The following is a 288,358-nucleotide window of genomic DNA, read 5'->3' on the forward strand; positions in this document are numbered from 1 at the left end:
CCTCCCTCAACATCTCCACCTCTCTACCTCTCTTTCCTGATTTAGATGCTCCTTAAAACTTACTTATTTTGGCCAGGTTTTTGGTCATTTGCCCTAATATCGCTTTATGTGGCTCTGTCACATTTTGCCTAATAATGCTCCTGTGCAGCACCTTGGAACATTTTATTATGTTAAAAGTGCTATATAAGTGCAAGTTGTGTTGTTGTTGTTGACTCAGGCACAATGTGATGTACAGGTTGATTTAAGAAAATATGAATTAGAATTGCCCACAATGGAGAGGGTGAAAGATGGTGTTCAAGATTACTAACTAGAAGAAGGTCAAAGTGCGACCATTAACCTTAATAAACCACTGCCAATTGCTGAAGAGCACAAATGCACAAACAATAGCACCTTGCATTTATATAGAGCCTTTTATAGTCCAAGACGCTGCACAAGAGCGTTATCAAACAAAATTTTACATCGAGTCACATTAAGGAGATATTAGGGCAGATGACCAAAAGCTTGGTCAAAGGGGTAGGTTTTAAGGAGTACCTTAAAGTGGGAAAGAGAGGTAGAGAGGCAGAGTGGTTTAGGGAGGTAATTCCAGAGTTTAGGGCCTTGGCAGCTGAAGGCCCAGTTGACAAAGGTCAACTGATTTAAATTGGGAATGCTCAAGAGGCCTGAATTGGAATAGTACCACTATCTCTGAGGGTTGTATGGCGGAAGGTGATTATAAAGATAGGGAGGGAGCGAGGCCATTGTGGGATTTGGAAACAAGGATGAGAATTTTAAAATTGAGGCGTTGCTTAACTGGAAGCCAATGTAGGTCAGTGAGCACAGGGGTGATGAGTGAATGGGACTTGTTGCAAGTTAGGATATGGGCAGCAGAATTTTGGATGAGCTTAAGTTTATGTCGGGTGGAAAATGGGAGGCCAGACAGGAGTGCGATAGAATAGTCAAGTCTAAAAGGACCCTATGCCCTATGCTTTGGACACCTAGAGGAAAAAGACTCAAGAGATATGGTGTGGTTTAGAGAGGGAATTCTAGAGCTTAGCACCTGGCCAGCTGAAGGCATAGCTACCAATGTTGGTGTGATGAAAATCTAAGATGTGCAAGAGCCCAGAATTTGAAAAGTGGTAAGATTTCAGCAGGTTGTAGGAGGTTACAGAGATAGGGAGGGACAAAGCCAGGGAGCAATTTGAACACAAGGATAAGAACTTTAAATTAGAGGCATTAACAGACCAGGAATCGGTTTAGGTCAGTGATTTTTTTTTATTCCTTCATGGGATGTGGGCATCGCAGGCCAGGCCAGCATTTATTGCCCATGAACTGAATGGCTTGCTAGGCCATTTCAAGGGCATGTAAGAGTCAACCACATTGCTGTGGATCTGGAGTCACCTGTAGTCCAGACCATGTAAGGACATCAGATTTCCTTCCCTAAAGGGCATTAGTGAACCAGATGGGTTTTTACAACAATGGTTTCATGGCCATCATTAGATTAGCTTTTAATTCCAGATTTATTAATTGAATTCAAATTCCACTTTCTGCTGTGGTGGGATTCGAACCCATGTCCCCAGAGCAATACCTGGGTCTTTGGGTTACTAGTCCAGTGACAATACCAGTGTGCCACCGCCTCACACGTTGCTGTATGAGCACAGCAATGATTGGTGAATGGGACTTGGTATGAATTAGAATGCGGGCGCCAAAGTTTTGGATGAGGTCAAGTTTATTCAGTGTGGAAGATGAGAGGCCAGAGAGGAAAGCATTGGAATAGTCATACAACCAAAGTGTGGCATAGCCTCAGATTGTGATGGGATATCTACAGGAATGTAAATACCTGGTACAAACTTTAACACATAATACCAACTGCAAAGCACCAGGGTCCGAAAAGATGCAGCCTGAGATCCTGAGGAAGGTGAAGGAGGACATTAAAGAGGCCCTAGAAATAATAATTCAGAACTAGAGAGAAGCCAATGTAATACTCATTTTTGTAAAGAGAGACAGAGCTAACCTGGGTAATTACAGACCAGTTAGCTTAATATCTTGGCAGGGAATATTTTAGGGTCTTTAATTCAGGATGAATTAGCACATATTTAGATAAGTTTTAAGTAGAAGCAACCAGTACAGATTTTAGAAGAGATATAAGTACTTGACAAGCCTCATCGAATTCTTTGAGGAGGTAACAGACATGGGAAATGAAAGAAGTGTGGTGGATGCATGGATTTTAGGAAAGCCTTTGAAAAGTCAGTATACACAAGATTACCAGAGAAGATGAAAGAGTGTGGAAGAAAGAAGAAGATTGCAAACTGGATTAAAAGATGGTTTGAGAATACAAAGTATGGGAGTTAAGGGCAATTTTTCAAAGCTGGAAGTCAGTTGTGTGTCTTGATTATAACCTCCTGCCCTTGCCCACTGATAGGCTGGAGAGGGTCAGGGAGAGAGGCAGGAGTTCTCCCTTCAATCTGCACAAGCAAGCCTTTAGCCACTGCTCCTGCACGATTGCAACACCTACTGACCCACTGATCCTAGCTGCAGCCTCCTGCCACAACTTTCTGCTCCCGCTCACCAGACAGGCAGTCAATCCATCAGGCAGGAGTCTGCATTAATTTATTTAAGTGAGGCCCTGACACTTAGTTTGGCAGGGCCATATCTCCAGCCTTGTTGGGTTCTTCACCCACTCTCCCCATCTCCCCATTAGTACTGGAACCTTCCTTCCTTTCCTTTTGGCATCCTTGTCTCGAGAGACAATGCGTAAGCGCCTAGAGGTGGTCAGAGGTTTGTGGAGCAGCGCCTGGAGTGGTTATAAAGGCCAATTCTAGAGTGACAGACTCTTCCACAGGCGCTGCAGGTAAAGCTGGTTGTCGGGGCTGTTACGCAGTTGGCTCTCTCCTTACACTGCTGTCTCTTTTCCTGCCAACTGCTGAGTCTCTTCTACTCACCTCTCTTCAACCCTGCCTTTATAGCTGCCCGCCAGCTCTGGTGATTGCTGGCAACTGGCTCCCATGACTTGTGGTCAATGTCGCAAGACTTCGTGTCGCGTTTGCAAACGTCTTTAAAGCGGAGACATGGACGGTCGGTGGGTCTGATACCAGTGACAAGCTCGCTGTACAATGTGTCTTTGGGGATCCTGCCATCTTCCATGTGGCTCACATGGCCAAGCCATCTCAAGTGCCTCTGGCTCAGTAGGGCATACAGGCTGGGGATGTTGGCCGCCTCGAGGACTTCTGTGAGTGAGATACGGTCCTGCCAACTGATGCCAAAGATTCTCCAGAGACAGCGAAGGTGGAATGTGTTGAGACACCGCTCTTGCCTGACATACGTTGTCCAGGCCTTGCTGCCATAGAGCAAGGTATTGAGGACACAGGCTTGAAACACTAGGACTTTTGTGTTCCGTGTCAGTGCACCATTTTCCCACACCCTCTTGGCCAGTCTGGACATAGCAGCAGATGCCTTTCCCATGCGCTTGTTGATTTCTGCATTAAGAGACAGGTTACTGGTAATGGTTGAGCCCAGGTAGGTGAACTCTTGAACCACTTCCAGAGTGTGGTCGCCGATATTGATGGATGGAGCATTTCTGACGTCCTGTCCCATGATGTTCATTTTCTTGAGGCTGATGGTTAGGCCAAATTCATTGCAAGCAGCCACAAACCTGTCAATGAGTCTCTGCAGACACTCTTCAGTGTGGGATGTTAATGCGGCATCGTCAGCAAAGATGAGTTCCCTGATGAGGACTTTCCGTACTTTGGTCTTCACTCTAAGACGGGCAAGGTTGAACAACCTGCCATCTGATCTTGTGTGGAGGAAAATTCCTTTTTCTGAAGACTTAAAAGCATGAGAGAGCAGAAGTGAGAAGATCCCAAACAGTGTTGGTGCAAGAACACAGCCCTGTTTCACACCACTCAGGATAGGAAAGGGGTCTGATGAGGCACTGCTATGCTGAATTGTGTCTTTCATATTGTCATGGAATGAGGTGATGATACTTAGTAGCTTTGGTGGACATCCGATCTTTACTAGTGGTCTGAAGAGACCACGTCTGCTGACGAGGTCAAAGGCTTTGGTGAGATCTATGAAGGTAACGTAGAGGGGCATCTGTTGTTCGTGGCATTTCTCCTGTAGCTGGCGAAGGGAGAACAGCATGTCAATGGTGGATCTCTTTGCTCGAAAGCCGCACTGTGCCTCAGGGTAGACACGCTCAGCCAGCTTCAGGAGTCTGTTTAAAACGACTTGAGCGATGCTTTCCCCACTGTGCTGAGCAGGGAGATTCCACGGTAGTTGTTGCAGTCACCGTAGTCACCCTTGTTCTTATAGAGGGTGATGATATTGGCATCGCGCATGTCCTGTGGTACTGCTCCCTCATCCCAGCACAGGCAAAGCAGTTCATGGATTGCTGAGAGTATAGCAGGCTTGGCACTCTTGATTATTTCAGGGGTAATGCCATCCTTTCCAGGGGCTTTTCCGCTGGCTAGAGAATCAATGGCGTTACTGAGTTCTGATTTCGTTGGCTGTTCGTCCAGCTCGCCAATGACTGGCAGAGACTGGGCTGCATTGAGGGCGGTATCAGTGACATCATTTTCCCTGGAGTACAGTTCTAGGTATTGCTCCACCCAGTGGTCCATTTGCTTGCGTTGGTCAGTGATCAATTCCCCTGATGTAGACTTGAGGGGGGCGATCTTCCTGATGGTTGGCCCAAAAGCTCTCATAATGCCGTCATACATTCCTCTGATATTTCCGGTGTCGGAGGCCAGCTGAATACGACTGTATAGGTGTTGCCAGTAGTCATTTGCACAGCGCCTGGCTGTTCTTTGCGCAGTGCTTCTGGCGGCTTTAAGTGCTAAGGATGTTAACTCACGGGGGGGCTTTCTTGTAGTTCAACAGTGCAGTGCGTTTGGCGGCTATAACTGGTTCCATCTCTTCAGAGTGAGAGTGAAACCAGTCTGCATTCTGCTTCTCATGTTTGCCAAAGGTGGTCATTGCTGAGTCATAGATGGCGCCTCTGATGTGGGCCCACTTGATCTCTGCATCCCCTGCAGGAGTGTTTGAAGGGCTTTTTTCAAGCGAATTGAGAAACTTTTGTGACAGCTGTGGGTAAGAAATTCTGTTAGTGTTGATGTGCAGGTGGCCATTCTACTTGGAGTGATGTAACTTCTTTGGTTTGAGTTTAACTTTGCTGCACACCAGGGAGTCCGCAGTCCAAACTGCGGAAGCTGTATGCGATTTGAACACGATTTATGGAGGCTCGCCTTGTGACGATGAGGTCCAGCTGGTGCCCATGATGTGATCTTGGGTGACTCCATGAAACCCAGTGACAGGGTTTAATTTGAAAGAACAAGGCTTCGCTCCCCCTCTTGAGGGAGCCGTAGTGTGGATCCAGCCCCAACTCCAGCCCGCTGTCGGGCTGTGGGAAAGCAGCGGCAAACGGCCACCGCCGGCACCTGGGCCATAGCACCACCTGAGGAAAGTGACGCTGACCAAGCCCACCTTCTGCCAGCACTATACTGACTTCATCCAGGGGTTTGGCGGCTTTCAGTGCAACCTTGAGTCTGGAGCCGGGTCTGGGAGTCGCTTTTCAAGGGCTCGGAGAGCCGGGGTGTGGGGAGCGCCTTTGCTGGGGAAATGTCTCTGGGTGAAGGTGGATTCTCTTTTTTCGGCGCTCATTTACCTCCAATTATGTTCGGGATAGCACGGACTCGATGGGCCAAGTGACTGCAGATATCCGGAGCTTTTGCTATGACTATTGTAGATAGTGGAGGGTATCTCAGCATAGGGTGTTGGGGCCCCTGCTCAGGGATATGAGCTAACAATCCCACGGCCTTGTGGGCGTCTCAGGAGAGACTAAGACTGAGGGAGTAAACCCTAACAGAATATCCAGTGCAGAGCCCCTAATGTGGTCATGTGTCACCTTTGGCATGTGTCTGGCAGTTCCTGCAGCCAAACTGGTGCCAAACGTTGTGCTCTGCAGTCCTTTGGACCCCACTTGGATGGCCAAGAGTGGGGTTTTGACGTTTGGGCAACTCACAACCTCCATACATTCTGCCCAGGCATGCGCCATGGAGAGATCACTCCGTAGTCGCCTCACAGTGACCAAAACAACACCGAAGGCAGCAGTTATGGGTTTTAAGTCCAGCTCAATTGGCATAGAGATTGGGCGCCACGGGTTGCCTTTGTCGGTGGGAGTGATCGTAGCGTCTCATTGGACAGCTACTGCCCGCCTCAAACCGGGCAGCCCCCAGTCAGGAAGGTTCTGTCCTGCTTCAATGGGTGCTTGGGGCTTAGGGTTATTGCCTGACAAGTGGACTGTAACATAGTGGTGGCACAGTGGCGCAGTGGTTAGCACCACAGCCTCACAGCTCTAGCGACCCGGGTTCAATTCTGGGTATTGCCTGTGCGGAGTTTGCAAGTTCTCCTTGTGATTGCGTGGGTTTTTACCGGGTGCTCCGGTTTCCTCCCACAGCCAAAGACATGCAGGTTGATAGGTAAATTGGCCATTATAAATTGCCCCTGGTATAGGTAGGGGAATTGAGGAAAGGTAGGGATGTGAGAGGGTAATGGGATTAATGTAGGATTAGTATAAGTGGGTGGTTGACGGTCGGCACAGACTCAGTGGGCCGAAGGGCCTTTTTCAGTGCTGTATCTCTAAATAAATAAACCACACCAAACAGCTCGACAAAAAAAGGAAAGAATGTACCAGCCCTTCGTTTTGCAAGCTGGAACGTCAGAACTATGTGTCTTGGCCTGTCGGAAGATCTTACACAAATTGACGACTCTCGGAAGACCGCCATCATTAACAACGAGCTCAGTAGACTCAATGTGGACATTGCAGCACTTCAGGAGACATCCTCCCTGCGAGCGGATCACTAAAGGAGCAAGACTACACCTTTTACTGGCAGGGTAGGGATCCTGAAGAACCAAGACAGCATGGAGTGGGCTTCGCCATCAGAAACTCTTTGCTCAGCATGATAGAGCCACCTACAAATGGCTCGAAGCGCATACTGTCCATCCAACTGCTCACTGCCTCTGTTCCAGTACACCTTCTCAGCATCTATCCTCCAACACTCTGCTCCATGCCTGAAGTTAAAGACCTGTTCTACGAGGAACTCCATAATGTCATTAGTAGCATTCCTAATACCGAACATTTGTCCCTGCTGGGGGACTTTAACGCCAGGGTTGGGGCCGACCATGACTCATGGCACTCCTGCCTTGGGTGCTATGGCATTGGAAGGATGAATGAGAATGGACAGAGACTGCTGGAGTTGTGTACCTATCACAACCTCTGCATTACCAACTCGTTCTTTCAAACTAAACCCTGTACTGGAACCATGGTGTACAATATTAGTTCTGTTCTGGGCCACTTCTATTTTCTATTTACATCTATAATTTTTAGATAGGCCTAGTGGGAGGTGTTGAAATTTGCAGATGATTCCAAAATCAGAAGTATAGTTACTTATTTAGCAGACCAAAGGAAGCAGCAAATGGATATTGATAAAATAACCATACTTGTATAACCATATTGGAGAATTGTCATTGAGGGGAACGATGGATGTTAACAGGAATTGTGGAAGTTGAGGAAAGGATAAAATATTGAGGAGGGAATGGATGTTGAGCGGATGGATGATGTGGGGATGATGGTTATTGACAGGATTAATGGATGTTGAGGAGAGGATGAATGTTAATAGGAGAATGGATGCAGAGGATAGGAAGAATGTTGAGCAAAAGATTAATGTTAAGGATAAGATGTATGTTGAGGAGAGGATGGATATCGAGGAGAGGATGGACGTTGAGGAGAGAATCGATGTTGAGGAGAGGCTGACCACCAGCTGATGTACTGCTTGTTAGTATTTTATATTAAAGGATAACTCTTAAAATATAATGGCACCATGGCCATCTGGTAATGAGGGAAACATTGTTGGTCACTTTCAAAAGGAAGTCGGAAGTTCAGAACAAATGCTGGTAATCAGGCAGAACAGATTCAGACCTCTTTCCGATTACTGAAATCCTACTGAAAAGAGGGGAGATGATGTGAAATCATGTCTGCAGTCTTCCTATAATGTCTTCCTCAGCCTATCTGCTGTTGAAGCTCTAATCCATGCCTTTTGTTACCTCCGAACTCAAGTATTCCTATGTTCTCCTTGCCGACCACCTATCTTTCACCATCTGTACACTTGATCTTATCGAAAACTCTGCTTCCCGTATCTTAACTCACATCAAGTACCTCTCACACATTACCCCTGTGCTCGTTGACCTATATTGGCTCCCAGTCCAACACCTCGATTTTAAAATTCCATCCCGATGTTCAAATTCCTTCATAGCCTCACCCCTCTCTATCACTGTAACCTCCTCCAGCCTGACAACCCTTTCTCCAACCTTGGCCTCTTGAGCAACACCAGTTTCCTTCGGCCAACCATGGGCAAATATACCTTCAGCTGCCTCGGCCCGAAGCTCTGCAATTCACTCCCAATCTCTACCTCTCTCCCTTTATTTCAGATGCTTCCTAAAACCTACCTGGCCTCTCCTAATATCTCCCTTAGTGCTTCGGTGTCAAATTCTTGTCTGATAATGCTCCTGTGACGTTCCTTGGGATGTTTTATTACATTGAAGGCACAATGTAAATGCATGTTGCTGCTGTATCATTTAAAACTTCCTTCCTGCCATCCCATTTGACATCAGATTGCTGATATTGTGTGGTCACCCCATTCCGGGATAGGATGCTGCACCCTTTGAGTGTTTGTGCTGGAGAGTGATGTCCGGCATTGATCACACAGGTAAAGGTGACTATTTTTGCCAGATACTTTAGCTGTCTCCAGGTGGCCAAAATTGTGTCTTGAGATCGTAAGACAAGCAACTTAAAAAAATTCATAAGTCTAGTCCTACTTAACTATGGATTTGACCCAATAAGGAAATAAATGCCAACACTTGTGAGCTCATTTGAGTACCTTAAGCTTTACTCTGTATGACTTTCAAAAATTAAACGTGCACGACAAGATTAAAGATTGCACGTAGGTTAGATTACATAGAATTCCAGTAAAATAGCAGTCACATCCCGGTGAATATTGCTGTAAAATTAATGTTACAAATGATACCCACAGACTCTCGCCTAGTCTGTGTCTTTAATCTCACCAAGTTCCCACTGATCGATGATCAGCTGGCCAGGCTATCTTGACTGCAGTGCCAGATTAAGGAAAGGGACTCCCTTATATCCAGGGTTGACCCTCACTCTCCCCTCTTGCACGATGTCACTGGGGTCAGTGATAGGGTCTTTCCCTGCATGATCAATCACTGTGTGTGATTAATATCTTTTCCTATACCCCCATCCCACTGCCTGTACAACCCCACACAGAGATTCCATTTGCTTCTATATTCCAAGCCTCACCCATACCTAATTTCTTGTAATTACAGACTCCATTTTATTATCCATATCCCAGGGTTCTTGTAATTTCAGGCTCCATTTTGTTACCCATAATCCTGCCTTCTTGTAATTACAAGTTCTTTGGTCATTTACTGTCCATATCTTGTTGTGGGAATGCAGCACACGAGATATTTCATTTTGATTTCTGTGAAGTCAAGCGAGTTGACCATTACTATTTTTCACTCACCTACCTCTTGTGTTCCCACAAAGATCAAGCTAGCAAATTCAACAGTGGCCAATTTAACTTAACCCCATCGTGTCTTATGTACATTCTTACAGCATAGCAGTCATAACTGTAGTCAAAGCATGCAGCCAAAAATTGATCAGTTACATTGTCATTTCAGTCCATATTTACAAGTCCATCCTTAGTGACTGGTGGTTCTTGGATCCTCCTGTCAGTTAGACTTGTGCTTCCTCTTCTTTGGGTTCTCTAGATTTCTGTCGAAGTCGTCTGAATCATTGCTCGTTCCTCTGTCTCTTCTGCTAACGTGTATGGCACAGTAAATATAGTACAATCACCAGTTGCAGTATCACCAACACATGAGAGATTACCCTTACCCATGAATGTATTTCGATGTCAAGACCAAGGTCCCACCAGTGACTATCATCACCAGTGTCTGGTATTTCTACCTTAATCTTGTTCTTTTGCTGGAGGGTATAAAAATGTTTGTAGGAGGTATTAATTATTTGCAAAAGCTCTACAAGACATTCAGGCAGTGGGGGTATATCACACCCAAACCGGGCAACATACATGTGTAGCTGTTCTTTCAAAGCATCCTTTACAGTAATATTCACCTGTCCATGAGCATAAATGTTTAGTAGCACATGCTTACCCAGTCTGACATGTCGAACTGGGGTAAAACAGAATGTTCCATACTTGATAGGACAAATTAGATCCCCGTACTGGTATTCCTGGTGTATAGCTGTGACACAATATTCCCCCTTTCCTTTATATGCCGCATACATTGAGAACTCTTCTCCCTTAATTGCCATAATTGTACATTTATGTCCCTTCCGGTTCCAGGTGAACCCGCAGGCTGGTGCCTCATTTTCAGTTACATCATACGGGCAAATAAAGGTATTCCCTTTTTGAGTACACCCAGTTAAGTCAGGGGCTACCCAAGTGATCCTGCCCACTTGTGCCACATATCTAGGGAGTTGGTCATATCGTGATACATATTTACTACACCAATGATTTCAACTCTAAAAAGGGGATAAGGCTTCTCCTTTTCCTTTAGGAAGGGGTAATACAGGACTAATCCCAATACACTCGAGTTGTTGCTCCCTAGACGGCACTCAGGTTTTACTGGGTATACCTGTACGAGTCCCCTGATTTTACAAATTAGTGGTAAGTTGGTAAGTGGACATAACTCTGAAATGTTTATCAGTTACCCAGGAGGGTAACTCTACCTTCTGCAATTCTCTGAAGGTTTTCCCAGGCCTGTTCCACCAACCAAGAACCATACATTATACAATCATCATTTTCAGCAGCTTCCACAGAGACATTTTTGTCCTCTTTTACAATTTCATTCATTTTCCAATTCTCCCACCACATCTTGCAAATAGATGGTGATAATCTGATCTTCTAGTTCATTCTGTTCCATATAATTTATTTCATCCAGTATTTTCCTAAATCTATTTCTAAAAGTTTTCATCGACTGGTCTAAATTAGCCAAATGTAAGCTATTTACATGTGACGTCCTGGTATTAAGTATATTTGTAGCATCATTAATCAAACCTCGTCTTATCCACCTATGACAATGAGATACCGTTGATTCCCAGGACCCTCAAACAAAATTTTGTTCTCATCTATCGCGGTGCTGGTTCTTTTCCAGAATTTCATTAAACCTTGATGCAACATCTCATGATGACCCACCATATGGTAAACCCTGTTCCAACCTCATCGGAGGTAGGGGTATATCACACTACAGAAATGGGATCCCCCTATCTGCTCCCATTCTCCTTTTGACTGGAAACTGAATTGTATTTCTCCTGGAAACATCACAAATTATACAAACCCCTCTCATAAACATAAAATAATTAATTGTGTAATCCCTTTTTATATCCTCCCAGTGTGGTTCCCTGCTCTGCCCTTACCAGATTGCCTTACTCTACTCCAGTAACCTCACCATCCAATACAATGTTTTTATCTATTTCCAAACAGAAATCAAATATTCCCATTTGATTCCAAGTATTAACATATTTTGCTTGTTTGTTCCTTATTTTAAATGACACTTTTTGCTTAAGAGTAGTCTACTAAGTCTTACTGATATTTTCTTCAAAATTATCCCAAATTTGAATAACAGTGTTGTTGGGCTGACAAGTGTGTTCAGTTTATTTCTTCCTAAAAGAAACTTTCTCTCATAATATTTGCATAAGCCACCTAGACTATTTCTTATTCATGTTTTTAAATACTTTTAAATTTCCTGTAAATTTTCCTTTAAATGTTTAGAATACCAACACATATGAATTTAATGCATCAATTCTAATTTACTTGTGCCCAGGCTTGGTGGTTTTGAAATATTTAGTTTAGTTTAGTTTAGTTTAGAGATACAGCACTGAAACAGGCCCTTCGGCCCACCAAGTCTGTGCCGACCATCAACCACCCGCTTATACTAATCCTACCCTAATTCCATATTCCTACCACATCCCCACCTGTCCCTATATTTCCCTACCACCTACCTATACTAGGGGCAATTTATAATGGCCAATTAACCTATCACCCTGCAAGTCTTTGGCATGTGGGAGGAAACCAGAGCACCCGGAGGAAACCCACGCAGACACAGGGAGAACTTGCAAACTTCACACAGGCAGTACCCAGATTTGAACCCGGGTCGCTGGAGCTGTGAGGCTGCGGTGCTAACCACTGCGCCACTGTGCCACCCTAGTGTGTTTGCATTAGATCTTTTGTTCTTAAGCACTTTGTTTCAAGAAATAACAAATGGCCTGAATGAGTTAAGGCCAATTCCTTTTAAAAAGGCAAAGCCTTTAGTCCATGACTGTGCTGTGACATTGAAAGTCTGCAGGTAAATTCTTAAATGTGTTAAGTTGCTGGAAATCTTGTTGCACTTGCAGTTACCTGTAGAAAAAAACCCACAAAAGATACATTCTGCTCAGAGCCGGATGGTTTAATTTGTTCAGACATATCTGATAATTCAGAAACTTAAAATTTCATAATGCCCAATTTCTATAAATTTTCATTCAACAAACTAACAGTTGTGGTGAGCTAAGCTGCTAGCAGAAAGGGTTAATTTTCTCTGCAAGTTTTAGAAGGGGGTGGGACAAAGCTCTCAGATGGATGTGATAACATCATCATCTCTCCTTTTTTTAAAAAACATTTTTAATTAAACCTCCAATTGTTTCCAAACACCCCTTTTCTTCAAATTCCCTTCTTTTTCTTTTTTTTTACAGTATGAGCTCAAAACAACCGGGACTGTTCCAGGCTCAAACTGTTTGCTTTCAAGCTCCAATTAGCAGTATCCAATCTCAAAAATTTCCCTTTTACTTTGTGAAAATTGTGTCTGAAGCAAAATTCTCAAATGTTTATCCTATTATACTCTAATTGTGACTTTGGCCAGCAATCGCAACTCGAGCTTTCATAACTTGAAATATTTACTTTATTAATTACACTTCCCTGTTAATCCATGCTCACAACTGTCATTGTTGTTTTTAAAAAAAACTTAAAGTGCTGAAACTACTACTGCAAAATCACAATTTTGGGAAGTAAAACACATTAAAACTTGAAGCACACAAACATCATTCACACAAAACCTTCTATTCCACACACAAGCAGGAGCTCCCTAATGCTGTGTACTTTACATTCTCCATTCTCACAATGCTCAGTTTTGCTTTAAATACAACCGTAACAACTTCCAACTTAAGTCAAACCAATACTTTATCAACTAAACACAGAGTAAAATAGCATGTGCTTTTAAAAAAGGGAGAAAATAAACAAATTGCATCACTTTGTCTTCTTTCTTTCAAATGCCTGTAATCAAAAACTAGAGAAAAAGTTAATTCTCACAAATAAACAAAAAACATTATTTCACACAAAAGAAAGTCACACAGCAGAGTCAAGCATTCACAAATTACATAGTAGAGTTTTCGCAGCCTCTGAACTTTCCACAGCCACAGGGAGATTCAAACAGAATTTTCCATTCTCCTTCATTTTGTCATAACTTATCCTTTTCCCTACTTAAATCACTTCCAATTCCTGACGTTATTTGCATTACCCATTCTGTACTGATTGAAAATCTCAAAACTCATTGGGATGAAATTTATACTTCCGCCGCAGTAATCGGCAGCAGACGTAAATGATGGTGGTCTGCCAGCAGACTCATTTAAATAGCCACACTGACAACGTCTGTCCCCGGCAATGGCTTCAGCAGCCTTTGTGCAGGCATTGATGCCATTTTTAAAGGGTTTCAAGCCCTACATTTCAGTATAAATATTTAAAGAAGAATTGATGTAAAATCGATTTGAAAAAATTACATAAATTTATCTTGCCCCTCTCCCACCCCCGCATAACCATAAAATTAATTACCTGCCCTCTCCCTCACCAAAACACTTACCTTGTGCACATGACCTTCATTCCCCCCAAAGTTCATACGCTTTACATTCTAACCCTTCCCACCATCCCCTGCACCAATGAAATGACTCTGACTCCGCTCCCCACACCCGCATTGAAAAACGTATCTGTTCCTTCCTCCCCACCAGTGCTCCGAAGGCGTGGGAGTGCAGCCACCGGTACTAATATCGCACCAGCACGGATGGCAGGAGGGTGAAGGTAATTAATTCGTTTATTTGCATTAATCTACATATTTAAATTTGGCTCCCATTGCTGAGCAGCGGGGGAGGCTGCCACAAGGCCTTGCCGCTGCCGACAATGTCGTGCCGGGCCTTCTCGGCATTGAAGTCCGTGGCGGGCCTCTGCCGGAGGCATTTTCTGGCCCCCCCCCCCACCCCCCGCCTCAACCCCCAACGTTGGGGGGGTCTGTAAAATTCGCCTCATTCTCACCCAAACATATTAGGTTCTGACGAAGGCTCACAGACCTGAAATGTTAACTCTGCTTCTCTCTCCACAGATGCTGCCACTATTTCCTGTTGAGTATTTCCAGCATTTCTTGTTTTTATTTCAGATTTCCAGCATCTGCTGTAGTTTGCTTTTAAATTAAAGTTTGAGCCGGTTTAAAATCTCAACCATAATACAAATGTGTACATACATTAAACCTACAATTTAAAACAACGACCAGGTTATATATCTTGTAATTCAATCACACACAAGAAAATAAGAGTTACTCTTTGTTTAAATTTCTCTTGGCACTGAGCTTAGCTCCCGGTGGGCTATTTTAATTTCTTTTTCTTCCGGCTTCTGCCTGGACACCTTTTCACTACTGGCATCAATATCCCTATCTTATCCAAACACTGATTTTCTAAACTCAGGTTAACACACCAACTTCCTCCCTCTTTCTCATAACTTACTCTATCCCTGCCAACATTCTCGTTCTTTCTGTAATTCTTTCAGAAGTCTGTTTATCACAGCCTCCCTATCACTACTTTCTTGATTGTTTTCCTCTATAATTTTTCATAACCTTATTTTCTCATATTCATCATTCTTCCCCTTCCACTGGTATGCCAATAACCAGACGGACCTCATTTAGTTAGACTTCTGAGTTGATCCTTGCATCCATTGGTTAGCTTCTACCAAGGGGTTATCCCTTTCCAGGATGACCCATATCTACTCCTCCCTTAAGGGTAGCTACGCTGCCATGTATTCGTGACCAACACATCTAAGGTATTTCCTGACATTATTTACCTTGTATTTGGGTCCCTGTTCGGGTGCCATAAAATGTAAGATAAGCAACTTTAAAAAAATTCACAAATCTGGTCCTACTTAACTATGGATTTGACCCAAAAAGGAAATAAATGCAAGTAACCTGTGAGTCCATTGGAGTATCTTAAGCTTTACTCTATATGGCTTTCAAAAATTAAACATGCACTACAAGATTAATGATTACATGTAGGTTAGGTTACATAAAATTACAGTAAAATAGCGCTAATATCCCAGTGAATATTACTGTAAAATCAATGGTACAAATGATACCCACAGACTCTCGCCTAGTCTGTGCCTTTAATCTCACCAAGTTCCTACTGATGGATGATCAGTCATTCAGGAGGGATCTTCTTCCAATAGCTGGACAGGCTATCTCGACTGCAGTGCCAGATAAAGGAAATGGATCCCCTTATATCCAGGGTGACCCTCACTGTCTCCTTGTGCACGATGTCAATGGGATCAGTGATAGGGTCTTTCCCTGCATGATCAATCACTGTGCGTGATCAATATCTTTTCCAATAGCCCCATCCCACTGCCTGTATGACCCTCCACACACATTCCATTTGTTCCTACATTCTAAACCTCACCATACCTAATTTCTTGTAATTACAGACTCCATTTTATTACCCACATATTGTCTTCTTGTAATGACAAGCCTTTGATCATTTATTGTCCTTATCTTGTCTTAGGAATGCAGGACACAGGACTTTCCATATCGATTTCTGTTAAGTGTTTACTTGCACATTACTATTTTTCAATCACTTAACCCTTATGTTGCCACAAAGATCAAGCTAGCAAATTCAACAGTGGCCAATTTGACTTAATCCAATGTGTTTTACGTACATTCTCACAGCAAAGTAGTCATAACTGTATAGTATACAGCCAAAATGTGATCAGTTACATCATCGTTTCAGTCCATATTTACAGCTGTAATGCCTGGTTAGCCCGCCTTTAGTGCAAGATATCATAGAACCATAGAAATCATAGAAATTTACAGCACAGAAGGAGGCCATGCAGCCCATCTTGGGCTGGATTTTACCGAGCCCACAAAGTCCGGCTCCGTGGCGGGGGCACTTGAATATGGGCCTGGCAGCGGCCTGCCACGGAGTCCTGGCCCGATCCTCCCGCCAGCGGCGAGGCTCCATGACGGCCCCCCCTCCCCCACTACTGGGCGACAGGACCTGAATTTCAATATTTAAATCAATAAAATGAATGCATTTAAATAAACTTAGCTTCTATCTTCTGGGCCTGCCGCGATCCTCATTGCGGTGGCTGTCACTCCCGCGCCTCCAATTCCCCGTCTGGGGAAAGCCAGCGTGGCTATGGTTGTGGGGTGGGTGGGGGGGCTGCGGGTGGAGGAGGTAAGATTATCAGTGTGGGGGGTGGAAACGGGGTCAAATAAACATAACAGGTGTAGGGGATGGTGGGAAGGGGTGAACTTTAAATTTTGTGTAGAGGGGCAGGTGGGGGAGAAAGGTCAGATTTAAAAGGTAAGTGTTTTGAGGGGGGAGGGGGTAAGAGTCATAGAGTAATCAAGCACCTAATTATCCTAATCCCATTTTCCAGCACCTGGCCCGTAGCCTCATATGCTATGGCGTTTCAAGTGCTCATCTAAATACTTCTTAAATATTGTGAGGGTTCCTGCCTCTACCACCTCTTCAGGCAGTGCGTTCCAGATTCCAACCACCCTCTGGGTGAAAAAACATTTCCTCAAATCCACTCTAAACCTCCTGCCCCTTACCTTAAATCTATGCCCCCTGGTTATTGATCCCTCTGCTAAGGGAAAAAGTTTCTTCCTATCTAACCTATCAATGCCCCTCATAATTTTGTATACAGAGCAAATAGTTAATCCAATTGTTATTAGGGGGTGCAAAAGGGGCGTTAGAAATTTATTTGATAAATTTTGGGGGGTGTACCTTTAAAAATGGCACCAGCTCTTAAAATGGCTCTTAAAATCCAGCCCCATGTCTGTGATCTCTGAAAAAGAACCATCCAACCTAATCCCACTTTCCAGTCCTTGGTTTGTAGACATGTAGGTTATGGCATTTCATGTGCATATCCAAGTACTGTTTAAATGTGATGAGAGTTTCTGCCTCTACCATCCTTTCAGGCAGTAAGTTCCAGAACCTCACCACCTTCTGGATGAAAAAAGGTCTGCTCAACTCCCCTCTAATCCTTCTGCCAATTACTTTAAATCAATGTCCCCTGGGTATTGATCTCACTGCTAAGGGAAATAGGTCCATCCTATCTACTCGATCTACACCCCTCATAATTTTATACACCTCAATTAAATCTCCCCTCAGCCTCCAGTGTTCCAAAGAAAACAGCCGACTCCAATCTTTCCTCATAGCTAAAATTCAACAGTCTTGGAAGCATCTTGTAAATCTCCTCTGTATCCTCTCTAGTGCGATCACATCCATCCTGTTATCTTGGTAAAGGAATTTAAGTGTGCCGCCCAAGGATGATTCAGGCTCTAATGATCAAATAAATTGGCTGCTAATGTTCATTAAAGAGGTTGTACATAATTCTTCTGACTAATGTTGTAATTAACAACCTCTCCTAACAGTGAACAGCTGAACAAAAGTAAAGAAGTCGTTAGTTAGGCACAAGTGAAAAATGCAAGGCTGGATTGCCTCTATTTTAATGCAAGGAGTCTTACTAGTAAGGCAGGTGAATTGAGGGCATTGATTAGCACATGGGATTATGATATTATTGCTATCACAGAGACATGGTTGAGGGAGGGGCAGGACTGGCAGCTCAATATTCCAGGGTATAGAATCTTCAGGTATGACAGGAGAGGGGATAAAAGAGGAGATGGCATTGCACTGTTGATCAAGGAGGAATGCTGCAGTAAGGAGGGATGATATCTTAGAAGGTTCCTCAAATGAGGCCATATGGGTAGAACTTAAAAACAAAAAGGGGGCAATCACTTGGCTGGGAGTGTACTACTGGCCTCCAAACAATCAGGGAGAGATAGAGGAGCATATATGTAGGCAAATCTCAGAGAGGTGTAAAAATAATAGGGTAATAATAGTAGGGGATTTCAACTTCCCTAGTATCAACTGGGATAGTCTGCAAAAGGCTTAAAGGGGGTGGAATTCTTAAAATGCATACAGGAGAGCTTTTTGAGCCAGTACGTAGAAAGTCCTACAAGAGAAGAACAGTACTGGCCCTAATCCTAGGGACTGAATTAAACACTAAGGAAGAAAAAATAACTAAAAATGAAATAACTAAAACTGAAGCTGGACAAGTGGTAGAAGTGTCAGTGGAGGAGCATTTCGGGGGATAGTGACCATAATTCTGTAAGGTTTAAGGTAGTTATGGTAAAGGACAAAGACGGACCAGAAATAAAGGTACTGAATAGGGGGAAGGCCAATTTCAATATGATAAAATAGGATCTGGCCAAAGTGGACTGGGAGCAGCTTTTTTTTAATTTCCAAAATATACTTTATTCGTATAAAACTGTAAAAAAATACATTACAAAACAGTTCCAAACAGCACCAAGTCAACAATACAAAGAGTGCAAAGGAGATCAGTTTCCTTCAATACAGGAGGGAGTTGCCTCACAACCCTTCCATTTCATTTTACCTGCCATGTACTTTTTTCAGCAAACAAACATTTTCTGGATATAGCCCGAGGGGTTTTCCATGGATCCAGCGCCTCAGTTCACCTTGGTGAGGGTACCTTATACAGTGGTCTTTCCCCATTGAGCCTTTGCTGCGGCTGCCCCAAGCTTTAGTGCGTCCCTCAGCACGTAGTCCTGGACCTTGGAATGTGCCAGTCTGCAACATTCGGTTGTGGACAACTCTTTGCGCTGGAAGACCAGCAAGTTTCGGGCAGACCAAAGGGCGTCTTTCACCGAATTGATAGTCCTCCAGCAGCAGTTGATGTTCATTTCGGTGTGCGTCCCTGGGAACAGCCCGTACAGCACAGACTCCTGTGTTACAGAGCTGCTTGGGGTGAACCTCGACAAAAAACACTGCATCTCTTTCCACATCTGCTTTGCAAAGACACATTCCAGAAGGAGGTGGGCAACCCTCTCTTCTCCCCCACAGCCACCGCGAGGGCACTGTGTGGAGGGTGTGAGACTCCGGGTCTGCAGGAAGGATCTGAGTAGGAAAGTCTACATCAGACCAGTGGAGTCATTCAAAGAGGAAATAGTGAGAGTACTGTTAAGGTGAAGGTTAGGGCCAACAAGTCCAGGGAACCCTGGATGTCAAGGGATATAGAGGATTGATCAGGAAGAAAAGGAGGCTTATGGCAGATTCAGAGCGCTGAAAACAGTGGAGGCACTAGAGGAGTATAGAAAGTGGAGGGGTGTACTTAAAAAAGTAATTAGGAGAGCAAAGAGGGGACATGAAAAAACAGTGGCGAAAAGATAAGGGAAAGATAAGGCGTTTTATAAGTATATTAAGGGCAAGAGGATAACCAGGGAAAGGGTAGGGCCCATTAGGGACCAAAGTGGCAATCTGTGTGTGGAGCCTGAGGATATAGGTGAGATCTTAAATGATACTGGCACTCGGAGAGAGGTCAGTACATTCCTGCTCTATGATTCCCACGCCACTATCTTGGAGTGCCTATTCCACCAGCCCAGTAATCTGCTAGAGGAAAGATCACTGGGCATCACTGATACTCTGCCAGCCTCTTTCAGCTGAGGAGCCCAGAGCACCCACAACAGCTGCCTGAGCTTCCAGTGCAGCACTTTGCTATTCCGTAGAAGATGCTAGCGGTCCGGTGGAAACAGTTTGGGCTTCTCTTGCAGCACTTTGACATTCCGTGGAAGCTGCTATGACTGAGTAGAAGCTGTGACCTCAGTCATCAGGTGCTGCATGATGTTGGACTCCACAGACCACTGGATGGAATTGACCAGCCTCTCCATGCTGAAGCGAATGGGTTCCAGGCTCTGCATCAAGCAATGGGCCAAGGTGGGGGCAGCCTCCTCCATCACTCTAGCCATGACCCATAAGCTTTCAGGCAGGCTGTCCAATGCACAGAATATTTGGTTTGTCAGACCCATCAACCTACTTCTGAAGCTTGGCCCTGTGAGGTCCTCATCTCAATCCTCTACATCAGAACTAGTATACGATCTTGCCCCCCTGTAAAGGTGGCACCTGTCATGTCCCTTCCTCCTGGCATGGCTGATGCCCACTAATGCATTGTGCATGCCACTGAGTTACATGTGGGGCCAGTCTCTGCATGGGTGCCTGCATTTGATACAGTGCATTCTTCCTTGCTCTCCTCCTCTTGCTCCTTCTCTGAGTAGGGCAAGGTGGATCTTGCTCCTGCGAGCCTGCAATGATAACAATAGGAGGATTAGGATGCACTGCACGTGACCACTAATGGAGATGTGTGTGTGATGAGACCATATGGAACTTGGGAGTGAGGATAGGTTTGGAGATTAGGGTCAGGAAAGTTCTGGATATATAAAGAAGCTAGAAGAGCCACAAACCTCTTGGTGATACGTCTCTGCTCTGCCGATGGTTGTTGCTTTCTCTCACTCCCCTCCTGATTACCACAAGTACTGTGTCTTCAAGTGAAGTGATCTTATGGAGTTATGCTTCCTTCTCCCTGTCAGATCCTGCTATTATGTGCTATCTTGTGCTGGAAGAGAAAGAGTGGTGATTGTAATTTTTTATAAATTTGTTCATGGATGTGGGTGTCACTGGCTAGGCCAGCATTCATTACCCATCCCCAATTGCCCTTGGAAACGTGGTGGTGAGCTGCCTTCTTGAACTGCTGCAGTCCTTGGGGTGTAGGTACAACGACAGTGCTGTTAGGAAGGGAGTTCCAGGATTTTGACCCAGTGACAGTGAAGGAACGGTGATATAGTTCCAAGTCAGGATGGTGTGTGGCTTGGAGGGGAACTTGCAGGTGGTGGTGTTCCCATGAATCTGCTGCCCTTGTCCTTCTAGGTGATAGATGCAGGTTTGGAAGTTGCTATCGAATTAGAATGTGTGTGTTGTCAGGTGCTTGTGAGTGTGTGATGCCTCACATCATTGAACAGCTGTGAGATGTTTCTGATTTTGTGAGCAGTGCCTGTGAAGGATGTGTGGAAATGCCAATGTGTAGTTAGATGGTGGATGCAGTGTGTTGAGTTTGTTATACTCTTTGTAGGGTAGTTATCGAGAAGTGTGTTTGTGAGATGGAATCTTGAACCCTTGCGTCAAATCAGTTTTTTTTTGTGGCACTGTAGCCAAGTCCTGGAGTCAGGGGTCCTGACTGTGATCTCGTCCCATATTTGCTGCATTACCTGCCTGTGCAGCCACTTCCTCCCCGTGGGTACAAGCCAACAATTCCCTTAAGAAATAAAAGCACCGCCAGAAAAGTGATATAACTGTGACTAACAAGAAAAGTTAAAGATAGTATAAGCTTAAAGAAAGATGCTTGTAATGTAAGCCTGAAAATTGGAAGGATTTTAGAATTCAGCAAGCGATGACCAAGTAATTGATAAAGAAAGGGAAAATAGATTATGATAGTAAACGAACAAGCGACATAAAAACTGAGTGTAAAAAGCTTCTGTAAGTATGTTAAAAAGGGAGATATTATCAAAAGTAAATGTTGGTCCCTTACAGTCAGAGATAGGAGAAATTATAATGGGGGATAAGGAAATGACTGAGAAATTAAATAAATGCTTTGTATCTGTTTTCACACTAGAAGACACAAAACTTAAAGAAATTGGCTTGTATTTTGCAGTCAGCGACGAAGCGTTGGCATTTGATGCTGACCTCAACTAAATCTGTCCACTTACCTAATGTAATGGTCCAGGCAAAAACTTTGTTAGAAATCTCTGAGGGTCTCTTCATGATATGGACCCTAATGGATCTCTGCAGCGTGGTCTAACGCAGTCGTAAACGTCAGAGCATGTGGGGTAGTGAACAGAAGCCACCTGCCCCCCCCCCCCCAACCCCCACCAGGAGCTGTCAAAACTGAGTCACGAGTAGAAAAGGCACATTTCTCTCTCAAAGGCTTCTGCTTTAAGCTGTTGCAGTACCTGTTAAAAAAATTGAAAAAGTCACTGACAAAATCATTTTTAAAAGTCCTATGAATGCAAACGGGATTTCAAAAAGTCACATAAATGTGAAGAGAATTAAATAATCTCACATCTGTGTCTAACAGTCGTTTTGAAAGTGTTTGTCCATGTAGTAACCCTCCTAGCACAATGGTGGCCTTCTTAAATATTCACGGATACCAGAAGGCTTTTGCACCCCCTAGTACCAGACCTAAAATTTTTTGCTAAAGAAAGTTTGTAAAAAGTGGGCAATTAACCCAAATTCATTCCAGTGCCATGCTTCCTAAATTAATTTTAACATTGGAGAGTTAGACAGTGCATCCTGTGGAGGAGTACAGAATTGCCTATAGCAATTGTAGGATTTCCATGTTATTGTGAGCATGTGCACACTCCTAAAGTTGCTGTCAGATTCAACAGTGTAATAATGGTGAATGTTGACAGCTTCATTACCCACTGTGAAATCCAGGCCAACAGTATCAGTAAAGAAAAAGGACTGGAGAAATTAACAGGACTAAAAGCTAACAAATCCCTTGGACCTGATGGCCAACATCCTAGGCTTTTAAAGAGGTAGTAACAAAGATAGCATTGGTTTTGATCTTCCAGAATTCCCTAGATTTTAGAATTGTTCCCATGGATTGGAAGGTAGTAAATCAAACCCCGCTATTCAAGAAAGGAGAAAGAAAGAAAGCAGGGAACTATAGGCCATTTAGCCTAACATCAATAGTGGGGAAAATGCGAGAAACTATTATTAGGGATGTAGAAACAGAAAATCATAATGTGACTGGGCAGAGGCAACAAAGATTTATGAAAGGAAAATTGCATTTAACAAATCTGATTCTTGAAGTTGTAATGAGCAGGTTAGATAAGGGGGAACCAGTGGATGTAGTGTATTTAGATTTTCAAAAAGCATTCGATAAGGTGCTACACAAGAGGTTATTACACAAAATTAGGACTTATGGGGTTAGCAAGCTGTAACTAGTAGGGTGCTGAAAGGATCAATGCTTGGGCCTCAACTATTTACAAACTGTGTTAATGACTTAAATTAGGGGACCGAGTGTAATATATTCAAGTTTGCTGACGACACAAAGCTAGGTAGGAAAGTAAGCAATGAGGAGGGCGCAAAGAGACTGCAAAAGGATATAGACGGGTTAATTGAATGGGCAATAGTGTGGCAGATGAAATATAATGTGGAGAAATATGAAGTTATCCACTTTGGAAGGAAAATAGAAAAGCAGAATATTTTTGAAAAGGTGAGTCAGTGGGGAATTGTTTGTATTCAGAGGAGTCTGGCTGTTCTTGTGCGGGGATCACAGAAAGTTAACATGCAGGTTCAGCAAGTAATCAGGAAAGCACATTATACATTAGCCTTTATGACAAAGGGGTTGGACTATGAGGATAATGAAGTCTTATTGCAATTATATAGGTTCTTGGTGACGCCAAGACTGGAGTACTGTGATCAGTTCTGGTCTCCTTACCTAAGAAAGGTTCACTAGACTGATTCTTGGAATATGGGAATTTTCTATGAGGAGAGATTGAGTAGACTAGGCTTATATTTTAGAAGAATGAGAGAATTCTTAAGGGGCTTGACAGGGTAGATGATGGGAGGATGTTTCCCCTGGCTGGGGAGTCTAGAACTAGGGGTCACGGTCTCTGGGATTGGCCATTTAGGACTGAGATGAGGAAAAATTTTTTATCTGAGAGCAGTCCACTCACTAGTTCTGAATACTGGTGAGAGTGATGGTTCCTCTAAGGTGTGCAGCCAGAGTCCAGTCCACGGCACCACAGCTGGCTCAACTGTACAGGGCTGGCAGGAGGAAGACTGAACATCCAGGAGAGCTTTTTGAGCCAGCATGTAGAAAATCCTACAAGAGAAGGGGCGGTACTGGACCTAATCCTTGGGAATGAAGCCGGACAAGTGGTAGAAGTGTCAGTGGGGGAGCATTTCAGGGATAGTGACCATAACTCTGTCAGATTTAAGGTAGTTATGGAAAAGGACAAAGATGGACTGGAAATAAAGGTACTGAATTGGGGAAGGCTGACTTCAATATGATAAAACAGGATCTGGCCAAAGTGGACTGGGAGCAGCTACTTGTAGGAAAGTCTACATCAGATCAGTGGGAGTCATTCAAAAAGGAAATAGTGAGAGTTCAGGGCCAACATGTTCCCGTAAAGGTGACGGGTACGACCAACAAGTCCAGGGAACCCTGGATGTCAAAGGATATAGAGGGTTGGATAAGGAAAAAAAAGGCTTATGACAGATTCAGAAGACTGAAAACAGCAGAGGCCCTAGAGGAGTATAGAAAGTGTCGGAGGGTACATAAAGAAGTAATTAGGAGAGCGAGGTGTGGGCATGAAAAAACAGTGGCGGACAAGATAAAGGAAAATCCCAAGGTGTTTTAGTAGTATATTAAGGGCAAGAGGATAACTAGGGAAAGAGTAGGGCCCATTAGGGACCAAAGTGGCAATCTGTGTGTGGAGCCAGAGGATATAGGTGAGGTTTTAAATGATTACTTTTCATCTGTGTTCACTATGGAGAAGGACAATGTAGATGTAGCGATCAGGGAGGGAGATTGTGATATACTTGAACAAATTAGTATTGAAAGGGAGGAGGTATGAGTGGTTTTAGCGGGCTTTAAAGTAGATAAATTCCCAGGCCCAGATGAGATGTATCCCAGGCTGCTATGTGAGGCAAGGGAGGAGATTGCAGGGGCTCTGACGCAAATTTTCAAATCCTCTCTGGCCACAGGAGAGGTGCCAGATGACGGGAGGACAGCGAATGTGGTACCATTATTCAACAAGGTTAGTAGGGATAAATCAGGTAATTACAGGCCAATGAGTCTAATATCAGTAGTAGGGAAACTATTGGAAAAAAATCTGAGTGACAGGATTAATCTCCACTTGGAGAGGCAGGGATTAATCAAGGATAGTCAGCATGGCTTTGTCAGGGGGAGATCGTGTCCAACAAATTTGATTGACTTTTTTGAGGAGGTGACTGGGTGTGTAGATGAGGGTAAAGCAGTTGATGTAGTCTACATGGACTTCAGTGAGGCTTTTGATAAGGTTCCGCATAGGAGATTGGTCAAGAAGGTAAGTTCCGGGGCAATTTGGCAAATTGGATCCAAAACTGGATTAGTGGCAGGAGGCAGAGGGTGATGGTCGAGGGTTGTTTTTGCGAGTGGAAGCCTGTGACCCGTGGTGTACCGCAGGGATCGGTGCTGGGACTCTTACTGATTGTAGTTAACATTAATGATTTAGACGTGAATATAGGAGGTATGATCAGTAAGTTCACAGATGACACAAAAATTGGTGGTGTTGTAAATAGTGAGGAGGAAAGCCTTAGATTACAGGACAATATAGATGGGCTGGTAAAATGGGCGGAGCAGTGGCAAATGGAATTTAATCCTGAGAAGTGTTAGGTGATGCATTTTGGGAGGACTAACAAGGCAAGGGAATATACAATGGATGGTAGGACCCTAGGAAGTACAGAGGGTCAGAGGGACCTTGGTGTACTTGTCCGTAGATCACTGAAGGCACAGGTAGATAAGGTGGTTAGGAAGGCATATGGGATACTTGCCTTTATTAGCTGAGGTATTGAATATAAGAGCAGGGAGGTTATGATGGAGTTGTATAAAACACTAGTTATGCCACAGCTGGAATACTGTGTACGGTTCTGGTCGCCACACTATAGGAAGGATGTGATTGCACTGGAGAGGGTGCAGAGGAGATTCAGCAGGACGTTGCCTGGGCCGAAGCATTTCAGCTATGAAGAGAGACTGGATAGTCTAGGGTTGTTTTCCTTAGAGCAGGGAAGGCTGAGGCAGTCCTGATTGAGGTATACAAAATTATGAGGTGCATAGATAGGGTAGATAGGAAGAAACTTTTTCCCTTAGTGGAGGTGTCAATAACCAGGGGGCATAGATGTAAGGTAAGGGGTAGGAGGTTTAGAGGGGGTTTGAGGGAAAAAAATTTCACCCAGAGGGTGGTTGGAATCTGGAACACACTACCTGAAGGGGTGGTAGAGGCAGGGACCCTCACAACATTTAAGAATTATTTAGCTGAGCACTTGAAATGCCATATAATACAAGGCTACGGGCCAAGTACTGAAAAATGGGATTAGAATAGATAGGAGCTTGATGGCCGTCATGAACACGATGGGCCGAAGGGCTTGTTTCTGTGCTGTATAACTCTATGACTCTATGAATAGGCAATAGTGATAAGGGATTCAATAGTTAGGGGAACAGACAGGTGTTTCTGCAGCCGCAGACGTAAATCCAAGATGGTATGTTGCCTCCCTGGTGCCACGGTCAAGGATATCACTGAGCGTCTGCAGAGCATTCTGACGGGGAGGGTGAAGAGCCAGCGGATGTAGTCCATATTAGTACCAATGACATAGGTAGAAGGAGGGATAAGGTCCTGCAGGCAGGGTGTAAGGAACTAGGCAAGAAACTAGCAAGCAAGAGCTCAAATGTAGTAATCTTTGGATTACATCCAGTACCACATGATAGTGACTACAGAAATAGGAGGATAGATGAAATGAATGCGTGGCTTGAGAGATGGTGCAGGAAGGAGGGCTTTAGATTCCTGGGACATTGGGACTGGTTCTGGGGGAGATAGCTTCTGTACAGGATGAATGGGTTGCACCTGAGCAAAGCCGGGACCAACGTCCTTGGAGGGCAGTTTGCTAGTGCTGTTGGGGAGGGTTTAAACTAACTTGGCATGGGTGTGCAACCAGAAGGCAATTTTAGAGAGTAAAACACAGATGCACAGAGAACTGGTAGAGACAGATAGCACTGGAGTAGAAAAGAGCAAGGTATCAGGTGGGGTCAGTGTAAGAGGGAATGTAATGAGGTCTAAGTTAGGTTTAATATACATGTATATGAATTCACGGAGTGTGGTAAATAAGGTTGGTGAGCTGCAGACGCAGATAGCCACGTGGAAATATGATGTCATGGCAATAATGGAGACCTGGCTCAAAAAAGGGCAGGACTAGGTACAAAATATTCTTGGAAAAAAGGTGTTCAGGAACGATAGGGAAGGAAGGACAGGAGGAGGGGTAGCAGTGTTGATTAGGGAAGACATTACAGTGCTGGAGCGTGGGGATGTTCTCGAGGGGGCAAGGACAGAATCCATTTGGTTAGAGCTAAGAAACAAAAATGTATCATTTCATTGCTGGGTGTATTCTAAAGGCCACTAACTAATGGGAAAGTTATAGAGCAACAGATTTGCAAGGAAATTATAGAGTAGTTATAATGGGGGACTTTAATTATCCTAATATAGACTGGGATAGTAATAGTGTGAAGGGTAGAGGGGAGCAAGAGTTTCTAGAGTGTGTTCAGGAGAACTTTCTACGTCATTATGTTTCTAGTCCAATGAGGAAGGAGACATTGCTGGATCTGGTTCTGGGGAATTAGATGAGTCAAGTGAATCAAGTGGCAGCAGGGGAGCATTTAGGGGACAGTGGCCATAGCATCATAAGGTTTAGGTTGGCTATGGAAAAGCACAAGGAGCATCCAGAGTAAAAAATTAATTGGGGGGTGGGGAGGCAACTTCAATGGAGTGAGAACAGATCTAGCCCAAACAAATTGGAATCAAAGATTGGCAGGCAGAACTGTAACTGAGCAATGGGCTGCCTTTAAAGAAGAGATAGTTTGGCTACAGTCAAGGTGCATTCCTACGATGGGGAACAGTAGGGCAAACAGATTTCGAGCTCCGTGAATAAGGAAAGAGATAGAGAGTAAGATGAAGCAGAAAAATGTTGCTTATGACAGATGTCAGATGGATAATACAATTGAGAACTAGGCTGAATATAGAAGGTTCAAAGGGTAAGTGAGAAAGCAAATAAGAGAAGTAAAGGGAGAATATGAGAGGAGACTAGCAGCTAACATAAAAAGGCACCTAAAAGTCTTCTATAGACATATAAAAAGCATGAGGTTGGTAAAAGGAGAAGTGAGGCTGATTCAGGACATAAAAGGGGATTTATGCATGGAGTCAGGGGCCATGGCTGGGATATTAAATGGAGGCCAGTCAGTTTAACCTTGATGGTGGGAAAGCTTTTAGAAATGGGACAAAATTAACAGTCATTTGGACAGATATGGATTAATTAAGGAAAGCCAGCATCGATTTGTTAAGGGCAAATCGTGTTTAACTAACTTGCTTGAGTTCTTTGATGAGGTAACCGAGAGGGTTGATAACGGTAATGTAGTTGATGTGGTGTACATAAACTTGCAAAAGACATTTGATAAAGTGCCACATAACAGGTTTGGCAGAAAAGTTAGAGCCCATGGAATAAAAGGGACAGTAGCAGCATGGATACAAAATTGGCTGAGTGACAGGAAACAGAGAGTCGTGATGAACGGTTGTTTTTCAGACTGGAGGAAGGTATAGAGTGGAGCTCCCCAGGGATCGGTGCTAGGTCTCTTGCTTTTCTTGATATGTAGTGATGACCTAGACTTCGGTGTATCGGGCACAATTTCAAAATTTGCGGATGACACAGAAGTTGGAAATATTGTGAACTGTGAGGAAGATAGTGATAAACTTCAAAAGGACAGAGACATGGTGGAATGGGTGGACAAGTGGCAGATGAAATTTAATGCAGAAAAGTTGAAGTAATTTATTTTGGTAGGAAGAATGAGGAGAGGCAATATAAATTACAGGGTACAACTCTAAAGGGGATGCAGGAGCAGAGGGGCCTGGGGGGATATGTGCACACATCATTGAAGGTTGCAGGGCAGGTTGAAAAAGTGGTTAATAAAGCATACGGGATCCTGGGGTTTATAAATAGGGGTGTAGAGTACATAAACAAGGAAGTTATGATCAACTTGTATAAAACACTGGTTCAGCCTCAACTGGAGTATTGTGTTCAGGGCACCACACTTTAGGCAAGATGTTAAGGCATTAGAGAGGGTGTAGAAAACATTTACGAGAATGGTTTCAGGGCTGAGGAACTTCAGTTACACGGATAGGTTGGAGAAGCTGGGCTTGTTCTCCTTGGAGAAGAGAAGATTAAGAGGAGATTTGATAGTGGTGTTCAAAATCATGAGGGTCTGAACAGAGTAGATAGGGAGAAACTGTTCCCATTGACGGAAGAATCCAGAAAATCGCAGTAAATGGTTAGGATCTGGAAAGCACTGTCTGAGAGTGAGGTGGAAGCAGATTCAATTAAGGTCTTCAAAAGACTATTGGACAATTATCTGAGGAGAAAAAATTTTCAGGACTGAGAGGAAAAGGCCAGGGAGTGGGACTAGGTGAGCTGCTCTTGTAGAGAGCTGGCACAGACATGGCGGGCCGAATGGACTCTTTCTGTGTCGTAGACATTCTATGATTCTACTCAAAGGGTTGTGAATCTTTGGAATTCTCTACGCCAGAGAATATTGAACCTATTCAAGACAGAGAGTGATAGATTTTTGGATAGTAAAGGAATCAAGTGAAATAGGGATAGGGCAGGAAAATGGAGCTGAGGGTGAAGGCCTTGATCTTGTTGATTGGAGGAGCAGGCTTGAGAGGTTGAATGGCCTCCTTCTGCTCTTATTTCTTATGTTCTTAAGTTACGACATCCCTCCTCCTCTGTACCTGCTCCACCAGGACCTCCAATGCTGCTTCTGTGAACCTGTGAGCTTTCTCCCTCAGCCCCTGAGCCGTCCTGATACATGCCGTTGTCTGTCAGCCAGCCAACTCTACATCTCCAGTGGAAATTTGTGTGTGGAAGCTACATATACTGCTTCATGAAAATTGATCCTAATCAGTGCTAATCAGGCACATTTAACTTACAGTAACCAGCAATTAGCCCCACAATTGGAAGTAAAACCAAATTTTAAACAGGTGTGTCTTATTAACAGAGCAGCCACTTAGCACCCGTCTTCACCCTTTCACCAAAAAAGTGATCTGTTCTTCTCTATACTGCTGCTATTTACAATATTCACAGTTAGGATTTTTTTTATTTCTAGGCCTCCTGTAGACTTTTCAAGTTGTTGAATTGTCAGTGATAACATGAAGCCTGTTTACTCGGCAAGTGCCACTCAAAGCAAAATGACAGACATTCATTTTGTTTGATTCGTGCAGTTCTCCGTAGTGAATGTCAAAGAAGGAACACGGACATATATAGTTCAATGGAACGACAAATCAGATGCACTCAGTGATTTCTTTTTTGTGTCTGCTGATAATCAGTTTTTTGTATCATTGACACTCCTGTGAGGTCAGTGACTGGATAGTATTCCGTCAATAGGTGTTTGCTCAGAAGTAGCTGGGATTATCTTACATTCACTACAGATGCATAAAGATATATATGTTTCAATGAAGCTTTATTGCCTAAATGCCTAAATGCCATGAATTCACTCCTTGCTTTGCAGTAGCAAAAAGATGCTTGTCATTCTATCTTAATGGCTTTGAAATCTACCACTACTCGCATGGACTTCGTTCGGCTTTCTTTAGTTTTGGGTCCTTCCTTTTGGAGCAATGACGATGTTTTTTCTTCTCTTCCTTCGCAGGGGCCGGCACTGTTGGCAGTATGACAAACCAGTCAGTATCTGTCTAATAAATCTATCAATAACCTGCCAACAAACCCCTCAGTATCTGTCTAATAAACCTATCAATAACTTTGTTATAAACCTGGAGCATCTTTTTTATTCATTCATGCGATTTGATTGTCGCATTTTTTGCCCATCCCTAATTGCCTCTGAGAAGGTGGTGGTGAGCCACCTTCTTGAACCACTGCAGTGCATATGGTGTAGGTGTACTTAGAGTGCTGTTAAGAAGGTAGTTCCAGATTTTTGACCCAATGACAGTGAAGGAACGGTGATATTGTTCTACACTAGGATAGTGTGTAGTTTGGAGGGGAACTTGCAGGTTGTAGTGTTCCCGTGCCTCTGCTGCCCTTTTCCTTCTAGGTGCTAGAGGTTGCGGGTTTGGAAGGTGCTGTCAAAGGAGTTGCTGCAGTGCATCTTGTATATAGCACACACTACTGCAACTGTGCGTCATTTGTGGAGGGAGTAAATGTTTAAGGGGTGCCGATCAAGGGGATTGCATTGTCCTGGATGGTGTTGAGCTTGAGTGTTTTTGGAGCTGTAATCAGGCAGTGGAGAGAATTCCATCACACTCCTGATTTGTGCATTGTGGATGGTGGACAGGCTTTTGGTAGTCACTTGCTGCAGAAATCCCAGCCACTGACATGCTCTTGTAGCCATAGTATTTATAGGGATGATCCAGTTAAATTTTTGGTCAATGGTAACTCCCAGGATGTTGATGGTGGGATATTTGGTGATGATAATGCCATTGAATGTCAAGGGGAGATGGTTAGATTCTCTCTTGTTTGAGATGGTCATTCCTGGCACTTGTGTGGCACGAATGTAACTTGCCACTTATTAGCTCAAGCCTGAATGTTGTCCAGATCTTGCTGCACTCAGCACGGACTGCTTCAGTATCTGAGGAGCTGTGAATGGTATTGAACACTGTGCAATCATCAATGAACATCCCTACTTCTGGCCTTCTGATGTAGGAAAGGTCATTGATGAAGCAGCTAGAGATAGTTGGGGCTAGGACACTACTCTGAGGAACTTCTGCAGGGATGTCCTGGGGTTGAGATGATTGGCCTCCAACAACCACAACCATTTTCCTTTGTGCTAGGTATGACTCCAACCAGTGGAGAGTTTTTCCCTGATTCCTATTGACTTCAATTTTGCTAGGGTTTCTTGATGCCACACTTGGTCAAATGCTGCCTTGATGTCAAGGGCAGTCACTCTCACCCTACCTCTGGAATTCTGCTCTTTTGTCCATGTTTGGACCAACGCTCTAATAAGATCTGGAGCCAAGTGGCCCTGACGGAACCCAAACTAAGCATTGGTGAGCAGTTTGTTGCTGATTAAGTGCCTCTTGATAGCACTTCCATCACTTTGTTGATGATTGAGACTAGACGGATGAGGCAGTTGGCTGGATTGGAATTTTCCTGCTGTTTGTGTACAGGACATACTTGGGCAATTTTCCACATTGTCGGGTATATGCCATAGTTGTAGCTGTACTGGAATAGCTTGGCTAGGGGTTTAGCTAATTCTGGAGCACAAGCCTGCAGTGCTACAGGTGGGATGTTGTCAGGGTCTATTGCCTTTGCTGTATCCAGTGCCTTCAGCCATTTCTTGATATTACATGGAGTGGATCGATTTGGCTGAAGACTGGCATCTGTGATAGTGGGGATCTCACAAGTAGGCCAAGATGGATCATGCACTCAGCACTTCTGGCTGAAGATGGTTGCAAATGCTTCAGTCTTGTCTGAGTAATTAACTAATCAATGATTTAGTTATAATCCTGTCAGTATCTGACTAATGAAGCGATCAATAATTTAGTTATAAAGTTGTCAATATATATCTAATAAACCAATCAATAACTTATCAACAACCCATCAGTATCCGACCATTAAACCAATCAAGAACTTAGATATAAACTTGTCAACATCTGACTATTAAACTGATCAATAACTTAGTTAAAAACCTGTCAGTATTTGTCTAATAAATGGATCAATAACTTGACACCAAGGCATACTTACACCTCAGTCAGCATTAGTATCACCCACACGACCCCCAGTCAGTATTATCTGTGTATTAACTGTCCACCCCCAGTTAGTATTGGTGTGTATTACCCCCACTCCCCAAGTCAGTATTGATGTGTATTACACCCCACTGAATCTCAGTGTGTATTACCCACCCACCCCGAGTCAGTATCAGTGATTATTACCTTGTCAGCATCTCTCATTGTCTAGCGAATGTCTCTCTGCCTTTATTAGTCTTTGTAAGTTTAAAGTTCCTCTCTTGCACTGTGGATATGTTCCTAGGTGTTGTGTTTGAGCTGGTGAATTACCTGGCTCTGCTGTTACAGACTTTTCCTCAGCAGGTTTCTCCTCAGCTGGTTTCTCCTCAGCGGGTTTCTCCTCAGCGGGTTTCTCCTCAGCGGGTTTCTCCTCAGCTGGTTTCTCCTCAGCGAGTTTCTCCTCAGCGAGTTTCTCCTCAGCAGCTATCTCCTCAGCGGGTTTCTCCTCGGCTGGTTTCTCCTCGGCTGGTTTCTCCTCGGCTGGTTTCTCCTCGGCTGGTTTCTCCTCGGCAGGTTGCTCTTCAGCAGGCTTCTCCTCAGCAGGCTTCTCCTCAGCAGGTGTTTCCATGGCAGCAGGTTCCTCTTCTGCCTTTTCCTCCAGCTGAGGTGAGGGCTCTGAAGACAGTGTAATATAACTGTGAGTATCTGTATATAAACCCACATTTCATGCTAGTCTTAAGACTAATAAAACTATAACTGTATAGTATCCTGTAAAATACATCCATTGGTGTCCATTTCATATACAGCGCAGGAGCCCGACATTGGAGGCCCAGTAAAATCTAGCCCAATAGGCTAAGAGGGAAGTGAAGAGAAAAATAGGACTGGCAAAGAGAGAATATGAGACTAGAATGGCAGCCAACATAAAAGGGAACCTAAAAATCTTCTACCAGCATTTAAGCGGGTAGTAAGAGGCGGAGTGGGTCCTATTTGGGACAAAGAGGGTAATATATACTTAGAGGTGTAGGGCAAGGCTAGAATACTAAATAAGTACTTTGTATAGGTGTCCACGACGGAAGAGGATGCTGACAAAATATCGGCCGCAGCGGAGATGGTAGAGGTAATGGATGGAGTGAAAATTGAGAGATAGGAGGTACTTGAAAGGCTGGCTATGCTTAGGGTACATAAGTCACCTTGCACCCCAAATTGCTAAAGGACATGGGGGCTGCTTTTGTACCCAATACCTCTCTTTATAAAGCCCAAGATCCCAAATGCTTTGCTAACCACTCTCTCCATATGTCCTGCCACCTTCAAAGATTGATACATGTGCACCCCCAGGTCCTTCTATCCCTGCACATTCTTTAGAAATGTGCCATTAAGTCTATATTGCCTCTACCTTGCCCTTCTGCCTAAATGCATCACCTCACTCTTTTCTGTATTAAATTCCATTTTCCACTTGTCTTCCCATTCTAGCCTAAGTCCTGTTGCAGTCAATTTGTATCATCCTGACTGTTTGCCACTCCTCCAAGTTTGGTATCATCAGCAAATTTTGAAATTTTACTCTGTTTTCTAATAAAAACATAGCAAAATAGGAGCAGGAGTAGGCCATTTGGCCCTTCAAGCCTGCTCCGCCATTCAATACGATCGGCTGATCATCCAAACTCAGTACCCTGTTCCCACTTTCTTCCCATATCCCTTGATCCCTTTAGCCCCAAGAACTATATCTAACTCTTTCTTGAATATATTTAATGATTTGGCCTCAACTGCTTTCTGTGGTAGAGAATTCCACAGATTCACCACTCTCTGGGTGAAGAAATCTCTCCTCATCTCAGACCTAAATGGCTTACCCCTTATCCTTAGACTGTGACCCCTGGTCCTGGACTCCCCTGCCATTGGGAACATCCTTCCTGCATCTAGTCGGTCCAGTCCTGTTAGAATTTTGTAGGTTTCTATAACATCCCCTCTCATTCTTCTAAACTCTAGCAAATACAAGCCTAATTGACCCAATCCCTCTTCATATATCAGGCCTGCCATCCCAGGAATCAGTCTGGTGAACCTTCGCTGCACTCCCTCCATAGCAAGAACATCCTTCCTCAGATAAGGAGACCAAACCTGCACACAATAATCAAGGTGTGATCTCACCAAGGCCTTGTATAATTGCAGCAAGACATCCCTGCTCCTGTACTTGAAACCTCTCGCTATGAAGGTCAACATACCATTTGCCTTCTTAACTGCCTGCTGCACCTGCATGCTTACTTTCAGCGACTGGTGCACAAGGACACCCAAGTCTCGCTGCACTTTCCCCTTTCCCAATCTATCACCATTCAGATAATAATCTGCCTTTCTGTTTTTGCCACCAAAGTGGATAACCTCACATTTATCCACATTATACTGCATCTGCCATGTATTTGCCCACTCACTTAACCTGTCCAAATCACACTGGAGCTTCTCTGCATCCTCCTCACAGCTCCTTCTCCCACCCAGCTTTGTGTTGTCTGATATATTACATATACATATATATAAAACTTGGATATATTACATAAAATTCCCTCATCTATATCATTAATATATATTTTGAATAACTGGGGTCCTAGCACTGCCTGCCACTCGGAAAAAGACCCATTTATTCCTACTCTTTGTTTCCTGTCTGCCAACCAGTTCTCTATCTATGTCAGTACCTTACCCCCAATCCCAAGTGCTTTAATTTTGCCGCTAATCTCTTATGTAGGACCATATCGAAAGCCTTCTGAAAGTCCAAATACACCACATCCACTGATTCTCCCTTATCTATTCTACTAGTTACGTCCTCCAAAAAATTCCAGTAGATTTGAAGCATGATTTCCCTTTCGTAAATCCATGTCGACTTTGTCCGATCATGTCATTGTTTTCCAAGTGCTCTGCCATTACATCTTTTATAATGGACTCTAGCATTTTCCCCACTATTGATGTCAGGCTAACCTGTCTATAATTCTCTGTTTTCTTTCTACCTCCTTTTTTAAATAGTGGGGTTATATTAGCTACCCTCCAATCCGTTGGAACTGTTCCAGAGTCTATAGAATTTTGAAAAATGACCAGCAATGCATCTACTATTTCTAGGGCCACTTTCTTAAGTACTCTGGGATGTAGATTATCAGGCCCTGGGGATTTATTGGCGTTCGATCTCATAAATTTCCCTAACACCATTTCCCTACTAATACTGATTTCATATAGTTCCTCCTTCTCACTAGACCCTATGTTCCCCAACATTTCTGGGAAGTAATTTGTGTCCTCCTTTGTGAAGGCAGAACCAAAGTATGTATTTAATTGGTCTGCCATTTCTTTGTTCCCCATTATAAATTCTCACATTTCTAACTGTAAGGGACCCACATTTGTCTTCACTAATCTTATTCTCTTCAGATATCTATAGAAGTTTTTACATTCAGTTTTTATGTTCTCTGCAAACTTACTCTTATACTCTATTTTTCCCTTCTTAATCGATCCCTTTGTCCTCCTTTGCTGAATTATAAACTGCTCCCAATCCTCAGGTTTGCTGCTTGTTCTGGCCATTTTATATTTCTCCTCCTTGGATCTAATACTATCCCTAATTTCTTATGTAAGCCATGGTTGAGCCACCCTTTCTGTTTTATTTTTGCGCCAGACCGGAATGAACAATTGTTGTAATTCATCCATGCGGTCTTTAAATGCTAGCCATTGCCTCTACACTGTCAACCCTTTAAGTAATGTTCCCCAATCTATCATAGCCAACCTGCATCTCATACCTTCATAGTTTCCTTTATTTAGATTCAGGACTCTAGTCTCGGAATCAACTCTCTCCCTCTCGATCTTAATGAAGAATTCTATCATGTTATGGTCGCTCTTCCCCAATGGACCCCGCACAGCAAGATTGTTAACTAATCCTTTCTCATTACACAATACCCAGTGTAGGATGGCCTGTTCTCTAGTTGGTTCCTCAATGTATTGGTCCAAAAAACCATCATGTACGCACTCCAGGAATTACTCCTCTACAGTATTATTGCTAATTTAGTTTGCCCAATCTATATTTAGATTAAAATCACCCATAATTACAGTTTTACTCTTATTGCTTGCGTCATGCAATATCCAAGTCATTTGTATTCTAATATCCAAGTCATTTATATCTATCAAAAAAGCAGTAGTCCTTGTTCCTTGGGGAACACCATTATCTACCATCCTCCAGTCTGAAAGATAACCATTTACCACAACTCACTGTTTTCTGTCCTTAAGCCAATTTTTTTATCCAGGCTGAAACTGACCCTCCTAATCCATAAGTCTCATTTTTGTTAACCAGTAGTATGCGGTAGTTTGTCAAAGGCTTTCTTAAAATTCATATAGACAATGTCCATTCCCTTCATCAACACTGTTATTTCATCAAAAAATTCAATTAGATTAGTCAAGCACAATCTACCTTTTACAAATCTTCTAGGGGACACGGATTTTTGGGCATGAGATGCAGGAGGCGCAAGGATGAACTCTTTTTTACACAATGAGTGGTAATAACCTGGAACTTGCTACCCACGAGGGTGGTGGAAGCAGGGACGATCAATGATTTCAAAAGGAAATTGGATGGGCACTTGAAGGAAATAAACTTTCAGGGCTATGTGGATAGAGCGGAGGAATGGGACTGATTGGATTGCTGTAGGGCCAGCCAGCATAGACTCAATGGACCGAAAGGCCTGCTTCTGTGCCATAAATGACCTTATAACTCTATTTACCAATCAGTACCTGTATATTTACCAGTGTCCGTATATATACCCATCAGCATCTGTGTATATACCCATCAGCATCTTTATTTATGCCAGTCAGAGTCTGTGTATTTCCCAGTCAACATCAGCATACTTGCCAGTCAGTGTCTTTATATGCACCTGTCAGTGTCTGTAGATTTACCAGCTATTGTCTGTACATTTACCAGTCCATGTCATTATATTTACAAGTCAATTTCTGTATATATACTAGTCAGCCTCTGTATAGTTACCTGTCAGAGTCCGCATATATACCAGGCATTGACTATATATATCTCAGTCAGGGACTGTGTATATACTAGTCAGTTTCTATATACATTAGTCAATGTCTGTATACGTTCTAGTCTTGGTCTGTATATTTATCAGTCAGTGGCTGTGTATATACCAGTCAGCATCTATACATATAGAGCAGCCTGTGTCTGTATATGTACCAGTCATTGTCCTTATATCTACCAATCGGTGTTTGCATGTATACCGTCAGCACCTTGTTATGACCAAGTGAGACAGGGGTTCCCTCTCAACCTTTGCCTGGTCTAACCGTAACAGGGTTTAATTTTAAAAACACCGTGTTTTTAGCTCCCCTTCAGTGAATCCTTGTTCACTGCCTTCCAATTATAAGGCAAAGAAATCAGACAGGTTTTCTTAGATTTAAACAAGACCATGCTAGCATGCATATACAATAAACACACACGCAGATAGAGACAGAAAAAGTAGAAGGAATAAAGGGGAAAAGTTTGAGGAAATTTCCGGTAGCTATTTACAGTCCTTTAAGTTCAATGTGGAGTCTTTGGTTGTTGGTAAGTCTTGTTGGCGCCCAGTGCACATTTCAACTTGTTTCAATGTAGGAGTTTTTTCTCTCTTGAGGTTTACGTGTCTTCCATGGGTCTGGAGGCCTGTGAGAAAGCGAGAGAGAGCCAGCCAGGAGAGAGGCTGTCTTGTTCCAGGTTCAGTTACAATCTGCAGTCTGAATTCAAACTGTCCTGTGAGCACAATTCAAACCTCCAAGTTGGCCAGCAGGTTGGTCATGTGACTAAGATTTTTTCAAACTCTCCTGCGTCTTTTGTGGATTCCAAAGCTCTCTGTTGAGGGCGGTAGTGTGGGGATTGTAGTGCTGTCTCTTACACCGCCAAGATGTGGCTCACCATTGCCCAGATCCATCACTGTTAATTGAACCAGTGAGCAATTCTTTTGTCTCTCCAAGCACTGTCTCTTAGTATGCAAATGTTCTTCCAGCCACTGCTGATCTCTTTAAACAAGTCATCTCTTCAATCCAGCAACAGTTTAAAATTGATTTTCATGTGACAAATTTAATATGCCTCATTCTTGGCAGGTGGGGGTCTTCATAACAGTCTGTTTATTTGCCAGTCATTGTCTCTAGAGATACAAGCCATTGTCTGTAAATATACCAGTTAGTGTCTCTATGCATACAGCAGTTAGTGTTTGTATATATACTATTCACTGTCTGTATATATAGTCAGTGTCTGTATATATAGAAATCATTGTCAGTTTATATACTATTCATTGGCTGCATATATAACCAACCTGTGCATACCAGTCAGCCTCAATGTATTTGCCAGTCACTGTCTGTATACATAGTATACAACATCTGTATATATAGCAGACAGCGTTCCTATATTTGCCAGTCAGCTTCTGTATATATACCAGTCAGAGTCTGTATATTTGCGAGTCATTGCCTGTGGAGATACCAGCCACTCCCTGGATATATGCCAGACAGTGTCTGGATATATACAGCAGTTAGTGTCTGTACATATGCAAATAATTGCCTGTGTATATACAATTTAGTGTTGGTATATATATCAGTCAGTATCTGTATATATAGAAATAATTTTCTCTATATAGACTATTCATCGTCTCTATATATACAATTCTGTGTCAAATATATATATATATACACCAGTCATTATTTGTATATATAGCAGTTAGCCTTTATATATAGACCAGTCAGTGTCTGTATATTTGCCAGACAGTGTCGGTATGTATACGAGTCTGTTTTTTAAAAATTCATTCATGGGATGTGGGCATCGCTGGCTAGGCCAGCATTTATTGCCCATCCCTAATTGTCCTTGAGAAGGTGCAGCTTAAGCAGCTAGTGTCTGCACATATACAAATTAATGCTTGTATTTGTAACAGTTAGTGTCTGTATATATAGAAATCATTGGCTGGAATTTAACGCTGAGGTGTGGCCCCGCCCACCAGCTGAAAAGTCGGTGGACAGCCCGTCTCCACCGGGCCTGGATTCCACGCTGCTATTTTGTATGGCCTAGGCCCTAAATTGGCCTCTGAGGCAGGAAGTTAGAGGGCTGAAAGCTCTTCAGTCCCAGCAGCACCACCAGGAGTGGTGGCCACTGCTGGGACTGCACCCATCAAGAGGCGAGGTGATGGATGTCGCCCTCGGAACAGGTTAGTGGGGTCAGGGCTCGCTGGGGACAATTAGCTCGGCCCCAGCGAGGAGGGGTTGGGTCGGAGAGCATGGTGTGCGGGCGTAGCTTTAGCTGGGGCTGCTCGAACTGCTGGCGGGGCCCTCCGTGGGGCACAGGGCACTGGATCAGGTGGCCCATCCTCAGCCCAGAAGGCTGCCTTTTATTACTGGACGGCCTCTTCGTGCTGAAATGCCTATCTGCCACTGGTATAATGCCACCTCTCCCACTGTTGGTAAAATAGCAGAGGGGGTGGGTAGGCAATGCGCATAGCACCCCCCCACCCACTTCCCAGCCTGCTCAGCATCTGTATATTTACCAGTCAGAGTCTGCATATATACCAGTCAGTTTCTGTACACATGCCAGTCACAGTTTGTACATTTGCCAGTCAGCATCTTTATACAGAGTCAACAATATACCAAGAAGAACCTCTGTATTTGTCAGTCAGCATATGTATATATACCAGGCAGAGTCTGTACATTTGCCAGTCAGCATCTGTAGATATACCAGTCAATGTCTGTAGGTATAACAATAAGTGTATGTATATATACCAGTCGATGTCTATATGTATACAGTCATTGTCGGTAAATATACCAGTCAGTGTCTGTATATTTTCCATCAGCCTCTGTATATAAAAAAGACAGCATTTGTATATATATCAGTCATTATCTGTATATTTCCCAGTCAGTGTCTGCATATATACCTGTCAGTGTCTGTATATTTTCCATCAGCATCTGTATATTTACCAGTCTGTATATATACAATTTGTTGCCTGTATATAGACTATTCATTGCCTCTATATATACAGTTCTGTGTCTGTATATATTGTTATGGCGTCTTCAGCAGGGATTTTACAGGGTGGATGTGAATGCGCTGGAGGCAGTTCAGAGGAGGTTTACTAGATTGATACCTGGAATGAGCGGGTGGTCTTATGAGGAAAGGTTGGACAGACTGGGTTTGTTTTCACTAGAGTTTAGAAGAATGAGGGGAGACTTGATTGAAGTATATAAGATCCTGAACGGTCTTGACAGGGTGAATGCGGAGGGGATGTTTCTTCTTGTGGGTGAATCCAGAGCTAGGGGCACTGTTTTAAAATTAGGGGTCGCCCTTTTAGGACAGAGGCGAGGAGAAATTTTTTCTCTCAGAGGGTTGTGCGATTTTGGAATTCTCTGCCTCAGAAGGTAGAGGAGGCGGGGTCAATGAATATTTTTAAGGTGGAGGTAGATAGTTCTTGTTAGGTAAGGGAATTAAAGATTATCGGGGTAGATGGGAGTGTGGAATTTGAGACAGAAACAGATCAACCATAACCTTGTAAAATGGCAGAGCAGGCTCTATGGGCTGAATGGCCTACTTCTACTCCTAATTCGTATGGTTGTATGGTCGCATGGTAGGGCTCCTGACGTTGGGCTCTGTGGTGGGTGTTGAGGGGGTGGGGGGGGTCAGTGCCGGAAGATGTGGGGAGGATGCAGAGAGGCTGCAAAGAGATAGAGACAGGTTAAGTGAGTGGGCAACAAGATGGCAAATGGAGTATAATGTAGGGAAGTGTGAACTTGTTTACTTTGGACGTAAAAATAGAAAAGCAGAATATTTTTTAAAAGGTGTGAAACTGTTAAGTGTTGATTTTCAGAGAGACTTGGGGGTACTTGTACAAGGAATGCAAAAAGTTAACATGCAGGTGCAGCAGGCTATTAAGAAGGCAAATGGCATTATGGCCTTTATTGCAAGGGGATTGGAGTACAGTAAGAAAGAAGTCTTACTAAGCTTGTTCAGGGCTTTGGTGAGACCGCACCTGGAATACTGTGTGCAGTTTTGGTCTCCACATTTAAGAAAGGATATACTTGCACTGGAGACAGTGCAGCAAAGATTTACTAAATTGGTCCCTGGGATGAGGGGGTTGTTCTATGATGACAGGCTGAGTAAATTAGGCCTATATTCTCTGGAGTTTAGAAGAATGAGAGGTGATCTAATTGAGACATACAAGATCCTGAAAGGGCTTGATAGGGTAGAAGCTGAGAGATTTGTTCCCACTGGTCAGGAAATCGAGAACACGGGGACACAGTCTCAGGATAAGGGGTCAATCATTCAGCACTGAGAAGAGGAGAAATTACTCCACTCAAAGGGTTGTGAAACTTTGGAATTTTCTACCCCAGAGGGTTGTGGATGCCCCATCATTGGGGCTGGGATAGATAGATTTTTGGTCTCGCAGGGAATCAAGGGATATGGGGAGTGGGCAGGAAAGTGAAATTGAAGCCCAAGATCAGCCATGATCGTATTAAATGGCGGAGCAGACTCGATAGGCCATATGGTCTACTTCTCTTACTTCTTGTGTTCTTGTAGAAGTTTTTTGTTTTGAGGGTAAGGTATTCCCACAGTCATCTGGTGAGGCAAGCATGCCATTGTTATCCTTAGTGATACAGGGGCAGCACAGTCACTAATGTTGGCAGGTGACATACACTTTTGCCTAGGAGTTTGCTGATTGCAGACGCATTAATCTAAGGGATAGATCAAACTCATTTATCCATTCCTTTATATAGTGTTAATTTAAAATGTGACCTGGTCACGGTCCTGTTACCATCAGTGTTGTTCCTTGTTTGCCAATTGAGGGGGTAGATTTTCTGCTCAGGAATGAATTCACTTGGGATAAGATATTGGCGTCTCCAGTAGTTTTGGAAAAGCCAGTTGAGGTTGCTGAGACTGAAATTTTGCAGGAAGGATTTCCTGGAATATTCCCAGAATATGTTGTGACTAGATCCCAAGCTTATAGGATTAAATCGAATGAGATTCAGTTGTTGTGAAGGACAATTCGGGTTGAAACTTTGTCAAAGATTTCGATCAGGATGCTGGTGATAAAGGCTCCAAGGCTAGCAATGGTGAATTGTTCAGCAGATTGTCTTTGATTGAGGCACAAAAAAAAAACAGGAGGACCCTGGCTTAAGAAGTTTGTCTCAAATGATGTGTTCTGAGGCAGAACTGAAAATGTTATTATGTCAAGAATGATGTTTTCACGAGGAAGTGGAGGCCTCAGAGGCCCATGAAGAGAATTGGGATGTAGTCCATCAAATTGTTGACCCTCCTTGCACCACAGTGAAATTTCCAGGAAACTTAATAAACATCAGACAAATTACTTGACCATTGAAAAAGAAGCCTTAAGTCTTGTACTGGCTTTACAACAATTTGAGGTATATGTAACCAATAGTCAGAGGGAAATATTAGTTTATACCGATCATAACCCACTTTTTGTTCTGGAAAATTTCTGGACAAAGAACCTCAGGTTGTTTCGCTAGAGATTAATGTTACAGCCATTTACACTGAAAATTGTACATATTGCAGAGTAAAGCTATGTAATTGCTGATGCTTTGTCCAGAGATTAATGGGAGGGGATAAGAGTGAAAAAAAGATCTGAAATGGGAAAATTTTACCATGTCTGTATCTGATTGATCTTAATGTTGTTATTGGTTAAGCCGTAGAATTTTGTAAATATGATGTAAAGCAAAATGTTACTTGTACAGTATATAATAAGCTACTTGAAAATGTTTATGATATTAAGAATTTATTGTATTTTTGAACTGTTTTAAATAAAACCTGAATACTGTAAGATTTTTTAAGGGGCAGTGTTATGACGTCTTCATGTGTAAATGGAGTTCTTTACAGCTTGTGTTTGTGTTTTTGAGATGGTCCCTGATTGGAAGCTGGGTGTTTCCAAGTTGAACCCAGGTTAGACAAACAAACAGTCCTGTGACTGAGGGAAAAACATTTTTTTTTAAACCAGATACTTGTGATTGGAGTTTTTAGATTCAGTTTGTCAAGAAGTCTCGACAGAATCTTATGCCAGCAAAGGAAAAAGCTGTGCGAGTTTGTCAAGAAAATACCAGAGTGAGTGTGACACCAGAAAAAGGCTGAGTGGTTTTCACAATAAGTTAGCTGCAGAGCTGGGTGTTGTTGGTTTTGAGTCTTGCAGGGCTGCTAAACTGGAAAAAGCTAGGTGTAGTTGGTTAAAAGGAGCGGCAGCAGGTGAAAAAAATGGTGGCCCGCATGTGCACCGCCAAGCCGCCGCAATCTACTGTGTGGCGACTCATTTGCATGCACAAATCGGCCTGACCCCCTCCCCAATTGTGTGGTGGGGGCAGGCTTTCTGATGTCAGGAACGGCGTCAGCTGATTTGTGAGCTGATGCTGGCGCCATCTTTAAAAGGCAGCCAGCCCCACATGAAAGCTTTTCCTACTTTTCTCTTGTGCTGCTGGAGCTGAGCAGCCAGGAGTGCCTGCAGCACAGCCCCATCTCTGAAGGAGCACCCCCTGGAAGGCAACTGTGAATGGTGGAGGTGCAAGGAAGGGTGGCCCCACGGTTTAGCGATGCCTCCCTGCTCAGTCTCCTGCAGGTTGCAAGTGAAAGGGAGGAGGTACATTTCCCTAGCAATGGTAAGAAGTGGTCCTCCTGCCTGACCAAGCAAGCCTGAACAGAGATTGCAAAGGAGGTAAGCTATTGTGGGGTCATCCAACGAGACTGGGTCCAGTGCAGGAAGAAGGTCAATGATCTCATGTGCTCGGCAAAGGTATGTGCACGTTGCACAATGGCTCCGTTTGACCTGGGTGTCCCCACACGGTGTAGCACATGGTTGCCACTGCCATGTCAAAGACCAGGCAGGGAGGATTGATGCCACATGAGTGGCTGCATGTGCCAATTAACCCACTCTATTTGCACCTCAGAGCATAGCACATCCTTGACAGGCTGAGTCCATATATCAGACTAAGCTTCCCTCACCTGTTGTTGGAGCACCCCTGTTGTGACACGCGTCATGTTGTTGTATGGCAATGATCAATATTTGCATCCTTTCTCTTCCAGGTGAAGAGGGCCCACAGTAGTCAAGAGGCATGCAGGACCGATGGCAGGGTGCCAGACCTGAGGCCGCTCACCCAAGCCAAGGAAGAGGCGCTGGAGCTAGCTGGCAGCCAGGGTACACGTCTCGTTTTGGATGTGGAGTTTAGGGTCCCGGGTGAACAGACTGATTTTCCATAAACAATGATTCCTCATAACATTTCATATTTGGAGACTATGTTGTCATCATTGCGACATTTGTACCATAAAATCTAAACGTATACTCATCACATTGTATCTTGCAGGCAACGCTCCAAATCGACATTGGAGGCCCTGGAGAGTTCCACCACCTTTGAGGAAGAGACAACCTCAGAGAAAGCAGCATCCCATGATGCTCCTGCACCTTCCACCAGCGCAGATACACTCACCTCAGAGTGTGAAGAAAGGAGTTAGGTAAGTGATGGAATTTTAAGGGTTAATCTCTCTAAAGTCTAGTTTTTGTTTACATTTAGCAATTAACTAAAATAACTGCTTAAGTTAAGAGGAAAGTTAAGTTTCTTACAGTTTTAAACAGGGATATACAATCTCTCTGAGAGTAGCTGTAGCTAGTGAATTAGGTAGCTAGTTTAAACTGGTTTCTGAACTCTAGCAAAGTTGATTCATTGTTTTCGGAGAGTATAAATTCAGGGGCCTCTGAGTACTGCTTGAATGAGTATGAAGAAGGGAGTTTAGTAAATGAGGGAGTTTGGTGATAAGGGGAACTACAAATTAATTAAGAAAAATAAATTTAATTCAATTAACACAATATAGATGGCAATCCATGGCACCTATGTCTGTAGTAAGTGTCTGTGGCTTGAGGAGCTTTGGCTCAGAGTAAATGAGCTGGAGGCTGAGCTGCAGACATTGCAATTCATCAGGGAGGGGGAAAGTTACCTGGACACTTCGTTCCAGAAGACAGTCACACCCCTTAAGATAGGGTTGTCTCATTTGGTCAGTGGTCAGGGATAGGAGCGTGTGACTGCGAGTCAGGCAGGTAAGGGTATCGAGAAGGTAGGAGTGGAGCAGCCTCAGCCCTTGCAATTGAGCAACAAGTTCAAGGTTCTTGCAGCTTGTGTGAATAAGAGCGAAGACTGTAGTGTGGATGAGCAGACTGACCATGACACCATGGTGCAGGAAGCCATTCAAACAGAGAGAGCCATAAAGAAAGTAGTGGTATTAGGGGACAGTATAGTGAGGGGGCTTGACACTGTTCTCTGCAGCAAAGAGCGAGAGTCCAGAAGGCTGTGTTGCCTGCCCGGTGCCAGGGTTCGGGATATCTGCTCAGGGCTGGACAGGAACATACAGTTGGATGGGAAGGATCTAGTCGTCATGGTCCATGTAGGTACCAATGACATAGGCAGGACAAGGAAAGAGGTTCTGAGGAACCAGGCACCAAATTAAGAAGCAGAACCTCAAAGGTAATCATTTCTGGATTGTTACCTGAACCACATGCATATTGGCATAAGGTAAATAAGATTAGAGAAATGAATGCTTGGCTCAAAGACTGGTGTGGTCGAAATGGGTTCCGGTTTGTGGGGCACTGGCATCAGTTCTGGGGAAAGTGGGGTCTGCACCGTTGCAACGGTCTATACCTGAATCGTGCTGGGACCAGTGTTCTAGCGAGCTGATTAACTAGGGAAGTCAAGAGGGTTTTGACTTAAATAGTGGAGGCAAGGGATCAAATTTGGGAAGATGTGGTAAATCAAAGAGCAGAGACAAGGCAAGAGAGAAAGGTATTAAAATGGGTAAAGATAAACAGACCGTGACAGGAAGGGACAGTGAGTGCAAATCTAAGAGTAAATCAGCAGACAAGCTGGAGGTTACGAAAAGAATAAAAGGATAAAACCAAAGGCTCTTTATCTGAATGCATGTAACATTCAAAACAAAGCAGATGAACTGATAGTGCAAATAGAAATAAATAAGTACGATCTGATAGCCATTACAGAGATATAACTGCAGGTTGACATAGATTGGGACCTGAATATTGAAGAATACATAACATTTAAGAAGGACAGGAAGCTAGGAAAAGGTGGAGGACTGGCTCTGTTAATTAATGATGGTATTAGCACAATAGAGAGGGATGACCTAAGTTCAGAAACCAGGATGTAGAAGCGGTTTGGATAGAGATGAGAAATGATAAAGGCAAGAAGTCACTTGTGGGAGAGGAGTACAAGCCCCCTAACAGTAACGGGGTATAAAGGAAGAAATAATGGGTGCTTGTCAGAAAGGTACGGCAATAAAATTGGGGGATTTTAATCTACATATAGACTGGAAAAATCAGATGTGCAAAGGTAGCCTAAATGAGGGGCTCATAGAATGTTTTCAGAATAGTTTCTCAGAACAGCACATTCTGGAGCCAACCAGAGAGCAGGCTATACTAGACCTGGTATTGTGCAACGAGATAAGATTAATTAATAAACTCATAGTGAAGGCATCCCTTGGCAGCAGCGATGATTGAATTTTATATTCAGTTTGAGGGAGGGAAAAGTTGGTCTAAGACTAGTATTTTAAACTGAAATAAGGGCAATTATGAGGGCATGAAAGCAGAGCTAGCTAAAGTGAACTGGCAAATTAGGTTAAACGATTGGTTAATAGAGATGCAGTGGCAGACATTTAAGGGGATATTTCAGAACACACAGAATAGATACATTCCAATGAGAAAGAAAAATTCCAAGGGGAGGACTCATCATCAGTGGTTAACTAAAAAAGTTAAAGATATTATCAAACTTAAAGAAAAAGCATATAATTGTGCAAATATGGGTGGCAGGTCAGAAGATTGAACAGAATCTAAAAAGCTGCAAAGAATGACTATAAGATTAATAAGGAGGGAAAAATTAGAGTATGAGAGAAAGCGAGCTAGAAATATGAAAACAGATAGTAAGAGTTTGTATAGATATTTAAAAAAGAAAAGAGTTAACAAAGTGAGCATTGGTGCTATAGAAAGTCAGTCTGGGGAATTAATGATGGAAAATAAGGAGATGGCAGATGAGCTGAACAGGTATTTTGCATCGGTCTTTACTATAGAGGATACAAGTAACATCCTAGAAATAGCTGTAAATCAGGAAATGGAAGGGAGGGAGGAATTCAAGAAAATTACAATCACCAGGAAAGTGGTACTGAGCAAATTGTTAGCGATAAGGGCTGACAAGTCCCTGGGTCCTGATGGACTTCATCCTAGGGTCTTAAAAGAAGTGGCTAGTGAGATAGTTGATGTGTTGGTTTAATTTTCCAAAATTCCCTAGATTAGGGGAAGGTTCCATTAATTGGAAAATAGCCAATGTAACTCCTTTATTCAAAAGGGGAGGGAGACAGAAAGCAGGAAACTACAGGCCCGTTAGCTTAACATGTGTCATAAGGAAAATGTTAGAAGCTATTATTAAAGACGTTATAGCAGGACACTTTGAAAAATTCAAGGTAATCAGGCAGAGTCAACATGGTTTGGTGAAAGGGAAATAATGTTTCACCAATTTATTGTAATTCTTTGAAGAAGTAACATGTGCTGTGGATAAAGGCGAACCGGTGGATGTATTGTACTTAGATTTCCATAAGGCATTTGATAAGGTGCCATATCAAAGGTTATTGCGGAAAATGAAAGCTTATAGTGTAGGGGGTGGATAGAAGATTGGCTAGCTAACAGGAAATAGAGAGTAGGCATAAATGGATCATTTTCTGGTTGGCAAGATGTAACAAATGGTGTGCCACAGGGATCAGTGCTGGAGCCTCAACTTTTTAAAATTTATATAAATCACTTGGGTGAAGGGATCGAAGGTATGGTTGCTAAATTTGCTGATGGCACAAAGATAGGTAGGAAAGTAAGTTATGAAGAGATATAAGGAGGCTATAAGTTTAGTTTAGTTTTAGTTTAGAGATACAGCACTGAAACAGGCCCTTCGGCCCACCGGGTCTGTGCTGACCATCAACCACCCATTTATACTAATCCTACACTAATCCCATATTCCTACCACATCCCCACCTGTCCCTATATGTTTCCCTACCACCTACCTATTCTTTTGGGCCTCCTTATCTCGAGAGACAATGGATACGCGCCTGGAGGTGGTCAGTGGTTTGTGAAGCAGCGCCTGGAGTGGCTATAAAGGCCAATTCTGGAGTGACAGGCTCTTCCACAGGTGCTGCAGAGAAATTTGTTTGTTGGGGCTGTTGCACAGTTGGCTCTCCCCTTGCGCCTCTGTCTTTTTTCCTGCCAACTACTAAGTCTCTTCGACTCGCCACAATTTAGCCCTGTCTTTATGGCTGCCCGCCAGCTCTGGCGAATGCTGGCAACTGACTCCCACGACTTGTGATCAATGTCACACGATTTCATGTCGCGTTTGCAGACGTCTTTATAACGGAGACATGGACGGCCGGTGGGTCTGATACCAGTGGCGAGCTCGCTGTACAATGTGTCTTTGGGGATCCTGCCATCTTCCATGCGGCTCACATGGCCAAGCCATCTCAAGCGCCGCTGACTCAGTAGTGTGTATAAGCTGGGGATGTTGGCCGATTCAAGGACTTCTGTGTTGGAGATATAGTCCTGCCACCTGATGCCAAGTATTCTCCGAAGGCAGCGAAGATGGAATGAATTGAGACGTCGCTCTTGGCTGGCATACGTTGTCCAGGCCTCGCTGCCGTAGAGCAAGGTACTGAGGACACAGGCCTGATACACTCGGACTTTTGTGTTCCTACCTATACTAGGGGCAATTTGTAATGGCCAATTAACCTATCAACCTGCAAGTCTTTGGCGTGTGGGAGGAAACCGGAGCACCCGGAGGAAACCCACGCAGACACAGGGAGAACTTGCAAACTCCGCACAGGCAGTACCCAGAATCGAACCCGGGTCCCTGGAGCTATGAGGCTGCGGTGCTAACCACTGCGCCACTGTGCCGCCCCACAGTGATATACATAGGTTAAATGAGTGGGCAATGATCTGGCAACGTTGCCAGAGTATAATGTGGAAAAATGTGAAATTGTCCATTTTAGCAGGAAGAATAAAAAAGCATATTATCTAAATAGTGAGAGATTGCAGAGCTCTGAGTTGCAGAGGGATATGGGTATCCTAGTGCATGAATCGTAAAAGGTCAGCAAGTAATTAGGAAAGCTAATAGAATGTTATTGTGTATTGTGAGAGAAATTGACTACAAAAGTAGGGAGGTTATGCTTCAGTTATACAGGGCATTGCAGAGACCACATCTGGAGTACTGTGTACAGTATTGGTTCCCTTAGTTAAGGAAGAATGTAAATGCATTGGAAACAGTTTAGAATAGGTTTACTAGACTAATACCTGGAATGGGTAGGTTGTCTTATGAGCAGGCGAGGCTTGTATCCACTGGAGTTTAGAAGAGTAAGAGGTGATTTGATTTAAACGTATAAGATTCTGAGGGGTCTTGACAGGGTAGCTGCGGAAAGGATGTTTCCTCTTGCAGGAGAATCTAGAACTAGGGGTCAGTATTTAAAAATAAGGGGTCGCCTGTTTAAGACAGAGATGAGGAGAAATTTTTTCTCTTAGAGGGTTGTGAGTCTTTGGAATTCTCTTCCACAAAAAGTGGTGGAAGCAGAGATTTTGAATATTTTTAAGGCAGAGGTAGATAGATTCTTGATAAGCAAGGAGATGAAAGGTTATTGGGGGTAGGCGGGAATGTGGAGTTCAGGTTACAATCAGATCAGCCATGATCTTATTGAATGGTGGAGCAGGCTCAAGGGGCCGAGTGGCCTACTCCTGCTCCTAATTCATTGTTCGTATGGGTGGAGCTTCAAAATAACACACGGCAGAAAACACTGGTGGGAGAAATAGGCTCTCTTACAGTTATCATAGCATGGGACTGAGTATAAATCAGGAAATTAGTGGAGCATGTAACAAGGGTAATGCAATAATCCTAGGGGTTTTTAATCTTAATATAGTCCAGGCAAACCAAATTGGCAAAAGTAATTTGGAGGACGGGTTCATGGAATGCAATTGAGACAGTTTTCTAGAACAATATGTTTAGGGACAGTTAAGCAATGTCTTGATTTCAGAATTCTCATCCTAGTTTTAAAATTCTTCCATGACCCTTGCCCATCCCTATCTCTGTAACCTCCAGCTCCACAACCGTACGAGATATCTACGCTCATCTAATTCTGGCCTATTGAGCATCCCTGATTTTAAACGTTTCACCAATGGGCCCATGCATTCAGCTGTCAAGGCCCTAAGCTCTGGAATTCCCTCCCTAAACCTCTTTGTCTCTCTCTACATCTCTTTCCTCCTTTAAGAGGCTCCTTAAAACCTATCTCTTTGGCCAAGCTGTTGGTCTTCTGCCCTAATATCTCTTTATGGGACTCAGTGTCAAAAGTGCCTTAAGACTTTAAAGTTGCTATATAAATAAAGATTTTTGTTTGTGCTGTTGGAACCAACTCGGGAGCAAGGTATTTTAAATCCAGTATTGTGTAATGAGACAGCATTAATTAGCAATCTTATAATAAAGGATCATAATCTGATAGAATTTCATATTAAGTTTAAGAGCGATGTGTTTAAGTCTGAAACTAGGGTCTTAAATTTAAACAAAGCTAGTTACCAGGGTATGACATATGAGGCAAGTTGGTTGAGATAGACTGGGAAATCAGATTAAAAGATATGATGGTGGATAAGCAATGGAAACATGTAAAGAAATAATGCATAATTTTCAATGAATATATATAACCTTGAGGAATAAAAATTCCACTGGAAAATGGTACAACCATGGGCAATTAGAGATGCTAAGAATCGTATTAACTTAAAAGAAGAGGCTTAAAATGTTGCCAAAAAGCCTGAGGATTGGAAGGGTTTTAAAAATCACCAATGGATGACCAAGAAATTGATAAAGAGGGAATAATAGAATGAGAGTAAACTATCAAGAAATATAAAAGCAGATTGTAAGAGCTTTTACAAGTATATGAAAAGAATTGTGAAAGTTAAACATGAGTCCTTTAGAGGCAGAGACAGGGGGAAATATAATAAGGATTAAGGAAATGGCAGAGATGTTAAAAAAATATTTTGTGTCTGTCACAGCAGAAGACATGAAGAACATACTGGAAATTGTAGGGAACCATGGGGGTAATGAGACTGAGGAACTTTATCTTAAAGTAATTAACATTACTGGAGAAATGAATGGAACTAAAAGCTGACAAATCCCAAGGCCCTGATGGCCTACATGCTGGAGTTTTATAAAAGGTGGCTGCAGAGATAGTGGATGTATTGGTTTTGATCTTCCAGAATTCTCTAGATTCTAGAACAGTCTCTGTAGATTGAAAGGTACCAAATGTAACCCCGCTATACAGAAAAGGAGGGAGAGAGAAAACAGGGAATTGTCGGATAGTTAGCCTAACATCAGTAAAAGAGACAATGCTGGAATCTATTGATAAGAATATGTAACAGGACACTTGGAAAATCACAATATGATTAGGCCAAATCAACAACATTTTATGAAAGGGAGATTTATATTTGAAAAATCTATTAGAGTTTTCTTGGGGTGTAACTAACAGAGTAGATAAAGGGGAATCAGTGGATATAGTACAGTTGGATTTCCTGAAGGCATTCAATAAGATCCACACAACAGGTGTTGCACACAAATAGGGCACATGGGATTGGCTAATATATTAGCATGGATTGAGGATTGGTTAACGGACACAATACAGAGAGCAGGAATAAACGGGTCATTGTCAGGATGGCAGGATGTAACTAGTCAAGTGCCGCAAGGCCAGTACTTGGACTTCAACTATTTACAATCTACATCAATGACTTAGGTGAGAGGACTGAATGTAATGTATCTAAGTTTGCTGATGAGACAAAGCTAAGGAGGCTGCGAAGCGATATAGGCACATTAAGTGCTTGGGCAAGAAAGTGGAAGATGATGTATCATGTGTGGAATTCTGAAATTATCCACTTTGGTAGGAAGAATGGAAGAGCAGAATTTTTTTAAAGGTTAGAGACTAGTAGATGTTGGTATTCAGTGGGATTTGGGGGTCCTTGTACACAAATCACAGTAAATTAACATGCAGTTACAGCAAGCAATTAGGAAGACAAATAGTATGTTAGCTTTTATTGCGAGGCAACTGGAGTATAAGAGCAAAGAAGTTTTGTTGCAATTATGTAGGGCTTTGGTGAGAATGCATCTGGAGTATTGTGTACAGTTTTGACCTCCTTACCCAAAGAAGGATATATTTGCCTTAGAGGGAAGAAGGTTCACTAGGTTGATTACAGAAATGAAAGGGCTGTCCCATGAGGAGAAAGTCTCTGGAATTCAGAAGAATGAAAGGTGATCTTATTGAAATGTATTAAATTCATAGAGGGCTTGACAGGGTGGATGCTGAGAGGCTGTTTCCCCTGGTTCATGATTCTAGAACCAGGAGTCTTTGTGTCAGAATAAGGGGTCAGCCCATTTAGAATTGAAATGAGGAGAAATTTCTTCACTCAGGGGGTTCTGAATCTTTGGCATTCTCTATCACAGAGGGCTGAGTATATTCAAAGCTAAGAGATTTATGGTCATTAGGGGAATCAAGGGATATGGGGATAGGACTGTGGAGTTGATATAATAGTTCAAGCCATGCACTTATTGAATGGTGGAGCAGCTTGAGAGGCTGTATTGCCTACTCCTGTTCCTATTTCTTACGCTCTTAATAATATACCAGTTGGTAGCGATATATATGAGTCAGTGCCTGATTAATATAGCAGTCAGTGTCTGGTTATGTACCTGTCAGTGTCTGTATACATACCAGCAATGTGTGTATATATATCAGTCAGCATTTGTATATATACTGGTCAGTGTCCATTTATATATATGTTTATACCAGTCAGTAACTGTACAGAGACCAGCCAGTATCTGATTAACCTACCAGTCTGTGTCTGGATATGTACCTGTCAGTGTCTGTATATATACCAGTTAGTGTCAGTAAATATACCAGTCAGTGCCTGATAACCATACCAGGGAGAGAGAAAGTGAATAGTAATGTTGCTAGTGCAGAAACGGAATCAGCGAGACAGAAATAGGCACAGAGAGAATGCTTCCACCTGTGGAGAAGAGTGGGTGGCGCAGTGGTTAGCACTGCAGCCTCACAGCTCCAGCAACCCGGGTTCAATTCTGGGTACTGCCTGTGCGGAGTTTGCAAGTTCTCCCTGTGTCTGCGTGGGTTTTTGCCGGGTGCTCCAGTTTCCTCCCACAACCAAAGACTTGCAGGTTGATAGGTAAATTGGCCATTATAAATTGCCCCTAGGAAAGGTAGGTGGTAGGGGAATAGAGGGTCAGGTGGGGATATGGTAGGAATATGGGATTAGTGTAGGATTAGTATAAATGGGTGGTTGATGGTCGGCACAGACTCGGTGGGCCGAAGGGCCTGTTTCAGTGCTGTATCTCTAAACAAATAAATAAATAAAACTAGAGGGTATCAATATAAGATAGTCACCAATGAATCAAATAGGGAATTCAGAAGAAACTTCTTTACCTAGAGAGTGGTGAGAATGTGCAACTCACTAACATTTATGTTAATGATTTAGATGTTGGAATCAAAAACACAATTTCTAAATTTATGAATGGCACCAAATTAAGAGGATAGTCAATACTGAGCAGGAAAAAGAAAAGAAAGACTTGCATGGATATAGCGCCTTCCATGATCACCAGATATCTCAAAGTGCTTTACAGCCAATTAGGTATTGTTGAAGTTCAGTCACTCTTGTAATGTCGGAAATGCAGCAGCCAATTTGCGCACAGCAAGCTCCCACAAGCAGCAATGTGATAATGACCTGATTGTCTTTTTTATTATGTTGATTGAGGGATGAATATTGGTCAGGACAAAACAACAGGGCTGCAACAAATTTCAAGAAGGCATTACTAAATGTGCAGAATGGGCACATAATTAGCAAATGAATTTCAACATCGATAAGTGTGTGGTATTACATTTGGTAAGAAAAATAAGGAGGTCACATATTACTTGGAAATTAAGGGCTAATTTTATCAGCCCTCTAGGGATGGGCAGGGTGACGCTGAGGCCCATAAAATAGGCAGGGGTGGAGTGTCTGTTGCCTCCCTGCAGCATCCAATTTTGTCAGCGGTGTGGAAAGTCGAGGATGGCCTCCCCGAACAGAGGTCAATTGAGGCCCTTAAGTGTCCAATTATTGGCCACTTCAGGGCCACATTCCACTGCCGCTGGCAGTTTACGAACAGTGGCAGGGGAAGTGGTGGGGGTGGGGGGGGGGGGTGCCTCCGCCACTCACGGAGGCCGCCCAGTAACATCAGGTGGCTTCTGTGTGGACTGGCGGGGGTGGGGCCCTCTGGCATGGGCGGTCTGTGGCCCACGGAGGGCCCCCAGTGGAAAAGGCCACTCCTGCGTCTGCTCTCAACAACTCTCCGACACTCACCCATCACCAGTGCCTGCATGACTGACTCTGGTGAGCCCCCCCCCCCCACTTGCCTGCAGTCCGAGGCTCCAGTGCTACTCCTGGTCCCTGGCCTACTGCATTCCCAGCAGTGGCCACCGCTCCTGGTGGTGCTGGACAGTTAATTGCCCGTGCGCCATAAAATGCAGCCGAGGATTCCCCAAAGGGCCGAGGCAGGGTTCCCTTCGTCTTTCTGGTCTGGCGTCGGGACCCCTGCCAGCTCTATAAAATCCAGCCCTAAGAATCTAAATCAGGCAGAGGAGCAAAGAGATCCAGGAGTACAAATCCACAAATCACTAAAATTAGAGCCACAGGTTAATAACGCCATTAACAAAATCAAGCCAAGCACTAGGGTTTATTCCTAGGGGGAAGAATTGAAAAGTCGAAAAGTTATACTAAACGTGTAGCGAACCTTGGTTAGATCACCCTTAGAGAACTGTTGACAGTTCTGGTTGCGATATTATTAAAAGGAGATAGAGGAACTGGAGAGGGTGCAACAAACATTTACAAGGACGATACCAGAGATGCAAGTTTTTACCTAACAGGAAAGGATAAACAGGCTGGATAACTTTTCTCTTGAAAAGAGAAGACTGAAGGGTGACCTAATAGAAGTCTTTAAAATTATGGAAGGTTTTGATAGACTGGACCCAGGGAGTGCTTCCACTTGTGGGGAAGAGCAAAACTAGAATAAATTGTTACAAGATACTCACCAAGAAATCAAAAAGGGAATTCAGAAGAAACTTCTTTACCCAGAGAGTGGTGAGAATGTGGAACTCGCTACCATAGGGAGTGGTTGAGGCAAATAGTATAGATATATTTAAGGGGAAGCTAGATAAGCACATAGGGAGAAGGGAATAGAAATTTATGCTGATAGAATTAGATGAGGACTGTTCGGAGAAGGCTCGAATGGAGCATAAACATTGGCATTGACTGGTTGGGCAACATGGCCTGTTTCTGTGCTGTATCTTCTATGTAATACATTTGAAACATAGGTACACATGCTCACAAACACACACAGATACAGACACAGTAAATATATACACGGAGATAAATACACAGAAATGCAAAGAAGTACAGATTCTGACAAAAACACAGGCACACACATACAGATACAAATATAAGCACACAGATACACATTACAAACACAGGTATACATGTACACAGTAGCACAGAACGAGACAGATATGACTTGAGTCTAAAACTAGGGGACAGAGTCTCAAGATAAGGGGACGGCCATTTTGGACTGAGATGAGGAGAAAATTCTTCATTCGAGGTTGGAATTCTCTACCCCAGATGGGATGTGGATGCACAGTTATTGAATATATTCAAAGCTGAGATCGATAAATTTTTGGACTCTAAGGAAATCAAGGGATATAAGGATTAGGCGGAAAAGTGTTGAGGTCAAGGATTAGCCATGAATGGCAGAGCAGGTATGAGGGGCCATATGGCCTACTCCTGCTCCTATTTCTTATGTTCTCATGTAAAAATAGCCACATCCACACACATAGAGATGTACATTGACATACAGTTACATACACAGACACACACATGTATATGAATATACAAATATCCATTGTTACAACCGACTGCTCAAGTCAAAGCCCTTAATCAAAATATATGATTCAGATAGTGGTGTGAGAAACGCACTGTTGATTCAGTCCCGTCTCTCCACAGGTCGCCTAACATATCATTTTAAAGTTTCCAAATTAAAGAAAGACCAGGCCAAATTGTACCATATGCTAACCCCCGAATGAGGCTAACCAAACCAGGTGTCTTTAGATCAACAAATTAACTGTTTAATTAGAAAAACTAAATTCTTAAACACTACTAAGATATAAACAATATTTAAAATAGAAAAATTAGTGTCCTTGCATATCTACACTCCTGCCAAAGTGAAATCTTCCAATGTGGAATAGTCCAAGGTTGCTCTAAGTCCTCACAGCCGTCCGATGCAGGAAAAAAAGGTTCTTCAATGTAGAACAGTTCCTAGTCTAGTTCAGCAGTTGAATTGATGCTCTTCTTTTCCAGCGATGAATTTCAACAATTACAGTTCAGTAGTTAAAGGAATTGGTATTTGCTTTTAAGAAATTAATCTGGCTTGACATCAGAATTCTGAGAGTATAATAAATGGGGTTTAAATAAACTGAGAGAGAGCTCTCATTTCTTTCAGTATATACTGATCCAGCTGTCTGTCTACTTATGTAATTGTGTCTCAAAAGCCAGTTTTTCAGCTAGTTTCAAATGTCAGTTGGCAACAATATATCTCTCGATCCTCAGTCTCTGAGTGGCTGTATCCCAGGGCAACGAGAATGCATTCTTTGACTCAGTCTCTGGAGCTTGTTGCCTTAAAGCAATACTGCGCCTTTTCCAGCCTTCCCGGAAAAAAATACTACAGGATCATAACACCATGTACACACAAATATACAGACAGATAGATGCAAATACATAACACACATTAAAAAGAGGAAACTACACTTTAAAACATGTCACAATTTTTTTTTTAGAACTCTGCAGGTCAGTGTAAATGATAAAGATTCCAGTTCTTCCCTGGTCTTCAATAACATGTGGTACTTGCTTCTTACCTGGAGGTGTTGACAGTGCTGCTGGTGTTTTCTCTCCCGCGGGTTCAGCAGCAGCCTCTGGTTCGGCAGCAGGCTGCTCACTGGGCTTACTGTATGCAGGATCCAGTGGTAGTACATTGTTGGCAAAGGATTCTGGCTTGTTGACATTCCCACGTGGCTTATACTGAGCCACCACAAAGGCCCCTTTATCACTCACGACATATGCAATCCCCATGTCCGTGGTTTCCTTCCATATCAGCTGAGTGAAATGCTCTAATGGGAACAAGTAGAAGTAAACATTTAGTCTGTGTTTGTGTCACATGCTTTACTTCTGTGTACGTTTGTATGTATGTATATATGAGTACGAATGAATGAGGGCATATGAGTGTGTCACACATATGTGTGAAGGTATATATATATATGTGAGTCAGAGTGAGTGTATGTGTGGGTATATGTGTGAGTGTGTATGAGCAGATGTGTGAGTGTGTGTCTGAACATGTGTAAGTGTATGTGTGAGTATATGAGTGTGTTTGTGAGTATCTGAGTGTATATGTGCAAAGAAATGATAACTTGAACTGAAGACCATCACAATTACATATCTTGTATGTACAGCTTTCAGTGATGTCTCAGTAAGATCACCCCCTGCCTCCCCCATGCTCTCCACACTAGTACAAAACTCCCACTAGAACAAAAAGAACAAAGAAAATTACAGCACAGGAACAGGCCCTTCGGCCCTCCAAGCCTGCGCCAATCCAGATCCTCTCTCTAAACCTGTCGCCTATTTTCTAAGGGTCTGTATCTCTTTGCTTCCTGCCCATTCATGTATCTGTCTAGATACATCTTAAAAGACGCTATCGTGTCCGCATCTACCACCTCCGCTGGCAACGCGTTCCAGGCACCCACCACCCTCTGCGTAATGAACTTTCCACACATATCCCCCCTAAACCTTTCCCCTCTCACAGAACTCGTGACCCCTAGTAATTGAATCCCCCACTCTGGGAAAAAGCTTCTTGCTATCCACCCTGTCTATACCTCTCATGATTTTGTACACCTCAATCAGGTCCCCCCTCAACCTCCGTCTTTCTAATGAAAATAATCCTAATCTACTCAACCTCTCTTCATCGCTAGTGCCCTCCATACCAGGCAACATCCTGGTGAATCTCCTCTGCACCCTCTCCAAAGCATCTACATCCTTTTGGTAATGTGGTGACCAGAACTGCACGCAGTATTCCAAATGTGGCCGAACCAAAGTCTTATACAACTGTAACATGATCTGCCAACTCTTGTACTCAATACCCCGTCCGTTGACGGAAAGTATGCCGTATGCCTTCTTGACCACTCTATTGACCTGCGTTGCCACCTTCAGGGAACAATGGACCTGAACACCCAAATCTCTCTGTACATCAATTTTCCCCAGGACTTTTCCATTTATTGTATAGTTCACTCTTGAATTGGATCTTCCAAAATGCATCACTAACTGGGGCTCAGACCAGACTGGGTGGAATACCCACATAGATCACTGTGCCGTTGTCACTCATTCAGTCAGCCTTTCACCATTCAGCTGTGAGGATCTTGCTCTCACTTTCATTTGTTAACGTTAGTAAGAAAAAAGGTAAACGTTTACCTGTCTTATCGGAGTGACTGGGTTTTTCATAGTCATAGTACTTCATTTCAGAGTACCAGAATTCCACAGGTTCTTTGCCTAAAATGAATTGAAAATGAGGCAAAGCAAGATTATTAACTTGGAAAGGGAGTGCAGACCTAAAGACACAGTGCAGAATGAATAAGCTGATACATTAATCTAATTTTAAGGAGATTTTTAAAATTGCACTTTGGGATACAAGTCAGACAGCTTTGTGCAAAAGTAGAAAGTATGTTGTTAATTTCTTCAAAAAAACAGTGGGATAGGTATCCATGTGAGAATAAGCCTAAACAGTTCTGATGAAAGATCCTGAAATGTAAACTCTGTTTCTGGCTCAACAAATGCTGCCAAACCTGTTGAGTAGTTCCAACATTTTCTGTTTTAATGGTTACCAAAAGACACCTCTTATGACGATGTCATTGGGAGTGACTTTACTTGGCTATTCTGTTGAACTCCAGATGTCTGTTTCCTCTGTTTAGTTTTAACATCTTTTTTTAGTTCTTAAAATCATTGCACAAAGGGGAAGAATGGAACAAAACGGAAGAGACACAAACCTGATATTTCTCCCTCAGTGATGGCTGGACTAGACCAGATATTCTCACCAAAGTTCGTGGGACTTTGCGCAATGGTGCCATCCTGCGTAAGGACATTTGCCCACACCTGGCAATCCTTGCTCAGCTCTTTATTGAATGAGAGAGGTCCTACGTTGTGATGAGCCCTGTATACATTGTGAGCATCCAATGCCTCTTTCTCAAACTTAGTCAGATCTGAAAATGAAATCCCCATTGTCATCAGAACTGTGGCAAGTAGTAGGAGCTGAACATACACCCTATTACCCATTCCTATTCCATCACAGTCCCTATTGTAGTACCAGCTCATTCTATCAACCATCCTATCCACCACCTCATCCTAGCTCATTCCTCTACCTCATCCACCAATCAATCCTATCATACTCTTTCTTCTCATTCCATGGAGGAGATCACAGAGACAGGGAGGGCTAGGCCATTAAGGGATTTGAAAACAAAGCTGAGAATTTTAAAATTGAGGCATTGCTTAACCGGGAGCCAATGTAGGTCAGTGAGCACAGGGGTGAGGTTGAACGGGACTAGGTGCAAGTTAGGATACAGGAAGCAGAGTTTTGAATGATCTCAAGTTTATGGAGGGCAGAACATGGGAGGACAGCCAGGAGTGCATTGGAATAATCACATCTAGTGGTAACAAAAGCTTAGATGAGGGTTTCAGCAGCAGATCAGTTACACTCTGCAATGTCACCATACATGCCCATTCTAAAACAATTCCCTGTTTCATCACAGTACCCTGTTTGATCACTCCCCCATCCCATCACATTCCTCCATTCCATCATGCACCCCATCAGATCTCACCCTTCGGTCCCATCAAACTCCCCTGACCCATTACTCAACCCTTCCCGTCATGCTCCCTCAGCCCATCAAATCCACCTGCATATTCAGCAAAACCCATACACCCAATAGAATTCATAAAGAATCTTCACAGAGTAAGTGAAGAATGAAAGCAGGAATAAGCAAGAGAATGAGGGTGACGAACAGCAAGGTTGGGAGTGAAAATACGGGACAGTGAGCATGAGTATGAAAGTGGGAGAATGAAGATGGGAGTGAAAGTAAAGGGACAGTGATAATAAGACTGAAGGGAAATAGAGTGATGATGAATGAAAGCAAAGATGAGAATGAGAGTGGGGGCAGCACTGATGAGGAACAATTGGAGAGTGAAGATGAATGTGGGGAAGGATACCAAGAGTGAAGATGGGTGAGGATGAATTTTCTTTTATTCATTCAAGTGATGTGAGCATCACTGGCTAGGCCAGCATATATTGCCCATTCCTAATTGCCCTTGAGAAGGTGGTGGTGAGCTGCCTTCTTGAACGGCTGCAGTCCATACGGTGTAGGTCCACCCACAGTGCTATTAGGAATGGAGGTCCAGGATTTTGGTCCAGCGACAGTGAGGGAATAGCGATATAGTTACAAGTCAGGATGATGCGTGGCTTGGAGGACATCTTGCAGGTGGTGGTGTTCCCATGAGTCTACTGCCCTTGTGCTTCTAGGTGGTAGAGGGTTTGGAAGGGGCTGCTAAAGGAGGCTTGGTGAGCTGCTGCAGTGCGTCTTGTATATGGTACACACTGCTGCCACTGTGTGCCAGTGGCAGAGGGACTGAATGTTTAAGGTGGTGGATGGGGTGCCAATCAAGCGGGCTGCTTTGTCCTGATGGTGTCGAGCTTCTTGAGTGTTGTTGAAGCTGCACCCATCCAGGCGAGTGGAGAGTATTCCATCAAACTCCTGAATTGTGCCTTGTAGATGGTGGACAGGCTGTGGGAAGTCAGGCGGTGAGTTACTCACCCCAGAATTCCTAGCCTCTGACCTGCTCTTGTAGCTGCAGTGGATGATCGATTTTAGCCTCCTTCTGAGGTCCCAAGCATCACAGATGCCAGTCTTCAGCCAATTCATGATATTAAGAAACGGCTGAAGGCACTGGTTACAGCAAAGGTTATGGGCCCTGACCACATTCCGGCAGTAGTACTGAAGACTTGTGCTCCAGAACTGGTTTCACCCCTAGCCAAGCTGTTCTATTACAACTACAACACTGGGATCTACCCAACAATGTGGAAATTTGCCCAGGTATGGCCTGTCCACAAAAAGCAGGACAAATCCAATTCAGTCAATTACCGCCCCATCAGACTGCTCTTGATCATATGCAAAGTGATGGAAAGTGTCGTCGATAGTTCTATCAAGCAGCACCTACACACCAACAATCTGGTCACCAATACTCAGTTTGGGTTCTGCCAGAGCCCTAGCAAAATTGAAGTCAATGAGAATCAGGGGAAAACTCTTTGCTGGTTAGAGTCATACAAATTTTCAAATTCTCTCTGGCCACAGGAGAGGTACCAGAGGACTGGAGGACAGCAAATGTGGTACCATTATTCAAGAAGGGTAGTAGTGATAAACCAGGTAATTACAGGCCGGTGAGTCTAACATCAGTGGTTGGGAAAATATTGGAAAAAATTCTGAAGGATAGGATTAATCTCCACTTGGAGAGGCAGGGATTAATCAGGGATAGTCAGTATGGCTTTGTCACGGGGAGATCGTGTCTAACTAACTTGATTGAATTTTTCAAGAAGGTGACTGGAGGTTTCGATGAGGGTAAAGCAGTAGATATAGTATACATGGATTTCAGTAAGGCTTTTGATAAGGTCCGGCATGGGAGATTGGTTAAGAAGGTAAGAGCCCATGTGATCCAGGGCAATTTGGCAAACTGGATCCAAAATTGGCTTAGTGGCAGGAGGCAGAGGGTAATGGTCGAGGGTTGTTTTTGCGATTGGAAGCCTGTGGCCAGTGGTGTACCACAGTGATTGGTGCTGGGACCCTTCCTGTTTGTAGTGTACATTAATGATTTAGACGTGAATATAGGAAGTATGATCAGTAAGTTTGCAGCTGACACAAAAATTGGTGGTGTCGTAAATAGTGAGGAGGAAAGCCTTAGATTACAGGATGATATAGATGGGCTGGTGAAATGGGCGGAGCAGTGGCAAATGGAATTTAATCCTGAAAAGTGTGAGGTAATGCATTTTTGGGAGCACTAACAAGGCAAGGGAATACACAATGGATGGTAGGACCCTAGGAGGTACAGAAAGTCAGAAGGACCTTGGTGTACTTGTCCATAGATCTCTGAAGGCAGCAGCACAGGCAGATAAGGTGGTTAGGAAGGCATATGGGATACTTGCCTTTATTAGCCGAGGCATAGAATATAAAAGCAGGGAGGTTATGATGGAGCTATATAAAACGCTAGTTAGGCCACAGCTGGAGTACTGTGTACAGTTCTGGTCGCCACACTATAGGAAGGATGTGATTGCACTGGAGAGGGTGCAGAGGAGATTTACCAGGATGTTGCCTGAGCTGGAGCATTTCAGCTATGAAGAGAGACTGAAAAGGCTTGGGTTGTTTTCCTTAGAGCAGAGAAGGCTGAGGGGGAACATGATTGAGGTGTACAAGATTATGAGGGGCATAGATAGGGTAGATAGGAAGAAACTTTTTCCATTAGCGGAGGGGTCAATAACCAGGGGGCATAGATTTAGGGTAAGGGGCAGGAGGTTTAGGGGGGATTTTAGGAAACATTTTTTCTCCCAGAAGGTGGTTGGAATCTGGAACGCACTACCTGAAGAGGTGGTAGAGGCAGGAACCCTCACAACATTTAAGAAGTATTTAGATGAGCACTTGAAACGCCATAGCATACAAGGCTACGGGCCAAGTGCAGGAATATGGGATTAGAATAGTTGGGTACTGTATGGCTGGCACAGAAACGAAGGGCCGAAGGGCCTGTTTCTGTGCTGTATAACTCTATGACTCTATAAAAGGAAGCTGGTTTAGGTTCTTTGATGCCAACTGTCTAAGCCCCAGGACATTGCTGCAGGAGTTCCTCAGGGTAGTGTCAATGACTGTCCCTCCATCATAAGGTCAGAAGTTCGCTGATGACATTCACTATTCCTCAGATACTGAAGCAGTTGGTGTCCAGCAAGACCTGCACAACATTTAGGCTTCAGCTAATAAGTGGCAAGTAACATTCACACCACACAAAGTGCCAGGCAATGACTATCTCCAACAAGAGAGAATCCTAACCATCACCCCTTGACATTCAATGGCATTGCCATCACTGAATCACCACCATCAACATCCTGTGGGTTACCATTAACCAGAAATTGAACTGGACTAGCCATGTAAATACTGTGGCTACAAGAGCAGTTCAGAGGCTCGGAATTCTGTGGCAAGTAATTCATTTCCTGACTTCCTAAGCCTGTCCACAATCTAAAAGGCACAAGTCAGGAGTGTGATGGAATACTCTCCACTTGCCTGGAGGAGTGCAGCTTCAATAACACTCAAGAAGCTTGAAACCATCCAGGACAAAGCAGCCCGCTTGATTGGCACCCTATCCACCACCTTAAACATTCACTCCCTTCGCCACTGGCACACAGTGGCAGCAGTGTATATCGTGCACAAGATGCACTGCAGAAACTCATCAAACCTCCTTCAACAGCATGACTTCTACCACCTAGAAACACAAGGGCAGCAGATGCATTGGAACACCACCATCTGCAAGTTTCCCTCCAAGCCACACACTATCCTGACTTGGAACTATATTGCCATTCCTTCACTGTCACTTGGTGAAATCCTGGAACTCCCTTCCTAACAGCACTGTGGGTGTACCTACACCAGATGGATTGCAGCAGTTCAAGAATGCGGCTCACCACCACCTTCTCAAGGGCAATTAGGAATGGTCAACAAATGTTGGCCTTGCCAGTGATGTTCACATCCCAATGAAAGAATTAAAAAAAAAATGAATGGTCCGGTTAAGTTTCTGGTCAATGATGACTCCAGAATGTTGATGATGGGGGGATTCAACATGGGTAATGCTGTTGAATGTCAAGGTGATATGGTTAGATTCTCTCCTGTTGGAGATGGTCATTGCCTGACACTTGTGTGGTGTAAATGTTACTTGCCATTTATCAGCCCAAGCATGAATGTTCACCAGGTCTTGTTGCATGCAGGCTTGCTTCAGTATCTGAGAAGGCTCAAATAGTACTGAACAACGTGTAATCATCAGCGAACATCCCCACTTCTGACCTTATGATAGAAAGAAGGTCATTGATGAAGCAGCTGAAGATGTTTGGACCTAGGGAAACTACCCTGAGGAACTCCTGCAGCGATGTCCTGGGGCTGAGATGATTGGCTTCCAGCAACCACAACCACCTTCTTTTCTGCTAGATATGACTCCAACCAGGTATCACTCCATTCATGCAAACACAGTACAGAGATGTACAGATTCAGTTCACTGTCATGCATGAGACATACAAACTCAGATACCCACACATAAAAACATAACCAAAGTGTTTTGTGCCTCGCATGTGGGTATATGAGGCCATTCAGACCATCTTGCCTGTTCTGGCTCTTTGTAAAAGCTAGCCAATTAATCCCACTGCACTGCTCTTTTCCTATAACCCAGCAAATGTCTCTTTTTCAAGCATTTATCTAATTCCCCTTTGAAAGTTACTATTGAATCTGCTTCCACCAGCCTTTCAGGCAGTGTATTCCAGATGATAACAACTTGCTGAGTTTCTAAAAATTCTCCTCATCTCCCTATTGGTTCTCTTGTTAATTATCTTAAATCGATGTCCTCGTGTTACTGACCCTTTTGCCAGTGTAAACCGTTTCTCCCCATCTACTCTACCAAAACTCTTCAAATTCACCTGTACTCTTACACAACATTACATGTTGTTCCCATTTCTGTTCTTACCTGCTGCAGCCTCATCACTGGTCGTTTGTTGGGAACTTGTATCTTGCTTATCTTTGGAATCCAGGGAAAGTGAGTCTGGTAGCAGCACATTTGTTTGGAAGGAATGTTGGTCAACGATGTTTCCAGCTGGACTGTACTGTGCCACCACAAATATTCCCTTCTCACCCTTTGCATAAGCAATGCCCATCTCTGTGGTTCCCACCCATACCAGCTGGGTAAATTGACCTGTTGCAAATAAACAAATGTTTATAAAATCAAAATACTGCAGATGCTGGAAATCTGAAATAAAAACAAGAAGTGCTGGAAATACTCAGCAGGTCTGGCAGCATCTGTGGAGAGAGAAGCAGAGTTAACGTTTCAGGTCAGTGAGTTCTGAAGAAGGGTCACTGACCTGAAACGTTAACTCTGCTTCTCTCTCCACAGATGCTGCCAGACCTGCTGAGTATTTCCAGCATTTCTTGTTTTTATATAAATGTTTATACCTTGTTCATGTGTACGGACATTTACGGATATGCACACAAATATGCATGTACGTGTATGTGCTTTGTGATTTATATCCATGTATATCTATGCAATTATACAACATTGATGGGCAGGAAAGGAACAGCTGATCCATCAAGCCTGCCCCACACACATGATGGCTGAAGCATCATGACCGAACATTTCCTTCCACCAACCAAAACCCCCCCAGCCTTCCTCCACAGCTATTCAATCTCCTGGGTGAGGCAAATATATGTGTATGTGTTATGTCCATTTAGAGTGTGTTTACATGGATTGTGTGCATTATATGCATTTGTTTCGAGTGCACACATCATAAGAAGGCCTCAAAGAGGCTGTTATTTAGAGTTTGTCACTAAAGAATGAAGGTAGAGTGAAGGAATGTATGGGGAGACAAAAAAATCAATAAAAACAAGGCCCAACAAAGCTTATTCACTGAGGATACTGCACTCCACAAAAGTGCCAGATTCCTTTCCCACCTGCCCTCACAAATTGTGGAGAGACCATGCTCAGACAGGCATGTTCCCCCTGGCACTGCCCCATTCTGCATAGGTAGGATGAGAGAAAGGCCTTGAGTGGCATTATCATCCCTTTGGATTCACTCTCCTATCTGCCCCAATGGATTGAGAGGCCCCCTCCCTCATAAAGCAGAGATGAGGCACTACCCTTGCTACCACAGGCAAGAGAAATCCCGGCCTTTGCCTCATGCAGGTGGATTTAGGCCCCTGTGAGATACACTTCAGTTGATGGATGGTGCTCGCCTAAGGCTGACAAAGTTTCAAGTAGTCCGAAGCCTCTGCCACCAGTCTGCCCACACAACTAGATATTCCTCACCAAATCTGTGTCAGGCTATGTCACCTGATAGAGGCACCACAACCAACCCAAAAACACCTGAGGCAAAGTAGGAGCTCCTCCCACATTCCAGCTACTCCTGCCCACCAAATCCACAGCTAGGATTTTGAAACTCCAGGTATCACTACACTCCTATAGATGTTATAATAAAACAATAACTGCAGCAATGTCTAGACGATGCAAAACCCCAAACAAAGAACATCGCAGGGAAGAACTTATTTCAGTGTTGCAGTGAAACTCAAAACTGTAAGCCCGACCTTCCTTCATCACACCCAATGCAGTGTTAATGGGTTACACTATTACTGATTAAACCACTCACTTTTACACATCTCGCAGTCACAGTTATGTCAGTGACAAATCTCTGACTGCTACAAATCTTTCGGTGTTTTCTGGTGCTATCTCAATTTCTCAGTAAAAAAAAAAAATCACTTTATTACATATCTCTGTATATGTTTCAAATCTCCTATAGAGGAGCTTCCTCAGGGCATCTCAATAATTACAATAATTCAAGATAAAACTTACCCAATCATTAAGTTGGAAACAAATGTGGATTTAAGATCCATTGTGCCTGTGCCAGCTCTTTGGGAGTTATCCAATTAGTCCCACTGCCCTGTTCTTTCCCTATAGCCCTGCAAATTCTTCCATTTCAAGTGTATATCCAATTCCTTTATGAAGTTGCAACTGAATCTGCTTCCACCCTCCTTTTCAGGCAGCACATTACAAATCATAACTTGCTGTGGAAAGAAATATTCGCCTCATCTCCCTTCTGGTTCTTTTGCCAATTACTTTCAACCTGTGCCCTCTGGATATCAACCCTCCTGTCAGTTTCTCCTTCTCGCTATCAAAATCCTTCATAATTTTGAACACCTCAATTAAATCTGCCCTTAACCTTCACTGTTCTAAGGAGAACAACACCCGCTTCTCTATTCTCTCCATAGGACTTCAGTCCCTTGACCCTAGTATCCTGCTCCAACTATAACATTAGCTGAAGGTTGGCATTAATCCTATTGATGCTGTAAATGACGTTGCTGACGGACTTCTGCTGAGTGCAAGATTCACCTCCAGTGTGACACAAATTTCTCACTGTTACAAACCTCAGAATGTTACAATTTTCACACTACAAAACTCAGTATTGCAAACCTCCCATATTATGCTCTTCTTAATGTTTCAGATCTCCAGGCATCAGTCTTTCGGTTTTAAGGGGAAAAATGTTACAAATATTTCAACATTACGAAGCTCTCACTGGCAAATCTCACCACCGCAGTCACATTGCTACTCCCCAACACCAAGATTCACTATGAGAACAGGCTGGCGACAATAACCCATGCCTTTCACTTGAGATTCGGCAACTAATGAGGAGAGTGAGCTGTGAGGGCCTCAATTTTGATCTCAATTTTTCAGTCACTCTATTACATATCTCTGTGTTACAAATCTCTTACAGAGGAGCTTCTTCAGGACATTTCAATAATTACAATAATTCAATAATTGAAGAGAAAACTTACCCAATCTTTAAGTTGGAAATGTACAAACCTGAAAACACTTACCTGTCAGAGTGCTAAAACCAGGACTGTTAAAGTCATAGTCACTGATTTCATTATACCAAGCAACCACCGGATCCTTGCCTGAAATGAAACAACACATTGTCACTCTCAACTGGTGAAAGTTATGAAGAATGAACAGCAAAAAATGAAACTGACACGGCAGAATCAGCACAACATGTCCTTCATCAGTTCAAGAGCTGAATCAGCTCCTGCCAAAAAATCACAGAATTGTTAAAGCGCAGAAGGAGGCCATTCGGCCCATCGTGTCTGCACCGACTCTCCAAATGATCAATTCACTTCATGCTGTTTCCCTACCATCTCCCTGTAACCCTGCATATTCTTCCTTTTCAGAGAACAGTCTAATTCCTTTTTGAAGGCCTCTATTGAGGTATGAGGCGTGTATTTCAGTCAGGTTGCCCTGAGCTGGGACAAGAACCAAAGTCACATTTTTGCTGGATGCAACTGTTTACACCAGTAAAGATACTCTATAGGAAAGCATATTGAACAAGGCACAGAACTGGCACCAGACCAACACCACAGCTCATGGAACTGAGCTGGCATCAGACCCACACCACAGAGCATGGAACTGAGCTGGCATCAGACCCACACCACAGAGCATGGAACTGAACTGGTAGCAGACCCACACCACAGCTCATGGCACTGAGCTGGTATCAGACACACAGCACAGCTCATGGCACTGAACTGGTATCAGACCCACACCACAGGTCACAGCACTGAGCTGGTATCAGACCCACAGCACAGCTCATGGCACTGAACTGGTATCAGACCCACACCACAGGTCACGGCAGTGAGCTGGTATCAGACCCACACCACACCAAAGCTCATGGCAGTGAGCTGGTATCAGACCCACACCACACCAAAGCTCATGGCACTGAGCTGGCATCAGACCCACACCACAGAGCATGGAACTGAACTGGTAGCAGACCCACACTACAGCTCATGGCACTGAGCTGGTATCAGACACACAGCACAGCTCATGGCACTGAACTGGTATCAGACCCACACCACAGGTCACAGCACTGAGCTGGTATCAGACCCACAGCACAGCTCATGGCACTGAACTGGTATCAGACCCACACCACAGGTCACGGCAGTGAGCTGGTATCAGACCCACACCACACCAAAGCTCATGGCAGTGAGCTGGTATCAGACCCACACCACACCAAAGCTCATGGCACTGAGCTGGTATCAGACCTACACGACACCAAAGCTCCTGGCACTGAGCCAGCATCAGACCCACACCACAACTCCTGGCACTGAGCCGGCATCAGACCCACACCACAGCTCATGGCACTGAGCTGGCATCAGACCCACACCACAGAGCATGGAACTGAACTGGTAGCAGACCCACACCACAGCTCATGGCACTGAGCTGGTATCAGACCCACACCACAGCTCACAGCACTGAGCTGGTATCAGACCCACAGCACAGCTCATGGCACTGAACTGGTATCAGACCCACACCACAGGTCACGGCAGTGAGCTGGTATCAGACCCACACCACAGAGCATGGAACTGAACTGGTAGCAGACCCACACCACAGCTCACAGCACTGAGCTGGTATCAGACCCACACCACAGCTCACAGCACTGAGCTGGTATCAGACCCACAGCACAGCTCATGGCACTGATCTGGTATCAGACCCACACCACAGGTCACGGCAGTGAGCTGGTATCAGACCCACACCACACCAAAGCTCATGGCACTGAGCTGGTATCAGACCCACAAGACACCAAAGCTCCTGGCACTGAGCCAGCATCAGACCCACACCACAACTCCTGGCACTGAGCCGGCATCAGACCCACACCACAGCTCATGGCACTGAGCTGTTATAAGACCCACACCACAGCACATGGCAATGGGCTGGCATCAGATCCACACCACAGCGCATAGCACTGAGCTGGTATCAGACCCACATCACAGGTCATGGCACTGAGCTGGTATCAGACCCACACCACAGTTCATGGAACTGAGCTGGTATCAGACCCACATCACAGCTCATGGCACTGAGCTGGCATCAGACCCACACCACACCAAAGCTCATGGCACTGAGCTGGTATCAGACCCACACCACAGGTCAGCTCGGCACTGAGCCATCATCGGACCCACACCACAGCGCATGGAACTGAGCTGGTATCAGACCCACACCACACCACAGCTCATGGCACTGAGCTGGTATCAGACCCACTCCACACCAAAGCTCATGGCACTGAGCTGGTATAAGACCCACACCACATGTCAGCTCCTGGCTCTGAGCCGGCATCAGACCCACACGACACCAAAGCTCATATCACTGAGCTGGTGTCAGACCCACACCACAGCTCAGCGCATGGCACTGAGCCAGCATCAGACCCACACCACAACTCCTGGCACCGAGCCGGCATCAGACCCACACCACAGCTCATGGCACTGAGCTGGTATCAGACCCACACCACAATTCATGGCACTGAGCTTGTATCAGACTCACACCACAGTTCATGGCAAAAGCTGGTATCAGACCCACACCACAGTTCATGGCACTGAGCTGGTATCAGACCCACACCACAGCTCATGGCACTGAGCTGGTATCAGACCCACACCACAGCGCATGGCACTGAGCTGGCATCAGACCCACTCCACAGCGCATGGCACTGAGCTGGTATCAGACCCACACCACAGGTCATGGAACTGAGCTGGTATCAGACCCACACCACAGGTCATGGCACTGAGCTGGTATCAGACCCACACCACAGGTCATGGCACTGAGTTGGTATCAGACCCACACCACAGGTCAGCTCTTGGCACTGAGCCAGCATCGGACCCACACCACAGCGCATGGAACTGAGCTGGTATCAGACCCACACCACACCACAGCTCATGGCACTGAGCTGGTATCAGACCCACTCCACACCAAAGCTCATGGCACTGAGCTGGTATAAGACCCACACCACAGCTCAGCTCATTGCACTGAGCTGGTATCAGACCCACACCACAGATATTGGCACTGAGCTGGTATAAGACCCACACCACAGGTCAGCTCGTGGCTCTGAGCCGGCATCTGACCCACACCACAGCTCAGCTCATGGAATTGAGCTGGTATCAGACCCACACGACACCAAAGCTCATAGCACTGAGCTGGTGTCAGACCCACACCACAGCTCAGCTCATGGCACTGAGCTGGTATCAGACCCACACCACAGCTCAGCTCATGGCACTGAGCCAGCATCAGACCCACACCACAACTCCTGGCACCGAGCCGGCATCAGACCCACACCACAGCTCATGGCACTGAGCTGGTATCAGATCCACACCACAGCTCAGGGCACTGAGCTGGTATCAGACCCACACCACAGCTCATGGCACTGAGCTGACATCAGACCCACACCACAGTTCATGGCACTGAGCTTGTATCAGACCCACACCACAGTTCATGGCACTGAGCTGGTATCAGACCCACACCACAGTTCATGGCTCTGAGCTGGTATCAGACCCTCAACACAGCTCATGGCACTGAGCTGGTATCAGACCCACACCACAGCGCATGGCACTGAGCTGGCATCAGACCCACTCCACAGCGCATGGCACTAAGCTGGTATGAGACCCACATCACAGGTCATGGCACTGAGCTGGTATCAGACCGACACCACAGGTCATGGAACAGAGCTGGTATCAGACCCACACCACAGGTCATGGCACTGAGCTGGCATCAGACCCAAACCACAGCTCATGGAACTGAGCTGGTATCAGACCCACACCACAGTTCATGGCACTGAGCTTGTATCAGACTCACATCACAGGTCATGGCACTGAGCTGGTATCAGACCCTCAACACAGCTCATGGCACTGAGCTGGTATCAGACCCACACCACAGCGCATGGCACTGAGCTGGCATCAGACCCACTCCACAGCGCATGGCACTAAGCTGGTATGAGACCCACATCACAGGTCATGGCACTGAGCTGGTATCAGACCGACACCACAGGTCATGGAACAGAGCTGGTATCAGACCCACACCACAGGTCATGGCACTGAGCTGGCATCAGACCCAAACCACAGCTCATGGAACTGAGCTGGTATCAGACCCACACCACAGCTTATGGCACTGAGCTGGTATCAGACTCACACCACAGCTCATGGCACTGAGCTGGTATCAGACCCACACCACAGCGCATGGCACTGAGCTGGCATCAGACCCACACCACAGGTCAGGTCATGGCACTGAGCTAGCATCAGACCCACACCACAATTCATGGCACTGAGCTTGTATCAGACCCACACCACAGTTCATGGCACTGAGCTGACATCAGACCCACACCACAGTTCATGGCACTGAGCTTGTATCAGACCCACACCACACCAAAGCACATGGCACTGAGCTGGTATCAGACGCACACCAAATCTCATGGAACTGAGCTGGTATCAGACCCACACCACGGTTCATGGCACTGAGCTGGTATCAGACCCACACCACAGCGCATGGCACTGAGCTGGCATCAGACCCACTCCACAGCGCATGGCACTGAGCCAGCATCGGACCCACACCACAGCGCATGGAACTGAGCTGGTATCAGACCCACACCACACCACAGCTCATGGCACTGAGCTGGTATCAGACCCACTCCACACCAAAGCTCATGGCACTGAGCTGGTATAAGACCCACACCACAGGTCAGCTCCTGGCTCTGAGCCGGCATCAGACCCACACGACACCAAAGCTCATATCACTGAGCTGGTGTCAGACCCACACCACAGGTCATGGCACTGAGCTGGTATCAGACCCAAACCACAGCTCATGGAACTGAGCTGGTATCAGACCCACACCACAGCTTATGGCACTGAGCTGGTATCAGACCCACACCACAGCTTATGGCACTGAGCTGGTATCAGACTCACACCACAGCTCATGGCACTGAGCTGGTATCAGACCCACACCACAGTTCATGGCACTGAGCTGGCATCAGACCCACACCACAGCTTGGCTCATGGCACTGAGCTGGTATCAGACCCACACCACACCAATGCTCATGGCACTGAGCTGGTATCAGACCCACACCACAGCTCAGCTCATGGCATTGAGCTGGTATCAGACCCACACGACACCAAAGCTCCTGGCACAGAGCCAGCATCAGACCCACACCACAACTCCTGGCACTGAGCCGGCATCAGACCCACACCACAGCTCATGGCACTGAGCTGGTATCGGATCCACACCACAGCTCATGGTACTGAGCTGGTATCAGAACCTCACCACAGCGCATGGCACTGAGCTGGTATCAGACCCACACCACACCAAAGCTCCTGGCACTGAGCCGGCATCAGACCCACATCACAGCGCATGGCACTGAGCTGTCATCAGACCCACACCAGAGCTCAGCTCATGGCACTGAGCTGGTATCAGACCCACACGACACCAAAGCTCCTGGCACTGAGCCAGCATCAGACCCACACCACAACTCCTGGCACTGAGCCGGCATCAGACCCACACCACAGCGCATGGCACTGAGCTGGTATCAGACCCACATCACAGGTCATGGCACTGAGCTGGTATCAGACCCACACCACAGTTCATGGAACTGAGCTGGTATCAGACCCACACCACAGGTCAGCTCCTGGCACTGAGCCGGCATCAGACCCACACCAGACCAAAGCTCATGGCACTGAGCTGGCATCAGACCCACACCACAGCTTGGTTCATGGCACTGAGCTGGTATAAGACCCACACCACAGCTTGGTTCATGGCACTGAGCTGGTATCAGACCCACTCCACAGTTCAGCTCCTGGCACTGAGCCGGCATCGGACCCACACCACAGCGCATGGAACTGAGCTGGTATCAGACCCACACCACACCACAGTTCATGGCACTGAGCTGGTATCAGACGCACACCACACCACAGCTCATGGCACTGAGCTGGTATCAGAGCCACTCCACACCAAAGCTCATGGCACTGAGCTGGTTTTAGACCCACACCACAGCTCAGCTCATTGCACTGAGCTGGTATCAGACCCACACCACAGATATTGGCACTGAGCTGGTATCAGACCCACACCACAGGTCAGCTCCTGGCTCTGAGCCGGCATCTGACCCACACCACAGCTCAGCTCATGGAATTGAGCTGGTATCAGACCCACACGACACCAAAGCTCATAGCACTGAGCTGGTGTCAGACCCACACCACAGCTCAGCTCATGGCACTGAGCTGGTATCAGACCCACACAACAGATCAGCGCATGGCACTGAGCCAGCATCAGACCCACACCACAACTCCTGGCACCGAGCCGGCATCAGACCCACACCACAGCTCATGGCACTGAGCTGATATCAGATCCACACCACAGCTCATGGCACTGAGCTGGTATCAGACCCACACCACAGCACATGGCATTGAGCTGATATCAGATCCACACCACAGCTCATGGCACTGAGCCAGTATCAGACCCACACCACAATTCATGGCACTGAGCTTGTATCAGACCCACACCACAGCTCATGGCACTGAGCTGACATCAGACCCACACCACAGTTCATGGCACTGAGCTTGTATCAGACCCACACCACAGTTCATGGCACTGAGCTGGTATCAGACCCACACCACAGGTCATGGCACTGAGCTGGTATCAGACCCACATCACAGGTCATGGCACTGAGCTGGTATCAGACCCACACCACAGGTCATGGCACTGAGCTGGTATCAGACCCACACCACAGGTCATGGCACTGAACTGGTATCAGACCCAAACCACAGCTCATGGAACTGAGCTGGTATCAGACCCACACCACAGCTTATGGCACTGAGCTGGTATCAGACCCACACCACAGCACATGGCACCGAGCTGGTATCAGACCCACACCACAGCTCATGGCACTGAGCTGGCATCAGACCCACACCACAGCTCAGCTCATGCAACTGATCTGGTATCAGAGCCAAACCACAGCTCATGGCACTGAGCTGGTATCAGACCCACACCACAGTTCATGGCACTGAGCTGGTATCAGACCCACACCACAGGTCAGGTCATGGCACTGAGCTGGTATCAGACCCACACCACAGCTCATGGCACTGAGCTAGCATCAGACCCACACCACAATTCATGGCACTGAGCTTGTATCAGACCCACACCACAGTTCATGGCACTGAGCTGACATCAGACCCACACCACAGTTCATGGCACTGAGCTGGTATCAGACCCACACCACAGTTCATGGCACTGAGCTGACATCAGGCCCACACCACAGTTCATGGCACTGAGCTGGTATCAGACCCACAGCACAGTTCATGGCACTGAGCTTGTATCAGACCCACACCACAGTTCATGGCACTGAGCTGGTATCAGACCCACACCACAGCTCATGGCACTGAGCTGCTATCACACCCACACCACACCAAAGCTCATGGCACTGAGCTGGTTTCAAACCCACACCACAGTTCATGGCACAGAGTTGGTATCAGACCCACACCACACCAAAGCACATGGCACTGAGCTGGTATCAGACCCACACCACACCAAAGCTCCTGGCACTGAGCCGGCATCAGACCCACACCACAGCTCATGGCACTGAGCTGGTATCATACCCACACCACAGGTCATGGAACTGAGCTGCAATCAGACCCACACCACAGGTCATGGAACTGAGCTGGTATCAGACCCACACCGTAGCCCATGGCACTGAGCTGGTATCAGACCCACACCACAGCTCATGGAACTGAGCTGGTATCAGACCCACACCATAGCCCATGGCACTGAGCTGGTATCAGACCCACACCACAGCTCATGGCACTGAGCTGGTATCAGACCCACATCACAGTTCATGGCACTGAGCTGGCATCAGACCCACACCACACCACAGTTCATGGCACTGAGTTGGTATAAGAACCACACCACAGCTTGGCTCATGACACTGAGCTGGTATCAGACCCACACCACACCACAGCTCATGGCACTGAGCTGGTATCAGACCCACACCACAGCTCAGCTCAGGGCACTGATCTGGTATCAGACCCACACCACAGCTCAGCTCAGGGCACTGTGCTGGCATCAGACGCACACCACAGGTCATGGCACTGAGCTGGTATCAGACCCACACCACAGGTCATGGCACTGAGCTGGTATCAGAACCACACCATAGCCCATGGCACTGAGCTGGTATCAGACCCACACCATAGCCCATGGCACTGAGCTGGTATCAGACCCACACCACAGTTCATGGCACTGAGCTGGTATCAGACCCACACCACACTGCAGTTCATGGCACTGAGCTGGCATCAGACCCACACCACAGCTTGGCTCATGGCACTGAGCTGGTATCAGACCCACACCACACCAAAGCTCATGGCACTGAGCTGGTATCAGACCCACACCACAGCTCAGCTCATGGCACTGAGCTGGTATCAGACCCACACGACACCAAAGCTCCTGGCACTGAGCCAGCATCAGACCCACACCACAACTCCTGGCACTGAGCCGGCATCAGACCCACACCACAGCTCATGGCACTGAGCTGGTATCGGATCCACACCACAGCTCATGGCACTGAGCTGGTATCAGACCCACACCACAGCGCATGGCACTGAGCTGGTATCAGACCCACACCACACCAAAGCTCCTGGCACTGAGCCGGCATCAGACCCACATCACAGCGCATGGCACTGAGCTGGCATCAGACCCACACCACAGCGCATGGCACTGAGCTGGTATCAGACCCACATTACAGGTCATGGCACTGAGCTGGTATCAGACCCACACCACAGTTCATGGAACTGAGCTGGTATCAGACCCACACCACAGGTCAGCTCCTGGCACTGAGCCTGCATCAGACCCACACCACAGCTTGGTTCATGGCACTAAGCTGGTATCAGACCCACACCACAGCTTGGTTTATGGCACTGAGCTGGTATCAGACCCACACCACAGGTCAGCTCCTGGCACTGAGCCGGCATCGGACCCACACCACAGCGCATGGAACTGAGCTGGTATCAGACCCACACCACACCACAGCTCATGGCACTGAGCTGGTATCAGACCCACACCACACCACAGCTCATGGCACTGAGCTGGTATCAGACCCACTCCACACCAAAGCTCATGGCACTGAGCTGGTTTTAGACCCACACCACAGCTCAGCTCATTGCACTGAGCTGGTATCAGACCCACACCACAAATATTGGCACTGAGCTGGTATCAGACCCACACCACAGTTCATGGCACTGAGCTGGTATCAGACCCATAACACAGTTCATGGCACTGAGCTGGTATCAGACCCACACCACAGCTCATGGAACTGAGCTGGTATCAGACCCACACCACAGTTCATGGCACTGAGCTGGTATCAGACCCATAACACAGTTCATGGCACTGAGCTGCTATCACACCCACACCACACCAAAGCTCATGGCACTGAGCTGGTGTCAAACCCACACCACAGTTCATGGCACGGAGTTGGTATCAGACCCACACCACACCAAAGCACATGGCACTGAGCCGGCATCAGACCCACACCACAGCTCATGGCACTGAGCTGGTATCAGACCCACACCACAGGTCATGGAACTGAGCTGCGATCAGACCCACACCACAGGTCATGGAACTGAGCTGGTATCAGACCCACACCGTAGCCCATGGCACTGAGCTGGTATCAGACCCACACCATAGCCCATGGCACTGAGCTGGTATCAGACCCACATCACAGTTCATGGCACTGAGCTGGTATCAGACCCACACCACACCACAGTTCATGGCACTGAGTTGGTATAAGAACCACACCACAGCTTGGCTCATTGACCTGAGCTGGTATCAGACCCACACCACAGCTCAGCTCAGGGCGCTGATCTGGTATCAGACCCACACCACAGCTCAGCTCAGGGCACTGATCTGGTATCAGACCCACACCACAGCTCAGCTCAGGGCACTGTGCTGGCATCAGACCCACACCACAGGTCATGGCACTGAGCTGGTATCAGACCCACACCACAGGGCATGGCACTGAGCTGGCATCAGACCCACACCATAGCCCATGGCACTGAGCTGGTATCAGAACCACACCATAGCTTGGCTCATGGCACTGAGCTGGTATCAGACGAACACCACAGCTCATGGCACTGAGCTGGCATCAGACCCACACCACAGCTTGGCTCATGGCACTGAGCTGGTATCAGACCCACACCACACCAAAGCTCATGGCACTGAGCTGGTATCAGACCCACACCACAGCTCAGCTCCTGGCACTGAGCCAGCATCAGACCCACACCACAACTCCTGGCACTGAGCCAGCATCAGACCCACACCACAGCTCATGGCAATGAGCTGGTATCGGATCCACACCACAGCTCATGGCACTGAGCTGGTATCAGACCCACACCACAGCGCATGGCACTGAGCTGGTATCAGACCCACACCACACCAAAGCTCCTGGCACTGAGCCGGCATCAGACCCACATCACAGCGCATGGCACTGAGCTGGCATCAGTCCCACACAACAGCGCATGGCACTGAGCTGGTATCAGACCCACATCACAGGTCATGGCACTGAGCTGGTATCAGACCCACACCACAGTTCATGGAACTGAGCTGGTATCAGACCCACACCACAGGTCAGCTCCTGGCACTGAGCCGGCATCAGACCCACACCAGACCAAAGCTCATGGCACTGAGCTGGTATCAGACCCACACCACAGCTTGGTTCATGGCACTGAGCTGGTATCAGACCCACACCACAGCTTGGCTCATGGCACTGAGCTGGTATCAGACCCACACCACAGGTCAGCTCCTGGCACTGAGCCGGCATCAGACCCACACCACAGCGCATGGAACTGAGCTGGTATCAGACCAACACCACACCACAGTTCATGGCAGTGAGCTGGTATAAGACCCACACCACACCTCAGCTCATGGCACTGAGCTGGCATCAGACCCACACCACAGCTCATGGCACTGAGCTGGTATCAGACCCACACCACAGGTCATGGAACTGAGCTGGTATCAGACCCACACCACACCACAGCTCATGGCACTGAGCTGGTATCAGACCCACACCACAGCGCATGGCACTGAGCTGGTATCAGACCCACACCACACCACAGCTCATGGCACTGAGCTGGTATCAGACCCACACCACACCAAAGCTCATGGCACTGAGCTGGTATCAGACCCACACCACAGCTCAGCTCAGGGCACAGCTGGTATCAGACCCACACCACAGCTCCTGGCACTGAGCCGGCATCAGACCCACACCAGACCAAAGCTCATGGCACTGAGCTGGCATCAGACCCACACCACGCGTCATGGAATTGACCTGCTATCAGACCCACATCACAGGTCATGGCACTGAGCTGGTATCAGACCCACAGCACAGGTCATGGAACTGAGCTGGTATCAGAACCACACCATAGCCCATGGCACTGAGCTGGTATCAGACCCACACCACACCAAAGCTCATGGCACTGAGCTGGTATCAGACCCACACCACAGCTCATGGCACTGAGCTGGTATCAGACCCACACCACAGCTCATGGCACTGAGCTGGTATCAGACCCACACCACATCTCATGGCTCTGAGCTGGTATCGGACCCACACCACAGTTCCTGGCACTGAGCTGGTATAAGACCCACACCACACCTCAGCTCATGGCACTGAGCTGGTATCAGAACCACACCACAGCTTGGTTCATGGCACTGAGCTGGTATCAGACCCACACCACAGCTCAGCTCATGGCACTGAGCTGGTATCAGACCCACACCACAGCTCATGGCACTGAGCTGGTATTAGACCCACACCACAGTTCATGGCACTGAGCTGGTATCAGACCCGCACCACGCCACAGTTCATGGCACTGAGCTGGTATAAGACCCACACCACACCACAGCTCATGGCACTGAGCTGGTATCAGACCCACACCACACCACAGCTCAGGGCACTGAGCTGGCATCAGACCCACACCACAGCTCATGGCACTGAGCTGTTATCAGACCCACACCACAGCTCATGGCACTGAGCTGGTATCAGACCCACACCACAGCTCAGGGCACTGAGCTGGCATCAGACCCACACCACAGCTCATGGCACGGAGCTGGTATCAGACCCACACCACAGCTCATGGCACTGAGCTGGTATCAGAACCACACCACAGCTTGCCTCATGGCACTGAGCTGGTATCAGACCCACACCACACCACAGCTCAGGGCACTGAGCTGGCATCAGACCCACACCACAGCTCATGGCACTGAGCTGTTATCAGACCCACACCACAGCTCATGGCACTTAGCTGGTATCAGACGCACACCACACCAAAGCTCATGGCACTGAGCTGGTATCAGACCCACACCACAGCACATGGCACTGAGCTGGTATCAGACTCACACCACAGTTCCTGGCACTGAGCTGGTATCAGACCCACACCACAGCTCATGGCACTGAGCTGGTATCAGACCCACACCACAGCTCATGGCACTGAGCTGGTATCAGACCCACACCACAGCTCACGGCACTGAGCTGGTATCAGACCCACACCACAGTTCCTGGCACTGAGCTGGTATAAGACCCACACCACACCTCAGCTCATGGCACTGAGCTGGTATCAGAACCACACCACAGCTTGGTTCATGGCACTGAGCTAGTATCAGACCCACACCACAGCTCAGTTCATGGCACTGAGCTGGAATCAGACCCACACCACAGCTCATGGCACTGAGCTGGTATCAGACCCACACCACAGTTCATGGCACTGAGTTGGTATCAGACCCACACCACACCACAGCTCAGGGCACTGAGCTGGCATCAGACCCACACCACAGCTCATGGCACTGAGCTGTTATCAGACCCACACCACAGCTCATGGCACTGAGCTGGTATCAGACCCACACCACAGCTCAGGGCACTGAGCTGGCATCAGACCCACACCACAGCTCATGGCACTGAGCTGGTATCAGACGCACACCACAGCTCATGGCACTGAGCTGGTATCAGACCCACACCACACCAAAGCTCATGGCACTGAGCTGGTATGAGACTCACACCACAGCTCATGGCACTGAGCTGGTATCAGACCCACACCACAGCTCATGGCACTGAGCTGGTATCAGACCCACACCACAGTTCCTGGAACTGAGCTGGTATCAGACCCACACCACAGCTCATGGCACTGAGCTGGTATCAGACCCACACCACACCTCTTGGCACTGAGCTGGTATCAGACCCACACCACAGCTCATGGCACTGAGCTGGTATCAGACCCACACCACATCTCATGGCACTGAGCTGGTATCGGACCCACACCACAGTTCCTGGCACTGAGCTGGTATAAGACCCACACCACACCTCAGCTCATGGCACTGAGCTGGTATCCGAACCACACCACAGCTTGGTTCCTGGCACTGAGCTGGTATCAGACCCACACCACAGCTCATGGCACTGAGCTGGTATCAGACCCACACCACAGCTTGGTTCATGGCACTGAGCTGGTATCAGAACTACACCACAGCTTGGTTCATGGCACTGAGCTGGTATCAGAACCACACCACAGCTCATCTCATGGCACTGAGCTGGTATCAGACCCACACCACAGCTCATGGCACTGAGCTGGTATCAGACCCACACCACAGTTCATGGCACTGAGCTGGTATCAGACCCGCACCACGCCACAGTTCATGGCACTGAGCTGGTATAAGACCCACACCACACCACAGCTCATGGCACTGAGCTGGTATCAGAACCACACCACAGCTTGGCTCATGGCACTGAGCTGGTATCAGACCCACACCACACCACAGCTCAGGGCACTAAGCTGGCATCAGACCCACACCACAGCTCATGGCACTGAGCTGTTATCAGACCCACACCACAGCTCATGGCACTGAGCTGGTATCAGACCCACACCACAGCTCAGGGAACTGAGCTGGCATCAGACCCACACCACAGCTCATGGCACGGAGCTGGTATCAGACCCACACCACAGCTCATGGCACTGAGTTGGTATCAGAACCACACCACAGCTTGGCTCATGGCACTGAGCTGGTATCAGACCCACACCACACCACAGCTCAGGGCACTGAGCTGGCATCAGACCCACACCACAGCTCATGGCACTGAGCTGTTATCAGACCCACACCACAGCTCATGGCACTGAGCTGGTATCAGACCCACATCATAGCTCATGGCACTGAGCTGGTATCAGACGCACACCACACCAAAGCTCATGGCACTGAGCTGGTATCAGACCCACACCACAGCTCATGGCACTGAGCTGGTATCAGACCCACACCACAGCTCATGGCACTGAGCTGGTATCAGACCCACACCACAGTTCCTGGCACTGAGCTGGTATCAGACCCACACCACAGCTCATGGCACTGAGCTGGTATCAGACCCACACCACAGCTCATGGCACTGAGCTGGTATCAGACCCACACCACAGCTCACGGCACAGAGCTGGTATCAGACCCACACCACAGTTCCTGGCACTGAGCTGGTATAAGACCCACACCACGCCTCAGCTCATGGCACTGAGCTGGTATCAGAACCACACCACAGCTTGGTTCATGGCACTGAGCTGGTATCAGACCCACACCACAGCTCAGTTCATGGCACTGAGCTGGTATCAGACCCACACCACAGCTCATGGCACTGAGCTGGTATCAGACCCACACCACAGTTCATGGCACTGAGCTGGTATCAGACCCGCACCACGCCACAGTTCATGGCACTGAGCTGGTATAAGACCCACACCACACCACAGCTCAGGGCACTGAGCTGGTATCAGAACCACACCACAGCTTTGCTCATGGCACTGAGCTGTTATCAGACCCACACCACAGCCCATGGCACTGAGCTGGTATCAGACCCACACCACAGCTCAGGGCACTGAGCTGGCATCAGACCCACACCACAGCTCATGGCACTGAGCTGGTATCAGACGCACACCACAGCTCATGGCACTGAGCTGGTATCAGACGCACACCACAGCTCATGGCACTGAGCTGGTATCAGACCCACACCACACCAAAGCTCATGGCACTGAGCTGGTATGAGACACACCACAGCTCATGGCACTGAGCTGGTATCAGACCCACACCACAGCTCATGGCACTGAGCTGGTATCAGACCCACACCACAGTTCCTGGAACTGAGCTGGTATCAGACCCACACCACAGCTCATGGCACTGAGCTGGTATCAGACCCACACCACAGCTCATGGCACTGAGCTGGTATCAGACCCACACTACAGTTCCTGGCACTGAGCTGGTATAAGACCCACACCACACCTCAGCTCATGGCACTGAGCTGATATCAGAACCACACCACAGCTTGGTTCATGGCACTGAGCTGGTATCAGACCCACACCACAGCTCAGCTCATGGCACTGAGCTGGTATCACCCACACCACAGCTCATGGCACTGAGCTGGTATCAGTCCCACACCACAGTTCATGGCACTGAGCTGGTATCAGACCCACACCACGCCACAGTTCATGGCACTGAGCTGGTAAGACCCACACCACAGCTCAGCTCATGGCACTGAGCTGGTATCAGAACCACACCACAGCTTGGCTCATGGCACTGAGCTGGTATCAGACCCTCCCCACACCACACCACAGCTCAGGGCACTGAGCTGGCACCAGACCCACACCACAGCTCATGGCACTGAGCTGGTATCTGACCCACATCACAGGTCATGGCACTGAGCTGGTATCAGACCCACACCACAGTTCATGGCACTGAGCTGGTATCAGACCCACACCACAGCTCAGCTCATGGCACTGAGCTGGTATCAGAACTACACCACAGCTTGGCTCATGGCACTGAGCAGGTATCAGACCCACACCACACCACAGCTCAGGGCACTGAGCTGGCATCAGACCCACACCACAGCTCATGGCACTGAGCTGTTATCAGACCCACACCACACCACAGCTCAGGGCACTGAGCTGGCATCAGACCCACACCACAGCTCATGGCACTGAGCTGGTATCAGACCCACACCACAGCTCAGCTCAGGGCACTGAGCTGGCATCAGACCCACACCACAGCTCATGGCACTGAGCTGGTATCAGACCCGCACCACAGCTCATGGCACTGAGCTGGTATCAGACCCACACCACACCAAAGCTCATGACACTGAGCTGGTATCAGACCCACACCACAGCTCAGCTCATGGCACTGAGCTGGTATCAGACCCACACGACACCAAAGCTCCTGGCACTGAGCCAGCATCAGACCCACACCACAACTCCTGGCACTGAGCCGGCATCAGACCCTCACCACAGCTCATGGCACTGAGCTGGTATCAGATCCACACCACAGCTCATGGCACTGAGCTGGTATCAGACCCACACCACAGCGCATGGCACTGAGCCGGCATCAGACCCACACCACAGCTCATGGCACTGAGCTGGTATCAGACCCACACCACAGTTCATGGCACTGAGCTGGTATCAGATCCACAGCACAGCTCATGGCACTGAGCTGGTATCAGATCCACAGCACAGCTCATGGCACTGAGCTGGTATCAGACCCACACCACAGCGCATGGCACTGAGCTGGTATCAGACCCACATCAAAGGTCATGGCACTGAGCTGGTATCAGACCAACATCACAGGTCATGGCACTGAGCTGGTATCAGACCCACACCACAGTTCATGGCACTGAGCTGGTATCAGACCCGCACCACGCCACAGTTCATGGCACTGAGCTGGTATAAGACCCACACCACACCACAGCTCAGGGCACTGAGCTGGTATCAGAACCACACCACAGCTTTGCTCATGGCACTGAGCTGTTATCAGACCCACACCACAGCCCATGGCACTGAGCTGGTATCAGACCCACACCACAGCTCAGGGCACTGAGCTGGCATCAGACCCACACCACAGCTCATGGCACTGAGCTGGTATCAGACGCACACCACAGCTCATGGCACTGAGCTGGTATCAGACGCACACCACAGCTCATGGCACTGAGCTGGTATCAGACCCACACCACACCAAAGCTCATGGCACTGAGCTGGTATGAGACACACCACAGCTCATGGCACTGAGCTGGTATCAGACCCACACCACAGCTCATGGCACTGAGCTGGTATCAGACCCACACCACAGTTCCTGGAACTGAGCTGGTATCAGACCCACACCACAGCTCATGGCACTGAGCTGGTATCAGACCCACACCACAGCTCATGGCACTGAGCTGGTATCAGACCCACACTACAGTTCCTGGCACTGAGCTGGTATAAGACCCACACCACACCTCAGCTCATGGCACTGAGCTGATATCAGAACCACACCACAGCTTGGTTCATGGCACTGAGCTGGTATCAGACCCACACCACAGCTCAGCTCATGGCACTGAGCTGGTATCACCCACACCACAGCTCATGGCACTGAGCTGGTATCAGTCCCACACCACAGTTCATGGCACTGAGCTGGTATCAGACCCACACCACGCCACAGTTCATGGCACTGAGCTGGTAAGACCCACACCACAGCTCAGCTCATGGCACTGAGCTGGTATCAGAACCACACCACAGCTTGGCTCATGGCACTGAGCTGGTATCAGACCCTCCCCACACCACACCACAGCTCAGGGCACTGAGCTGGCACCAGACCCACACCACAGCTCATGGCACTGAGCTGGTATCTGACCCACATCACAGGTCATGGCACTGAGCTGGTATCAGACCCACACCACAGTTCATGGCACTGAGCTGGTATCAGACCCACACCACAGCTCAGCTCATGGCACTGAGCTGGTATCAGAACTACACCACAGCTTGGCTCATGGCACTGAGCAGGTATCAGACCCACACCACACCACAGCTCAGGGCACTGAGCTGGCATCAGACCCACACCACAGCTCATGGCACTGAGCTGTTATCAGACCCACACCACACCACAGCTCAGGGCACTGAGCTGGCATCAGACCCACACCACAGCTCATGGCACTGAGCTGGTATCAGACCCACACCACAGCTCAGCTCAGGGCACTGAGCTGGCATCAGACCCACACCACAGCTCATGGCACTGAGCTGGTATCAGACCCGCACCACAGCTCATGGCACTGAGCTGGTATCAGACCCACACCACACCAAAGCTCATGACACTGAGCTGGTATCAGACCCACACCACAGCTCAGCTCATGGCACTGAGCTGGTATCAGACCCACACGACACCAAAGCTCCTGGCACTGAGCCAGCATCAGACCCACACCACAACTCCTGGCACTGAGCCGGCATCAGACCCTCACCACAGCTCATGGCACTGAGCTGGTATCAGATCCACACCACAGCTCATGGCACTGAGCTGGTATCAGACCCACACCACAGCGCATGGCACTGAGCCGGCATCAGACCCACACCACAGCTCATGGCACTGAGCTGGTATCAGACCCACACCACAGTTCATGGCACTGAGCTGGTATCAGATCCACAGCACAGCTCATGGCACTGAGCTGGTATCAGATCCACAGCACAGCTCATGGCACTGAGCTGGTATCAGACCCACACCACAGCGCATGGCACTGAGCTGGTATCAGACCCACATCAAAGGTCATGGCACTGAGCTGGTATCAGACCAACATCACAGGTCATGGCACTGAGCTGGTATCAGACCAACACCACAGTTCATGGAACTGAGCTGGTATCAGACCCACACCACAGGTCAGCTCCTGGCACTGAGCCGGCATCAGACCCACACCACAGCTCATGGCACTGAGCTGGCATCAGACTCACACCACAGGTCAGCTCCTGGCACTGAGCCGGCATCAGACCCACACCAAAGCTCATGGCACTGAGCTGGCATCAGACCCAAACCAACGCTCATGGCACTGAGCTGGTATCAGACCCACACCGCAGGTCAGCTCCTGGCACTGAGCCGGCATCGGACCCACACCACAGCGCATTGAACTGAGCTGGTATCAGACCCACTCCACACCAAATCTCATGGCACTGAGCTGGTATAAGACCCACACCACAGCTCAGCTCCTGGCACTGAGCCGGCATCTGACCCACACCACAGCTCAGCTCATGGAATTGAGCTGGTATCAGAACCACACGACACCAAATCTCATAGCACTGAGCTGGTGTCAGACCCACACCACAGCTCAGCTTATGGCATTGAGCTAGTTTCAGACCCATACCAGAGCTCAGTTCATGGCACTGAGCTGGTATCAGACCCACACCACACCACAGTTCAGGGCAGTGAGCTGGTATAAGACCCACATCACACCTCAGCACATGGCACTGAGCTGGTATCAGACCCACACCACAGCTCATGGCACTGAGCTGGTATCAGACCCACACCACAGTTCATGGCACTGAGCTGGCATCAGACCCACACCACAGCTCATGGAACTAAGCTGGTATCTGACCCACACCACAGGTCATGGCACTGAGCTGGTATCAGACCCACACCACAGGTCATGGCACTGAGCTGGTATCAGACCCACACCACAGCTCATGGAACTGAGCTGGTATCAGACCCAAACCACAGCTCATGGCACTGAGCTGGTATCAAACCCACACCACAGCTCATGGAACTGAGCTGGTATCAGACCCACACCACAGCTCATGGCACTGAGCTGGTATCAGACCCAAACCACAGCTCCTGACACTGAGCTGGTATCAGACCCACACCACACCACAGCTCAGGGCACTAAGCTGGCATCAGACCCACACCACAGCTCATGGCACTGAGCTGTTATCAGACCCACACCACAGCTCATGGCACTGAGCTGGTATCAGACCCACACCACAGCTCAGGGAACTGAGCTGGCATCAGACCCACACCACAGCTCATGGCACGGAGCTGGTATCAGACCCACACCACAGCTCATGGCACTGAGTTGGTATCAGAACCACACCACAGCTTGGCTCATGGCACTGAGCTGGTATCAGACCCACACCACACCACAGCTCAGGGCACTGAGCTGGCATCAGACCCACACCACAGCTCATGGCACTGAGCTGTTATCAGACCCACACCACAGCTCATGGCACTGAGCTGGTATCAGACCCACATCATAGCTCATGGCACTGAGCTGGTATCAGACGCACACCACACCAAAGCTCATGGCACTGAGCTGGTATCAGACCCACACCACAGCTCATGGCACTGAGCTGGTATCAGACCCACACCACAGCTCATGGCACTGAGCTGGTATCAGACCCACACCACAGTTCCTGGCACTGAGCTGGTATCAGACCCACACCACAGCTCATGGCACTGAGCTGGTATCAGACCCACACCACAGCTCATGGCACTGAGCTGGTATCAGACCCACACCACAGCTCACGGCACAGAGCTGGTATCAGACCCACACCACAGTTCCTGGCACTGAGCTGGTATAAGACCCACACCACGCCTCAGCTCATGGCACTGAGCTGGTATCAGAACCACACCACAGCTTGGTTCATGGCACTGAGCTGGTATCAGACCCACACCACAGCTCAGTTCATGGCACTGAGCTGGTATCAGACCCACACCACAGCTCATGGCACTGAGCTGGTATCAGACCCACACCACAGTTCATGGCACTGAGCTGGTATCAGACCCGCACCACGCCACAGTTCATGGCACTGAGCTGGTATAAGACCCACACCACACCACAGCTCAGGGCACTGAGCTGGTATCAGAACCACACCACAGCTTTGCTCATGGCACTGAGCTGTTATCAGACCCACACCACAGCCCATGGCACTGAGCTGGTATCAGACCCACACCACAGCTCAGGGCACTGAGCTGGCATCAGACCCACACCACAGCTCATGGCACTGAGCTGGTATCAGACGCACACCACAGCTCATGGCACTGAGCTGGTATCAGACGCACACCACAGCTCATGGCACTGAGCTGGTATCAGACCCACACCACACCAAAGCTCATGGCACTGAGCTGGTATGAGACACACCACAGCTCATGGCACTGAGCTGGTATCAGACCCACACCACAGCTCATGGCACTGAGCTGGTATCAGACCCACACCACAGTTCCTGGAACTGAGCTGGTATCAGACCCACACCACAGCTCATGGCACTGAGCTGGTATCAGACCCACACCACAGCTCATGGCACTGAGCTGGTATCAGACCCACACTACAGTTCCTGGCACTGAGCTGGTATAAGACCCACACCACACCTCAGCTCATGGCACTGAGCTGATATCAGAACCACACCACAGCTTGGTTCATGGCACTGAGCTGGTATCAGACCCACACCACAGCTCAGCTCATGGCACTGAGCTGGTATCACCCACACCACAGCTCATGGCACTGAGCTGGTATCAGTCCCACACCACAGTTCATGGCACTGAGCTGGTATCAGACCCACACCACGCCACAGTTCATGGCACTGAGCTGGTAAGACCCACACCACAGCTCAGCTCATGGCACTGAGCTGGTATCAGAACCACACCACAGCTTGGCTCATGGCACTGAGCTGGTATCAGACCCTCCCCACACCACACCACAGCTCAGGGCACTGAGCTGGCACCAGACCCACACCACAGCTCATGGCACTGAGCTGGTATCTGACCCACATCACAGGTCATGGCACTGAGCTGGTATCAGACCCACACCACAGTTCATGGCACTGAGCTGGTATCAGACCCACACCACAGCTCAGCTCATGGCACTGAGCTGGTATCAGAACTACACCACAGCTTGGCTCATGGCACTGAGCAGGTATCAGACCCACACCACACCACAGCTCAGGGCACTGAGCTGGCATCAGACCCACACCACAGCTCATGGCACTGAGCTGTTATCAGACCCACACCACACCACAGCTCAGGGCACTGAGCTGGCATCAGACCCACACCACAGCTCATGGCACTGAGCTGGTATCAGACCCACACCACAGCTCAGCTCAGGGCACTGAGCTGGCATCAGACCCACACCACAGCTCATGGCACTGAGCTGGTATCAGACCCGCACCACAGCTCATGGCACTGAGCTGGTATCAGACCCACACCACACCAAAGCTCATGACACTGAGCTGGTATCAGACCCACACCACAGCTCAGCTCATGGCACTGAGCTGGTATCAGACCCACACGACACCAAAGCTCCTGGCACTGAGCCAGCATCAGACCCACACCACAACTCCTGGCACTGAGCCGGCATCAGACCCTCACCACAGCTCATGGCACTGAGCTGGTATCAGATCCACACCACAGCTCATGGCACTGAGCTGGTATCAGACCCACACCACAGCGCATGGCACTGAGCCGGCATCAGACCCACACCACAGCTCATGGCACTGAGCTGGTATCAGATCCACAGCACAGCTCATGGCACTGAGCTGGTATCAGACCCACACCACAGTTCATGGCACTGAGCTGGTATCAGATCCACAGCACAGCTCATGGCACTGAGCTGGTATCAGACCCACACCACAGCGCATGGCACTGAGCTGGTATCAGACCCACATCAAAGGTCATGGCACTGAGCTGGTATCAGACCAACATCACAGGTCATGGCACTGAGCTGGTATCAGACCAACACCACAGTTCATGGAACTGAGCTGGTATCAGACCCACACCACAGGTCAGCTCCTGGCACTGAGCCGGCATCAGACCCACACCACAGCTCATGGCACTGAGCTGGCATCAGACTCACACCACAGGTCAGCTCCTGGCACTGAGCCGGCATCAGACCCACACCAAAGCTCATGGCACTGAGCTGGCATCAGACCCAAACCAACGCTCATGGCACTGAGCTGGTATCAGACCCACACCGCAGGTCAGCTCCTGGCACTGAGCCGGCATCGGACCCACACCACAGCGCATTGAACTGAGCTGGTATCAGACCCACTCCACACCAAATCTCATGGCACTGAGCTGGTATAAGACCCACACCACAGCTCAGCTCCTGGCACTGAGCCGGCATCTGACCCACACCACAGCTCAGCTCATGGAATTGAGCTGGTATCAGAACCACACGACACCAAATCTCATAGCACTGAGCTGGTGTCAGACCCACACCACAGCTCAGCTTATGGCATTGAGCTAGTTTCAGACCCATACCAGAGCTCAGTTCATGGCACTGAGCTGGTATCAGACCCACACCACACCACAGTTCAGGGCAGTGAGCTGGTATAAGACCCACATCACACCTCAGCACATGGCACTGAGCTGGTATCAGACCCACACCACAGCTCATGGCACTGAGCTGGTATCAGACCCACACCACAGTTCATGGCACTGAGCTGGCATCAGACCCACACCACAGCTCATGGAACTAAGCTGGTATCTGACCCACACCACAGGTCATGGCACTGAGCTGGTATCAGACCCACACCACAGGTCATGGCACTGAGCTGGTATCAGACCCACACCACAGCTCATGGAACTGAGCTGGTATCAGACCCAAACCACAGCTCATGGCACTGAGCTGGTATCAAACCCACACCACAGCTCATGGAACTGAGCTGGTATCAGACCCACACCACAGCTCATGGCACTGAGCTGGTATCAGACCCAAACCACAGCTCCTGACACTGAGCTGGTATCAGACCCACACCACAGCTCATGGAACTGAGCTGGTATCAGACCCACACCACAGCTCATGGCACTGAGCTGGTATTAGACCCACACCACAGTGCATGGAACTGAGCTGGTATCAGACCCACACCACAGCTCATGGCACTGAGCTGGTATAAGACCCACACCACAGCTCATGGAACTGAGCTGGTATCAGACCCACAACACAGGACATGGTACTGAGCTGGTATGAGACCCACACCACAGTTCATGGCACTGAGCTGGTATCAGACCCAAACCACAGCTCATGGAACTGAGCTGGTATCTGACCCACATCACAGGTCATGGCACTGAGCTGGTATCAGACCCACACCACAGTTCATGGCACTGAGCTGGTATCAGACCCACACCACAGCTCAGCTCATGGCACTGAGCTGGTATCAGAACTACACCACAGCTTGGCTCATGGCACTGAGCTGGTATCAGACCCTCCCCACACCACACCACAGCTCAGGGCACTGAGCTGGCACCAGACCCACACCACAGCTCATGGCACTGAGCTGGTATCTGACCCACATCACAGGTCATGGCACTGAGCTGGTATCAGACCCACACCACAGTTCATGGCACTGAGCTGGTATCAGACCCACACCACAGCTTGGCTCATGGCACTGAGCTGGCATCAGACCCACACCACAGCTCATGGCACTGAGCTGTTATCAGACTACACCACACCACACCACAGCTCAGGGCACTGAGCTGGTATCAGACCCACACCACAGCTCAGCTCAGGGCACTGAGCTGGCATCAGACCCACACCACAGCTCATGGCACTGAGCTGGTATCAGACCCACACCACAGCTCATGGCACTGAGCTGGTATCAGACCCACACCACACCAAAGCTCATGACACTGAGCTGGTATCAGACCCACACCACAGCTCAGCTCATGGCACTGAGCTGGTATCAGACCCACACGACACCAAAGCTCCTGGCACTGAGCCAGCATCAGACCCACACCACAACTCCTGGCACTGAGCTGGTATCAGATCCACACCACAGCTCATGGCACTGAGCTGGTATCAGACCCACACCACAGCTCAGCTCAGGGCACTGAGCTGGTATCAGACCCACACGACACCAAAGCTCCTGGCACTGAGCCAGCATCAGACCCACACCACAACTCCTGGCACTGAGCTGGCATCAGACCCACACCACAGCTCATGGCACTGAGCTGGTATCAGACCCACACCACAGCTCAGCTCAGGGCACTGAGCTGGCATCAGACCCACACCACAGCTCATGGCACTGAGCTGGTATCAGACCCACACCACAGCTCATGGCACTGAGCTGGTATCAGACCCACACCACTCCAAAGCTCATGACACTGAGCTGGTATCAGACCCACACCACAGCTCAGCTCATGGCACTGAGCTGGTATCAGACCCACCCGACACCAAAGCTCCTGGCACTGAGCCAGCATCAGACCCACACCACAACTCCTGGCACTGAGCTGGTATCAGATCCACACCACAGCTCATGGCACTGAGCTGGTATCAGACCCACACCACAGCGCATGGCACTGAGCCGGCATCAGACCCACACCACAGCTCATGGCACTGAGCTGGTATCAGACCCACACCACAGCTCAGCTCAGGGCACTGAGCTGGTATCAGACCCACACGACACCAAAGCTCCTGGCACTGAGCCAGCATCAGACCCACACCACAACTCCTGGCACTGAGCTGGCATCAGACCCACACCACAGCTCATGGCACTGAGCTGGTATCAGACCCACACCACAGCTCAGCTCAGGGCACTGAGCTGGCATCAGACCCACACCACAGCTCATGGCACTGAGCTGGTATCAGACCCACACCACAGCTCATGGCACTGAGCTGGTATCAGACCCACACCACACCAAAGCTCATGACACTGAGCTGGTATCAGACCCACACCACAGCTCAGCTCATGGCACTGAGCTGGTATCAGACCCACACGACACCAAAGCTCCTGGCACTGAGCCAGCATCAGACCCACACCACAACTCCTGGCACTGAGCTGGTATCAGATCCACACCACAGCTCATGGCACTGAGCTGGTATCAGACCCACACCACAGCGCATGGCACTGAGCCGGCATCAGACCCACACCACAGCTCATGGCACTGAGCTGGTATCAGATCCACAGCACAGCTCATGGCACTGAGCTGGTATCAGACCCACACCACAGTTCATGGCACTGAGCTGGTATCAGATCCACAGCACAGCTCATGCCACTGAGCTGGTATCAGACCCACACCACAGCGCATGGCACTGAGCTGGTATCAGACCCACATCAAAGGTCATGGCACTGAGCTGGTATCAGACCAACATCACAGGTCATGGCACTGAGCTGGTATCAGACCCACACCACAGTTCATGGAACTGAGCTGGTATCAGACCCACACCACAGGTCAGCTCCTGGCACTGAGCCGGCATCAGACCCACACCACAGCTCATGGCACTGAGCTGGCATCAGACTCACACCACAGGTCAGCTCCTGGCACTGAGCCGGCATCAGACCCACACCAAAGCTCATGGCACTGAGCTGGCATCAGACCCAAACCAACGCTCATGGCACTGAGCTGGTATCAGACCCACACCGCAGGTCAGCTCCTGGCACTGAGCCGGCATCGGACCCACACCACAGCGCATTGAACTGAGCTGGTATCAGACCCACTCCACACCAAATCTCATGGCACTGAGCTGGTATAAGACCCACACCACAGCTCAGCTCCTGGCACTGAGCCGGCATCTGACCCACACCACAGCTCAGCTCATGGAATTGAGCTGGTATCAGAACCACACGACACCAAATCTCATAGCACTGAGCTGGTGTCAGACCCACACCACAGCTCAGCTTATGGCATTGAGCTAGTTTCAGACCCATACCAGAGCTCAGTTCGTGGCACTGAGCTGGTATCAGACCCACACCACACCACAGTTCAGGGCAGTGAGCTGGTATAAGACCCACATCACACCTCAGCTCATGGCACTGAGCTGGTATCAGACCCACACCACAGCTCATGGCACTGAGCTGGTATCAGACCCACACCACAGCTCAGCTCATGGCACTGAGCTGGTATCAGACCCACACCACAGTTCATGGCACTGAGCTGGCATCAGACCCACACCACAGCTCATGGAACTAAGCTGGTATCTGACCCACACCACAGGTCATGGCACTGAGCTGGTATCAGACCCACACCACAGGTCATGGCACTGAGCTGGTATCAGACCCACACCACAGCTCATGGAACTGAGCTGGTATCAGACCCAAACCACAGCTCATGGCACTGAGCTGGTATCAAACCCACACCACAGCTCATGGAACTGAGCTGGTATCAGACCCACACCACAGCTCATGGCACTGAGCTGGTATCAGACCCAAACCACAGCTCATGACACTGAGCTGGTATCAGACCCACACCACAGCTCATGGAACTGAGCTGGTATCAGACCCACACCACAGCTCATGGCACTGAGCTGGTATTAGACCCACACCACAGTGCATGGAACTGAGCTGGTATCAGACCCACACCACAGCTCATGGCACTGAGCTGGTATAAGACCCACACCACAGCTCATGGAACTGAGCTGGTATCAGACCCACAACACAGGACATGGCACTGAGCTGGTATCAGACCCACACCACAGTTCATGGCACTGAGCTGGTATCAGACCCAAACCACAGCTCATGGAACTGAGCTGGTATCAGACCCAAACCACAGCTCATGACACTGAGCTGGTATCAGACCCACACCACAGCTCATGGAACTGAGCTGGTATCAGACCCACACCACAGCTCATGGCACTGAGCTGGTGTCAGACCCACACCACAGCGCATGGAACTGAGCTGGTATCAGACCCACACCACAGCTCATGGCACTGAGCTGGTGTCAGACCCACACCACAACGCGTGGAACTGAGCTGTATCAGACCCACACCACAGCTCATGGCACTGAGCTGCTATCAGACCCACACCACAGCTCATGGAACTGAGCTGGCATCAGACCCACACCACAGCTCATGGCACAGAGTTGGTATGAGACTCACACCACAATTCATAGAACTGATCTGGCATTACACCCACACCACAGCTCAGCTCATGGCACTGAGCTGGTATCAGACCCACACCACAGTTCATGGCACTGAGCTGGTATCAGACCCACACCACAGGTCAGCTCATGGCACTGAGCTGGTATCAGACCCACACCACAGCTCAGCTCCTGGCACTGAGCTAGTATCAGACGCCCACCACAGTTCATGGCACTGAGCTAGCATCAAACCCACACCACAATTCATGGCACTGAGCTGGTATCAGACCCACACCACAGCTCATCGCACTGAGCTGGTATCAGACCCATACCACAGTTCATGGCACTGAGCTTTTATCAGACCCACACCACAGTTCATGGCACAGAGTTGGTATCAGACCCACATCACAGGTCAGGTCATGGCACTGAGCTGGTGTCAAACCCACACCACAGTTCATGGCACAGAGTTGGTATCAGACCCACATCACAGCTTATGGCACTGAGCTGGTATCAGACCCACACCACAGCTCAGCTCATGGAATTGAGCTGGTATCAGACCCACACCACACCAAAGCTCATGGAATTGAGCTGGTATCAGACCCAAACCACAGCTCATGGAACTGAGCTGGTATCAGACCCACACCACAGTTCATGGCACACAACTGAAGGGAAAATAAAAAAAAAGAGAAGAGAGAGGGAAATACAAGCCTGAAATTTCTTCAGTGGCACTGGCTGTACTCCAGATGTTCTCTCCATTCTTGGTACGACTTTGTTCTATAAATCCAGTAGTTGCCAGGAACTCTGCCCACTTTTGGCATTCTTCCCGTAAGCTGATACTGTACTGGAGAACAGGTGTGTCATGCAAGCTTCTGTAGTGATTATGGGCCTCCAAAGCTTCCGACTCAAACTTGTTCAGATTGGTATCTGCAAACGAAACAGAGATATTAGTGCATCAGCACCAAATGCAGGGGACTATTCACATACTTGCCTGGACTTCAATCACAACAGGCATCCAGTTACAATGTCTAAATCCAAGGCTGTACCTAACCACACAGCCATATCCAATCACATAATAGTGTGAGAGCAAGGACTGATTGCATGCTGTCATTCAAAGGAAACATGAGGCATATTTTCAAAAACAAAGTGACTGTGTCTTCAGCTGTCTCTCCTACTTCACAATGTTGTTCAAATCATGCAGAGGACTATCAGTAAATGGGATCATGTATTGCTTTTGTAGCAATAGACGTAACAGGTCCTGTCTATGCATTAGGTCGCATCCAACCATGTGACGATATTCAACCACATAACACAATCTACGTGCAAAATACTTCCTCACCCAATGCTGCTATGAAATCCTGTGCAGATAGCTATCCATGTATATGCAATCCCAGCAGTTGTTGCACCAGATATTGTGGTTCAAGGAGGAGGGCCATTAGCACCTTCACAAGGGCAGTTAGGGATGGGCAATAAATGCTGGCCATTGAACAATAAAAAGGAAGGTCTCCCTTTTGCAGTAGCTGCTGGCGCTTCCGACCAACAACCATTCTCCTGCTCCTCTGGGTGGCTACACACTGCTCCTCAACGTCTTCCCAACTGAGGACTCTTCTATAGGTGTACTGTGTGGCAAGCAGCATACAATTAACATTCAGGATATCTTCTCTGGCCTGTAACGCAGTCTCCCCAGCCCACACACTCTAAATATCTCAAACATTATTTGAGTGTCCCAGGGACCAGTTCAATGAGGGCTCTGATATAGATCTGCTGGGGAAAGAGATGAAGTTGTCTCACCATTTACTTGAACATTTACCTGTGGTCTTTGGCGGGGCAGCCTCCACTTCAGTCTCGGGAACTGGAGCTGTTGGATGGGAACACTGCATAAAATTCAACGCACCATACGTGTTAAAGAAATTATGACAAATAAACACCTTATGCAATGCAGGCTCACCCTCACCCATGCCCTTATATATCAGTAAAGTAAGTATGTAAGTAGTACCGGGGATAAGTAGAAAGGCTTTCGGGACATTAACTGGAATCTGGTTGGCAGTGTGTAAATGAAAAAGACAAACAATAATAGGCAATTTTTAATGAGGGAAGCTGCCATGACCCTTTTTTTTTTGGGAAATATGCGGTTTGACTTTAAGACAGCAAAGGATCAGTACGAAGGGCCTGCTACCCGACCCAAAGCCAAAGGGAGCCGACGACATGTGTTGGGTTCGGGTTGGGTCAGGTCCCTGTTCTGGGTCCGGCATTTGGGCTCAGGTCAGGGCGGGCCGGGTCCGGATCGGGCTGGATACACACGGTAAGTGCTCTGCTGGTATGTATTAAAATTAAAAAATTTACCTGAGCTGGGAGTCCGGGACGTAAAGCAGGGAAACTGAGTCTGTGCAGTGAGCGAGTGATGTCTCTATGATGTCATCATGCACACGCTGCAGCTTCCTGGAGGTTCCGAGTCGGAAGGTAAGTAAAGGATGGTCGGGTCGGGTCGGGTCAGGCTCAGGCTCATAGAGTTATAGAGTTATACAGCACAGAAACAGACCCTTCGGCCCATCGTGTCTGTGCCAGCCATCAAGCACCTAACTATTCGAATCCCATTTTCCAGCACTTGGCCCGTAGCCTTGTATGCTATGGCGTTTCAAGTGTTCATCTAAATACTTCTTAAATGTTGTGAGGGTTCCTGCCACTACCACCTCTTCAGGCAGTGCATTTCAGATTCCAACCACCAGCTGGGTGAAAAATGTTTTCCTCAAATCCACTCTAAACCTTCTGCCCCTTAATCAATGCCCCCTGGTTATTGACACTTCCGCCAAGGGAAAAAGTTTCTTCCTATCTAACCTATCAATGCCCCTCATAATTTTGTACACCTCAATCAGGTCCCCCCTCAGCCTTCTCTGTTCTAAGGAAAACAACCCTAGCCTTTTCAGTCTCTCTTCGTAGCTGAAATGCTCCAGCCCAGGCAACATCCTGGTGAATCTCCTCTGCACCCTCTCCAGTGCAATCACATCCTTTCCATAGTGTGGTGCCCGGAACTGTACACAGTACTCCAGCTGTGGCCTAACTAGCATTTAATACAGCTCCACAATAACCTCCCTGCTCTTATATTCTATGCCTCGGCTGATAAAGGCAAGTATCCCATATGCCTTTATAACCGCCTTATCTACCTGTGCTACTGCCTTCAGTTATCTGTGGACAAGCACACCAAGATCCCTCTGACCTTAGGTACTTCCTAGGGTCCTACCATCCACTGTATATTCCCTTGCCTTGTTAGTCCTCCCAAAATGCATCACCTCACACTTCTCAGGATTAATCCATTTGCCACTGCCCTGCCCATCTTACCAGCCCATCTATATCGTCCTGTAATCTAAGGCTTTCCTCCTCACTATTTCTGACACCACCAATTTTCGTGTCATCTGCAAACTTACTTATCATACTTCCTATATTCACATCTAAATCATTACTGTACACTACAAACAGCAAGGGTCCCAGCACCGATCCCTGCAGTACACCACTGGTCACAGGCTTCCATTCGCAAAAACAACCCACGACCATCACCCTCTGCTTCCTGCCACTAAGCCAATTTTGGATCCACTTTGTCAAATTGCCCTGGATCCCATGGGCTCTTACCGTCTTAAACAATCTCCCATGTGGGACCTTATCAAAAGCCTTACTGAAGTCCATGTAGACTACATCAACTGCTTTACCCTCATCTACACATCTAGTCACCTCCTCGAAAAATTCAATCAAGTTAGTTAGACACGATCTCCCCCTGACAAAGCCATGCTGACTATCCCTGATAAATCCCTGCCTCTCCAAGTGGGGATTAATCCTGGCCCTCTGAAATTTTTCCAATAGTTTCCCTACCACTGATGTTAGACTCACCGGCCTGTAATTACCTGGTTTATTCCTGCTACCCTTCTTGAATGATGGTACCACGTTCGCTGTCCTCCAGTCCTCTGGTGCCTCTCCAGTGGCCAGAGAGGATTTGAAAATTTGTGTCAGAGCCCCTGCAATCTCCTCCCTTGCCTCACATAACAGCCTGGGATACATCTCATCTGGGAATTATCCACTTTTAAGCCTGCTAAAAAAACTAGTACTTCCTCCCTATCAATGCTAATATGTTCAAGTATATCACAATCCCCCTCCCTGATCTCTACACCTACATCGGCCTTCTCCATAGTGAACACAGATGAAAAGTAATCATTTAAAACCTCACCTATGTATCCGGCTCCACACACAGATTGCCACTTTGGTCCCTAATGGGTCCTACTCTTTCCCTGGCTATCCTCTTTCCCTTAATATACTTATAAAACACCTTAGGATTTTCCTTTATCTTGCCCGCCAGTGTTTTTTCATGTCCCCCTCTTCGCTCTTCTCATTACTATTTTTAGTACCCCCCTACACTTTCTATACTCCTGTCGTGCCTCCGCTGTTTTCAGTGCTCCGAATCTGCCATAAGCCTCCTTTTTTTTCCTGATGCAATCCTCTATGTCCCTTGACATCCAGGGTTACCTGGACTTGTTGGTCCTACCCGTCACTTTAATGGGTACATGTTGGCTCTGAACCCTCACTATTTCGTCGGGTCGGGTCGGGCTCGGGGCAAAGTTGGTGGGACTCGAGTCGGGCTCAGGTTCGCTGCGGTTCGGTCAGGTTCTTTTTCCCTGACCTGAGCAGGCCTTTAATCAGTACTGCTTTAAGACAGCAAGATCAGAAGTTAGCAAGGGAAGTGCATCTTGGTTGTCCCAGATACAGCCATTCAGAAACCAAGAACAGGATGTTGTCGTTTAACTTTGAAACTAGCTGAAAAATCTGGCTTTTACAGAGATGATTGAGAGACAGACACAGCTGGGACAGCATGAACTGAAAAGAGATCTCTGTCAATTTAAACAGAAGGAAGTGAATTTAGACTGACTACATTTTACCCCTCAAAATTCTAAAAGTTAAGCCAGATTGATTCTTTTGAAAGTGGTTGCGAGTTGTTTATTCTGCTGTGGTCATAGCTGGAAAGGAGTTTGAAGCTTCGGATGTTGGACTGGATTTCCTTACCTCATTGGACCCTGGAAGATTGCGAGTGGACTTTGAATCAGAGGACTGATCGTCAGGAAGCATAAATCTAAAAGGACCTGTTATTGATATTGTTGTTACTTTTTTAAATGTTGTTTTATCTTATTAGTGTTTAAGATTTGTTTTTCCAATAAACAGTTAATTTGTTGATCTAAAGATACCTGGTTTATTTCACCTCCTTCGGGGGTTAATAGATGGTTTAATTTGGCTATGGCTTTCTTTAATTTGGGGAAGCTTAAAGTGATATGTTATGCGAACTGTAGAGTGACAGGACTGAATTGACTGTGCGTTGATCCCACAGCAATCAGAATCATATATTTTGATTGGGGGCTTTGTCTTGAGTGGTCGTGCCATAACAAAGCCAAGAGCAACATCGTGTGTACAGTTGCTGAGACCAAGGAACAGTGAAACACAATGGACAGAATGTGGAAATATTGGATAACTATAGCAGATTTGATATTGCAATATACGCATATTTCTTGCTACAGTTAAAGAAAAGGCTACCAGGGAGTGATGCATTTTACGAAGTAAAAGAAAAGGATATTGATGGGTGAGCATCAATATTATTAACCCAGGATCTGCAGCAATGGTGGACTTGAGAGGCACTCAGAGCTACTCAGATATTGATTTATGCTCCTAGCTGGGAACCTGGAGGAAAGAGAAGCAAAGTTGCGCTTTCCATGCTGTTCCTGGATTTTGGTGAAGATACTATGGCCAAAGGTCCAGGGCCATTCTGGTGGGCAGTTCTGCTGTAACATTGATTAGAGCTCCAACAGGACAAAGGGAAATGAAGTTGGAACTGAGGTAGTCCAAGTTCCAGGCCTTAAGTTGGAAGATCTGGATCACAAGGCTCCAAATGCACCTCACAAGATCATTAACATTGAGAGAAGGTGGAAGTCAAGGATGAGCACTCGAAACATTGGTAGTTTGAATGGCCTGGGCCTTTTCTGATAGCTGGTATATGGTCAGCACTGGTAGGCTTGGCAGGCAAGATGGTTGTCTGGCCCACCCAGGGTTCAGAGTGGGTTGGCTGAGGCCTCCTACCAGTAGGAATGCATGGGGCAGCCAGCAGACTCGGCCTCAGAATAAGGCTGGGACATTCAATCACCCCATGCCCATTTTAGGCATAAGGATCCAATATGGCGTGTGCTTGCTCATTTCTTGCCTGAATTGTTAAGAAGCCTCATTAAAGTATTTAGTATATAGAAAATATATAAGGATTCTGCACTTGTCAGCCTCCGTTGGGTATTAAGTTGCTCCTCACTTGCTGTCGTCCTACCTGCGGGTTCTGGTTCAGCTGCTGGAGCTTCCTCTTGCGTGGGGGCAGCCTCTGGTTCTGGTTCTGGTGTTGCTTCAGGTGGAGGTGAACCTGTGATACACAGAGACAATTGTAGAATGCTTTTTGAGAGAGAAGACATTGAAGGGTAGGGTGGCAAAGATAATACTTGGTGAGTTGGTGAGAAGGTGAGTAGATTATATTGAATTACAAAGAACATACAGCACAGAAAAACCATTCAGCCCAACCAGTCCATGTTTATGCTCCACTGGAGCCTTCTCCCATCCTTCCTCATCTAACTCCATTAACATAACCCACTACTCCCTTCTCCCTCATATTACCTAGCTTACTATCAAATGTATCTATACTATCCCCTTAATTACTCCCTTTGGTAATGAGTTTCACATTTTCAACACTCTCTGAGTAATGAAGTTTCTTCTGAATGCACTGTTTGATTTTTTATTGACTACTTTATATTGATGACCTTTAGTTTTTTTCTTCCCCACAACTGGAAACATCTTTCTGTGTCAACTCTATCAGAACATTTCATAATTTTAAAGACTTCTATTGGGTCACCCCTCAGCCTTTACTTTTCAAGAGAAAAGAGAGCCAGCCTGGTGATTTTTTCCTGATAGGTATAATTGTGCAGTTGTAGTATTATTCTTGTAAATCTTTTTTGCACCCTCTCCGGTGCTTATATATACTTTTTATAATATGGCAACTAGAACTGCAAACTGTATGCTACTTGTGGTCTAAATGAGGTTCGATAGATGTTTAGCATAACTTCTCTACTTTACAATTCTATCACTCTAGAAATAATCCCTTGTCCTTGGTTTGATTTCTTTATGGTAGGTGAGAAACTGAGATGCTGAGTAGGTGAGAGAGTGAGTATGTGGGTGGATTCAGTGCGTGAGAAGGTGAGCCGGTAAGAAGTTGTGAAGGTGAGAAGCTGAAATGCTGAGTAGGTGGGGAAGATTCAATAGTTGAGAGGTTTCAGTTGGTGAGTAGGTGAGAAGGTTAGGTGGGAGGGTTCAGAAGGTGAGTAGGTGACAAGATGGCAAGATAAGTAAGTGAGAAGGTGAACAGGTTGAGTAGGTGAGAATGTGAGTAGGTGAGACTGAGTAGATGAAAAGGTGATTGGGTGAATAGGTGAGAAGATGAATTGTTGAGAAGGTGGGAGGGATCAGTCGGCGATAAGTAAAGAGGTAGGTAGATGAGAAGCTGAGTAGTTGAGGAGGTGATTAGGTGCGAGGATTATGTAGGTGAGTACGCTGGTGATCAGATGCAAAGCTGAGTAGGTGGGTAGATTCAAGAGGTGAGAAGTTGAGTAGGTGAGAATGTTGAATATGTGAATAACTGAGAAAGTGAGTAGGTGAGAAGTGAGCTGCTGAGTGGGCCAGACAGCTGAGATGGTTGAACAGGTAAGAAATTGAGTAGGTGTGAAGGTTGAGTCGGAGGCAAGGTTGAATAGGTGGGATGGTTCATTAAATGAGAAGTTTGGAATGTGGGATTCTTGAGAAGGGGGGAATGTTGAGTAGGTGAGAAGATTGAGTCGGTGTGAAGTTTGAGGAGATGGGAAGGTTTAATAGTTGGTGTCTAGGTGAGTAGGTGAGTCAGTGATTAGTTGTGAAGGTTGGGTATCTATGAAAATGAGTAGACGAGAAGCTGAGTAGATGAGAATGTTGATTATGTCAGTCGGTGAGTTGGTGAGAAGGTGAGTATGTGTAAATGTTGTGCAGATGAGTATATGGGAAGGTGAATAGGTTAGCAGGTCAGTAGGTGAGAAAATGAGGTAATGAGAAGGTGTGAAGGTGAGAAAGCGAGTGATTGAGAAGGTGAGTAGATGAGAATATTGTATATTTATGAAGGTTGTGTAGTTCAGAATGTTGAGCAGGTGAGTTGGCTAGTCGCTGATTAGGTGAGAAGCTTCTGTAGATGAGATGGTTCATTAGATGAGAAAGTTGAATAGATGAGAAGGTTGAGTATGTGGGATTGTTGAATAAAAGTGGAAAGGTTAGGTAGGTGGAAAAGTTGAGTAGGTGGGGAAGAAGAATAGTTGAGAAGGTTGAGTAGTTGGGAAGGTTGAATATGGAGGGAGGTTGAGTCAATGAGAAATTTGAATAGGTTGGAATATTGAATAGATGAGAAGGTTGAGTAGGTGGGGAGGAACAGTAGGTGTGAAGGTTGAATATGTGTGGTTGTTGAGTAGGTGGGGAGGTTGAGTAGGTGAGCAGTTTGAGTGTATGGGATTGTTGAGTAGGTGGGGAGGTTGAGTAGGTGAGCAGTTTGAGTGTATGGGATTGTTGAGTAGGTGGGGAGGTTGAGTACGTTGGAAGGTTGAGTATGTGGGAACATTATTATTATTTAGCGAATGCAAATCCCTGGAGCCAAGCGATAGCCACCTCATTTACTGAGTTTAAGGTGATTAGTCCATCATGTAGTCTGTAGAGGGGACACTCCTTGGTAATGTGCAGCACTGTGTCTCTCTACAAATGCATAAGGGGTTTGTACTAAGGCCCCAGCTGTGGAGTTTGGCTGCGCAGGGGCCCTGGCTTGTCCTGAAAGCAAGGACCACTCTTGCCATGGTAGTTCAAAGCCTGCCATTTGACGGATGAGATTTGTCACAAGGAACTTGTTGGTGACTTCTCGTGTGTCCTATTACTTGATCCAAAGGATATGTGCTGGTAGATCTTGCTCAGGAAGGTTGCTGAGATGGAAGAACTGAGATGGAAGGCAGGCAGTAAGTGGATTGAACATGTCATTATGGAGTGGTAAGTGAGGTGCAGCATGGATGGTTTCAACCAGCTTGTGGGTTTTCGTCAGTCGGTGAATGTATGGGGGAGTGATGTTTGTGAGGACAGGAAGCCAAGGAAGAGTGTTGAACAGAGGGTTCCAGTTATGATGCACATTATTGCATTCAACTAAGTATCAATAAGATGTGTGTATGATGACCTATACGAGACAGGTACACCGTACTCTGCTGCTGAGTATGATAGGGCAGCTGCTGAAGTCCGGATTGTTGTGGCAGCAGTGCCCCACATAGATCCAGCATAATTGGTTGTTTCTGGTTATGACCTTTGCTGCTGTTTTCTTCAGATGCTCCCAGAAGGACAAAGTCCTATCCAGAGTCACTCCCAGGGAGGTTGAGTTGGGATCATGCTTTAGTCTCTGACCGCCCATGGAGATACACAATTTTTCTTGGCACCACCACTGTGCAGGTGGACTACACTGGATGTGGTTTTAGAGGAATTCAGCATGAAACGCCGTGTGCTGCAGTAGCGTTGTAACGTTTTCATTAAGGATCTGGTCTAGGATGCAGAAGGGTGAAACTGGGGTGGCACAACAGATGTCATCAGCATAGATGAACTTGTCAGACGTGGTTGTTGTCAGTCATTTGTATGTATATTGAACAGCGTTGGGGGCTAGCACTGAGTCCTATGGTAGTCCGTTGGTCAGTCTTCTGCATGCACTTCCTTATCCAAGGTGGACTCTAAATTGTCTGTTGCAAAGGAGTGCTTCAACAACTGTCCTGACCCAGGTTGGAAGCACTCTGGACAGCTTTAAGAGCAGACCAATGTGCCAAACTGTATCACAGGTAGCTGTGAGGTCCAGTAGCATTGTGCCTGACTTCAGGTTCTTTTAGAAGCCATTTTTGATGTGAGGTGATGAGTGCCAGAACTTGATCACATGTGCTGCACCCCTTACGGAAACCAGCTTGATCAATATTAAGGATGGTTTCTACTTCCGGAGATATGTGTTGCAGGATAAGACACTCAAAGATCTTAAAGCACCCAGAAAGTAGTGAAATCGGTCAATAGTTAGATGCCAATGTGAGATCTTTTCTGGGTTTTAGAATGGCACTCCCTTTGGGAGTTTGAGCTGATGATTCTTGTGTAGAAATGAGTCACAGGGGCCAAGTTATTTCAAGAATTCTGGTGCAATGTTGTCACATCCCGCTGCTTTGCCACATTTCAAGCCCCTTAATGCTTTCTCCAGTTCTGTGATCTTGAAGGGATGAGGACTGCCATGTTCTGCATGTTGCTGGCATTGTTTTTTCAGTTCATTATAGATGATGTGTTTTGTTTTCTTTACCAATGGTGTCATCACTACATGGAGCAGATGACTAGCAATTTGGTTCGGGGTGGCTGATGAGCGATTTAGTACAGGTGATTTTTGGGCTGCTCCAAGGCAGCAGCAAATCAGGTTCCAGCACTTCCAACTGGAATGAGTGAAATTGAGCCCCATTGTCGTTGTGGGATCATTGAGTATGTCGGACAGTTGAAGAGGTGGGAACATTGAGTCGGTGTGAAGGCTGGGTATGTGGCAAGGTTGAGTAGGTGGAAAGGTTGAGTAGATGGGGGAGAAGAGCAGATGGTATAGTTCAGTAGGTGGGAATATTGAATAGGTATAATGGTTGAATAGGTGAGATGTTTGAATTGTTGAGAAGGTTGAGTAGGTGGGAAGACTGAGTAGGTGGGAAGGTTGAGTATGTGGAATTGTTGAGTAGGCGAGTAGATTGAGTAGGTGAGAAGTTATAGTGGTGGGATGGTTGTGTAGGTGATAAGGTTGTGTGGGTGGGAGTGTTCACTAGGTGGGAAGGTTGACTAAGTGGGATAGTTGCATATCTGAGATTGCTAAACAGGTGAGAAGATTGAGTAGATGGGAATGTTGAATAGGTGAGAAGGTTGAGTAAATGAGTAGGATGAATACATGGTAAGGTGGAGTAGGTAGGATAGTTGAGTAGGTGAGAAGGTTGAGTAGGTGAGAAAATTGAATAGGTGGGAAGGATGAGTAGCTGGGAAGGATGAGTAGCTGAGAAGGTTGTGTAGGTGGGAAGGTTGTGTCGGTGGGAAGGTTGAAGAGTTTGTTTGTAAGAGAGTAGGTGAGTCAGTGAGTAGCTTTTGTAGTTGAAAGGTCATGTAGTTGAGATGATTCAGATCAGCTGCTGAACGGTGAGTAGATGAAAATGTTTTGTATTTGTTAAGGTTGTATAGTTCATACTGTTGAGCAGGTGAGTAGTTCATAGCTGAGTAGATTAAGTAGGCTGAGACAACTGAGAAAGCTGAGATAGTGAGGAAGGCTAATTGAAGAGAATGTGATAAAGTGAATAGGTGACAATGCCAGCAGGTCATAAGGTGAGTAAGTGAGTAGATGAAACAGTGAGAATAGGTGAAGGAGTGACAAAGATATTGTATGTCATAGTACTACTCCTGATTAGGGATGGCATTTCTGGGAATGGACTCCAGGACAATTGCATCCTTACAATTAAAAGACACCAGATACAAATCTATAGGGTTGGTGAAGTACAGTCAACCTGCTATTGTACACAATAAGACTATGAAGTTGAACAAGAACAGGAGGTATAGGTATGTCTTGAATACACCTGTACCAGCTCCAAGGATGTTGTCTTTTACAAGTTAGAATCAGATAAATCAACAGGGAACTGGGAACAAACCACAAAAACAAAAAGGGACTAAATTTCATTTGTTTACATTTCTGCCCCCGGATAATGGGACATATATATGTCAGTATAAGGATAAGGATTCCTAGGCAATTACAAACTGCACATGGCATGTTGTGAGATTAGAGGGCGAAAGAAAAAGTAAATGTCATATCTACAAAGGACAAGAAAAAAAAATGTGGTAGAGGTGGAAGAAGGATTTGGGGTACAGTTGAAACATATTTGTGAAAGCATTGCTCAAACAAATCAGACCTTGAGATGGCATTGGGGAAAGAACCCTAGGGTGGCTCCCTGGGAAGTATGGGAGTTCCGTATGTGGGAGACCAGGACCTGAACCAGGTGGAATGGGACATTCCTTAACCCAAACACTAAATTGTCATGAATGTGAGAGTGACATATAGAAAGGGGAAGGGAAGACATGCACTATGATGATGGGGAAGGAGCAGATGGCATGATCTTACCTGCAAAGATTAAACTAACCATGAAACCAAGAAATGACCCACCACCTAAAGGTGGTGTCTAATCCAGTGAAAAACCCAAATGTCAATGGACTAGAAGTAATCGAATCAGTAAATGTATTATATAACAATGTGCATTTTGAAATTGTACCAATTATGTTAAACAGGAGCTTAAATCTGTCAACTGGATTATAGGAAGGGAGTTATTCATTATTAATAGATAAACTGATAGGAGAATTAGTAAAGAAATTGTTAGTAAAGAATAGAAAACAGGAACCAAGAGCTAAGAAAGACTGGGAGCAGAAGGAGAATCAGTTTAAATTGCAAAGAAAGTGAGGGTTGACAAATGGCGATGAATAGGAGCCATGGCAGGGTTAGCAGGAGTAAACAGAATAGATGTAGTAAGTATGTGGGGGCAAGATGAGGTAATGAAGAAGTAATAAAAAGGATTATTGGCAAGCATGAATCAACAAGGGGGTGTTAACTTGAGACAGCATCTGAACACATTATTGTTTGCAGAAGAATTAGTACAAGAACTGGGGAAGTTCCAGGGTAAAATAAATGAGCTTATACAGGCAAACAATGAGGCTAACCAGAATCAAGACCTAACTAGATGCATCATGAGTAGACTGCATGCAGTATTTGCAATGAATATGACACTGAAGGGATTGGGTGACAGAGAGGGAAATTGAATCCCTTTGTTTATTATTCATGAAGAACAACTGAGTAAATGGTTCAAAGAAACCGTGGTTATAGCCGATAATATCATGCTCCAGATGGGAATGGTATTTTACCACTCACCCCCCCTCCCCCCCGCCCAAGATAAGGGCAGGAACAAGGACATCATACTGGTGGTATTGGCATTACACTAGCTAGCAAAGAATGGGAGTCAATCTTGGAAATTTTACAGGTAAAGTCTATCGGAGTGATTGAAGACCCTGGCATAGGCCCAACACATAAACAACATGAAGAATGCACACATCACCTGATAAAGAATGACAGAACTTGGATAGCAGCAAATGTAGAAAACGGCACCCTAAAATGAACCGCTTGGGTCTGTAGGTGCAATGCGGTACAGCAACATACCACTCCGGCCTGTGGGTTCACAATTAATGAGGAAAAAGCCAATTGTAAGATGAGTCCCCGACTCTGGGAAGAGAGATGGACTAACATAGCCTGCAAAGGCAAAGGAAAGTACTGTGTGATCGCCACAGCTGCCTTTATGACAGTTGGATTGGCGAGATAGCCCATATTGGGACACCAATTCTCCATGTTCCCAACTGGAAAAGCCCAACTTTGTAAAAAACATTGGTGGGGCTAGACCATCACAATGCAATCCACCTCCAAGTGAAACTGCCTTTGGAGAATGAAGCGATTCAAGCAATCCAACACATTGGACATTTTATATACCCCCTCTATTGCTCTCTCTGAAATGTAGAATCCACAGAAGGAGAACCTTGTAAAAAAAATACCATTCACATGCGACAAGATAATAAGCAAATAGAACAGACAATGAAGAAACTAAGAAATCATGAATAGTGGGAGGTGGCCACGAGAGTGAAATTACACTTATGAGTTAGATTATTTCAGTGGGATTGGTGATAACACAAGTGATGGTATTAGGAATTCTGATCATCGTGTTATGCTGTGTGAGGTGGTTAATAAACATATAGAAAATATAAAGAAAGGTAAAGAGATAGCAAGGGCACTGAAAGGAAGCCAGGATTATTAATGTGAGGAAGGGTGTAAAACACTTTGTTAAGAGATTACCCATCAAGAGGGAAAATAATAAAACAGTAATGCATGTTGATACATGACGGAGAGATAGTTAAAGATTAGATTAGCCACAGTCAATGAGTTCAAGATTGAAGTAATGCCTTGGGGCTGAAACTTGAAGTCCTGCCAAAAAAAATTCTGGACACCAGGGACACTGCAGCTGTAGCTGGGATCACAGGATGGTTGAAGGTTCTGATGCATGCTTAATAAGACAAGGTACTAAGAATTAAGCTAAAAATTATTATATAAAGCAATGTGCAGTAAAAGAACCAATCAAGAGAAAAGAAAAAAGATCTAGCTTGCGAAGTAAAAATAGTGTATAGGAATAAGTATTTTTTCTATTGTTAAGCAGCACAATGAGAAGAATGCACACCTACATTCAATTGTGCTCTATCTGTTAATACATTCTGTTGGTAAACTGCTTTGTATGCTGAAGTAAAGAATAAATTGATTGAACTAGAACCACTGAGTGATTTTACTACTCAAGCGATGGACGCAAGGATTTTTTTTAATAAACAGAATGTGCATGCAAAGGTGAGACTGCTGATGGGTCAGAAGGTTGAGTAGATGAGTAGGTGAGAAAGTAAGATGGTGAGTAGGTGAGAAGGTGCATCGGTGATAAGCTGAATAGGTGAGAAAGTGAGATGGTTGAGTCGACAAGAAGAGAATGGAATAGGTTAAGTAGGTGAGAATCATGGGTATTTGAGTAGGTAAAAAGGTGAAATCTTGAGTCGGTGGGAAGGTTCACTAGGTGAGACTTTTGTGTAGGTGAGAAGTTAGCATTGGTGAGAAGGTGACAAGGTAAGAAGATTGAATATGAAGATGAGAACATGAGTAGGTAAATAGGTGAGAAGGTGCTAATGTTGAGTAGGTGAGTAGAGGGGAAGGTGAATAGGTGAGAAGCTTCTGTAAGTGAATATGTCAGAAGCTTGTGTAGGTGAGTAGTGACAGGTGAGAAAGTGAGCTTGTGAGTAGACAAGAATACTTTGTAGTCGAGAGGCGGTGTAGTTCAGAAGGGTGAGCAGGTGAGTAGTTATGTAGGCTGTGAAGGTTGAGAAGGCGACAAGTTCAGAATGTGAGAAAGTGAACAGCTCAGAAGGATGAGTGGGGAGTGCGTGCGAAGGCTAAGTAGGAGACTAGGTGATAGGGTGAGAAAGTGAGTAGGTTGATTTGGTGTGCAGGTGTGTAAATGAGCAGGTAAGAAGGTGAGAATGTTGAGTAGGAGTATAGGAAGTGCCTGAGAACGTGAGGAGGCTGAGGTACAAAGAAGGTAAGCAGGTGAATAGATGAGAAGTTGAGAAGGTGACTAGAAAATAAAGTGAGAATGTGAGAAAGCTGAATCATTGAGAATGTGAATAGGGAGGATGAGAGAACAAAGAACAAAGAACAGTACAGCACAGGAACAGGCCATTCGGCCCTCCAAGCCTGCGCCGATCATGATGCCTGCCTAAACTAAAACCTTCTGCACTTCCGGGGTCCGTATCCCTCTATTCCCATCCTATTCATGTATTTGTCAAGATGCCTCTTAAACGTCGCTATCGTACCTGCTTCCACCACCTCCCCTGGCAGCAAGTTCCAGGCACTCACCACCCTCTGTGTAAAGAACTTGCCTCGCACATCCCCTCTAAACTTTGCCCCTCGCACCTTAAACTTATGTCCCCTAGTAACTGACTCTTCCACCCTGGGAAAAAGCTTCTGACTATCCACTCTGTCCATGCCGCTCATAACTTTGTAAACCTCTATCATGTCGCCCCTCCACCTCCGTCGTTCCAGTGAAAACAATCCGAGTTTATCCAACCTCTCCTCATAGCTAATGCTCTCCAGACCAGGCAACATCCTGGGTTCCGAAGAAGGGTCACTGACCCGAAACGTTAACTCTGCTTCTCTTTCCACAGATGCTGCCAGACCTGCTGAGTGAATCCAGCATTTCTTGTTTTTGTTTCAGATTTCCAGCATCCGCAGTATTTTGCTTTTATCCTGGTAAACCTCTTCTGTACCCTCTCCAAAGCCTCCATGTCCTTCTGGTAGTGTGGCGACCAGAATTGCACGCAATATTCGAAGTGTGGCCTAACTAAAGTTCTGTACAGCTGCAGCATGACTTGCTAATTTTTATACTCTATGCCCCGACCGATGAAGGCAAGCATGCCGTATGCCTTCTTGACTACCTTATCCACCTGCGTTGCCACTTTCAGTGACCTGTGGACCTGTACACCCAGATCTCTCTGCCTGTCAATACTCCTAAGGGTTCTGCCATTTACTGTATACTTCCCACCTGCATTAGACCTTCCAAAATGCATGACCTCACAGTTGTCCGGATTAAACTCCATCTGCCATTTCTCCGCCCAAGTCTCCAACCGATCTATATCCTGCTGCATCCTCTGACAATCCTCATCACTATCCGCAACTCCACCAACCTTTGTGTTGTCTACAAACTTACTAATCAGACCAGCTACATTTTCCTCCAAATCATTTATATACACTACAAACAGCAAAGGTCCCAGCACTGATCCCTGCGGAACACCACTAGTCACAGCCCTCCATTCAGAAAAGCACCCTTCCATTGCCAGTGGAAGGTGAGACTGTGAGTAGGGAGTATGGGGAAAGGTGAGTCCGTGGGTAGGGGATACGGCAGAAGGTAAGTCAGTGAGTAAGGAGTACGCGGAAGGTGAGTCAGTGAGTCAAGTATCAGGGAATGTGAGTCAGTGAGTAGGGTGTATGGTGGAATTTGAGTCAGTGAGTAGTGAGTACAGTGAAGGTGAGTCGGTGAGCAAGGAGTACGGGGGAAGGTGAGTCAGTGAGTAGGGAGTATGAGGGATAGTGAGTCAGTGAGTAGGGAGTGACAGGGAAAGTGAGTCAGTGAGCAGGGAGTATGTGGGTAGGTGAGTCAGTGAGTAGGGAATATGGAGGAAGTTGAGTCAGTGAGGAGGGAGTATGAGGTTAGGTGAGTCAGTGAGTATGGGGTACGGGGGGAAAGTGAGTCAGTGAGCAGGGAGTATGTGGGTAGGTGAATCAGTGAGGATGGAGTATGGGGGAAGGTGAGTCAGTGAACAGGGAGTATGTGGATAGGTGAGTCAGTGAGTAGGGAATATGGAGGAAGTTGAGACAGTGAGCAGGCAGTATGTGGGTAGGTGAGTCAGTTAGTATGGAGTATGGGGGAAGTTGGGTAAGTGAGTAGGGAGTATGGAGGAAGGTGAGTTTATGAGTAGGAGTATGGGGAAAGGTGAGTCAGTGAGTAGGGAATACCGGGAAGGTGAGTCAGTGAGTATAGAGTATGGGGGAAGTTAGGTAAGTGAGTAGGGAGTATGGGGGAAAGTGAGTCAGTGAGTAGGGAGTATGTGGGAAGGTGAGTCAGTGAGTAGGGAATACTGGGAAGGTGAGTCAGTGAGTAGAGAGTATGGGGGAAGTTGGGAAAATCAGTAGGGAGTATGAGGGTAGGTGAGTCAGTGAGTAGGGAGTATGTGGGAAGGTGAGTCAGTGAGTAGGGAATACTGGGAAGGTGAGTCAGTGAGTAGAGAGTATGGGGGAAGTTGGGAAAATCAGTAAGGAGTATGAGGGTAGATGAGTCAGTGAGTAGGGAGTATGGGGGAAGTTGGATCAGTGACTAGGGAGTACCGGGAAGTTAAGTCAGTGAGTAGGGAGTGCAGGGGAAGGGGAGAATGAGAGTAGGTATTCTGGGGAAACTGAGTCAGTAAGTAGGGAGTATGGGGGAAAGGTGATTCAATGAGTCGGTTTCTGGGGGAAGGTGTGAAGGAGGATTGATGAGATGGCTGAGTAGGTGAGAAAGTCAGTAGGTACAAAGGCTCAGTAGAACAGGATATGAGAAGGTGAGAATCGATGTTCCTTTTAAAATTTAGTTGTGAAAGTTGAGGAGATGAGTAGATGAGAAGCTGAGTATATGTGTAAGTGATGAGGTTGAGTAAAACAGAAGCTGTGATGCTGAGTAGATGGGAGGCTTCAGTCAGTGAGTGAGAGGGAAGGTTGAGTAGGTAATAACTTTGAGTAGACAAGAAGCTAAGTAGGTGGGAAGCTTGAGGAAGTTGGTTGTGTATAGCCGATTAGTTAAGTAGGTGAGAATATGATTAGATGAGAAGGTTCAGTTGGGCAGAGTATTTGGTAAATGAACAGGTGAGTAGTTGAGGAGATGAGTAAGTGGGCGGATAAAGTAGGTTAGCAGGTGAGCAAGTGAGAGAGTTCAATAGGTAGGATGCTGAGTAATGAAGGTTGATCTCTTAAAAACAGTTGATCCGGTTGGCCTGACAGCCTTTTCCTAACCCTAATTTGATGTTGCATGTCAGCCTCTGTTGGTTATTAAAGTATATGCCAGTATCTGTTGCCTTACCTGCAGATCTAGGTTCCTCGGTATCTGGTTCTGCCTCTGCTTTTGCTTCTGATGCTGCCTCTGGCTCTGGTTCTGCTTCTGGTTCTGGCTCTGGTGCTGCTGCTGGTTCTGGTTCTGGTTCTGGTTCTGGTTCTGGTTCTGGTTCTGGTTCTGGAGCTGCTGCTGGTTCTGGCTCTGGTTCTGGCTCTGGTTCTGCAGCTGCTGCTGGTTCTGGCTCTGGTTCTGGCTCTGGTTCTGGAGCTGCTGCTGGTTCTGGCTCTGGTTCTGGAGCTGCTGCTGGTTCTGGCTCTGGTTCTGGCTCTGGTTCTGGAGCTGCTGCTGGTTCTGGCTCTGGTTCTGGCTCTGGTTCAGGTGCTGCTGCTGCTGGTTCTGGCTCTGGTTCTGGTTCTGAAAGAGAAGAACACAAAGACAACCATACAATGTTTTTTGAGAGAAAAGAGACTGAAGGGCAGGATAGCAAATTAAGTACTTTGGATGGTGAATGCACGAGCAGATGGGAACGTGCATATGTGTGAAGGTGAGTGAGTGGTGGGTAGGTGGAAGGGTGTGTTAGTGTGTGGGAGGGTGTGTTGATGGGAGTGTGTGTGTGGGAGGATGTGTAGATGGGAAGGTGTGTAGGTGGGAAGGTGTGTAGGTGGGAAGGTGTGTTTGATGGGTGTGTGTGTGTGTTGGAGAGTGTGTGTGTGGGGGATGTTGTGCGTGTGGGAAGGTATATTGGTGAGAGCGTGTGTTGATGGGAGGGTGTGTGTGGGAGGGTGTGTAGGTTGCACGGTGTATGTGTGGGAGGGTGTGTGTGTGGGAGGGTGTGTGTGCGGGAGGATGTGTGGGAGGTTGTATGTATGGGTGTGTGTGTGTGTGCGTGTGGGAAGGTTTGTGTGTGGGTGGGAAGGTTTGTGTGTGGGTGGGAGGGTTTGTGTGTGGGTGGAAGGGGTTGTGTGTGGGAGCGTGTGTGGATGGGTGGGTGTGTATATGGGAGGGTATGTTGATGTGTGTGTGAGGGAGGGTATGTGTTTGGAAGGGTGTGTGTGTGGGGAGGTTTGTTGATATGCGGGTGTGTTTTGGGGAGGCTGTGTTGATGGGAAGGTGTGTAGGTGGGAAGGTGTGTTTGATGGGTGGGTGTGTGTGTCGGGGAGTGTGGTGATGGGAGGGTTTACAGACAAGTATGTTATATTGATATCTAATAAATGGTTTAAACTGGTTTGCCCTAATACTATTCATGTTCCTAGAATGTTTTGTTATAGAATTTTATATTCCCTGTCGACCTCTATCTTTGAGTGTTGTTGCAGCTGCACCCACCCAGGCAAGTGAAGGGCATTCCCTCATAGTCCTGACTTGTGCCTTCTAAGTGGTGAAGGGGTTTGGAGAGTCAGCAGGTGAGTCACTTGCCACAGAATACCCTGACCTGCTCTAGTAGCCACATTATTTACATGACTGGTCTAGTTGCTCCCCACTATTTGTGTCCCTACCTGCAGGTTCTGGCGCAGCCGGTAGAGTTTCTGCTGCTGCTTCTGGAGCAGGCGAAGCTGTGGAAACACACAGGGACAATCAGAGAACATTCCATCACAGAAACAGGCCATTCACTTCATTGTGCCTGTGCTGATATTTTTCCCCAAGTCTAATGCCAAATCCTGCCTGCTCGCCTAACCACTTTTCATATTCCTATTTTTCAAGCAACTATCTAACTTTTTTTCAAAGAATTGATGGATTCTGCCAGTTTATGAATTCCACATTCCCTTGTGTAAAGGAGTTATACCAACCTCTCCTTTAATTCGTTTTGTGATGACTTTAAATATGTGACCTCTTTTTATTGTGTCAGTGCCCAGTCTCTCACTGTAAACCTCATCAGGATTTCAAGGGACTCCATCAATTTGCTCATTTAGCCTTCTTACCTCGAGTGAAAAAAGTCTCAACTTCTCTCTTCATAACTTTAGCTCCTCATCCCTGGTAAAAATACATTGCACCATTTCTGTCACTTTTATATCCACCTTATAACAGTATGCTGATAACTGCGTACACAATGTTCTGGCCTCCACATAATGAAAAGAATAGAGAGGTATTGGTGAAAGTACAAAAACATTTACAAGGATACTGGAACTGTGACTTTTGACCTATTAGGAAAAATTGAATAGGTTGGGATTCTTTTCTCAAGAGACCTGATAGAGGCTCCCTACACTTGGAGCTCCAAGGAGAACTGAAATCAGTTTAGGGGCCAGAACATTAAATGAGCTGAGGGATGTTAGCTGCTGAAGAACATTACATAGCCTCACCATTAGGAGTCCAGCCTGGGAATTGGACACCTGAAGATTTTAATTTTATTTTACTGATATCGCCCCAACCCCTTAATAAGGAAGTCAAAGTGGGCACAACATCTTCCTTCTAGGCACCATGATGACCAGCAAGTCTACGAGAGGCCTTAGTTGCTAATTATGCTAACCTCCCACTGACGTCACTAGTCAGTGATTAGGGCATGATCCAGGCAGAACTGTTCCCTGTCCGCCACTGTGAGGTCGAGGTAGCCCCTACTGTCCCATCCAGTTCCTACCTGCAGTTGACTCCTCTGGCGTCTCAGCGAGGGGCAGAACGTTGTTCTCAAAATACCCCTCATTGGTGATATTCCCGGCCGGGGAGTAATGGGCCACCGAGATTGCTACCTGCCCGCTCACTGAATAGGCAATTGCCATTTCTTTGGTATCCTTCCATAACAGCTGTGTAAAATGGCCTAACGGGGACAAAACAAGTCAACAGTTATAAAAACAAGAAATGCTGGAAATACTCAGCAGGTCTGGCAGCATCTGTGGAGAGAGAAGCAGAGTTAACGTTTCAGGTCAGTGATTCTTCTCCAGAACTGACAAATATTAGAAATGTAAAAGATTTTAAGCAAGTAAAGTGGGGGTTGGGGCAAGAGATAAAAAAAGAGGTGTTGATAGGACAAGGTCACAGAGAGTAACTGACCAGAAGGTCATGGAACAAAGGCAAACAGTATGTTAATGGTGTGCTGAAAGACAAAGCTTTAATACAGAGAGGGTGTCAATAGACTGTAAAGCACAAAGCACTCCATGCACAACATTAAATTTTTTTTGACAAAAAACAGAAACAGTGGGTAGGCACAGTAGAAACAAACTAAACACACTAAAAAACCTAACATAAAATAGCCAAAGAAAAAAGAAAAAAAGAAAAAATAACTAAACAGATGAAGGGGGGCCCATCATGCTCTGAAATTATTGAATTCAATGTTCAGTCCGGCAGGCTGTAGCGTGCCTAATCAGTAAATGAGATGCTGCTCCTTGAGCTTGCGTTAATGTTCGCTGGAACACTGCAGCAATCCCAGGACAGAGTTGTCAGCATGAGAGCCGGGTGGGGAAGGGGTGTTGAAATGGCCAGCAACCGGAAGGTTGGGGGCATGTTTACGGACTGAACGGAGGTGTTCCGCAAAGCGGTCACCCAATCTGCGTTTGGTCTCCCCAATGTAAAGGAGACCACATAGTGAGCTGCGAATACAGTATACTAAATTGAAAGAAGTACTAGTAAATTGCTGCATCACCTGAAAGGAGTGTTTGGGGCCTTGGATAGTGAGGAGAGAGGAGGTAAATGGGCAGGTATTACACCTCCTGCGATTGCAGGGGAAGGTGCCATGGGAAGAGGACGAGGTGGTGGGGATAATGGAGGAGTGGATGAGGGTGTCGCAGAGGGAATGATCCCTTCGGAATGCTGACAGGGGTAGGGAGGGGAAGATGCGTTTGGTAGTGGCATCACGCTGGATGTTGCGGAAGTGGCGGAGGATGATCCTTTGGATATGGAGGCTGATAGGGTGGAAAGTGAGGTCAAGGGGAACCCTGTCACGGTTCTGGGAGGGAGGGGAAGGGGTGAGGGTAGAGGGGCCGGACACGGTTGAGGGTCCTGTCAATCACAGTGGGGGGGAATTCTCAGTTGAGGAAAAAGGAAGACATATCAGAAGCACTGTCGAGGAAAGTTGCATCATCTGAGCTGATGCGTCGGAGACGGAGAAACTGGGAGAATGAAATGACGTCCTGACAGGAGGCAGGGTGTGAAGAAGTGTAGTCGAGGTAGCTGTGGGAGTCAGTGGGCTTATAATGAATATTAGTAGACAGCCTATCCCCAGAGATGGAGACAGAGAGGTCGAGGAAGGGAAGGGAAGTGTTGGAGATGGACCATGTGAAGGTGAGAGAAGGGTGGAAATTAGAAGCAAAGTTGATCAAAGTTTTCTAGTTCCGGGCGGGAGCAGGAAATGGCACTGATACAGTCATCAAAGTACCGGAAAAAGAGTTGGGGGAGGGATCCTGAGTAGGACTGGAACAAGAAATGTTCGACATATCCCACAAAAAGACAGGCATAACTAGGACCCATGCGGGTACCCATAGCGACACCTTTTACTTGAAGGAAGTGAGTGGAGTTGAAGGAGAAGTTGTTCAATTTGAGAACAAATTCAGCCAGGCAGAGGAGGGTGGTGTTGGATGGGGACTGGTTGGGCCTCTGTTCAAGGAAGAAGCGGAGAGCCCTCAAACCGTCCTGTTATTGTTAAAGTCAACAATTATTGTAGAGTATGTTAGTACATGTGTGTGTGCATGTGATTGTATGTATGTGTGTGCGTTGTTTTAAGTGTACATGTGTATGTTTGAGTGTGCATGGGTGTGTGTCTGTACAGAAGGTATGCATGCATTTTTAATGTGCATGTATGTGTTTGTGTTGCACACGTGTATGAGGGTGCATGTGCAGGCACAGGCGCACGCGTAATTGCCTGAATGCCTTTGCCCATGTGAGTGGCATCTATGTGAGTATAAGTGGTGTGTGCATGCATGTGTGTCTGAGTGTGCGTGTGTGTTTGTGTGTGTGTGTGTGTGGGAGGGGGTTGCAATGTCAGCAGGTCAGGCAGCATCTGTGGGGAGAGCAACAGAATTAACATTTCAGGTTATTGACCTTTCATCAAAACTGGAAGATGTTTGAGACATAACAGCTTTTAAGCAAATAAAGTTGTTAAATCGCATGTTAAGACTGGATTGAAGATTCTCATGGCAAATGGAGACGTGGAGGGACTGAAGTTCCTGAAGTTTCTGGGGTCCTGAATGTCCTCATCCTCCTACACTGTTCCAGTGAAGCTCAATGGAAGCTCCTGAAGGTTGTTGGAAGAGGGACTGGATGTTCTTAGTGGGGGATGGAGGTGTAAAGGGATTGAAGGTCTTGGAGGGGTTAGAGGTGTAGAGGGACTAGATGTTCTTGACGAAAAGGAGATGGTTAGGACCAGGAAACTAGAATTGTTAAAGTGGCAAGAGATGTTCGAAGGATCGTGGCTGTAATTTGGAAAAGACTGGACAAGGGGAGAAAAAAATAGAGTTGAGATAGAAAGAAATAAGTTCCAAATGGATGAAAGAGGCTGAAATGATGGTTCTACCATGGCAGTCCTATTCATGGATCTTGGTAAGGAGGTAGATGCAAACTGTGCAGGGTTGAGGGACTATGAAGTTGTAGACCATGGAGGGAAGATCGTCAGAGAAGATGAGATCAGTGATAGTCTGGGAAATGATGGCTTGATGCTCGGTGGTGAGGTTGTGCTCCGGGGGAAGATAGGAGGTGCAAGGTGGAGGTCTGTTCAACAAACAACAACAGCACAAACAGGTTTAATGACAATGTCAGGGTTGTACCTGAGAGAACAGAGTCCTGCAAGTTCAGAGGGAGTTAGGTTAGAGTGAGTGTGGGGAGCATAGAAATTGAGACAGCTAATGTCACACTGGAAGTTCCCAAAGTAAACAATTAAGAGGACAACAGGCCAGAGGGAAGGGTCCAGGGGACGAAGAATTCTGAAGATGGGTGAAAGGGTTCGTTATGTGGGGCAAAAACTCCTGGCCACAGTAATGGCCACAGAAGTGGATGCAATGGAAGAAGAACTTAGCATTGTGCCGAGCTTCAAATTCATTGAGTTGGGGCATAAGAGGATGAAGCTGAGGCCTTAATTGAGAACTGATCATTTAGGGTCAGAGAGGGGTAGCTGTGAAAAGTGAAGGGGAAGAAGGATCAGAAGGGATGCTGGTCTCCAAATGGTGTTGAAGTTTGCAATTCTTGACACCTGACAGGAAGAGAAAAAGCTTTTAGACCAAATGCCGGATGAGGCAAAGGATGAAATGGAACTGAGGACCAGGTCATCTCTGAGACAGAGTGTGTCATGGCTGCTGAAGAGAAAGGTTGAGACATGACTATGACAGTGCATGGTGTTAATTGTGGACCTCAGGAAGTGGTGAGAGCAGGTGAGCAAAGGAGGCTGGCATTCCCAGGCTATTTGGATATTTACAGTGATGAGGCATGAATGGATGTACAGAGAATGGATGTAACCAGAAGAAGGTTAGAAGATAAACACACTTACCAGTTTCAGAGGAAAATCCAGGATTGCTGTAATCATAATCTTTAATTTCCTCATACCAGGCATCCACTGGATCCTTGCCTGAAATGAAACAATTTGTCAATATTGCTTCGTGAAATAAGAGATTTCAACAGCATACTTAAAGCAAGAGAAGTCTGGAAACAGCTGTACACTACAGGTAAGGTAACAGGTCATATCACAATCACCTTAAAGAATAACACAAGTCACTGCCCACATAGTCTGTAAACAATGGAGAATAAGACAGGTCACCTCCTGTAAGATAACAGATTACTTCGGTTCATTCTTTATCATACGCTATTTTATCCAGTCAAGATTCACTTTATTACTGAAGCTGACACTGGTTACAAAAGGAATGAATGACAGTAATTCAACCTTAACTTAGAGAGCAATGCTCCAAGACTTCAAGCTGATCAGATCCTCAGTCTTGGGAGCTGGTCTGATGCGTCAAATTCTGTTCATTCTTTGCCAGTGTTTCTAGACATCCGCTTACGTTTCCTCTTCATCAGAATCTCTTGATTATGGGTGCGCACATTAGTTTGGGTGTCATGCCTTTTGTACACCTCATCTCTCCTTTCATGTCTATGTCTACATCAAACAAGCTCCGATTAACAAAGGGATAAAGTTCTGTAGTCACTGTTTTATACAATATATTTGAGTGGTGTTAATTTAATGATATGATTTCATCACACACACGGGTTTGTTGACACACTTCCTTCTGATAATCATCTGGCCCTTTGAGTTGTTGTATGTGGCATAAACATCAATTTGCTTTGAAGTTTCAGCGTTTTCTCATGACCTTATGGCAAGAGGCTCTTACACATAGCAGACAAGCAGATGTTACTGAAGGATCAGAAACCCTTCAATCCCTCCTCAAGTGGAAATGGACTATGTCCAATATCCACTTTCATCATGGTCCTCCTGAGTACCACTCTCCATAGAAGACAGCATCAAGCAATCACTATTAAATAATGACGCTAAACCAAAATCATGCAACAATTTTTATGATTCAAAGCATGTAAGTCTTTAACATATTGTCTAAGAATCTGTTTCACTATTCAGATTAAAATAATGAGAATTACAATCTTAACAAACTAAATCACCACAAGTAACATCGACATAATCCACACTGAAGGATATTGCCAGATATTATACACAACTTTCCACAATTGAATTTAGGTTGCATGATAAAGGTGGGATAGGATGTCCAAATTGTACAACTGCCCTCAAGGCCTCTGCTTGTAAGGTGATGTTGATTTGCATCTCTGTTGTGTACTCAGACAGGGGTTAGGAGAACTTCACCTGCTTTGGTTTCCGAAGTTGTGAAACACAAAGTCAAGCAAGAATGCTCTTCTTCATTGTCTACAGATAGTATTGGCAGGTGACCTGTGTTATTCTCCATTCCCTACAGACATTTTTGGCAGATGACCTATGTTATTCTCCATTCACTCAGGTTAGAGTGGACGGGTGGCCTGTATCGTACCTCATTCATTTAGGACAATGTAGGCAGGTGATGTGTTATTTTCTACTTCCTATGGACAACAAGGGCAGGTGATCTGTATTATTATACATTCCTATTGACAGCTTGGGTAGGAATCCTGTGTTATTCTCCATTCTCTCAGGTTAGAGTGGACAGGTGACTTGCACCTTTAATCCATTGCCTACAGACAATGTGGGCAGGTAAACTGTGCTATTCACCATTTCCTGAAGACAGTTTGGGCAATTGACCTGTGCTTTTCTCCATTCTCTCAGATTAGTATGGATAAATAACCTGTGCTACTCTCTATTCCCTTAGGACAGTGTGGGCAGGTGATCTTCTTCAATCTCTACAGTGTGAGCAAGTGACTATTGCCTAATAAAAATCTGTGCAGCTGACCTGTATTACTCTCCGATCTCTATGGCCACATAGGCAGATGACCTGTGGTATTCTCCAATCATGAAAGACCATGCTAGCAGGTGACATTTGTTATTCCCCATTCCATCTAGGTAGTTTGGAGAGGTAACTTGTTTTGTTCTATCATTTCTTTTAGAACAATATGGGGCAGGTGACCTGTGTTATTCTCAGATAACTAAGGATCATGACAGCAAGTAATTTCTGTTATTCCCTCTTCCCTACAGAATGTCTGGACAAGTAACTTGTGTTATGCACAATTCCATAAGGACAATATGTGTGACCTGTGTTGTTCTCTATCGCCTATTGACTGTGCGGGCATTTCACCTGTGTTAATGTCCATCCCACATAGTTGGCAGGTGACCTATGTTTTTCGTCATTCCCTAAAGACAATGTGAGCAAGTAATCTGTGTTATTCTCCATTCCCTATGGAGAGTGTGGGTAGGTTCCTTGTATTACTCTTCATCAACAACAACTTATATGTATGTAGCATCTTTAACATAGTAAAATATTCCAATGTGCTTCACAAGAGCATTACCAAACAAAACTTGACACTGAGCCACATTAGGAGATATTAGGACAGATGATCAAAAGCTTTGTCAAAGAGGTAGGTTTTAGGAATTGTCTTAAAGGAGGAAAGAGAGGTAGTGAGATGGAGAAGTTTAGAGGGGGTATTCCAGGGCTTAGGGTCTAGACAGCTGAAGGCACAGCCACCAATGGCAGAGCAATTAAAGTCGAGGATGCTTCAGAGGCCAGAATTGGAGGAGTGCAGATATCTCAGAGGATTGTAAGGCTGGATGAGATTACAGAGATAGGGAGAGGCATAGCCTTGGAGGAAGTTGCAAACAAGGATGAAAATTTTAAAACTGAGGCTTTGATTAACTGTGAGTCAATGTAGCTCAGTGAATACAGGGTTGATGGGTAAACGGAACTTGGTGTGAGTTAGGATATGGGCAGCAGAGTTTTGGATGACCCCAAGTTTATGGGGGGTGGGTAGAACGCGGGAGGTCAGCCAGGAATGCATTGCAATAGACCAGTCTAAAGGTAGCAAAGTCATGGATGAAGGTTTCAGCAGCGGATAAGCTGAGGCAAGGGCAGAGGCAGGCAATGTTACAGAGGCAGAAATTGATGGTCTTAGTGATGGTGTGGATATGTGGTCGGAAGTTCACCTCAGAGTCACATATGACACAAAAATTGCGAACAGTCTGACAGCCAGACACGGATGGAGTTGACGGCTAGGGAACAGAGTTTGGGGATTGAGGACAATGGCTTCGGTTTCCCAATATTTAGTTGGAGGAAATTTCTGCTCCTGCAGATTTTCTAGTGGAGAGGTCAAGAGAAGTGGTGGTGAAGTAAAGCCAGGTATCTAGAGCATACATGTGAGAACTGATGCTATGTTTTTGGATCATATTGCCGAGAGGCAACATGTAGATGAGAAATAAGAGAGGGCCAAAGATAGATCATTGGGGGACTCCAGAGGTAATGGTGCAGATGCAGGAAGAGAAGCCATTGCAGGTGATTCTTCAGTTATGACTGGATAGATAAGAATGGAACCAGGCAAGAGCAGTCCTACCCAGTTGGACGATGGTGGAAAAGTATGGGAGGAAGATGGTGTGGTCAACCATGTAAAAGGCTGAGACAGGTTGAGAGGGACACGGAGGGATAGTTTACCTTTTTCACATTCACAGAGGATGCCATTTGTGATAAGAGTCTTTGATAAGTGTCATTTTGGTACTGTGGCAGGGACGGACACCTCGTAGATATTGTGGGCAGTTGAACTTTGTTACTCTACATTCCCTAAGTACAGGTGGGCAAATGACCTGTGTAATTCTACATCCATAAGAACACAAGAACTTAAGGACAGTTAGGGCAAATGACCTGCGTTATCCTCCATTCCCTAAAGACCGAGTGTCCAGGGAACCTCAGGCATTCTCCACTCCCAAAAAAGTGTGGTCAGGTGACCTATTATTTTTCAATACCTGAGGACTGTATGGACAGGTAATCTGTGTTATTCTGTAATCCCTTAAGACGTTATAGGTAGCTGACCTGTTGTATTCTCCATTCCTGAAGGGTAGTATGAGCCGGTGACCTGTGTTATTCTCCATTCCCTAAGGACAGTGTGGGCAGGTAACCTGTGGTAATCTCCATTCCTGAGAGTAGTGCTGGCAGGTGACCTGTGTCCATTCCATTAAGGACAGTGTGGGAATAAGAACATAAGAACATAAGAAATAGGAGCAGGAGTAGGCTATCTGGCCTCTGAAGCCTGCTTTGCCATTCAGTAAAATCATTGCTGAACTTTAACACCAACTCCACTTTCTCGCTCTATCCCCATATCCCTTGATTCCCTTCATGTACTAAAAACGTAACAATCTCAGTCTTGAATATATTCATCAACTAAGCATTCACAGCCTTCTAGGGTTGAGAATTCCATAGATTCACAGCTCTCTTACCTAAATGGCCAACCTCTTACCCTGACACTATGATCCCTAGTTCTAGATTCACCAGCCAAGGGAAACATCCTCTCAGTATTTACCCCATCAAGCCCTCAAAGAATGTTATATGTTTCCATGAAATCACTTCTTGTTCTTCTGAACGCCAGATAATACAAGCCCATTCTTCTCAATCTCTTCATGCACAGGCCTCTCTAGGAACTAGTCTAGTGAAACTTTGTTGTACCCCCTCCAAGGCAAGCATATCCTTCCTTAGGTAAGGAGACCAAAACTGTACACCGTACTCCAGGTGTGGTCTCACCAAAGCCCTATATAATTGCAGCAAGACTTCCTTACTTTTATACTACAACCTTGCAATAAAGGCTACATACTATTTGCCTTCCTAATCACTTGCTATATTGCATGTTAATTTTCTGTGATGATGATAAAGATGTCCATTCCCTACGGAGAGATTGGGCAAGTGATCCATGTTATTCTCCAAAAAAGAAAGCCTGTATGGGCAGGTGACCTGCCTTATTCTACAATCTGTAAGGAAGGTGTGGCAGATGACCTGTGTTATTCTCCATTCCCTAAGGACCTTGAGGGCATAGAAACGTAGGACCATAGGAAATAGGAGCAGGAATAGGCCATTCGGCCCTTCAAACCTGCTCCGCCTTTCAACTAGATCATGGCTGATCTTCTACCTGAACACCATTTTCCTGCACTATCCCCATATCCCTTGATGCCTTTAAGATCTAGAAATCTATCGCTCTCTACCTTGAACATACTCAATGACTGAGCCTCCATCATCCTCTGGGGTAGAGAAATCCAAAGATTCACCACACTCTGGGTGAAGAAATTCATCCTCATTTCAGTCGTAAATGGCCTACATCTTCTTCTGAGACTGTCTCCCCTGGTTCTAGACCCTCCCCAGCCAGGGGAGACATCCTTCCTGCATCTTCCCAATTGAGCCATGTAAGAATTTTATATGCCTCAATGAGATCACCTCTCATTCTTCTAAATGTTGGTGAATATAGGTCCAGTCTCCTCATAGGACAATCCCACCATCCCAAGGATCAGTCTGGCAGGAAATCTGTGTCAATCATTAATTGCCAAGAACAGTGTAGACAGCAAGCTATATTATTCTCCAGTCCCAAATTACAGTGTGGGCAAGTGACCTTTGTTTTTCCCATTCCCAAAATACAGCGTGGTAAAGTGATCCATGAAAGTTACCATTACCTAAAGACAGTGTAGGCAGGTGACCTATCATATTATTTATAACTTAAGGGCAATGAGGGTGTTATTCTCCATTTCCCAGGGACAGTGGCAGATGGTGACCTGTGTTAGTCTACATTCTGTAAGAACAGTGTGGGCAGGTGACCTCTGAACTTTCTCTAGTTCCTAGTGTGGGCAAGTGATCTTTATTATTCTCCATTCTTAAGGACAGACTGGGCACATCATCTCTGTCATTCTTCCATCCCTGAAGACAGTGTGGGCAGGTGACCTATGTTATTCTGCATTCTTAAGGACAGACTGAGCATGTGATCTATGTTATTCTCTACTGTTTAAGGACAGTGTGGTCAGGTGATCAACGCATTTCTTCAATGTGGGCTACTCAAATTGAAACCAGGCAAGCCAAGCAATGAACCAGGAAGCTATAGCCCAAAATCACTCCTGTGTACAACCTATAAACTCCTGTAATGTATCATCCTCCAGAGAATCACCCCTCTTGTTGATTCAGTGATCCCCAAAGAACAGGCAGGATTCCTGCCTAATTGCATGTGCTACAGACCATGATTTGGCCCTTCAAGGCCAGATTCCAGAAGAAATTCAAGAATGGTGCAGACTTTGTAGGCCTGTCATTGACCTATGACATGGTCTGGATTAAATAACAGATGCTGAAGCTTGCAAGGGTTTTCTCAGCCTCAAAGTACTACACCTACTATAGACGATGCTGATGAATAGGCGGCTATGTGTCCACTTAGGCGACAAAGTCACCTCGCCTCAGTTCCTCAAAAATGGATTGCCACAAGTCTCAGTGCTCATGTTGCAGCTTTTCAATGTCTCAACGAGAGATATGCTACCAGCGACATTGCGCAAATTTGAATATGCGGATGACCTTACCCTGGCAAGACAAGCAGCCACCTTCAACGACATTGAGTTCACCTTGAATAAGGACCTAAACACAATGGAGGAGTATTTCCAGAAATGGAAGCTCAAGCCAAAACCCCACAAAACAACAGTAACTGCATTCCATCTGGATAACAGAAACACTAAGCGCACCCTGAAAGTGACTTTCTGTGGCAATACTGTGTGACATGGTTCCACTCTGACCTATTTTGGAGTGAAGCTGGACCATGTGCTAACCTTCCTCGACCACCTCAAGAAAGTAGCCGCCACGGTAAAGACAAACTCCAGGGAATATAGTCACATTCTACTCAATCACTTTTCATAGGACATCCCTCTTATGTCAGGAATCAATCTAGTGTACCTTCATTGCACCCCCTCTAAGGTAAATCTATCCTTCCTCAGGTAAGGAGACCAAAATTGTTGACAGTTTTCTAGCTGTGGGCTCACCTAAGCCCTACATAATTGCAGTAGGATTTCCTTACTTTTATACTCCAATCCCCTTGCAATAAAGGCTAACATACAATTTGCTTTCCTAATTTCTTGCTGTACCTACATGTTAACTTTCTGTGATTCATGTACAAGGACACCTAATCACTCTGAATATCAGTATTTACCAGTCTCTCACCTTTCAAAAACTATTCTGCTTTTTCATTCTTCCTACCAATGTGATTAATTTCATACTTCCGCACATTATACTCCATCTGCCATGTTCTTGCCCACTCACTTAATTGTTTTAGAGTCATAGAGTTATACAGCACAGAAACAGGCCCTTCGGACCATTTTGTCTGTGCTGGCCATCAAGCACCTAACTATTCTAATCCCATTTTCCAGCACTTTGGCCCATAGCCTCGTATGCTATGGTGTTTCAAGTGCTCATCTAAATACTTCTTAAATGTTGTGAGGGTTCCTGCCTCTACCACCTCTTCAGGCAGTGCGTTCTAGATTCCAACCACCCTTTTTGAGTGAAATTTTTTTTCCTCAAATCCCCTCTAAACCTCCTGCCTTAAATCTATGCCCCCTGGTTATTGACCCCTCTGCTAAGGGAAAAAGTCTCTTCCTATCTAACCTATCAATGCCGCTCATAATTTTGTATATCTCAATCATGTCCCCCCTCAGCCTTCTCTGCTCTAAGGAAAACAACCCTAGCCTTTTCAGTCTATCTTCATAGCTGAAATGCTCCAGCCCAGGCAACATCCTGGTGAATCTCCTCTGCACCCTCTCCAGGGCAATCACATCCTTCCTTTAGTGTGGTGCCCAAAACTGTACACAGTACTCCAGCTGTGGCTTAAGTAGCGTTTTATACAACACCATCATAACCTCCCTGCTCTTATATTCTATGCCTTGGCTAATAATGGCAAGTATCCTGTGTGCCTTCCTAACCACCTTATCTACCTGTGCTGCTGCCTTCAGTGATCTATGGACAAGTACACCAAGATCCCTCTGACCCTGTGTACTCCCTAGGGTCCGACCATCCATTGTATATTCCCTTGCCTTGTTAGTCCTCCCAAAATGCATCAGCTCACACTTCTCAGGATTAAATTCCATTTGTCACTGCTCCGCCCATCTTACCAGCCCATCTATATCGTCCTGTAGTCTAAGGCTTTCCTCCTCATTATTCAAAAAACCACCAATTTTCGTGTCGTCTGAGAACTTACTTATCATACCTCCTATATTCACGTCTAAATCATTACTGTACACTACAAACAGCAAGGGTCCCAGCACCGATCCCTGTGGTACACCACTGGTCACTGGCTTCCATTCGCAAAAACAACCTTGACCATCACCCTCTGCCTCCTGCCACTAAGCCAATTTTGGAACCAATTTGCCAAATTGTCTTGGATCCCATGGGCTCTTACCTTCTTAACCAATCTCCCATGTGGGACCTTATTAAAAGCCTTACTGAAGTCCATGTAGACCACATCAACTGCTTTACCCTCTTCTACACATCTAGTCACCAGCTTGAAAAATTCAGTCAAGTTAGTTAGACACAATCTCCCCCTGACAAAGCCATGTTGACTATCCTTGATTAATCCCTGCCTCTCCAAGTGGAGATTAATCCTGTCCCTCAGAATTTTTTCCAATAGTTTCCCTACCACTGATGTTAGACTCACCGGCCTGTAATTATCTGGTTTATTCCTGATACCCTTCTTGAATAATGGTACCACATTCGCTGTCCTCCAGTCCTCTGGTACCTCTCCTGTGGCCAGAGAGGATTTGAAAATTTGTGTCAGAGCCACTGCTATCTCCTCCCTTGCCTCACATAACAGCCTGGGATACATCTCATCTGGGCCTGGGGATTTATCCACTTTTAAGCCTGCTAAAACAGCTAATACTTCCCCCCTTTCTATGCTAATATGTTCAAGTATATCACAATCCCCCTCCCTGATCTCTACCCCTACATCGTCATTCTCCACAGTGAACACAGATGAAAAGTAATCATTTAAAACCTCACCTATGTACTCCGGCTCCACACACAGATTGTCACTTTGGTCCCTAATGGGCCTTACTCTTTCCCTGCTTATCCTCTTTCCCTTAATATACTTATAAAATGTCTTAGGGTTTCCTTTATCTTGCCTGCCAGGTTTATATCCCTTTGCAGCCACTTTCCATCCTCCTTACAGCTTACCTTTTCACCTAGCTTTGTATCGCAAACAAACTTGGATACATCACACTTGGCCCCTTCATCTAAGATATTAATATAGATTGTAAATAGCTGAGGCTCAGTACTGATCCTTGCATCATTCTAATAGTTACAGCCTGCCGACCTGAAAATGCCCCATTTATTCCAACTTTCTGTTTCCTGCTCATTAACCAATTCTTAATCCATCTCAATGTATTACCCCCAATCCCAAGAGCCCTAACCTTGAGTAATAACCTCTTGCCTGGAACATCATCAAATGTCTTCTGAAAATCCAAATATACTACATCCACTGGTTCCCCCTTATTTAACCTCACAGTTATACCCTCAAACAGATTTGTTAAAACACAAGTTTGCTTTTGTAAAACTGTATTGAGTTTGCCCAATCATATTATTTTCCAAGTGCCCTGTTACTATGTTCTTAATGATATATACTAGCATTTTTCCATTACTGATATAAGGCTGACTGGTCTATAGCATACTGCATTCTCTTGCCCTCCTTTCTTGCACAGCGGGATTATATTTGCTACCTTCCAATCCATGCGGGCTATTCTCGAATCCAGGGAATTCTGGAAGATCAAAAACAATGCATCTACTAGCCCTGTAGCCTCTTTTAAAACCCTAGGATGGATGTAGGCGAACAGATCCAAGGGATTTGTCAGCTTTTAGTGCCATTAATTTCTCTCGTACTTTTTCTTTACTAATATTAATTACTTTAAGTTTCTCACTCATTAGATCCTTGGTTTCCCTACAATTTCCGGTATGTTTTTTGTGTATTCTACTGTTAAGACATTTGTTTAATGTCTCTGCTGTTTCCATATTTCCCATTATAAATTTTCCTGTCTCTGCCTGTAGGGGACCCATGTTTATTTTCACTAATCTCTCCCATTTCAGATACTTGTAAAAGCTCTTACAGCCTTTTTTTTTATATTCCTGGCTAGTTTACTCTCATTCTATTTTCTTTCTCTTTATCAATTCCTTGGTCATGCTTTGTTGATTTTTAAAACCATTCCAATCTATGGGGTTACTACTCTTTTTGGTAACATTACATCAACTTCTCCAGTCAGCCATCGCCGTCCCACTTTTCCAGTGGAGTTTTATTCCTGCAAGTAATGTATAGTCATTGAGAATTATAAATTATTTAAAAGTTTTTCCATTGTTTATCACCCATCATATCTTTTAATCTAATTTCCCAATCTACCTCAGCCAACTTGCCCCCATACCTATGTAATTGGCTTTGTTTATAAGCCTAGTTTTGGACTTAACCAAATCACTCTCAAACTTAATCTGAAGTTCTAACATATTATGATCCCTTTTCCCCAGAGGATTCTTTACTGCAAGATTACTAATAACACTGTCTCATTACATAATATTAGATCTAAACTAGCCTGTTCCATAGTTGATTCCTTGGCATATTATTCTAGAAAACTGTCTCAAATGCATTCCATGAACTTGTCCTCCAAGTTATTTTTACTAGTTTGATTTGTCTAATCTATATGAAGATGAAAGTTCCCTATAATTATTGCATTACCCTTGTTACTTGCTCCTCTAATTTCCAATTTATACTCTGTCCAATATTCTGATTACTGCCAGAGGGACTATAAGCTACCCCCACTGGTGCTTTCTACCCTTTGTTATTTCATAACTCAGCCGTACTAATTTTACATTATGATTTTCTGCTCTAAGATACTTTCTCACTACTGCCATTATCTCATACTTTATTATCAGGGATACCCACCTCTGTTCTCATTTTCCTATCTTTTCTAAAAGTAAAATACCCTGGAATATTTAGTTTCCAACTTTGGCCACCCTGCAACCACGCCTCTATAATGGCTACTAAATCAAGACTGTTTATCTCTATTTGTGCCATTAATTCGTCTTTCTTGTTACAAAAACTTCATGTATTCAGATATAGTGCCTTTATTCTTAACTTTTTACTATTTTTCCCTCTTGACCTTAATTGCTAATGCCCTATTAAACTCTGTCCCTTCCTGACACATGCACTTAAATCTCTAATCTGTTTGTCACTATGCCAATTTGTATGTGGCTCAGGTAGTAATCGGTTCTGCTGTCTAATTTGTACCCTAGTTCCTCAAAGCCCCTCAGCAGAACCTTATTCCTAGTTCTTCCTATGTAGTTCGTTCTTACATGGGCCACAGCAGCTGGATCCTTCCCAACCCCCGACCCCCTCCCCCCACCGCTCCAAGTTCTTCTCCAGCCACAAGGAGATGCCCTTAACCCTGGGCACCGGACAGGCAACACAGCCCTTGGGATTCCCATTTTTGGCTGCAGAACAAAATATCTATCCCCTTGACTATACTATCCCTGACCACTACCACATTCCTTTTAGCTCCACCCACTTGAATGGTCTCCTGTACCACAGAGCTGTGGTCAATTTTCCTATCCTCCCTGAAGTCCTTGTTCTCATCCACATCAGTAGTAATGACATTGTACCTGTAGCAAAGATTAAGGCTCCTCCACCATTGCATCTGTGGTACCCGTACCTGCCTGAGTCACAGTCACATCCTCTTGTCCCTGACCACTAACCAAATCTAAACCACTACCTAATCTAAAGGATGTGACTACCTCCTGGGTCAAAATATCAAGGTAACTCTCCCCCTCCCTGATTCCCCACAATTGTCTGCACCTCAGAATCCAGTTCAGCAGCTCTGAGCCAAAGTTCCTCAAGTTGCTGAGGATGTGGTTGCCTGGGATCAAGCTGCTCTCCACAAACTATCACAAAATGCAGAGGCGGCATACTTGCTGCACCTTCATCTCTATCTAACCTTGTTTTATATATTTAATTATTAAAATTTTATGAAATTATTTCAAATGGTTTATTTTAAACAAATTAATCTGACTAAAAGGAACACCTCCTTCCTTCTCTGCAATGAATTCTCACTCACACCAAATTCTCAACTTCCCACTCTATTTAGAGACCACTTAGTTAATGTTGCAAACTATGGTTACACTCTGTGTCTTAGCAAATACCTGCTACTTTTATACACCTTCTGAACCACACCCACGTTACACAGGTTAGCTTCTCACATTGTAGCAGCTTTGATTTTGTAGAGAAGCTTCTTGTGCGGGAACCTTATCAAAAGCTTTTTGGAACTCTAAGTACACAATGTCTACTAGTTTCCCTCATCCACCATCTTCATGCTTTCTTCAAAAATACATTCAGATTTGTAAGGCATGACCTCCTTCTTAAGAAGTCATGTTGGTTGTCCCTCATATGGGTGACTGTCTCGATCTAAGCAATCATATTTTGCATCCCTAATGATTCCCTCAAACATCTTTCCTATTAGTGATTTCAAACTCATGGGCCTATAGTTACCTGAGACAGTTTTATCACATTTTTAAAGATAGGGATTACATTAGCCTCCTTCCAGTCTACGGGAACCATCCCAGAGTGCAGTGAGCTATTAAAAATATGGGCTAAGGGATTGCACAGCACATGTCCCACCTCCCTGAGGAGAATAACGTAGGACACATGCTCACATTGTCCTTAGGGAATGGAGTTAACAAAGTTCACCTACCCACAAGCTCTTTAACGATTGTAGAAGATCACTGGTCACTTTGCTAATTTATCTGCAGGGAATTGAGAATAACAGAAGTCACCTGCCTACATTGTCCTTAGTAAATGGAGAATAACACAGTTCACCTGCCAGTAAGGCACTTAGGGAATGGAGAATAATGCAGGCCAGCTGTCCACATTGTCTGAAGGGCATCCAGTATAATATAGGTCAGCTAGTGTCATAGACACATAGAATAGTGCAGCACAGAAGGAGGCCATTTGGCCCATTGAGTCTGTGCCAGCTCTTTCAAGAGCAATCTAGTTAGCCCACTTGCCTACTCTTTCCCCATATCCCTACAATTTTTTTCTCCTTCAAGTATTTATCCAATTCCCTTTTGAAGATGTTTATTGAATCTGCATCTAGCACCCTATCAAACAATGCATTCCAAATGCTAAGCAATCATTATGTAAATAGATTTTCCCTCATATTGCCTCTGGTTCTTTTGCCAGTCACCTTAAATGGGTGGCTTCCCATTATTGACCCTTCAGCCATTGGAAACAGTTTCTCTTTATTTACTCTATCTAAATCCTTCATGATTTTAAACACCTCTATTAAATCCCACCTTAGTCTTCTCTGCTCTAAGGAGGACAACCCTAGCTTCTCCAGTCTATCCATGTAACTGTAATCCCTCAACCCTGGAACTATTCTAGTTAATCTCTTCTATACCCTCTCGAAAGCATTCATGTCCTTCCTAAAATGTGGTGCCCAGAATTGGACACAATAGTCCAGCTGGGGCTCAATTATTGTTTTATATATGTTTAGCATAACTTCCTGACTTTTGTTCTCCATACCTCTAATTATAAAGCTCAGTATCACAATATGTTTTATTAACAGCTTTGCTAACCTGCCCTGCCACCTTCAAAAATTTCTGTACAAGCACCTCCCGGTCTCTCTCTTCTTGCACCCCCTATAAAATTGTACCATTTAGCATGTATTGCATCTTCTCTTGCTTCCTACCAAAATGTACCACCTCACTTTATTGGCATTGAATTGCATCTGCCATGTATTTGCCCATTCCACCAGCCTGTCTATGTCCCCTTGAAGTCTATTACACCCGTCCTCACTGTTTACTACTCTTACAAGTTTCCTGTCATCTGCAAATTTTGAAACTGTGCCCTATACCCTCCAGCTCCAAGTCAGTAATATATATCAAAAACAGCATTGGTCCCAGTACTGAACCTTGAGGAACTCCACTGAGCAAGCCTAATTATGTAATACCTTATCACACTCCATTTGAAATTCCATATATACAGCATCAATTGCACTGCTCTCATCCACTCTCTCTGTTAACTTATCAAAAAACTCAATCAAGTTAGTCAAACACAATTTGCCTTGACAAATCTGTGCTGGGTCTCCTTCATTTATCCATGCTTGTCCAAATGCTTGTTCATTTTATTCCTGATAATTGTTTCTAAAAGCTTCCCTACCAACAGTATTAAACTGTCTGGCCTGTAGTTTCTGGATTTGTTCCTTTTTTTTTGAACAGAGGTATAGCTATAGCACTTGCAATCCTCTAGACATTTGGCAAAATCCCTGTAGCGAAGGAAGATTGTGACCGGAACTTCCACAATTTCTACCCTTACTTCCCTCAGTAACCTAAGTTACTTCCCATCTGGACTGGGTGACTTAGAGGGGGCTAAAATGGACAGCTCACGAAAACGAGTGTGGGGTTCATCATGCATGATTACATTGCGCCTGTTCAATGTGATCCAACTTCATGCTGCCTGCTCATTACCATGATTTTAGCATAAAGCCAGCACTATCAACACTGTTGAGTGGCTGAACAGCTCAGTAGGGGCCCCAAAATTGTGAAAGACTAACATGAGTTAAAGCTAGCCTGCACAACTTAAAGACAGGCTGCACCTCTGATGTGGAAAAAGAATTGAATATGGGCACAGCATGGGAGACGGCATACTTCAAGATTTTTGGATGCTGCACTGGAGGACATGTTGGAGAAACAAAGGAAGAAAGAAGTGCTTTATCCACAGGGAATCAGGACAATAGCAACAGGTGGAGAAGCAACAAGAGACTAATGATGAAAAAACACTGTGGCTTGGTTTCACACTCACAGTCACCAGCTCAGTTACTTGAACTACTCATAACTTAAGAGGATAGCACAGAGGTGGGATCTGCACTTGGTCAGACACTGGGCATGAGTGGACTGCAGCGAGTTTTGCTGCAGAGGACTCAGATGACCACTTCAATAGGGAGGGCTATAGAAGAAGGCTGAAGATTATTCACAGTGAAATGCTTTGTGCATTGTCAGGCCTACCAGAAAGACTGTGTGCAATATTAAGGAGCATGGAGAAGTCCAGCACTAAATTTGCACAGAGCTTGGAGCACCTGCCCAGAATTGCCCAGAATACCCTGAAGGATTGAAGAATAACACAATTCACATGCATACACTAGCCTAAATTTTATGGGCCCCTCTGGATGGAAATGGAGATGGGGGGAGGGGGTGGGGGGGGGGGGGAGATAGCCATAAAATAGCAATGAAGGTGGATTGCCCATTGCCTTCCTGTCGCCATGTAATTTTGTCAGTGGTGGGAAAGGCTGAATATGGTCTTCCCACATAGAGGCCAATTGAGGCCTTTAAGTCGCCAATTAATAGCCACTTAAGGGCCTCTTCCCGCCACTGATGGTAGAATACTAGATGGGGAGGGGTGGCCACATGACGAGGTCGCCTAGTAAAACAAGGCAGTCTCCTTGCGGGTTTTTTGGGGGGGGGGGCCTGGAGGGCCCCTGGTGGCAAAAGCCACCCCTCCACAAACAATCCTCTCCCCATCCTCAACAACCACCTTACCCCCTCGCCGGGGCTGCTGGACTGGCCCTGGCAACCCTGCCACACTTACCTGGGGTCCAGGCCTCTGGCAATGGCCCTGGTCATGGGCCTCTTGTAGTACCGGCAGTGGCCACCGCCCCCAGTGGCACTGATGATGCTACTGATCGGCCAGCGGGAGCCCTGTTCTTAAAGAGACAGGGACTACGGTGCCGGGCAGTTAATTGTCTGAATGCCATTAAATAGAGCCAACAGGTGTCTCCAAAGGGCCGAGGCGAGGTTCCCAATACCTTTCAGGCCCAGCGTTGGGACCGCCATCAGTTCCACAAAATTCAGCTCAGGTTCCTTAGGGAACCGAGAATGACACAGCTCACCTGCTTACACCCTACGAGAGGAACTGAAGTATAATACAGTTCACCTGGTTTTATAAGAATTGAAGAATAACACAAATTACCTGCCCAAACCATTCTTAGGAATTAAAGTATGACACAGGTCACTAGCCCAGACTGTCCTTCAGGAATGAACGGCAGAGTCAACATGAATTACGAAAGCAAAAGCACGTTTGACAAATTTATTAGAGTTTTTTGAGGTTGTAACTAATACTGTATATAAGGATGAACCAGTGTATGTAGTTTCTTGAATTTTCAAGAGTCATTTGATAAGGTGCCACACAAGAGGTTATTAGACAAAATTAGGACTCATGGGATTGGGGTAATATTATTAGCATGGATTGAGAATTGCTCAATCAACAGAAAATAGAGAGTAGGAATAAACAGTCATTTTCAGGATGGCAGGGTGTAACTAGCGGAGTGGCACAAGGATCAGTTCTTGGACCTCAACTATTTTACAAGCTTTGTTGGAACTATGTTGGGACTAAGTGTAGCGTATCCAGGTTTGCTGAAGATACAAAGTTAGCAATGAGGAGGACACAAATAGTCGGCAGAGGGATGTAGACAGGTAGGCTGAGTGGGCCGTCATGAGTTTCTTTGGATTCCAGTTTCTTGAAGATCTGTAGAAGGTTTATTAACAGCTAAACTAATACACACAATACAGAGCAGACTCTCTACAGAACCTTGGTCCAGGGTGTTATAGTGTAGAGTGACTGTGGCTTCTAGTCACATGACTACATCTTGGTACTTCGCTCATTAGCATACTGAGTTCTTAAAGGGACATCACGCTTAAAGCGACCATACAACATCCCCTTTCTTTCCAAAGATAAGTCTCGTATGCTACAAGTAAAAACACACAAAATTGGACGCTATCAAAACTGGTTATACAGGGATAGAGATTATAAAATTTACAAGAATAAAGATAGAGATTGTGAAATTTATGACAGCAGAATTTAACAGTCCATATATCGTTTCAGTGGTTTGACAACTCTTCCAGATCTTGTTATGGTATAACTTTCTGGTCACATTTGTGCGGACCAAAATGCAATAAATCGATTTTGAGCATATCTTCCATCTTGATGTCCATGCTGTCTACTTGTAGATCCAGTGGAACTTCTTGATTCTTGTTCAGATTTGACAGTCTGTTCAGTGTATCCGAGGTGACCATTTTGATAATTGGTTTATAGCAGACGTTGCAGTCGTACCCCTGTACTTTCACTAAAAGTCACTGTAGTTGAGGTGGTGCGCTTGTCAATGGTTTGCGCCAAATCATCTCAATGGTTTTTGGTCAGTTTCCACAATGAACTGCTTACTGATTAGGTGGTTGTGGAACCTTGTGATCTCAAACACCAGAGCAAGTGTTTCAAGCTCTATGTTTGAGTAATTAGATTGTGCTGAGGATAAACTTTTGGATCCAAATGCAATCAGTTTACCATCCTGCAGGATGCATGTTCCTAGCCCTTTCTGTGAGGCGTCAACATATAGGATTGTATTCTTCCTTGGATCATAGTACTGCAGGGCACAGGTTTCTTCTGACAATGCTTGCTTGAGAGACTCAAACGTATGCTGAGGGTCCTCCTGCCATACATATGGTGCGTCTTTCATTAAGAGCTCTCTCAGTGATGATGCTTTGTGGTTAGCACCGCAGCCTCACAGCTCCAGCAACCGGGTTCAATTCTGGGTACTGCCTGTGTGGAGTTTGCAAGTTCTCCCTGTGTCTGCCTGGGTTTTCGCCGGGTGCTCCGGTTTCCTCCCACCACCAAAGACTTGTAGTTGATTGGTAAATTGGCCATTATAAATTGCCCCTAGTAGAGGTAGGTGGTAGGGGAATATAGGGACAGGTGTAGGAATATGGGATTAGTGTAGGATTAGTATAAATGGGTGGTTGATGGTCGGCACAGACTCGGTGGGCCGAAGGGCCTGTTTCAGTGCTGTAGCTCTTAAAAAAAAATTTTTGGAATGTATGGTGCCAGGAAGTTGAAAAATCCAAGGCATCTCTGTAGATCTTCTTTGTCTTATGGAGTAGGCAGAGAACTTACATCTTCAAATTTGTCTGGGTCAGAACAGATTCCGCAACCTGAATAGATGGAGCCAAAGAAAATGATCTGACTTACATTCACCTTGCACTTCTTGCTGTTAAAAATCAGCTCTTCGTGATGAGCTACTACCATCAGTGAGTGAAGATTTCGATCATGTTCTTCTTTGGTTTTGCCCATTACTGTAATATCATCAGCAATGCATATACATCCAGGCACATTTTCTATAATTCTGACCATATGTTGCTGAAACAGATCTTGACTGACAGATATGCCAAAGGGTATTCTCTGGAAGCAATATATTCCAAATGGTGTTCTGAATGTGGTGACTTCCTGAGATTCCTTAGCTAGGTGTACCGACCATGTTTGGCATCCAACTTGGAGAAGGATTTGGCTCCTGTGAACTTGGGATTCAATTCCTCCAGTGTGAGAATCTTGTGGGGCATCTCTTTAGAGAGAGGTTTCGATGCCTTAGACCTAGACATAACCTGATTGCTCCATCTGTTTTTAGTACGCACGTAATTGAGCTGCACCAGTCTGTGTGATGATGCACACGATGGATGATGCCATTGCGTTCCATGTCATCTAACTCGTGCTTAAGCTTTTCTTGTTTGTGCAAGCTACACTTTCTGGGAGGGTTGATTGACAGAATTGCATCCTCTCGGAGGTGTAGTACGGCATCGCTTTTGCAATTTCCTATGGTGTCGAACCCGCTCTGGTACATTTATTGTAAGTCCTGGACTGACTCAATGTGAGTACCCTTGATCTCTTCTGCTGTAATGGGTACCTTGGTGATCTTGTGGATAGTCACAATCTTGAGGTCCTTACACGCTGGTAGTCCCGCCACTGCTGTTTTACTCATGTCTACCAGGTAAAATATTTGTGGTTTCCATGCCGACTTGCTATATCTGCATTGCGTTGTTAGTGTGCCACTGCAAGGAATAGGTGACACATTATATGCAGTTAACTTTGCAGTTGTCGGTTGTGTCATTAACTTCCAATGACCCCAGTACATATCCTTCAGGATTCCGAATGGTGGGATATTTGCACTAGCTCCCATGTCAATCTTAGTCCTGTGTGGGTGTTTGCCAACTTTCTTTGGGTACATAGTAGTAAAAGTTTCCAGTTGTTTGACTTCATCAACAAAAGGTGTAAGGTTCACAATGTGATATGCCTGCTCGACCTGTGGCTGGGAATCACTCCACCCTGAGTCTTGTCTCAGTTCTCTTTCGTTGTGGATTTTGTGTATCAGCTTGCATTTACACAGGTCTCTGACACTCTCCTTGATGCTGTTGCCATGCTGCTGTGCCTGTCGTCTGTTTGTTTGTATCCCATTGTAACTTATGGCTGCATCATTGGAGCCAGATTTCTTGCATAGGTGGGACCAGTGTCCTTTTGCACCGCACGCCTTGCACAGATCTCAAAATGCAGGACAAATTCCCGGTGAGTAGGACAAACCACACAACTTGTTTACTTTTTGTGACCTGGTTACCGTGCCGATACTGTCGGCTGCACCTAGTGCTTGCAGATGCTGTTGTCCAGCTACAATGGCTTCGTATTTTCTGCCATCATATAGCAGCGCATCAATGCTGTGACCTTTCTTTTTCTGCAAGAGATCTTTTTGAAATGCTTCAATGGGTGTTGAGACAATCACCAGCTCAGTTTCTGAAAAATCACATTCATTGCCCTTGCTACAGCATCTACTAATTAATTGATCTCTTGATACCTGTGGCTGTTGCCTGTAGGACATCAATTCCAGGTGATGAATTCTAAAATTCACTCTTACCCGAAACTGATCATCTTGCACTTTCCATATCTTTGCGGGATCTTTCTGGTCCTCTTCAGATAAGCCAGAAGTATTGATTCTGTATAACCCCTCATTTTCAGCTGCTATCAGTATTTTCACAGCCTACTTCTCTGGTTCTGCGACTGCTTGGTCTATGAAGCATAACTGTATTCTTTGTTTAAAAAGTTTGAACTCGGATAGGATATCAATGGCCTTCCAGTTCATGCTGGGAAATTTGATATCCATCCTTCTGCTGTTCTTTTGCTTTCTGCTCTGTATTTAACTTTGTTCAGCTGTGTGTGTGCCTTCAGCACTATACGTATTATGACTTTTCTATTTGTGGCTTAAAACTTGCTTTAAAACTTGTTCTGTTAGCTCTGGGCTGTTCCCCCTTCAAGGAATTCTTTTATCGAGCCTAGCTGCTTTGAGTGCAACAGGTGCTTGACAGTGTTCTGTTTTATCTCTTTCAGTACTTTGCTTGTATGTTTGGACAGCTGTTTGTTAGGCAGTTCAAGGGTTTTCCCCTTTTCTTTTTCCTTGCTAGAGTTTATCTTTTTCACACTTGACTGGTTAATGATTTTTTCAGCTTGACTACTTTAATGGAGACTCTGCTATGTTTGGGGGGGGGGGGGGGGTTCCTGCGCTTTTTCACTATCGGACTTTGTCTTTTTTTTTAGGTTGTGTGCTTTTCAGAGTTTTTCCCCCTTTTCATTTTCTCTCGCTCACACGGAACCTTTAGAAAATGAATTTTAAAAAAACTCTTCAAAGGCTTTTTTTTTTACTGGGATCACCGTCATCGTCGGCACAATGACTCATCCGATCGCTTGCTTTTCAGCCACGCTTCCGTTCTATGGAGCTGTTCTCATCCTTCTAAGGTATGAAGCTTTCTTTCATTCTTTTCAGGTACTTTTTTAAAGGTTCTTCATTTGTTGCTTCAAATTTTCTCTTCTGTTTTCTGTATTGCTTTTAAATTTTGTCTGTTGTTTTACCCATGGTCTTCAAGCTTATATCTTGTCTTTTCATTCCTGTCATGAGTTTCTTTGTGTTATCTTAAGCAACACAATGAGGTATGTGGATTCCAGTTCCTTGAAGATCTCTAGAAGGTTTATTTACAGCTAAACTAATACACACAATACAGAGCAAACTATCTACAGAACCTTGGTCCAGTGTGTTACAGTGCATAGTGACTGTGGCTTATAGGCACCTGACTACATCCTCGTACTTAGCGTATTAGCATACTGAGTTCTTAAAGGGACATCACTCTTAAAGTGATTATACAACATGGGGAAGGACATGGCAGATGGAATATAATGTGGCAACGTGTGAAGTTATCCACTTTGGCAGAAAAATAGTAAAGTAGAATATTTTTTGAATAGTGAGAGACTGGGAAATGTTTGCATTCAGAGGAATCTGGGTTTCCTTTACATGGATCACAACAAGTTAACATGCAGGTACAGCAAGCAATTAGGAAAGCAAATGGTGTGTTAATTTTTTTACAAAGGGATTAGAGTGTAAGAGTACAGAGGTCTTACTATAATTATGCAGGGCATTGGTGAGGCCACACCTGGAGTACTGTGTGCAGTTTTGGTCTCCTTACCTAAGGAGTCAGTGCAATGAAGGTTCACTAGACTAGTTACTGGGATGAGAGTATTGTCCTCTGAGGAGAGATTGAGTAGACTAGGCCTATATTCCCTGGGGTTTAAAAGAATGAGAGGTGATTTAATTGAAACATATAAAATTCTTAAGAAGCTTGACGGTAAATGCTGAGAAAATGTTTCCCTTGGTTGGGGAATCTGGAACACAAAGTCACAGTCTCAGAATAGTGGTTGCCCATTTAGGACTGAGATGAGGAGAACTTATTCACTCAAAGGTTTGTGTATCTTAGGAATTTTCGACTCCAGACATTTGAGTATATTCAAGACAGAGGTTAACAGATTTTGGGTACTAGGGGAATTAAGGGATGTGGGGATTGTTTGGGAAGATGGATTTTAGACAGAAGATCAGCCATGAATGGCAAAGCAAGCTCGAAGGAGCAAATGGCCTACTTCAGCTCCTATTTCTTATTTTCTTATGTTCTTAACTGACTACATGGTCTTAGGGATTCATAAATAGCATGGGTCACTTGCCCAGTCAGTTCTTAGATAATGGAGAGTATTGCAGAACAGCAGCCCAGACTGTTCATAGGAAATGGAGAATAACAAAGGTCACCTGCCCACACTTAACTTAGAGATTTGCTGGTCAACTGCCCATGCTGTCCTTTGGAACTGAAGAATAAAACAGCACAGCTGCCCACACTGCTCTTCGGAACTGGAGAATAACACATCACCAGACCACTCGGTTTCTGAGAATAACACAGGTCACCTGTCCACAAGATTCTTAGGGATTGAGGAATAACACAAATCACCTGCCACCCACCATCCTATATAGAACGCAGGATAACACTTGCCCACACAGCACTTAGGAACTGAAAAATAATGCGGTTCACCTGTTCACTCTATTCTTAGGGGTTGGAGAATGAGTTATCTGCGCACACTGTCCTTAGGGATTAAAGAACACAGGTCACCAGACAACACTGTCCTTAGGGAATGGAGAGTAAAACTCTCTCATTATGTATTGAATAACACAAGTTATCTGCCCTCACTGTCCTTAGGGACTGAGGAATAAGACACGAACCTTCCCAAACTATCGTTAAGGATTGAGCCCACAATCACAATATGGATTGGAAAATAAGAATTTACCTGCCCTTACTGTCCTTAGGAATTAAAGAATAACGCAGATCACCTACCTAGACTGTCATTAAGGACTGAACATTAACACAGATCCCCTTCCCACAATGTTGTTAGGGATTGGATAATAACATAGTTCAACTTCCCTCATAGCTCTTAGGGATTTGAAAATAACATAGGTAACATAGGCACAGTGGCGCAGTGGGTAGCACCGCAGCCTCACAGCTCCAGTGACCCGGGTTCAATTCTGATTACTGCCTGTGCGGAGTTTGCAAGTTCTCCCTGTGACTGCGTGGGTTTTCGCCGGGTGCTCCAGTTTCCTCCCACATGCGAAAGACTTGCTGGTTGATAGGTTAATTGGCCATTATAAATTGCCCCTAGTATAGGTAGGTGGTAGGGAAATATAGGGACAGGTGGGGATGTGGTAGGAATATGGAATTAGTGTAGGATTAGTATAAATGGGTGGCTGATGGTCGGCACAGACTCGGTGGGCCGAAGGGCCTGTTTCGGTGCTGTATCTCTAAACTAAACCTGCCCAGAGTGTTACAGAATGATAGAATCATAGAAACATGTAGCACAGAAGGAGATTATTTGGCCTGTCATGCCTGTGCTGAATCTTTGAGTTCCGATGAGACGTCACAGACCTGAAACGTTAACTCTGATTCTCTCTCCACAGATGCTGCCAGACTTGCTGAGTATTTCCAGCACGTTCTGTTTTTATTTCAGATTTCCAGCATCTGCAGTTTTTTTTACTTTGAAAGAGCAGTTGTGCCTAGGCTTACAGCCCCACTTTTTGTTTATAACCTGTACTTTCCTCATCCTCAACCACCTGTTCAACTTTCTTTAAAATTATTTATTGAATCAATTTCCACCCCTTTCAGGTAGAACATTTCAGATCCCAACAACTCTGAGTGAAAAAAATTCTCATCACCCCTCTAGATCTTTTGCCAATAATTTTAAATCTATGACCTCTAGTTATTGATCCACTCACCAGAGGGAACATCCTTTCTCTATCTATTCTACCTAAACCAAAACCTCCAGTAGTCCACCTCTTACCCTTTTCTGTTCCATGGAGAACAGTCCTAATTTTCCAACCTCTCTTCATAACTGAAATCCCTCAGCCCTGGTAACATCTTGGTAAACCTCCTCCGTACACTGTCAAAGGCCTTTACATCTTTGCTGATGTGTGATGCCCAAAATTGTCCACAATACTCCAGCTGAGGCTTAGCCAGTGATTTATAAAGTTCTAGCATGATCTCTGTACTTTTCTATTCTATGCCATGATTTATAAACCCAAGTAACTATATACTTTTTTTTTTACCCATCTGATCAACTTGTCCTGCTACCTTTCAGGATTTGTGTAAATGGACACCATGATCTCTCTGAAGAAGGGTCACTGACCTGAAACGTTAACTCTGCTTCTCTTTCCACAGATGCTGCCAGACCTGCTGAGTGTTTCCAGCATTTCTTGTTTTTATTTCAGATTTCCAGCATCCGCAGTATTTTGCTTTTAATTAACCACGATCTCTCTGCTCATCTACACTTTACAAAATTGTTCAATTTATAGTGTACAGTCTTTCCATTATTAGTCCTCCCAAAGTCCATCACTTCACAGTTATCTGCATTGAGCTCCATCTACCATGTTTCTGCACGTTTCATCATCCTGCCTATGTTATCTTGAAGTCTATAACTATGCTCATCATTATCTACAATGTTGCCAGGTTTGGTATCATCTAAAAACGTTATGATGCTGCTCCCTACACCCAGGCCTATTTGTTATAAAAATTAAAAGAAGTATGGATCCAAAGTTGAACCTTGAGGAACACCACTGCAGAACACCTCACTGTTGTATGTTTGGTTTGACTGCTGCCACCTTAATATACTGAGTTAATCTAGCTTAGAGAGATTACTGAGTCTTCTGTACTTTGAACATTAACTCTTTATTACATTCTAACTATGTACAGCTTTACACCAGAATGTGTGACTTCTCTGAAGCCACACTGCATCTCCCTCCAGGCTCTCTCACATGTGATCTCTTACATCATCATGGTGGGAGGTATTCCTTAAACTGTCTCAATCATTAACTCTTTCAGACCCTTATACTACATCTCCCCCCAAGTCTTTATCCATATATTTATACATTCAATTATATTTATATATTCACTTTTTAATTTTTACATACTACCCATCTCCCCCCAAGTCTCCAACATCACAGATTCAATCTGTCAGAAGCCTTCACAATTCTCCCTGATCTTGTTGTTGTCAGACACGGAAGATTAGTAGTCTTTCTCTGAACTCTTGTTTCTTGACTTGGATGGCCTTCATTGAGGTTTGTAGTATCCGGTGCTTTCTGAATTTCAGGACTAACATCTGGTTCATCCAAATGTATAACTAATTGACATACATACGTTTGACCTCAATCCACCCTGAAAAATAGTCGATGGCAATCAGGTAGGATTTCCCATTAAATATGAATAGATCCATCCCTAGATGTTCCCACTGTCCAGTTCGGAATTGGGTCGAGATAAGGAGTTCCCTCTGATCCTGTCTGTGCACTGTGCACATCTGGCAATTAGAAATCATTTTTTTGATGAATAGGAATAAGATTTCTCCTGTTTCTTCTTATAGAACCTTCTGAAGTACGTGCTAAATAAGATCTCTGTTGATTCTCATCTCTCCAGGAGGATTACTGAACACCACTTTGTAGGTTTAATGACAGGAGACAGGGCGGCACAGTGGCGCAGTGGTTAGCACCGCAGCCTCACAGCTCCAGGGACCCGGGTTCGATTCTGGGTACTGCCTGTGTGGAGTTTGCAAGTTCTCCCTGTGTCTGCGTGGGTTTTCCCCGGGTGCTCCGGTTTCCTCCCACAGCCAAAGACTTGCAGGTGATAGGTAAATTGGCCATTGTAAATTGCCCCTAGCGTAGGTAGGTGATAGGGAATAAGGGATTACTGTAGGGTTAGTATAAATGGGTGGTTGTTGGTCGGCACAGACTCGGTGGGCTGAAGGGCCTGTTTCAGTGCTGTATCTCTAAATAAAAATGACTCCCATCCTGGTCATCTCTTCTAGCTGATGTTGGACTTGCTTCATTAGTGGTGTGGTATCTTCCTAGGCATGAAAAGACATACAGGTTTAGCATCTTTTCGCAAAGTAATACTATATTCGGTCATCAGTCTTCCTAGACCAGTAAATAATTTTGGGAAGTCTTTTCGGAAGTGACTCCTGGATTTTTGTTGCTTAACTTCTTCCACTTTTCTTATAAGATGAAGATCAATAAATGCTCTTCCACTTAAAAGAGAGAATTCTTGATTCCGTCAAACATACAGTGTTTCCAATATTTGTTTTTCCTTGCACTGGAGAGTTGCCTGTAGCTTCCCTTCGACTTTCAGATCAATCCCTCCTGGGCCATGTAACTGAGTTTCTGCTGGTTGTAGGTAATGCATCGATGACCACAGTTTGTTGTCTGATAAGACCATTAAACTTGCTCTAGTGTCAAGTTTAAACTTGGTGATATGTCCCTTGACATATATATCTGCAGACCAAAATGCCTGATTAGGATCATTGATCTCACCAAGGAAGTTTTTTGATTTCTCTCCTGATGGAGATTGTTTAACTTCATGAACAACTCTATGTTTGAAGACTTTTTCTTGTGGGAGTAGAGATTTTTCATTAGCACATCTTCCCAATTTGGCCTGTTTTCTTACAGTGGAAGCATTCTGCTGTGTTTGCCAGACACTGTTCGTACCTGTGGGTCTTTCTGGCACCACGGTGCTAGCAGGGTTTCCTGGCATCTTGCAATTCCCTACCCAGTACACCTACTTTTCTAGTGCTTTTGTTTTTACAGCCCTCTGATTAAGGAACTGTACAGTGGCTGCAGGTTTCCTGAACCATGGTCTTTTTTCATCTCTCAGAATTTCTCTGTTCTTCTTCTGGACCTCAGCTTGTCTCACCAGCTGAATTGCTTTGTCTAGGGTGAGGTCTACTTTAGATTGCAATAAATCTGATAGGGATTCATCAACAATAACTACTACAATGTGGTCTCTTATTAATTCTGCTTTTAGGTCTCCATATTCACATCCTTCCCCACCAACCACCTCCCCACCATCCCCCGCACCCCCCCTGCCAAGTCTGTAAAGGTCATTAATAAAAGCATCAACTGTTTCACCTGGTCTCTGGACTCTTCTGTTAAATCTTGCCCATTCCAGAATCTTATTACTCCTCAGGTTGAAATAGCTATCAAAGGCTTTTAAAACTTCATCAAATTTATCTGATGTCTCATTCATGCCTTGTCTGGCAAACACATTACTATTGCCCCAATGGAACACAGCAATGTGTTAACTTTCTCTGCTTCAGACTGGCTGTCTAATTTCGAAGCAATTCTATATCTCAAAAATCTTTTTTTGCCAGAGTGACCAATTTTGACTTCGATTTGGTCCTTCCATGTGTCCAGACCCCTCTGGTATTGTTAATTTAAGATCCATGGCTTTCTATGCAGTTTGCTTTCTTTTTAAAATTTTCCCTCCAGTATCAGATTTTCCTGCACTCTTCAGCCTCGCACTGACTCCCGCAATGGTCACCGTTTCTCCCTGTGAAATCTCGTCACTAGACTTTGGATTTATTTCCTCCTTGTTTTACATGCAATTTTGTAGCATTTCTGCTTATACTCTTTTTACACCCTTCACTTAGAGAATAAAGTATTTGCAGCCTCTTTATTTTTCTTTCGCTCACTCTGGTTGCCACGTGTAATGGCGCCGACCTCGGATCCGCCCTCACTAAGGACTTTTGGTTTTCCTGGTGCTGCCTGCCTAATGCTGTTAGGAACAACATTTGTTTTACCCTGTTTACAAGTTGCTCACCAGATCCCCGACTGTTGTTTGGTTCTCCGACTCAAAGCCTGTGATCGCTGGACCGGAATTTTTTTTTCTCGGACTACCGGCCTCTGCAGTGCAGACTGAATGCCTCTACAAGCTGATTCCCCAACTCTCTGTGCCTCCTTCATCCACGTAGCAGCTCTGGAGCTTTTTTTCACAGTCTATTCTCCAGTTTTCCAGTTTTGGCTTTTTTCAGGTCAGCCCTCTTCAAAGTATTTCCTCAAATTCTTCCAGTTGTAAGAACCATCGCTGTTCACCATGTTGTATGTTTGGTTTATCTGCTGCCACCTTAATATACTTAGCTCATCTAGCTTAGAGAAATTACTGAGTCTTCTGTAGTTTGAACATTAACTCTTTATTACATTCTAACTGTGCACAGCTTTACACCAGTCTGTGTGACTTCTCTGAAGCCACACTGCATCTCCCTCCAGTCTCTCTCACATGTGATCTCTTGCATCATGGTGGGAGGTATTCCTTACACTGTCTCAATCATTAACCCTTTCAGACCCTTATACTACACTCACAGTCTGAAAAACATCCATCCACCACCAACCACTGTGCCATATCAATGCCATATCTATAGCACCATTTTCCATGGACTTCCATCTTCTTAACAAGTGTCTGGTGTGGCATTTTATCGAATACCTTCCCAAAATCCATATATACCATATCTAATGCACTACCTTGACCTTAACCTTCACTGTTACCATATCAAGAATTTAATTAAATTAATCAGGCATGATCTACCTTTAACAAAATACATGCTGGCTCTCCTTGATTAACCCATGTCTTTCCAAACAAAAGTTTATTTTGTCCCTGATAATGGGTGCCAATAAATTCCCTGCCCACATTGTACTTAGGGAAAGGGAAATAACACAGTCCACCTGCCCACAGGATCATAGGGAATGGGGAATAACACAGGTCATATGCCCACTTTATCCTCAGTGAATGGAGAATAATACAGGTCACCTGCTCACACTGTCCTTAGAGATTGGAGGATAACACAGATCATCTACCCACAGTGCCCTTAGGCGTTGCAAAATAACATAGGCATCTACCATCAGTGTCTCTGGGGACTGAAGAGTAGCACAGTCACTTCTCCACACTGTCCGTATGGAATGGAGAATAACACAGGTCAGCTGGCCACATTGTCTGCTTAGAATAAAAATAACATGGGTCACCTCCCCACACTGTCCTTAGGAATCGAGATTAACACAGGTCACCTCCCCACACTGTCCTTAAGTAGTGGAGAATAATACAGGGCACCAGCCCACAATCTTTAAATTTTATTTGTGATTTGGCATCCTTCCATCGACGAAAGATGATGGACACGCAGCAAACAATCCATTTAAGTGGGGTGTCTTCTCTTGGTGCACTTTTGCTGATGGCTGTGAAGACCAATCCTTGAGAGGCAGGTTCTGCCATAAGTGCCACACTGGAAGTTGCCAAGTGACGTTTTTATTAGGTATCAAGGGATATGGATCAGAAGTGGTTAAATGGAGTTTAGGTGCAGATCAGTCGTATTGTAAATAAACGGTGTAACAGGCTCGAGGTGTTGAGTTAACTTCTCCTGTTCCATATGATACTCACATTCTGGTCATTTTGGCTACTGGAACCAATACAGTTACAGGAAACAATTTCAATGCAAAAACTAAAATTAGACTGAAACATCAAGAAAAACAATGCTGATTAAGTTGCATCAGCCAAATGGAAGTAATATCTTCCAGAAGCCAATAGGACAGTCCCCAAAAAATAGCAATTGACCAGCTACATATTTTGCAACCCAGCTTCCTGGCCAGCAAAGTTCGATGCCACCTTCAGCAGAACCTCAAACATTGGCCCTGATCTGCCAGTGAAACTTTGCATAGGTTTTAAAAAAAAAATGCAACATATGAAGACCTTTGCATCACATCAACTCTTACTTTATTTAGGAATTAACCAAAATTGGTTAATGCCTGCAGAGTCTCATCGACAGGTTTGCGTCTGCCTGCAATGAATTTGGCCTAACCATCAGCCTCAAGAAAACGAACATCATGGGGCAGGATGTCAGAAATGCTCCATCCATCAATATTGGCGACCACGCTCTGGAAGTGGTTCAAGAGTTCACCTACCTAGGCTCAACTATCACCAGTAACCTGTCTCTAGATGCAGAAATCAACAAGCGCATGGGTAAGGCTTCCACTGCTATGTTCAGACTGGCCAAGAGAGTGTGGGAAAATGGCGCACTGACACGGAACACAAAAGTCCGAGTGTATCAGGCCTGTGTCCTCAGTACCTTGCTCTACGGCAGCGAGGCCTGGACAACGTATGCCAGCCAAGAGCGACGTCTCAATTCATTCCATCTTCGCTGCCTTCGGAGAATACTTGGCATCAGGTGGCAGGACTATATCTCCAACACAGAAGTCCTTGAAGCGGCCAACATCCCCAGCTTATACACACTACTGAGTCAGCGGCGCTTGAGATGGCTTGGCCATGTGAGCCGCATGGAAGATGGCAGGATCCCCAAAGACACATTGTACAGCGAGCTCGCCACTGGTATCAGACCCACCGGCCGTCCATGTCTCCGTTATAAAGACGTCTGCAAACGCGACATGAAATCGTGTGACATTGATCACAAGTCGTGGGAGTCAGTTGCCAGCATTCGCCAGAGCTGGCGGGCAGCCATAAAGACAGGGCTAAATTGTGGCGAGTCGAAGAGACTTAGTAGTTGGCAGGAAAAAAGACAGAGGCGCAAGGGGAGAGCCAACTGTGCAACAGCCCCAACAAACAAATTTCTCTGCAGCACCTGTGGAAGAGCCTGTCACTCCAGAATTGGCCTTTATAGCCACTCCAGGCGCTGCTTCACAAACCACTGACCACCTCCAGGCGCGTATCCATTGTCTCTCGAGATAAGGAGGCCCAAAAGAAGAAGAAGAATAACCAAAATTATACATAATAAGCTACTTTTTGAATAGGATGAAAGTATTTAAAAAGCATTCTGGTGTCATTTAACTAAAATAAAAGCAAAATACTGCGGATGCTGGAAATCTGAAATAAAAACAAGAAATGCTGGAACCACTCAGCAGGTCTGGCAGCATCTGTGGAAAGAGAAGCAGAGTTAACGTTTCGGGTCAGTGACCCTTCTTCGGAACTGTAGGGTTCCGAAGAAGGGTCACTGACCCGAAACGTTAACCCTGCTTCTCTTTCCACAGATGCTGCCAGACCTGCTGAGTGGTTCCAGCATTTCTTCTTTTTATTTCTGGTGTCATTTAACTCTCTTTATTACAGTAGTTAAATACATCACAGTGCCCACAAAAGCATGTGAACTTCATTATCGGTAAACACAGCTAACTTCTCACTCCACAAGCGAAGAGTAGCCTCCCAAAACCTAAAAGTTTAGATTGTTTCTAATGTTTGGTACCTGTGGAGCCTCTTGACGGCATCAGCAGTGTTTTTCTAAGGAACAGGTTTAACAGGATTTTGGTTTGAAGTTGCCTGTTAGCTGTTAATGTGAGAATAATTTGGCATTGTATGACAATTTTTTAATATTGTCATGCAGGACCCCACCTGCCAAGAATGAGGCACATTAATTTAGCCACATGAACATTGAATTTTAAACTGTTACTGGAGTAAAGAAAGAACTTGCTTTAAAAAAAAAACAGGCCCTTGACGAGAAAGACATTTGCATATTAACAGACAGTACTTGGAAAGGAGAAAGGGGCCACTCCCTGCTCCCATTTAATCCACAATGGAATTTTGATTACCAGAAGTTGAAAGTGGAGAAGCTAGCATTCCAGGTTGACTGCTAAGACGCTACCAATACACAGAAGAGGCCTGGTCAAAGCAGTCAGTCACGTGATCACCTGCTGGCCAACTAAGGGAGTTTTCAATTGCAGCAACAGTGTTTGAAGGCAGAAAGCTGTTTGCTCCTGGACTGGAAAAGAGCTCTCGTGGCTGGCTTGCCCCCGCCACTCTCCTCATTGAGTCATAGAGTCATAAAGTTATACAGCACAGAAACAGGCCCTTTGGCCCATTGTGTCCATGTCAGCCATCGAGCACCTGTCTAGTCAAATCCCATTTTCCAGCACGTGGCCTGTAGTCTTGCATGTTATGGCATTTCAAGTGCTCATCTAAATACTTCTTAAACGTTGTGAGGGTTCTTGCCTCTACCATCCCTCCAGGCAGTGTGATCCATATTCCAACCACCCTCTGGGTGAAAACATTTTTCCTCAGATCCCCTCTAAACCTCCTGCCCCTTACCTTAAATCTATGCCCCTGGTTCTTGACACCTCCGCTAAGGGAAAACGTTTCTTACTATCTACCCTATCTATGCCCCTCATAACAGACATTGACTGATACTGCACACACATATACTTCACAGAGACTGACTGATACTGCACACACCTATACTTGGCAGACTCTGACCGATACTTTACACGGTTATACTTCACAGGTAGTGACTGATACTGTACACACTTATACTGCACAGGCACTGACTGGTACTGTACACACTTATCCGTCACAGGCACTGACTGATACTGCATACACCGATACTTGACAGACACTGACTGATACTGTACACACTTACACTTCACAGACACAGACTGATACTGTACACACTTGCACTTCACAGACACTCACCTATACTGCACACACTTATACTGCACAGACACTGACTGATACTGCACTCACCTATACTGCACAGACACTGACTGATACTGCACTCACCTATACTGCACAGACACTGACTGATACTGCACTCACCTATACTGCACAGACACTGACTGATACTGTACATACATATAGTGCACAGACACAGACTGATACTGTACACACTAATCCTGCACAGACACTGAATGATACGGCACACACCTATACTTAACAGACACTGACTGATACTGTACAGAGACTGTTTGATAATGCACACACTTACACTACACAGACATTGACTGATACTGCACACACTTATCCTTCACAGACACTGACTGATACTGTACATACATATAGTGCACAGACACAGACTGATACTGTACACACTAATCCTGCACAGACACTGAATGATACGGCACACACCTATACTTAACAGACACTGACTGATACTGTACAGAGACTGTTTGATAATGCACACACTTACACTACACAGACATTGACTGATACTGCACACACTTATCCTTCACAGACACTGACTGATACTGTACACACTAATCCTGCACAGACACTGAATGATACGGCACACACCTATACTTAACAGACACTGACTGATACTGTACAGAGACTGTTTGATAATGCACACACTTACACTACACAGACATTGACTGATACTGCACACACTTATCCTTCACAGACACTGACTGATACTGTACACACTAATCCTGCACAGACACTGAATGATACGGCACACACCTATACTTAACAGACACTGACTGATACTGTACACACTTATACATCATAGAAACTGACATCTACTGCACAAATACTGACTGACACTGCACACACTTCTAATTGACAGATACTGACTGTCACTGCACACCCTTATACTGCACAGACACAGACTGATACTGTACACACCTATACTTCACAGACACTGACTGATACTGTACACACTAATCCTGCACAGACACTGAATGATACGGCACACACATATACTTCACAGAAACTGACTGATACTGTACACACTTATACATCATAGACAGTGACATATACTGCACACAACGTTACTACACAAATACTGACTGATACTGCACACACTGATACTTCACAGATACTGACAGTTACTGCACACACCTATACTTCACAAACACTGACAGTTACTGCACACCCTTATACTGCACAGACACTGACTGATACTGTACACACTTATACTGCACAGACACTGACTGACATTGTACACACCTACACTTCACAGACACTGACTGATACTGCACACTTACACTTCACAGACACTGACTGATATTGCACATAACTATATTGCACAAATATTGACTGATGCTGCACACACTTATACTTCACAGACACGGACTGATACTGTACACACTTATACTTTACAGACACTGACTGATATTGCACACACTTACACTACACAGACACTGACTGATACTGTACACACTCATAGTTCACAGACACTGACTGATACTGTACACACTTATGCATCAGAGACACTGACTGATACTGTACACACTTATGCATCAGAGACACTGACTGATACTGCACACACTCATACTTCACAGACACTGACTGACAGTGCACATACTTATACTTCACAGACACTGACTGAAACTGTACACACTTATACTGCACTAACACTGACTGATACTGTACACATTTATACTGCACAGACACTGACTGATTCTGCACACACTTATACTTCACAGACACTGACAGATACTGTGCACACTCATACTTCACAGACACTGACTGACAGTGCACATACCTAGACTTCAATAACACTGACTGATGCTGTACACACGTATACTTTACACACACTGAAACTGCACACAACGATACTGCACAAATGCTGACTATACCACACACACTTATTCTTCACAGACACCGACTGATACTGCACACAACTATACTGCACAGACACTGTTTGTTACTGTACAGACCTATACTTCACAGACACTGACAGAAACTGTACACACATACGGCACAGACACTGACTGACAATGTACACACCTATACTGCACAGACTCTGATACTACACACACCTATACCTCAGAGACACTGACTAACACTGCACACACTTATACTTCACAGACACTGACTCATACTGCACACACCTATATTGCACAGATACTGACTGACATTGTACACACCTACACTTCAGACACTGACTGATACTGTACACACTTTTACATCACAGAAACTGACTGATACTGCACACACCTATACTTGATAGACACAGACCGATACTGTGCACACTTACACTTCATAGACACAGACTGATACAGTACACACTTACACTTCATAGACACAGACTGATACAATACACACTTACACTTCATAGACACAGACTGATACTGTGCACACTTACACTTCATAGACACAGACTGATACTGTACACACTTACACTTCATAGACACAGACTGATACAATACACACTTACACTTCATAGACACAGACTGATACTGTACACACTTACACTTCATAGACACAGACTGATACTGTACACACTTACCCTTCATAGACACAGACTGATACTGTACACACTTACACTTCATAGACACAGACTGATACAGTACACACTTACACTTCATAGACACAGACTGATACAGTACACACTTACACTTCATAGACACAGACTTATACAATACACACTTACACTTCATAGACACAGACTGATACTGTACACACTTACACTTCATAGACACAGACTGATACTGTACACACTTACACTTCATAGACACAGACTGATACAATACACACTTACACTTCATAGACACAGACTGATACTGTACACACTTACACTTCATAGACACAGACTGATACAGTGCACACTTACACTTCATAGACACAGACTGATACAATACACACTTACACTTCATAGACACAGACTGATACTGTACACACTTACACTTCATAGACACAGACTGATACTGTACACACTTACACTTCATAGACACAGACTGATACTGTACACACTTACCCTTCATAGACACAGACTGATACTGTACACACTTACACTTCATAGACACAGACTGATACTGTACACACTTACACTTCATAGACACAGACTGATACTGTACACACTTACACTTCATAGACACAGACTGATACTGTACACACTTACACTTCATAGACACAGACTGATACTGTACACACTTACACTTCATAGACACAGACTGATACAGTACACACTTACACTTCATAGACACAGACTGATACAGTACACACTTACACTTCATAGACACAGACTGATACTGTACACACTTACACTTCATAGACACAGACTGATACTGTACACACTTACACTTCATAGACACAGACTGATACAGTACACACTTACACTTCATAGACACAGACTGATACAGTACACACTTACACTTCATAGACACAGACTGATACTGTACACACTTACACTTCATAGACACAGACTGATACTGTACACACTTACCCTTCATAGACACAGACTGATACAGTACACACTTACACTTCATAGACACAGACTGATACTGTACACACTTACACTTCATAGACACAGACTGATACTGTACACACTTACACTTCATAGACACAGACTGATACTGTACACACTTACACTTCATAGACACAGACTGATACAGTACACACTTACACTTCATAGACACAGACTGATATACTGTACACACTTACACTTCATAGACACAGACTGATACTGTACACACTTACACTTCATAGACACAGACTGATACTGTACACACTTACACTTCATAGACACAGACTGATACAGTACACACTTACACTTCATAGACACTGACTGATACTGTGCACACTTACACTTCAGAGACACTGACTGATAATGCACACGCTTAGACTGCACAGACACTGACTGCTACTGTACACACTTACACTTCATAGACACAGACTGATACTGTACACACTTACACTTCATAGACACAGACTGATACTGTACACACTTACACTTCATAGACACAGACTGATACAGTACACACTTACACTTCATAGACACAGACTGATACTGTACACACTTACACTTCATAGACACAGACTGATACTGTACACACTTACACTTCATAGACACAGACTGATACTGTACACACTTACACTTCATAGACACAGACTGATACTGTACACACTTACACTTCATAGACACAGACTGATACTGAACACACTTACACTTCATAGACACAGACTGATACTGTACACACTTACACTTCATAGACACAGACTGATACTGTACACACTTACACTTCATAGACACAGACTGATACTGTACACACTTACACTTCATAGACACAGACTGATACAGTACACACTTACACTTCATAGACACTGACTGATACTGTGCACACTTACACTTCAGAGACACTGACTGATAATGCACACGCTTAGACTGCACAGACACTGACTGCTACTGTACACACTTACACTTCATAGACACAGACTGATACAGTACACACTTACACTTCATAGACACTGACTGATACTGTGCACACTTACACTTCAGAGACACAGACTGATAATGCACACGCATAGACTGCACAGACACTGACTGCTACTGCACGCACTTATACATCACAGGCACTGATTGATACTGCACATAACTATTTGATCCTGCAGACACTTACACTACACAGACACTGACTGATACTGTACACACTTATACTTTACAGACACTGACTGATATTGCACATAACTATATTGCACAAATATTGACTGATACTGCACACAAGTATACTGCACAGATACTGTTTGATACTGTACACACTTATACTTCACAGACACTGTTTGATACTGCACACAACTATACTGCACAGACACAGACTAATACTGTACACACTTATACTTCACAGACGCTGACTGATACTGCACAAACATATACTTCACAGAGACTGACCAATACTGTACATACTTACACTTCACAGACACTCACTGATACTGGACACACTTATACTGCACAGACACTGACTGATACTGTACAGACTTACACTTCACAGACACTGGCTGATACCACACACACTTCTACTGCACAGACACGGACTGATACTGCACACACTTACACTGCACAGACACAGACTGATACTGTACACACTTACACTTCACAGACACAGACTGATACTGTACACACTAATCCTGCACAGACACTGAATGAAACGACACACACTTATACTTCACAGACACTGACTGATACTGTACACATTTATACTGCATACGCACTGACTGATACTGCACACACCTATACTTGACAGACTCTGGCTTATACTGTACATATTTATACTTCACAGGTAGTGACTGATACTGTACACACTTATACTTCACAGACACAGACTGATACAGTACACACTTATACTGCACAGACACTGACTGATACTGCACACACTTATACTTCACAGACACTGATTGATACTGCACACACTTTTACATCACAGAAACTGACTGATACTGCACACACCTATACTTGACAGACTCTGGCTGATACTGTACACACTTATACTTTACAGACACTGACTGATATTGCACACAAATATTCTGCACAAATATTGACTGATACTGCACACACATATACATCACAGGAACTGATTGATACTGCACACAACTATTTGATCCTGCAGACACTTACACTACACAGACACTGACTGATACTGTACACACTGATACTTCACAGGCACTGACTGATACTGTACACACTTATACTTCACAGACACTGACTGATTTTGCACACACATGTTCTGCACAGACACTGACAGATACTGCTCACAACTATCCTGCACAAATACTGACTGAAACTGCACACACTAATACTTCACAGACACTGACTGATTTTGCACACACATGTTCTGCACAGACACTGACTGATACTGCACACAACTATATTTGACAGACTCTGGCTGATACTGTACATATTTATACTTCACAGGTAGTGACTGATACTGTACACACTTATACATCACAGACACTGACTGATACTGCTCACAACTATCCTGCACAAATACTGACTGATACTGCACACACTAATACTTCACAGACACTGACTGATACTGCACACACTTATACATCACAGACACTGACTGATACTGCTCACAACTATCCTGCACAAATACTGACTGATACTGCACACACTTATACTTCACAGACACTGACTGATACTGCACACACCTATACTTGATAGACACTGACCGATACTGTGCACACTTACACTTCATAGACACAGACTGATACTGCACACACTTATACTGCACAGACACTGACTGATACTGCACACACTTTTACATCACAGAAACTGACTGATACTGCACACACCTATACTTGACAGACTCTGGCTGATACTGTACATATTTATACTTCACAGGTAGTGACTGATACTGTACACACTTATACATCACAGACACTGACTGATACTGCACATAACTATTTGATCCTGCAGACACTTACACTACACAGACACTGACTGATACTGCACACACTTATACATCACAGACACTGACTGATACTGCTCACAACTATGCTGCACAAATACTGACTGATACTGCACACACTAATACTTCACAGACACTGACTGATACTGCACACACTTATGCATCACAGACACTGACTGATACTGCTCACAACTATCCTGCACAAATACTGACTGATACTGCACACACTTATACATCACAGACACTGACTGATACTGCTCACAACTATCCTGCACAAATACTGACTGATACTGCACACACTAATACTTCACAGACACTGACTGATACTGCACACACTTATACTTCACAGACACTGACTGATTTTGCACACACATGTTCTGCACAGACACTGACTGATACTGCACACAACTATACTTCACAAACACTGACTGATACTGTACACAATTATACTGCACAGACACTGACTGATATTGCACACAAATATACTGCACAGACACTGATTGATACTGCACACACTTACACTGACTGATACTGCACACACTTATACTTCACAGACACTGACTGATTTTGCACACACATGTTCTGCACAGACACTGACTGATACTGCACACAACTATACTTCACAGACACTGACTGATACTGCACACAACTATACTTCACAGACACTGACTGATTTTGCACACACATGTTCTGCACAGACACTGACTGATACTGCACACACCTATACTGCACAGACACTGACTGATACTGCACACAACTATACTTCACAGACACTGACTGATACTGCACACACCTATACTGCAGAGACACTGACTGATACTGAACACAACTATACATCACAGACACTGACTGATGCTGCACACACCTATACTTGACAGACTCTGACCGATACTGTACACATTTATACTTCACAGACACTGACCGATACTGGGCGCACTGATACTTCAGAGACACTGACTGATACTGTACACAACTATGCTGCACAGATACTGACTGATACTGCACCCACTTACAGTTTACAGACACTGACTGATACGGTACTCACTAATCCTGCACAGACACTGACTGATACGACACACGCTTATACTCACAGATATTGACTGATACTGTACATACTTACACTTCGCAGGCATTGACTATTCCTGCACACAACTATCCTGCTCAGATACTGTTTGATACTGCACACACTTATACTTCACAGACACTGCCTGTACTGCACACACTTATACTGCAGAGACACTGACTGATACTGTACACACTTATACTGCACAGACACTGATTGATACTGTACACACTTATACTTCACAGACACTGACTGATACTGCACACACTTATACTTCACAGACACTGACTGATACTGTACACACTTATACTTCACAGACACTGACTGATACTGTACACACTTATACTTCACAGACACTGATTGATACTGCACAAATACTGACTGATACGGCACACACTTATACTTCACAGACACTGACTGATACTGCACAAATACTGACTGATACGGCACACACTTATACTTCACAGACACTGACTGATACTGTACACACTTATACTTCACAGACACTGACTGATACTGTACACACTTATACTTCACAGACACTGATTGATACTGCACAAATACTGACTGATACGGCACACACTTATACTTCACAGACACTGACTGATACTGCACACACTAATACTTCACAGACACTGACTGATACTGCACACACTTATACTTCACAGACACTGACTGATTTTGCACACACATGTTCTGCACAGACAATGACTGATACTGCACACAACTATACTTCACAGACACTGACTGATACTGCACACAACTATACTTCACAGACACTGACTGATACTGCACACAACTATACTTCACAGACACTGACTGATACTGCACACAACTATACTTCACAGACACTGACTGATACTGCACACAACTATACTTCACAGACACTGACTGATGCTGCACACACTTATACTTCACAGACACTGACTGATTTTGCACACACATGTTCTGCACAGACACTGACTGATACTGCACACAACTATACTTCACAGACACTGACTGATACTGCACACACTTATACTTCACAGATACTGACTGATACTGCACAAATACTGACTGATACGGCACACACTTATACTTCACAGACACTGATTGATACTGCACACACTTATACTTCACAGACACTGACTGATACTGCACACACTTATACTTCACAGACACTGATTGATACTGCACACACTTATACTTCACAGACACTGACTGATACGGCACACACTTATACTTCACAGACACTGACTGATACTGCAAACACTTATACTTCACAGACACTGACTGATACTGCACACACTTATACTGCACAGACACTGACTGATACTGCTCACAACTAGACTGCACAGATGCTGATTGATTCTGGACACTCTTCCACTTCACAGACACTGACTGATACTGTACACAACCATACGACACAGATACTGACTGATACTGCACTCACTTATACTTCACAGACACTGACTGATACTGTACATACTTATACTGCACAGACACTGATATGGCACACACTTATACTCACAGACACTGACTGATACTGCACACACTTACACTTCACAGACACTGACTGATACTGCACACACTTATACTGCACAGACACTGACTGATACTGCTCACAACTAGACTGCACAGATGCTGATTGATTCTGGACACTCTTCCACTTCACAGACACTGACTGATACTGTACACAACCATACGACACAGACACTGACTGATACTGCACACACTTATACTTCACAGACACTGACTGATACTGCACATACTTATACTGCACAGACACTGATATGGCACACACTTATACTCACAGACACTGACTGATACTGTACATACTTATACTGCACAGACACTGATATGGCACACACTTATACTCACAGACACTGATTGATACTGCACACACTTATACTGCACAGACACTGACTGATACTGCACACACTTACACTGACTGATACTGCACACACTTATACTTCACAGACACTGACTGATTTTGCACACACATGTTCTGCACAGACACTGACTGATACTGCACACAACTATACTTCACAGACACTGACTGATACTGCACACACCTATACTGCAGAGACACTGACTGATACTGAACACAACTATACATCACAGACACTGACTGATGCTGCACACACCTATACTTGACAGACTCTGACCGATACTGTACACATTTATACTTCACAGACACTGACCGATACTGGGCGCACTGATACTTCAGAGACACTGCCTGATACTGTACACAACTATGCTGCACAGATACTGACTGATACTGCACCCACTTACAGTTTACAGACACTGACTGATACGGTACTCACTAATCCTGCACAGACACTGACTGATACGACACACGCTTATACTCACAGATATTGACTGATACTGTACATACTTACACTTCGCAGGCATTGACTATTCCTGCACACAACTATCCTGCTCAGATACTGTTTGATACTGCACACACTTATACTTCACAGACACTGCCTGTACTGCACACACTTATACTGCACAGACACTGAATGATACTGTACACACTTATACTTCACAGACACTGACTGATACTGTACACACTTATACTTCACAGACACTGACTGATACTGCACACACTTATACTTCACAGACACTGACTGATACTGTACACACTTATACTTCACAGACACTGACTGATACTGTACACACGTATACTTCACAGACACTGATTGATACTGCACAAATACTGACTGATACGGCACACACTTATACTTCACAGACACTGACTGATACTGCACAAATACTGACTGATACGGCACACACTTATACTTCACAGACACTGACTGATACTGTACACACTTATACTTCACAGACACTGACTGATACTGTACACACTTATACTTCACAGACACTGATTGATACTGCACAAATACTGACTGATACGGCACACACTTATACTTCACAGACACTGACTGATACTGCACACACTAATACTTCACAGACACTGACTGATACTGCACACACTTATACTTCACAGACACTGACTGATTTTGCACACACATGTTCTGCACAGACACTGACTGATACTGCACACAACTATACTTCACAGACACTGACTGATACTGCACACAACTATACTTCACAGACACTGACTGATACTGCACACAACTATACTTCACAGACACTGACTGATACTGCACACAACTATACTTCACAGACACTGACTGATACTGCACACAACTATACTTCACAGACACTGACTGATGCTGCACACACTTATACTTCACAGACACTGACTGATTTTGCACACACATGTTCTGCACAGACAATGACTGATACTGCACACAACTATACTTCACAGACACTGACTGATACTGCACACAACTATACTTCACAGACACTGACTGATACTGCACACAACTATACTTCACAGACACTGACTGATACTGCACACAACTATACTTCACAGACACTGACTGATACTGCACACAACTATACTTCACAGACACTGACTGATGCTGCACACACTTATACTTCACAGACACTGACTGATTTTGCACACACATGTTCTGCACAGACACTGACTGATACTGCACACAACTATACTTCACAGACACTGACTGATACTGCACACACTTATACTTCACAGATACTGACTGATACTGCACAAATACTGACTGATACGGCACACACTTATACTTCACAGACACTGATTGATACTGCACACACTTATACTTCACAGACACTGACTGATACTGCACACACTTATACTTCACAGACACTGACTGATACTGCACACACTTATACTTCACAGACACTGATTGATACTGCACACACTTATACTTCACAGACACTGACTGATACGGCACACACTTATACTTCACAGACACTGACTGATACTGCAAACACTTATACTTCACAGACACTGACTGATACTGCACACACTTATACTGCACAGACACTGACTGATACTGCTCACAACTAGACTGCACAGATGCTGATTGATTCTGGACACTCTTCCACTTCACAGACACTGACTGATACTGTACACAACCATACGACACAGATACTGACTGATACTGCACTCACTTATACTTCACAGACACTGACTGATACTGTACATACTTATACTGCACAGACACTGATATGGCACACACTTATACTCACAGACACTGACTGATACTGCACACACTTACACTTCACAGACACTGACTGATACTGCACACACTTATACTGCACAGACACTGACTGATACTGCTCACAACTAGACTGCACAGATGCTGATTGATTCTGGACACTCTTCCACTTCACAGACACTGACTGATACTGTACACAACCATACGACACAGACACTGACTGATACTGCACACACTTATACTTCACAGACACTGACTGATACTGCACATACTTATACTGCACAGACACTGATATGGCACACACTTATACTCACAGACACTGACTGATACTGTACATACTTATACTGCACAGACACTGATATGGCACACACTTATACTCACAGACACTGATTGATACTGCACACACTTATACTGCACAGACACTGACTGATACTGCACACACTTACACTGACTGATACTGCACACACTTATACTTCACAGACACTGACTGATTTTGCACACACATGTTCTGCACAGACACTGACTGATACTGCACACAACTATACTTCACAGACACTGACTGATACTGCACACACCTATACTGCAGAGACACTGACTGATACTGAACACAACTATACATCACAGACACTGACTGATGCTGCACACACCTATACTTGACAGACTCTGACCGATACTGTACACATTTATACTTCACAGACACTGACCGATACTGGGCGCACTGATACTTCAGAGACACTGCCTGATACTGTACACAACTATGCTGCACAGATACTGACTGATACTGCACCCACTTACAGTTTACAGACACTGACTGATACGGTACTCACTAATCCTGCACAGACACTGACTGATACGACACACGCTTATACTCACAGATATTGACTGATACTGTACATACTTACACTTCGCAGGCATTGACTATTCCTGCACACAACTATCCTGCTCAGATACTGTTTGATACTGCACACACTTATACTTCACAGACACTGCCTGTACTGCACACACTTATACTGCAGAGACACTGACTGATACTGTACACACTTATACTGCACAGACACTGATTGATACTGTACACACTTATACTTCACAGACACTGACTGATACTGTACACACTGATACTTCACAGACACTGACTGATACTGTACACACGTATACTTCACAGACACTGATTGATACTGCACACAACTATACTTCACAGACACTGACTGATACTGCACACAACTATACTTCACAGACACTGACTGATACTGCACACAACTATACTTCACAGACACTGACTGATGCTGCACACACTTATACTTCACAGACACTGACTGATTTTGCACACACATGTTCTGCACAGACAATGACTGATACTGCACACAACTATACTTCACAGACACTGACTGATACTGCACACAACTATACTTCACAGACACTGACTGATACTGCACACAACTATACTTCACAGACACTGACTGATACTGCACACAACTATACTTCACAGACACTGACTGATACTGCACACAACTATACTTCACAGACACTGACTGATGCTGCACACACTTATACTTCACAGACACTGACTGATTTTGCACACACATGTTCTGCACAGACACTGACTGATACTGCACACAACTATACTTCACAGACACTGACTGATACTGCACACACTTATACTTCACAGATACTGACTGATACTGCACAAATACTGACTGATACGGCACACACTTATACTTCACAGACACTGATTGATACTGCACACACTTATACTTCACAGACACTGACTGATACTGCACACACTTATACTTCACAGACACTGACTGATACTGCAAACACTTATACTTCACAGACACTGACTGATACTGCACACACTTATACTGCACAGACACTGACTGATACTGCTCACAACTAGACTGCACAGATGCTGATTGATTCTGGACACTCTTCCACTTCACAGACACTGACTGATACTGTACACAACCATACGACACAGATACTGACTGATACTGCATTCACTTATACTTCACAGACACTGACTGATACTGTACATACTTATACTGCACAGACACTGATATGGCACACACTTATACTCACAGACACTGACTGATACTGCACACACTTACACTTCACAGACACTGACTGATACTGCACACACTTATACTGCACAGACACTGACTGATACTGCTCACAACTAGACTGCACAGATGCTGATTGATTCTGGACACTCTTCCACTTCACAGACACTGACTGATACTGTACACAACCATACGACACAGACACTGACTGATACTGCACACACTTATACTTCACAGACACTGACTGATACTGCACATACTTATACTGCACAGACACTGATATGGCACACACTTATACTCACAGACACTGACTGATACTGTACATACTTATACTGCACAGACACTGATATGGCACACACTTATACTCACAGACACTGATTGATACTGCACACACTTATACTGCACAGACACTGACTGATACTGCACACACTTACACTGACTGATACTGCACACACTTATACTTCACAGACACTGACTGATTTTGCACACACATGTTCTGCACAGACACTGACTGATACTGCACACAACTATACTTCACAGACACTGACTGATACTGCACACACCTATACTGCAGAGACACTGACTGATACTGAACACAACTATACATCACAGACACTGACTGATGCTGCACACACCTATACTTGACAGACTCTGACCGATACTGTACACATTTATACTTCACAGACACTGACCGATACTGGGCGCACTGATACTTCAGAGACACTGCCTGATACTGTACACAACTATGCTGCACAGATACTGACTGATACTGCACCCACTTACAGTTTACAGACACTGACTGATACGGTACTCACTAATCCTGCACAGACACTGACTGATACGACACACGCTTATACTCACAGATATTGACTGATACTGTACATACTTACACTTCGCAGGCATTGACTATTCCTGCACACAACTATCCTGCTCAGATACTGTTTGATACTGCACACACTTATACTTCACAGACACTGCCTGTACTGCACACACTTATACTGCACAGACACTGATTGATACTGTACACACTTATACTTCACAGACACTGACTGATACTGTACACACTTATACTTCACAGACACTGACTGATACTGCACACACTTATACTTCACAGACACTGACTGATACTGTACACACTTATACTTCACAGACACTGACTGATACTGTACACACGTATACTTCACAGACACTGATTGATACTGCACAAATACTGACTGATACGGCACACACTTATACTTCACAGACACTGACTGATACTGCACAAATACTGACTGATACGGCACACACTTATACTTCACAGACACTGACTGATACTGTACACACTTATACTTCACAGACACTGACTGATACTGTACACACTTATACTTCACAGACACTGATTGATACTGCACAAATACTGACTGATACGGCACACACTTATACTTCACAGACACTGACTGATACTGCACACACTAATACTTCACAGACACTGACTGATACTGCACACACTTATACTTCACAGACACTGACTGATTTTGCACACACATGTTCTGCACAGACACTGACTGATACTGCACACAACTATACTTCACAGACACTGACTGATACTGCACACAACTATACTTCACAGACACTGACTGATACTGCACACAACTATACTTCACAGACACTGACTGATACTGCACACAACTATACTTCACAGACACTGACTGATACTGCACACAACTATACTTCACAGACACTGACTGATACTGCACACAACTATACTTCACAGACACTGACTGATGCTGCACACACTTATACTTCACAGACACTGACTGATTTTGCACACACATGTTCTGCACAGACAATGACTGATACTGCACACAACTATACTTCACAGACACTGACTGATACTGCACACAACTATACTTCACAGACACTGACTGATACTGCACATAACTATACTTCACAGACACTGACTGATACTGCACACAACTATACTTCACAGACACTGACTGATACTGCACACAACTATACTTCACAGACACTGACTGATGCTGCACACACTTATACTTCACAGACACTGACTGATTTTGCACACACATGTTCTGCACAGACACTGACTGATACTGCACACAACTATACTTCACAGACACTGACTGATACTGCACACACTTATACTTCACAGATACTGACTGATACTGCACAAATACTGACTGATACGGCACACACTTATACTTCACAGACACTGATTGATACTGCACACACTTATACTTCACAGACACTGACTGATACTGCACACACTTATACTTCACAGACACTGACTGATACTGCACACACTTATACTTCACAGACACTGATTGATACTGCACACACTTATACTTCACAGACACTGACTGATACGGCACACACTTATACTTCACAGACACTGACTGATACTGCAAACACTTATACTTCACAGACACTGACTGATACTGCACACACTTATACTGCACAGACACTGACTGATACTGCTCACAACTAGACTGCACAGATGCTGATTGATTCTGGACACTCTTCCACTTCACAGACACTGACTGATACTGTACACAACCATACGACACAGATACTGACTGATACTGCACTCACTTATACTTCACAGACACTGACTGATACTGTACATACTTATACTGCACAGACACTGATATGGCACACACTTATACTCACAGACACTGACTGATACTGCACACACTTACACTTCACAGACACTGACTGATACTGCACACACTTATACTGCACAGACACTGACTGATACTGCTCACAACTAGACTGCACAGATGCTGATTGATTCTGGACACTCTTCCACTTCACAGACACTGACTGATACTGTACACAACCATACGACACAGACACTGACTGATACTGCACACACTTATACTTCACAGACACTGACTGATACTGCACATACTTATACTGCACAGACACTGATATGGCACACACTTATACTCACAGACACTGACTGATACTGTACATACTTATACTGCACAGACACTGATATGGCACACACTTATACTCACAGACACTGATTGATACTGCACACACTTATACTGCACAGACACTGACTGATACTGCACACACTTACACTGACTGATACTGCACACACTTATACTTCACAGACACTGACTGATTTTGCACACACATGTTCTGCACAGACACTGACTGATACTGCACACAACTATACTTCACAGACACTGACTGATACTGCACACACCTATACTGCAGAGACACTGACTGATACTGAACACAACTATACATCACAGACACTGACTGATGCTGCACACACCTATACTTGACAGACTCTGACCGATACTGTACACATTTATACTTCACAGACACTGACCGATACTGGGCGCACTGATACTTCAGAGACACTGCCTGATACTGTACACAACTATGCTGCACAGATACTGACTGATACTGCACCCACTTACAGTTTACAGACACTGACTGATACGGTACTCACTAATCCTGCACAGACACTGACTGATACGACACACGCTTATACTCACAGATATTGACTGATACTGTACATACTTACACTTCGCAGGCATTGACTATTCCTGCACACAACTATCCTGCTCAGATACTGTTTGATACTGCACACACTTATACTTCACAGACACTGCCTGTACTGCACACACTTATACTGCAGAGACACTGACTGATACTGTACACACTTATACTGCACAGACACTGATTGATACTGTACACACTTATACTTCACAGACACTGACTGATACTGTACACACTGATACTTCACAGACACTGACTGATACTGTACACACGTATACTTCACAGACACTGATTGATACTGCACAAATACTGACTGATACGGCACACACTTATACTTCACAGACACTGACTGATACTGCACAAATACTGACTGATACGGCACACACTTATACTTCACAGACACTGACTGATACTGTACACACTTATACTTCACAGACACTGACTGATACTGTACACACTTATACTTCACAGACACTGATTGATACTGCACAAATACTGACTGATACGGCACACACTTATACTTCACAGACACTGACTGATACTGCACACACTAATACTTCACAGACACTGACTGATACTGCACACACTTATACTTCACAGACACTGACTGATTTTGCACACACATGTTCTGCACAGACACTGACTGATACTGCACACAACTATACTTCACAGACACTGACTGATACTGCACACAACTATACTTCACAGACACTGACTGATACTGCACACAACTATACTTCACAGACACTGACTGATACTGCACACAACTATACTTCACAGACACTGACTGATACTGCACACAACTATACTTCACAGACACTGACTGATACTGCACACAACTATACTTCACAGACACTGACTGATGCTGCACACACTTATACTTCACAGACACTGACTGATTTTGCACACACATGTTCTGCACAGACACTGACTGATACTGCACACAACTATACTTCACAGACACTGACTGATACTGCACACAACTATACTTCACAGACACTGACTGATACTGCACACAACTATACTTCACAGACACTGACTGATGCTGCACACACTTATACTTCACAGACACTGACTGATTTTGCACACACATGTTCTGCACAGACACTGACTGATACTGCACACACTTATACTTCACAGACACTGACTGATACTGCACAAATACTGACTGATACGGCACACACTTATACTTCACAGACACTGATTGATACTGCACACACTTATACTTCACAGACACTGACTGATACTGCACACACTTATACTTCACAGACACTGACTGATACTGCACACACTTATACTTCACAGACACTGATTGATACTGCACACACTTATACTTCACAGACACTGACTGATACGGCACACAACCATACGACACAGATACTGACTGATACTGCACTCACTTATACTTCACAGACACTGACTGATACTGCACACACTTATACTGCACAGACACTGACTGATACTGCTCACAACTAGACTGCACAGATGCTGATTGATTCTGGACACTCTTCCACTTCACAGACACTGACTGATACTGTACACAACCATACGACACAGATACTGACTGATACTGCACTCACTTATACTTCACAGACACTGACTGATACTGTACATACTTATACTGCCCAGACACTGATATGGCACACACTTATACTCACAGACACTGACTGATACTGTACATACTTACACTTCACAGACACTGACTGATACTGCACACACTTATACTGCACAGACACTGACTGATACTGTACACACTTATACTGCACAGACACTGACTGATACTGCTCACAACTAGACTGCACAGATGCTGATTGATTCTGGACACTCTTCCACTTCACAGACACTGACTGATACTGTACACAACCATACGACACAGATACTGACTGATACTGCACTCACTTATACTTCACAGACACTGACTGATACTGTACATACTTATACTGCCCAGACACTGATATGGCACACACTTATACTCACAGACACTGACTGATACTGTACATACTTACACTTCACAGACACTGACTGATACTGCACACACTTATACTGCACAGACACTGACTGATACTGTACACACTTATACTGCACAGACACTGACTGATACTGCTCACAACTAGACTGCACAGATGCTGATTGATTCTGGACACTCTTCCACTTCACAGACACTGACTGATACTGTACACAACCATACGACACAGACACTGACTGATACTGCACACACTTATACTTCACAGACACTGACTGATACTGTACATACTTATACTGCACAGACACTGATATGGCACACACTTATACTCACAGACACTGACTGATACTGTACATACTTATACTGCACAGACACTGATATGGCACACACTTATACTCACAGACACTGATTGATACTGCACACACTTATACTGCACAGACACTGACTGATACTGCACACACTTACACTGACTGATACTGCACACACTTATACTTCACAGACACTGACTGATTTTGCACACACATGTTCTGCACAGACACTGACTGATACTGCACACAACTATACTTCACAGACACTGACTGATACTGCACACACCTATACTGCAGAGACACTGACTGATACTGAACACAACTATACATCACAGACACTGACTGATGCTGCACACACCTATACTTGACAGACTCTGACCGATACTGTACACATTTATACTTCACAGACACTGACCGATACTGGGCGCACTGATACTTCAGAGACACTGCCTGATACTGTACACAACTATGCTGCACAGATACTGACTGATACTGCACCCACTTACAGTTTACAGACACTGACTGATACGGTACTCACTAATCCTGCACAGACACTGACTGATACGACACACGCTTATACTCACAGATATTGACTGATACTGTACATACTTACACTTCGCAGGCATTGACTATTCCTGCACACAACTATCCTGCTCAGATACTGTTTGATACTGCACACACTTATACTTCACAGACACTGCCTGTACTGCACACACTTATACTGCAGAGACACTGACTGATACTGTACACACTTATACTGCACAGACACTGATTGATACTGTACACACTTATACTTCACAGACACTGACTGATACTGTACACACTGATACTTCACAGACACTGACTGATACTGTACACACGTATACTTCACAGACACTGATTGATACTGCACAAATACTGACTGATACGGCACACACTTATACTTCACAGACACTGACTGATACTGCACAAATACTGACTGATACGGCACACACTTATACTTCACAGACACTGACTGATACTGTACACACTTATACTTCACAGACACTGACTGATACTGTACACACTTATACTTCACAGACACTGATTGATACTGCACAAATACTGACTGATACGGCACACACTTATACTTCACAGACACTGACTGATACTGCACACACTAATACTTCACAGACACTGACTGATACTGCACACACTTATACTTCACAGACACTGACTGATTTTGCACACACATGTTCTGCACAGACACTGACTGATACTGCACACAACTATACTTCACAGACACTGACTGATACTGCACACAACTATACTTCACAGACACTGACTGATACTGCACACAACTATACTTCACAGACACTGACTGATACTGCACACAACTATACTTCACAGACACTGACTGATACTGCACACAACTATACTTCACAGACACTGACTGATACTGCACACAACTATACTTCACAGACACTGACTGATGCTGCACACACTTATACTTCACAGACACTGACTGATTTTGCACACACATGTTCTGCACAGACACTGACTGATACTGCACACACTTATACTTCACAGACACTGACTGATACTGCACAAATACTGACTGATACGGCACACACTTATACTTCACAGACACTGATTGATACTGCACACACTTATACTTCACAGACACTGACTGATACTGCACACATACTTCACAGACACTGACTGATACTGCACACACTTATACTTCACAGACACTGATTGATACTGCACACACTTATACTTCACAGACACTGACTGATACGGCACACAACCATACGACACAGATACTGACTGATACTGCACTCACTTATACTTCACAGACACTGACTGATACTGCACACACTTATACTGCACAGACACTGACTGATACTGCTCACAACTAGACTGCACAGATGCTGATTGATTCTGGACACTCTTCCACTTCACAGACACTGACTGATACTGTACACAACCATACGACACAGATACTGACTGATACTGCACTCACTTATACTTCACAGACACTGACTGATACTGTACATACTTATACTGCCCAGACACTGATATGGCACACACTTATACTCACAGACACTGACTGATACTGTACATACTTACACTTCACAGACACTGACTGATACTGCACACACTTATACTGCACAGACACTGACTGATACTGTACACACTTATACTGCACAGACACTGACTGATACTGCTCACAACTAGACTGCACAGATGCTGATTGATTCTGGACACTCTTCCACTTCACAGACACTGACTGATACTGTACACAACCATACGACACAGACACTGACTGATACTGCACACACTTATACTTCACAGACACTGACTGATACTGTACATACTTATACTGCACAGACACTGATATGGCACACACTTATACTCACAGACACTGACTGATACTGTACATACTTATACTGCACAGACACTGATATGGCACACACTTATACTCACAGACACTGATTGATACTGCACACACTTATACTGCACAGACACTGACTGATACTGCTCACAACTAGACTGCACAGATGCTGATTGATTCTGGACACTCTTCCACTTCACAGACACTGACTGATACTGTACACAACCATACGACACAGATACTGACTGATACTGCACTCACTTACACTTCACAGACACTGACTGATACTGCACACATTTATACTTCACAGACACTGACTGATACTGCACACACTTATACTCACAGACACTGACAGATACTGCACACACTTACACTTCACAGACACTGACTGATACTGCACTCACTTACACTTCACAGACACTGACTGATACTGCACACACTTATACTCACAGACACTGACAGATACTGCACACACTTATACTGCACTAAAACTGAATGATTTTGCACACACTTATACTTTACAGAAACGGACTACTGCACACACTTCTCGAGTCATAGTGGCATAGAGTCGTACAGCAGAGAAAGAGGCCCTTCGGCCCGCCACGCCCATGCCGACCATAATGCCTATCCATCCTAATCCCACCTTCCTGCATTAATTCCATATCTCTCTATGCCTTGCTCATTCAAGTACCTGTCCAGATGCCTCTTAAATGTTGCTTCTGTTCCTGCCTCCAGCACCTCCTCTGGCAGCTCATTCCTGATACTCACTATTCTTTGTGTGAAAAATTTACCCCTTTGATCCCCTTTAAACGTCCTCCCTCGCACCTTAAATCTGTGCCCTCACGTTTTAGTCACCTCTACCGGAGGAAACAGACTCTGGCTATCTACCCTATCTAAGCCTCTCATAATTTTATATACCTCTATCATGTCCCCTCTCAGCCTCCTTCGCTCCAGGGAAAACAGACCCAACCAATCCAATCTCTCTTTGTAACTCAAGCCCTCCAAACCAGGCAACGTCCTTGTGAATCTTTTCTGTACCCCCTCTAGCTTAATCACATCTTTCCTGTAGTGCAGCGACCAGAATTGCACACAGTACTCCAAATGTGGCCTAACCAACGTTATGTACCACTGTAACATGACGTCCCTACTCTTTTACTCAATGCGTCGGCCCATGAAGGCAAGCATGCCATACGCCTTCTTCACCACCCTGTCTACCAGTGTTTCAGGGAACTATGTACTTGCAACCCAAGGTCTCTCTGCTCAACAACACTCTCCAGGGGCCTGCCATTCACTGTATATGTCCTGCCCTGGTTTAACTTCCCAAAGTGCATCACTTCGCACTTGTCTGCGTTAAATTCCATTTGCCAATCCTTTGCCCACTTTCCCAGTTTATCTATATCCTGTTGTAACCTTAGACAACCTTCTTCACTGTCCACTATACCACCAGTTTTGGTGTCATCTGCAAACTTACTAATCATGCCCCCTACATTCACATCCAAGTCATTAATATATATGACAAACAACAGAGGGCCCAGCACCAATCCCTGCGGCACACCACTGGTCACCGGCCTCCAATCGGAAAAACAACCCTCCACTACCACCCTCTGCCTCCTATCACCCAGCCAATTTTGTATCCAGTTTGCTAGCTCAGCCTGGATACCATGTGTTCGAACCTTCTGGACCAGCCTACTATGCGGGACCTTGTCAAAGGCCTTGCTAACGTCTATGTAGACAACGTCCATAGCCCTGCCCTCGTTAATCCTCTTGGTCACCTCTTCAAAAAACTCAATCAAATTTGTGAGACATGATTTTCCACGCACAAAGCTATGCTGACTATCCCTGTGTGCGTGTGAGAGATTATGGAATCCAGTATTCACAACAAGGGGTCTGTCTTATTGTTATGACCCCAAGTCACAGAATTAGTTAACAAATATACAGGGCAGTCGAGAGCCTCCCCTGATTATACAGAATGTGAAGTTCACTTACATCAGTGACCAATGAGACCCAACCTGAAAATATCCAGTGCAGACTCAAATCGGTACCAGTTCTTCTGATTAATCACTTTCTTTACTTATCCAGACAGATTCTCAAATTTACACTGGCTTATTATTTCCATGTTATTTGCTATTATGGTCAAAATATCTGGTTCTAAATTTAATATTTTTGTACCTGCTCCACCCAAGATATTAATCAGAAGTGTTGTTGTATGCGGGGTGGGGGGGTGGGGGGGGTGGTGTGGTGATGGTGGGCGGTGTCAGCTTGGTCTTTGCGGTGATGTGCGAGGCAGCCTGGGATGGCTGAGACTGCAGTGAAACTCACCCTCTACAGCTGGGCCAGCCTAACTGGGTCCCTGCCCTTACTGGGTAGGACTGGCCTGTCTTCAGCCAGATTTACAGCTTAAGAGCAGCAGAACCTTCATGGATTTGCGGTAATCCCAATTTATCCTCAAAATTCTCACTTTTGATGCAGTCCCTTTTTTGTCTTGCCTGAGCAAATTCTCTCAATATTTATTTCCGCTCAGCCTTCTACCTCTATTCGAACTTTATTGAACCTGCTCTCCCTCCTGCTCTTCCTCTCTAGTCTCGAGCACTCTCCTGCTCTAATAGTTTGATTCCTTCCCTCAATAGTTAGCTTCTGACAGATAAGTCAGCCATGTAAGCCATGCTGGATCTCCATTCCATTCTCTAACTGGAGTTGCAGAACTTGCACTCAGTAAAATGACCATCAAAAGTAGACCGTAGCGTCTCGGCTCTGTGGCACCAAAAGGGAGTGGGTGCGTGGAAAAACCAGAGTCTATCATTTGGAAGCCCTTCTCATGGGCGTGTCTATGAGGTGCTGAACAAGAGTCAGTTTTTCCCTGGGCTAAGATATTCCCCGCCCACGATAAATTTCTCGCACAAGTGTGTGAATCAGTAACTACACAGTGCAACATCATTCCGCAGCACCCTATCTCACCATCAGTCACCCAAAACATGTCTGTGACCCAGTGACCAGGCAAGATGCAACAACAACAACTTGCATTTACATAGTGTCTTTAACATAGTAAACTGCCCCAAGGCACTTCATTGGAGCATTATCAAACAAAGTTTGACAGGGCCACATAAAGAGATATTAGAACAGGTGACCAAAAGCTTGGTCAAAGAGATAGGTTTTAAGAAACATTGTAAAGGAGGAAAGAGAGATAGAGAGGTGAAGCAGTTTGGGAAGAGAATTCCAGAACTTAGGGCCTTGGCAGCTGAAGGCAATGGCACAGAGATAAAAATCAGGGATGTATGGAGGCCAGAATTGGAGGGATGCAGCGATGTTAAAGGGTCGTGGGGTTGGAGGAAGTTACAGAGATAGGAAGGGGTGAGGCCATGGAGGGATTTGAAAAGACGAATGAGAATTAAAGTTCACTTATGATTAAGATCTAAGAATTAGGGCAGGCAATGCAGGAGGATGTTTGCAGACTAGTCTCTGAATTATTGGTGTGGACATCACACAGGATGTTATACGTCAGCTCATGCAAATACATTTTTTTCAATTATGAAACTCAGTCAGGAAGCTGAGGTTAAAAACTGGAAGTCACATTACTGACCTCACCAATTGCTGTACATTTTCATAAGTTAAATCAGGTCACACATCCTGTCATAGAATCAAGAGTTAGAGAGAGATGTGCAACCAAAGTTTATCCATCCATCTGATGCCTTCCTCAGAAAGTGACTCATTTTTGAATGAAACAGGAGCAAACCCATTGAACGTAATTGGATGAATGAGCTGATGGATGAATATACCCAATGGGTGAATGTGCCCAATGGGTGAATGTGCCCAATGAGTGAATGTGTCCAATAGGTAAATGGCCCCAATGGGTGAATGCGCCCAATTGGTGAATGTGCCCAATGGGTGAATATGCCCAATAGGTAAATGGCCCCAATGGGTGAATGTGCCCAATAGGTGAATGTGCCCAATAGGTAAATGGCCCCAATGGGTGAATGTGTCCAATAGGTAAATGGCCCCAATGGGTGAATGCGCCCAATTGGTGAATGTGCCCAATGGGTGATTATGCCCAATAGGTAAATGGCCCCAATGGGTGAATGTGCCCAATAGGTGAATGTGCCCAATAGGTGAATGTGCCCAATAGATGAATACACCCAGTGGATGAATGTACCTAATGGGTGAATGTGCCCAATAGGTAAATGTGCCCAATAGATGAATACACCCAGTGGATGAATGTACCTAATGGGTGAATGTGCCCAACAGGTGAATATACCCAGTGGATGAATGTACCCAATGGGTGAATATGCCCAATAGGTGAATGTGCCCAATAGGTGAATGTGCCCAATTGGTGAATGTGCCCAATAGGTGAATATACCCAGTGGATGAATGTACCCAATGGGTGAATGTGCCCCATAGGTGAATGTGCCCAATAGGTGAATGTGCCCAATTGGTGAATGTGCCCAATAGGTGAATATACCCAGTGGATGAATGTACCCAATGGGTGAATGTGCCCCATAGGTGAATGTGCCCAATAGGTGAATATACCCAGTGGATGAATGTACCCAATAGGTGAATGTGCTCAATAGATGAATATACCCAGTGGATGAATGTACCCAATGGGTGAATATGCCCAATAGATGAATATACCCAGTGGATGAATGTACCCAATGGGTGAATGTGCCCAATAGGTGAATGTGCCCAATAGGTGAATGTGCCCAATAGATGAATACACCCAGTGGATGAATGTACCTAATGGGTGAATGTGCCCAATAGGTAAATGTGCCCAATAGATGAATACACCCAGTGGATGAATGTACCTAATGGGTGAATGTGCCCAATAGATGAATATACCCAGTGGATGAATGTACCCAATGGGTGAATGTGCCCAATAGGTGAATGTGCCCAATAGGTGAATGTGCCCAATAGATGAATACACCCAGTGGATGAATGTACCTAATGGGTGAATGTGCCCAATAGGTGAATGTGCTCAATAGATGAATATACCCAGTGGATGAATGTACCCAATGGGTGAATATGCCCAATAGATGAATATACCCAGTGGATGAATGTACCCAATGGGTGAATGTGCCCAATAGGTGAATGTGCCCAATAGGTGAATGTGCCCAATAGATGAATACACCCAGTGGATGAATGTACCTAATGGGTGAATGTGCCCAATAGGTAAATGTGCCCAATAGATGAATACACCCAGTGGATGAATGTACCTAATGGGTGAATGTGCCCAACAGGTGAATATACCCAGTGGATGAATGTACCCAATGGGTGAATATGCCCAATAGGTGAATGTGCCCAATAGGTGAATGTGCCCAATTGGTGAATGTGCCCAATAGGTGAATATACCCAGTGGATGAATGTACCCAATGGGTGAATGTGCCCCATAGGTGAATGTGCCCAATAGGTGAATATACCCAGTGGATGAATGTACCCAATAGGTGAATGTGCTCAATAGATGAATATACCCAGTGGATGAATGTACCCAATGGGTGAATATGCCCAATAGATGAATATACCCAGTGGATGAATGTGCCCAATAGGTGAATGTCCCCAATGGGTGAATGGTCCCAATGGGCAAATGGTCCCAATGGGCGAATGGTCCCAATGGGTGAATGTTCCCAATGGGCGAATGGTCCCAATGGGCAAATGGTCCCAATGGGCGAATGGTCCCAATGGGCGAATGGTCCCAATGGGCGAATGTTCCCAATGGGCGAATGGTCCCAATGGGCGAATGGTCCCAATGGGTGAATGGTCCCAATGGGCGAGTGGTCCCAATGGGCGAATGGTCCCAATGGGTGAATGGTCCCAATGGGTGAATGGTCCCAATGGGCGAATGTTCCCAATGGGCAAATGGTCCCAATGGGTGAATATGCCCAATGGGTGACTGACCCCAATGGGTTAATGTGCCCAATGGGTGCATGGTCCCAATGGGTGAATGTGCCCAATAGATGAATATACCCAGTGGATGAATGTGCCCAATAGGTGAATGTCCCCAATGGGTGAATGGTCCCAATGGGCAAATGGTCCCAATGGGCAAATGGTCCCAATGGGCGAATGGTCCCAATGGGTGAATGGTCCCAATGGGTGAATGTTCCCAATGGGCAAATGGTCCCAATGGGCAAATGGTCCCAATGGGTGAATGTGCCCAATGGGTGACTGACCCCAATGGGTGAATGGTCCCAATGGGTGAATGGTCCCAATGGGTGAATGGTCCCAATGGGCGAATGTTCCCAATGGGCAAATGGTCCCAATGGGTGAATGGTCCCAATGGGCGAATGTTCCCAATGGGCAAATGGTCCCAATGGGTGAATATGCCCAATGGGTGACTGACCCCAATGGGTTAATGTGCCCAATGGGTGCATGGTCCCAATGGGTGAATGTGCCCAATAGATGAATATACCCAGTGGATGAATGTGCCCAATAGGTGAATGTCCCCAATGGGTGAATGGTCCCAATGGGCAAATGGTCCCAATGGGCAAATGGTCCCAATGGGCGAATGGTCCCAATGGGTGAATGGTCCCAATGGGTGAATGTTCCCAATGGGCAAATGGTCCCAATGGGCAAATGGTCCCAATGGGTGCATGGTCCCAATGGGTGAATGTGCCCAATAGATGAATATACCCAGTGGATGAATATACCCAGTGGATGAATGTGCCCAATAGGTGAATGTCCCCAATGGGTGAATGGTCCCAATGGGCAAATGGTCCCAATGGGCGAATGGTCCCAATGGGCGAATGGTCCCAATGGGTGAATGGTCCCAATGGGTGAATGGTCCCAATGGGCGAATGGTCCCAATGGGCGAATGGTCCCAATGGGCGAATGGTCCCAATGGGCGAATGTTCCCAATGGGCGAATGGTCCCAATGGGTGAACGTTCCCAATGGGCGAATGGTCCCAATGGGCGAATGGTCCCAATGGGCGAATGTTCCCAATGGGCGAATGGTCCCAATGGGCGAATGGTCCCAATGGGTGAATGTTCCCAATGGGCGAATGGTCCCAATGGGTGAATGGTCCCAATGGGTGCATGGTCCCAATGGGTGAATGGTCCCAATGGGTGAATGTGCCCAAAAGGTGACTGACCCCAATGGGTGAATGTGCCCAATGGGTGAATGTGCCCAATGGGTGACTGACCCCAATGGGTGACTGACCCCAATGGGTGAATGTGCCCAATGGGTGAATGTGCCCAATGGGTGACTGACCCCAATGGGTGAATGTGCCCAATGGATGAATGTGCCCAATGGATGAATGTGCCCCTGTTGTATAATTGCTGTAAGAATGATGTCCCTTTAAGAACTCAGTGTGCTAATGAGCTAAATACCAGGATGTAGTTATGTGATTAAAAGCTATTGTCACTCTACACTGTAAGACCCTGGAGAAGGTTTCTGTATATAGTTTGCTCTGTATTGTGTGTATTAGTTTAGCTGTAAATAAAACTTCTACAGATTTTCAAGGATTTGGAATCCACGTACCTCATTATGTTGCTTAATAACACAAAGAAACTCATGAACTGATGACAGTGGTCATGAAAAGACAAGATATAAGCTTTAAGACCATGGGTAAAACAGCAGACAAAATTTAAAAGCAATACAGAAAACAGGAGAGAAAATTTGAAGCAACAGGTGAAGAAACTTTAAAACAAGTACCTGAAAAGAGTGAATTATAGCTATATACCTTAGAAAGCTAAGAAAAGTTCTATGGAAATGAAGCATGACTGAAAAGCAAGCGATTGGGTGAGTTATTGTGCTGAGGTTCAAGAAATCCCAGTAAAAAAAAAGCTTTTGATGAGTTAAAAAAATCATTTTCTAAAGGCTCCGTGTGAATAAAAAAAGGGAAATCCTAAAAAGCATGCAAACTGAAAAAAAACAAAGGCTGATCATGAAAAAAGTGCAGAAAACCCCTGAACACTAGACGAACCCAACTGGGCCAGATGACATGTCAGGTTCGGGTCAGGTCGGGCCGCACTTCAGGGTCCGGCATTCGGGTTTAGGTCGGGTCAGACCGGGTTTTGGACACAGTGACAGCCAGGACGTCGAGGTGGGAAACATGCATTTCGACTCAGCACTAGTCTGCAGTGAGCGATTCCATCCAAGGTACAGCACAACCTCTTTAATATAATCAACTTTATTCCCGTGGTCTGGTCGGGTCAGGTCGGGTCGGATGGGGTCGGGCATGGGAAAAAAAATCAAAGGACTCGGGCCGGGTTGGGCTTGGGTCAGATGTGGTTCTGTCGGGCTCGGTTTGGGTTTCATTTGCAGACCCGAGCAGGCCTTTACTGAACACAGCAGAGCCTCCATTAAAACAGTCAAGCTGAAAAAAAATCATTAAACCAGCCAAGCGTGAAGAAGATAAATAAACTTCAGCAAAAAGAAAGCAAAGGGGAAAACCCTTGAACTGCCTATTGAACAGCTGTGTTAACATATAAGGGCTGAAAGACAGACACTGACTGATACTGCACACACTTATACTGCACAGAAATAAAAACAAGAAATGCTGGAAATACTCAGCAGGTCTGGCAGCATCTGTGGAGAGAGAAGCAGAGTTAACATTTCAGGTCAGTGACCCTTCTTCAGAACTGGCAAATATTAGAAATGTGAAAGTTTTTAAGCAAGTAAAGCAGGGGTGGGGCAAGAGATAACAAAGGAGAAGGTGTAGATAGGACAAGGTCACAGAATAGCTGACCAAAAGGTCATGGAGCAAAGGCAAACAGTATGTTAATGGTGTGTTGAAAGACAAAGCATTAGTACAGATAGGGTGTTAACGGACTGAAAATTGAACAGCCGCAAGTATAAACATGAAAAAAAAGAGAAAAAAAGTGGGTAAGCAAACTGAACAAACTAAGATGAAAAAAAATAAAATAAACAAAAAAGAAAATGAAAAAAAAAAATAACTAAAAAATAAAAGTAAAATGGGGGGCCCGTCATGCTCTGAAATTATTGAACTCAATGTTCAGTCCGGCAGGCTGTAGCGTGCCTAATCGGTAAATGAGATGCTGTTCCTCGAGCTTGTGTGGATGTTCGCTGGAACACTGCAGCAATCCCAGGACAGATTTGTGAGCATGGGAGCAGGGGGGAATGTTGAAATGGCCAGCAACCGGAAGCTTGGGGTTATGCCTTCGGACTGAGCGGAGGTGTTCCGCAAAGCGGTCACCTGGTCTGCAGCGAATACAGTACACTACATTGAAAGAAGTACAAGTAAATTGCTGCTTCACCTGAAAGGAGTGTTTGGGGCCTGGGATAGTGAGGAGAGAGGAGGTAAATAGGCAGGTATTACACCTCCTGCGATTTCAGGGGAAGGTGCTGTGGGAAGGGGACGAGGTGGTGGGGGTCATGGAGGAGTGGACCAGGGTGCCATGGAGGGAACGATCCCTTCGGAATGCAGACAGGGGAAGGGAGGGGAAGATGCGTTTGGTAGTGGCATCACACTGGAGGTGGCAGAAATGGCAGAGGATGATCCTTTGGATATGGAGGCTGATGGGGTGGAAAGTGAGGACAAGGGGAACCCTGTCGCAGTTCTGGGAGGGAGGAGAAGGGGTGAGCGTAGAGGTGCAGGAAATGGGCCGGACATGGTTGAGGGCCCTGTCAACCACAGTGGGGGGAAATCCTCGGTTGAGGAAAATGTGAGACATATCAGAAGCGCTGTCATGGAAGGTTGCATCATCAGAGCAGATGCATCAGAGACGGAGAAACTGGAAGAATGGAATGGAGTCCTTACAGGAGGCAGGGTGTGAAGAAGTGTAGTCGAGGTAGCTGTGGGAGTCAGTGGGCTTATAATGGATATTAGTAGACAGCCTATCCCCGGAGATGGAGATAGAGAAGTCGAGGAAGGGAAGGGAAGTGTTGGAGATGGACCATGTAAAGGTGAGAGAAGGGTGAAAATTAGAAGCAAAGTTGATAAAGTTTTCCAGTTCAGGGCAGGAGCAGGAAATGGCACCAATACAATCATTAATGTACCGGAAAAATAGTTGGGAGAGGGGGCCTGAGTAGGACTGGAACAAGGAATGTTCAACATATCCCACAAAAAGACAGGCATAACTAGGACCCATGCGGGTACCCATAGCGACACCTTTTACTTGAAGGAAGTGAATGGAGTTGAAGGAGAAGTTGTTCAATCTGAGAACAAGTTCAGCCAGGCGGAAGAGGATGGTGGTGGATGGGGTCTGGTTGGGCCTCTGTTCAAGGAAGAAGCAGAGAGTCCTCAAACTGTCCTGGTGGGGGATGGAAGTGTAAAGAGATTGGACATCCATAGTGAAGAGGAGGCAGTTGGGGCCAGGAAACTGGAAATTGTCAAAATGAATTAGGGCGTCAGAAGATTCACGGATGTAGGTGGGAAGAGACTGGACCAGTGGAGAAAAGATAGAGTCAAGATAGGAAGAAATAAATTCAGTTGTGCAGGAGCAGGCTGACACAATGGGTCTGCCGGGACAGTCCTGTTTGTGGATTTTGGGAAGGAGGTAGAAGCGGGCTGTCCGGGGTTGTGGGACTATGAGGTTGGACGCTGTTGAGGGAAGATCTCCACGGGAGATGAGGTCAGTGACAGTCCTGTGGACATTCACTTGATGTTCGGTGGTGGGGTCATGGTCCAGGGGGAGGTAGGAAGAAGTGTCTGAAAGTTGGCGCTGAGCCTCTACAAGGTAGCGGTCGGTACGCCATACAACAACAGCACCACCCTTGTCTGCAGGTTTGATGACCATGTCGGGGTAGACCTGAGAGAACGGTGTGCCTCAAGTTCAGAGGGGGACAGGTTAGAGTGAGTGAGGGGGGCAGAGAAATTGAGATGACCAATGTCTCGCTGAGTTTTCAATGAAAAGATCAAGAGCGGGTAAGAGGCCAGAGGGAGGGGTCCAGGTAGAGGGAGAATGCTGGAGGCGGATGAATGGGTCTGCTGATTGGGGGGAGGACTCCTGGTCAAAGAAGTGAGCCCGGAGGCGGAGGCAACAGAAGAAGAGCTCAACGTCATGCTGAGCACAAAATTCATTGAGGTGGAGGCGTAAGGGGATAAAACTGAGACCTTTGCTGAGTACAGAACGCTCAGCATCAGACAGGGGGAGGTCAGAGGGTATAATGAATACACGGCAAGGGGTCAGATCAGAAGGGGTGGGGTCAGAGGAAAGTGAAGGGGAAGAAGGATTTGGAGGGGCATTACTGCACAGAAACTGACTGATACTGCACACACTCATACTGCACAGACACTGAATGTTACTACACAGTGTTGGAAATTAGCAGTATGTCTAGTATATAAGTACATATTCAGCTTGATGTAAGTAGAGGATTAGTTTAGGGCTGTAAGTTTTTTTTTTAGTGAAAACTACTGAAACTTTGTTTCCCAGAAACAAGCTAGTGGAATGATTATTCTTTGGTTACAGGGTGATTATGGCACAGAAAGAGGCTATTTGGCCCATCAAGTTCATGCTGGTTCTCTGTAGAGCAATCTAGATGGTCCTATGTGCCTGCTCTATCCCCATAGCCCTTCAAGTTTTTTTCCCTCATGTGCCCTTCCAATTTCCTTTTTAAATTACTGATCGTCTCCACTTCCACCATCATTGTTGGCAGCCAGTACCTGACTGAAATTATGCTTGAAGGCCGAGGATGGTTTTCAAGGGAGTTATGAAGTAGATCATGGTAAACAGCACAGAATGAAATAAGGAAAACAGTCCTGAGGATACTGTAACAATATGGTTGGTTAGGAACAGAAATTATGTGTCAAGGCTGTAGAGACCTATGAAAGGTGGAAGATAACATAGGGATGAGCTCATCTTTATGGTTTAAATAAAGAATGCAACATATAATTGGGCACCTTGCATTAAAGGGAAAGTTTTACAGACCAATTAAGTCCTGTCACTATAATACCCAAGTGCACCCCTGAAGCAGGGTATAAAGAATTTTGGAAGGCTCCAATGCAGTAGGCAGCGGAGAAAAACACACAAGGTTGGATCCATGCTGACTTCAGTATAATACTGTTGGGTTATTTGTGGAGACCTCGAGAAGAAGCAAGAAGAAAGAGAAGACTTGTTCCTGCATGTCAGCCATCCTGCCCAACCTGGATTAATATTCGTTGCTTGCCATGGTTGTATGTTTTTGCTCTATAACTAGTGTTTTATATTCCGTCTGACACTCTGACTAAACAATATTGATTGCAGTTGAACCTGATTGATTGATTAAATTGATTAATAATAACAATAAACCTGCTTAATGGATAAGCAACAAATATGCGAGCCAGCCAGGAGCTGCAAATGAAGTATTGCTTGAATGAGTTAAAACAGACTCAGTCTATATATATATTAACTTCACAGGGACTTACAGGACTGGTAAGGCTGACATGCCACAACCTGTTCCCTTTTCCATCAGGAACAGGCCTGGGCAGATGAAGGATGATTGGCCTCAGAACACCGTCAGGTTTATGATGACAAAAAGGCATTAAAAAGTTAAAAACAAGTCTCTAACCTAATGGAGGATGCGAGAGGGGCCTTGAGAGAACTACATAAAAGACCCCCTCCAGTCAGTATCAATCTCACCTGCCATAAGGTAAAACTTTTGGAATTACAGGGCAATCTTCATGGGGAGACAGTCAGCTGTTGTTGCATCCATCAGGTAGGTTAAACCACGAGTGCCCGACACAGAGGGTTGGATTTTACGTAAGGCGGATGGGAGCTGGCCACCGACGTAAAAGTCAGTGGCAAACCATCTTCTGCCCAGCCCAGGGATCCGACCCACATTTTATGGGTCCCCGGGCTTTAACTGTTCCGAGGTGGGACTTCCACCCGCTTGAGGGAGGAAGTCCCACCTCATTGAGCTGCCGGCCAATCATCAGGCCGGCAGCTCTTAGGCCCAGCAGCGCCACTGGGAGTGGTGGTCACTGGTGGAACTGCAGCCCAGCCGAGAACATGGAGCCAGGACTACAGGTAAGTTTGGTTTGCCTCGCCGGTGTGATCGGTCGTATCCTGGTGAGGCAAGGGTCGAGTGGGGGGAAGGGGGGCATCTTGGGTCCTGGGGGTGGTTGGGGAAATGGGGGTAGCCCTCAATCGGGCACTCTGTGCTCGTTTGTCGGCCCCCTCCACCCAGGTGTGCTGAGAGGCCGCTAGGTTTCACTGTGTGGCCTTTCACGTCTCCTGGATGCCAGCTTGCCATGGGTAAAATCCCCATGGAGGCAGTGAAGGCCCTTTAGTGGCCATTAAGTGGCCACTTAAGGGCCTTGATCGACCTGGGGCGGGCGGTCCGTTTCTCACCCCGACCCGCTCCTGCCTCTGCCCCACTTTACAGAATGCCTCCTGGAGCCTCCCGCTCAATTTTATGGTAACAACACCCCCCCCCCCCCCCCCCAACCAACCCCCCGACACCATCTGGCTCGCTGGGATGGCATAAAACTCCGGCCTGAATGTGACAATAGAGCAATGAGGTCCCAATACAACCCCGATTCCAAAACACTAACAGCAATCCTCTACACTCTGCTCCATCATCTCCCTATTCAGGACATACTACACCCATAGAAACTAAACAGGTTAATATAATTACCACAACTGCCGTAATATAATTAACACAACTGCCGTCAACCCATACGATAATGATGAGTTTGAAAATGACTCTTCCTCCGTAGCTTATGAATTGCCCCAAGTAATACAGGTGACCACTACTACAAATAAGAGTTTAGCCCCAGATGAGGGTAATGTAAAGCATTGGCTGCAGAAATGGGGTTCATAAATTGGAGAAAAAGGCCATTGGCTTCTTGAGCGATTGGGGCATATTCCGACACAGTCATCCTGAATTGGAAGCAATGGATCATGAAAAGTCCTTTTAGCATGCATCTGCAAGGGAACTTAAGTCATCACTTTCTCAGGCAATGTATGACAAAAGTATGTCTTGGTCATATGTGCTCGAGGCAGTCTGTTCCCACTTGGGGATGGACTTGATCTATTTAATTTTACCTGCACGATTGTGGAAACTGGTCAAAAGATATACAAGCACTCCATTATCTTTAGAAATCGCTGTACAATTTGTACGATAGTTCCCAGAGCTGCACTTCTTCAGATGGACACTGGGATACTGAAGGATTTAAAATGACATTCTTGAACGCTCTCCTTCCTCCAGTTAGGGATACCCTCAGTATTGCCATTGACACGCACATCAGAGTGATGATACAACATTCACGGACTAACTCTGAAGAGCTACGAAAAAAATGAACTTTGTCTTTAAAAATGAACATTTATTTTAAAAAGTGAACAGTGGTCCAAAATGGCCACCAAAGAAAAAAGGGATTGGCCTTTTATGCATTCAAACAGTCTGACAAAGACAAAGGACAAATCTTCAAAGCCAAAAGGTATTAATGAAACCCATCTTACACCTATCCTAAAAACATTCCAGAATTGAATTCTAAAACAAATGAGGTGTAAAGTAGCCACATCCTGGGCCATTGTGAGATCACCTTGGGTGAGAAACCAGAATGTCTCCTAACAGGAGATGAGAAGTGATACAGTTTTACCTTAAAAAAGACAGCCAGAGAGAGAGAAAGAGAGAGACTGACCGAGAAGGTGAAGCTACTGGTAACAATGGGCATTTCTGCAAGCCAGAAAGCATAAGCCCTACTGAAAAAAATCTGACATTCACATTATACAGCAGAGCGAGCTGGAAGTGACCCATCATCTTCAACAGAACATTCAATCATGAGAGAAATCTACAATTATTTCTGTCCTGCACCTATCGAGAACTCAAGAGTCTCAAGAGAATTCAACAAGTTTATCATAACCATTCTCCCCCACTAAAAACCACCTTCCTCTTTCCCTCCTCTATCTGTTTCTGTGTATGTGTGTGTGTGTGTACGCGCAAGTGATTGCGTGAGTGGATGTGGCTGCGACAATTTTGGGATAAGGCATATTGATCAATAAACAATTGTTCTGTTTTTAAAACCTACAAGAAAACCTGTCTCTGTCTGGTTATTTGAAAAATAAAACACCAAGGGGCTAACTCTAATACAAATACACGCTGCAGTTAGGTGGGGAGCTGAACAGTAGGAACCACCCACATCACATTACATGGCCGTAACATCATCCACAAAAGAACACCCTGGACTAATTTGTTGGAATCCTGTATTCGGTCATGAGCCTGGGTTACATTCTCCCCTGCCCTTGCCAACTCTAAACTGTTGGCAGTAAAGGGTCCTCCAATCTCAACGAATAATAATGGTACTCAAATGGGCGATAAAGAATATTTGATCTGTTAGAAATCTTTTAAGCTGGGACACAATGCTCCTGACTGTCGCTATAACCAACAACTGAACATCGGACTGCACTACTAACCCCCATGTAGTGAAGATAATGAGACTGATTTCAATTTATGTTCTGTAACAATTGGAATGCCTCTCGTCATTGGTTGAGACAATGAGGCATAGTTAGGTTGGAGAGAGAGGTGTTTCAAGGGTTTCCCATAGTGAGGGCATGCGCCAGGGCCCATTGTCTGACCAGTCTTTATGATGGTCACAGGCCTCTGCAGTGACTGCTTCCTCCCCCATTTGGTTCAGGGAGGAAGGACATCCCTTGGTCCGGGTCACTGGCAATGGGGGGCCACTCCATGTCTTTTTAGTGGATTCCGGCTCTACCATGACTGTATTGCATAACCCTGCTCCCTTTTCTCATCTGGAGACCCCCTTGAATCTATTAGGCTTTAATGATTCTGCTCAGATTTTTCAGCAGGGACTAATTCCCATTGTTTTATTTGAGGATGGGAATCCTGTGTATGTTTCTTCCCTGGTTTACATGACTACTCACAATCAGAAAGGTATTCTCGGCAGCAATGGACGGTTTAAGTACCATGCCATGCTCGATTATGCTAATAACTGTCTGTAGTGGTGCCTTAAGGATGGATGTTTGTTCCATGAATGCAATCAAAAATATTGTGGCCATTGGCATTCCCTAGACTATGGACCCCTCGGTTAACAAACTGATTTAGTACTTTTTCTGAGGATTTTGCTAAATCTGAGCATGATTATGGCAAGATGGTGGGGAATGAGGTTAATAGTCCCTCACCCTTCGGTTCAGCAATACTCTGTTGCAGGGTAGAACAGGCCATATGTAAGATCTAACACTGGTCCATTGTTAAAGCAGGGTGTTATTTGTACTGGCACATTTGCGACTAATTCCCCAATTTGGCTGGTTCGGAAACCCGATGGCAGTTGCCGCCTCACAGCTTAATTCAGTGACTCCAGCTCGTGCTCCTGTCATCCGCGAGACCCCCAACCCTTCTTTCCCAAATCCTGCCAGGTAGCTAGCTGTGACTTCTCCACTTTTGGCATTTCAAATGGATTCTGCAATATTCCCCTTCAGGTAGAGGAATAGTATAAGTTTGCCTTTACCTTTGAAGATCAAAGTTACACATGGACATGTTTGCCTCAGAGATTCCACAATGCCCCAACTATTTTTCAAAAACAAATGGCCCAGTCACTTAAACCCTTCCCGAGACCTGAAAATATTTGTTACAACCTGTCGTCTGGCCACATCTGACAAGCAGACTCATATTGAACTAATGTAAGAATTATTAAATCTTCTTTTGGTCTCTGGACTAAAAGTTAATCTGAAAAAGGCGCAGATTTTACACCATCCTGTGCCTCCACTCCACTGAGTGATACCCATGACATCTACATCGACAGATCATCCTATCATTACGATGGGAAACGTCAGACTGGATTTGCAGTGATTTTGCTGGAACAGGAATTCAAATGCACTCCTCATTCTGCCCAGTATGCTGAAGTAGCAGCCCTGTTAACAGTGGTTCAAATTACTCATGATACTGCAATTAATATCTGGTCTGACAGTGCCTATGTGATTAACACACTGTTGTCTTTGCATGCTCGTAACAGTTTCTGTACTGTTGATGGTAAGGCTTTGCTTCATGCAAATCTTTTTGCTTCCCTGTGGGACTCTCTCAATTCATGAAAGGCTCCTATCTATGTTGGTAAGGTTAAGTCTCACTCCCGCTCCTGCGACGAGCTGTCTCGAGGTAATTCCTGGGCCAATCAAACGACTAAAGAAGCCACCATTAATGGTGACCTTTGGCCAGACTTCATTGCACCTTTGACAGCTGTTTTTGACATCCATCGTTGAGACATTGACTTTTCCTTCAAGCTAGCTACTCTCCATGTGCAGTGGTAATTGCGTGGGATCTGAATGGGTGCCCATTACCCCAGCCTATGCACTGAGCTATTGACACACAGTTAGCGCCAGATATGTCTTCAAATGCAAACCCTCAGTTAATGTACATTTCTGATTGTGGTGGCTATCATGCCACCTAGCAGTTGTATGCATTCCCCCTTCCATGGCACCTGCTATTTTTGACCTTCTCCATTCTCATCCAGTAAGGGGTCATTACTTGGCTGACACTATTATTTAGAAATTGCGTTAATTTGCGTGGTTTCCCGGTTGTGCCGAATATGTTACAAAACAGGTGAATTGGTATCTGTCCTGTTTGCAGCACAATCTTGCAACCATACTAATCAAGCATTGATACGGAGCTCTCCCCCTACCAATGGACCTTGAACCAACCGCCATATTGATTTTATTGGACCCTTACCTCCATGACATTATGTTTACGTTACTGTCTGGTGGTCGGTGACAAGTTTACTGTGGATAGAGGTCTTTCCATGTAGAACAAATACCGCACTCACAGCAGCACACCTTTTATTGGGTGTGGTGATCTGCAGGTGGGGAGTACCAATCCAATTGATAGTGATCAGGGGTCACATTTCACTGACCAAAATTTTACTGAGTTACAGAGAATAATGGGGATTTCTCATAAGCTCCACATTTCTTAGTCATCCAGGATTGTGGAAAGAGGGAATCATGTTGAACAAATTCTGTGCAGATCACCCCATCAAATGATCCTAATATGCTTCCAATGTGCCTGATGGTTATTCAATCCACCCCAAACAGCACAATGAGTATTTCACCTTACCAGGCAGTGATGGGGCGACTGATGTAGGTGTCAGTTCACTTGTTGGTACCTGCAGCCACGCCCTTATTGCAAGGAATTGCCAATCAGAAATGGCTTGAAACGATACTGGAAAACATAGAAACTAACATCTATGTTGCTAGTGTTACAAAAGTGCTTCTGTTTTTGTTAAATATACTTTTGAGGATTCGTAGTCAAACTGAAGAAATGTTGGACCAGTTTTTTTTCCAAGAGGATCATCAAGCGGACACTGAAAGGACTTGTCGGACAACAACATTTACTGATTGTCACATGACTCAAGTTAAAAATAGAACAGAAACCCTGGTTACTGGGGAAGATGTGTGCAGCGAAGTGACAGATCAGAAGGTCGACTTTCTGTTTCGCTTTCATTTTGAATTGTTTTGAGTTGGGAATGAACTGTTTAAAAAGGGGTTGGAGTCTCTAAATATCAGCCTGAAGGACAGAACCCCAGCTCAGCTCAGCCTGCAGGAGAAGAGGAGAAAATGAAAAGAGGAAGAGAATTTCCAAGGAGAGAAGAGAATTTGGCAGATGGTGTTCAATGTGGGAAAGTGTGAGGTAATCCACTTTGGTAGGAAGAATAAAAAGGCAGATTATTATTTAGATGGAGAAAGACTACAAAATACTGTAGTACAGAGGGATCTGGGTGTTCTTGTGCATGAAACACAAAAGGTTAGCATGCAGGTGCAGCAAGTAATTAGGAAGGCAAATGGAATATTGGCCTTTATTGCTAGGGGGTTAGAGTTTAAAAAGCGAGAAGTCCTGCTACAACTGTACAGGGTGTTGGTGAGGCCACACCTGGAGTACTGCGTACAGTTTTGGTCCCCGTATTTAAAGAAGGATATACTAGCGTTGGAGGCAGTTCAGAAAAGGTTCACTAGGCTGATTCCTGGGATGAAGGGGCTGTCTTACCAAGAAAGGCTAAACAGGTTAGGCCTTTATTCATTTTTTATTTATTTTATTTTATTTAGAGATGCAGCACTGAAACAGGCCCTTCGGCCTACCGAGTCCGAGTCGGCCAACAATCACCCATTTATACTAATCCTACATTAACCCCATATTCCCTACCACATCCCCACTATTCTCCTACCACGTACCTACACTAGGGGCAATTTACAATGGCCAATTTACCTATCAACCTGCAAGTTTTTGGAGTTTAGAAGAATGAGAGGTGCTCTTATAGAAACATATAAGATTTTAAGGGGGCTCGACAGGGTAGATGTTGAGAAGATGTTTCCATTAGTGGGGGAATCTCGAACTAGGGGATATAATTACAGAATAAGGGGGCACACATTTAAAACTGAGATGCGAAGGAATTTCTTCTCTCAGAGGGTGGTGAATCTCTGGAATTCTCTGCCTCAGAGAGTTGCGGAGGCTAGGTCACTAAATGTATCTAAGGAGGAGGTAGATAGATTTTTGAAATCTCAGGCAGTCGAGGTTAGGCAGAGCAGGCCCAAAAGAGAAGTTGAGGACTGGGACAGATCAGCCATGATCTTATTGAACGGTGGGGCACACTTGAAGGGCTGAATGGCCTACTCCTGCTCCTATTTCTTATGTTCTTATGTTTATCTGCTGTTTCTTCAAGAATTAGCAAGTATTCAGCCCAAGTGTTCTTTTGTTTGTAACAGAACTCTAAACGAAAATCCCTTTTTTCCCCCGGTTAACCGGAAAATGTGTATGTGTGAGTGTGAGCGGTTAAGGTAAAAAGGGAACTTTAATATTTCAATCTGTGTGTTTATGCTTTACTTCATTACTGGTTAAGACTTGTTTTATAATAAACTGATAATTGTGTTGTTTATTAAAGAAATCTGGTTGGTGTGTTTTATTCTGGGATAAAAATATCGGTAAGTGGGAAAAAATTTAAATATCTGTTATGACCCATGGAGAATAAACAGTGCACTCCTTCCGTCTCAGTCGTAACACTAGGCAGACAGGAAAAATCCAAAACCAGGCTAAGAAGCACTTTGACAAGAAGGTTTGACCATTTGAGTATCAGGTGGGAGATTTTGTTATGATGTTAAACCATGGAAAACAGCAATATTGCTTTGAGCCAATGTGGAATTGCTCCTTCCCAAATATTGACGGGGCAGCCTTTAGTCTGCTTGGTGCAAATTCCTGGCAAGGAGGGAAAACTGAAAATGGTACCACATTAATTAACTAAAAACTGTGAAGGAATAAATACTGCACATCTTTTCTTAAAGAACCGCCAGAAATGGCTTTGAAGGATGGGGTGATCTGCACCTGTCGCAGTGCCAATCCATCCCTGATGATTCTTATATCCTTGTGATACTTGATTGCCAGTGACTTACATGATTTATATTCCCTGTTACATCCTCCGATTTTACCTCTAAACTCTACGGCCATAATTTAATTTTATAATTGAACAGATAACACAGGCACAGCATGCTAGGCCTATAGGGACATGTGTGAAATTGAAATTATGTGCAAGGATTGTGTAAAAGATCCACCTTTCGGAGTAGTCTGATTATACGGCCTCTTGATCCCAGAAGGAATTGGGGTCCAGGCGAAAGAACGCAAGCCCAGTGGATAGTATAAATAGTCACACTCTCAGAAGTTATTAGCAATTATGACTGGGATAGTGGGGGTGCAAGTAAGGAATGAGAGCTGGGACATTAAAACATATGATTTGAACTGGCTGTCCTTTTGGCCCCAGGCATGAGGGCGGATATGAGTGGAGGGCCTTCTGGAATGAAAACATAAACAGTCAATACTGTGTTTTGGACACTGTATCTTTTGGGGTACTATAACAATGAAAGCCATAAGTAGAGAGAAAGCTGAGGGGAATGAGGCAAGAGATAAGGAAAGATCTTGCCCAGACGACTGAAGGTCCTGAGAATGGTTAGTAGTAACCTGTACCAACGGGAATCTACACAATAACGGTATATATGAGACTGTCCCAGTGATATTTAATCTGTCAGCCATTTAAGTGCCAAAAGGCTTGTGTAATCATGCCTATGATATATTCTACAGCAAAATGGTACATCGAATAGTTAAGGACTTTGAGGAAACGAATGCTTGAAAAGACAGTGATGAATTTTGCCATCATCATCATCAACCCCGCCCCCCCTTCCCCCCCCCCCCCCCCCCCCACCCCACCCCCACAGTTTATATGGCTTTATAAGGTTAAAGTAAGTGTTAAGAATGGTGCAGAGAATGTGAGGAGGAGATGAGGATTGGAGGAGTGGATAGGAGTAGGAGGTACAGCACATGCTGCAGTTTGGGATAGGATAGACATAGAATCGAAGTGGGAACATGTTGAGACTATGAGAGAGCAAGTGAGGGGAATTTTGACCAAAATAAATGAGAGGTTCTGATTAGATGAAAGAATTGTGGAAGGCGCTAAAATCAACAGTAGATGTAGTACAGGATTTCCAAGAACTCTGAAACAAAAGTAATGAGATAATTAAAGAATCTATACACCTGTCAGGTCAAGTGGCCAACCTTTTGTTTTAAGCCCTATAAAAGGACTTGGGTAGGAAACGCCCACTTAATTCCCATAGGATATAACCCAAATAGAAGTAAATATCATTCTGCAACAAGAGGCCCTAGATGCCATGGTAAAATTTTCACACCTGATTCCACCCCTATCGCTTAGTTTAAGGTCCATCATTGAAAGATGTAGCGCTTTCCAGAAACACTTAGTTAAGATGCAATGATTCCTAAAGGACATATCCGCCAGACTGGGCCTGCGGCAGGTGGTGAGAGAGCCAACAAGAGGGAAAAGCCTACTTGACCTCGTCCTCACCAATCTACCTGTCACAGATACAAATGTCCATGACAGTATTGGCAGAGGTGACCACCGCAGTCTTTGTGGATATCAAATTCCATTTTCACACTAATGCTACCCTCCACCATGTTGTGTGGCACTACCACTGTGCTAAATGGGATAGATTCAGAACAGATCTAACAGCTCAAAACTGGGCACCCATGAGGCATTGTGGGCCATCAGCAGTAACAGAATTGCATTCAATCATAACGTGTAAACTCATGGCCCAGCTTATACCTCACTCTACCATTACCATCAAGCCAAGTGATCAACCCTGGTTCAATGAGAAGTGCAGCAGAACATGCCAGGAGCAGCACCAGGCACTTCTAAAAATGAGATACCAACTTGGTGAAGCTACAATACAGGACAGTATATATGCTGAACAGCAGAAGCAGCATACGATAGCCAGAGCTAAGCGATCTCAGCTCCCATTGAGTCTCCACTGCAGATGACACCCCTGCATCAAGACCAAACTCTCAGGCCAAGAGAGAGGGGCAACAATTCAGCCTGGCTTGCCTTGGAGACGGGACAAAACAACAGGATCCCAATGACCCCAACCAGCAGCAACACACAAAAAGATAAAACAATGAAAATAGGATAAATAAACCTGAGATGAGCATAAAATGCTGTAAGACCTAAGAGGATGTGAAATGGTTAGATATTAAAAGAAAGCAGATATTACCTTGTATCTTAATTGTTTTACAGTTGTTCAACATGTGAAAGATAACTCTCTGTCCGATGCTGCTCCAATGAAGCTCAATGGAAGCTTGAGGAACATCACCTCATCTTTCAACTAGGCATTTTACAGTCTTCCAGACTCAAGCCTGAGCTACAAAATTTCAGATCATAACTACGGCTCCCATTATTTCAGACAATAGCTATTGGAATGATCCATTTTTGTTGCCATTTTTACGTCCTCTGGACACATCTTTTGTTTCTTTACTTGTCCCATTTACCATCTCCTTTTGTCTTGTACCATCATCCCTTTTGTCATTTAATCTCTCCTGCCTTCCACCCTATCACAAACCTTCTCTTTTGTTCTTTCACATCTTCCTTCCCCTGCCTCTGTACTTGCTTAAAACCTGCCACATCTCCAACTTTTTCCGGTTCTGATGAAACATCATTGACCTGAAACATTAACTGTTTCTCTCTTCACAGATGCTACCTGACCAGCATTGTCTGTTTTCATTCCTACAAATGGACTGGAGATTTTCCATACCTACGAAGCATGTGCAATGACATGAGATTTGAGATTATTTCCCTGCTAAATTTACTCAGCATAAATGTCACACAATCTTGTACCACTGAATAGTGAAGAAATTGGGATATGACTTTGACCAGAAAAACGCAGATAAAGATCTAAAGGAGGATTGGCCTTCCCTTGTGATTCACGAAGAGATAAAGACAGCTAAGTCAGGAAGCGAGATTCGGTCTGTTGGTAAGAAGGGGCTGGCAGAGTGGATGGGTACAGGAACCACAGACCCAACTGCTGCTTGGAACAGATTGGGCATAGAATTTACGTGGGAATATAATGGAAGGATGCAATGTTTCTGGAGAGTGGCCTGATGAGGGAGGTAACAAGGAAGAGAGTCAGATCCTCTGGTCAATTAGGGAATTAACTGAAGCAATGGCAGAAATTCAAAATGAAATAAATCGGATAATTGATACTCTATGACTATAATTGATGAAACTTACACGCGGAATTGTGTATGCACGGTGTCACGCTCGAAAGGAGTCGTGATGAAATAAACAATGAACTGGAGAAATAAAGAAGTAAAAAACTATGGTACTTGACTATCCAACAAAATGGAAGAAGAGGTCAGGTGATACAACCCCCATTCCTGCACTGGAGTTTGTCTGCTGAAAATGAAACTCTTTAACTTCGTCTGAATTAGCTTTGAGCAGAACTCATTAAAATTGAAAGGAGCCCATTACATATTGATGACTCTTATCTACAGGAATGAACTAACAAAGACTTTTTAAAGACAACCTGTTTCTGTGGCCAAGGTCACCACAATGGGTGTGAAGAACACCACTTCATCGAAAATGGACTATAATCAGAGGCCGTCATACAACAATGGCTCCCATTTCCTGGACCACTGAATGGTCACCACAGGGGAATGAAATCCTGGTCAGCTGACTGAAATTCAAACTTGAGGGGTTTCACCTTAAAAGGTAGCTTTCAGGAGAGAGAGATCAGCCAAAGATGACACCGAAAGCCACATTCCAAAAAAAGGCTTTGAGCAAGAATTCCTGCTGCTGATACTATAGTCAACCTTGTTGCAGAGAAATTAGAAGCTGACTTTTTTTTTAAAAAAGCTCCCCACCTGCGGCAGTAAAGCAGGAATTTCCATCGCCATCTCCAGACTGAAGTTGTGATCACTAGAAATCTACGACACCTCAGCAAGTTCAAGGCTGCAAATATCCAGGCCTGCACCTTTGAAAAGACTTTCTTCCCAGGAAGATTCAACAGGTTTCTGTAAACCACGAACTCTTACACCACTTGCAACTTTAGTTGCATCTTACCCTTTTCCTTCCTTCTATCTATCCTTATGTGTGTATGTGTGTTGAATGTGTGAGCGGGTGAAGGTTGTGAACAATTTGCTGTTTAAATAAAAATTTTAACTTCCTTTTCGTTAAACCAAGGAGAAAGCCTTTCGCTGGCTATTTATTTGGCAAACAAAACACTCAGGGCTAAAAACCATTTGACAAAAACAAAGTGACTCCTGACAACGCAGCAGCCCGCTGACGTAATCAGAGGCTAGTGTCACATGCGCGGGTGATGTCATCGCACAGCGCCAACATCATCGCATATTCGCGCCTTGTCCATCTTGACACATGCGCAATAAAGCCAGCTCCCTCACTCGCCTGGAGGGAACAGCTGAATGGGAGGCTTTGTGGCTGGAGCTCGATCCCTGTCACTTACTCCTGCCCCACTAGCCACTCTCCCCCCTCAGCAACTCGCTCCAGGCCTTGACGCTTCCTCCTCTCAGTAGCCTGCTCCAGTCCTCGCTGCTCCCCCACCACTCCCCTGGCCGATTGTTCCCCACTTCTCGCTTCGCGCCACCCTGCTGTCCGGCCGCTTGCTCTCCATCCCCCCCAATCCATCTATCCAGCCGCTAGCTCTAGGCTGTGCTGCTTCCCTCCTCTCGGCCTCTCGCTCCTATGTCACCCCGTCACCCCTTGCAGCCTGCCTTGCTTCTTCGGGCGAGGCGTGGAGACTGACGAAACATGGGAGCGAGTGGCCGAGAGGAGGGAAGCAGTGCGGCCTGGAGGGGGGAGGGGGGCAAGCGACCGACTGGAGAATGGCGTGATGCGAGCAGGGAACAATCAGCCAGGGAAGTGGGGGGGAGCAGCGAGGTATGGAGCAAGCGGCTGAGGGGGGAAGCGGCCGTTAGGGAGAAGGGGGAGAAAATAAGTTGCCGAGGAGGGAGAGCGGCCAGTGGGGTGGGAGCTAGTAGCTGCGTTCGGGTGAAATCAGTCCTGGTCAGTCATATAAACAAATCACAATAAGCAATTGGAAGCACATTTTATACTCTGCCCAATTTTCGTTTCCGTTGATCGGGGTGCCAATTCACTATCTTCCAATGGAAATTCATCATAAAATTCCTTTTGTATTAATAGGATTACTGGAATATTAAAAGGATCTGAGGATTACAGTTAATATTCCATAACTACATAGTAGCATATTACTGGGCTTCCATCCAACTTAGTGTAAGGTTAGTTTGCTAGAACGATCTAACCTTAAGCATTTCCAGTAATAAATTGAGCAGCGCCATCTTTAATCCTGGCAGCTGCCTGAACGTCGCAGTTGAAGAGTCTACATTTGCGCAACCTAGTGGTTGCGTTGTCAGCAAACACAGCCTTAAAAAAATACTGTCTACATTCAGTTGGGAGGCGAAAATTGGAAGTCACCCAAACATTTCCCCATCTGTCTGTAACAACAGGGAATACGTGGCATACCAGATTTAAAAGGGCCTAAGCGATACTGAGAATATGACACTGCACTTTGTTACAAGTTCCCATTTTGAAAAATTGGTATTATGCATCAAATGTTAATTGGTTAATATTAAAGGCAGAGATTATTCCCCTGTATATTATACCAGCCGCCCTGTGCACCAAAAGTGGAAGATTTCCATGTTGATCGATTGAGATTGGCCATGCCTTTACTAAATGGAACAGGGACGCCAATCAAAATGTCAATTGGTATCCATAGGGAATTTGTGAGCTGCCCTAAGATCTTAACCTGAGGGAGCAGGGGGTACATAGCTTGCTAAGAACATTACTTGTTGAGACAAATGGTCAGAGTGTGGATAAAAAAATAACGCTGATGAATTTACCCTAGGTGAGCATTCTCCAATTGCACCACTAAATTTGATCAATGAGGACCAGAGTGCACTAAGACTGCCTGGATGGTGGAAGATTCTGCTTCACCATACAGGAGGAACCGATGCCCTGTGGATGAAACCTCCCTCTATGTAACCCTTACTGAGATCAGTAAGCTAGCAGAAGCAATAATGATCCATTCCAGGCACACAATGTTACTGATACAGGTCTACATCGACTTAAAGGCAGAGTCCTTTAGAGCAATAAGTCAACTTTGAACAAACTAGTACCTCCCAAAGACATTTAGTTCATCTTGTCATGATCTTATTTTTTTTATCTCCTTGGGAAATATTGTGGTGCGTCTTTAAGGCAGCCAGCTTCAGAAGTTACCAAGTGAAAGTGCATCTTGGTTGCCTGGATACAACCATACAGAGAAGAACATACAATGGACATACAATGTTGCCATTTGACTTTGAAACTGGTTGGAAAAAAAACTGTTTTGTTCAAAGACAGACTGTTCTGGCACGTGAAGGAAATAGGAGCGCTCTCTCAGTGTATTTAAACCCTATTTATTATACACTCTCAAAATTTTAAAGAAGCTTCAAGCCAGATTAATTGCTTAAAGAAAATAACCAATTATTGATCCACTGTGTTCATCACTGGAAAACGAAGAGTAACACTTCAACTGCTGAACTGGACTGCTGAATTTCCTATGTCACATGATATGTCACACACATTGACTGATACCTCACACAGAATGTATAGCCTGAACATTATTCGGACTGACTGAGTTTTGCTGTAGATTCAATGTTGAGTTTGGTTGTTGATTGCTTCACACAATGCAAGATCAATAACTTCCAAATCTAATAGTTGCTGGGCAAAACACCAGATGTTGTAAAGGAACCAATCACCAACCTGTAAATTCCATTGCCCCGGAGGTCCACTTATACCAAATGTTCTCTCCATTCTTTGTATCGCTGTGCTCCATTTCCCCTCTAGGCGCCAGGACTTCAGCCCATGCTTTGCAGTCCTTGAACATTTCCTTGTTGTAGGTCAGAGGGGGTGTTGCATGACGTCTCCTGTACTCATTGTGAGCATTCAACGCCTCCAGCTCAAATGTCGTTATTTCTGAAAATGGATAACAGCCACCATAGCGTTAATGGAGACCCCAAAACATCAGTACAGTAACCATTCCACCCTGCTAATGCATCATTATTTCCTGACTAGCCAGCTGTGGCCCAGATCAACACAAATAACTCAATCTGTGTGTGGGGCACATAGGGGCTGTGCTGAAAATGAGTATCGTATCAAATCCTATCACCTCTCCCCAACCTCACTTTGCTCCATCTCCTATGCCCATTCCTTCTCAATTCCCAGCCGTGGCTCAGCGGTAGAACTCTCACTTCCAAGTCAAGATCCACTCCAGAGATTTTAGCACACAATGCAGGTTGAAACTCCCAGTGTGATACTGAGGGAGTGTTGCACTGTCAGAGGTGCCGTCTCTTGGATGAGACAGTAACCCAAAGCCCTTGCTGCTCTTGAAAGCTGAGATAAAAGATCCCACAGTGCTATTTCAAAGATGAGCAGGTGAATTCTCCCACTGTCCTGACCAACAGTTATTCCTCAACCAACATCATTAGATAAAAGATTATCTGATCATGATCACATTGTTGTTTATGGGAGATTTTTTTATTCATTCATGGGATGTGGGCGTCGCTGGCTAGTACAGCATTTATTTCCTATCCCTAATTGCCCTTGAGAAGATGGTGGTGAGCTGCCTTCTTGAACTGCTGCAGTCCACGAAGGGTAAGTACACCAAAAGTGTTGTTAGGAAGGGAGTTCCAGGATTTTGACCCAGGGACAATGAAGGAACGGCGATATAGTTCCAAGTCAGGATGTTGTGTGGCTTGGAGGGGAACTTGCAGGTGGTGGTGTTTCCATGCAACTGCTGCCCTTGTCCTTCTAGTTGGTAGAGGTCGCAGGTTTGGAAGGTGCTGTCTAAGGAGCCTTGGTGTGTTGCTGCAGTGCATCTTGTAGATGGTACACACTGCTGCCACTGTGCATTGGTGGTGGAGGGAGTGAATGTTTGTGGATGGGGTGCCAGTCAAGTGGGCTGCTTTTTCCTGGATGGTGTCAAGCGTCTTGAGTGTTGTTGGAGCTGCACCCATCCAGGCAAGTGGAGAGTATTCCATCACACTCCTGACTTGTGCCTTGTAGATGGTGGACAGGCTTTGGGGAGTCAGGAGGTGAGTTACACGCCACAGAATTCCTAGCCTCTGACCTGCTCTTGTAGCCATGGTATTTATATGGCTACTCCAGTTCAGTTTCTGATCAATGACAAGCCCCATGATGTTGATATTGGGGGATTCAGCGATCGTAATGCCATTGAATGTCAAGGGGTGATGGTTAAATTCTCTCTTTTTTGAGATCGTCATTGCCTGGCACTTGTATGGTGCAAGTTTGCAGATGACACAAAGCTGGGTGGGAGTGTGCGCTGTGAGGAGGATGCAGAGAAGCTCCAGTGTGATTTGGACAGGTTGAATGAGTGGGCAAATACATGGCAGATGCAGTATAATATGGATAAATGTGAGGTTATTCACTTTGGTGGCAAAAACAGAAAGGCAGGTTATTATCTGAACAGCGATAGATTGGGAAAGGCGGAGGTGCAGCGAGACCTGGGAGTCCTTGTGCACCAGTTGCTGAAAGTAAGCTTGCAGGTACAGCAGGCAGTTAAGAAGGCAAATGGTATGTTGGCCTTCATAGCGAGAGGATTCGAGTACAGGAGCAAGGATGTCTTGCTGCAATTATACAAGGCCTTGGTGAGACCACATCTGGAGTATTGTGTGGGGTTTTGGTCTCCTTATCTGAGGAAGGATGTTCTTGCTATGGAGGGAGTGCAGCGAAGGTTCACCAGACTGATTCCTGGGATGGCAGGACTGACGTATGAGGAGAGATTGGGTCGATTAGGCTTGTATTCGCTAGAGTTCAGAAGAATGATAGGGGATCTCATAGAAACCTACAAAATTCTAACAAGACTAGACAGACTAAATGCAGGAAGGATGTTCCTGATGGTGGGGGATTCCAGGACCAGAGGTCACAGTCTAAGAATAAGGGGTAAGCCATTTAGGACTGAGATGAGGAGGGATTTCTTCACCCAGTGAGTGGTGGACCTATGGAATTCTCTGCCACGGACAGCAGTTGAGGCCAAATCAATTAATATATTCAAGAAAGAGTTAGATATAGTTCTTAGGGCTAAAGGGATCAAGGGATCTGGGAAGAAAGTGGGAACAGAGTACTTAGTTTGGATGATCAGCCATGATCGTATAGTTTGGCAGTGCAGGCTCGAAGGGCCAAATGGCCTACTCCTGCTCCTATTTTTCTATGTTTCTATTTTCTATGTTTCTAAATGTTACTTGCCACATATCTGCCCAAGCCTGAATATTGTCCAGGTCTTGCTGCATTTCTACACGGACTGCTTCAGTATCTGTAGAGTCACGGATAGTGCTGAACATTGTGCAATCATCAGCGAACATCCCCACTTCTGACCTTATGATTGAAGGAAGGTCATTGATGAAGCAGCTGAAGATGGTTGGGCCTAGGACACTACCCTGAGGAACTCCTGCAGTGATGTCTTGGAGCTGAGATTATTGACCTCCAACAACGACAACCATCTTCCTTTGCGGTAGGTATGATTCCAACTAGCAGAGAGTTTTCCCCTGATTCCCATTGACAGTTTTGCTAGGGCTCCTTGATGCCATACTCGGTCAAATGCTGCCTTGATGTCAAGCGCAGTCAAACTCACCTCACCTCTTGAGTTTAGCCCTTTTGTCCATGTTCGAACCAAGGCTGTAATGAGGTTCGGAGCTGAGTGGCCCTGGCGGAACCCAAACTGAGCATCACTCAGCAGGTTATTGCTAAGCAAGTGCCGCTTGATAGCACTGTCAATGACCCCTTTCATCACTTTACTGATGATCGAGAGTAGGCTGATGGGGTGGTAATTGGCCAGGTTGGATCTGTGTGCATTTCCTACATTACAATAGTGACAACACATCAAAAGTATTTAATTGCTGTAAAGTGCTTTGGGATATCCTGAAAGACACTATAGAAATTCATGTTCTTTCTTTTATTCTCCTCGTTCCCTCTTTCCTCTCCTCCCCTCCCCCGTCTATGTACCTGTCCTTTCCTCTCCACTTCCGGCCTCACACTCATTCTTGTCGCCCTGCACCTTGTTTTGGAGGATACCATGCAGCTCACCATGGGTGTTATCTCCACCCCGTCCAAGCAGTGGCCTGATGGGGGTAGGGATGGGGATGGGTTGGTTCTGATACTCCCTGCCCAGGCCCAAAGCACTTCCACTGCAATGTGCAGCCTCCTTCAGCTTTGGTGTGGCCTGACCAAGTGAAATAGCATTTCCTCCGACCCCAATATTGCTGCCCTGATGGATCTTTAGCCCACTTTCTTTTTATAGTGACACCTTTCTCAGGGGTGCAACACAGCAGCACCCAAAGGAGCAGGGAAGCACTCTCCAAAACCACACGTTGCAGGCACAAGGTCTGCTGTGACTCTTAATCTAATGGATATGAGTCGATTAACACCTACCTGTCTCGTCAGCCATGTCTGCAGCTCAGTGTTCTGCTGATTCAACACTGCTTCCAGGAAGTAGTCCTTCTGTAAAACAGGAACGCAATCACTGGAAAGGTTCGTTATCCGAGAACACTCAGTACAGACTATTGAATAAATATAAGCTAGTTACCAATAAGTCCAATTGGCAATTCAGGAGAACGTTCTTTACCCAGTTAGTGGTTAGAATGTCAAACTCGCTACCACAAGGAGGAATTAAGGTGAATAAAATCGATGCATTTACAACAAAGTTAGATAAACACATGGGGGAGAAAGGAATGATTATACTGATGGGGTTAGATGAAGTCAGCTGGATCAAGCTGGCGGCACAGTGGCGCAGTGGTTAGCACCGCAGCCTCACAGCTCCAGCGACCCGGGTTCAATTCTGGGTACTGCCTGTGTGGAGTTTGCAAGTTCTCCCTGTGTCTGCGTGGGTTTCCTCCGGGTGCTCCGGTTTCCTCCCACATGCCAAAGACTTGCAGGTTGATAGGTTAATTGGCCATTATAAATTGCCCCTAGTATAGGTAGGTGGTAGGGAAATATATAGGGACAGGTGGGGATGTGGTAGGAATATGGGATTAGTGTAGGGTTAGTATAAATGGGTGGTTGATGGTCGGCACAGACTCGGTGGGCCGAAGGGCCTGTTTCAGTGCTGTATCTCTAAAAAAAAAGCTTACTGCATGTTCATTTAGAGTATAAACACCAGCACAGACCAACTGGGCCAAATGTTACGGGTTTGAGTTGAGTAAAAACCGGACGAAACTTGGGCTTTTCAGCCCTGAAAGAAAGCATCTGAGAGGTGATTGCAATAAGGAATATGAATGGCAAATGACATGGAAAAGGTTAATTCAGAATATTACTTTAAAACAAACTGTGGGGTCATTGCTTCAACCACGTCAAAGGTATCTTTAGGACTGATATCAGGAAGCTGTCCTTCACACACACAGCAATTGAACTGCCCAATAGTGTGGTTGAGATGAAAACCTGGAATCATTTCAGAACCAATTAGATTCAGCAATGAGATGAGGGTAGGGTCTGTCCGGTTGGATTAGTTAAGATGCACTGAACAGCCTTCCTCCACTGAAAGTGTCTTGTGATCTTGTGACATTTTCTGAAAGTATGGGATTAGCTTCCATATGCAAGTCTGTGACTCCAAGGTTAATCCCACTGTCCCTCATTGCCACGCTCTCAAATTGCCTGTCTGCTAGCGAGATTTGAAGTTTCTCCAACTGACCATCAACAAAGCCAAGGATATCAATTCTCTTTGGCTCCACTTGCAATTCCTTGATTCTGGTCTTGAGTGCATCAACTGCCCCAACTGCCATTGTAAATTGAGCCAGGATGTGTAGAATCCTGGGACTCAGCTTCTCCCCACGTCCACTCCAACAGCCAGACCTCTGAAATATCTTCAGGATACTGCCAGCCTCCTGAAACCCTGCAACATCCCATCTTCACATCCCACAACTATCCATATACCTTTATGTCATCCAAGGTAATCCACATTAAATCCTCATCCATTTTACCCACAATATCCTACACTCCCACCCTCACCCACAATAATGCTTTTTCACTTCCTCAACCACCGACGCACAGTAGCAACAGTGTGTACCATCTACAAGATGCACTGCAGCAACTCACTAAGTCTTCTTCAACAGCACCTTCCAAACTCGCGACCTGTACCACAGCAGATGCATGGATAAACCATCATCTGCAAGTTCCCCTCCAAGCCACACACCATCCTGACTTGGAACTATATCGCCGTTCCTTCACTGTCACTGGGTCTTCCTAACAGCACTGTTGGTGTACCTACACCCAAGGACTGCAGCGGTTCAAGAAGGCAACTCACCACCACCTTCTCAAGGACAAATAGGGATGAGCAATAAATGCTGGTACAGCCAGCGATGCCCACATCCCCCGAACGAATAAAAAAAACCCCACACCAATGCTACACTCCCACCCTCATGCACTAATCCCATAATAATCCCACACCAATCTTACACTCCCACCCTCATCCATATTAATCCAACACTCCCATCTACATCCACACCAATCCCACTTTCCCATCCTCACCCACGTTAATCCCACACTTAGTCTCATTTGCCAGTTGCTCATGGAGAAGCTTACTTATATTTTTAGGAATTGTTTATCTTTAAATATATTTATTATTTATTGATATTTTTAAGGTATATGGTCAGTGCTTGAAAATGACTAATGCCTCAGAAAGAAATTGAAGCCAAACTCTTCAATGATTTGATGAATGACTTAGTGAGCTTGTCAGTGGCTACTTTGGAATAGAAACTGTTGCGTTCACTGTCATTGTCATCATTTGAATTGGAAATTGTCAGTTGTTATGTCCAATATTTCAAGTATTTAAAAGACTGTGATCTATTATGATAGTCACTCTCCTCTCAGGGTAATTCACAACCCATCCATTTATCAGTGACTGCAATGCACAATGACCTTTATATCACCGTCCCTAAACAAACACCTCTCACCCTCCAACATGACTGCCCCAATGCATGACCTCTCAACCCACCCTCTGACCTCACTGCCCTGGCCCACAATCTCTCAAACTATTTACCAATCTCATTAGCTCTGCCCATAACCTCTCATCCCACTCTTCAAATTCACTGCCCCAGCCCACAACTTCTCAGCCCAGCCTTCGACCTCACTGCCCCTGCCCACGACCTCACACCTTACCCTCTGACTTCTCTACTATATTACCCTTGTCTATTCATTCTGTTGTTACCTCTTCAAAGAAATTTCTGTTTTTTTATTTGTTCATGGGATGTGGGCATCCACATTTATTGCCTCAAAAATTTCCCTTGAGATGGTAGTGGTAAGCTGCCTTCTTGAACCACTGCAGCCTGTGTGGTGTAGGTATTGTGATGGAAACCACATCGGCCAAATGGAAACATATTAATTTCAGCATATGGAAGACTGCTTGAACCCTTTTTACTGGACATTGAACATAACTTGTTTAAAAGGACCACAGAACTGAACAGCTAAAACATCGTTGCACATTTGCATTCTGAGAGACTGTTGCATAGAAAGACAATGGGAGGGCTCACTGATTCAATTAGTGCGATGGGTTTTGTCAGTAATGGTGATCAAAAAACATTGAGAGCACTGACTTTGTAAGAGACAAACCTCCATCCCCGACTGAGTGTGACTGGAGAAATTTTGAAACAATCCTCGTAGACAATGCTGTTTCAAACAAAGAGTTGGTCACATGATTAACCTGCTGGCCAACCTGGGGACTTTTTGAATTGTGCCACACAAAAGGGCAGACTGCAATTTGAAGACAAAAGAGAAGGAACGTATCCTTCTCTCGCTGTTGCTCTCTCTCAAGCAAACTTCCAGGGATCCATGGAAGCAGCTTAAGCCTCAGGACAGAGGATCACTTCAGCCTTCTGGTACCAGAGAAGCAAGTTTGAAAGTGTGCATTGGGCCCCAGCGAGAATGACAAGACCGCAATTCCAACCAAAGACTTTAAAGCAAAACTAAAGACAGTAACTGAATTCCATCTACTACTCCAAATCCTCCCCCTTTGATTCTTTCTCCTCCTCTGTAGCTATTTGTGTGTGTATTAATCTCATATGCATGCTAGCATAGTTGCGTCACATATTTTTTGTAATTTTAATTGAGTTAGAGTGTTAAGGCTAATATACTTTAATCTTTTTTGTTTAAACCTAAGGAAACCTGTCTGATTGGTTCATTTACAATTACAATTAGAGAGCAGTAAGCTAAAAACAGCATGTTTTAAAAGTTAAACCCTGTTATGGCCAGACCAGGAAAGGGGCCAGAGGTAAGCCTGAGACCCATTCCTCACCAGGTCATAACGTTATATACACAGTAATGTTAGGGAGGGAGTTCCAGAATTTTGACCCAGTGACGCTGAACGAACAGCGATATATTTCCAATTAAGGAGAGTGTGTGACTTGGAGGAGAAGTTGCAGATGGTGGTGTTCCCACGCATCTGCTGCTGTTGTTCATCAAGACACTAGAGATCACAGATTTGAAGGTGCTGTTGAAGAAGCCTTGGTTAGTTGCTACACTGCATCTTTTAGTTGGTACGCGCTGCAGTCACTGTGCACCAGTAGTGGAGAGAGAGAGAATGCTTGAGGTGGTGGATGGGGTGCCAGTCAAGCAGGCTGCTTTGTCCTGGATGGTGTCAAACTTCTTGAGTGTTGATGGAGCTGCAATCGTCCAGGCAAGTGAAGAGTATTCCACCATACCCTCAGACCTGCTTTTGTCACCACAGTATTTATGTGACTAGGTCAATTGAACTTCTGGTCAACGGTGACCCCAGGATGTTGATGGTGGGAGATTCAGTCATTGTCTGGCACTCATGAGGCACTAATGTTTTTTGCCACTTACCAGCCCAAGCCTGAATATTGTCTAGGTCTTCCTGCATGTGGGCAGGGACCTCTTCATTATCTGAGGAGTTACAAATGGGACTGAATGCTGTGCAATCATCAGTGAACATCTCCACCACTTTTTGATGGAGGGAAGATCATTGATGATGTAGCTGAAGATATTTGGGTCTAGAGTGATGCCCTGAGGAACTCCTGCAGTCATGTCCTAGGGCTGAGATTTGTCTCCAACAACCACAACTGTCTTCCTTTGTGCTAGGTATGACTCCAACAAGTGGAGAGTTTTTCCCCTGATTCCCATTGACTCCAGTTTTGCTTGGGCTCCTTGCTGCCACACTCGATCAAATGCTGCCTTAATGTCAAGTGCAGTCACTCTAACTGCGCCTCTGGAATTCAGCTCTTTTGTCCATGTTTGGACCAGGGCTGTAATGAGGTCTGGAGCTTAGTAGCCCTGTCAGAACCGAGCTGGCATTGGTGAGCATGTTATTGCATCACTTTGCAGATGATTGAGAGTAGACTGATGGGGCAGTAAATGGTTGGGTTGGATTGTCCTGATTTTTATGGACTGGACATATCTGGTAGGTTTTCCATTTTGTTGGGTCGATGCTAGTTTTGTAGCTCTACTGGAAGAGCTTCACTAGGTTGGCACCTGTCATGCTCAGTAAAGACATATATTCCTTCCTACTTTTAAGATACGACCTTTATTAAAATTGACTTTACCTTTTAAAAAAGGTGACAATGCTACAAAAGGCGACCTGACCTGTGTCTTCAAATGTTGCCTCACTGTCTGTTAAGGACAAAAGGATACATTCCAGTCTAAGAACTATCAATTACACCCATTCTGAAACCATCAACAGACAGTCCTGAATTGAATGGGTCCTCTGAAACAAAGAAGGTATGAAGTAGTCACATCATAACAGGAATATACTCATCCAGACATTAATGGATGGCCACAGATTCCATATCCTGGTCTATTGTGTGGTCACAACAGGGGAGAAAAACCATGTCAGGTATCAGAAATGCTGATGATGAATTGTGACCTTCAAAGATAACCCTCTGAAGAGAGAGAGATCACAGCAATATTGCAGAAAAGCAGTCTAGCGAGAGGCTGTGGAAAGAGATACAGCCAAAACAAGGAAGGAACACTGCTGCTAATTCTGCACTTCAACTTGGTGCAGCAGAGAACTGAAAGTGACCCACCACTCCAATCTGAAATCTTAACCACCAGAAATCTACAACACCTCAACAAATCAAGACTACAAACAACCCAGCCTGCATCTTTAAAGTGACCATTCTACTTAGAAGATTCAACAGGTTTACTGTAAACCATGAATACCTACCATACCTTGAACCCAACCCTTTGCCTTCTATCTATCTTCTCTTGAGAGTGTACATGAGAGTGAATGCATGCGTGAGTGGTGTCGCAAACATTTTGGGGAATGAATATTGTTCAATAAATAGTTAATCTTCTGTTTTAAACCAACAAGAAAACATGTCACTGTCTGTTTATTTGGCACTCAGAGGCTAACTCATCATTTTAAACAAAACACTATTGCGGTCAGTTGAGAGGTGAACACTGGCAACCACCCACTCCTCTTACCACCTGTCCGTAACAAGTTGAAAGCTCAAAGCCGAGATTCTGAACAATCAGACTAAATGGGAGTTTTGGGAAAGGGAGTCACTTTCAAACAAGAAAACAAAGACACCTGAAATAGTAAGGAATTTAGCTAGCCATTTTAATCTTGCAGCATGATAGCACTGTCGACGACCCTTTCCATCACTTTGCTGATAGACTGATAGGGCAGTAATTGGCCAGGTTGGATTTGTCCTGCTTTTTGTGCACAGACATACATAGGTAATTTTCCACATTGATGGGTAGATGCCAGGGTTGTAGCTGTACTGGAACAGCTTGGCTAGGGGCGTGGCCTGTTCTGGAGCACAGGTCTTCAGGACTATTGTCGGAATGTTGTTAGTATCCAGTGCCTTCAGCCGTTTCTTGATATCACATGGAGTTACTCGGATTGGCTGAAGTCTGGCATCTATGATGCTGGGGACCTCAGGAGGAGGCCGAGATGGATCGTCTACTCGACACTTCTGGCTGAAAATGGATGCAAATGCTTCAGCTGGGCTCCCCCATCGTTGAGGATGGGGATATTTGTGGAGCCTCCTCCTCCTGTCAGTTGTTTAATTGTCAACCACCATTCATGACTGGATGTGGCAGGACTGCAGAGCTCAGATCTGATCCGTCGGTTGTGGGATCGCTTAGCCCTATCGCATGCTGCTTCCACTGTTTGACATGCAGGTAGTCCTGCGTTGTAGCTTCACCAGGTTGATACCTCATTTTTAGGGATGCCTGGTGCTACTCCTGGCATGCCCTCCTACACTCTTCATTGAACCAGGGTTGGTCCCCCAGCTTGTGGCAATGGTACAATGGGGGATATGCCGAGCCATGAGGTTACAGATTGTGGTTGAATACAATTTTGCTGCTGCTGATTGGTCATAGCACCTCATGGATGCCCAGTTTATCAATATCAAGAATTATCAATGTTCCAGAACCTGAACTATTAAATCCATGTGTTGTGGAAGCAGCAGATAAGAGATTAAGGCCTGTAGAGGGAGTGAAATGTGACAACAGCCAGGAACAATGCAGTAATGGAAATTTGAATATTACAAACCTTGGAACAGAAAATATATCTCTACAACTGCCTGTGAAATTCAATCCCTTCAAGGACTGAGGTCTCACAAAAAGCCACATGTCTGTTTATATGAAAATTCCTAAAGTGCTGCAAACAGGTGCTAGAAAAATCCAACCCCATTCAACACCACATAACTGGGATTTAAAAGTGGGAAATGGATAGAAAGCACCAAGTTTTTTTAAACAGAAGCTTTCCTGGGGCAAAACTTCAATGCCCAAGAAGGAAATTAAATTATTTTTGTGCCTCATCCAAACCTGAACAAGAAATGGCTGTTGTAGGTAATGCCAGCTATAGTAGTTCTAAGATTGAGGTGTGGATGTTAGAATGAGTGAAGAATGTGTGTTCACGTTTCTCTTACTTTACCCTGAAATCAAGATTCCATTGTTTTGTGTGTGGCGGGGCGTGTCATGTCCAGTAAAGACATCATATTCCTTCCCACTTTTAAGATATAAAATTTATTTAAGGTGGACTCTTTAAAATTGACTTTACCTTTTTTTTTAAAATGTGGACAATGCTGCAAAAGATGGCCGCCAAAGGTCAGATGACCTGACCTGTGTGTTCCAACACTGTCTGTTAAGGACAAAAAGATTCCAGGCTAAAAGGTGTCAATTATACCCATCCTGAAAACATCAGGAGACATTTCTGAATTGAATGGGTTCTTCTGAAAAAAGGAAGGTATGAAGTAGCTACATCAGAACAGGATTATATCATCCAGACACTCCTGCCTGCAGGTATGTGTGCAGACTTGACTGCACTCTCCTGTGGCACTTCCATTAGGCGAGGCATGACCTTCACAGTTTCTGTGTCCCCTAGAGGTATCTCTTTGTCTCTGCAGGTTCCTGTAAATCATGTTAGCAACTCTGGTGGGGTGCTTCTAGAGTCTGCATGTGGATGTGGGGTCTAACTTTTCACATTTTTCAGGGTTGGCTGACCAGACAGTAGGGATTTTCATCAGGGATTCCTACCGGACTTCCTTAACCTGCCCTTTTGGTCACTTTTTCCCTTTCTCTTTCTAAACTTTTGCCTGCCATGTGCCTGCCTGTCCCCTGTTCTTCTCGGGGGGTGGGGAGGGGATCCCTTACAGTTCACCAGCCCTCTGTTGGAGGGTCCTCCTACCACCAGTACAGGATTAGGGGTGCAGCTTTCACTGCAGGGTGTGGTTTCCCCTCAACCTGGCACATGTGGCAACTCCTGCAGTACTCCACCACGTCTTTGTGGAGTTTTGGCCAATCAAACTGCTGTCTTAAGTGGGCTTTGATCTTTCATATACCGGCATATACAGCCACTATAGTCTTGTGGGCCCTTCTTAATATTTCTCTGGTACCTCTGCAGCACCACTAACTGGTGAACTACTGTCCAATCCTTGCTTTCAGGTCTGTGAGGAGAACTCCATTTCCTCATCAGTACCTCATTCTTTAAATAGTAGCAATCAGGGACTCTGTCTGCTTCATTTCAGACTGGGCAGCCTGTGTTAATTCTCACAATACTGGGTCGGCTCGCAGAGCCTCAGCTAGGGAAAATCCATTTAATTCATTCCTTGAGTCTTCTAACTTTCCAAAGAAAGTCTCGGATGGACAGACCACATGGTCATCTGCCTGCAGTGCTAATGCACTTTCCTCTGGGGGAGCTGGTTTGATCATGGCCTGATCCACTGCACATTCAGGGACACTGCAGGAGACCGTCTCCTGCCACTGTCCTGTCTCTCTGATCTCCTGTGGTCTTTCTTTCACTACTGGTGGGGGGCTACCACTTTCACCCCGTCAGATCATTATCTAGGAGCAGGTCAACCCTGTCCATAGGCAAACTAGGGACAATCCCACAGTCACTGGTCCCAAAACTAGGTTGCACTCCAGGTGCACCTGGTGTACAGGTACAGGCATACACTGCCCTCCAATACCATTCACCACCATTTTGGTGTTCACTGCTCCCTCTGGGGGAAGGTCAGGCCTTTTCCCAGTAAAGGGGTTTGAGAGGCCTCTGTATCCCTGAGAATCACTATGGTCTTGCTTGCCCCACTAGAGGGGTATGGGGTTACTTTCCCTTCAGACACAAAACCCTGACAACCTTCAGGAACCCTATTAAATTTTTCTGCACCGGCTGTAGTAAGCTTCCTGGGTTGCACCCTTACTGCAGTTAAAGCCACAGCTTGTTCTGCTGTGCTTTGCATCAGGTCCCCGTCTTCACTGAGCAGATGTGCCCTGATTAACCCTACCGGTTTCCCCTTTAGTTTCCAGCAGTCAGCTTTTAAATGCCCTGCTTTATTACAATAGAAGCACACAGGTCTCCGAGTCTCTCTCTTGCTCACAGCACCTTTTTTGGCTGGAGGAGGGCCCCCTCCTGCTTTCCTTTCTCTCCCAGGACTGCCTGGGCGATATCACCTTCCCACCCTTTGTCCTTTTTGAATGTGTGGGGTGATTAAGAAAGGTTCTGCCCTTATAAATGAAAGCAAACACATCGGCCAGAACGGCCGCTTGCCAGGCTCCCTGAACTTGCTGCTCCTCTACATGGGTCTTTATTGAGAATGGGAGAGAGCTTTTAAAGTCCTCTAACAGAAATATTCTCTGAGAATCTCATAGCTGAGCTGTATTTTAAGAGCCCTCAGCTACTGGTCAAAAGCCAACTGCTTACTTCTTTCAAACTCCAGATAAGTTTGATTAGCTTGCTTTTTGAGGGTTCATAATTCATATGCATTTTTGGTCAGTTCATAATTTTCTGAACTCTCATCTGGCAACAAGGAATAAACCTCATTGGCTTTTCCAGTTAGGTTGCTTTGTATTAAAAGGGACCAGGTCTCAGATGGCCATTTTAGCTGCCTTGCCAGTTTCTCAAAAGACACAAAAAATGCTTCCACATCTTCCTCATTGCATTTTGGAATTAATTGAGTGAGCTTTAACAATTTTGTACCCAGCCCTGAATTCTACGCCTCCATACTGGCTATGCTTTCACTGGGGTTACTCTGTCGCCCCCTAGTTAACTCAAGCCACTTCAGCTCTCTCTCTTTGGATTCTTTCTGGAATATTATTTGTCTCTCTCTCTCCCATTCCTTCTCCTGTATTTCTCACTCTCTCTCTCTCCTGCCTTTCATTTTCTTTACGTTCCTTCTAGAAGGGTCCCTCTTTCTCCCTCTCATGCCTCTCTCTCTCTCTCTTTCTCTTTCCCTGTCTTCTATTTCAAGTTTCCTTTGTTCCAATTATATTTTTTCCTGTCTGGGTCTGCTTCTAACACTGCTTCTGCTTCTTCAGATTCAAGGGAAAAATGGTTGGCCACTAGCCTTAGGAGTTCAGACTCTCTAGCCTTGCCACATACAATGATCCCACACTGCTCAGCTATTTTCCTCAACTCCTCCATAGACAGTGCTTTTAACATATCCCAATTGACTTCACCCTGGCTTAGAGAGCTACTCGCTTCAGTTGCAGACATGTTAGTATTCAATCACACACAACCACAAGAAAACCTGCATTAATCTTGCTCTTTTTTTGATTGGGAACAATTTGGCTTCCCACTTCCAATTTCTCTCAGTTGTCTGTGGGTACAATTCCAGACGCTAGCACCCAAATTTCTGTTACGACCAGGTGAGAAAGTTATCTAGGAGTCTCTTTCAGCATTTACCTGGTCTTATTGTAACAGGGTTTAATTTTAAACACACTGTGTTTTTAGATCCCCCTTGTTCACCACTTTCCAATTACAAGGCAAAGAAATGAGCACAAACAGGCCTGCTTAGGTTTAAAGAAGAAAAGTGAAATTTATTAAAACTTTAATTCGGTTAACACCGATGGATACATGCCGCGCCCCAGGCTAGCATGCATATACGATATGCACATGCAAATAGAGACAGAAAAGAGAAGAAAAAACAGAGAGGTTTGAGGCAATATCAGAAGAGTTTCTTGTTAATGTGCTTCAAACTCACTGTAGTCCTTTCATAGGTAGTTGTTGCTTGTAGGTAATTCTTGCTTTTCATTGGGTCCCAGTATTCTTCTTAAACCTTGTTCACTGTAGGAGACTTTTCTCTCTTGGGGTTCATGTGTCTTCAATGGGTCTTCATTTCCGTGAAAAAGAGATGGAAGCAGACAGGAGAGAGATGTTCTCAGTCCAGAAGCAAAGAGCTTTTTCAGTTTTAAAACCCTCTGGCAAGTTCAAATTCAAAAAACTCCAACTGCCAGTTAGGCATGTGACAAAACTGGTCTGACCAAGTCTTCTGTGTATTGGGGAAGCAGGGACTGGGTTCTTTGTTCCAACATGTCTGCTAGTATGCAAAAAATGGCTTTCCGTCGAGGGGCTTGGCAATTCTTTGTGACAGGCCCTCTTTTCTTCCCAGCAGCAATTTTAAGTTTTAATGTTCATGTGGCAAAATAATGTGTGCCTCATTCTTGGCAGGTGGGGGCCTGTATGATAATGGTAATGGTGGAGTGAGGGATATGCCAGGCCACGAAGCTACAGATTTTGTCGAATACAATACTAGCGCTGTCGATGGCCCATAGCACCTCGTGGATGCCCAGTTTTCATCAACAACAATTTTCATTTAAATAGCACCTTTAATGCAGTAAAATATTCCAAGCTGCTTCACAGTTGTGTTATCAAAATTATCCTACTTCGCACAGTGGTAGTGCCAAACAATGAAATGTTAACTCTGCTTCTCTCTCCACAGATGCTGCCCGACCTGCTGAGTATTTCCAGCATTTTTTGTTTTTATTTCAGATTTCCAGCATCCGCAGTATATTGCTTTTATTTTAGGCCTATGGTGAAATTTTCCCCTAACTTTCTTCATCTATCAGCATAACCTAACTTCACTATTTGCATCATTATTATTCCTCCAGTCCCGATAGGCACTGGTCCTCATTTGTACTTATACATGACAGTCTAAAACAACTACAAGTTTCAGTTTTAATAGCATGTACTTATTCTGTACCTTTACATGTTTTCTTTGGGTAACATTCTCATTGTTACCATCCTGGGATTGGAATGTACCAGTTTTAGTACCAGCTGGTATTTGATTCAACTTTTCAGTATTGAACTGCCCTTTTTAATGTCTTTTAGCTACTTTTCAAGTTTTTTGGGGAAGTATCCTACCCTTTTTATTGTGTGTCATTTCTCCTTCCACTTCACCGCAGCTTGCTCACTCTTCATCTTTCCAAAATCTGCCCTGAGATTCTTGTTCTCCTGTTGACTTTTGCCCTTTTACTGCTGCAGTTAAATCTCTGCTTAATCTGATATTAGAAGCATTTCAGTCACCTTTCTCTTGGCTATTTATAGCCATTCAGGACCCTAGACTCTAACGCGTTTAAACTTATTGTGCTCTCTCAGGGATTTATGACCCCTCATGTCCGGATTCAGGCGGGTGTTTATTCATCCCAATTCATCTCATCCCTCAGGTATTTATAATAACTCGGGCTTATATTCACCTGGATATTTAGAACCACAGAGCATATTTTCCTGGATATTTTTGATCCCTGAATCGCTACTCTTCTGGGTATTTATCACCCACGAGACACAGCTCCTATTCCTCGGATATTAATAACCCCGTTCCCTTCTCCCAGGTATTTCTAACCCCAGGCCCTATTATCCCAGGAATTTAAAACCCAATGCCTAATCACCTTATAACCCTTGTCCCTATTCTGCCAGGTATTTATAACCCCAGTCCCTATTCTGCCGGATATTTATACCCCAGTGAAAAATAGTGGTAAGGGGCCAAGTAATGTTAAAAATACAAGCCTTAAGGCTTTGTGCCTTAATGCACGGAGCATTTGCAACAAAGTGGATGAATTAATTGCGCAAATAGCTGTAAACAGGTACGATATAGTCGGGATTACGGAGACATGGCTGCAAGGTGACCAGGGATGGGAAATGAACATCCAGGGGTATTCATTTTTTAGGAAGGACGGACAAAAAGCAAAAGGCGGTGGAGTTGCATTGCTGGTTAAAGAGGAAATTGACGCAATAGTGAGGAAGGATATCAGCTCTGACAATGTGGAATCTGTATGGGTAGAGCTGAGAAACACGAAGGGGCAAAAAATGTTAGTGGAGGTTGTATATAGACCCCCATACTGCAGTGGTGATGTTGGGAATGGCAGGAAATTAGAGACACATGCAATAAAGGAACATCTGTAATTATGGGTGACTTTTATCTGCATATAGATTGGGCAAATCAAATTTGTTACAATACCGTAAAGGAGGAATTCTTGGACTGTATACGGGATGGTTTTCTGGACCAATATGTTAAGGAACCAACTAGAGAACAGGCCATCCTAGACTGGGTATTGTGTAATGAGAGGGGAATAATTGACAATCTAGTGGTGCAAGACCCCTTGGGAATGAGCGACCATAATATGATAGAATTCTTCATCAAGATGGAGAGTGACGTAGTTGATTCTGAGAATAGGGTCCTGAATCTTCATAGAGGAAAGTATGAAGGTATGAGGTGTGAGTTGGCTATGACGGAATGGGAAACGTTACTTAAAGGGATGACGGTGGATAGGCAATGGCAAATATTTAAAGAGCGCATGGATGAACTGCAACAATTGTTTATCCCGGCCTGGCGCAAAAGTAGAACGGGAAAGGTAGCCAAACCATGGCTTACAAGGGAAATTAGAGATAGCATTAGATCCAAGGAAGAGGCATATAAATTTGCCAGAAAAAACAACAGATCTGAGGATTGGGAGCAGTTTAGAATTCAGCAAAGGAGGACCAAGGGATTGATTAAGAAGGGGAAAATAGAGTACGAGAGTAAGCTAGCGGGGAACATAAAAACTGACTGGAAAAGTTTCTATCAGTATGTGAAGAGAAAAAGATTGGTGAAGACAAATGTAGGTTCCTTACAGTCAAAAACGGAGGAATTTATTATGGGGAACAAAGAAATGGCTGACCAACTAAATGCATACTTTGGTTCTGTCTTCACAAAACAGGACACACATACCATACCAGAAATGTTGGGGAACACAGCGCTTAGTGAGAGAGAGGAACTGAAGGAAATCAGTATTAGTAGAGAAATGGTGTTGGGGAAATTGGTGGGATTGAAGGCCGATAAATCCCCAGGGTCTGCTGATATGCATCCCAGAGTACTTAAGGAAGTGGCCCTAGAAATAGTGGATGCATTGGTGGTCATCTTCCAAGATTCTATAGACTCTGGAAAAGTTCCTAAAGATTGGAGGGTAGCTAATGTAACCCCACTATTTAAAAATGGAGGTAGAGAGAAAGCAGGGAATTATAGACCAGTCAGCCTGACATCAGTAGTGGGAAAATTCTAGAGTCCATTATCAGAGATTTTATAGCAGAGCACTTAGAGAACAGTGGTAGAAATGGGTAGAGTCAGCATGGATTTATGAAAGGGAAATCATGCCTGACAAATCTATTAGAATTCTTTGAGGATGTAACTAGTAGAGTTGATAAGGGACAGCCAGTGGATGTGGTTTATTTGGACTTCCAGAAGGCTTTCGACAAAGTCCCACATAAGAGATTAGTGTGTAAAATTAAAGCGCATGGGATTGGGGGTAGTGTATTGCAATGGATAGAAAATTGGTTGGCAGACAAGAAACAAAGAGTAGGGATAAATAGTCTTTTCCAAATGGCAGGCAGTGACTAGTGGGGTACCGCAGGGATCGGTGCTAGGACCCCAGCTATTCACAATATATAGTAATGATTTAGATGAGGGAACTAAATGTAATATCTCCAAATTTGCAGATGACACAAAACTGGGTGGGAGGGCGAGTTGTGAGGAGGATGCAGAGAGGCTTCAGGGTGATTTGGACTAGTTGAGTGAGTGGGCTAATGCATGGCAGATGCAGTATAATGTGGATAAATGTGAGGTTACCCACTTTGGTAGCAAAAACAGGAAGGCAGATTATTATCTGAACAGCTATAAACTGAGAGAGGGGAATATGCAGCTAGATCTGGGTGTTCTCGTACACCAGTCGCTGAAGGTATGCATGCAGGTGCAAAGGCAATAAAAAGGGCAAATGGTATGTTGGCCTTCATAGCGAGAGGATTAGAGTACAGCAGCAGGGATGTCTTGCTGCAATTATACAGGGCCTTGGTGAGGCCACACCTGCAATATTATGTGCAGTTTTGGTCTCCGTATCTGAGGAAGGATGTTCTTGTTATAGAGGGAGTGCAGCGAAGGTTTACCAGACTGATTCCTGGGATGGTAGGACTGACGTATGAGGAGAGATTGAGTCGGTTAGGATTGTATTTGCTGCAGTTCAGAAGAGTGAGGGGGGATCTAGAAACCTATAAAATTCTGAAAGGACTTGACAGGGAAGATGCAGGAAGGATGTTCCCGATGGTGGGGGAAATCCAGAACCAGGGATCATAGTCTCAGGATATGGGGTAAACCTTTCAGGACTGAGACCAGGAGAAATTTCTTCACTCAGAGCGTGGTGAGCCTGTGGAATTCGCTACCACAGAAAGCAGTTGAGGCCAAAACATTGTATGTTTTCAAGAAGGAGTTAGATATAGCTCTTGGGTTTAAAGGGATCAAAGGGTATGGGGCGAAAGCGGGAACAGGTTACTGAGTTGGATGATCACCCATGATATAATGAATGGCGAAGCAGGTTCGAAGGGCCGAATGGCCTACTCCTGCTCCTATTTTCCATGTATTCACCTGGGTATTTATAACCCCAGCCCCTATTCTGCAGGGTATTGATACCCCAGCTCCTATTTCCCAGGTATTTATAACCCCAGACTCTATACTGAAGGGTATAAGCCCACATCCGATACTCCCCATCATTTATACCGACAGCGCCTATTTTCCCGGTTATTTATGAAGCCCAAGTTTGTATTCTCCCAGGTATTTATCATTCCCCGAGTATGTGTCCTATCTCAGATTTCTCTTACCTCGGTATTGCCGGCCACTCTATTCCTAAGGATCGCTGGTTCAGAGTACTAATGTCCAGCCACCGGTTGGGTGACTATCGTCTCCGTCCTGAACTCACGGTCATCTGTTCGTCACTATCGCTGACCCTTCGTCACTATCGGCCCGGGTCATTATCAGTCTCGCTGTCCCCTCCTCAACATCATAACCAGGTCAATGCCAACCACCATCTATATCACCTCCTGTATTATTAACCCAGGTCAGCATCACAGGCCCAGCAGTATCAGTTCCTGTATTATTAACCAAGGTCAGTATCTCAGTCCCAGCAGTGTCAGTTCCAGTATCATTAACCAGGTCAGTATCTCAGTCCCAGCAGTGTCAGTTCCAGTATTATTAACCCAGGTCAGTAACTCAGTCCCAGCAGTGTCAGTTCCAGTATTATTAACCCAGGTCAGTAACTCAGTCCCAGCAGTGTCAGTTCCAGTATTATGAACCCAGGTCAGTATCTCAGTCCCAGCAGTGCCAGTTCCTGTATTATTAACCCAGGTCAGTATCTCAGTCCCAGCAGTGTCAGTTCCAGTATTATTAACCCAGGTCAGGATCTCAGTCCCAGCATTGCCAGTCCTGTATTATTAACCCAGGTCAGTATCTCAGTCCCAGCAGTGTCAGTTCCAGTATTATTAACCCAGGTCAGTATCTCAGTCCCAGCAGTGCCAGTTCCAGTATTATTAACCCAGGTCAGTATCTCAGTCCCAGCAGTGTCAGTTCCAGTATTATTAACCCAGGTCAGTATCTCAGTCCCAGCAGTGTCAGTTCCAGTATTATTAACCCAGGTCAGTATCAGTCCCAGCATTGCCAGTCCCGTATTATTAACCCAGGTCAGTATCTCAGTCCCAGCAGTGTCAGTTCCAGTATTATTAACCCAGGTCAGTATCTCAGTCCCAGCATTGCCAGTCCCGTATTATTAACCCAGGTCAGTATCTCAGTCCCAGCAATGCCAGTTCCTGTATTATTAACCAAGGTCAATATCTCAGTCCCAGCAGTGTCAGTTCCTGTATCATTAACCAGGTCAGTATCTCAGTCCCAGCAGTGTCAGTTCCAGTATTATTAACCCAGGTCAGTATCTCAGTCCCAGCATTGCCAGTCCCGTATTATTAACCCAGGTCAGTATCTCAGTCCCAGCAATGCCAGTTCCTGTATTATTAACCAAGGTCAGTATCTCAGTCCCAGCAGTGTCAGTTCAAGTATTATTAACCCAGGTCAGTAACTCAGTCCCAGCAGTGTCAGTTCCAGTATTATGAACCCAGGTCAGTATCTCAGTCCCAGCATTGCCAGTCCCGTATTATGAACCCAGGTCAGTATCTCAGTCCCAGCAGTGCCAGTTCCAGTATTATTAACCCAGGTCAGTATCTCAGTCCCAGCATTGCCAGTCCCGTATTATTAACCCAGGTCAGTATCTCAGTCCCAGCAATGCCAGTTCCTGTATTATTAACCAAGGTCAGTATCTCAGTCCCAGCAGTGTCAGTTCAAGTATTATTAACCCAGGTCAGTAACTCAGTCCCAGCAGTGTCAGTTCCAGTATTATTAACCCAGGTCAGTATCTCAGTCCCAGCATTGCCAGTCCCGTATCATTAACCAGGTCAGTATCTCAGTCCCAGCAGTGTCAGTTCCAGTATTATTAACCCAGGTCAGTATCTCAGTCCCAGCATTGCCAGTCCCGTATTATTAACCCAGGTCAGTATCTCAGTCCCAGCAATGCCAGTTCCTGTATTATTAACCAAGGTCAGTATCTCAGTCCCAGCAGTGTCAGTTCAAGTATTATTAACCCAGGTCAGTAACTCAGTCCCAGCAGTGTCAGTTCCAGTATTATGAACCCAGGTCAGTATCTCAGTCCCAGCATTGCCAGTCCCGTATTATGAACCCAGGTCAGTATCTCAGTCCCAGCAGTGCCAGTTCCAGTATTATTAACCCAGGTCAGTATCTCAGTCCCAGCAGTGTCAGTTCCAGTATTATTAACCCAGGTCAGTATCTCAGTCCCAGCATTGCCAGTCCTGTATTATTAACCCAGGTCAGTATCTCAGTCCCAGCAGTGTCAGTTCCAGTATTATTAACCAAGGTCAGTATCTCAGTCCCAGCATTGCCAGTCCCGTATTATTAACCCAGGTCAGTATCTCAGTCCCAGCATTGCCAGTCCCGTATTATTAGCCCAGGTCAGTATCTCAGTCCCAGCATTGCCAGTCCCATATTATTAACCCAGGTCAGTATCTCAGTCCCAGCAGTGCCAGCTCCTGTATTAACCCAGGTCAGTATCTCAGTCCCAGCAGTGTCAGTTCCAGTATTATTAACCCAGGTCAGTATCTCAGTCCCAGCATTGCCAGTCCCGTATTATTAGCCCAGGTCAGTATCTCAGTCCCAGCATTGCCAGTCCCATATTATTAACCCAGGTCAGTATCTCAGTCCCAGCAGTGCCAGCTCCTGTATTAACCCAGGTCAGTATCTCAGTCCCAGCAGTATCAGTTCCAGTATTATTAACCCAGGTCAGTATCTCAGTCCCAGCAGTGTCAGTTCCAGTATTATTAACCCAGGTCAGTATCTCAGTCCCAGCATTGCCAGTCCCGTATTATTAACCCAGGTCAGTATCTCAGTCCCAGCAGTGTCAGTTCCAGTATTATTAACCCAGGTCAGTATCTCAGTCCCAGCAGTGTCAGTTCCAGTATTATTAACCCAGGTCAGTATCTCAGTCCCAGCATTGCCAGTCCCGTATTATTAACCCAGGTCAGTATCTCAGTCCCAGCAGTGTCAGTTCCTGTATCATTAACCCAGGTCAGTATCTCAGTCCCAGCAGTGTCAGTTCCAGTATTATTAACCCAGGTCAGTATCTCAGTCCCAGCATTGCCAGTCCCGTATTATTAACCCAGGTCAGTATCTCAGTCCCAGCAGCGTCAGCTCCTGTATTGAGCTGAATCTCCTTATATTCATATATAGGGAGAAAGAGGGTAACTAGAGAAAGGATTGGCCCACTAAAGGACAAAGGAGGAATGTTATGCTTGGACTCAGAGAAAATGGGTGAGATTCTAAACGAGTACTTTGCATCGGTATTCACCGAGGAGAGGGACATGACGGATGTTGAGGTTAGGAACAGATGTTTGATTACTCTAGGTCAAGTCGGCATAAGGAGGGAGGAAGTGTTGGGTATTCTAAAGGGCATTAAGGTGGACAAGTCCCCAGGTCCGGATGGGATCTATCCCAGGTTACTGAGGGAAGCGAGAGAGGAAATAGCTGGGGCCTTAACAGATATCTTTGCAGCATCCTTAAACACGGGTGAGGTCCCGGAGGACTGGAGAATTGCTAATGTTGTCCCCTTGTTTCAGAAGGGTAGCAGGGATAATCCAGGTAATTATAGACCGGTGAGCCTGACGTCAGTGGTAGGGAAGCTGCTGGAGAAGATACTGAGGGATAGGATCTATTCCCATTTGGAAGAAAATGGGCTCATCAGTGATAGGCAACATGGTTTTGTGCAGGGAAGGTCATGTCTTACCAACTTAATAGAATTCTTTGAGGAAGTGACAAAGTTGATTGATGAGGGAAGGGCTGTCGATGTCATATACATGGACTTCAGTAAGGCGTTTGATAAGGTTCCCCATGGCAGGCTGATGGAGAAAGTGAAGGCGCTTGGGGTCCAAGGTGTACTAGCTAGATGGATAAAGAACTGGCTGGGCAACAGGAGACAGAGAGTAGCAGTAGAGGGGAGTTTCACAAAATGGAGACGTGTGACCAGTGGTGTTCCACAGGGATCCGTGCTGGGACCACTGTTGTTTGTGATATACATTAATGATTTGGAGGAAAGTATAGGTGGAGTGATTAGCAAGTTTGCAGACGACACTAAGATTGGTGGAGTAGCAGATAGTGAAGGGGACTGTCAGAGAATACAGCAGAATATAGATAGATTAGAGAGTTGGGCAGAGAAATGGCAGATGGAGTTCAATCAGGGCAAATGCGAGGTGATGCATTTTGGAAGATCCAATTCAAGAGTGAACTATACAGTAAATGGAAAAGTCCTGGGGAAAATTGATGTCCAGAGAGATTTGGGTGTTCAGGTCCACTGTTCCCTGAAGGTGGCAACGCAGGTAAATAGAGTGGTCAAGAAGGCATACGGCATGCTTTCCTTCATCGGACGGGGCATTGAGTACAAGAGTTGGCAGGTCATGTTACAGTTGTATAGGACTTTGGTTCGGCCACATTTGGAATACTGCGTACAGTTCTGGTCGCCACATTATCAAAAGGATGCGGATGCTTTGGAGAGGGTGCAGAGGAGGTTCACCAGGATGTTGCCTGGTATGGAGGGCGCTAGCTATGAAGAGAGGTTGAGTAGATTAGGATTATTTTCATTAGAAAGACGGAGGTTGAGGGGGGACCTGATTGAGGTGTACAAAATCATGAGAGGTATAGACAGGGTGGACAGCAAGAGGCTTTTTCCCAGAGTGGGGGTTTCAATTACTAGAGGACACGAGTTCAAAGTGAAAGGGGAAATGTTTAGGGGGGATATGCGTGGAAAGTTCTTTACGCAGAGGGTGGTGGGCACCTGGAACGCGTTGCCAGCGGAGGTGGTAGACGCGGGCACGATGGAGTCTTTTAAGATGTATCTAGACAGATACATGAATGGGCAGGAAGAAAAGAGATACAGAACCTTAGAAAATAGGCGACATGTATAGAGAGAGGATCTGGATCGGCGCAGGCTTGGAGGGCCGAAGGGCCTGTTCCTGTGCTGTAATTATCTTTGTTCTTTGTTTTTATCTTTGACCCAGGTCAGTATCTCAGTTCCAGCAGTGTCAGTTCCAGTAATATTAACCCAGGTCAGTACCTCAGTCCCAGCAGTGCCAGTTCCAGTATTATTAACCCAGGTCAGTATCTCAGTCCCAGCAGTGCCAGCTCCTGTATTAAACCAGGTCAGTATCTCTGTCCCAGCAGTGCCAGCTCCTGTATTAACCCAGGTCAGTATCTCAGTTCCAGCAGTGTCAGTTCCAGTAATATTAACCCAGGTCAGTATCTCAGTCCCAGCAGTGTCAGTTCCAGTATTATTAACCCAGGTCAGTATCTCAGTCCCAGCATTGCCAGTCCCGTATTATTAACCCAGGTCAGTATCTCAGTCCCAGCAGTGCCAGGTCCTGTATCAACCCAGGTCAGTATCTCAGTCCCAGCATTGCCAGTCCCGTATTATTAGCCCAGGTCAGTATCTCAGTCCCAGCATTGCCAGTCCCGTATTATTAACCCAGGTCAGTATCTCAGTCCCAGCAGTGCCAGCTCCTGTATCAACCCAGGTCAGTATCTCAGTCCCAGCATTGCCAGTCCCGTATTATTAGCCCAGGTCAGTATCTCAGTCCCAGCATTGCCAGTCCCGTATTATTAACCCAGGTCAGTATCTCAGTCCCAGCAGTGTCAGTTCCAGTATTATTAACCCAGGTCAGTATCTCAGTCCCAGCAGTGCCAGCTCCTGTATTAACCCAGGTCAGTATCTCAGTACCAGCAGTGCCAGCTCCTGTATTAACCCAGGTCAGTATCTCAGTCCCAGCAGTGCCAGCTCCTGTATTAACCCAGGTCAGTATCTCAGTCCCAGTAGTGTCAGTTCCAGTGTTATTAACCCAGGTCAGTATCTCAGTTCCAGCATTGCCAGCTCCTGTATTAACCCAGGTCAGTATCTCAGTCCCAGTAGTGTCAGTTCCAGTGTTATTGACCCAGGTCAGTATCTCAGTCCCAGCAGTGCCAGCTCCTGTATTAACCCAGGTCAGTATCTCAGTCCCAGCAGTGCCAGCTCCTGTATTAACCCAGGTCAGTATCTCAGTCCCAGCAGTGCCAGCTCCTGTATTAACCCAGGTCAGTATCTCAGTCCCAGCAGTGCCAGCTCCTGTATTAACCCAGGTCAGTATCTCAGTCCCAGCAGTGCCAGCTCCTGTATTAACCCAGGTCAGTATCTCAGTCCCAGCAGTGCCAGCTCCTGTATTAACCCAGGTCAGTATCTCAGTCCCAGCAGTGCCAGCTCCTGTATTAACCCAGGTCAGTATCTCAGTCCCAGTAGTGTCAGTTCCAGTATTATTAACCCAGGTCAGTATCTCAGTCCCAGCAGTGCCAGCTCCTGTATTAACCCAGGTCAGTATCTCAGTCCCAGCAGTGCCAGCTCCTGTATTAACCCAGGTCAGTATCTCAGTCCCAGCAGTGCCAGCTCCTGTATTAACCCAGGTCAGTATCTCAGTCCCAGCAGTGCCAGCTCCTGTATTAACCCAGGTCAGTATCTCAGTCCCAGTAGTGTCAGTTCCAGTGTTATTAACCCAGGTCAGTATATCAGTCCCAGCAGTGTCAGTTCCAGTATTATTAACCCAGGTCAGTATCTCAGTCCCAGCAGTGTCAGTTCCAGTATTATTAACCCAGGTCAGTATCTCAGTCCCAGCAGTGTCAGTTCCAGTATTATTAACCCAGGTCAGTATCTCAGTCCCAGCAGTGTCAGTTCCAGTATTATTAACCCAGGTCAGTATCTCAGTCCCAGCAGTGTCAGTTCCAGTATTATTAACCCAGGTCAGTATCTCAGTCCCAGCAGTGTCAGTTCCAGTATTATTAACCCAGGTCAGTATCTCAGTCCCAGCAGTGTCAGTTCCAGTATTATTAACCCAGGTCAGTATCTCAGTCCCAGCAGTGTCAGTTCCAGTATTATTAACCCAGGTCAGTATCTCAGTCCCAGCAGTGTCAGTTCCAGTATTATTAACCCAGGTCAGTATCTCAGTCCCAGCAGTGTCAGTTCCAGTATTATTAACCCAGGTCAGTATCTCAGTCCCAGCAGTGTCAGTTCCAGTATTATTAACCCAGGTCAGTATCTCAGTCCCAGCAGTGTCAGTTCCAGTATTATTAACCCAGGTCAGTATTTCAGTCCCAGCAGTGTCAGTTCCAGTATCATTAACCCAGGTCAGTATCTCAGTCCCAGCAGCGTCAGCTCCTGTATTGACCCAGGTCAGTATCTCAGTCCCAGCAGTGCCAGCTCCTGTATTAACCCAGCTCAGTATCTCAGTCCCAGCAGTGCCAGCTCCTGTATTAACCCAGCTCAGTATCTCAGTCCCAGCAGTGCCAGCTCCTGTATTAACCCAGGTCAGTATCTCAGTCCCAGCAGTGTCAGTTCCAGTATTATTAACCCAGGTCAGTATCTCAGTCCCAGCAGTGCCAGCTCCTGTATTAACCCAGGTCAGTATCTCAGTCCCAGTAGTGTCAGTTCCAGTATTATTAACCCAGGTCAGTATCTCAGTCCCAGCAGTGCCAGCTCCTGTATTAACCCAGGTCAGTATCTCAGTCCCAGCAGTGCCAGCTCCTGTATTAACCCAGGTCAGTATCTCAGTCCCAGCAGTGCCAGCTCCTGTATTAACCCAGGTCAGTATCTCAGTCCCAGCAGTGCCAGCTCCTGTATTAACCCAGGTCAGTATCTCAGTCCCAGCAGTGTCAGTTCCAGTATTATTAACCCAGGTCAGTATCTCAGTCCCAGCAGTGTCAGTTCCAGTATTATTAACCCAGGTCAGTATCTCAGTCCCAGCAGTGTCAGTTCCAGTATTATTAACCCAGGTCAGTATCTCAGTCCCAGCAGTGTCAGTTCCAGTATTATTAACCCAGGTCAGTATCTCAGTCCCAGCAGTGTCAGTTCCAGTATTATTAACCCAGGTCAGTATCTCAGTCCCAGCAGTGTCAGTTCCAGTATTATTAACCCAGGTCAGTATCTCAGTCCCAGCAGTGTCAGTTCCAGTATTATTAACCCAGGTCAGTATTTCAGTCCCAGCAGTGTCAGTTCCAGTATCATTAACCCAGGTCAGTATCTCAGTCCCAGCAGCGTCAGCTCCTGTATTGACCCAGGTCAGTATCTCAGTCCCAGCAGTGCCAGCTCCTGTATTAACCCAGCTCAGTATCTCAGTCCCAGCAGTGCCAGCTCCTGTATTAACCCAGCTCAGTATCTCAGTCCCAGCAGTGCCAGCTCCTGTATTAACCCAGGTCAGTATCTCAGTCCCAGCAGTGTCAGTTCCAGTATTATTAACCCAGGTCAGTATCTCAGTCCCAGCATTGCCAGTCACGTATTATTAACCCAGGTCAGTACCTCAGTCCCAGCAGTGTCAGCACCTGTATTAAACCAGGTCAGTATCTCACTCCCAGCAGTGCCAGTTCCAGTATTATTAAACCAGGTCAGTACCTCAGTCCCAGCAGTGCCAGCTCCTGTATTAACCCAGGTCAGTATCTCAGTTCCAGCAGTGTCAGTTCCAGTAATATTAACCCAGGTCAGTACCTCAGTCCCAGCAGTGCCAGTTCCAGTATTATTAACCCAGGTCAGTATCTCAGTCCCAGCAGTGCCAGCTCCTGTATTAACCCAGGTCAGTATCTGAGTCCCAGCAGTGTCAGTTCCAGTCTTATTAACCCAGGTCAGTATCTCAGTCCCAGCAGTGTCAGTTCCAGTATTATTAACCCAGGTCAGTATCTCAGTCCCAGCATTGCCAGTCCCGTATTATTAACCCAGGTCAGTATCTCAGTCCCAGCAGTGTCAGTTCCTGTATCATTAACCCAGGCCAGTATCTCAGTCCCAGCATTGCCAGTCCCGTATTATTAACCCAGGTCAGTATATCAGTCCCAGCAGTGTCAGTTCCAGTATTATTAACCCAGGTCAGTATCTCAGTCCCAGCATTGCCAGTCCCATATTATTAACCCAGGTCAGTATCTCAGTCCCAGCAGCGTCAGCTCCTGTATTGAGCTGAATCTCCTTATATTCATATATAAGGAGAAAGAGGGTAACTAGAGAAAGGATTGGCCCACTAAAGGACAAAGGAGGATTGTTATGCTTGGACTCAGAGAAAATGGGTGAGATTCTAAACGAGTACTTTGCATCGGTATTCACCGAGGAGAGGGACATGACGGATGTTGAGGTTAGGAACAGATGTTTGATTACTCTAGGTCAAGTCGGCATAAGGAGGGAGGAAGTGTTGGGTATTCTAAAGGGCATTAAGGTGGACAAGTCCCCAGGTCCGGATGGGATCTATCCCAGGTTACTGAGGGAAGCGAGAGAGGAAATAGCTGGGGCCTTAACAGATATCTTTGCAGCATCCTTAAACACGGGTGAGGTCCCGGAGGACTGGAGAATTGCTAATGTTGTCCCCTTGTTTCAGAAGGGTAGCAGGGATAATCCAGGTAATTATAGACCGGTGAGCCTGACGTCAGTGGTAGGGAAGCTGCTGGAGAAGATACTGAGGGATAGGATCTATTCCCATTTGGAAGAAAATGGGCTCATCAGTGATAGGCAACATGGTTTTGTGCAGGGAAGGTCATGTCTTACCAACTTAATAGAATTCTTTGAGGAAGTGACAAAGTTGATTGATGAGGGAAGGGCTGTCGATGTCATATACATGGACTTCAGTAAGGCGTTTGATAAGGTTCCCCATGGCAGGCTGATGGAGAAAGTGAAGGCGCTTGGGGTCCAAGGTGTACTAGCTAGATGGATAAAGAACTGGCTGGGCAACAGGAGACAGAGAGTAGCAGTAGAGGGGAGTTTCACAAAATGGAGACGTGTGACCAGTGGTGTTCCACAGGGATCCGTGCTGGGACCACTGTTGTTTGTGATATACATTAATGATTTGGAGGAAAGTATAGGTGGAGTGATTAGCAAGTTTGCAGACGACACTAAGATTGGTGGAGTAGCAGATAGTGAAGGGGACTGTCAGAGAATACAGCAGAATATAGATAGATTAGAGAGTTGGGCAGAGAAATGGCAGATGGAGTTCAATCAGGGCAAATGCGAGGTGATGCATTTTGGAAGATCCAATTCAAGAGTGAACTATACAGTAAATGGAAAAGTCCTGGGGAAAATTGATGTCCAGAGAGATTTGGGTGTTCAGGTCCACTGTTCCCTGAAGGTGGCAACGCAGGTAAATAGAGTGGTCAAGAAGGCATACGGCATGCTTTCCTTCATCGGACGGGGCATTGAGTACAAGAGTTGGCAGGTCATGTTACAGTTGTATAGGACTTTGGTTCGGCCACATTTGGAATACTGCGTACAGTTCTGGTCGCCACATTATCAAAAGGATGCGGATGCTTTGGAGAGGGTGCAGAGGAGGTTCACCAGGATGTTGCCTGGTATGGAGGGCGCTAGCTATGAAGAGAGGTTGAGTAGATTAGGATTATTTTCATTAGAAAGACGGAGGTTGAGGGGGGACCTGATTGAGGTGTACAAAATCATGAGAGGTATAGACAGGGTGGACAGCAAGAGGCTTTTTCCCAGAGTGGGGGTTTCAATTACTAGAGGACACGAGTTCAAAGTGAAAGGGGAAATGTTTAGGGGGGATATGCGTGGAAAGTTCTTTACGCAGAGGGTGGTGGGCACCTGGAACGCGTTGCCAGCGGAGGTGGTAGACGCGGGCACGATGGAGTCTTTTAAGATGTATCTAGACAGATACATGAATGGGCAGGAAGAAAAGAGATACAGAACCTTAGAAAATAGGCGACATGTATAGAGAGAGGATCTGGATCGGCGCAGGCTTGGAGGGCCGAAGGGCCTGTTCCTGTGCTGTAATTATCTTTGTTCTTTGTTTTTATCTTTGACCCAGGTCAGTATCTCAGTTCCAGCAGTGTCAGTTCCAGTAATATTAACCCAGGTCAGTACCTCAGTCCCAGCAGTGCCAGTTCCAGTATTATTAACCCAGGTCAGTATCTCAGTCCCAGCAGTGCCAGCTCCTGTATTAAACCAGGTCAGTATCTCAGTCCCAGCAGTGTCAGTTCCAGTATTATTAACCCAGGTCAGTATCTCAGTCCCAGCATTGCCAGTCCCGTATTATTAACCCAGGTCAGTACCTCAGTCCCAGCAGTGTCAGCTCCTGTATTAAACCAGGTCAGTATCTCAGTCCCAGCAGTGCCAGTTCCAGTATTATTAAACCAGGTCAGTATCTCAGTCCCAGCAGTGCCAGCTCCTGTATTAACCCAGGTCAGTATCTCAGTTCCAGCAGTGTCAGTTCCAGTAATATTAACACAGGTCAGTACCTCAGTCCCAGCAGTGCCAGTTCCAGTATTAAACCAGGTCAGTATCTCAGTCCCAGCAGTGCCAACTCCTGTATTAACCCAGATCAGTATCTCAGTCCCAGCATTGCCAGTCCCGTATTATTAACCCAGGTAAGTATCTCAGTCCCAGCATTGTCAGTTCCTGTATTATTAACCCAGGTCAGTATCTCAGTCCCAGCAGTGTCAGTTCCAGTATAATAACCCGGTCAGTATCTCAGTCCCAGCAGTGTCAGTAGCAGTATTATTAACCCAGGTCAGTATCTCAGTCCCAGCAGTGTCAGTTCCAGTATTATTAACCCAGGACAGTATCTCAGTCCCAGCATTGCCAGTCCCGTATTATTAACCCAGGTAAGTACCTTCAGTCTCAGCATTGCCAGTCCCGTATTATTAACCCAGGTCAGTATCTCAGTCCCAGCAGTGTCAGTTCCAGTATTATTAACCCAGGTCAGTATCTCAGTCCCAGCAGTGTCAGTTCCAGTATTATTAACCCAGGTCAGTATCTCAGTCCCAGCATTGCCAGTCCCGTATTATTAACCCAGGTCAGTATCTCAGTCCCAGCAGTGCCAGCCGTTGTATTAACCCAGGTCAGGATCTCAGTCCCAGCAGTGCCAGCTCCTGTATTAACCCAGGTCAGTATCTCAGTCCCAGTAGTGTCAGTTCCAGTATTATTAATCCAGGTCAGTATCTCAGTCCCAGCAGTGCCAGCCGTTGTATTAACCCAGGTCAGGATCTCAGTCCCAGCAGTGCCATCTCCTGTATTAACCCAGGTCAGTATCTCAGTCCCAGTAGTGTCAGTTCCAGTATTATTAACCCAGGTCAGTATCTCAGTCCCAGCAGTGCCAGCCGTTGTATTAACCCAGGTCAGGATCTCAGTCCCAGCAGTGCCAGCTCCTGTATTAACCCAAGTCAGTATCTCAGTCCCAGTAGTGTCAGTTCCAGTATTATTAACCCAGGTCAGTATCTCAGTCCCAGCAGTGTCAGTCCCGTATTATTAACCCAGGTCAATATCTCAGTCCCAGCAGTGTAAGTTCCAATATTATTAACCCAGGTCAGTATCTCAGTCCCAGAGTTGTCAGTTCCAGTATTATTAACTCAGGTCAGTATCTCAGTCCCAGCAGTGTCAGTTCCAGTATTATTAACCAAGGTCAGTATCTCAGTCCCAGCATTGCCAGTCCCGTATTATTAACCCAGGTCAGTATCTCAGTCCCAGCAGTGCCAGCTCCTGTATTAACCCCGGTCAGTATCTGAGTCCCAGTAGTGTCAGTTCCAGTATTATTAACCCAGGTCAGTATCTCAGTCCCAGCAGTGTCAGTTCCAGTATTATTAACCCAGGTCAGTATCTCAGTCCCAGCAGTGTCAGTTCCAGTATTATTAACCCAGGTCAGTATCTCAGTCCCAGCATTGCCAGTCCCGTATTATTAACCCAGGTCAGTATCTCAGTCCCAGCAGTGTCAGTTCCAGTATCATTAACCAGGTCAGTATCTCAGTCCCAGCAGTGTCAGTTCCAGTATTATTAACCCAGGTCAGTATCTCAGTCCCAGCATTGCCAGTCCCGTATTATTAACCCAGGTCAGGATCTCAGTCCCAGCAGTGTCAGTTCCAGTATTATTAACCCAGTTCAGTATCTCAGTCCCAGCAATGTCAGTTCCAGTATTATTAACCCAGGTCAGTATCTCAGTCCCAGCAGCGTCAGCTCCTATATTGACCCTGCTCAGTATCTCAGTCCCAGCAGTTCCAGCTCCTGTATTAACCCAGGTCAGTATCTCAGTCCCAGCAGTGTCAGTTCCAGTATTATTAACCCAGGTCAGTATCTCAGTCCCAGCATTGCCAGTCCCGTATTATTAACCCAGGTCAGTACCTCAGTCCCAGCAGTGTCAGCTCCTGTATTAAACCAGGTCAGTATCTCAGTCCCAGCAGTGCCAGTTCCAGTATTATTAAACCAGGTCAGTATCTCAGTCCCAGCAGTGCCAGCTCCTGTATTAACCCAGGTCAGTATCTCAGTTCCAGCAGTGTCAGTTCCAGTAATATTAACACAGGTCAGTACCTCAGTCCCAGCAGTGCCAGTTCCAGTATTATTAACCCAGGTCAGTATCTCAGTCCCAGCAGTGTCAGTTCCTGTATTATTAACCCAGGTCAGTATCTCAGTCCCAGCAGTGTCAGTTCCAGTATAATAACCCAGGTCAGTATCTCAGTCCCAGCAGTGTCAGTTCCAGTATTATTAACCCAGGTCAGTATCTCAGTCCCAGCATTGCCAGTCCCTTATTATTAACTCAGGTCAGTACCTCAGTCCCAGCAGTGTCAGTTCCAGTATTATTAACCCAGGTTAGTATCTCAGTCCCAGCAGAGCCAGCTCCTGTATTAACCCAGGTCAGTATTTCAGTCCCAGCAGTGTCAGCTCCTGTATTAAACCAGGTCAGTATCTCAGTCCCAGCTGTGTCAGTTCCAGTATTATTAAACCAGGTCAGTATCTCAGTCCCAGCAGTGCCAGCTCCTGTATTAACCCAGGTCAGTATCTCAGTTCCAGCAGTGTCAGTTCCAGTAATATTAACACAGCTCAGTACCTCAGTCCCAGCAGTGCCAGTTCCAGTATTAAACCAGGTCAGTATCTCAGTCCCAGCAGTGCCAACTCCTGTATTAACCCAGATCAGTATCTCAGTCCCAGCATTGCCAGTCCCTTTTTATTAACCCAGGTAAGTATCTCAGTCCCAGCATTGTCAGTTCCTGTATTATTAACCCAGGTCAGTATCTCAGTCCCAGCAGTGTCAGTTCCAGTATAATAACCCAGGTCAGTATCTCAGTCCCAGCAGTGTCAGTAGCAGTATTATTAACCCAGGTCAGTATCTCAGTCCCAGCAGTGTCAGTTCCAGTATTATTAACCCAGGACAGTATCTCAGTCCCAGCATTGCCAGTCCCGTATTATTAACCCAGGTAAGTACCTTCAGTCTCTGCATTGCCAGTCCCGTATTATTAACCCAGGTCAGTATCTCAGTCCCAGCAGTGTCAGTTCCAGTATTATTAACCCAGGTCAGTATCTCAGTCCCAGCAGTGTCAGTTCCAGTATTATTAACCCAGGTCAGTATCTCAGTCCCAGCATTTCCAGTCCCGTATTATTAACCCAGGTCAGTATCTCAGTCCCAGCAGTGCCAGCCGTTGTATTAACCCAGGTCAGGATCTCAGTCCCAGCAGTGCCAGCTCCTGTATTAACCCAGGTCAGTATCTCAGTCCCAGTAGTGTCAGTTCCAGTATTAATAATCCAGGTCAGTATCTCAGTCCCAGCAGTGCCAGCCGTTGTATTAACCCAGGTCAGGATCTCAGTCCCAGCAGTGCCATCTCCTGTATTAACCCAAGTCAGTATCTCAGTCCCAGTAGTGTCAGTTCCAGGATTATTAACCCAGGTCAGTATCTCAGTCCCAGCAGTGCCAGCCGTTGTATTAACCCAGGTCAGGATCTCAGTCCCAGCAGTGCCAGCTCCTGTATTAACCCAAGTCAGTATCTCAGTCCCAGTAGTGTCAGTTCCAGTATTATTAACCCAGGTCAGTATCTCAGTCCCAGCAGTGTCAGTTCCAGTGTTATTAACCCAGGTCAGTATCTCAGTACCAGCAGTGCCAGCCGTTGTATTAACCCAGGTCAGGATCTCAGTCCCAGCAGTGCCAGCTCCTGTATTATTCCAGGTCAGTATCTCAGTCCCAGTAGTGTCAGTTCCAGTATTATTAACCCAGGTCAGTATCTCAGTCCCAGCAGTGCCAGCCGTTGTATTAACCCAGGTCAGGATCTCAGTCCCAGCAGTGCCAGCTCCTGTATTAACCCAGGTCAGTATCTCAGTCCCAGCAGTGTAAGTTCCAATATTATTAACCCAGGTCAGTATCTCAGTCCCAGAATTGTCAGTTCCAGTATTATTAACTCAGGTCAGTATCTCAGTCCCAGCAGTGTCAGTTCCAGTATTATTAACCCAGGTCAGTATCTCAGTCCCAGCAGTGTCAGTTCCAGTATTATTAACCCAGGTCAGTATCTCAGTCCCAGCATTGCCAGTCCCGTATTATTAACCCAGGTCAGTATCTCAGTCCCAGCAGTGTCAGTTCCAGTATCATTAACCAGGTCAGTATCTCAGTCCCAGCAGTGTCAGTTCCAGTATTATTAACCCAGGTCAGTATCTCAGTCCCAGCATTGCCAGTCCCGTATTATTAACCCAGGTCAGGATCTCAGTCCCAGCAGTGTCAGTTCCAGTATTATTAACCCAGTTCAGTATCTCAGTCCCAGCAATGTCAGTTCCAGTATTATTAACCCAGTTCAGTATCTCAGTCCCAGCAATGTCAGTTCCAGTATTATTAACCCAGGTCAGGATCTCAGTCCCAGCAGTGTCAGTTCCAGTATTATTAACCCAGTTCAGTATCTCAGTCCCAGCATTGCCAGTCCCGTATTATTAACCCAGGTCAGTACCTCAGTCCCAGCAGTGTCAGCTCCTGTATTAAACCAGGTCAGTATCTCAGTCCCAGCAGTGCCAGTTCCAGTATTATTAAACCAGGTCAGTATCTCAGTCCCAGCAGTGCCAGCTCCTGTATTAACCCAGGTCAGTATCTCAGTTCCAGCAGTGTCAGTTCCAGTAATATTAACACAGGTCAGTACCTCAGTCCCAGCAGTGCCAGTTCCAGTATTATTAACCCAGGTCAGTATCTCAGTCCCAGCAGTGTCAGTTCCTGTATTATTAACCCAGGTCAGTATCTCAGTCCCAGCAGTGTCAGTTCCAGTATAATAACCCAGGTCAGTATCTCAGTCCCAGCAGTGTCAGTTCCAGTATTATTAACCCAGGTCAGTATCTCAGTCCCAGCATTGCCAGTCCCTTATTATTAACTCAGGTCAGTACCTCAGTCCCAGCAGTGTCAGTTCCAGTATTATTAACCCAGGTTAGTATCTCAGTCCCAGCAGTGTCAGTTCCAGTATTATTAACCCAGGTCATTATCTCAGTCCCAGCAGTGTCAGTCCCGTATTATTAACCCAGGTCAGTATCTCAGTCCCAGCAGTGTCAGTTCCAGTATTATTAACCCAGGTCATTATCTCAGTCCCAGCAGTGTCAGTCCCGTATTATTAACCCAGGTCAGTATCTCAGTCCCAGCAGTGTCAGTTCCAGTATTATTAACCCAGGTCATTATCTCAGTCCCAGCAGTGTCAGTTCCAGTATTATTAACCCAGGTCATTATCTCAGTCCCAGCAGTGTCAGTCCCGTATTATTAACCCAGGTCAGTATCTCAGTCCCAGCAGTGTCAGTTCCAGTATTATTAACCCAGGTCGGTATCTCAGTCCCAGCAGTGTCAGCTCCTGTATTGACCCGGGTCAGTATCTCAGTCCCAGCAGTGCCAGCTCCTGTATTAACCCAGGTCAGTATCTCAGTCCCAGTAGTGTCAGTTCCAGTATTATTAACCCAGATCAGTCTCTCAGTCCCAGGATTGCCAGTCCCATATTATTAACCCAGGTCAGTATCTCAGTCCCAGCATTGCCAGTCCCGTATTATTAACCCAGGTCAGTATCTCAGTCCCAGCATTGCCAGTCCCGTATTATTAACCCAGGTCAGTATCTCAGTCCCAGCAGTGCCAGCCGTTGTATTAACCCAGGTCAGGATCTCAGTCCCAGCAGTGCCAGCTCCTGTATTAACCCAGGTCAGTATCTCAGTCCCAGTAGTGTCAGTTCCAGTATTATTATTCCAGGTCAGTATCTCAGTCCCAGCAGTGCCAGCCGTTGTATTAACCCAGGTCAGGATCTCAGTCCCAGCAGTGCCATCCCCTGTATTAACCCAGGTCAGTATCTCAGTCCCAGTAGTGTCAGTTCCAGTATTATTAACCCAGGTCAGTATCTCAGTCCCAGCAGTGCCAGCCGTTGTATTAACCCAGGTCAGTATCTCAGTCCCAGCAGTGCCAGCTCCTGTATTAACCCAAGTCAGTATCTCAGTCCCAGTAGTGTCAGTTCCAGTATTATTAACCCAGGTCAGTATCTCAGTACCAGCAGTGCCAGCCGTTGTATTAACCCAGGTCAGGATCTCAGTCCCAGCAGTGCCAGCTCCTGTATTATCCCAGGTCAGTATCTCAGTCCCAGTAGTGTCAGTTCTAGTATTATTAACCCTGGTCAGTATCTCAGTCCCAGCAGTGCCAGCCGTTGTATTAACCCAGGTCAGGATCTCAGTAACGGCAGTGCCAGCTCCTGTATTAACCCAGGTCAGTATCTCAATCCCAGTAGTGTCAGTTCCACTATTATTAACCCAGGTCAGTATCTCAGTCCCAGCATTGCCAGTCCCGTATTATTAACCCAGGTCAGTATCTCAGTCCCAGCAGTGTCAGTTCCAATATTATTAACCCAGGTCAGTATCTCAGTCCCAGCAGTGTCAGTTCCAGTATTATTAACCAAGGTCAGTATCTCAGTCCCAGCATTGCCAGTCCCGTATTATTAACCCAGGCCAGTATCTCAGTCCCAGCAGTGTCAGTTCCAGTATCATTAACCAGGTCAGTATCTCAGTCCCAGCAGTGTCAGTTCCAGTATTATTAACCCAGGTCAGTATCTCAGTCCCAGCATTGCCAGTCCCGTATTATTAACCCAGGTCAGGATCTCAGTCCCAGCAGTGTCAGTTCCAGTATTATTAACCCAGTTCAGTATCTCAGTCCCAGCAATGTCAGTTCCAGTATTATTAACCCAGGTCAGTATCTCAGTCCCAGCAGCGTCAGCTCCTATATTGACCCTGCTCAGTATCTCAGTCCCAGCAGTTCCAGCTCCTGTATTAACCCAGGTCAGTATCTCAGTCCCAGCAGTGTCAGTTCCAGTATTATTAACCCAGGTCAGTATCTCAGTCCCAGCATTGCCAGTCCCGTATTATTAACCCAGGTCAGTACCTCAGTCCCAGCAGTGTCAGCTCCTGTATTAAACCAGGTCAGTATCTCAGTCCCAGCAGTGCCAGCTCCTGTATTAACCCAGGTCAGTATCTCAGTCCCAGCAATGTCAGTTCCAGTATTATTAACCCAGGTCAGTATCTCAGTCCCAGCAGCGTCAGCTCCTATATTGACCCTGCTCAGTATCTCAGTCCCAGCAGTTCCAGCTCCTGTATTAACCCAGGTCAGTATCTCAGTCCCAGCAGTGTCAGTTCCAGTATTATTAACCCAGGTCAGTATCTCAGTCCCAGCATTGCCAGTCCCGTATTATTAACCCAGGTCAGTACCTCAGTCCCAGCAGTGTCAGCTCCTGTATTAAACCAGGTCAGTATCTCAGTCCCAGCAGTGCCAGCTCCTGTATTAACCCAGGTCAGTATCTCAGTTCCAGCAGTGTCAGTTCCAGTAATATTAACACAGGTCAGTACCTCAGTCCCAGCAGTGCCAGTTCCAGTATTATTAAACCAGGTCAGTATCTCAGTCCCAGCAGTGCCAGCTCCTGTATTAACCCAGGTCAGTATCTCAGTTCCAGCAGTGTCAGTTCCAGTAATATTAACACAGGTCAGTACCTCAGTCCCAGCAGTGCCAGTTCCAGTATTATTAACCCAGGTCAGTATCTCAGTCCCAGCAGTGTCAGTTCCAGTATAATAACCCAGGTCAGTATCTCAGTCCCAGCAGTGTCAGTTCCAGTATTATTAACCCAGGTTAGTATCTCAGTCCCAGCAGAGCCAGCTCCTGTATTAACCCAGGTCAGTATTTCAGTCCTAGCAGTGTCAGTTCCAGTATTATTAACCCAGGTCATTATCTCAGTCCCAGCAGTGTCAGTCCCGTATTATTAACCCAGGTCAGTATCTCAGTCCCAGCATTGTCAGTCCCGTATTATTTACCCAGGTCAGTATCTCAGTCCCAGCAGTGTCAGTTCCAGTCTTATTATCCCAGGTCAGTATCTCAGTCCCAGCAGTGTCAGCTCCTGTATTGACCCGGGTCAGTATCTCAGTCCCAGCAGAGCCAGCTCCTGTATTAACCCAGGTCAGTATCTCAGTCCCAGTAGTGTCAGTTCCAGTATTATTAACCCAGATCAGTCTCTCAGTCCCAGGATTGCCAGTCCCATATTATTAACCCAGGTCAGTATCTCAGTCCCAGCAGTGTCAGTTCCAGTATTATTAACCCAGGTCAGTATCTCAGTCCCAGCAGTGTCAGTTCCAGTATTATGAACTCAGGTCAGCATCGCAGTCCCAGCAGTGTGAGTCCTGTATTATTAACCCAGGTCAGTATCTCAGTCCTAGCATTGCCAGTCCCGTATTATTAACCCAGGTCAGTATCTTAGTCCCAGCAGTGCCAGCCGTTGTATTAACGCAGGTCGGGATCTCAGTCCCAGCAGGGCCAGCTCCTGTATTAACCCAGGTCAGTATCTCAGTCCCAGCAGTGTCAGTTCCAGTATTATGAACTCAGGTCAGCATCGCAGTCCCAGCAGTGTGAGTCCTGTATTATTAACCCAGGTCAGTATCTCAGTCCCAGCAGTGTCAGTTCCAGTATTATTAACCCAGGTCAGTATCTCAGTCCCAGCAGTGTCAGTTCCAGTATTATTAACCCAGGTCAGTATCTCAGTCCCAGCAGCGTCAGCTCCTGTATTATTAACCCAGGTCAGTATCTCAGTCCCAGCAGTGCCAGCTCCTGTATTAACACAGCTCAGTATCTCAGTCCCAGCAGTGCCAGCTCCTGTATTAACCCAGCTCAGTATCGCAGTCCCAGCAGTGCCAGCTCCTGTATTAACCCAGGTTGGTATCTCAGTCCCAGCAGTGTCAGTTCCAGTATTATTAACCCAGGTCAGTATCTCAGTCCCAGCATTGCCAGTCCCGTATTATTAACCCAGGTCAGTATCTCAGTCCCAGCAGTAACAGTTCCGTATTATTAACCCAGGTCAGTACCTCGGTCCCAGCAGTACCAGTTCCAGTATTATTAACCCAGGTCAGTATCTCAGTCCTAGCATTGCCAGTCCCGTATTATTAACCCAGGTCAGTATCTCAGTCCCAGCAGTGCCAGCCGTTGTATTAACCCAGGTCAGGATCTCAGTCCCAGCAGTGCCAGCTCCTGTATTAAGCCAGGTCAGTATCTCAGTCCCAGCAGTGTCAGTTCCAGTATAATTAACCCAGGTCAGTATCTCAGTCCCAGCAGCGTCAGCTCCTGTATTAACCCAGCTCAGTATCTCAGTCCCAGCAGTGCCAGCTCCTGTATTAACCCAGCTCAGTATCACAGTCCCAGCTCCTGTATTAACCCAGGTTAGTATCTCAGTTCCAGCAGTGTCAGTTCCAGTAATATTAACACAGGTCAGTACCTCAGTCCCAGCAGTGCCAGTTCCAGTATTATTAACCCAGGTCAGTATCTCAGTCCCAGCAGTGTCAGTTCCTGTATTATTAACCCAGGTCAGTATCTCAGTCCCAGCAGTGTCAGTTCCAGTATAATAACGCAGGTCAGTATCTCAGTCCCAGCAGTGTCAGTTCCAGTATTATTAACCCAGGTCAGTATCTCAGTCCCAGCATTGCCAGTCCCTTATCATTAACTCAGGTCAGTACCTCAGTCCCAGCAGTGTCAGTTCCAGTATTATTAACCCAGGTCATTATCTCAGTCCCAGCAGTGTCAGTCCCGTATTATTAACCCAGGTCAGTATCTCAGTCCCAGCATTGTCAGTCCCGTATTATTAACCCAGGTCAGTATCTCAGTCCCAGCAGAGCCAGCTCCTGTATTAACCCAGGTCAGTATTTCAGTCCCAGCAGTGTCAGTTCCAGTCTTATTATCCCAGGTCAGTATCTCAGTCCCAGCAGTGTCAGCTCCTGTATTGACCCGGGTCAGTATCTCAGTCCCAGTAGTGTCAGCTCCAGTATTATTAACCCAGATCAGTCTCTCAGTCCCAGGATTGCCAGTCCCATATTATTAACCCAGGTCAGGATCTCAGTCCCAGCAGTGTCAGTTCCAGTATTATTAACCCAGGTCAGTATCTCAGTCCCAGCAGTGTCAGTTCCAGTATTATGAACTCAGGTCAGCATCGCAGTCCCAGCAGTGTGAGTCCTGTATTATTAACCCAGGTCAGTATCTCAGTCCTAGCATTGCCAGTCCCGTATTATTAACCCAGGTCAGTATCTTAGTCCCAGCAGTGCCAGCCGTTGTATTAACGCAGGTCGGGATCTCAGTCCCAGCAGGGCCAGCTCCTGTATTAAGCCAGGTCAGTATCTCAGTCCCAGCAGTGTCAGTTCCAGTATTATTAACCCAGGTCAGTATCTCAGTCCCAGCAGTGTCAGTTCCAGTATTATTAACCCAGGTCAGTATCTCAGTCCCAGCAGTGTCAGTTCCAGTATTATTAACCCAGGTCAGTATCTCAGTCCTAGCATTGCCAGTCCCGTATTATTAACCCAGGTCAGTATCTTAGTCCCAGCAGTGCCAGCCGTTGTATTAACGCAGGTCGGGATCTCAGTCCCAGCAGGGCCAGCTCCTGTATTAAGCCAGGTCAGTATCTCAGTCCCAGCAGTGTCAGTTCCAGTATTATTAACCCAGGTCAGTATCTCAGTCCCAGCAGTGCCAGCTCCTGTATTAACACAGCTCAGTATCTCAGTCCCAGCAGTGCCAGCTCCTGTATTAACCCAGCTCAGTATCGCAGTCCCAGCAGTGCCAGCTCCTGTATTAACCCAGGTTGGTATCTCAGTCCCAGCAGTGTCAGTTCCAGTATTATTAACCCAGGTCAGTATCTCAGTCCCAGCATTGCCAGTCCCGTATTATTAACCCAGGTCAGTATCTCAGTCCCAGCAGTAACAGTTCCAGTATTATTAACCCAGGTCAGTACCTCGGTCCCAGCAGTACCAGTTCCAGTATTATTAACCCAGGTCAGTATCTCAGTCCTAGCATTGCCAGTCCCGTATTATCAACCCAGGTCAGTATCTCAGTCCCAGCAGTGCCAGCCGTTGTATTAACCCAGGTCAGGATCTCAGTCCCAGCAGTGCCAGCTCCTGTATTATCCCAGGTCAGTATCTCAGTCCCAGTAGTGTCAGTTCCAGTATTATTAACCCAGGTCAGTATCTCAGTCCCAGCAGTGCCAGCCGTTGTATTAACCCAGGTCAGGATCTCAGTAACGGCAGTGCCAGCTCCTGTATTAACCCAGGTCAGTATCTCAGTCCCAGTAGTGTCAGTTCCACTATTATTAACCCAGGTCAGTATCTCAGTCCCAGCATTGCCAGTCCCGTATTATTAACCCAGGTCAGTATCTCAGTCCCAGCAGTGTCAGTTCCAATATTATTAACCCAGGTCAGTATCTCAGTCCCAGCATTGTCAGTTCCAGTATTATTAACTCAGGTCAGTATCTCAGTCCCAGCAGTGTCAGTTCCAGTATTATTAACCAAGGTCAGTATCTCAGTCCCAGCATTGCCAGTCCCGTATTATTAACCCAGGTCAGTATCTCAGTCCCAGCAGTGCCAGCTCCTGTATTAACCCCGGTCAGTATCTGAGTACCAGTAGTGTCAGTTCCAGTATTATTAACCCAGGTCAGTATCTCAGTCCCAGCAGTGTCAGTTCCAGTATTATTAACCCAGGTCAGTATCTCAGTCCCAGCAGTGTCAGTTCCAGTATTATTAACCCAGGTCAGTATCTCAGTCCCAGCTTTGCCAGTCCCGTATTATTAACCCAGGTCAGTATCTCAGTCCCAGCAGTGTCAGTTCCAGTATCATTAACCAGGTCAGTATCTCAGTCCCAGCAGTGTCAGTTCCAGTATTATTAACCCAGGTCAGTATCTCAGTCCCAGCATTGCCAGTCCCGTATTATTAACCCAGGTCAGGATCTCAGTCCCAGCAGTGTCAGTTCCAGTATTATTAACCCAGTTCAGTATCTCAGTCCCAGCAATGTCAGTTCCAGTATTATTAACCCAGGTCAGTATCTCAGTCCCAGCAGCGTCAGCTCCTATATTGACCCTGCTCAGTATCTCAGTCCCAGCAGTTCCATCTCCTGTATTAACCCAGGTCAGTATCTCAGTCCCAGCAGTGTCAGTTCCAGTATTATTAACCCAGGTCAGTATCTCAGTCCCAGCATTGCCAGTCCCGTATTATTAACCCAGGTCAGTACCTCAGTCCCAGCAGTGTCAGCTCCTGTATTAAACCAGGTCAGTATCTCAGTCCCAGCAGTGTCAGTTCCAGTAATATTAACACAGGTCAGTACCTCAGTCCCAGCAGTGCCAGTTCCAGTATTATTAACCCAGGTCAGTATCTCAGTCCCAGCATTGCCAGTCCCGTATTATTAACCCATGTCAGTACCTCAGTCCCAGCAGTGTCAGCTCCTGTATTAAACCAGGTCAGTATCTCAGTCCCAGCAGTGCCAGTTCCAGTATTATTAAACCAGGTCAGTATCTCAGTTCCAGCAGTGTCAGTTCCAGTAATATTAACCCAGGTCAGTACCTCAGTCCCAGCAGTGTCAGCTCCTGTATTAAACCAGGTCAGTATCTCAGTACCAGCAGTGTCAGTTCCTGTATTATTAACCCAGGTCAGTATCTCAGTCCCAGCAGTGTCAGTTCCAGTATTATTAACCCAGGTCAGTATCTCAGTCCCAGCATTGCCAGTCCCTTATTATTAACTCAGGTCAGTACCTCATTCCCAGCAGTGTCAGTTCCAGTATTATTAACCCAGGTTAGTATCTCAGTCCCAGCAGAGCCAGCTCCTGTATTAACCCAGGTCAGTATTTCAGTCCCAGCAGTGCCAGCTCCTGTATTAACCCAGGTCAGTATCTCAGTCCCAGCAGTATCAGTTCCAGTATTATTAACCCAGGTCAGTATCTCAGTCCCAGCAGTGTCAGTTCCAGTATTATTAACCCAGGTCAGTATCTCAGTCCCAGCATTGCCAGTCCCTTATTATTAACTCAGGTCAGTACCTCAGTCCCAGCAGTGTCAGTTCCAGTATTATTAACCCAGGTCATTATCTCAGTCCCAGCAGTGTCAGTCCCGTATTATTAACCCAGGTCAGTATCTCAGTCCCAGCAGTGTCAGTTCCAGTCTTATTATCCCAGGTCAGTATCTCAGTCCCAGCAGTGTCAGCTCCTGTATTGACCCGGGTCAGTATCTCAGTCCCAGCAGTGCCAGCTCCTGTATTAACCCAGGTCAGTATCTCAGTCCCAGTAGTGTCAGTTCCAGTATTATTAACCCAGGTCAGTATCTCAGTCCCAGGATTGCCAGTCCCATATTATTAACCTAGGTCAGTATCTCAGTCCCAGCATTGTCAGTCCCGTATTATTAACCCAGGTCAGTATCTCAGTCCCAGCAGTGTCAGTTCCAGTCTTATTATCCCAGGTCAGTATCTCAGTCCCAGCAGTGTCAGCTCCTGTATTGACCCGGGTCAGTATCTCAGTCCCAGCAGTGCCAGCTCCTGTATTAACCCAGGTCAGTATCTCAGTCCCAGTAGTGTCAGTTCCAGTATTATTAACCCAGGTCAGTATCTCAGTCCCAGGATTGCCAGTCCCATATTATTAACCCAGGTCAGTCTCTCAGTCCCAGGATTGCCAGTCCCATATTATTAACCCAGGTCAGTATCTCAGTCCCAGCAGTGTCAGTTCCAGTATTATTAACCCAGGTCAGTATCTCAGTCCCAGCAGTGTCAGTTCCAGTATTATGAACTCAGGTCAGCATCGCAGTCCCAGCAGTGTGAGTCCTGTATTATTAACCCAGGTCAGTATCTCAGTCCTAGCATTGCCAGTCCCGTATTATTAACCCAGGTCAGTATCTTAGTCCCAGCAGTGCCAGCCGTTGTATTAACGCAGGTCGGGATCTCAGTCCCAGCAGGGCCAGCTCCTGTATTAAGCCAGGTCAGTATCTCAGTCCCAGCAGTGTCAGTTCCAGTATTATTAACCCAGGTCAGTATCTCAGTCCCAGCAGCGTCAGCTCCTGTATTATTAACCCAGGTCAGTATCTCAGTCCCAGCAGTGCCAGCTCCTGTATTAACACAGCTCAGTATCTCAGTCCCAGCACTGCCAGCTCCTGTATTAACCCAGCTCAGTATCGCAGTCCCAGCAGTGCCAGCTCCTGTATTAACCCAGGTTGGTATCTCAGTCCCAGCAGTGTCAGTTCCAGTATTATTAACCTAGGTCAGTATCTCAGTCCCAGCATTGCCAGTCCCGTATTATTAACCCAGGTCAGTATCTCAGTCCCAGCATTGCCAGTCCCGTATTATTAACCCAGGTCAGTATCTCAGTCCCAGCAGTAACAGTTCCAGTATTATTAACCCAGGTCAGTATCTCAGTCCTAGCATTGCCAGTCCCGTATTATTAACCCAGGTCAGTATCTCAGTCCCAGCAGTGCCAGCCGTTGTATTAACCCAGGTCAGGATCTCAGTCCCAGCAGTGCCAGCTCCTGTATTAAGCCAGGTCAGTATCTCAGTCCCAGCAGTGTCAGTTCCAGTATTATTAACCCAGGTCAGTATCTCAGTCCCAGCAGCGTCAGCTCCTGTATTAACCCAGCTCAGTATCTCAGTCCCAGCAGTGCCAGCTCCTGTATTAACCCAGCTCAGTATCACAGTCCCATCTCCTGTATTAACCCAGGTTAGTATCTGAGTCCCAGCAGTGCCAGTTCCAGAATTATTAACCCAGGTCAGTATCTCAGTCCCAGCATTGCCAGTCACGTATTATTAACAGAGGTCAGTACCTCAGTCCCAGCAGTGTCAGTTCCAGCATTATTAACCCAGGTCAGTATCTCAGTCCCAGCAGTGCCAGCTCCTGTATTAACCCAGGTCAGTATCTCAGTCCCAGCAGTGCCAGGTCCTGTATTAACCCAGGTCAGTATCTCAGTTCCAGCAGTGTCAGTTCCAGTATTATTAACCTAGTTCAGCATCACAGTCCCTGCAGTGTCAGTTCCAGTATTATTAACACAGGTCAGTATCTCAGTCACTGCAGTGTCAGTTCCCGTATTATTAACCCAGGTCAGTATCTCAGTCCAAGCAGAGCCAGCTCCTGTATTAACCCAGCTCAGTATCTCAGTCCCAGCAGTGTCCAGCTCCTGTATTAACCCAGGTTAGTATGTCAGACCCAGCAATGTCAGTTCCAGTATTATTAACCTCGGTCAGTATCTCAGTCCCAGCATTGTCAGCCCCGTATTATTAACCCAGGTCAGTATCTCAGTCCCAGCAGTGTCAGTTCCAGTCTTATTAACCCAGGTCAGTATCTCAGTCCCAGCATTGCCAGTCCCGTATTATTAACTCAGGTCAGTACCTCAGTCCCAGCAGTGTCAGTTCCAGTATTATTAACCCAGGTAAGTATCTCAGTCCCAGCAGTGCCAGCTCCTCTATTAACCCAGGTTATTATCTCAGTCCCAGCAGAGCCAGCTCCTCTATTAACCCAGGTCAGTATCTCAGTCCCAGCATTGCCAGTCCCGTATTATTAACCCAGGTCAGTATCTCAGTCCCCGCAGTGTCAGTTCCAGTATTATTAACCCAGGTGAGTATCTCAGTCCCAGCATTGTCAGTCCCGTATTATTAACCCAGGTCAGTATCTCAGTCCCAGCAGTGTCAGTTCCAGTCTTATTAACCCAGGTCAGTATCTCAGCCCCAGCAGTGTCAGTTCCAGTATTATTAACCCAGGTCGGTATATCAGTCCCAGCAGTGTCAGCTCCTATATTGACCCAGGTCAGTATCTCAGTCCCAGCAGTGCCAGCTCCTGTATTAACCCAGGTCAGTATCTCAGTCCCAGTTGTGTCAGTTCCAGTATTATTAACCCAGGTCAGTCTCTCAGTCCCAGGATTGCCAGTCCCGTATTATTAACCCAGGTCTGTATCTCAGTCCCACCAGTGTCAGTTCCAGTATTATTAACCCAGGTCAGTATCTCAGTCCCAGCAGTGTCAGTTCCAGTATTATTAACTCAGGTCAGCATCGCAGTCCCAGCAGTGTGAGTCCTGTATCATTAACCAAGGTCAGTATCTCAGTCCTAGCAGGGCTAGCTCCTGTATTAAGCCAGGTCAGTATCTCAGTCCCAGCAGTGTCAGTTCCAGTATTATTAACCCAGGTCAGTATCTCAGTCCCAGCAGTAACAGTTCCAGTATTATTAACCCAGGTCAGTACCTCGGTCCCAGCAGTACCAGTTCCAGTATTATTAACCCAGGTCAGTATCTCAGTCCTAGCATTGCCAGTCCCGTATTATTAACCCAGGTCAGTATCTCAGTACCAGCAGTGCCAGCCGTTGTATTAACCCAGGTCAGGATCTCAGTCCCAGCAGTGCCAGCTCCTGTATTAAGCCAGGTCAGTCCCAGCAGTGTCAGTTCCAGTATTATTAACCCAGGTCAGTATCTCAGTCCCAGCAGCGTCAGCTCCTGTATTAACCCAGCTCAGTATCTCAGTCCCAGCAGTGCCAGCTCCTGTATTAACCCAGCTCAGTATCACAGTCCCAGCTCCTGTATTAACCCAGGTTAGTATCTCAGTCCCAGCAGTGCCAGTTCCAGAATTATTAACCCAGGTCAGTATCTCAGTCCCAGCATTGCCAGTCACGTATTATTAACAGAGGTCAGTACCTCAGTCCCAGCAGTGTCAGTTCCAGCATTATTAACCCAGGTCAGTATCTCAGTCCCAGCAGTGCCAGCTCCTGTATTAACCCAGGTCAGTATCTCAGTCCCAGCAGTGCCAGGTCCTGTATTAACCCAGGTCAGTATCTCAGTTCCAGCAGTGTCAGTTCCAGTATTATTAACCTAGTTCAGCATCACAGTCCCTGCAGTGTCAGTTCCAGTATTATTAACACAGGTCAGTATCTCAGTCACTGCAGTGCCAGCTCCTGTATTAACCCAGGTTAGTATCTCAGTCCAAGCAGAGCCAGCTCCTGTATTAACCCAGGTCAGTATCTCAGTCCCAGCAGTGTCAGTTCCCGTATTATTAACCCAGGTCAGTATCTCAGTCCCAGCAGTGCCAGCTCCTGTATTAACCCAGCTCAGTATCTCAGTCCCAGCAGTGTCCAGCTCCTGTATTAACCCAGGTCAGTATCTCAGTCCCAGTAGTGTCAGTTCCAGTATTATTAACCCAGGTCAGTCTATCAGTCCCAGGATTGCCAGCCCCGTATTATTAACCCAGGTCAGTATCTCAGTCCCACCAGTGTCAGTTCCAGTATTATTAACCCAGGTCAGTATCTCAGTCCCAGCAGTGTCAGTTCCAGTATTATTAACTCAGGTCAGCAACGCAGTCCCAGCAGTGTGAGTCCTGTATCATTAACCAAGGTCAGTATCTCAGTCCTAGCATTGCCAGTCCGTATTATAAACCCAGGTCAGTATCTTAGTCCCAGCAGTGCCAGCCGTTGTATTAACCCAGGTCAGGATCTCAGTCCCAGCAGGGCTAGCTCCTGTATTAACCCAGGTCAGTATCTCAGTCCCAGCAGCGTCAGCTCCTGTTTTATTAACCCAGGTCAGTATCTCAGTCCCAGCAGTGCCAGCTCCTGTATTAACACAGCTCAGTATCTCAGTCCCAGCAGTGCCAGCTCCTGTATTAACCCAGCTCAGTATCGCAGTCCCAGCAGTGCCAGCTCCTGTATTAACCCAGCTCAGTATCTCAGTCCCAGCAGTGTCAGTTCCAGTATTATTAACCCAGGTCAGTATCTCAGTCCCAGCAGTAACAGTTCCAGTATTATTAACCCAGGTCAGTATCTCAGTCCTAGCATTGCCAGTCCCGTATTATAAACCCAGGTCAGTATCTTAGTCCCAGCAGTGCCAGCCGTTGTATTAACCCAGGTCAGGATCTCAGTCCCAGCAGGGCTAGCTCCTGTATTTAGCCAGGTCAGTATCTCCGTCCCAGCAGTGTCAGTTCCAGTATTATTAACCCAGGTCAGTATCTCAGTCCCAACAGTGTCAGTTCCAGTATTATTAACCCAGGTCAGTATCTCAGTCCCAGCAGCGTCAGCTCCTGTATTATTAACCCAGGTCAGTATCTCAGTCCCAGCAGTGCCAGCTCCTGTATTAACACAGCTCAGTATCTCAGTCCCAGCAGTGCCAGCTCCTGTATTAACCCAGCTCAGTATCTCAGTCCCAGCAGTGTCAGTTCCAGTATTATTAACCCAGGTCAGTATCTCAGTCCCAGCATTGCCAGTCCCGTATTATTAAGCCAGGTCAGTATCTCAGTCCCAGCAGTGTCAGTTCCAGTATTATTAACCCAGGTCAGTATCTCAGTCCCAGCATTGCCAGTCCCGTATTATTAAGCCAGGTCAGTATCTCAGTCCCAGCAGTAACAGTTCCAGTATTATTAACCCAGGTCAGTATCTCAGTCCCAGCAGTGCCAGCTCCTGTATTAACACAGCTCAGTATCTCAGTCCCAGCAGTGCCAGCTCCTGTATTAACCCAGCTCAGTATCTCAGTCCCAGCAGTGTCAGTTCCAGTATTATTAACCCAGGTCAGTATCTCAGTCCCAGCATTGCCAGTCCCGTATTATTAAGCCAGGTCAGTATCTCAGTCCCAGCAGTAACAGTTCCAGTATTATTAACCCAGGTCAGTATCTCAGTCCTAGCATTGCCAGTCCCGTATTATTAACCCAGGTCAGTATCTCAGTCCCAGCAGTGCCAGCCGTTGTATTAACCCAGGTCAGGATCTCAGTCCCAGCAGTGCCAGCTCCTGTATTAAGCCAGGTCAGTATCTCAGTCCCAGCAGTGTCAGTTCCAGTATTATTAACCCAGGTCAGTATCTCAGTCCCAGCAGCGTCAGCTCCTGTATTAACCCAGCTCAGTATCTCAGTCCCAGCAGTGCCAGCTCCTGTATTAACCCAGCTCAGTATCACAGTCCCAGCTCCTGTATTAACCCAGGTTAGTATCTCAGTCCCAGCAGTGCCAGCTCCTGTATTAACCCAGGTCAGTATCTCAGTCCCAGCAGTGCCAGTTCCAGAATTATTAACCCAGGTCAGTATCTCAGTCCCAGCATTGCCAGTCACGTATTATTAACACAGGTCAGTACCTCAGTCCCAGCAGTGTCAGTTCCAGCATTATTAACCCAGGTCAGTATCTCAGTCCCAGCAGTGCCAGCTCCTGTATTAACCCAGGTCAGTATCTCAGTCCCAGCAGTGCCAGGTCCTGTATTAACCCAGGTCAGTATCTCAGTTCCAGCAGTGTCAGTTCCAGTATTATTAACCTAGTTCAGCATCACAGTCCCTGCAGTGTCAGTTCCAGTATTATTAACACAGGTCAGTATCTCAGTCACTGCAGTGCCAGCTCCTGTATTAACCCAGGTTAGTATCTCAGTCCCAGGAGAGCCAGCTCCTGTATTAACCCAGGTAAGTATCTCAGTCCCAGCAGTGTCAGTTCCAGTATTATTAACCCAGGTTAGTATCTCAGTCCCAGCAGAGCCAGCTCCTGTATTAACCCAGCTCAGTATCTCAGTCCCAGCAGTGTCAGTTCCTGTATTATTAACCCAGGTCAGCATCACAGTCCCTGCAGTGTCAGTTCCAGTATTATTAACACAGGTCAGTATCTCAGTCCTAGCTGTTCCAGCTCCTGTATTAACCCAGGTTAGTATCTCAGTCCCAGCAGAGCCAGCTCCTGTATTAACCCAGGTCAGTATCTCAGTCCCAGCAGTGTCAGTTCCAGTATTATTAACCTAGGTCAGTATCTCAGTCCCAGCATTGCCAGTCCCGGATTATTAACCCAGGTCAGTACCTCAGTCCCAGCAGTGTCAGTTCCAGTCTTATTAACCCAGGTCAGTATCTCAGTCCCAGCATTGCCAGTCCCGTGTTATTAACCCAGGTCAGTACCTCAGTCCCAGCAGTGTCAGTTCCAGTCTTATTAATCCAGGTCAGTATCTCAGTCCCAGAATTGCCAGTCCCGTATTATTAACCCAGGTCAGTACCTCAGTCCCAGCAGTGTCAGTTCCAGTATTATTAACCCAGGACAGTATCTCAGTCCCAGCAGTGCCAGCTCCTGTATTAACCCAGGTTAGTATCTCAGTCCCAGCAGTGTCAGTTCCAGTATCATTAACCCCGGTCAGTATCTCAGTCCCAGAATTGCCAGTCCCGTATTATTAACCCAGGTCAGTACCTCAGTCCCAGCAGTGTCAGTTCCAGTATTATTAACGCAGGACAGTATCTCAGTCCCAGCAGTGCCAGTTCCTGTATTAACCCAGGTTAGTATCTCATTCCCAGCAGTGTCAGTTCCAGTATCATTAACCCAGGTCAGTACCTCAGTCCCAGCAGTGTCAGTTCCAGTCTTATTAACCCAGGTCAGTATCTCAGTCCCAGCATTGCCAGTCCCGTATTATTAACCCAGGTCAGTACCTCAGTCCCAGCAGTGTCAGTTCCAGTCTTATTAACCCAGGTCAGTATCTCAGTCCCAGAATTGCCAGTCCCGTATTATTAACCCAGGTCAGTACCTCAGTCCCAGCATTGACAGTTCCAGTATTATTAACCCAGGACAGTATCTCAGTCCCAGCAGTGCCAGCTCCTGTATTAACCCAGGTTAGTATCTCAGTCCCAGCAGTGTCAGTTCCAGTATCATTAACCCAGGTCAGTATCAGTCCCAGAATTGCCAGTCCCGTATTATTAACCCAGGTCAGTACCTCAGTCCCAGCAGTGTCAGTTCCAGTATTATTAACCTAGGACAGTATCTCAGTCCCAGCAGTGCCAGCTCCTGTATTAACCCAGGTTAGTATCTCAGTCCCAGCAGTGTCAGTTCCAGTATCATTAACCCAGGTCAGTATTTCAGTCCCAGCAGCGTCAGTTCCAGTATCATTAACCGAGGTCAGTATCTCAGTCCCAGCATTGTCAGTTCCAGTATTATTAACCCAGGTCAGTATCTCAGTCGCAGCAGTGTCAGTTCCAGTATTATTAACTCAGGTCAGTATTGCAGTCCCAGCAGTGTCAGTTCCAGTATCATTAACCCAGGTCAGTATCTCAGTCCTAGCATTGCCAGTCCAGTATTATTAACCCAGGTCAGTATCTCAGTCCCAGCAGTGCCAGCCGTTGTATTAACCCAGGTCAGGATCTCAGTCCCAGCAGTGCCAGCTCCTATATTAACCCAGGTCAGTATCTCATTCTCAGCAGTGCCAGCTCCTGTATTAAACGAGGTCAGTATCTAAGTCCCAGCAGTGCCAGCTGCTGTATTAACACAGGTCAGTATCTCAGTTCCAGCAGTGTCAGTTCCAGTATTATTAACCCAGGTCAGCATCACAGTCCCAGCAGTGTCAGTTCCAGTATTATTAACCCAGATCACTATCTCAGTCCCAGCATTGTCAGTTCCAGTGTTATTAACACAGGTCAGTATCTCAGTCCCAGCAGTGCCAGCTCCTGTATTAACCCAGGTGAGTATCTCAGTCCCAGCAGTGTCAGTTCCAGTATTATTAACCCAGGTCAGTATCTCAGTCCCAGCAGTGTCAGTTCCAGTATTATGAACCCAACTCAGTACCTCATTCCCAGCAGTGTCAGTTCCAGTATTATGAACCCAGGTCAGTATCTCAGTCCCAGCAGTGCCAGCTCCTGTATTAACCCAGGTTAGTATCTCAGTCCCAGCAGAGCCAGCTCCTGTATTAACCCAGGTCAGTATCTCAGTTCCAGCAGTGTCAGTCCCCATATTATTAACCCAGGTCAGTCTCTCCATCCCAGCAGTGTCAGTTCCAGTATTATTAACCCAGGTTAGTACCTCAGTCCCAGCAGAGCCAGCTCCTGTATTAACCCAGCTCAGTATCTCAGTCCCAGCAGTGTCAGTTTCAGTATTATTAACCCAGGTCAGTATCTCTGTCCCAGCAGTGTCAGTTCCAGTATTATGAACCCAGGTCAGTATCTCAGTCCCAGCTGTTCCAGCTCCTGTATTAACCCAGGTTAGTATCTCAGTCCCAGCTGAGCCAGCTCCTGTATTAACCCAGGTCAGTATCTCAGTCCCAGCAGTGTCAGTTCCAGTATTATTAACCTAGGTCAGTATCTCAGTCCCAGCATTGCCAGTCCCGTATTATTAACCCAGGTCAGTACCTCAGTCCCAGCAGTGTCAGTTCCAGTCTTATTAACCCAGGTCAGTATCTCAGTCCCAGAATTGCCAGTCCCGTATTATTAACCCAGGTCAGTACCTCAGTCCCAGCAGTGTCAGTTCCAGTCTTATTAACCCAGGACAGTATCTCAGTCCCAGCAGTGCCAGCTCCTGTATTAACCCAGGTTAGTATCTCAGTCCCAGCAGTGCCAGTTCCAGTATCATTAACGCAGGTCAGTATCTCAGTCCCAGAATTGCCAGTCCTGTATTATTAACCCAGGTCAGTACCTCAGTCCCAGCAGTGTCAGTTCCAGTATTATTAACCCAGGACAGTATCTCAGTCCCAGCAGTGCCAGCTCCTGTATTAACCCAGGTTAGTATCTCAGTCCCAGCAGTGTCAGTTCCAGTATCATTAACCCAGGTCAGTACCTCAGTCCCAGCAGTGTCAGTTCCAGTATTATGAACCCAGGTCAGTATCTCAGTCCCAGCTGTTCCAGCTCCTGTATTAACCCAGGTTAGTATCTCAGTCCCAGCTGAGCCAGCTCCTGTATTAACCCAGGTCAGTATCTCAGTCCCAGCAGTGTCAGTTCCAGTATTATTAACCTAGGTCAGTATCTCAGTCCCAGCATTGCCAGTCCCGTATTATTAACCCAGGTCAGTACCTCAGTCCCAGCAGTGTCAGTTCCAGTCTTATTAACCCAGGTCAGTATCTCAGTCCCAGAATTGCCAGTCCCGTATTATTAACCCAGGTCAGTACCTCAGTCCCAGCAGTGTCAGTTCCAGTATTATTAACCCAGGACAGTATCTCAGTCCCAGCAGTGCCAGCTCCTGTATTAACCCAGGTTAGTATCTCAGTCCCAGCAGTGTCAGTTCCAGTATCATTAACCCCGGTCAGTATCTCAGTCCCAGAATTGCCAGTCCCGTATTATTAACCCAGGTCAGTACCTCAGTCCCAGCAGTGTCAGTTCCAGTATTATTAACGCAGGACAGTATCTCAGTCCCAGCAGTGCCAGTTCCTGTATTAACCCAGGTTAGTATCTCATTCCCAGCAGTGTCAGTTCCAGTATCATTAACCCAGGTCAGTACCTCAGTCCCAGCAGTGTCAGTTCCAGTCTTATTAACCCAGGTCAGTATCTCAGTCCCAGCATTGCCAGTCCCGTATTATTAACCCAGGTCAGTACCTCAGTCCCAGCAGTGTCAGTTCCAGTCTTATTAACCCAGGTCAGTATCTCAGTCCCAGAATTGCCAGTCCCGTATTATTAACCCAGGTCAGTACCTCAGTCCCAGCATTGACAGTTCCAGTATTATTAACCCAGGACAGTATCTCAGTCCCAGCAGTGCCAGCTCCTGTATTAACCCAGGTTAGTATCTCAGTCCCAGCAGTGTCAGTTCCAGTATCATTAACCCAGGTCAGTATCAGTCCCAGAATTGCCAGTCCCGTATTATTAACCCAGGTCAGTACCTCAGTCCCAGCAGTGTCAGTTCCAGTATTATTAACCTAGGACAGTATCTCAGTCCCAGCAGTGCCAGCTCCTGTATTAACCCAGGTTAGTATCTCAGTCCCAGCAGTGTCAGTTCCAGTATCATTAACCCAGGTCAGTATTTCAGTCCCAGCAGCGTCAGTTCCAGTATCATTAACCGAGGTCAGTATCTCAGTCCCAGCATTGTCAGTTCCAGTATTATTAACCCAGGTCAGTATCTCAGTCGCAGCAGTGTCAGTTCCAGTATTATTAACTCAGGTCAGTATTGCAGTCCCAGCAGTGTCAGTTCCAGTATCATTAACCCAGGTCAGTATCTCAGTCCTAGCATTGCCAGTCCAGTATTATTAACCCAGGTCAGTATCTCAGTCCCAGCAGTGCCAGCCGTTGTATTAACCCAGGTCAGGATCTCAGTCCCAGCAGTGCCAGCTCCTATATTAACCCAGGTCAGTATCTCATTCTCAGCAGTGCCAGCTCCTGTATTAAACGAGGTCAGTATCTAAGTCCCAGCAGTGCCAGCTGCTGTATTAACACAGGTCAGTATCTCAGTTCCAGCAGTGTCAGTTCCAGTATTATTAACCCAGGTCAGCATCACAGTCCCAGCAGTGTCAGTTCCAGTATTATTAACCCAGATCACTATCTCAGTCCCAGCATTGTCAGTTCCAGTGTTATTAACACAGGTCAGTATCTCAGTCCCAGCAGTGCCAGCTCCTGTATTAACCCAGGTGAGTATCTCAGTCCCAGCAGTGTCAGTTCCAGTATTATTAACCCAGGTCAGTATCTCAGTCCCAGCAGTGTCAGTTCCAGTATTATGAACCCAACTCAGTACCTCATTCCCAGCAGTGTCAGTTCCAGTATTATGAACCCAGGTCAGTATCTCAGTCCCAGCAGTGCCAGCTCCTGTATTAACCCAGGTTAGTATCTCAGTCCCAGCAGAGCCAGCTCCTGTATTAACCCAGGTCAGTATCTCAGTTCCAGCAGTGTCAGTCCCCATATTATTAACCCAGGTCAGTCTCTCCATCCCAGCAGTGTCAGTTCCAGTATTATTAACCCAGGTTAGTACCTCAGTCCCAGCAGAGCCAGCTCCTGTATTAACCCAGCTCAGTATCTCAGTCCCAGCAGTGTCAGTTTCAGTATTATTAACCCAGGTCAGTATCTCTGTCCCAGCAGTGTCAGTTCCAGTATTATGAACCCAGGTCAGTATCTCAGTCCCAGCTGTTCCAGCTCCTGTATTAACCCAGGTTAGTATCTCAGTCCCAGCTGAGCCAGCTCCTGTATTAACCCAGGTCAGTATCTCAGTCCCAGCAGTGTCAGTTCCAGTATTATTAACCTAGGTCAGTATCTCAGTCCCAGCATTGCCAGTCCCGTATTATTAACCCAGGTCAGTACCTCAGTCCCAGCAGTGTCAGTTCCAGTCTTATTAACCCAGGTCAGTATCTCAGTCCCAGAATTGCCAGTCCCGTATTATTAACCCAGGTCAGTACCTCAGTCCCAGCAGTGTCAGTTCCAGTCTTATTAACCCAGGACAGTATCTCAGTCCCAGCAGTGCCAGCTCCTGTATTAACCCAGGTTAGTATCTCAGTCCCAGCAGTGCCAGTTCCAGTATCATTAACGCAGGTCAGTATCTCAGTCCCAGAATTGCCAGTCCTGTATTATTAACCCAGGTCAGTACCTCAGTCCCAGCAGTGTCAGTTCCAGTATTATTAACCCAGGACAGTATCTCAGTCCCAGCAGTGCCAGCTCCTGTATTAACCCAGGTTAGTATCTCAGTCCCAGCAGTGTCAGTTCCAGTATCATTAACCCAGGTCAGTACCTCAGTCCCAGCAGTGTCAGTTCCAGTATTATGAACCCAGGTCAGTATCTCAGTCCCAGCTGTTCCAGCTCCTGTATTAACCCAGGTTAGTATCTCAGTCCCAGCTGAGCCAGCTCCTGTATTAACCCAGGTCAGTATCTCAGTCCCAGCAGTGTCAGTTCCAGTATTATTAACCTAGGTCAGTATCTCAGTCCCAGCATTGCCAGTCCCGTATTATTAACCCAGGTCAGTACCTCAGTCCCAGCAGTGTCAGTTCCAGTCTTATTAACCCAGGTCAGTATCTCAGTCCCAGAATTGCCAGTCCCGTATTATTAACCCAGGTCAGTACCTCAGTCCCAGCAGTGTCAGTTCCAGTCTTATTAACCCAGGACAGTATCTCAGTCCCAGCAGTGCCAGCTCCTGTATTAACCCAGGTTAGTATCTCAGTCCCAGCAGTGCCAGTTCCAGTATCATTAACGCAGGTCAGTATCTCAGTCCCAGAATTGCCAGTCCTGTATTATTAACCCAGGTCAGTACCTCAGTCCCAGCAGTGTCAGTTCCAGTATTATTAACCCAGGACAGTATCTCAGTCCCAGCAGTGCCAGCTCCTGTATTAACCCAGGTTAGTATCTCAGTCCCAGCAGTGTCAGTTCCAGTATCATTAACCCAGGTCAGTACCTCAGTCCCAGCAGTGTCAGTTCCAGTCTTATTAACCCAGGTCAGTATCTCAGTCCCAGCATTGCCAGTCCCGTATTATTAACCCAGGTCAGTACCTCAGTCCCAGCAGTGTCAGTTCCAGTCTTGTTAACCCAGGTCAGTATCTCAGTCCCAGAATTGCCAGTCCCGTATTATTAACCCAGGTCAGTACCTCAGTCCCAGCAGTGTCAGTTCCAGTATTATTAACCCAGGACAGTATCTCAGTCCCAGCAGTGCCAGCTCCTGTATTAACCCAGGTTAGTATCTCAGTCCCAGCAGTGTCAGTTCCAGTATCATTAACCCAGGTCAGTATCTCAGTCCCAGAATTGCCAGTCCCGTATTATTAACCCAGGTCAGTACCTCAGTCCCAGCAGTGTCAGTTCCAGTATCATTAACCCAGGTCAGTATTTCAGTCCCAGCAGCGTCAGTTCCAGTATTCTTAACCCAGGTCATTATCTCAGTCCCAGCAGTGTCAGTTCCAGTATTATTAACCCAGGTCAGTATCTCAGTCCCAGCAGTGTCAGCTCCTGTATTGACCCACGTCAGTATCTCAGTCCCAGCACTGCCAGCTGCTGTATTAACCCAGGTCAGTATCTCAGTCCCAGCAGTGTCAGTTCCAGTATCATTAACCGAGGTCAGTATCTCAGTCCCAGCAGTGTGAGTCCCGTATTATTAACCCAGGTCAGTATCTCAGTCCCAGCAGTGTCAGTTCCAGTATCATTAACCGAGGTCAGTATCTCAGTCCCAGCATTGTCAGTTCCAGTATTATTAACCCAGGTCAGTATCTCAGTCGCAGCAGTGTCAGTTCCAGTATTATTAACTCAGGTCAGTATCGCAGTCCCAGCAGTGTGAGTCCCGTATTATTAACCCAGGTCAGTATCTCAGTCCCAGCAGTGTCAGTTCCAGTATCATTAACCCAGGTCAGTATCTCAGTCCCAGCATTGCCAGTCCCGTATTATTAACCCAGGTCAGTATCTCAGTCCCAGCAGTGCCAGCCGTTGTATTAACCCAGGTCAGGATCTCAGTCCCAGCAGTGCCAGCTCCTATATTAACCCAGGTCAGGATCTCAGTCCCAGCAGTGCCAGCTCCTGTATTAACCCAGGTCAGTATCTCAGTTCCAGCAGTGTCAGTTCCAGTATTATTAACCCAGGTCAGCATCACAGTCCCAGCAGTGTCAGTTCCAGTATTATTAACCCAGATCAGCATCTCAGTCCCAGCATTGTCAGCTCCTGTATTAACCCAGGTGAGTATCTCAGTCCCAGCAGTGTCAGTTCCAGTATTATTAACCCAGATCAGCATCTCAGTCCCAGCATTGTCAGCTCCTGTATTAACCCAGGTGAGTATCTCAGTCCCAGCAGTGTCAGTTCCAGTATTATTAACCCAGGTCAGTATCTCAGTCCCAGCAGTGTCAGTTCCAGTATTATGAACCCAGGTCAGTACCTCAGTCCCAGCAGTGTCAGTTCCAGTATTATGAACCCAGGTCAGTATCTCAGTCCCAGCAGTGCCAGCTCCTGTATTAACCCAGGTTAGTATCTCAGTCCCAGCAGAGCCAGCTCCTGTATTAACCCAGGTCAGTATCTCAGTTCCAGCAGTGTCAGTCCCCATATTATTAACCCAGGTCAGTCTCTCCATCCCAGCAGTGTCAGTTCCAGTATTATTAACCCAGGTTAGTACCTCAGTCCCAGCAGAGCCAGCTCCTGTATTAACCCAGCTCAGTATCTCAGTCCCAGCAGTGTCAGTTTCAGTATTATTAACCCAGGTCAGTATCTCTGTCCCAGCAGTGTCAGTTCCAGTATTATGAACCCAGGTCAGTATCTCAGTCCCAGCTGTTCCAGCTCCTGTATTAACCCAGGTTAGTATCTCAGTCCCAGCTGAGCCAGCTCCTGTATTAACCCAGGTCAGTATCTCAGTCCCAGCAGTGTCAGTTCCAGTATTATTAACCTAGGTCAGTATCTCAGTCCCAGCATTGCCAGTCCCGTATTATTAACCCAGGTCAGTACCTCAGTCCCAGCAGTGTCAGTTCCAGTCTTATTAACCCAGGTCAGTATCTCAGTCCCAGAATTGCCAGTCCCGTATTATTAACCCAGGTCAGTACCTCAGTCCCAGCAGTGTCAGTTCCAGTCTTATTAACCCAGGACAGTATCTCAGTCCCAGCAGTGCCAGCTCCTGTATTAACCCAGGTTAGTATCTCAGTCCCAGCAGTGCCAGTTCCAGTATCATTAACGCAGGTCAGTATCTCAGTCCCAGAATTGCCAGTCCTGTATTATTAACCCAGGTCAGTACCTCAGTCCCAGCAGTGTCAGTTCCAGTATTATTAACCCAGGACAGTATCTCAGTCCCAGCAGTGCCAGCTCCTGTATTAACCCAGGTTAGTATCTCAGTCCCAGCAGTGTCAGTTCCAGTATCATTAACCCAGGTCAGTACCTCAGTCCCAGCAGTGTCAGTTCCAGTATTATGAACCCAGGTCAGTATCTCAGTCCCAGCTGTTCCAGCTCCTGTATTAACCCAGGTTAGTATCTCAGTCCCAGCTGAGCCAGCTCCTGTATTAACCCAGGTCAGTATCTCAGTCCCAGCAGTGTCAGTTCCAGTATTATTAACCTAGGTCAGTATCTCAGTCCCAGCATTGCCAGTCCCGTATTATTAACCCAGGTCAGTACCTCAGTCCCAGCAGTGTCAGTTCCAGTCTTATTAACCCAGGTCAGTATCTCAGTCCCAGAATTGCCAGTCCCGTATTATTAACCCAGGTCAGTACCTCAGTCCCAGCAGTGTCAGTTCCAGTATTATTAACCCAGGACAGTATCTCAGTCCCAGCAGTGCCAGCTCCTGTATTAACCCAGGTTAGTATCTCAGTCCCAGCAGTGTCAGTTCCAGTATCATTAACCCCGGTCAGTATCTCAGTCCCAGAATTGCCAGTCCCGTATTATTAACCCAGGTCAGTACCTCAGTCCCAGCAGTGTCAGTTCCAGTATTATTAACGCAGGACAGTATCTCAGTCCCAGCAGTGCCAGTTCCTGTATTAACCCAGGTTAGTATCTCATTCCCAGCAGTGTCAGTTCCAGTATCATTAACCCAGGTCAGTACCTCAGTCCCAGCAGTGTCAGTTCCAGTCTTATTAACCCAGGTCAGTATCTCAGTCCCAGCATTGCCAGTCCCGTATTATTAACCCAGGTCAGTACCTCAGTCCCAGCAGTGTCAGTTCCAGTCTTATTAACCCAGGTCAGTATCTCAGTCCCAGAATTGCCAGTCCCGTATTATTAACCCAGGTCAGTACCTCAGTCCCAGCATTGACAGTTCCAGTATTATTAACCCAGGACAGTATCTCAGTCCCAGCAGTGCCAGCTCCTGTATTAACCCAGGTTAGTATCTCAGTCCCAGCAGTGTCAGTTCCAGTATCATTAACCCAGGTCAGTATCAGTCCCAGAATTGCCAGTCCCGTATTATTAACCCAGGTCAGTACCTCAGTCCCAGCAGTGTCAGTTCCAGTATTATTAACCTAGGACAGTATCTCAGTCCCAGCAGTGCCAGCTCCTGTATTAACCCAGGTTAGTATCTCAGTCCCAGCAGTGTCAGTTCCAGTATCATTAACCCAGGTCAGTATTTCAGTCCCAGCAGCGTCAGTTCCAGTATCATTAACCGAGGTCAGTATCTCAGTCCCAGCATTGTCAGTTCCAGTATTATTAACCCAGGTCAGTATCTCAGTCGCAGCAGTGTCAGTTCCAGTATTATTAACTCAGGTCAGTATTGCAGTCCCAGCAGTGTCAGTTCCAGTATCATTAACCCAGGTCAGTATCTCAGTCCTAGCATTGCCAGTCCAGTATTATTAACCCAGGTCAGTATCTCAGTCCCAGCAGTGCCAGCCGTTGTATTAACCCAGGTCAGGATCTCAGTCCCAGCAGTGCCAGCTCCTATATTAACCCAGGTCAGTATCTCATTCTCAGCAGTGCCAGCTCCTGTATTAAACGAGGTCAGTATCTAAGTCCCAGCAGTGCCAGCTGCTGTATTAACACAGGTCAGTATCTCAGTTCCAGCAGTGTCAGTTCCAGTATTATTAACCCAGGTCAGCATCACAGTCCCAGCAGTGTCAGTTCCAGTATTATTAACCCAGATCACTATCTCAGTCCCAGCATTGTCAGTTCCAGTGTTATTAACACAGGTCAGTATCTCAGTCCCAGCAGTGCCAGCTCCTGTATTAACCCAGGTGAGTATCTCAGTCCCAGCAGTGTCAGTTCCAGTATTATTAACCCAGGTCAGTATCTCAGTCCCAGCAGTGTCAGTTCCAGTATTATGAACCCAACTCAGTACCTCATTCCCAGCAGTGTCAGTTCCAGTATTATGAACCCAGGTCAGTATCTCAGTCCCAGCAGTGCCAGCTCCTGTATTAACCCAGGTTAGTATCTCAGTCCCAGCAGAGCCAGCTCCTGTATTAACCCAGGTCAGTATCTCAGTTCCAGCAGTGTCAGTCCCCATATTATTAACCCAGGTCAGTCTCTCCATCCCAGCAGTGTCAGTTCCAGTATTATTAACCCAGGTTAGTACCTCAGTCCCAGCAGAGCCAGCTCCTGTATTAACCCAGCTCAGTATCTCAGTCCCAGCAGTGTCAGTTTCAGTATTATTAACCCAGGTCAGTATCTCTGTCCCAGCAGTGTCAGTTCCAGTATTATGAACCCAGGTCAGTATCTCAGTCCCAGCTGTTCCAGCTCCTGTATTAACCCAGGTTAGTATCTCAGTCCCAGCTGAGCCAGCTCCTGTATTAACCCAGGTCAGTATCTCAGTCCCAGCAGTGTCAGTTCCAGTATTATTAACCTAGGTCAGTATCTCAGTCCCAGCATTGCCAGTCCCGTATTATTAACCCAGGTCAGTACCTCAGTCCCAGCAGTGTCAGTTCCAGTCTTATTAACCCAGGTCAGTATCTCAGTCCCAGAATTGCCAGTCCCGTATTATTAACCCAGGTCAGTACCTCAGTCCCAGCAGTGTCAGTTCCAGTCTTATTAACCCAGGACAGTATCTCAGTCCCAGCAGTGCCAGCTCCTGTATTAACCCAGGTTAGTATCTCAGTCCCAGCAGTGCCAGTTCCAGTATCATTAACGCAGGTCAGTATCTCAGTCCCAGAATTGCCAGTCCTGTATTATTAACCCAGGTCAGTACCTCAGTCCCAGCAGTGTCAGTTCCAGTATTATTAACCCAGGACAGTATCTCAGTCCCAGCAGTGCCAGCTCCTGTATTAACCCAGGTTAGTATCTCAGTCCCAGCAGTGTCAGTTCCAGTATCATTAACCCAGGTCAGTACCTCAGTCCCAGCAGTGTCAGTTCCAGTATTATGAACCCAGGTCAGTATCTCAGTCCCAGCTGTTCCAGCTCCTGTATTAACCCAGGTTAGTATCTCAGTCCCAGCTGAGCCAGCTCCTGTATTAACCCAGGTCAGTATCTCAGTCCCAGCAGTGTCAGTTCCAGTATTATTAACCTAGGTCAGTATCTCAGTCCCAGCATTGCCAGTCCCGTATTATTAACCCAGGTCAGTACCTCAGTCCCAGCAGTGTCAGTTCCAGTCTTATTAACCCAGGTCAGTATCTCAGTCCCAGAATTGCCAGTCCCGTATTATTAACCCAGGTCAGTACCTCAGTCCCAGCAGTGTCAGTTACAGTCTTATTAACCCAGGACAGTATCTCAGTCCCAGCAGTGCCAGCTCCTGTATTAACCCAGGTTAGTATCTCAGTCCCAGCAGTGCCAGTTCCAGTATCATTAACGCAGGTCAGTATCTCAGTCCCAGAATTGCCAGTCCTGTATTATTAACCCAGGTCAGTACCTCAGTCCCAGCAGTGTCAGTTCCAGTATTATTAACCCAGGACAGTATCTCAGTCCCAGCAGTGCCAGCTCCTGTATTAACCCAGGTTAGTATCTCAGTCCCAGCAGTGTCAGTTCCAGTATCATTAACCCAGGTCAGTACCTCAGTCCCAGCAGTGTCAGTTCCAGTCTTATTAACCCAGGTCAGTATCTCAGTCCCAGCATTGCCAGTCCCGTATTATTAACCCAGGTCAGTACCTCAGTCCCAGCAGTGTCAGTTCCAGTCTTGTTAACCCAGGTCAGTATCTCAGTCCCAGAATTGCCAGTCCCGTATTATTAACCCAGGTCAGTACCTCAGTCCCAGCAGTGTCAGTTCCAGTATTATTAACCCAGGACAGTATCTCAGTCCCAGCAGTGCCAGCTCCTGTATTAACCCAGGTTAGTATCTCAGTCCCAGCAGTGTCAGTTCCAGTATCATTAACCCAGGTCAGTATCTCAGTCCCAGAATTGCCAGTCCCGTATTATTAACCCAGGTCAGTACCTCAGTCCCAGCAGTGTCAGTTCCAGTATCATTAACCCAGGTCAGTATTTCAGTCCCAGCAGCGTCAGTTCCAGTATTCTTAACCCAGGTCATTATCTCAGTCCCAGCAGTGTCAGTTCCAGTATTATTAACCCAGGTCAGTATCTCAGTCCCAGCAGTGTCAGCTCCTGTATTGACCCACGTCAGTATCTCAGTCCCAGCACTGCCAGCTGCTGTATTAACCCAGGTCAGTATCTCAGTCCCAGCAGTGTCAGTTCCAGTATCATTAACCGAGGTCAGTATCTCAGTCCCAGCAGTGTGAGTCCCGTATTATTAACCCAGGTCAGTATCTCAGTCCCAGCAGTGTCAGTTCCAGTATCATTAACCGAGGTCAGTATCTCAGTCCCAGCATTGTCAGTTCCAGTATTATTAACCCAGGTCAGTATCTCAGTCGCAGCAGTGTCAGTTCCAGTATTATTAACTCAGGTCAGTATCGCAGTCCCAGCAGTGTGAGTCCCGTATTATTAACCCAGGTCAGTATCTCAGTCCCAGCAGTGTCAGTTCCAGTATCATTAACCCAGGTCAGTATCTCAGTCCCAGCATTGCCAGTCCCGTATTATTAACCCAGGTCAGTATCTCAGTCCCAGCAGTGCCAGCCGTTGTATTAACCCAGGTCAGGATCTCAGTCCCAGCAGTGCCAGCTCCTATATTAACCCAGGTCAGGATCTCAGTCCCAGCAGTGCCAGCTCCTGTATTAACCCAGGTCAGTATCTCAGTTCCAGCAGTGTCAGTTCCAGTATTATTAACCCAGGTCAGCATCACAGTCCCAGCAGTGTCAGTTCCAGTATTATTAACCCAGATCAGCATCTCAGTCCCAGCATTGTCAGCTCCTGTATTAACCCAGGTGAGTATCTCAGTCCCAGCAGTGTCAGTTCCAGTATTATTAACCCAGATCAGCATCTCAGTCCCAGCATTGTCAGCTCCTGTATTAACCCAGGTGAGTATCTCAGTCCCAGCAGTGTCAGTTCCAGTATTATTAACCCAGGTCAGTATCTCAGTCCCAGCAGTGTCAGTTCCAGTATTATGAACCCAGGTCAGTACCTCAGTCCCAGCAGTGTCAGTTCCAGTATTATGAACCCAGGTCAGTATCTCAGTCCCAGCAGTGCCAGCTCCTGTATTAACCCAGGTTAGTATCTCAGTCCCAGCAGAGCCAGCTCCTGTATTAACCCAGGTCAGTATCTCAGTTCCAGCAGTGTCAGTCCCCATATTATTAACCCAGGTCAGTCTCTCCATCCCAGCAGTGTCAGTTCCAGTATTATTAACCCAGGTTAGTATCTCAGTCCCAGCAGAGCCAGCTCCTGTATTAACCCAGCTCAGTATCTCAGTCCCAGCAGTGTCAGTTTCAGTATTATTAACCCAGGTCAGTATCTCTGTCCCAGCAGTGTCAGTTCCAGTATTATGAACCCAGGTCAGTATCTCAGTCCCAGCTGTTCCAGCTCCTGTATTAACCCAGGTTAGTATCTCAGTCCCAGCAGAGCCAGCTCCTGTATTAACCCAGGTCAGTATCTCAGTCCCAGCAGTGTCAGTTCCAGTATTATTAACCTAGGTCAGTATCTCAGTCCCAGCATTGCCAGTCCCGTATTATTAACCCAGGTCAGTACCTCAGTCCCAGCAGTGTCAGTTCCAGTCTTATTAACCCAGGTCAGTATCTCAGTCCCAGCATTGCCAGTCCCGTATTATTAACTCAGGTCAGTACCTCAGTCCCAGCAGTGTCAGTTCCAGTCTTATTAACCCAGGTCAGTATCTCAGTCCCAGAATTGCCAGTCCCGTATTATTAACCCAGGTCAGTACCTCAGTCCCAGCAGTGTCAGTTCCAGTCTTATTAACCCAGGACAGTATCTCAGTCCCAGCAGTGCCAGCTCCTATATTAACCCAGGTTAGTATCTCAGTCCCAGCAGTGTCAGTTCCAGTATCATTAACCCAGGTCAGTATCTCAGTCCCAGAATTGCCAGTCCCGTATTATTAACCCAGGTCAGTACCTCAGTCCCAGCAGTGTCAGTTCCAGTATTATTAACCCAGGACAGTATCTCAGTCCCAGCAGTGCCAGCTCCTGTATTAACCCAGGTTAGTATCTCAGTCCCAGCAGTGTCAGTTCCAGTATCATTAACCCAGGTCAGTACCTCAGTCCCAGCAGTGTCAGTTCCAGTCTTATTAACCCAGGTCAGTATCTCAGTCCCAGCATTGCCAGTCCCGTATTATTAACCCAGGTCAGTATCTCAGTCCCAGCAGTGTCAGTTCCAGTATTATTAACCTAGGTCAGTATCTCAGTCCCAGCATTGCCAGTCCCGTATTATTAACCCAGGTCAGTACCTCAGTCCCAGCAGTGTCAGTTCCAGTCTTATTAACCCAGGTCAGTATCTCAGTCCCAGCATTGCCAGTCCCGTATTATTAACTCAGGTCAGTACCTCAGTCCCAGCAGTGTCAGTTCCAGTCTTATTAACCCAGGTCAGTATCTCAGTCCCAGAATTGCCAGTCCCGTATTATTAACCCAGGTCAGTACCTCAGTCCCAGCAGTGTCAGTTCCAGTCTTATTAACCCAGGACAGTATCTCAGTCCCAGCAGTGCCAGCTCCTATATTAACCCAGGTTAGTATCTCAGTCCCAGCAGTGTCAGTTCCAGTATCATTAACCCAGGTCAGTATCTCAGTCCCAGAATTGCCAGTCCCGTATTATTAACCCAGGTCAGTACCTCAGTCCCAGCAGTGTCAGCTCCAGTATTATTAACCCAGGACAGTATCTCAGTCCCAGCAGTGCCAGCTCCTGTATTAACCCAGGTTAGTATCTCAGTCCCAGCAGTGTCAGTTCCAGTATCATTAACCCAGGTCAGTACCTCAGTCCCAGCAGTGTCAGTTCCAGTCTTATTAACCCAGGTCAGTATCTCAGTCCCAGAATTGCCAGTCCCGTATTATTAACCCAGGTCAGTACCTCAGTCCCAGCAGTGTCAGTTCCAGTATTATTAAACCAGGACAGTATCTCAGTCCCAGCAGTGTCAGTTCCAGTCTTATTAACCCAGGTCAGTATCTCAGTCCCAGAATTGCCAGTCCCGTATTATTAACCCAGGTCAGTACCTCAGTCCCAGCAGTGTCAGTTCCAGTCTTATTAACCCAGGTCAGTACCTCAGTCCCAGCAGTGTCAGTTCCAGTATTATTAAACCAGGACAGTATCTCAGTCCCAGCAGTGCCAGCTCCTATATTAACCCAGGTCAGTATCTCAGTCCCAGAATTGCCAGTCCCGTATTATTAACCCAGGTCAGTACCTCAGTCCCAGCAGTGTCAGTTCCAGTATTCTTAACCCAGGTCATTATCTCAGTCCCAGCAGTGTCAGTTCCAGTATTATTAACCCAGGTCAGTATCTCAGTCCCAGCAGTGTCAGCTCCTGGATTGACCCAGGTCAGTATCTCAGTCCCAGCAGTGCCAGCTGCTGTATTAACCCAGGTCAGTTTCACAGTCCCAGCAGTGTCAGTTCCAGTATCATTAACCGAGGTCAGTATCTCAGTCCCAGCATTGTCAGTTCCAGTATTATTAACTCAGGTCAGTATCGCAGTCCCAGCAGTGTGAGTCCCGTATTATTAACCCAGGTCAGTATCTCAGTCCCAGCAGTGTCAGTTCCAGTATCATTAACCCAGGTCAGTATCTCAGTCCTCGCATTGCCAGTCCCGTATTATTAACCCAGGTCAGTATCTCAGTCCCAGCAGTGCCAGCCGTTGTATTAACCCAGGTCAGGATCTCAGTCCCAGCATTGCCAGCTCCTATATTAACCCAGGTCAGTATCTCATTCTCAGCAGTGCCAGCTCCTGTATTAAACGAGGTCAGTATCTAAGTCCCAGCAGTGCCAGCTCCTGTATTAACCCAGGTCAGTATCTCAGTTCCAGCAGTGTCAGTTCCAGTATTATTAACCCAGGTCAGCATCACAGTCCCAGCAGTGTCAGTTCCAGTATTATTAACCCAGATCAGTATCTCAGTCCCAGCATTGTCAGTTCCAGTGTTATTAACACAGGTCAGTATCTCAGTCCCAGCAGTGCCAGCTCCTGTATTAACCCAGGTTAGTATCTCAGTCCCAGCAGAGCCAGCTCCTGTATTAACCCTGGTGAGTATCTCAATCCCAGCAGTGTCAGTTCCAGTATTATTAACCCAGGTCAGTATCTCAGTCCCAGCAGTGTCAGTTCCAGTATTATGAACCCAGGTCAGTACCTCAGTCCCAGCAGTGTCAGTTCCAGTATTATGAACCCAGGTCAGTATCTCAGTCCCAGCAGTGCCAGCTCCTGTATTAACCCAGGTTAGTATCTCAGTCCCAGCAGAGCCAGCTGCTGTATTAACCCAGGTCAGTATCTCAGTCCCAGCAGTGTCAGTTCCAGTATTATTAACCCAGGTCAGTATCTCAGTTCCAGCAGTGTCAGTCCCCATATTATTAACCCAGGTCAGTCTCTCCATCCCAGCAGTGTCAGTTCCAGTATTATTAACCCAGGTTAGTATCTCAGTCCCAGCAGAGCCAGCTCCTGTATTAACCCAGGTCAGTATCTCAGTCCCAGCAGTGCCAGTTTCAGTATTATTAACCCAGGTCAGTATCTCTGTCCCAGCAGTGTCAGTTCCAGTATTATGAACCCAGGTCAGTACCTCAGACCCAGCAGTGTCAGTTCCAGTATTATGAACCCAGGTCAGTATCTCAGTCCCAGCTGTTCCAGCTCCTGTATTAACCCAGGTTAGTATCTCAGTCCCAGCAGAGCCAGCTCCTGTATTAACCCAGGTCAGTATCTCAGTCCCAGCAGTGTCAGTTCCAGTATTATTAACCTCGGTCAGTATCTCAGTCCCAGCATTGCCAGTCCTGTATTATTAACCCAGGTCAGTACCTCAGTCCCAGCAGTGTCAGTTCCAGTCTTATTAACCCAGGTCAGTATCTCAGTCCCAGAATTGCCAGTCCCGTATTATTAACCCAGGTCAGTACCTCAGTCCCAGCAGTGTCAGTTCCAGTATTATTAACCCAGGACAGTATCTCAGTCCCAGCAGTGCCAGCTCCTGTATTAACCCAGGTTAGTATCTCAGTCCCAGCATTGCCAGTCCCGTATTATTAACCCAGGTCAGTATCTCAGTCCCAGCAGTGTCAGTTCCAGTATTACTAACCCAGATCAGTATCTCAGTCCCAGCATTGCCAGTCCCGTATTATTAACCCAGGTAAGTATCTCAGTCCCAGCAGTGTCAGTTCCTGTATTATTAACCCAGGTCCGTATCTCAGTCCCAGCAGTGTCAGTTCCAGTATTATTAACCCAGGTCAGAATCTCAGTCCCAGCAGTGTCAGTTCCAGTATTATTAACCCAGGTCAGTATCTCAGTCCCAGCATTGCCAGTCCCGTATTATTAACCCAGGTCAGTACCTCAGTCCCAGCAGTGCCAGCCCTTGTATTAACCAAGTTCAGGATCTCAGTCCCAGCAGTGCCAGCTCCTGTATTAACCCAGGTCAGTATCTCAGTCCCAGCAGTGTCAGTTCCAGTATTATTAACCCAAGTCAGTATCTCAGTCCCAGCATTGCCAGTCCCGTAATATTAACCCAGGTCAGTATCTCAGTCCCAGCAGTGTGAGTCCCGTATTATTAACCCAGGTCAGTATCTCATTCCCAGCAGTGTCAGTTCCAGTATCATTAACCCAGGTCAGTATCTCAGTCCGAGCATTGCCAGTCCCGTATTATTAACCCAGGTCAGTATCTCAGTCCCAGCAGTGCCAGCCGTTGTATTAACCCAGGTCAGGATCTCAGTTCCAGCAGTGTCAGTTCCAGTATTATTAACCTAGTTCAGCATCACAGTCCCTGCAGTGTCAGTTCCAGTATTATTAACACAGGTCAGTATCTCAGTCACTGCAGTGCCAGCTCCTGTATTAACCCAGGTTAGTATCTCAGTCCCAGCAGAGCCAGCTCCTGTATTAACCCAGGTCAGTATCTCAGTCCCAGCAGTGTCAGTCCCGTATTATTAACCCAGGTCAGTATCTCAGTCCCAGCAGTGTCAGTTCCAATCTTATTAACCCAGGTCAGTATCTCAGTCCCAGCAGTGTCAGTTCCAGTATTATTAACCCAGGTCAGTATCTCAGTCCCAGCAGTGTCAGCTGCTGTATTGACCCAGGTCAGTATCTTCAGTCTCAGCATTGCCAGTCCCGTATTATTAACCCAGGTCAGTATCTCAGTCCCAGCAGTGTCAGTTCCAGTATCATTAACCAAGGTCAGTATCTCAGTCCCAGCAGTGTCAGTTCCAGTATTATTAACCCAGGTCAGTATCTCAGTCCCAGCATTGCCAGTCCCGTATTATTAACCCAGGTCAGTATCTCAGTCCCAGCAGTGTCAGTTCCAGTATTACTAACCCAGATCAGTATCTCAGTCCCAGCATTGCCAGTCCCGTATTATTAACCCAGGTAAGTATCTCAGTCCCAGCAGTGTCAGTTCCTGTATTATTAACCCAGGTCCGTATCTCAGTCCCAGCAGTGTCAGTTCCAGTATTATTAACCCAGGTCAGAATCTCAGTCCCAGCAGTGTCAGTTCCAGTATTATTAACCCAGGTCAGTATCTCAGTCCCAGCATTGCCAGTCCCGTATTATTAACCCAGGTCAGTACCTCAGTCCCAGCAGTGCCAGCCCTTGTATTAACCCAGGTTAGTATCTCAGTCCCAGCAGTGCCAGCTCCTGTATTGACCCAGGTCAGTATCTCAGTCCCAGCAGTGCCAGCTCCTGAATGAAGCCATGTCAGTATCTCAGTCCCAGCAGTGTCAGTTCCAGTATTATTAACCGAGGTCAGTATCTCAGTCCCAGCATTGTCAGTTCCAGTATTATTAACCCAGGTCAGTATTTCAGTCGCAGCAGTGTCAGTTCCAGTATTATTAACTCAGGTCAGTATCGCAGTCCCAGCAGTGTGAGTCCCGTATTATTAACCCAGGTCAGTATCTCAGTCCCAGCAGTGTCAGTTCCAGTATCATTAACCCAGGTCAGTATCTCAGTCCTAGCATTGCCAGTCCCGTATTATTAACCCAGGTCAGTATCTCAGTCCCAGCAGTGCCAGCAGTTGTATTAACCCAGGTCAGGATCTCAATCCCAGCAGTGCCAGCTCCTATATTAACCCAGGTCAGTATCTCATTCCCAGCAGTGCCAGCTCCTGTATTAACCGAGGTCAGTATCTCAGTCCCAGCAGTGCCAGCTCCTGTATTGACCCAGGTCAGTATTTCAGTGCCAGCAGTGCCAGCCCTTGTATTAACCCAGGTCAGGATCTAAGTCCCAGCAGTGCAGGCTCCTATATTAACCCAGGTCAGTATCTCAGTCCCAGCAGTGCAGTCTCCTATATTAACCCAGGTCAGTATCTCAGTCCCAGCAGTGTCAGTTCCAGTATTATTCACCCAGGTCAGTATCTCAGTCCCAGCATTATTAACCCATGTCAGTATCTCAGTCCCAGCAGTGTCAGTTCCAGTATTATTAACCCAGGTCAGTATCTCAGTCCCAGTAGTGTCAGTTCCAGTATTATTAACCCAGGTCAGTATCTCAGTCCCAGCAGTGCCAGCCGTTGTATTAACCCAAGTCAGGATCTCAGTCCCAGCAGTGCCAGCTCCTGTATTAAGCCAGGTCAGTATCTCAGTCCCAGCAGTGTCAGTTCCAGTATTATTAACCCAGGTCAGTATCTCAGTCCCAGCAGCGTCAGCTCCTGTATTATTAACCCAGGTCAGTATCTCAGTCCCAGCAGTGCCAGCTCCTGTCTTGACCCAGGTCAGTATCTCAGTCCCAGCAGTGCCAGCTCCTGTACTAACCTAGGTCAGTATCTCAGTCCCAGCAGTGTCAGTTCCAGTATTATTAACCGAGGTCAGTATCTCAGTCCCAGCATTGTCAGTTCCAGTATCATTAACCCAGGTCAGTATCTCAGTCCTAGCATTGCCAGTCCCGTATTATTAACCCAGGTCAGTATCTCAGTCCCGGCAGTGCCACCCGTTGTGTTAACCCAGGTCAGGATCTCAGTCTCAGCAGTGCCAGCTCCTATATTAACCCAGGTCAGTATCTCATTCCCAGCAGTGCCAGCTCCTGTATTAACCGAGGTCAGTATCTCAGTCCCAGCAGTGCCAGCTCTTGTATTAACCCAGGTCAGTATCTCAGTTCCAGCAGTGTCAGTTCCAGTATTATTAACCCAGATCAGTATCTCAGTCCCAGCATTGTCAGTCCCCTTATTATTAACCCAGGTCAGTATCTCCATCCCAGCAGTGTCAGTTCCAGTGTTATTAACACAGGTCAGTATCTCAGTCCCTGCAGTGCCAGCTCCTGTATTAACCCAGGTTAGTATCTCAGTCCCAGCAGTTCCAGCTCCTGTATTAACCCAGGTCAGTATCTCAGTCCCAGCAGTGTCAGCTCCTGTATTGACCCAGGTCAGTATCTCAGTCCCAGCAGTGCCAGCTCCTGAATGAAGCCATGTCAGTATCTCAGTCCCAGCAGTGTCAGTTCCAGTATTATTAACCGAGGTCAGTATCTCAGTCCCAGCATTGTCAGTTCCCGTATTATTAACCCAGGTCAGTATCTCAGTCCCAGCAGTGTCAGTTCCAGTATTATTAACCCAGGTCAGTATCTCAGTCCCAGCATTGCCAGTCCCGTATTATTAACCCAGGTCAGTACCTCAGTCCCAGCAGTGCCAGCCCTTGTATTAACCCAGGTCAGTATCTCAGTCCCAGCAGTGTCAGTTCCAGTCTTATTAACCCAGGTCAGTATCTCAGTCCCAGCAGTGTCAGTTCCATTATTGACCCAGGTCAGTATCTCAGTCCCAGCAGCGTCAGCTCCTGTATTGACCCAGGTCAGTATCTCAGTGCCAGCAGTGCCAGCCCTTGTATTAACCCAGGTCAGTATCTCATTCCCAGCAGTGCCAGCTCCTGTATTAACCGAGGTCAGTATCTCAGTCCCAGCAGTACCTGCTCCTATATTAACCCAGGTCAGTATCTCAGTCCCAGCAGTGCCAGCTCCTATATCAACCCAGGTCAGTATCTCAGTCCCAGCAGTGTCAGTTCCAGTATTATTCACCCAGGTCAGTATCTCAGTCCCAGCATTATTAATCCATGTCAGTATCTCAGTCCCAGCATTGCGAGTCCTGGTATTATTAACCCAGGTCAGTATCTCAGTCCCAGCAGTGTCAGTTCCAGTATTATTAACCCAGGTCTTTATCTCAGTCCCAGCAGTGTCAGTTCCAGTATTATTAACCCAGGTCAGTATCTCAGCCTCGGCAGTGTCTGTTCCAGTATTATTAACCCAGGTCAGTATCTCAGTCCCAGCATTGCCAGTCTCGTATTCTTAACCCAGGTCAGTACATCAGTCCCAGCAGTGCCAGCCCTTGTATTAACCCAGGTCAGGGTCTCTGTCCAAGCAGTGCCAGCTCCTATATTAACCCAGGTCAGTATCTCAGTCCCAGCAGTGTCAGTTCCAGTATTATTAACCCAGGTCAGTATCTCAGTCCCAGCAGTGTCAGTTCCAGTATTATTAACCCAGGTCAGTATCTCAGTCCCAGCAGCGTCAGCTGCTGTATTTACCCAGGTCAGTATCTCAGTCCCAGCAGTGTCAGTACCAGTATTATTAACCCAGGTCAGTATCTCAGTCCCAGCAGTGCCAGCTCCTGTATTAACACAGGTCAGTATCTCAGTCCCAGCAGTGTCAGTTCCAGTATTATTAACCCAGGTCAGTATCTCAGTCCCAGCAGTGTCAGTTCCAGTATTATTAACCCATGTCAGTATCTCAGTCCCAGAAGTGTCACTTCCAGTATTATTAACCCAGATCATTATCTCAGTCCCAGCAGTGTCAGTTCCAGTATTATTAACCCTGGAAAGTATCTCAGTCCCAGCAGTGTCAGTTCCAGTATTATTAACCCAGGTCAGTATCTCAGTCCCAGCATTATTAACCCATGTCAGTATCTCAGTCCCAGCAGTGTCAGTTCCAGTATTATTAACCCAGGTCAGTATCTCAGCCCCGGCAGTGTCAGTTCCAGTATTATTAACCCAGGTCAGTATCTCAGTCCCAGCATTGCCAGTCCCGTATTATTAACCCAGGTCAGTACATCAGTCCCAGCAGTGCCAGCCCTTGTATTAACCCAGGTCAGGGTCTCTGTCCCAGCAGTGCCAGCTCCTATATTAACCCAGGTCAGTATCTCAGTCCCAGCAGTGTCAATTCCAGTATTATTAACCCAGGTCAGTATCTCAGTCCCAGCAGTGTCAGTTCCAGTATTATTTAACCCAGGTCAGTATCTCAGTACCAGCAGCGTCAGCTCCAGTATTTACCCAGGTCAGTATCTCAGTCCCAGCAGTGCCAGCTCCTGTATTAACCCAGCTCAGCATCTCAGTCCCAGCAGTGCCAGCTCCTGTATTAACCCAGCTCAGTATCTCAGTCCCAGCATTGCCAGTCCCGCATTATTAACCCAGGTCAGTATCTCAGTCCCAGCAGTGTCAGTTCCAGTATTATTAACCCAGGTCAGTATCTCAGTCCCAGCAGCGTCAGCTCCTGTATTGACCCAGGTCAGTATCTCAGTCCCAGCAGTGCCAGCTCCTGTATTAACCCAGGTCAGTATCTCAGTCCCAGCATTGCCAGTCCCGTATTATTAACTCATGTCAGTATCTCAGTCCCAGCAGTGTCAGTTCCAGTATTATTAACCCAGGTCAGTATCTCAGTCCCAGCACTGTCAGTTCCAGTATTATTAACCCAGGTCAGTATCTCAGTCCCAGCATTGCCAGTCACGTATTATTAGCCCAGGTCAGTACCTCAGTCCCAGTAGAGTCAGTTCCAGTATTATTAACCCAGGTCAGTATCTCAGTGCCAGCAGTGCCAGCCCTTGTATTAACCCAGGTCAGGATCTAAGTCCCAGCAGTACCAGCTCCTATATTAACCCAGGTCAGTATCTCAGCCCAGCAGTGTCAGTTCCAGTATTATTAATCCATGTCAGTATCTCAGTCCCAGCATTGCCAGTCCCGTATTATTAACCCAGGTCAGTATCTCAGTCCCAGCAGTGTCAGTTCCAGTATTATTAACCCAGGTCTTTATCTCAGTCCCAGCAGAGTCAGTTCCAGTATTATTAACCCAGGTCAGTATCTCAGTCCCAGCAGTGTCAGTTCCAGTATTATTAACCCAGGTCTTTATCTCAGTCCCAGCAGAGTCAGTTCCAGTGTTATTAACCCAGGTCAGTATCTCAGTCCCAGCAGTGTCAGTTCCAACATTATTAACCCAGGTCAGTATCTCAGTCCCAGCATTGCCAGTCCCGTATTCTTAACCCAGGTCAGTATCTCAGTCCCGGCAGTGTCAGTTCCAGTATTATTAACCCAGGTCAGTATCTCAGTCCCAGCAGTGTCAGTTCTAGTTTTATTAACCCAGGTCAGTATCTCAGTCCCAGCATTTCCAGTCCCGTATTATTTACCCAGGTCAGTATCTCAGTCCCAGCAGTGTCAGTTCCAGTTTTATTAACCCAGGTCAGTATCTCAATCCCAGCATTGCCAGTCACGTATTATTAACCCAGGTCAGGACCTCAGTCCCAGCAGTGTCAGTTCCAGTATTATTAACCCAGGTCAGTATCTCAGTGCCAGCAGTGCCAGCCCTTGTATTAACCCAGGTCAGGATCTAAGTCCCAGCAGTACCAGCTCCTATATTAACCCAGGTCAGTATCTCAGTCCCAGCAGTGCCAGGTCCTATATTAACCCAGGTCAGTATCTCAGTCCCAGCAGTGTCAGTTCCAGTATTATTAAGCCAGGTCAGCATCTCAGCCCCAGCATTGCCAGTCCCGTATTATTAACCCAGGTCAGTACCTCAGTCCCAGCAGTGCCAGCCCTTGTATTAACCCAGGTCAGGGTCTCTGTCCCAGCAGTGCCCGTCCCGTATTATTAACCCAGGTCAGTATCTCAGTCCCAGCAGTGTCAGTTCCAGTTTTATTAACCCAGGTCAGTATCTCAATCCCAGCATTGCCAGTCACGTATTATTAACCCAGGTCAGTACCTCAGTCCCAGCAGTGTCAGTTCCAGTATTATTAACCCAGGTCAGTATCTCAGTCCCAGCATTGCCAGTCCCGTATTATTAACTCAGGTCAGTATCTCAGTCCCAGCAGTGTCAGTTCCAGTATTATTAACCCAGGTCAGTATCTCAGTCCCAGCAGTGTCAGTTCCAGTATTATTAACCCAGGTCAGTATCTCAGTCCCAGCATTGCCAGTCCCGTATTATTAACCCAGGTCAGTATCTCAGTCCCAGCAGTGTCAGTTCCAGTATTATTAAGCCAGGTCAGTATCTCAGTCCCAGCATTGCCAGTCCCGTATTATTAACCCAGGTCAGTACCTCAGTCCCAGCAGTGTCAGTTCCAGTCTTATTAACCCAGGTCAGTATCTCAGTCCCAGCAGTGTCAGTTCCAGTATTGACCCAGGTCAGTATCTCAGTCCCAGCAGCGTCAGCTCCTGTATTGACCCAGGTCAGTATCTCAGTGCCAGCAGTGCCAGCCCTTGTATTAACCCAGGTCAGGATCTAAGTCCCAGCAGTACCAGCTCCTATATTAACCCAGGTCAGTATCTCAGTCCCAGCAGTGCCAGCTCCTCTATCAACCCAGGTCAGTATCTCAGTCCCAGCAGTGTCAGTTCCAGTATTATTCACCCAGGTCAGTATCTCAGTCCCAGCATTATTAATCCATGTCAGTATCTCAGTCCCAGCATTGCCAGTCCTGGTATTATTAACCCAGGTCAGTATCTCAGTCCCAGCAGTGTCAGTTCCAGTATTATTAACCCAGGTCTTTATCTCAGTCCCAGCAGTGTCAGTTCCAGTATTATTAACACTGGTCAGTATCTCAGTCCCAGCAGTGTCAGTTCCAGTATTATTATCCCAGGTCAGTATCTCAGTCCCAGCAGTGTCAGTTCCAGTATTATTAACCCAGGTCAGTATCTCAGTCCCAGCAGTGTCAGTTCCAGTATTATTAACCCAGGTCAGTATCTCAGTCCCAGCCTTGCCAGTCCCGTATTCTTAACCCAGGTCAGTATCTCAGCCCCGGCAGTGTCAGTTCCAGTATTATTAACCCAGGTCAGTACATCAGTCCCAGCAGTGCCAGCCCTTGTATTAACCCAGGTCAGGGTCTCTGTCCAAGCAGTGCCAGCTCCTATATTAACCCATGTCAGTATCTCAGTCCCAGCAGTGTCAGTTCCAGTATTATTAACCCAGGTCAGTATCTCAGTCCCAGCAGTGTCAGTTCCAGTATTATTAACCCAGGTCAGTATCTCAGTCCCAGCAGCGTCAGCTGCTGTATTCACCCAGGTCAGTATCTCAGGCCCAGCAGTGTCAGTACCAGTATTATTAACCCAGGTCAGTATCTCAGTCCCAGCAGTGCCAGCTCCTGTATTAACACAGGTCAGTATCTCAGTCCCAGCAGTGTCAGTTGCAGTATTATTAACCCAGGTCAGTATCTCAGTCCCAGCAGTGTCAGTTCCAGTATTATTAACCCAGGTCAGTATCTCAGTCCCAGCAGTGTCAGTACCAGTATTATTAACCCAGGTCAGTATCTCAGTCCCAGCAGTGCCAGCTCCTGTATTAACCCAGGTCAGTATCTCAGTCCCAGCAGTGTCAGTTCCAGTATTATTAACCCATGTCAGTATCTCAGTCCCAGAAGTGTCACTTCCAGTATTATTATCCCAGATCATTATCTCAGTCCCAGCAGTGTCAGGTCCAGTATTATTAACCCTGGAACGTATCTCAGTCCCAGCAGTGTCAGTTCCAGTATTATTAACCCAGGTCAGTATCTCAGTCCCAGCATTATTAACCCATGTCAGTATCTCAGTCCCAGCAGTGTCAGTTCCAGTATTATTAACCCAGGTCAGTATCTCAGCCCCGGCAGTGTCAGTTCCAGTATTATTAACCCAGGTCAGTATCTCAGTCCCAGCATTGCCAGTCCTGTATTATTAACCCAGGTCAGTACATCAGTCCCAGCAGTGCCAGCCCTTGTATTAACCCAGGTCAGGGTCTCTGTCCCAGCAGTGCCAGCTCCTATATTAACCCAGGTCAGTATCTCAGTCCCAGCAGTGTCAGTTCCAGTATTATTAACCCAGGTCAGTATCTCAGTCCCAGCAGTGTCATTTCCAGTATTATTGACCCAGGTCAGTATCTCAGTACCAGCAGCGTCAGCTCCTGTATTTACCCAAATCAGTATCTCAGTCCCAGCAGTGCCAGCTCCTGTATTAACCCAGCTCAGCATCTCAGTCCCAGCAGTGCCAGCTCCTGTATTAACCCAGCTCAGTATCTCAGTCCCAGCATTGCCAGTCCCGCATTATTAACCCAGGTCAGTATCTCAGTCCCAGCAGTGTCAGTTCCAGTATTATTAACCCAGGTCAGTATCTCAGTCCCAGCAGCGTCAGCTCCTGTATTGACCCAGGTCAATATCTCAGTCCCAGCAGTGCCAGCTCCTGTATTAACCCAGGTCAGTATCTCAGTCCCAGCATTGCCAGTCCCGTATTATTAACCCAGGTCAGTACCTCAGTCCCAGCAGTGCCTGTTCCAGTATTATTAACCCAGGTCAGTATCTCAGTCCCAGCACTGTCAGTTCCAGTATTATTAACCCAGGTCAGTATCTCAGTTCCAGCACTGTCAGTTCCAGTATTATTAACCCAGGTCAGTATCTCAGTCCCAGCATTGCCAGTCACGTATTATTAGCCCAGGTCAGTACCTCAGTCCCAGTAGTGTCAGTTCCAGTATTATTAACCCAGGTCAGTATCTCAGTCCCAGCACTGTCAGTTCCAGTATTATTAACCCAGGTCAGTATCTCAGTCCCAGCATTGCCAGTCACGTATTATTAGCCCAGGTCAGTACCTCAGTCCCAGTAGAGTCAGTTCCAGTATTATTAACCCAGGTCAGTATCTCAGTGCCAGCAGTGCCAGCCCTTGTATTAACCCAGGTCAGGATCTAAGTCCCAGCAGTACCAGCTCCTATATTAACCCAGGTCAGTATCTCAGTCCCAGCAGTGCCAGCTCCTATATTAACCCAGGTCAGTATCTCAGTCCCAGCAGTGTCAGTTCCAGTATTATTAATCCATGTCAGTATCTCAGTCCCAGCATTGCCAGTCCCGAATTATTAACCCAGGTCAATATCTCAGTCCCAGCAGTGTCAGTTCCAGTATTATTAACCCAGGTCTTTATCTCAGTCCCAGCAGTGTCAGTTCCAGTATTATTAACCCAGGTCAGTATCTCAGTCCCAGCAGTGTCAGTTCCAGTATTATTAACCCAGGTCAGTATCAGTCCCAGCAGTGTCAGTTCCAGTGTTATTAACCCAGGTCAGTATCTCAGTCCCAGCAGTGTCAGTTCCAACATTATTAACCCAGGTCAGTATCTCAGTCCCAGCAGTGTCAGTTCCAACATTATTAACCCAGGTCAGTATCTCAGTCCCAGCTTTCCCAGTCCCGTATTCTTAACCCAGGTCAGTATCTCAGTCCCGGCAGTGTCAGTTCCAGTATTATTAACCCAGATCAGTATCTCAGTCCCAGCATTGCCAGCCCTTGTATTAACCCAGGTCAGGGTCTCTGTCCCAGCAGTGCCAGCTCCTGTCTTAACACAGGTCAGTATCTCTGTCCCAGCATTGCCAGTCCCGTATTATTAACCCAGGTCAGTATCTCAGTCCCAGCAGTGTCAGTTCCAGTTTTATTAACCCAGGTCAGTATCTCAATCCCAGCATTGCCAGTCACGTATTATTAACCCAGGTCAGTACCTCAGTCCCAGCAGTGTCAGTTCCAGTATTATTAACCCAGGTCAGTATCTCAGTCCCAGCAGTGCCAGCTCCTGTATTAAGACAGGTCAGTATCTCAGTCCCAGCAGTGTCAGTTCCAGTATTATTAACCCAGGTCAGTATCTCAGTCCCAGCAGTGTCAGTTCCAGTATTATTAACCCAGGTCAGTATCTCAGTCCCAGCATTGCCAGTCCCGCATTATTAACCCAGGTCAGTACCTCAGTCCCAGCAGTGTCAGTTCCAGTATTATTAACCCAGGTCAGTATCTCAGTCCCAGCAGTGCCAGCTCCTGTATTAAGACAGGTCAGTATCTCAGTCCCAGCAGTGTCAGTTCCAGTATTAATAACCCAGGTCAGTATCTCAGTCCCAGCAGTGTCACTTCCAGTATTATTATCCCAGATCATTATCTCAGTCCCAGCATTGCCAGTCCCGTATCATTAACCCAGGAAAGTATCTCAGTCCCAGTAGTGTCAGTTCCAGTATTATTAACCCAGGTCAGTATCTCAGTCCCAGCATTATTAACCCATGTCAGTATCTCAGTCCCAGCAGTGTCAGTTCCAGTATTATTAACCCAGGTCAGTATCTCAGTCCCAGTAGTGTCAGTTCCAGTATTATTAACCCAGGTCAGTATCTCAGTCCCAGCAGTGTCAGTTCCAGTATTATTAACCCAGGTCAGTATCTCAGTCCCAGCAGCGTCAGCTGCTGTATTCACCCAGGTCAGTATCTCAGGCCCAGCAGTGTCAGTACCAGTATTATTAACCCAGGTCAGTATCTCAGTCCCAGCAGTGCCAGCTCCTGTATTAACACAGGTCAGTATCTCAGTCCCAGCAGTGTCAGTTGCAGTATTATTAACCCAGGTCAGTATCTCAGTCCCAGCAGTGTCAGTTCCAGTATTATTAACCCAGGTCAGTATCTCAGTCCCAGCAGTGTCAGTACCAGTATTATTAACCCAGGTCAGTATCTCAGTCCCAGCAGTGCCAGCTCCTGTATTAACCCAGGTCAGTATCTCAGTCCCAGCAGTGTCAGTTCCAGTATTATTAACCCATGTCAGTATCTCAGTCCCAGAAGTGTCACTTCCAGTATTATTATCCCAGATCATTATCTCAGTCCCAGCAGTGTCAGGTCCAGTATTATTAACCCTGGAAAGTATCTCAGTCCCAGCAGTGTCAGTTCCAGTATTATTAACCCAGGTCAGTATCTCAGTCCCAGCATTATTAACCCATGTCAGTATCTCAGTCCCAGCAGTGTCAGTTCCAGTATTATTAACCCAGGTCAGTATCTCAGCCCCGGCAGTGTCAGTTCCAGTATTATTAACCCAGGTCAGTATCTCAGTCCCAGCATTGCCAGTCCTGTATTATTAACCCAGGTCAGTACATCAGTCCCAGCAGTGCCAGCCCTTGTATTAACCCAGGTCAGGGTCTCTGTCCCAGCAGTGCCAGCTCCTATATTAACCCAGGTCAGTATCTCAGTCCCAGCAGTGTCAGTTCCAGTATTATTAACCCAGGTCAGTATCTCAGTCCCAGCAGTGTCATTTCCAGTATTATTGACCCAGGTCAGTATCTCAGTACCAGCAGCGTCAGCTCCTGTATTTACCCAAATCAGTATCTCAGTCCCAGCAGTGCCAGCTCCTGTATTAACCCAGCTCAGCATCTCAGTCCCAGCAGTGCCAGCTCCTGTATTAACCCAGCTCAGTATCTCAGTCCCAGCATTGCCAGTCCCGCATTATTAACCCAGGTCAGTATCTCAGTCCCAGCAGTGTCAGTTCCAGTATTATTAACCCAGGTCAGTATCTCAGTCCCAGCAGCGTCAGCTCCTGTATTGACCCAGGTCAATATCTCAGTCCCAGCAGTGCCAGCTCCTGTATTAACCCAGGTCAGTATCTCAGTCCCAGCATTGCCAGTCCCGTATTATTAACCCAGGTCAGTACCTCAGTCCCAGCAGTGCCTGTTCCAGTATTATTAACCCAGGTCAGTATCTCAGTCCCAGCACTGTCAGTTCCAGTATTATTAACCCAGGTCAGTATCTCAGTTCCAGCACTGTCAGTTCCAGTATTATTAACCCAGGTCAGTATCTCAGTCCCATCATTGCCAGTCACGTATTATTAGCCCAGGTCAGTACCTCAGTCCCAGTAGTGTCAGTTCCAGTATTATTAACCCAGGTCAGTATCTCAGTCCCAGCACTGTCAGTTCCAGTATTATTAACCCAGGTCAGTATCTCAGTCCCAGCATTGCCAGTCACGTATTATTAGCCCAGGTCAGTACCTCAGTCCCAGTAGAGTCAGTTCCAGTATTATTAACCCAGGTCAGTATCTCAGTGCCAGCAGTGCCAGCCCTTGTATTAACCCAGGTCAGGATCTAAGTCCCAGCAGTACCAGCTCCTATATTAACCCAGGTCAGTATCTCAGTCCCAGCAGTGCCAGCTCCTATATTAACCCAGGTCAGTATCTCAGTCCCAGCAGTGTCAGTTCCAGTATTATTAATCCATGTCAGTATCTCAGTCCCAGCATTGCCAGTCCCGAATTATTAACCCAGGTCAATATCTCAGTCCCAGCAGTGTCAGTTCCAGTATTATTAACCCAGGTCTTTATCTCAGTCCCAGCAGTGTCAGTTCCAGTATTATTAACCCAGGTCAGTATCTCAGTCCCAGCAGTGTCAGTTCCAGTATTATTAACCCAGGTCAGTATCAGTCCCAGCAGTGTCAGTTCCAGTATTATTAACCCAGGTCAGTATCTCAGTCCCAGCAGTGTCAGTTCCAACATTATTAACCCAGGTCAGTATCTCAGTCCCAGCTTTCCCAGTCCCGTATTCTTAACCCAGGTCAGTATCTCAGTCCCGGCAGTGTCAGTTCCAGTATTATTAACCCAGATCAGTATCTCAGTCCCAGCATTGCCAGCCCTTGTATTAACCCAGGTCAGGGTCTCTGTCCCAGCAGTGCCAGCTCCTGTCTTAACACAGGTCAGTATCTCTGTCCCAGCATTGCCAGTCCCGTATTATTAACCCAGGTCAGTATCTCAGTCCCAGCAGTGTCAGTTCCAGTTTTATTAACCCAGGTCAGTATCTCAATCCCAGCATTGCCAGTCACGTATTATTAACCCAGGTCAGTACCTCAGTCCCAGCAGTGTCAGTTCCAGTATTATTAACCCAGGTCAGTATCTCAGTCCCAGCAGTGCCAGCTCCTGTATTAAGACAGGTCAGTATCTCAGTCCCAGCAGTGTCAGTTCCAGTATTATTAACCCAGGTCAGTATCTCAGTCCCAGCAGTGTCAGTTCCAGTATTATTAACCCAGGTCAGTATCTCAGTCCCAGCATTGCCAGTCCCGCATTATTAACCCAGGTCAGTACCTCAGTCCCAGCAGTGTCAGTTCCAGTATTATTAACCCAGGTCAGTATCTCAGTCCCAGCAGTGTCACTTCCAGTATTATTATCCCAGATCATTATCTCAGTCCCAGCATTGCCAGTCCCGTATCATTAACCCAGGAAAGTATCTCAGTCCCAGTAGTGTCAGTTCCAGTATTATTAACCCAGGTCAGTATCTCAGTCCCAGCATTATTAACCCATGTCAGTATCTCAGTCCCAGCAGTGTCAGTTCCAGTATTATTAACCCAGGTCAGTATCTCAGTCCCAGTAGTGTCAGTTCCAGTATTATTAACCCAGGTCAGTATCTCAGTCCCAGCATTGCCAGTCCCGTATTATTAACCCAGGTCAGTATCGCAGTCCCAGCAGTGTCAGTTCCAGTATTATTAACCCAGGTCGGTATCTCAGTCCCAGCAGTGTCAGGTGCAGTATTATTAACCCAGGTCAGAATCTCAGTCCCAGCAGTGTCAGTTCCAGTATTATTAACCCAGGTCAGTATCTCACTCCCAGCAGTGTCATTTCCAGTATTATTAACCCAGGTCAGTATCTCAGTCCCAGCAGTGTCAGTTCCAGTATTATTAACACAGGTCAGTATCTCAGTCCCAGCAGTGTCAGTTCCAGTATTATTAACCCAGGTCAGTATATCAGTCCCAGCATTGCCAGTCCCGTATTATTAACCCAGGTCAGTATCTCAGTCCCAGCAGTGCCAGCTCCTGTATTAACCCAGCTCAGTATCTCAGTCCCAGCAGTGCCAGCTCCTGTATTAACCCAGCTCAGTATCTCAGTCCCAGCAGTGTCAGTTCCAGTATTATTAACCCAGGTCAGTATCTCACTCCCAGCAGTGTCATTTCCAGTATTATTAACCCAGGTCAGTATCTCAGTCCCAGCAGTGTCAGTTCCAGTATTATTAACACAGGTCAGTATCTCAGTCCCAGCAGTGTCAGTTCCAGTATTATTAACCCAGGTCAGTATCTCAGTCCCAGCATTGCCAGTCACGTATTATTAGCCCAGGTCAGTACCTCAGTCCCAGTAGAGTCAGTTCCAGTATTATTAACCCAGGTCAGTATCTCAGTGCCAGCAGTGCCAGCCCTTGTATTAACCCAGGTCAGGATCTAAGTCCCAGCAGTACCAGCTACTATATTAACCCAGGTCAGTATCTCAGTCCCAGCAGTGCCAGCTCCTATATTAACCCAGGTCAGTATCTCAGTCCCAGCAGTGTCAGTTCCAGTATTATTAATCCATGTCAGTATCTCAGTCCCAGCATTGCCAGTCCCGTATTATTAACCCAGGTCAGTATCTCAGTCCCAGCAGTGTCAGTTCCAGTATTATTAACCCAGGTCTTTATCTCAGTCCCAGCAGTGTCAGTTCCAGTATTATTAACCCAGGTCAGTATCTCAGTCCCAGCAGTGTCAGTTCCAGTATTATTAACCCAGGTCAGTATCTCAGTCCCAGCATTGCCAGTCCCGTATTATTAACCCAGGTCAGTATCTCAGTCCCAGCAGTGTCAGTTCCAGTATTATTATCCCAGATCATTATCTCAGTCCCAGCATTGCCAGTCCCGTATCATTAACCCAGGAAAGTATCTCAGTCCCAGTAGTGTCAGTTCCAGTATTATTAACCCAGGTCAGTATCTCAGTCCCAGTAGTGTCAGTTCCAGTATTATTAACCCAGGTCAGTATCTCAGTCCCAGTAGTGTCAGTTCCAGTATTATTAACCCAGGTCAGTATCTCAGTCCCAGTAGTGTCAGTCCCAGCATTATTAACCCATGTCAGTATCTCAGTCCCAGCAGTGTCAGTTCCAGTATTATTAACCCAGGTCAGTATCTCAGTCCCAGTAGTGTCAGTTCCAGTATTATTAACCCAGGTCAGTATCTCAGTCCCAGCATTGCCAGTCCCGTATTATTAACCCAGGTCAGTATCGCAGTCCCAGCAGTGTCAGTTCCAGTATTATTAACCCAGGTCAGAATCTCAGTCCCAGCAGTGTCAGTTCCAGTATTATTAACCCAGGTCAGTATCTCACTCCCAGAAGTGTCATTTCCAGTATTATTAACCCAGGTCAGTATCTCAGTCCCAGCAGTGTCAGTTCCAGTATTATTAACACAGGTCAGTATCTCAGTCCCAGCAGTGTCAGTTCCAGTATTATTAACCCAGGTCAGTATATCAGTCCCAGCATTGCCTGTCCCGTATTATTAACCCAGGTCAGTATCTCAGTCCCAGCAGTGCCAGCTCCTGTATTAATCCAGCTCAGTATCTCAGTCCCAGCAGTGCCAGCTCCTGTATTAACCCAGCTCAGTATCTCAGTCCCAGCAGTGTCAGTTCCAGTATTATTAACCCAGGTCAGTATCTCACTCCCAGCAGTGTCATTTCCAGTATTATTAACCCAGGTCAGTATCTCAGTCCCAGCAGTGTCAGTTCCAGTATTATTAACACAGGTCAGTATCTCAGTCCCAGCAGTGTCAGTTCCAGTATTATTAACCCAGGTCAGTATCTCAGTCCCAGCATTGCCAGTCACGTATTATTAGCCCAGGTCAGTACCTCAGTCCCAGTAGAGTCAGTTCCAGTATTATTAACCCAGGTCAGTATCTCAGTGCCAGCAGTGCCAGCCCTTGTATTAACCCAGGTCAGGATCTAAGTCGCAGCAGTACCAGCTCCTATATTAACCCAGGTCAGTATCTCAGTCCCAGCAGTGCCAGCTCCTATATTAACCCAGGTCAGTATCTCAGTCCCAGCAGTGTCAGTTCCAGTATTATTAATCCATTTCAGTATCTCAGTCCCAGCATTGCCAGTCCCGTATTATTAACCCAGGTCAGTATCTCAGTCCCAGCAGTGTCAGTTCCAGTATTATTAACCCAGGTCTTTATCTCAGTCCCAGCAGTGTCAGTTCCAGTATTATTAACCCAGGTCAGTATCTCAGTCCCAGCAGTGTCAGTTCCAGTATTATTAACCCAGGTCAGTATCAGTCCCAGCAGTGTCAGTTCCAGTGTTATTAACCCAGGTCAGTATCTCAGTCCCAGCAGTGTCAGTTCCAACATTATTAACCCAGGTCAGTATCTCAGTCCCAGCATTGCCAGTCCCGTATTATTAACCCAGGTCAGTATCACAGTCCCGGCAGTGTCAGTTCCAGTATTATTAACCCAGGTCAGTATCTCAGTCCCAGCATTGCCAGTCCCGTATTATTAACCCAGGTCAGTACCTCAGTCCCAGCAGTGCCAGCCCTTGTATTAACCCAGGTCAGGGTCTCTGTCCCAGCAGTGCCAGCTCCTGTATTAACACAGGTCAGTATCTCTGTCCCAGCATTGCCAGTCCCGTATTATTAACCCAGGTCAGTATCTCAGTCCCAGCAGTGTCAGTTCCAGTTTTATTAACGCAGGTCAGTATCTCAATCCCAGCATTGCCAGTCACGTATTATTAACCCAGGTCAGTACCTCAGTCCCAGCAGTGTCACTTCCAGTATTATTATCCCAGATCATTATCTCAGTCCCAGCATTGCCAGTCCCGTATCATTAACCCAGGAAAGTATCTCAGTCCCAGTAGTGTCAGTTCCAGTATTATTAACCCAGGTCAGTATCTCAGTCCCAGCATTATTAACCCATGTCAGTATCTCAGTCCCAGCAGTGTCAGTTCCAGTATTATTAACCCAGGTCAGTATCTCAGTCCCAGTAGTGTCAGTTCCAGTATTATTAACCCAGGTCAGTATCTCAGTCCCAGCAGTGTCAGTTCCAGTATTATTAACCCAGGTCGGTATCTCAGTCCCAGCAGTGTCAGGTGCAGTGTTATTAACCCAGGTCAGAATCTCAGTCCCAGCAGTGTCAGTTCCAGTATTATTAACCCAGGTCAGTATCTCACTCCCAGCAGTGTCATTTCCAGTATTATTAACACAGGTCAGTATATCAGTCCCAGCATTGCCAGTCCCGTATTATTAACGCAGGTCATTATCTCAGTCCCAGCAGTGCCAGCTCCTGTATTAACCCAGCTCAGTATCTCAGTCCCAGCAGTGCCAGCTCCTGTATTAACCCAGCTCAGTATCTCAGTCCCAGCAGTGTCAGTTCCAGTATTATTTACCCAGGTAAGTATCTCAGTCCCAGCATTGCCAGTCCCGTATTATTAACCCAGGTCAGTACCTCAGTCCCAGCAGTGTCTGTTCCTGTATTAACACAGGTCAGTATCTCAGTCCCAAAAGTGTCAGTTCCAGTATTATTATCCCAGGTCAGTATCTCAGTCCCAGCATTGCCAGTCCCGTATTATGAACCCAGGTCAGGATCTCAGTCCCAGCAGCGTCAGCTCCTGTATTGACCCAGCTCAGTATCTCAGTCCCAGCAGTGCTAGCTCCTGTATTAACCCAGCTCAGTATCTCATTCCCAGCAGTGTCAGTTCCAGTATTATTAACCCAGGTAAGTATCTCAGTCCCATCAGTGTCAGTTCCAGTATTATTAACCCAGGTCAGTATCTCAGTCCCAGCAGTGTCAGTTCCAGTATTATTAACACAGGTCAGTATCTCAGTCCCAGCAGTGTCAGTTCCAGTATTATTAACCCAGGCCAGTATCTCAGTCCCAGCATTGCCAGTCCCGTATTCTTAACCCTGGTCAGTATCTCAGTCCCGGCAGTGTCAGTTCCAGTATTATTAACCCAGGTCAGTATCTCAGTCCTAGCATTGCCAGTCCCGTATTATTAACCCAGGTCAGTACATCAGTCCCAGCAGTGCCAGCACTTGTATTAACCCAGGTCAGGGTCTCTGTCCCAGCAGTGCCAGCTCCTAAATTAACCCAGGTCAGTATCTCAGTCCCAGCAGTGTCAGTTCCAGTATTATTAACCCAGGTCAGTATCTTAGTCCCAGCAGTGTCAGTTCCAGTATTATTAACCCAGGTCAGTATCTCAGTCCCAGCAGCGTCAGCTCCTGTATTTACCCAGGTCAGTATCTCAGTCCCAGCAGTGCCAGCTCCTGTATTAACCCAGCACAGCATCTCAGTCCCAGCAGTGCCAGCTCCTGTATTAACCCACCTCAGTTTCTCAGTCCCAGCATTGCCAGT

At 45.8% G+C, this 288,358-nt stretch overlaps 1 protein-coding gene across 1 annotated transcript; it reads right to left on the reverse strand.

Moving 5' to 3' along the window:
- Positions 1–30,559: 30,559 nt before the first annotated feature.
- LOC137347478 (uncharacterized) lies at positions 30,560–209,681 on the reverse strand. The gene is made up of 20 exons (XM_068011924.1): positions 209,573–209,681; positions 206,053–206,176; positions 205,910–205,970; positions 205,172–205,240; positions 204,746–204,797; positions 201,488–201,700; positions 120,849–120,926; positions 117,018–117,194; positions 115,942–115,998; positions 114,476–114,862; positions 102,445–102,534; positions 97,915–97,962; positions 96,816–97,031; positions 68,573–68,650; positions 65,679–65,903; positions 59,918–60,130; positions 59,346–59,423; positions 57,743–57,994; positions 33,067–33,411; positions 30,560–30,716 (listed from the first exon to the last, which is right to left on the reverse strand). Exons 1-20 carry the CDS (start codon positions 209,679–209,681, stop codon positions 30,619–30,621), a joined length of 2,970 nt encoding a protein of 989 aa, XP_067868025.1. The 3' UTR covers positions 30,560–30,618.
- Between the last annotated feature and the right edge of the window lie 78,677 nt (positions 209,682–288,358).

Source organism: Heterodontus francisci, chromosome 32, assembly GCF_036365525.1.
Source record: "Heterodontus francisci isolate sHetFra1 chromosome 32, sHetFra1.hap1, whole genome shotgun sequence".
Lineage (NCBI taxonomy): Eukaryota > Metazoa > Chordata > Chondrichthyes > Heterodontiformes > Heterodontidae > Heterodontus > Heterodontus francisci.

What these genes read in the sequence shown, in the direction of transcription:
- LOC137347478 (XM_068011924.1), bottom strand. Translation starts at nt 209,681, where the DNA reads ATGTTCACTGATGATTGCACAGCATTCAGTCCCATTTGTAACTCCTCA. An exon ending in GCCAGAGGAGTCAACTGCAG is followed by an intron (nt 115,999 to 117,017) that starts GTAGGAACTGGA and finishes GTGTTTCCACAG; the next exon opens with CTTCGCCTGCTCCAGAAGCA. An exon ending in TGCCACTGAAGAAATTTCAG is followed by an intron (nt 68,651 to 96,815) that starts GCTTGTATTTCC and finishes GTTTCATTTCAG; the next exon opens with GCAAGGATCCGGTGGTTGCT.